We start from the raw sequence: 288358 nt of genomic DNA on the forward strand, positions 1-288358 counted from the left end.
ATAAATACCTTCTAAAGCTGTGAGCCAGCTCCTCAGCCAGGTTAAGTTGAAATGGTTTCCCTAAACCCCTGGAGGTATCAGGGTAGGTTCATATCATCTGAAGACCTGATCCATGTGCCTCTTGGGGGGAGTCTTCTGGAGTTCAGCCTTTGCAAAAATACCAAGTTTTGCATATTGGAGATGCTGTAAAGGCTGGAAGGAATGTGTAAATGTTACTTATTAATGGTCTCTATTATTAGAAGGAAAAAGGCTCGTGTTAAATTTTTCAAATTGGCAGTGCATTTAAAGCTGAAGCAAATTTGATTCTGCTGGCTGCACAGTGAAGTGAAATAGGTCACCATCACTACTATGGTGGGCTTTTTTCCTTCTTTGCTTTGACAACACATTACAAAGCTTGAGGAGAAAAATTATACACAGATGTAGTATACTTACTTTAATTAAAGAAAAATCTATGTCTGTATAATCTAAGGGAAGGAAATAATAAAACTGAGGAAACACAAAAATATCTGCAGGCTACTTGGCTTTGGTAAAATGACTTTGTATTGAAAATATATACTGTACTTGCCCAATAGAATGTAAAATATTATTTATTTACTCTGTGATGAGGGCTGACCCTCTTATTTCTGTCCCATATTAAACGGTGAGGGGCATGAACACTATCTCCAGGTTAATATTTCACTGTTCTCCAAGTCTTTTTGTCCTTGTCAAATATTCCACAGCTTCTGTGTATGGCTGAGCTTTTCTTGCTAGATGTGGTTAGGAGAGAAAATTAGTTTTGGTCCATGCCATGTAGACCTCCAAAAGAAAAGGCCTGAGGGGGAGATTTTATTTAGTAACCCTTTACACCTCTGCACAGCAATCAAGTGCCTCAGCAGAGCCCCAGATGCCTTTGTGCAGCTGTGGAAGGCACTGGCTGGTGTGCAGAGGGCAGCTCAGCTCCACGGTGCCCACAGCAGCACATCCCTCTAGCCCTGGGCTGGCAGCACTTCTGTGTGGGGTTTGTCAGGGGCCCCAGGACCAGGTGGGAGGTGAGAATCTGACTCCCAAGTTCTCAGGAGGTTGATTTATTATTTTATGGTATGATGTTATCTTAAACAATGCTATACTAAAACTATACTACAGAAAGAGAAAGGATACATCCAAAGGCTTAGCAAGAATGATAATGAAAGCTCATGACTGACTCCTCAGAGTCCAACACAGCTGATGGTGATTGGTCATTAATTAAAAACAATTCACATGGAACCAATCAAACATTCACCTGTTGGTGAACAATGTCCAAGCCACATTCCATAGCAGCAATCAGATAATTCTTGTTTTCATTCCTCTCTGAGGCTTCTCAGCTTCCCAGGAGAAAATCCTGGGCAAAGAGGATTTTTCAGAAAGTATCATGGTGCCACTTCTGCTCTGGGGTTGTGCTCCAATCACACCCTGCAGTGTCTGCACGGCCCTCTGGGCTTTGGGTGTCACACACGTACCCAGCTCAGGGTAACCAGCTGCTGGTTTATAGCCCATAAAGAAATGGATGGGGGTGGAGTATGGATGCCAAGCAGCAGAGCACTCCATGTCCAGCTCCAAGCTCTGTATCTGCACAAAATATTTGTCTTCTACTACCTAGGCTACTTACATCCTCTGCTAATTCTTTATATGGTGTGAGTCCATTTCTTTTCAGTCCCTGTGACCAGCAAAGGGTGTCTGGGTGACAGAGTAGTGGAGTTCAGTTGTTTCACAGAAATGTGTTGCCTCTTACCAGCACAGGCTCCTGATGCTGTGAACATCAGGGTGTTAAGGGTGAATAATAAAAGAGGATGGATGCACTCTATTTTCATGCAGACTGGTAGGTGGGCAGTCCTTAGCTTTAGGACATCAGTGTTGGGATACACACAGGAAGATGTGGTTCCCAGACATCTTGTCTCTAGGCAGATATCCACATTAAATAAGGAAAGACCAGGAGGGAGAATAAGCTGGGAACTGCAAGTCTATGCCAGGCAATAAAAGCATGTAAACTATGCTATTTGATACTTGGAGAGAATCCAATTTGGTTTTCCCCCCTTGTACTGAAGGTGGTGAGAAGTGGTGAGCCTGCTTCTGTTCCCTCACTGCAAAGGTTAAGCTAAATATCTCCACACAGCTTCACTCCAGGGGCAGGTTTTCTGTCCCTACTTTGTTCTCTATGTTTAGGCTATTTACAACTCTCTGACATTTTGCTAGAGCTTCTGTGGCTTTTCTCTCATCAGTATATATTTTTAAATTACAGTGTTCTCCTTCTCCTCTTCTACATCCACCAGAGACACAAGCATTTGTGTTTTGCTAGACCTTTTGCTGTGTGTTGGTTCCCTTCTGTCACAGGAGAATGTTGGGTGAAAAGAATACTACTACTTTGTCCCTGTGCTTTCTCCTGTGTTGTGTCATTTTGTTCTGCTAGACAAACTATCTTTGATTTACTGGGGTTGTAGTATGAGTGCATAATAGATTATCTGTCACTGGACCAAATCCATCATGGTTAACAGTGTATTGACAGGGCATATAGCAACTATCCTTGACCTGAGGTTTTAAAGTACCTGTTGTCAACATCATGAGGTTCTTGCTCCTGCTTGGCATGAACTTTGATGCAGAATATTTTTTATCAGCTCTTTTATTAAAATATATGTACCGGTTTTGTCTCTGACCTTTTTTTTTCTTTTTAACTAACACAGGCCTCCCTTTTCATTTGTATAGCAGAGAAGAACCCGGCCAGACTGCGCTTAGAGTTTTAAAAATAAAGAGAGAAAACCTCTTTTGATTTAAATAGAAGCCAGCCTTTGAACACTGAGATAAATCTGAGATGTTCATTGTAGTTTGGCTGCCATTTAATTGCCGAGGCCAGGATGTTTTACATATTTATTTGTGGTACCTGTTTTTGGAGGGAAAGTATGGAATTATTTCCATCCATTATGGCAGTTCCTTTGCTCCTTTACTCACTTTAGGCATTTATGCTTCAGCATTTCTTTCCCACGGCCCTATGCACTTGTAACAGCATCACTGAATTTTATAGCTAAATGTTCCTGCTGTTTGCTGTGCAGCAGCAGAGCTGCAGTAGTTTCTGTGGGAGAAGGAGTCCTTTTCCTCCCCAGGGAGGGTGTTTTGGTGTTTGCTCCTGGTGACGGGGCCTGACAGAATCGCTCCTCTGGGCTGTGATGGACAGGTGAGGTAGTGCTCTTGTTCCCAGTGCTAATGGTGCTTGTCTGAATTCAGAGATCCCAAGGCTCATTTGAGCATGTGAACATCCCTGCTGGACTTACTGGTACTTAAGTTCAGTATGTGCTTAAGTGCTGTGCTGAAGTAGGAGCTTATTTTGGGTCTCCATGCATCTTTACAAAGATGAAATAGTGATGTGGAGTAAGTAAAGTAATTACTGCCAAGTGAAAAGTAAAAGACTAGGAGGAATATTATTGATGTACTTTCAGGAGAAATGTATTTGGTCAGCTTCCAGGCAAGCAGTGTCTTTGCTGTAGTTTGGCTTGTGGTTTATGGACAAATGAAAATAAATTTTGCCTACAAACAGTGGTACTAAACCTTCATCTTACTTATTGGAACATCCATATATTCACACAAGAATGACCCAACTTCTACCAGAATGGATTTTTCCTCATTGTTCCTTATTTTATGGAAATGGGGGGTGTTTAGCCTGGAGAAAAGGAGGCTGAGAGGAGACCTTATCATTCTCTACACCTGCCTGAAAGGAGGTTGTCAGGATGTGGGTGTTGGTCTCTTGTCACAAGTAACAAGTGATATGATGAGAGGAGATGGCCTCAAGTTGTACCTGGGGAGGTTTAGATTGGGTGTAGGAAAAATTTCTTCACAGAAAGGGATGTAGAATATTGGAGTAGACTTCCCAGGGAAGTGAAGGAGTCACTATCATTGGAGTGTTAAAAATCCTGTAGATATGTCACCTGAGGGCATGGTTTAATCGTGAACAGGGTGGTGGTACTGGGTTGATGGTTTCTCTTGATGATCTTAAAGGTCTTTTCCAACATGAGGGATTCTACGATTCTATCCAAATGCTTTCTTGCATTGTCTCCTAATCCAGACACCTAAATGCCTTCTTGTTTGCATAATTAATGATATGTTAATATCTTTTCTGCTCCTTATCTCCCAAGCAGGAGGTTTTTCGAAGAGGAAGGAGAAACGTTTTCATCTGTGGACCAGCCTGTAAATACATGCTGTTGGCAAGGACGAGGTGGCAGTTTGCTTCCTGTTTGGGTCAGAACTGAGGAGCTTTATGGTGAATCTTACCTCCCTCTCTTCTGTATTTGTTCCTTTGTCCTGTTGGGTCCATGTAAGAAGCTCAAAGTGGGATCATGGTGCTCACTGCAAGCTGCCTGTGAGAAAATAAAATTGTGATCCCAAAGTGGCTAATCAGTTTAATCCTTACAGCAGAGGCACTGGAGGGTTGATCTGCACCATTTCTGCTGCTCTATTCCCTGGCAGAAGGTGACACTGTGCCACTGGGCCCTGGGGGACACTGACCTGGGAATGGGGGAGTGCCTGGCTGCTGAGTGACGACATCATGGTGTGCATCTGGAACCCCACAGGATGTTTCAGATGGCCAGGGCCCAGCCTCCTACTGCTGTGAAAACAGGTGGAAACTCTGAGCTTTTCTCACAGCTTGAAAACATGGAGATGTGAAATACATTTTGTACCCACAGGTATTGCTGATTTACTGGTTTTTGTGGGAATTCTTGCAGGCGTGCAAAAGGGTAATTATGTGAGTCATATTCCTAGAAAAGCTTCTGACATAATTCTTAGGGGAAACAATATCAGGCACTATCAGTTGATTTGTATGTAGACATCTAAACAATAGATCATGCTTTAAGAGGATCATGTATTGCAAAACTGCAGGGTTCCAGCAGATTTATTTCTTGGGACAAAGCTGTGGAATTAAGTAATTCTGTGTCCTCCTGTGTTTTTCATTATATAAGTGCTTAGCTTCTGCAGACAAAACTTTAAGGAACTTTGAGCATCATCATACAAAGACTTCAGACTATCCTTCTGCCAAAAACTCCTAGTGAATGAACAAATTCAAAAGAAAATATCATTCATCATGATAACCTGGAGTCAAGCACAGAGGAGTTGAACTGAAAACACAGGCAGACAAACTGCATCTTACACACTTTATTTTCTTCTCATGGTGAGAATTTGAAGATACCCATCTGTTTGATCCTTTTTTTCCCTTATCTAGATTGTGAGATCCATATATTCCTCATGTCTAGTCCAGCAGAACTGAAATATAGACCTGGCTCTGTGTGAGAGCTGTGATGGATTTTATAACTGTGTTCCAAAGTTTCACATTTCTGTGTGCCAGACCGGGGAACTGCATCTCCATTTCAGAAAAAAATGAGCTCACAGTGTGCCTGCTGTGTGATTTGTGTGCCAGTCACACCTCTCGTCACCGTGTTCAGCACACAGGCAATGCACTCCTGTGGTTTGCTTGGCTCAAGTCTGTGGAAAGCCAGGTTACAGGAAAGTGTTTAAAGTTTTCATTAATGCATTTATTGTGGTGCAGCGTTGGATTGTCACCTGCAGGAGCCCAAATGCGAAAACAGTTTTGTGACATCCATGTAGTACAGCAACAACATAGGGATGGAGCTGATGAGGAGATCCTTGTTTATAGCAAATATGAAACAAATAAACAGCTATTGGAGGACAAACAGGTGATATTGTCAGAAATGGTACTGACCTTTGTTTTGTTTTGGACAAAATAATGAACTTCTTATTTTCTCACATCCTTATAAAACAAAGACAGAATAGATATAAAATACACAGCTCTGACCTCACTACTTCTTTACAGTGACATAACCTGGTACTTTTTATCCTCTATTCCTTTAGCTAAGGTGGTTATGGTATTGATACAAATAAACTACTGTAAAAACAGAGACTGATGCAGATGAAAACCTGTTTTAAATGATTCCTCTTCTGTGTCCAAAGAACTGTTCACAATAATCATTATTCCTCTTTGCATGATACCCAACTGTGCAAGGCATTACTGTTGTTAGATGTTTATTACTGTTTATTGTTGTTTATTAATAATATTATTAGATGTTTCTCTATTATTAGACATTTACTGGTAGATATTTACTGTTATCAGACATTTATCCAGTATTAGATGTTGATTTACTATTAGATAGTTATCTGTTATTAGATGTTTATTATTAGATGCTTATATTGGTAGTTGTTTACTATTGTTAGATACTAATCTGTTATTAAATACCTAATATTAGTAAATATCTAGAAGGTAAAGGCCTTGTCGAGCCTCTAAAGGGAGGAAATGACGCCTCAGGTTCAGCTTTTCTATTTTTCCCATTCTGTGCTGCTTTAGTGGGTGGGTCTGAGCTTCACATGAGGGGATGGTGAGCTCTGTGCACAGAGCAGGGAGACAAAACAATTCCTGCTCCAGCTGGGCACCAAGGACAAATGATCCCAATCTCAGCCCAAGAGCACAAACCCCGTGGGCTGGAGAGAGAAAAACAAGCAGGGTGGGACTGCAGGGGCTAAAGCTGGAATGGGACAATGAACTGCAAGATGCAAATGGAGCAGAACTGATCCAAGGCAGAGAGCCCGGGAGCGCTGGTGCATTTTGGGGCCATTTTGGTTCATCTTGGGTGCAGGCCTGGCTGGGCTCTGGTGCTGCCCAAGGTGGATCCATGGAGGAGATGCTTTGAATCAATCCCTGCTTGATTCTTTAGCTGTGTCTAATATCTGTTCTAGGTCAGCCTTCAAAAGGCATCAAGGTAGATGCAGGTTGTTTTAAATTTTCATAGAAAATGTTTTTAATGTTACTTTTTAATGTAACAATCAAACAGCAGCTTCTTCTCATTGCTATGAAAGTGAGAGCCTGGTGGAGGTTTCAGGAGAGAGAAAGAAGTGGATGCTTTGTATAAGTAATGCCATTGGCCGGGGTGAGGACAGAGGTGGTGGAAGTGCACACAGAGAGAGTTACAGAAGGCCATGAGCAAAAGACAAAAAGCAAGTGTTTCCAGAAATCATAATTTTTTGTTATGGGATTTTTTTAGATGCTGTCAGAAGTTTTGGCACCAGTTGCTGTTGCAAAGAGGGTGGTGTGTTAGGTCTCAGATTTAACCCAGAATTCATCTCTTTCTTTTAATACTGGAGATATACAAGAACTGAACTTTAGGCTGTTTTTAAAATTTATTTGCATTTCAGCATTTCTTTGTCATGTGTCACTGGTGACCTGTTCTACTGTTGGTTCCCTTGTTGTCCATTCACTAATAATCTCACAAGACAGCTCAACCTCATTTTCTAAGTGAATTCCTTGATTGCTGAACTTCATCTATGAATGAAATACTAATGTATCTCCTTCCCTTCACTCCTTGGACATCTACTTGTTCTTTCAATGACATTCATTGTCACACCGCCTCTTCCAGCCACCAGCACAAGAATTCAGAGCACTCTCAGCAGCTCCTGTCTCAGGACTTGGGTGTGACCATGTGCTCCTTTCCCAAGAGCTTCCCTGCAGGCTTGTGTTTCCATACAGTCCCTTTTGGTCATTCCAGATCTTTGAGAATGGTATCATCGCTGAAATAAAACATTCAGCAGCTTCAAAGTTAGTTAAACTTTGCTCAGTTGAAATGCTTGTTGAGCACAAAAGAAGTGAGATTGCCAAAGACGTGAACAAATGCTGATCCTTCTCAGACTTAGGGAACTACTGAAATGCTGCTCCTTTATCATCCTTGGGGTTTGGGGGGAGAGGTTTGGATTGTTGGGGGATTTGGGGTTTGGGGATATTATTGTATTTGCAGGGTGCCCTGTGGCAGGAAGGAATGATGAATGTGACTCCATGTTCTCAGAAGGCTAATTTATTATTTTGTGATACTATATCATATTAAAGAATACTAAACTGAAGAGTATGCATAAGAAGAATACTATACTACTGAAGAATACTACTAAAGAATACAGGAAGGATACATACAGAAGGCTAAAAAGATAATAATGAAAACTCGTGAATCATTCCAGAGCCCCGACACAGCTTGGCACTGATTGGTCAAAGAGTCAGAACAATTCACATGATACCAATGAAACAATCACCTGTTGGTAAACAATCTCCAAACACATTCCAAAGCAGCAAAACACAGGAGAAGCAAATCAGATAATTATTGTTTTCTTTTTTCTCTGAGGCTTCTCAGCTTCCCAGGAGAAAAATCCTGGGCAAAGGGATTTTTCAGAGAATATGAGTGTGACAGGGGCATGGTGATACTCTGCTAGTCCTGAAAGAGCAGCCCGCTGATGTTCCCACGTTTTCTTTCTGGTTTCCTACCCAGAAAGGCAGCTCCTTTATTGAGCAGATGTGCATGGGACAGGGAGAACTGCAATAAACGTGATGAGCAGAAGGAACTGAAGCACTGTAAGAGAAGAGTCAGAGGAGCTGATCTGGGAGGACCTTGCTGTACACCTGTGAGTGCATGGCCTCACTGCCTGCTAAGGCACTGCCTCGGAGGCCAGGGAAGCTCGTGGGAGACCCTCAGTTTCCCATAACTTTCAAGGACCTGTGCTGGGCTTGGGGGTTTTAGTTTGTGTTACTCAATGCTGCTGTTCATTGTGATTAATGTTCTTTGTGATTAACACCTGCTCAAGTTTTCCGAGCGTGGTGGTCTTCCAAGCTGATTACATAGAAGCAATCTGGGCTTCTGCACTTCCTGGCATAAGGTCTACTAGTGGAGAGATGTGAGAAGATGAGAAAAGGCTTTGGGGTCTTTCCTTTTCCTGTGGTGGTTAAATGCCAAGGCTTTCAATAACTTCAGTTCCAGCTGGGTCGTTGGGATTCTGAACTATGTACTTCAGCATAGTTTATGGATTTTAAACCTGTCACATTGTACTTTTATTATAGATACGGTCTTGCACTTGCAAGCTGTTTTCTTGATCTTTTGCCAGCAAGGCTTTTGTAGCAGTCCTTGGAAGATGCACCGTAGCAGTTCCCTTTTATAATATCTATCATTAACACCTCTTTGGCATCTCGAAGCATTTCTTCTTTGCTGGAGATTGGAGCAGTTGATTAAGCAGCCTTTTGCTGTCCTGAGGCAATTTCTCAGTTTTCCACCTTGTTTCAAATCTACTTTTCTAGCAAAGGTCCTGAAAAAAGGTTGTGGCAGGGCAACTGCAGCCCTTACCTTCATGGTAATAATAAACTGTTTGAAAAATTTCAATCAGGCCAAAGCAGAGAGACAGCTTTAATGAGGATTTGTAGTGACCTTCTGTTTCATAGTAGGTGGATTCTGGCACATTGTCAATTTTAATTCTTACTGATCTTCCTGTGGCTTTTGATAGCAGAGATCATAAGTTTCTCTTAAAATACCTGTAGAAGCTCCTGAGCCCTGTGGGCTCTGTTCTGACATTGCTTCATTAGTATTTGCCTCAGTGGTGCCAGTTTGTCACTGTAAATATCTCATCTTCTGATATTGCCCCTGTGAACTGCCAGGTTCCCCAGGGCTATGAATTGGGCGGGTCCCTGGGATTCCTCTATGTATATGTGAACTACAGCTTGCATTCTCAAAACTTGTACACATGATAATGACCTGCAGAGAGGGCTTGGACATGTTTATTTCTTACAACTATTTCTGTGTGTATGACAACAGAACTGAACTGCCAAAGTGCAGACTGTAAAATGTTGCAAAAGTAAAGGCAAACAAAAATGAGCTTCTGGTTGTCTGTTATTTCATTTTGATTGAATCACATTGTTTTGGTTTTGATTGGTTTTCTAAAATTACAGAAGTAGTCTAGGTATGGGAGTGAGTTTCTGGTTAGTCATGTAGTGCTGGGGAGGTGATTCTGGGTGCCAATAGGCAGCAGGGGTTGGCTGCTGTTACTGGTTTGGGTAATAATAAGACTTAATGATGGAAAATCAGCAACTGACTACTAAATTACCAGTTTTTCTTGTCTAGCAGAACCTTACTTAAGGACCAGGTGTTAGAGGTGTCTGCCCTCCTAATTTTTCTAATCCTTTAGAAAAATTAAAAATTGAAGATGTGACATCTTGATTTCATGTAGAGAGGGAGCACTTTTTATAGCTAATCTGACATTCTTGTTCTTTTTTTTTGTTTGACTCCTAGTTATTTTTCTAGTGACATGAGGTAATCTCATATTGAATGTATCTCTAGATAAACAGCTACCACTAGGCTAGATATCATGACTGGAGTTATATCAGTGGAGAGACAGAATATACCTGTGACATGATTAATTTTACCCTAAGAAGGCTTCTACAGATTTAACTATAGTTTGGAGGGTGCTAGTCCACACAAGGTTATGGTCTAAAGAGACACAGGCTTGGGAAGGAAAAGCACAAAACAGCAAAATGTCAAGGAAGGCACAGCCTGTGTGGGCAATGCTTGGTGTCACAGACCTTTGAGCAGCACTACTGCTGATCATCTTGCGCACCCAGAGAGTGTGGGCATAGAGTTTGTGGTGACTGGGAGTGGGGTTGGGGCCCAGCCTCATCCCAGATTGGCTGCAGCTGTGAACAGCAGGTGAATGCTGTTGAAGGTGAGGAGCCATGGGGTGCTGAGCAATCACACAGGGGGCAGAGGGCTCACAGGTGCAGGGCATCAACAGGAGGGCATAAAAGGCTGGGCTGAGGGACACGAGGAGTAGCTCACAGCCTTTTGATGGGATGTGTTGGTTTTCTGTCTGGGCAGGTGCCTGAAGCCTTCTGATGAGGTAAGGTGTTGCTGTGTTTGGTGAATGTTTAAAGGTTTCTGAAATTGAGTGGTGACACTCTGTGTATCTTGTGTTGTGGCCATCTTGGCTGCCATGTGTGCTGTGACAGATGCTGCAACAAGAGAGTGCAGCACATCTGTGAGAGGCTCCTTTTGAGGTCTGGGTTGATGAAGTGGTTGGACTCACTTCCTTTGGGGTGATACTTTTGAGGCTGAGGGAAGAGATATGGGGGAATTGATTCCCTGAAGGGCTGCACTGTTGCTCTGCAGAGTATCCAGAATGTGAGAGGAGCTCTGCAGTGATTTCTTTTTGCCTTGTTCCTCATGGGCAGTGCTTTCATAGCAGGGTGTGTCTGAGCTCCTGCTTCATGGTATCCATTCAACTAAAGCAGCTCTTTCAGGAGCAGAGCTTGTTAGTAATTTACCTTCTGACTCAGCGTCTATATCCTCAAACTGTACTCCCCGGTTTGGATCATATCTCACTTTGAAATGATTTCTAAGTTCTTTTATACACAACCACTGTGGATTTAGCTGTGGGAGCTAAATCTGACAGGAATTATGAATTGGAGTCCACCACCACCACAGTTCACAGTCCAGGGTGTTAAAATGACCTGAAATCAATAGTGGTTTACATTATAATGTGCCTGCCTCTGAACTGGAAACTGAAGAATGGACACATCACCTGGATGTGTCCCTGCAGCTTTCAGCAGAGGGTGAGATGGCAAAAAACACAAAAGTTGAGCTTTGCTTAATAGGATTTGGAACATCTCACAGGGAAATGCTCTTTTTTGAGAGCTTGCATGATTGTTTTCTGTTCTATGTGCTTTGATTCATATTTGATGCACATTGTTTGCTTGTATTTCTAATTTACGTAGTTTCTTCAAATTTTGTAATTTTGTGTGGTTTTGCCACTTATGTCAAATTGCTATCAGCTGTAATCATCAGACTGTTTTCCTAAGTACAAATGAAAATGCAAGCTAAAACCAGGACAACAACCCTGCTATTCCACATGAGACAATTTCTGTGTTTAATACCCTGCTTCTAGTCAGTTATTATACAGCTCTTATCTGTGTAATTCACTGTTCTGTCTCCACCAGTGGTCAAAAAGGACAAGGCAGCAGCTTACTTAAATACACATCTAGAAATTGTTTAAAGGTTTCAAATTACTTTGACTGTTCCTAGTTTTATCTAACTGGCTGTGAATTCCTTATTGCCTAATTAAACCCAAAGAAATGGTAGTAGTATCTGATGCTTTTGTTAAAAAAGTTATATTTGCTAGTAGAACATTATCAGAGTTAAAGAATGGATTAGTAATTTCATTAGAATTGGAATAGACTCTGTAAACCAGTGCTGCCTCTTCTGAGTTCTTTTAAAGGGTGAATGCTGTAAATGTTGTTCATAACATAAATTATTAGAAATGTACCAGTGTTTCTACTTCTGCCAAACAACGCTGTGCATGTTTGGTTTGGTGGGGTTTTTTTTGTTTTTTTTTTAGTTTCTCAGCCTCCCCCAGCTGGCTGAGTTTCCAAAACCCCTGTGAGTGCTGTGACGGGCGGCAGGGAATTCCCTCTCAGCCCTGCGGTGTGGCTGCCTGAACCAACAGGTCTGCTTTGTTTTCAAGGGCTGCCTTGCTGTTCCTTTCTGTCGTTGTTTGTGATGAATCTGAGGTGACCATCAGATAGCATTGTTGAGCTTGTACTGTTCAGGTCCTGTTTGTTTCCACGAAGCAGAAAGACAGCATCAAACCTTATCACCTAACTTAACATATTCCCAGCACAGCTCCCCTCCCCCAGGGGCTGCGCTGCCTTTGTGTTAAATAGCATATTGATTACAAGATTACAGCATTTTGTACCTAGAAAGTGAGCGGTCATGGGCTTTTACATTTCAATTGCCAGTTTATCTCTGTGGAAAATTGTACACGTTCACAGAGGAGCTGCTTGGGGTGGTTCAGCACGGCGTGGGGGGAATGACAGGGACAAAGAAGCAGAGCTGTGCTCTTTGGGATCCTTGTCCCTCCGTGTATGACCCTCAGTGGCTGCCGAAAAGGTGTCAGGGCTATGCCTGTGTTGTCACCCTTGCGAATCTTATTTCATATTTAACTCTTAGTTAACCCAGCGAGATCTGATATTTATTTTGGTGGTTTAAATGCCCATCTTACGCATTTCAAACACGGGGGGTGAGATTTGTAACGATACCTTAATTATTTGGTGTTCTTTTAATCAAATACACTGTTTTGTGGCATTGTACAGCATTTTATTCTCCTTTTTAACTGCTGGGCTTTTTTTGCCATCTGATCATATTGTTTTAGACTTACTCTGAATATACACCCAAGCAGTGCACAGCACTGTTGGATCTGTTCTGGTCTCCTGATTCTGGATTTGTTTTGTTTTTTTGGTTTTTTTTTCTGATTCTGGATTTGGTTTTTTCTCCTCCTTTGATGTGGAAACCACGAAGGGTTTCTCAGTTCAGGATGCAGTATGTTCAGTTGTGAAGCATTGCTGCTGTCCTGTGCAGGGCAAGTGGCACTATGTCTCCGGGGGTTGCTGACATTTCCTAGGAGGAAAAACCATGCCAGGGGTTCAGGTCAGCTTTAGCACAGCATGTTTTATCATGAACTGCATGGAGGTATTTCCCACAGGCTGATTGTCAGGGGGATCGCTCACTCCCTGGGTGTGTGGTGGGTGTGTCAGCTCAGGATCACTGCAGAGCCCTTTGGAGTACCGCTCCAAACTGCAGTATCAAAATAGCAAAGGGAAATTACTGCCCAGACGGTATCCACTGCGTTAGTGACTTCAAATGAAATTTAGGAGTCCAACTGTTTGTGTAATTAGTCTGCAGAATTGATTTCTAAGATTTGATATCCTGGTATCAACACCAGGGGTTGTTAAAAAACAATTGCTGGTCTTTGATGCAGCTCTGGAGTTTTATTTGCATTATAGCAGCAGTACCTCTCTAGAGAAAGGCAGAAAAGTCACTGGCTATTGACATACTAGAAAGAAAAGCTTCATTAAGGTATTTTGTGAGTGAGAGAAATTCAAAGAACGTCCCACTATCATTCAGCCCCATTACTGCTTTGCCACAGCTAGAAGTCTGGAGAATGTAGAATTAATTGAGTCTGAGCTAGGACTTTGGGCAAAGTCAAAAAGAGAATTGGGCACATTAAAATCCTGATGCTGACCTTACTTAGGAACTCAACCTGCTCAGTCCACACTGCCTCGGCATTGAAAAGCTGAGCTTCTTCATTATGCAAAATTTCTTTTAATTCTCCTCGAATTTTACATACACCGTGATTACATAAAACAAAACAATAAGTGCATCTCTGAGATAATGTTCCAAAAAAAAGCATCTATTTGTAATGTTTTGAAACATCTGAATTCATAACAATGCATCTCTCCAGACATCATCTGCTGATTTACAGAGCAATATTAGTAACAGAATATTTTTGAATATCTCAGATTACCAGTTCAAGTCAGACCAAATGTGAAGCAGGTACTTGACAATATTATATCGAGATTCAGCTGGGAAGTTAGCAAAGAAAGGGAATTTGAATTTCCTTGGCAGATGCTGTACTAAAATCTTGATTGGTTTTCATGCATATAATGCCAAAAAAAAAAAATCCCACAACAGGCTGATTATAAAACAAAATAGCTGAAAGTTATACCATTATTGTGGTTTTACATGCATAATCCATGTCATTGGCTAACTTGTGCAAAAATCAAGGCAGAGGCAAAGGAAGTTTTACAGAATCATTAAAGCAAAGAGCTGTGTTCTGATTGCACTGAATTACCTGGATGGCAGCGTGTAAAGATTTGGGGTGTTTTTAAATACAGTATGTTAAGCCAAATGCAATCCTTTTCCTGCTGCAAGGTGGATAAGGGTATTTTATTTTGGAAGGACTCCACAGGGTAATTATTATCCAGTTCTGTAACTGTTCTAGAATGTAGGAAACTCAGAGAAAATAATAATTAAAATTTTAAATGTGTGGATTTTGGGAGGGTTATTTTTCTTCCCTCTGAGAGAATGCAGTGGTTCAAATGCCTGTTAATTAGACTAGGGAGGTTCTATATTAGATTACCTTCTCCCCCTTTCTGATGTATTTGGAGAGTATGTTTCAAATTATTTACAGTCTTGAATTGGTGAGATATTCCCAAATGTTTCTCTGACTTTTTTTTTCCTGCTGTTGCTTCAGATTTAATATAATTAGTTCTCTCATTTTCATTAGGTCACTCAGGCTGATGTATATACCCTGAATGAAATCTTATTTTATATTTAACTATTAGTTAACCCAGCAAGATCTGGTATTTATTTTGGTGTTTTAAATCCCCGTCTTGTGCATTTCAAACATGTGGGGTTAGATTTGTAATGATACCTTAATTGTTTGGTGTTCTGTTTATCAAATATATTGTTTAGTAGCATTGTACAGCATTTTGTTCTACTTTTTAGCTGTTGTTGGGCTTTTTTTGCCATCTGATCATATTGTTTTAGACTTATTCTGAATATACACAGCAGTGCACAGCACTGTTGAATCTGTTCTGTTCTCCTGATTCTGGATTTGTGGTTTGTTGTTTTTTTTTTTCCAGAGGATTCCCTCTTCTTCTCTGTCCTTTGTCAGTCTGGTTCCTCTCACACCTTATGGGGAGTAGGAAATAATCCTACCATTAAGATGAGGATATACAATCTATTATTTTTCCTCCCATGATCACAGCAGTCTCCCTTAGTAACTAAATGTTTTGTCCTGTCAAGTCTTTTGCAGATCAGGTTATTAAGGAGTAGAATATTGATTATTTAGGATGAGATTTTTAAAGCTTGCCTAGAGGGTTGCGGTGTCCAATTAGAAATTAATGACTTAGAGGCAGCTTTGAAAATCCCACCTGTAGAGTTGAAGCTTTCAGATGAGTCTGAAGTTAAGGGCCATAATGAGTGCACAAATGGTGTGATATTTTCTGTGACTGGAAGAAGTGTTAAATAGCAGCTCTCTATCTTCGTGTCAAACAATTAAGGAAGTTAACAGAAGTAGACTTCTGAGGAGTCAACTGCTCCTGTTTTCCTTGGAGCAGGCTAACAGGCTGTTATTTAAAAATACTAAGGCACAGTGCAGCCCTGGTAATGACAAGTTTTGTCCAGAAAGTCACGTTATATTTGTTTGCTGAAATTGTTAATCACAAACTTTGACATAAGCCTAGGGCAAGAATAAAAGCAGGGAACTTAAATGTAGATGGAGAAAGTGAAAAAATAATTTAAAGTTATTTTTAGGATGTACAAGTAATAGTACATCAGCCATAAGAATAAAACTAAAGTACGGGTCTGTGTGCCAAAGTCTTTTTTTTTTCATTTTTTAATGATTCCAAGGGTATGGCAGGTGAATCCATTTAGCAGGTCTAATGACTGGAAAGTGGAATGTTTTTCAAATAGCATGGATGAAACGATCTGTAGCCCATCAGCCTACAGCTGGAATGATGTCATACACGGTTATGCTTTAATTCTTCCTGCATTGCTAAAGGGGGAATGGGGTCTGTAATATCCCCTGACTGCCTTGGTGAATGCAAATCCTTGAGCTGGAAGTGGAGAGTGTTCTCTTTCTCCACATGACTAATGTTAATTTCTTTAGCAGAAAAAAATTTAATAAGTCTCTCTAATGGTAAATTACCATTTATTGTAAATGTGCCACATAAAGGAAGTAATAAGTCATTATTATTGACCTATTACTGGTCTTTCTGTTTTACCTCTAATTAAATAAAAATGTGCACTTTGAGTTAATATGCTTTTTGTTTGAATATCCTTTTTTCAGTCCAGAACTGGTAATGATACTCCAACACACTGTAGTAATCACAACTTCTTCTTAGATTTTGCTTAAGCTGGGGGTGAAGTTTTCTCTTTAGCTGCTCTTTAATTGGATCCCCCTCCACCACATTTCTCTCTTTTGGAGACTTCTACTTCCAATATTTTATTGGACTCTTCTAATCACTTGGTTGCCCCTCAAGCACAAATGTGGGAGCTCTTCCTGTGGGGAGATGATGCCCTACTGAGATTCCAGCTTCAAACTGATAGCTTCAACTGTGTTGGTGCTGGAAAGAATGGGTTAGAATATAGCAAACTGAGAGGAGTTCTGAAGGAAAGCCAGAAATGTGCAGGGTGTGAGTGGATGTTCTGGTGTGACTGGTGGAACAGCTGAATGATTGAGGTGGGGGAGCCGTGTGTGTCATGCAGTGTGAGAAAGGAACCTCAGTTCTCTGGGTTTGGCACACCTGTGCATGTACAGAGAACTGCCAGGAGGGTAGGAGCTATCCCAGAATAGGCTCAGGGGCTGACATCAACATCTGGGAACCCAGAGGCAAAGTATTCCCAAGAAGTCATTAAAACCAGCTATGATTCTTTCTTGTGTTTGGGTTGGTTTGGCTTTTTTCCCCTCTGAGGTCAGAATTTCTTTCTGCATGTCGGGACAGGGCTAGCAGGAAGAATCACAGGAAGTGCTGTGTCATTTGATACACAGCCTGGGGGAAAGGAGCTGGAAAAACCGGGCTTGAGCCTTGTTAGGCGAGGATAGCATTGACCGTGACCTCGTACACCCTCAGCAAAGGTGTGAGAGCTGTGGTTGAAGGTGAGCAGTGTAATCACCCCATCAGTCATGTTTAGCAAGCCCAGTGTCAGACCACATCAGCCTGCCTGAGGAAGGAGGTGCCCAGCTCTGTGTGCCAGAACTTGTCTGCAAATGTTTTCAGTCCGGCATTTTAGGTGCTCTCTCTGTGTGCTCAGGTTTTTCTCTGAGCTTCAAGCGCATTACTTGTTTTGAATCCCACTGTGAACTGTTGAGCTCCTCCATGCATTGCAGGCACCAGCAATCTGAATTCCTTCCTTGGGATCAGAAGCCTAGGAGTTAAATGTCATTGCCTGTCCTTTGTAGAGCCCTGTGTCTTTCGTTGGCCATCCCTAATCCCAAGGGAGTAGTCAGAGTGCAAAGGCAATGTGTTGCTCGTGTCTCCTCAGTGATCCTGGTGCAGTAATTGTCACTGGGGATACTCCAGGGTCCCCCTTGTTCAACCAAACAACACTGTCATGGAAGTGGGGGCAAATCTTTGCTTTGTACCTCTGCTAACTCCAATTTCAATATGCTGGTGTGAAATAACTGCACCAAATTTATTCTAATATGATGGAAATGTACTCACTGAAAATTGATATTCAGCTAATTATAATTAATATATTAATAGATGTTGATGCTTTTTAAGTAAAAATGTAAAAGCAAGGCCAGTCTTTGTTCTTCAATGGACATGACTAACTCCACTAAACTTGACTCAGTAGTAGCTCTCTAGTTCATTGGGCTTTTTCTAAGAATAGATATTAAGTTGAGGAAGTCAAAAAACACTGCTGTTCTTGAAAGAGCATTGCTAAAGGGTGTTGCTGCCCGAGACCTGAAAATCCTCCCAGGCTGTTGTGATGCAGGCAGGGGACGTTGCTGAAGGAGTAACCAAACCTGTTGAACCACCTGTCATTAGGGATTTCTCCTGGCATGTAGGTATTCTTCTGAGCTAAGAAGTGTCATGAAGTGCAGAACTCGTTTAAATTTTGTTTCCAAACACCTCTGACCTTGACCTCCCTTCCCAGAGTTCAGCCTCTCCCTTCCACCAGTCCACTGGTACCCTTTATTCTGTGCTGCTGTTCTTAGCTCCTTTCACCCTACCTGGGCTTCATGTGAGGAACACAGCTAGCTGAGGCCAGATGGTCATGGGATAATGCAATTTACCTAATTGCCTCTGTCCAAGGCAAAAAAAAACCCAAAAACCTTATCCATTCTGGTAGGAGTGGCATTGCCCCACAGCAGGAATTCTTAGAAGATAAGGAAAATTTCCTAGAATTCCTAAATGGCTGATCTATTTAGCTCAAACTTTTAAATCCCTGGTGACTCTATTGCTAGTCTTCAACAATGGTCCTTAATAAGGTGGAGAAAAAATAGGAAGTCTAATTTCTTTTTTAATGCTCTTTGTAGAAGAGTTCTGATGTAGAAAATCAATACTTCTATTCAAAGGAAAGCTATTGAAACAAATAATATTACTGGTTGGCAGGCTCAGCAGGCTTTTTGCTTTGATTATGTTCTTGCTGACAGTACTGCACTGGTGTTTAGAAAATCCAAAAAAAAAACCCAACTTTTAAGTGCTTTTGCTATGGAACAATTTAAGCAGTTTAGTGTTTGAGATATAATTGAAATAAACTTCAAGAGCAAAGGAAAATATGTTCTTATTTGTGCTAAAAAATATTTGTATTAATGAGCAAATAGATTCTCAAGGACAGCTGCAGTCCCACATTTTGGGACCCCTTGTTTTGGTTGTTCATGTTTGGAATTTTTTTGAAGTTTGTACTTCACTGAATTCTTGAGATAAAAATATAATACTTGGAATTTTTTTAAAGTTACCTTTTAGCCCATACTTAATCAGAGGCACTTTCCTTGTTATATCTGGAACACGGATTACTCAACAGTCTTTCTTTGTCTGTGCCAGCTCATATAATTCACATTTTTATTACCCTGATCAATTGAAACATTTTATTAAAGGTCAAAAGAAAAGAAAAATTGTAAAATTAGATATGGAAATGGATTTGATTAATGATTGAAAGGAAATATGGGAGCAAATGATCCAATTTATTACCTTTTTCTATTTGATAAGCATCTTTGATTCTAGCTCTGTGTTTTACTCCAGCTGCTTTAACTATACAACTATCTGTTCCTTTTTTCCCCAGCCATGTACAAACATGGGAGGAACTCAAGCTGTGAGTGGGTAAAATGAGTGGTAACAGGGGTATATGTCACAGTATTAAACTTGGGCAACTAAACTCTGCCTGCAGGAGGTTTTTCCCCAAGACACTGATTAAGGCCAGGAATTGGCCTTGATGATCCTGATGGGTCCCTTGTAACTGAGCATATCCTGTGAGTATAGGAAAATATAGATATATATTCTCTCCTATGAGAATATCCTATTATCTGAGGGCAAAAAAGTTATTCAGGTGATTTTTAGCTGAGGAGGTTGTGCACCTTCTAGATCAGCTTACCTACCAACATGTGCTTCATGTGGTGTCCTCCTGGTCCCTTACAAACAAAATGTTGGGTTTTTTTCCCCAGCAGCCAGAGTGGGTGTTCCTTTAGTTGCAGCTCATTTCCCACCCCACAAAGCACTCCACCACATACAGTGAATGTGTGAGCCTAGAGACTTGTTTGTCACCATTATATTTTCTGAAAAATCCTCTTTGTCCAGGACTTCTCTCCTGGGAAGCTGAGAAGCTTCAGAGAAAAAGGAAAACAATAATTATCTGATTTGCTTCTCCTGTGTTTTGCTGCTTTGGAATATGGTTGGATAATGTTTATCCAACATGTGAATTGTTTTTAATTAATGACCAATCAATGCCAAGCTGTGTCAGACTCTGAGGAGAGAGTCACAGGTTTTTAATTACTATCTTGTTAAGCCTTCTGTAAGCATCCTTTCAGTATTCTTTAGTATAGTATTCTTTAATATAATACCATAAAATAATAAATTAGCCTTCTAAGAACATGGAGTCAGATTCATCATTTCCTTCCTGCCACAGGAGACCCCAAAAATACCACACTCGTTAAAACATCACTGCAGTCTGTTTTGTACATGTTGCATCGTTCCATGTGAGGGAGTGAATGGAATTGCATGGTCAGCCCTGGTTTGAGAAATCTCAGGTTTGGAATTCTGGGTTTTTACTAGCTCCATTGTAACAGATTGGAACACAAGGAGGGGGTTTTTTGTGTGCAATTATACAATACTCCAAATATGTTAACGTGCAGTGCTTGAAAAGATGGATAGATTCTAAATATATCAGCAGGGAATTATTGAGGGTGTCTCAAGGGGTTATTTTAGAGACAAACAAGACAGCTATTTTGAGCAACAGTCATATAACTCCTTTACATGGACAACTCTTCAAGACATGTCTGATTCACTGATAATTGAAATTATAAATGAGTCTTGTTTGGCCTGAGTGATTAAGTTCATGCTCCAATGACCATGGCCTCTAAGTACTAAGGCATATAATTAGACCCTTCTTTGACCTTTCAGTATCATGTTGACCATATCAAGGCTCTAACAGATCCACAGCCCAGAGAGTTGTTCAGGGCCAGATGGTGTTTTCATGCAAAATTAGTGCAGGAGTTTGCTTCCAAGCTCCTTGCTCCATGCCCAGCAGAAGAATAGATGATTGAGGCAGGGGCTCTGGTGGGATATGATAAACTGTGACTGAGCTTCCTGAGGGTGGGCTCCTCATGTGCATCATCCTCCTCCCTGCCCAGCATGCTCCATGCCATTCTAGGTGCTTTCACTTGGAATTTCTGTAGCATTTTCCTCTCAGTTCAGCAGCAAGATGAAGGTTTTAATCTGACTGTAGGAATAATGAATGTATTTTACCAGTAGCAAACTTTAATGTATTTAGCTAAGTAAGACAACTCTGCTTATGAGAATTTGCATGAAGTATCTATGTACTTCATACACAGAAAGCATTACCTTCCCAGACAGCAAGAAGGACAGAAGTTTTTCATTCACATGCAATTGTATAGTGTGGGACACTTTCCTATATAAAATCCAATTAGTAATTCCTTTTCCTGAATTTTTAGTTTGGCTGATCCCACTTTAAGTGTTTTAAATGTTGATGATTTTTGTAGTATAAAGGGTCACACTAAGGGAGATGACAAAAGACAGATGACAAGAAGTCTGTCAGAAACTGATGAGCATTTCACCAAGGTTGAAGAAGTCAGTCAAGATAAACATTCCCTTGAAATATCCTGATGAGCCTGAACTTTCTGAAAGTCGTAAATGTTCAGTGTATGAGCACAGCATTTCTTTCAGGTGCCCATGAATACAAATACTCATTATGTGAATTATAATAATTATGTAAATTATATAATCATTATGGAAATAAAATGAATAAATAGAATCTAGGGAAAAGTTCCTCTCAGCTCCACATTTTGACTGCAGCTGTTACTTAACCTTGCCTACTTAGTAATTCATCAAGAAATAATTAAAGAATCTCTAATATTCCATGCAGTATTTAAATCTGTGCATAGGAGGGGATGAGACACAAAAGTTCATTGATTCCATGCCAGCAAGTTGACAAGAAACTGGACCAAACTGTACCCTAGTGTACCTTTAGTACTGCTTTACAGAGAATTGCTATTGCCTGGGGTTTTTTCCCAAAGTCAGCCGTGAGGGTTTCTCTGCATTTTCCCTTTAATGCACTCAGGCAGACTTTGGGAATGAAGTCCAGCAGTAACATTTTCTGGCAGTGCCTCCATTTTCCACAGGTTCATTTAAATGATTTACATCATCTTCTGCCCTGAGCCCAGACAAGGTCTGCATTCTGTACCTACTGCTGCAGGTAACAGGCCCAAGAAGTATTTGGAAGCCCAGAGGAGGAATTATTGAATTTACATTCTTCGTGCATGTGGAATGCAAAAGTCATATAAAATAATTAACTGATGTCAACAATATGAAAGAGTATAATACTTTCCTGTTATTGATTTTAGACTAGTCTTTTGGTAAACATGTTTCCTTCTGAAGTTCCTGACTTTTAACTGTGAAAGAAATTGATGTGGATTTTAGTTTGGTTTTTTTGTCTTTCTAGTTGGTTTAAATTGGGCTGCTGCATATGATGTTACACAGTGGCAAATAAAAGGTTTTCTCTGTCCTTTTTTGTTGGCTTTACATATAAGTGGGAGAAAGCCACCAACTTAATAGATTTGTAATAGCTTTGTGTGGTTATAAAACAGATGAAGATTTGTGCTCTGTGTTAAGTGTCATTCAGTTTTGTGGGGTGTAATTACATAAATACTTATTATGAGGTCTGACTTGCTCAGAATGATGTGCCTGCTCAAGGCATGGAATTGTTTCATCAGTCCTGTACCTCCTGTGCTGTGATGATTGCTCTGCCAGAAAAGCACTTGTAGGCTAAGGAGGTGCTAAAAAGGGCTAAATATACTGTAAATCCTCATTTCTGGGGCTTCAGGTTCTGGAAACTAGGATCTGATTTAGAATCCTATTTTAATTTCTAAGAAAGATTGCTCCCTGTTTTTGTTCATGACACCTTTCATTCCAGGCCAATGACAGGTTGTGTCACCCACTGCTGAAATGAATTTAATGCTTGTGTTTAAACTGTGTTAGCAGCAAGAAAAGGAAGTTGGTAGGAGAGTGTTAAGTTCTTTATTGACCCAGAGATGGGGGAACTGAGAGGTGTTTTAAAAACTTTTATGCTGTTTTTAGTCTCATGTGAAAGGTGAGACAATACAGATGTTACAATTCACACCATCACAATCAGAAGCCAACTATTTCCTAATTACAATACACTATAAGTGTTTCTTGGCCTATCAGCTTTAGCCACACTGTGCTGTAAATGCCTTATAGCCAATTATCTAAAACTACCCCTCATGGGTCCCACTACAATGCATCTTTCATAGCTCTATTTCTCCAAAATATCCAGTCTTACTTGTAATGCCATCTTTCAAGACTTGTTTGTGTTTCCATTTCTCTCTCAGCAATGCCTGTCCTACTCCATGGCATTTCTAAATCACCATCTCTTATCTCAAAGTTTACATACAGATGCACACGGTGTGGACTTTCTGTCAAGCTTTGAGATTTCTCTACAAATGCATTTCCCACAGGAGAGCAGCAGAGAGTTGACCCTTTATGTACCTGGATCTTCTTCTTTTGGGGGTCAGCCTTGCTAGGAAAGATGTGATGGGCAAAGGATGGATGGAGTTTCAAAAACAAGTGTGTTCCTGAGGAGCTGGGACATTCTGGGGAGCTTCTGGAGCTGCAGGTGCAGGGAGCAGAGTGTTAAAGACATTTGGGCTGGAGTGGCTCAGTGAACACCTGGGGAGTTGTTCAGGGCTTGGGGTCTGACCCCATTCCTAAAGGATGGGTTTAATCCTTGTGTGTTTCTGGTTCCCTTTCTGTCTCCTCTCACGACTCCAGTCAGCTTGCCTGGCTTTCACTTTGGAAGGGACAATTCCCATTTATTCTGCTGTTGCTCAGGGAGGAGATGTGGCTCAACATGGTAGCCAGGAAATGATCAAGCCACTCTGAGAAACAGAAGATCCAGTACAGGTTTCCTGTAAGAAATCTGAGGAGGACAACTTCAAATATCTTGTTCTCAGATTATATATTTTTTAACCAATGAAGAATCTGCTTTAATTACCATGTAGTTTCTGTTATACTATTTCATCCAGTTGTACTGTCATTCAGTTTTTCCAAGTATGACTCTTCCCTTTCTGTTGCAAAAAGAGGATTATAAGAAGATACTGCACAAGTAGAGAGTGCACACTTGCTGTGTTAAGTCCTTGCTGTCTTTGTGGTTACTTGGGAGAAACAACCCGTCTTCCAAGGCAAGCATATCATGAGCATCTCCTTTCAATTGGTTGTATTTTAACTATTAACTATGAAATCATGATTTAAATATGAATAGGTTTTTTTTTTTTGCTGAAGTTAATTTTTCTATTTGATTTTTCTATTTTCTATTTGGTCTTTGCTTATGTATTCTCATTTTCTAAGGCAGCTGCTTAGACTTATGCAATACCAGCTAATGCTGACTGAATCTCCCATGTTTGTTTGCATTATGCTTTTGTTTCACTCTGCAGCTCCAAACCATAGGTTGCAGTAAGTGTTCAGTTTCCTGATGAGGCTTAAAACAACTTTGGCTCTCCAATGCCTCAGCACACGACTCCTGTTTTACCATGATAAGAAAGTATTTGCCTTTAGGGAAAAGGAAAATGATTGAATGCATGTGTTTTACATTACTTGAACCATGATCATTTTACTGAAACAGGCCAAGACATTAACAAGGGTTTGGCCACGAGGGAATTAAGAGTCAGTCGTGTATCTTACATCCTAGTCAGATGCACTTTATTTTAGCAAAATGAATTCAGAGAAGAAAATACCACTTTAGCATTTATATTGTGGTCAGAAGTAATAAAGAATGAGATGCAGTCATACCAAATTCAGTGCTATTATTCATACAGATTTGAGTTTAAATCAAGGGCGTGTAAAATGTATATGTGAAACTCTGTTCTTTGTCATGTATTTATTGTGTTATAATTCCTGGGTGATTATTTTAGCCTCCATTTAGATTTGAGATTTTTCAGACCTTAGATCACACCTCTTCACTAGTTGTCAAAATTCTCAAATTTTGGGTTTTATCTCTGAGGTGTGCCTTGGGCTGTGTCTGTTGCTTATCAGTCTTTGAGAACCCATGTGTCACTCTGCTCCCTGAAAGGTTGGGAAGCCACTTGCTTGGCAGTTCAGGTGTTAACCTTGATATTGCAGCATGGTCCTCTATGCTGGATCGGATGGTCATCCATCCACTTCCCTTCAAACAGCAGCTGAAATGATGCCCTCTCTTACAGCATGATGCCAGGGGCAGGTTCTGCACCCTTTGCTGATATTTTGTGGAAGGATGAGAATTGTTTGCAGCACTACTTCATAACCAAGCTGCTTCCATAGGCTAAACCATGCCCGTGGAAACTTCTGAAGTCCTCCTACTGAAAAAAGAGAATGGCACAATTCACAGTTGCCTTATTGTTTAAAACAATACAAAATAAAAATGAAATGATAAATGATAAAAATGAATCTTTAGGAGATGCGATTCAGTCTTTCTCCTGAAGCTGGTAGGGCACTAGTGGTTAATCACAGAATCATTTGGGTTGAAAAAGACCCTTAAGATGGAGTCCAACGTTTAAGCCAGCACTGCCAAGTCTGCTGTTAATTGGAAATTGTTGCCTCATTGTTTAGAGAATGGGGTCTTCAGCTGGTCAGAGTTGACCCTGAGATGTGTTAGAAAGTCTCTTTTCCCAGCCCAGTGCTCGAAGAAGGAGTCAGAACTCTTCAGTTCTTGGTCTCAAGGTTGTTTATTATCTATAAAATTCTTTCTCCTGGCCTGATGAGGTTCATTCAGCAGGACAGACAGAGGCACTCTGCCCGTCCTTGGAGGCAGTGTTATCTTTTTATACTAAAAACTATGTGTACAATATTTACAGTTACTTTCCAATACCTATTACCTGTGTTAGACAGTCTGTCTCTACTCTAAACCAATCTAAAAGTGCCAACATCCCAGCAGAAGATGGAGGCCAAGAAGAAGGAGAAAGGCTGGACACATCCAGATCCCTCCATTTTGCCCCCTGAACCCCCATTCTAAAAACCCCCCAAAATCTATTTGTCACCCTGTGATAAATTCACTCTCATTCTACTTAAACTTTCGTGGCTTGTAATTCTTCGTCTAAAGGTTGCTAATTGTTTTTTCCAAAGGCTAAATCAAAGGCACAGGGGTCTGGGGCTCTGTGCCAGGGTCTCTGAGCCCCCTGGGCAGGGGCTGGAGCCCTCCAGGGCAGCCAGAGGAATTTCCTGGGTTCTGACAGTCCTGCAGCCTCTTGGAGGCTGCCCTGGGAGTCTCCATGCAGAGTCCTGTGTTCCTGGACATCTCTTGGCTTAAGCCCTGGGCCAAGCCCTATTTCAGCATGGATGCTGCTGAGACACAGGGAGAAAATGGTTTTTAGGAGCTGAAACACTTGCAGTCTGTGTGTTTGCATTCATTACCTGTATGGAGCAGAGCCTTTGGCTGTTCACATCAGTCTGTGCTGATCTTGCATCTCTGATGGGTCTGTTGGAGGCTTTCCTGTTCATTTTGGGTGAAAGTTTTGTCTCTCTAATGAGAGACCCTATGGGACCACAGCTCTTGGGATGTTCCCTCTTAAGTGCCCACAGTTCCACACGTACCTAAAAGAGAAACTGTTTAAAACTCCAGCCGGGCTTTCTGGTGGTGGATTTTGGAAATTTCCAAGGCCTGTCATTTTCCCTGTGGTGTCAGGGTTTCCTGGCAGGGACACAGGAACTTTGGGCCTCACAGAACATGCAGCATTAACCTGTGAAATTGAGATTTTCACTGCAACATAAGCTGTCACCCAGGAAAACAGTGTACAATGCATTTGTGAAATGTATGAAAAGAAGTTCAGGAATTCAGTTAATTAACCACATCAGTTTCTTAACGTGATCAATTTTAATTAAACTGAATTTTAATAGAGATCTGTGTAGTCTGTAGAGAGCAATTGCTAATTCTACAAAGCATGTGCTGCTTTTCACTTCAGATTTGCTCCCATCTAATTAATATGGATAGGGCATTAAGCCTTTTTGGACTCTGGTGGTTTTCATTTCATGACTATTAATGATTTTAATGAACTAGACTAATTCAGTAGTTTTCATCCTAGTGTTTCAGAGCTTTGTTCATCACAAATTTCAGGTTTATAATTGGTTTCCAGGTCTTAACAGTGGTCATTGATCAGCTTCAGCAGTTTCTTTTACAACCCTCTAGGAACATAAGAAAAGGTTTTAACCCTTTGCTAGCACAAGGGCACGTCAAGACTGCCTCACTATCAGAGAAAGAAGATGGGATCTGGGAGTTCACTGAACATTTTGTGTCTGAGTGCCAGTTGTGCAGAAATGTTGCCATTTGAGGTGTGAAATGAATCTGAACACATCATTATGTCACACAGTTTACAAGCTAGAGGACCTGATTCTGGCCTTGTGGCAGACATTGTACCAATACAGAACCATCTCAGGGCACATCTGTTCTAACCCGTGTGAAATATGTGCGGCTGGGAAAAGTGTGGAGACTGCCTGTTCATTCAAAACTTCACCAAAGGACCTTTTTAACTTGTTAGGTACCTTGTTTGTGCAGCTCAGAAACCCGTCAGAGGTTCACCTCTCTGACTGGCCCAAAGTGTCCTGCTCTCAGTGAATGCCTTTGGTGTGCTGTGTGTTATTGCTAATAACAAACCCTTCTTTCTGTAGGATTTAACTCTGCTGTTGACAGAAATAAAAATGCACATAGGTTGTTTCTGCCTTGCAAAATAAAATTTTCAGTAGGGTTTGAGCAAAATACCTTCTACTTGTCAAACAGGTTTTATTGATTCCTGCACAAAGCGTTTCTGCTGGCAGTTCTCATTCAACAAGTAAAGCCCCTGTTTTTATTCATTCTTTTGGCTACCTGCACTGCCTTTGTGGCCCCTGGGAACCTTAGGACAACCAGTTCTGAGGAAGCAAATGATATCAGGGCTCAGTTTTGAGGCAGCTGGTTGTCTTAGACTTGGGAAAGTGTTTTTGTTTTGTTTTTTTTTTTAAACTGCAGTTTTGTTTTAGATGAAACACTTTACCAGCTGCACAGAATGCTTTGCTCCTGCTGCAGACACTGTGCTGAGCCATGGAAATAAGCAGCAGCCACAGTGTGCTGGTGTCATGGTGATGGTATTGATGTTTTGTGTTTTTGAACATGCTGGTCACTGCCCAAGACTGAGTGTAGAAGGCAGGAGAATGCGGTGAGGCTGCTGCAGAGTGTGCTCAGCCATCCCCCGGCCATGTGGGTGGACTTTGCCTCAAATGAGCCAGGCAGAAATTGTGCTCTGTGAGTCTCTTGTGCATTTGCATGGCAGCAGTTTAATTTCTCTTTCTCATGGGCCATGCACATTTGGAGTCAGTGAAGATGAAGCGTTTGACACCAGCAGTTTCCTAAGGTTTATATACAATTCTAGTCTTCAGTGATGTGATTTCTAAGTGTTAATGACAGCCTGGAATAACTGGCAGTGATAAATACTGGCAATGTGAAGAAAAAAAGAAGGTGTACATCCTTTCTAGAGGTAGATCAGGCACCCCACACATGAATCTGCAGTAAAGCCTCCACCCAGCAGGCTGTGAATTAAGGCTGATAAATAAAGTGTGCTGAGTTTTTTTGCATCCTCATTTGAATTCACCAGAAGCAATAATAGCAATGTTGATGTAATACTAGAGATATGTTTTGTGTGCTTAGTGCAGAATGGAGCTGGATTTGTGCTGCTTCATCACTCTGGGGTGGTACCATTTGCCCATCATGTAGCACTGCACACTGGATAATTGTGTTCGAGTTCTGAATGGATAAGAGCAAGTTACAGGAGAGAGAGGCTTATTATATTCAGAAGATTAAACAATGATCATAACTATTCCTACTGGCCCTATAATCTCTGCAGGCATTAGCATAGGGTTCCCATCCCTTCAGAAAGTCACTTTGCTCTCTGGCAGAAGGATCTCCTTCCTGTTGCTGCCAGCTGTAATCTCTGTGCTTGTAGCTCAGATGAGAAGATTCTTATCCAACTGCACAGTGGTGTGGAAATGTCTGTTCCAGCACTGATGTGTGAGACTCTATCAGCTGCACTAAAGATCAATGGTGCTCTCCAGCTGCTAACCCTGCTCCAGTCTTTGGCAGCATTTGGTTCTTAGCTGCCCTCAGACTGTGGCACTTTTTAAAAATATGACAAGAATATAATGTATGGATGTATAAGACCAAATTGTCGGATTGTTAAGCAATAATGGTGAAAAAAATGCTAATGACTTCCATTATTCTCTGAAACAATGCTCTTTTTTACTTGTTTTATTCATTCACCCAGCACTTTTAGCATTTTTAACATGTCTAAAACAGTGCTGTCACAATTAGAGCCAAGAAACTTGCAAGTACCAAGCTCTAGTGAGTAAGGTAGTGCAAGATGGTGAATGGCATTTGACATTTAATAGCTCAGTATTTTCACTGAGAAGTGAACAGAAACTCTCATTTTATTTACTTGCTCTTGGTGAGGTTTGAGCTTATCTGTAGCCCAGCAATCTTCTGTTTCAAAATACTCAGATGATTCCTTGAAGGTGAGGGCGAGTTTTGCCCACAGGCTGATGAAATTTCAAGGAAGTGGAGTTATCCTTGGGCTTCCACTGAATAGATTTGCAGACCACTGTAAAAATGCATAAGAAAATCCTTGTGGACTGAATTAACCAAGCAGAATGCTTCCAGCTCTTGGTGCCTTTGCCTGTTTCTCTCTGTCTGTCTGTCTGTCTGTCCTCCAGATGGGCTCCTGGGAGGTGAGGAGCATTCTGACTTTGTGGTGACCTGCAGCAAGGTTTGCATAACACTATCTCCGTGTGTGTGTGTGCCTCAGGCAGGATTTATTCATTCCATGTGCTGCAGTGCTTCTGTAAAGTCAGGAATCCTTCTAAACTGGGAGGATTAACAGCTGGAAGAAATACAGACATGTAACCATGGTTTATAATCTATTTATAATTCCCTTTCAGTGATGAGTGTAAATGTTAATGTGCTGGCATAAAACACATGGACACCGAGGCACCACTAAAGAGATATATATATATAGGATATATATATATATATAGGTTATATATATATATAATAAAATATATATATTATAATATAGGTAAATTTTCAATCCTATGGTGTGCTCCACAAGAATTGACAGAAAGGTGAAAAGAGAGTGTAAATAAGGATATGAAATATTTTTATTAGAAAGAGTTTTCACCATTATAATTGGCTGGCTGTTGCCAAGTCAGTAGACCAAAATTATGTTAAAAAGCCAGATTGCAATTTCTTTCAATTAAGTCAAAAGTGCCTCTTTCAGCTTGCAGACTCTCCCTTTGATATAATGGGAATGCTGCTGAACACAGTAGAACAAAAGGGACAGCATGATGGGGACAGATAGAAAATATTTTATAGTATATTATAATGGTTTATATTATTTTATTATTTTTATCCTTTTTTTTTAATTCAACAAACTGCAGTCTGCTATATTTAAGAACTTGGCACTGGGATCAGAGGGGAGGGAAAATGTTAAAAATTGTACCAGAAATGGACAGAACTATGTTATATATAGATATAAAATATATAGTAAAATATTTATATATATTTATAGTACTATAAAATATGTAGTAATATAGCTTTGTGTGTATAATACATATTAGCTATATATATGTATAGCTAATACAGTTCTGAACACAGTGCTGCTGCAACAGAAAAAGCAGCTGTGATTTAGAAAATGGTCACGTTTGAAATGTCTAGATCCCAGTTTTCATTTTTCTTTTATCATTGCAGTCAGCATAGTCACAAAAAATAGCTCTTATGATGTCATAAACTTTACTGAAGAAAGCAGTGTCTTTCTTGAATTATTTATTTTACATAAAACATTTATAAAGTGCTACTAGACAACATGGAAGAGCAGTATAGTAAAATCAATAAGCATTAAAATCAGAATTAATTTGGGCACCTCATACATTCTGTGGGATTATTCTTCAACTGTGCCTTATATGTGATTACAAAACACCTTTGTTGCAACCCTTGATCCCGTGGCCACTCTGGGGAGGCTCCCAGCACCTAAGCAATGCTGCTGGGCTGTCCTCAGCCATTGCCCAGGGGCTGGTTCCCACCTGGGAGCTGCATGCTGTGGTTTGTGCTGCCTTTGCTGTGCTCCCCTCTGGCCTCTGCCGTGCTGCTGAGCACTGGGATTCTTGCAGAAGCTGGGAGTGTGGCACAGGGTGGGCTGGCACTGTCCCCATGGCTGGGCATCCCCCAGCTGCTGCTGTAGCAGAGCTTTAGGTCCCTAAACTCCCTTGGAGCAGCAGAGGAAGGATCCAGGACATGACCCATTGCAATGAGCAGTGGTTGCTGATGTCAGGTTCGGAAAGAGGATAAAATTCTCAGGGTAAGAAATAGACAGCAGCGAAGGAGTTGAAATAATGTGGAAACGAGGTTATGTAGTTTTTGTTCTTACAGGGTAAATCAAATTCCTCTGCAGTTATCTGAAGTAATGGCATCACCCAAACATGGGATTTCTATCAAATAACAAGTGCTCACAGATGACATCACTGTTGAAAAGCTGAGGATCTGTGTGTACAGGACAGAGGCACTGGATGTGAAATGCACAGTTTGGCAATTGAAATGAGAGAGTGTGTTACACACACAAAAACTCTGCAGTGTCCACTCTGGTGTCACTGATGCCTTGGGAATTCTGCCCTAGAGCAGGGGCTGGGCAGAGCTAAAGAATCAAGCAGGGATTGATTCAAAGCATCTCCTCCATGGATCCACCTTGGGCAGCACCAGAGCCCAGCCAGGCCTGCACCCAAGATGAACCAAAATGGCCCCAAAATGCCCCAGCGCTCCCGGGCTCTCTGCCTTGGATCAGTTCTGCTCCATTTGCATCTTGCAGTTCATTGTCCCATTCCAGCTTTAGCCCCTGCAGTCCCACCCTGCTTGTTTTTCTCTCTCCAGCCCACGGGGTTTGTGCTCCTGGGCTGAGATTGGGATCATTTGTCCTTGGTGCCCAGCTGGAGCAGGAATTGTTTTGTCTCCCTGCTCTGTGCACAGAGCTCACCATCCCCTCATGTGAAGCCCAGACCCACACACTAAAGCAGCACAGAATGTGAAAAATAGAAAAGCTGAAACCTGAGGCATCATCTCCCCCCCTAAGGCATCATCACAGTTCTGTCATTTTTTAAATTGCTGAGTGGTTGTTTTGCTACGAGATGCTGCCAAATTCCTCTTGGAGAGTGCTCCTTGTCCCTTCACAGGTCTCAGGTGCTTCTCTTCACTTCCTCTGTGCTGAGCTGTGTGCCCTGGTGATGTTTTTGTGCCCTCAGCTCTTGCTGTGTGCTGCATTCCTCCTCTGCTCTGCTCTGCTTTGGTTCAGGCTGATGTCCCTGGGGTTCCTCACTCAGCCCAGTTCCCCAGAGGCACCATTGGGAGTGCTCTCAATAGCTTCCCAATCATCACCTGGCCCAAATCCTCACCTTGCCCAGTAATTCCCTGACAGATGGGATGTTCTCTGGTGGCATCTCTTGGCATGGGATTTGTTGGTGGGGTATAACTGTTCCCTCCCAGTGTCTCGACTATCAGCCAGCAGATGGAACTCATACCTCTTCTTCTTGGTAATCCTGTTGGCTCCAGATTGCAATCACAATTAAGCATCTGAAAATAACTTTTTTATTAGGCTCTTCAGGTCAGCTGCCAAGGGGAAAAAATGCTAGTAAAGAACTTATTTTCATTTGGAGCAAATCTTAACTATTTATTGTCTTGTCTCGTCTCAATGGAAAACAAAATTTGAACAAATCATAGGAGCACAAAAAGGGGACTGCTGCTTCACTACTTTTCCCATACAAATTTGAGCTTGGATCTCTGAGAAAATTGACTGTAAGACTAGGCAATAGACTCATTTTCATTCTGACTCTGGAGGTTTTATTTTGGTTTGGTTTTGTCTCACTAAATATTTCTATATTTTGTTCTAACCGAAGGAGCATCAACAGCAGAAACTGAGAGCACACAGGCAGAGGCTGGGTGTGAGTTTGGTTTGTGGGGTGAGAAATGAAGGTTCAGGTTTCCCTAAGGAGAGAAATGTCTTGAAATGTATTGGCCTTGCACTGCAGTTACTGGGAAATTCTGCTTGTAACTGACAAGTAAGAATTTTCACCTTCAAAAATGGTTTTTCCCTCTCTAAGACCATTTTGATGGATTTCTCACAAATTCCCTATTAGATTTGTCCATGAAGTTTTGGATGCCCCAGATTAAACCTCGTGGTATATTTGATAATTACTTCAATTTTGCATGTGTGTCCTTGCTTGGGCTTTGTTGGTATGTTTGTTTTCAAAGAGCATTCTCTGCAGGACAGTCCCTTCCAGCACCAGGCAAAAATGTGGAATTCAAGTGATGTTTTGCCGGATTTTGCAGTTTGTGAGTGTATTGAAGTCTCAACTGATAGAAATTTTTCATTGTGGAGGAGGTGTTTGCTTTTAGAATTGCAAGGGGTTTTCTCCCTTCTTGGAGAATCATGGGTATTACTGGTTTCTGTCAAGCATTCTGAGGACCCAAAACTGGTTTGGGAAGTTTGTGAAGAAAAAAAAAAAAAAAAAAGACAAAAAAGAAATCCAGCTCTCCAAAAACCAAACCAAAAAACCTAACCCAAACCCCAGATTTCATCATTTTTATAAAAATAACTCTTTTCTTTTAGAGTTTCTGTCTTGTGTTCTGATTGCTGTGATATTTCTGGACACATTAGCCTGTTGTGTGAGGGTGAAAAGTGGTATTAACTTGTAGAGCAAACTGAAGAGTTTGTTGTTATTTTAGAGTATTTGCTCTAAATAATGTCTTGCTATTTTTAGAATTTGTTCTTTCCCAGGTTCTCTGGTTTAGTTATAGCCTGCTGACTGGTTGCAAGGCAAATACTTGGAAATTTACTGAAATAACAACTAGAATAAGGAAACCAGGTTGTGGACTCTGCAGAGTTTATTGTCTGAGTTTGGTTTGAGTTTTGTTGATTTTTGTTATTTTTATTTTTAAACTAAGCATGTCTGTTCTCTGAAATGAATGCACAGTATAGGTTTATTATCCAATTAAAAGAATCATCTGGCTAAATGTTAAATATATATATAAGCAAATATATATATATATAAGCAAATATATATATATATATATATATATAAGCAAATATTTATATAAGATTTGCTTTGGGGAGCAGAATAAAGGTGATGCTTTGTGCCTGAAAATACACAGAAGCTGTGGATTCTGTCTTGGAAAGTGTTTTATGCTTATTCTCAAGGTGGCAAAATCTGTTTTTGCATGTGCTGTGTGGAGCCAACCACATGATGATAGTTTAGATTTAAATTTAGTGACTCAGGGGGAATGTGGAGGTGATAACTTGGAAAGAAGTGATCACAAGTGATTCAGTTTAAATTATGTGCAAGAAGGTGCCCGAACATCAAAGTGATGTCAGAAGGGAAAAATTCAGAAATGTATCAGTTAAGGGTGGATCAATGAAATGAACTGCTCTGAAGAGTTTAGGGAATTGAGCTCATGGAATTGAAAAGTGCTCTGGAGCTTCAGTTTAAGGATATTCCAATAAAATGTGCAATCGAGTACCCAGTCACAGAGCACTGGCCAGAGTTACAACAGAGGTCATTTAGGGCCAAAATTAAGGGATGCAACCCATAAACAATCATATTCACTGCCTACCCCAAAACAATAGTTAAGCTAATGGAGATCTGGTGGGACAAGAAATGGGCATAATTTTGCATTGAATAAATTCGGGTTGAAAGCTAGTTCTTGAGCATCTGGCACAGCTCTCAAGAAAAAGCACCAGGAGATGGAACTCTTGGGTGGAGCCCAAGGTTCTTTTCAAAACTCTTACCCGAAAAGAGGGTGCAAGCTGAGGGTGTACACCAGGTATGGACTGTATGCTGCCTCTGGTGTTTTTCTGCACAGTTCATGCAGTGTATCTAAAATATGAAACATGAAGGTGTGCTGGAGCTTTTCAAGGTGTGCCCTCAAAAAGCGTTTGCTTCAAACCTGCTGTGCATTTCCAATTGTCCACAGCCAGGCTTTGAATTCTGTCCCAAAGCAGCAAGTGGGGCTTATTTTGACCTCAGCTGAAGGTGTTCCTTATTTTCCATTTCTTGCATGGCAAAGCCTAAGAGGAAGCCAAGTCTGATTACCAATATTTTACAGGAAATAAAATAAATATTTTTACAAAAAATCTTTATTTCAGCTGAAGCTGGGAACACAATGTGAAAACCAGTACCAAACTGGACAGCTCAGCCCTAGCTGGGGCTGTGTGTGTAGGGGGGACAGGGAAAGGAATTTACATGAAGTGAATAATAATTTAAAAATGTGCCCCTTATGTTATGTGAAAATAAGCCAAGTCTAGAAGTGCCTAATCCTCTGTTGGGGTATTTTTATTTTAAAACCTGCTTCATCTTAAAAAAAAAAATCCATTACAATAAGCAGGAAGTCATTGATTTAAATTAAATAATTTGTTTAGTTGATGCATAGAAATGGCCAGTACCTAGAAAATCAACGTAATAGATCCAGCATGCCTTCATGTTTTATATTTGGGGAACCCAAGGGTTGTATATTTTTTAAAACATACTTGAAATCAATAGTAGCAAAGCTACTATAGAGCATATAATACATAAAAGAGAAAATATTGTCTACTGTAGTACCCAAAATATTTTAGCTAGGTATATGAGAACTTTGAAATTCGCTTTAAGGGCTGTGTGGTTAAACACTTTTTAAATGTGCTGCTTAATTTTTCCTCGCATTGTAATTCATTGTTGGCCTTTTCTGCAGTGGATTGTTGGGATTAACCAATAAATCAGCAGAAAAGACATGCCAATTTCCTCAACACTTGACAAATTACAGTATGGGCAAAGTACTGTATGTATTATTTATTTTTTAAAAATTTATTTCATGAGGAAGGCTAACATTCAGATGCCCCAAACCCATGCTTGTTTTATTTGTTAATATTGCATTTAGTTATGCTCCACTTTTTCTCAGGTAGCATTTGTAAATGTTTTGCTAATAGTAATTATCAATATTAAAGTAATACAAGACACAGCTAAATGCATATTTACTTAAAAATAGTATTATTGGGGAATAGAAGATTTGTAATTAAAAGATTTTTCTTCCTAGAACTTAATTTTAATACAAGACCCTTGAATTGGGTGTAATTTTTTGGAATAAAGCAAAATTTTCGATGTGAATACCGTAGTTCTGAATTATTTAAATACTTGCATTCTGGTTTCCACACATTTATTATTTCCTAGTGCTCTGGGATTGTAGCCCTGCAGTCAAACTAAGCAGGGTATCTGCTGTGCACAAATCCTGTATCTGTATTTACAAATAGGTATTTAGCAAGCCATTCGTAAGTAGCACTTGATATGTGTGAGAAATAGTGACAAATAATCATGTAAGTTAGCCCCTTAATTGTGCATTACCTTGGATTTCTCCATTCTTAACTCTCATTGCCTGCAAAGGTTAAAACAATAAACACAATCCCTCAGGATTGTGGGCTCTTTGGTCTTTATCATAACAAACCTATTGTTTAAGGCAAGCTTTTGTGAAGTGCTCAGAAAGTGTGAGTGCAGGGGAAATGTCCCTGACCTTGGCCATGTAGTACAGCTCCTGGAATTGTGTTAACTTTTATAGTGCATGATGTATGAGCAGCCTTCCGAGGAGGCTGCAGGCTGAAAAATTCCTGCCACCCCTTCCGTGGCTGAGCTCAGGTGATGCCTTGGGAATTCTGCCCTAGAGCAGAGGCTGGGCAGAGCTAAAGAATCAAGCAGGGATGGATTCAAAGCATCTCCTCCATGGATCCACCTTGGGCAGCACCAGAGCCCAGCCAGGCCTGCACCCAAGATGAACCAAAATGGCCCCAAAATGCACCAGCGCTCCCGGGCTCTCTCCCTGGGATCAGTTCTGCTCCATTTGCATCTTGCAGTTCATTGTCCCATTCCAGCTTTAGCCCCTGCAGTCCCACCCTGCTTGTTCTTCTCTCTCCAGCCCACGGTGTTTGTGCTCTTGGGCTGAGATTGGGATCATTTGTCCTTGGTGCCCAGCTGGAGCAGGAATTGTTTTGTCTCCCTGCTCTGTGCACAGAGCTCAGCATCCCCTGATGTGAAGCTTAGACTCACACACTAAAGCAGCACAGAATGGGAAAAACAGAAAAGCTGAAACCTGAGGCATCCCAGGGAACTCCCAGAACTTTGGGTTTGTAAGCCAAAGCTTAGAATTGAACACAGGACTTGATCTGAGACCTTGGAAAAGGCTTCCAAACTCAGGTGCTAGGAGTGAGAATGTGAATTTATAGTTGAAAGCAGAAAATATAACTCTGAAAACATAAAAGCTGAAACCTGAGGCATCATAGAGAATGAAGGTGGCAATGCTGGAGCCTATTGCTACATTTGGGGACTTCTCACAGCTCCAAAGCTGCAGGCTCTGCCTTGGGAGCTCCTCTGGGGCCAGGGAAGTTCTTGCACAGCAGCTGCCTTGTAGGTGCTGTTATAGTTTCATATTAGAATATTGACTTTCTGCAAATATTTAAGTGGATGCTGTATGTACAATCTTAAAGTAACTTTGCTGTAGCTTTTTGCTGGATTAAGCCCTTTTCTGAGCCAGAGATAGGGTAACTGAGAGGTGTTTTAAAAACTTTTATTCCATTTTCAGTCTCCCAATACAGATGTTGCAATTCACACCATCACAACCAGAAGCCAACTATTTCTTTATTACAATACACTATAAGTGTTTCTTGGCCTATCAGCTTTAGCCACACCGTGCTGTAAAGCCTTAAAGTTAATTATCTAAAACTACCCCTCCTGGGTCCTACTACATCTTTCATAGTTCTATTTCTCCAGAGTCTAGTCTGATTTGCTGAACCATCCTTGGAAACTTGTTTGTATTTCCATTTCTCTCTCAGCAGTGTCTTTTCTATTCCATGGCATTTCTGAATCCCCATTTCTTATCTCCAAGTTTGCATACTGATGCACCCTATGGGAGCTTTCTGTCAGGCTTTGAGCATTCTCTACAGATGCATTTCCCACATTTCCCCCTCTCTCTTGAACAGAAAAAACTTTTTTGATGGTTTTGTTTATTGTTTGTGGTGCACGGTAAAGTACACAAGGCATAATTACTAACATTGTTACCATAACAATAAATGCATATAAACTTATTTTGTCAAGTTTATTCTGCCAACTCAACTTAGACATAGTAGTGAAATTGCGTTAAACTCCCTGCTTGGTTGGGATAACAATCAATGAACACAGGATGAGGTCCCTGATATTGATGTGCCAGTTATCAGCACTCACTCTTGGTAGAAATTATGGACCAAAGCCCAAAAACTGGAGGTGATGAGAATGGACTAAAACCACAGTCAAGAAATAGGGCATGCTCTAAAAAGGTGGAATGGAGGAGGAGCCATGCTGAACAGTTCTTGGAACATGCCAACTAGTCTGGGGGAAAAGTTTAAAAATGCATCATTGTTTATGAATATGCAACAGGCTGATGCCATAGAAATGATATCTCAAGGAAATTATATTTCCAAAAGGGAAATATTGGAAATGATATTTCCAAAATAGCAGGTGTGCTCTTGGTGGAAGGCCAAGAAGCCCCCTGGCTGTGAATCTTTATTGTCCTTGTCTCCTGTTGTCCTTTAGCAAACTTTTACATTTTCCCAGGAGAGTGAACCTTGTTTTTCACAGTGCCATGGACGTTGTCCTTCCCTGAGCAGTGGGAGGGGGCTCATGTGAGCTGAGGTCTGTAGGAATGAGGGCAAGCAGAGAAAATGCCCCAGAACCACAGGCCTGACCCCCTGGGCACTGGTGCCACCCTGCCATCAGGGCAGCCCCATGTCCCCATCACCCCTCACTGCCTGAGCTCATCTGGGGAGGGATGGGGCTCTGGGAACACTGTCCCCCCCTTTTGATGCTTCTTGCTAGAAATTATTTGAACTTCAAGTTTGATTTCAGTCCAAAATACCCTAATTTCTCTGTGGTGGTGTGTTAAAGCCTTAGCTTTGTTCTGGACAGGGAAAGCTCTGGGAAGGGCAGAGGCCCTGTGGGAGCCAAAATGGAGATGGAGCCATGGGGAAGTACTTAGAACAGCCAAAAACATTTTTCCCCCCTCTTTTTCTCTTTACTTATTTAAAGTCCTTTAGAGAATGTGGTTAGGTAGGTATTACTTTGAAACTCTGTGTTTATTTAGCTGTGACAGATATGCTCTGGGTTTAAAACCAAACTGCACTTCCTCCTACAGAGAGGGGTATTTTTACTTGGTGCCTAAAAAAGCTGGCTCCAAGTAAAAATACCCCCCCTAGGTGGGAGGAAGAGGAGCTAATGAAAGCTTTGTTGGCTGTGGGAAGGTGGCTGGTGTGCTTCTGAAGCTGCAAGATCTTTGTGGGCACACTCATGTGGACAGCAAACAAACCCTTGGGGGATGAATTCATCTGCCATGCAGGCATTAATTATAGCTGTGGGTAGGACAGTGTGAATTAACAGCCCTTGGGCTTTACATCCCAACTGCAAGTGATCAGCTCAGCTCTGCTCTGAGGAGCTGGAGCTGCACTTCTGTGTCAACATCAGGGTTTTGGCAACTTGGCTGGATGTGTCTGTGACACCTTTTAAAAGCTGGCCTGCACACATAGTCTGAGAAGCAGGGTAGCACCAGTCAAACTTTACATTATACCCTCTGCAATCTGTAAGGCTTTAGTTCCTCTGCCACTCCTGCCCTGACTCGTGTGTTTGCCATTGAATTAAATTTATAAAAATTTAAATATTCAATCATTTAAAAACTTATATATCCAATTATTTTAAAATTTAGATTTTCCATTATTTTAAAATTTAGATTTTCCATTATTTTAAAATTTAGGTACTCAATTATTTGAAAATTTAGATTTTCGATTATTTGAAAATTTAGATTTTCCATTATTTTAAAATTTAGATTTTCCATTATTTTAAAATTTAGGTACTCAATTATTTGAAAATTTAGATTTTCGATTATTTGAAAATTTAGATTTTCCATTATTTTAAAATTTAGATTTTCGATTATTTGAAAATTTAGATTTTCGATTATTTGAAAATTTAGATTTTCGATTATTTGAAAATTTAGATTTTCGATTATTTGAAAATTTAGATTTTCGATTATTTGAAAATTTAGGTACTCAATTTATAAAACCATTTTCTTTGTTTAATACGACAGTATTTCAGCTAACAGTTCCTGTTTGGTTTTCCCCAAAGTTTCAAAATCAAGCTTCAGAAAACTATTAGGGAAAAGGAAGTTTGCTTTCTCTGTGTCTGTTTCTGTAGGCACTCTACTTTCTCCATAACAGAAGTATTATTTACCTGTCTTAAGGAGATTTTTAGTGAGAGCCTGAGAAATTAGTATTTAAATATATATTGCAAAAATAAAAAAGCTTCTTTAACTTTAGTTTTGGTGGCAATTTACAGAAATTGCCAATATTCAAATATTTCTGAATACAGAAATTGTATACAATTACAAATATTGTATACAATTACAAATACAAATATACAATAAAAATATTTTTGAAATCACTCTTTTTGGCAACACTTTTTTCTTCTGTAAACAAAAAAAAAAAGGCATCACCCCAAGAAAATATAGGAATATGCAATAGATATTTTCTCTTTTGCACCACTAGTAATACATGATGAGGAATGCAGTTTGTATAAACAGTCACAGATGGAGCTTCAGTCTTGCTATTAGGATCTCTCATAAAGCACTAATTACTTGGCTTAAAGGAAAGCACAAGGGGAAAAAAAATGGGCTTTGTCTATCAGAAAGCTGGAATCTGATTTGAAGTTTCTGTTTCATAATTACCTGCACCTTTATTTTGCTTTGGGTCATGCCATGACCCAAAAGCCTCTGAAAATAAAAGGTTCCATTTCCAGACTTCAAAAGCTGTATCTGACTTTATCTGACTTTATCTAAACTTACAGGAGGCACTAATTTAAATAACCTGCCAATTTCAAGGCAGCATTTGAAGGTTTTTCTTACTGTGACTATTACTGTCAGAAAAGAGATGATTTTTCTTGCCCCTTGTTTCCCAACAGGCACATGTCAGAAAGGACCTCCTGACCAAAATAAAACAGAGGGCTGTCTCCCCAAAAGTGTGCATGTTAGGACAGGACCCAGGTTTGTGCTCATGCTGGGTGAACTCAAAGATGCAGCTGCATTTATTGTGCTTTTGGAAGTCAACAGCCTTTTAAGAATTTAGAAGTAAGGTGATAAAACGTTAGTCTCCAATTGTGCAAGTTTTGTTTCTCTAATGAATTTCTCCACTGATGGTACCAGCAGTCTTTTCCGTGTCTGAAAAAGGACACACAAAGCCTGCAAGTCATTGCTGTGATGAAATCATCTTACAGAGTGGGTCACCCTAAAACACCTCAAGCATTTTGCATTTCAGTTTTCAAGCTGGGCATGCTTAGTTGCAGGTGGCAGGAGCAAGCTTCAGATGTATTTCAAGGCTCAGCTGTGTTTTCTCTGCCTGCTGAAGTTTAGATACCAAGCCTTAGAGTTCCAAAAATTCAACCTGCTTCTGGGATTTGTCCTTTTGTGCTTTCGATTCCCAATTGCATGACTCCCTCCATTAGAATGATTTCATATGTGTGTCTGCTCATCATTTATTATTAGGGATTAATAATTGCTATGGAGGTTCATCTAGGAATAATGATGATTGGAAAAACATTAATTAAAGTCAGGTCGAGAGCACTGGCTTAGCAGCATTAGATTTCCAGGCCTTTGATTTCATGTGCTTTGTTTCTATGGGTCTACATTTTTCTGCATCTGTCTCTAATCAGATTTTCCCTAATTTTTAACCCTCTGGTTTTAAAATTCCATGGTCTTGTTCAGTGTATTAAATAAAGGTTGCTTTCCATTTACAAATGGATACTGAAGAAAATTTAATAGAGTGCTTAGAATTAAGTGAATGTTGCAATTTTAGGGTATTAAATTAATACTAGAGCACTTGAAACAATATTCTGAATTGAATGGGGTTTGCTGATGAGTTAGTTTATTTTTTTATTTTACCCTTCTTCTCCTAAGGGGAAAAAAGCTTTTTGTTCCTAGACCAACATTTATCTGAAGAATAAGAGTAATGAGCCTCTGAGAGTAGAATGTGGGTGAAATAATGTGACATACCAATGACATTTTCATTTAAAAATATTTTAATGAGAACAGGAAACAAAAGAGGGAGGAAAAAGCCTGTGGGCTCGGATGCATTGTTCGTTACCAGAAAGTACAAATATTTACTTTGGATTGTGGCTCTATCTAGCTAATCTATTTAATATATCTATCTACCTAATATATCTATCTACCTTTCTATCTGTTTTCCCAACACAATCTTTAAAGAGGTAATTTTTAATTTTTAATAATTTTTAATTTTTTTTAAATTTTTTTTAATGGGATATAACAGCACAGAACCTAAAGTGAGCCTTTGGCTTAAGTGAGGTGATCTGCTCCTATTCTTTGTTCTGCTGGAGACTCAATAGTAGCAGTTTTTAGCCATTTTGACAGTTTGTTGAAATACTGTGCCATTGAAAGACGCTGGGAAATGTCATGTGCAAATGCACATTTCAATATGCATTTGTATCACCTTTTTGTTTACAGCAGCAGAAGCTGTGTCATTAGAATGAAAATAAAAAGACAAAAAATAAGTCAGAAAGGAGCAGGCATTGGTTGATCTATACTGTTGGCTGGATTTTCTGCACTCTGCATTTTGGTTTGGCATCAGTCAAAATGTTCTGTAAGCTTCTGCAAAGTCATCTTAGCTAACAAGAGCCTGGGAGGGTCATTCAAACCAGGGAATATTTGTTGTACATCTCAGAGCACTTACACAATTAATCATTCCCTGAAAAATGTTTTGAATTTCTGCCAGTGCTTATTTTGGTGCAGAGCCAGTGTAGAAATAATCTAAGGGTCCTGATGTGTAAAAATTGGAGTGTGTAATAGTATTTGGGAATCAAGGAAAGGTCTGGGTTTACATTCAAGTGATATCATCCCAGAGCCAGATAAGAGGGGGGGGGGCAGGCTGGAAACAATCTCTCCTCCTTCTTTCTCTTTGCAGCTGTCACCACGAAGGCCCAAAGCCTTCTCTTCCTTCACACTGGAACTGAAATCTGAAACCATTCATGTTCCTGTCTGTAAATGCAGCCAGGAATGAGATGTGCAAGTGCCTTGTGTGGGGCTGTGTTTAAATTGAAATAGCACTTGATCTTTGGCTTGCACTCTGGCTGTCCAGGTGGGTAAGGACACCTTCCTTCACTGATATCCTTCCCACTCGCAGTGCAGGGGTCCTGAGGTTCTAGCAAATATCAAAAACCCCACTGGAGTCTGTCCCTGACAGTAACAAACAATTGAAAATAAGCAAGACCTTCAGAAATCACTTGAAGCAGCACCCACAGAGGCAACTTTCAGACACCTCTCTGTGTGCTGCCTCAGCTTCCTCTGCCAGCTCAGTGTCTTGGTGCCTTCCTGACTTGTGCTGTAGAGTCCCCTCAAATGGAGCCAACAGCATCACACCCAAGTGTGTTGGGGAAAAAAAAAATAGGGCATGGAGAATTTCAGCCCAGAATAATTTTGATTTCTGGCTTTGGGTGATTATATAAGAATAAAATTATTTTAGGAGAATTACAGAAGAATGCACAGAGTTATTACAGAAGAATAACCTCATAAAATCCTGTCTGAGCAATATATTGCTTGCTCATTTTGAAAGAAAGCCCAAATGTCATTTTATCTACAGAGAGAGACAGAAGGGAATAGAAAGATGTGCCTGGGTTTTAATATCCTTAGTCCAGAATTTAGAGTTCTGTTGGTTTTTAATATTTTTTAACTCAGAAGTATATTTAAATGAAAATCTATTAGCTAGACCAATTTTTCTAACATAAATAATGACATGTTTTCTTCTGTGGCTGACCACACAAGTTGTGCCACAGGGAGAATTTACCTTTCTAAATCAACCAAGTATTTCTGTGCAGTGAACTAGCTGCGAAGGGCTGAAGTTCATAAAACATAATTGTTGTGGAAGAGTTAAAGGCAATTTATTTTATCTTCTTGGCAAGTAAACACCAGACTTTATTAAACATACGTGGTGCAGGGACAATGCTCCACATAGGGAGGAAATGACATTTATTCTGCAGATGCAGAAGATGCGTCCTGCACCCTCCTCAAGCGCTGAAGTTCACTGCTTAGCAATCAAAACTGTAAAACCAGAAACTGTAGGACAAGATGTCATGGCATTAGTCAAAAGAGAGGGGAAAAGAGAAAAAAGAGTAAAAATAGAAGAGTTACTCTCTGTGTGTAGAGGGTAAGAGGAAAAAAAAACACCAAAAGCAAACTAAATTTACTCTATAGGGGTTTATATATTATGTGGTGTTAGGGAAAGGTTCACAGTACTAAAGAATTGGAATTTCTTGATCCTTAAGTCTTGAACATGTCAGGACAATCACTTTGTTCCCACCTTGACATTTAGGTTAGCTGAAATCTTCAGAATGAAACTTCAGGCTTGTGCTGTTCCAGTTCAAAGCAGCAACATGTGGTTGAGTTTGGGGTGCGTTTCTGTTTTGTGGTTGAGTTTGGGGTGAATTTCTGTTTTGTGGTTGAGTTTGGGGTGAGTTTCTGTTTTGTGGTTGAGCTTGGAGTGAATTTCTGCTTTGCTGTTGCTTCTTTTGCATGGAGTCAATATTTTCTCCAGAGGTCATTCCAAAAAGTTCTTACAGTGGAGGGAGGGGAGCTTTGCTAGTTTGTTGCGGTTGAAAGCAGTTTCTGCATAATGGCTGATTAAATTAGGGCATTTTAGAACTTATTCTTCTAGAATCAGAATATTTTACTGACATTTCCCGGTTACACATGTCAGTTGAGTTCTGGTTTGCAATATAGATTTGATATTGCAGTATTGATGGTGCTCCAGTGATGATCTTCTAGCAGACAAGGAAATCAAATAACCTTGGAGCTTGCAGGCCTGAGCACCAAAAGTGTCCCTGGGCTGTCCAGGAGATGAGATTGCAGCTATGCCAGGCAGCTGATGCTTTCCAGCAGAAGGCTGTAATGGTTTTATCCAAGGCTTCAAAGGGGAAAGATGAAAAAAATGAGGAGATGGAAAAAAAAAAAGCTTTGGTGCTGCAGTCTTGCTGTCATGTGGGAACTGCAGCAGTGTGCTGCTCTGGATTGAGATCAGAGAGTGACTGGAGACTGTCTGATTACAGCCTGGACACCTGGTTTAACTGCATGGGTCTAGAAACCCATTCAGATCTGTAAACCACATCAGGCTAAATTGATTGAAGTTTCTCTTAAACTGATTTAAGATAGACTGCACCATGGACTGGCACAGATTTAACTAAATCTGTTTCTAAACCACTTGAGTTAACTCAGTGCTCAGACTGATATAAATCAGCCTTTGAATGCAAAAGTTACAAGGTCCATATTTTATGGTTGTTCACTTGGTTCATTTGACTCATCTAGGTACAAATGTCCACTGTACACAACTATTTCATTAACAGTGAGCAGAATGGAACAGGAATCATCATTCTCTCTTCTTTAAATTGAATTAATATTTGAAAAAGGAGATCTTGGAGATGCATATGGCAGTGCTTTCTGCTGAAAGCCTGAGAAGGCAGAAAAGACACTGGATGATAATGAAATTGTATTTGGAGCTTTTTTCCATAAAATGAAGTAGTCATTCTAGTGTGCGAAGTGCTATAATTATAAAGCAATTTGCCACCCTTAATGGGAGGACTTTTATTTCATAAAATATTAACAAAATATAATATCAGTGCAATAGGTTAGGAACAGTCTTATTTTCCTCCATAAAAAGTCAATTTGTAACCACTGCAGACTGTCTTTCTCTGAATGACTATATTAGGGTAGCTGATCCTTTTATAGAAGTATTGAAAGATAAGCATTAAAATAATCACAACAGCTATCTCATTTACCTTTCTACTTGGTAATCAAATCTTTTTCACTGTCTGCCTCCCTAATTTAGAGGCTGCTGTTGTTTCTGCAGATGATCAGCCAAGGGAAGCAGCATTTAAACAGTGCCCAAGAAAGGTAAAAACATTTGAGGCAAAACTACATTTTAGGAAGGGTTCTCAGCCAGACAACGTGGCCCCATTTCCTGGCTTGCTTAAAAAAGCATTTGTATTCAGCAATCAAGTAAGGAAAAATTAACCTTCCTTCTCCACAGTAAAGGGAGAGGGAAGAAAGTCAGGGAGCTTCTGTAATTATGGAATAATCAGGATTTCAGCTCTGATCTAGGCAGCTGCAAAGCATATCCATCATGTGAAGAAGAAAGGACTGGAGATGGCAGAATTAACCAAGCCTGAATGGATTCACTTTCGTTTCCTCTCTTTGTTACTATTTTTAATTAAGCAGAAGATTTAATTTTTTTTTCTTTTTTTCTTTTTTATTTTTTCCTTTGCTGCTGTTACTTGCACCATTCCAGTGTCTACTCAAGCAGCACATGATCAACTCCTAGGGAAGTTGTTAATTGTGTTAATTTTGACGGTGCTTCAAGAAATGGAACTCTCTAAATAGTTGAGTCAAATCTCACTTGAGGAGGAAATTACTTGAGCTGAATAAGCAACAAAATTTTCTCCCAAAATAAAAGTCACTTTAATGTGTTTTAATGTGTTAGGTAGGGAAATGTCCCAGGAGAAACAGAACGGGTTGGCCAAGGAGGGTCAGAAATTAAATGTGAGCCACCTCTGCAGTATTTTATTCTGGAAATAATGACTATAAATTAGTTGTTCTCTAAAGTCAATGCCTATATATTAATAGTTTCCCTCTGTATTTAACAACCAGTCAGAAAAAAACATAGGCTATCATTGGTAGGAGCTGTAGAGTTGTGTCTATGAGAGAACATTCACCCAATTATGTTTTCAAAGTGCAGCCCCAAATCTGTTTGACAAAACCTATCTGTAAACTTTACTAAGTGGAGTGCATCTCTGTTTTAGTGATGATTGTTGTGTGTGTGTGTTTGCATTTTAAAACTAAAGCCAAAACAAAAATAGGGACAGCATCACAACAACCAGTACAAGTATTTTCTTTCTAACTGAATTTGGAGAGTTTGTTTTCTAAATAGCACGAAAACACCTTAAGGAAATTGCACTTTTCTGATTGAGGATCCAATAGAGATAAATAAAATACTGAAACACCAATAAAGATAACTGGTATTTCAGTCATGCCAAGGCTGCCAGGTCCTGTTTCAGTGTCCCTTATGCAGCAGAGCTTCCACTGATGTCACATGGGCTCACTTGGGACATCAGCTGGGGTTCAAACCAGAGGGTGGGATCCCAGCAGGGCACTTAGCAAACGCGTTTGGCCCCTCAGAATTCAGTGTGCAGTGCGATTGTTCACTAAAATCACTGTGAGCTGGGTGTTGAGTCAGTCTGACAGAGCTGCTGGTTAGGAAATCTGCCTCCAGAGAAGCTGCTCGCACTGGAAACGCGCGGTGCATCTGTTGTGGGCAGGAAGGGCGGAAGCAATCTTGCAGTGGATGTTCACAGCTGGGTGTTCTGGCAGCCAGGGGTGGTGCAAACACAGAAGAAGCATTGCCTAAACTAGTTGCTTGTGGGTTGCAAATGCGGGGTGTTGCTATTTATCCCTGTCAACAGCAGGCCCTATTAACTATTTTTAATGAATCACCACTGCTTTTACTTTTGCCATCAGCCATGACCTTCACCATTTAGAAACACATGGTCTCTCATAAATGATAGTCCGTGGCATATAAACTTGAGAAGGATTCTATCAGGGCTCAAACTACAATATCTATCATTAAAACAAACTGCTCATTCCAGCTGAAGAGACACTCATATATATCATGGAACCAGTGTTCCATATTTTGAAATTTACTGCCCTGCATTGGTGTTTCTTTTTCTTGGCTTTTTTTTTTTTCTCCCTCTCTCTTTTTTTTTTTTTTTTTAAAGGAGGCCATGCAACCTTGCTCACTTAATACTTTTGATAAACTTCTGCTGACAAGGAACTTGATTAATGATGGTTAAAGGAATTGAATCAAGAGTAGGAAAGACAGGGCCAAAAAAGCAGACTGCTGGCCTGATGGAAAGGAACGTCTCTACAGAAATATATGATGGACCCTCCTTTTTGCCATGCCAAGTAATTACTTGCACAGGCCTGTTGTAATAATTCCTATTACAGCCAAAACGGAAAAGTCAGTAACTCACAGCCCTGGGACAAGGTGAAGGCAAGGCCAGAGTAGTGTGGATCAATATTTCATTTACTCACTTAGGTTAGCTTCTATCCCTGTATCAAATTCTTTTACAGAAAGCCATGAAAGAAATGAGGTTTGCTGAAAAACACCAACACGGGGCCCTCATTTCCTTGGGGGTGCTCGTAGAGAACACGGAGCAACAAAACCTCTCAGCAAAACAATATGCACTCAAGGTCACTCATTACTTGCTACTGTTGGAAAATAAAGTGCCATTAGCCTGATATGAGTAATGTACATCAATCAACTGCAGACCAGCAAAAGTATGTTTTCAGCATGGTATTGCAGAAAATGAATGAACCGTGTTAACACTTTCCGAGCACTTGACAACAGTGAAGAATTTTTCCTTTGGCATTATCATTTATTTCAGAGTTTCACCGCAGCTCATCCTCGTGAAATCCAACCACAGCACCTCAGTTATTTGCTGCACTTTACAATGATTGAATTAATTCTCAGGAAGTAAACATCCCAGTTTTGAGGGGGGGGGAACAGTTGGATGCTGTCCAAAAAGGATCTGTGGGTGCCTGACAGGACCCTCAGCCTAAGAGTGGAAACCCAGATGTAACAAGAAATAATCTGTTGGGTTAGTAAAATGATGTAAATAATACTTGTGAGCCACCTCTGCAATATTTGATTCTGGAAGTAATGACTATAAATGAGTTGTTCGCTAAAGTCAATGACTATATATTACTAGTTTCCCCCTGTATTTAACAACCAGTCAGAAAAAAACATAGGCTATCATTGGTAGGAGCTGTGGAGTTGGGTCCATGAGTTATTTGCTGCACTTTACAACAATTGAATTAATTCTCAAGAAGCAAACATCCCAGTTTTGAGGGGGGAACAGTTGGATGCTGTCCAAAAAGGTCCTGTGAGTGCCTGACAAGGACCCTCAGCCTAAGGGTGGAAACCCAGATATAACAAGAAATCATCTGTTGGGTTAGTAAAATGATTTAAACACTTGCTTAGAATAACAAGATGACATCAAAGCACACATACTTGTACTTGGCTGCATCCCCAATGTTTTCCTTCCATACAGAAGTTTTGAGGAAAGGTTTTGAGGAATGGTTCATTCACGGCTTGCACAGTGCTGATCTGAAGGGCAAATGTAGTATGTGCTTCTGCAATGGCTGATGGACACTGTGGTGTATTTTTCTTTGTTTCCTCTCACAGGGTTCTGGAAAAGCAGTGTTTGGTGGGTTGTTTGTGAATGCTCATATAGTTGATGAAGTTTTAGATCTTTCCAAAGCTTCTTGATTGCCACCTTGGCGGAAAGTTATGTTTTCTGCTAGCAGAATTCAGAATTCTCTGATCTTGCCTGCACCATTGGAATATTTATATAATGGTCATGAAGCAGTACCTTGCCAAAAACTTCCATGTTATCCTATTCAAAAATAAAAACATTCTGTAGGCATAAAATAAACTGTCACAGAGTAGGGAGAACTACTGTGGGAAAAGCACAGTTCTTTTTCCTACCAGAAAGAAAATTTTCTCTGCCTCTTTTTTCTTTAGCAGTATTCTCTTTGTTTTTCCTGAGCATTTTGAAATCACTTACTAAATAATAATGTTAAGTCTTTGTTCCAGAATAATACCCTGAAGACTGACTGAGGCATGCAAAAATAGTTGAAGTGTTGAGGATTGTTCACCCTTTCTGTGTTTGGTAGCGGTGAAAGTGAGTTATTTTCTCTTCTAGCCCCATCTCCTGATATCAGGCTTCCAACCATTGTGAGTGTTGAGATCCTTGTAGCACTGAGCTCATTTAACCAATATTACTTCCATGCAACTGTAAAGTGTAAGTAAACACAGCCCAGAAATTCTGGGCCGGGAGGAAAATGACAGATGAAAGGGCACGTGCTAAGTCAGACATGACTGTGGCCTCTCATGTTCCACGCTTTGAAAATTCATGTTAAATTTGCTGCTGTTCAGTAAAGGCTGGGGACATGGACTGAATTAATTTCACATCGTTAACAACCTGGATAATGCTTTTCAGTTTTCTGTATCTGTGATATTTTTTATTTTCATTTACAAATCTCAAGTATTGGCAAGTGAGCAGCTCTGGTTTTAATTCCATGCAGGCCATGCTGGTTCCTGTCAAGAAAATCAGCTGAAACTCTGATAAATAGGAGCTTGATTCTATTTTGGAGTGTTTGAGTTGATTTTTTTCCTTCGGATTTCCTTATTTCAAGCTGAATTTTATAGTAACTATAGGGGGGAATGAATGCACAATACTGCACAATACTTGCTGTTGCTCTTCCTGTGTGCTGTTGCTTTCTAATGATTTAATGGAAAATGATGTCCAGAGCATGAGTCCTGAGAGTGCTGCTTCCCTCATGTCTGCAAGCAGGGAAGAGGGATGAGCATTTCGAGCTGCCCATGCCACTAAACAGATCAGTTTGAGGAGAGTCTGTCTTGCTGGTCACGTAGAGAGGCTCTCCTGGATTAAAAGGGTCCACTCCATTTGATTTGTTCTGTGCTTTAGCTGTGCAGTCAACTTTGTAAAGAGAGTGCAGTTCAGTCATATAGAGTCTAATAATTCCTTAAAGAGATTCTTTGAAAGGCACAGAGCAGAATTAGAGAACCTGTCTCCTCTATTCCTTAGAATCACAATTTCCTTTTTTTTTTTTTTTTTAATTCCCAAATCCTTGTTCTTGTGATTAAATTACTTTTCAAAATCTCATTCACTGCAGGTAGTCAGGCTGCTCCATGCCTGTGGTTGAAGACTGAGCCCCAAGTCCTAAGAATTGTTTAGGTGACCATGTATAATTTGAAGTGACTCAGTGATGTTAGCAGTTTATTCTCATTAACCATCTTTGAAGCAGGGAGGTTGTATTACCATCATGTACTGGGAGGAAGAGGGGTGGTAAGGCAGAAATCAGTGTCAAGGCATTTTGGCCTAGTTAAACCAGCAGAAAGTGAGCACCTAAATACCTGTGGGAGGTCTAGGTGTCACTGACTGCAGGGAGAACCAGCACACAGGTATTACAAACCTCTGAAGGTTCCCTGTGCTTCTGGTTGCAATGAAAACATCTTTCAAGAGTGTCTCCGCCAGGGCAGGAGGGTCTTGGGATGGTGAACAGCTCTGTCTCTTATAAGAGAAGATGAAATCACTCCTTTGCCCTTACTTTTCTCTGGTATAAAGGAATCAAAGGTTATTTTTTTTTTTCTGTTTGCAACTCTGACTTTTGGGTTTGCCTTTTTTTTTCCTATTTTGCATGAAAATACCCTGGTGGTTCTCGGTATCTCTGAGAACTTGGAGTCATTACCTTGAGTGTGGGTGATTGTTCTGGTGTAGCTTTCATCCCAAAGAAAGCTGCATGCAGCAGGAGTACTCTTTGAACCAGAGTGTTAACTGGGAGATTTGGGTCACATCCCTCACCCAAACGAGAGGCAGTCTGCTTGCACTTAGAATCAAGAACAAATGTTTGGTCTGGAGGTCAGGATTTTTGGATTCATGGTGCACTTAGTTGGATCAAGGTCTCATCTGGGGTTAAAATCAATATTGCAAATTGCAGCTTAAATGGCAAAGAATATGTTTCCATCCATGTAATATTTTAGGTACAGTAGTCTTAATGTAGAACTAGGTCAGCTCCATTAAGATGTAATTTCATTAAGGGACCATAACTGCAACTGGAATTTGGCCACTAGATGATTTTTTATTTTTTTTTTTTTGTCTAATACAACTGTTGAGACATGCATCACTCCAGGATGCTGCTCACTTGGGTAGTTCTGCTTTAGCACAACAGCCCAGCGATCTGGCAGTGCACTCTGCCAGCAGGTTTGAAGGAAATCAGGAAAAAATATTTGTCTGCAGGGAATGCTTCTGGTTTTCAGCTGTCACAAGAATGAGCACCTGTCAAAGCAGTGCAGCAAAGCACTTGAACATTTAACTTGGAGACCTTCAGTTTAATGCACTTGTACAGGTACATATGCAAGTGGCATGTTCAGCAGCAGAGCCTTCAGGCTCTCTTTCAAATAGGATATGAGACAAAGCATCTGACTTTGAGGAGCTTTGCTTCACTTGAAACGTGGCAAATCTAAGCAAAGTTGGCCATAAAAGACTTTTAAAAACTCTTGGAATAAGGAGATGAAAGCATTGTTCAGAAGAAGGCACTTTTTCTGCATTCCTGCTGCCTAAGGAACACGTCTGTCCCCAAGCATGTGCACATAGGAGCGGCAGGCGAGGGGGGAAGGGAAAGCAATCTCAAAATCTTGAAAAAGGAGGAAGACTGTGGGATGGCTTTTATGTAATCCTCTGTGAGGATTAATTTCTTGTGCACAACAGCCAGACTGAGCTCTGTAGCTGAGCGTGGTGCTGCTCACACAGTGGGTCTGTGTCTGCTGCTGCCTGCGCTGTGCCTTCAGTCCCGTGCCTCTCCTCACTGCTGAGCTACAAGGGGCTGTGCACAAACTGGAGAGTTTATTTTGTCTCTCATCCCCGAGGGCATCACCCAGCACTGCCATGCTGCACAGAGCACAATCTGCTGCTCTGCACTCGCAGCACAGAGCTGGGGAGGACAAACAGCCAGAGCTGGAGGCAGGCAAAGAGCTCCAGCCCTCTCCTGGCTCTGGGGGCCTCAAAAAGCCCCAGCTGGCCAACAAGGATCTGCTCTATGTTTGTGGAGGAAGTCTGGGGAGAGAAAGGGGATCATAACTGGGCAGCAGCTGCTGTGGATGACTTGCTTCCCTGGAAACCTGGCAGCTCTCCAAGTGCAAATGTGAATAGGAGTTAAACTGCTGGGAGCATTCATTCCCCTTGCAGCCACCAGCCTGCTCCCAGCACAAGTGAGGGATCCTCTGGCCAGGCAGCTCTGGAGGGTTCCTGCTGCTGGCCAGGGGTCTGTGTACAAATCACAAACAGGACAGGACTGCTGGGAACGTGCCTTGAGCTGTTTGTTTTCCAGCATCATTCTCATTACATGGTTATGACAATGGGAAGATGCCAGCAGCTCACATCCCAGGCAGCAGACCAAGAACTTAATGCTACAACTCACTTTATAAGTTTTTTGACCAATCACACAAAGCAAAAGCACATTGACAGTAGTTCCATCCAACCACTATAAGCATGTGTACCTTTGGTTAAAGTAATGCTTATTTCAAACACAATACCTGCTTGTAAGCCTTAAAACAGATATTGTGTTTGACTTGTACTTGACTATTTACAATGCACAGAGCTCCATTATTAAGCTTAGAACTTTCTAATATCTCACTAGATATACTGTTCTGCAGCTTAGGGATTAATTCTAGACCAGTGTTAATACACAGACCATTGTTTTAGTTGTTCTTACTTTCTACATCTTACATAATTTTTCTGCTGACCAATCTCATGGCTGCTGCTCAGCTCTTTTCCCAGTTCTGCTGTCTCTGAGGCCTGCCCTTTGCAGCTTTCCCAAAACCCTTGGATTTTAAGGATTCCCACACAGGTTCCTGCTGGCAGCAGAGGCAGGGCTCTGACACACCCAGCATCGTGGGCTTTGTCCCCAGGACCTGCTGCTGGTGGCAGCAAACAGGGACCAGGGTGCTGGGAACAGCTCTCCCATCTCCTGTGTGCCCTGGCACTGCACACAGCCTGACCCAGGCAGGAGTTGAGCACTGCTTTTAGAGCTTTTTTTGGTGGCTGTATTGATATTTGGGGATTCCTGTTTACATGGAAGGCTTTCCTGTGAATTTCCAGCCATGTGCAAGCATCCTAGGCCAGCCTTCTGCTGCCTCTGGGTGGCTTGGATATCCTCCCCTCCCTCTGCCCCTGGTTTTCCACATGAGCACAATTTTCTTGGCAGCTTTTCAGGACTCCCCAGGTCATTACTGGGTCTTCTTGAAGACCCAGTCTTCATAAAATCAGTTTTATGTCCTTTGAATATTTATACACAGAATGTTTTAAATCTTCCTGTTTTAAACACGATTTAATCTGGGAATTTTTTTAAGTCCTTTTTTAAATTGTCCTGTTTACTTCTTGCTGCTTTTTGTAACATTTTTGTTTTCACTTAATGTAAAACGTGACTCATATATTCCAAAATACTGCAAAGAGGAAAAAATAAAATTTCTACCTGTTGGCAAGTGAGGAGTGTTAACCTGGATATGCATCAATACCTGCTGAAGAGATGCTGGTGTTTATTTTGTCAAGATGCATAAAAAAGCAGTCTAAAAATGAAACCAGAGTGAGTCACACAGCTGCTCTGTGCTTACAAATTTTCTGCCTATGGAGGCAGCCACAACAGCAGCCCAGACAGGTTTTTGAGGGTTTTCCTGCTCTTCTGTGCCCTCTCTCTATTTTTGATTATCTACCAAAGCTTGTGAAGAGTGCCAAATCAAACAGTGCAGCATCTCCATAAGTCTGCTCTTGGAAGCCAAGGAATTCAGCAGTGCAATGCCAGATATGAAAGAAGCAATTATAGTGGGCTTCCAGGAGTTTGGGTTTCATAACTTTAATATTTGTGTAATGTATATTTTGAGGCTTCTTTCAGAACTGTGCTTCTGCTTTATGTATGCCTGGTCCACAAAATTTTAATCTATATGATCTTGCAAAAAACATGGGGTTTTTACTCGTTCTCTCCCTTTTTTATTGCTTTTCTTTTTGTTTTTGTTTGTTTGTTTTGGGCTTGTATGTTTGCTTTTAGTGTATTTCTTTTTGGTTGGTTGGTTGGTTTGGGGTTTTTTGTATTTTTTTGTGGTTCTCAAGTGCCAGCACAGTTGGAATCCTATTTCTGTGCACACAGGCTCTGGTAACTGAAGCTCAGTGCTGGGTGGTGCGGGGGGAACCTCTGCAGAAGGAACCACAGGGGTGATTTTGAGTACAGAACACCAACTTTGCAAATATTTCTCATCCTTCTTAAGCATGTCCTTCTTAGTCAGGAACAACTAAGGAAACATCTGATGTGAAGCCCTACAGGTTTTCATGCTTTAGACAATGAAATAAATGGATGGGGTAATGGCATTGTTTAGGATGACAGTAAGAAAGCTTGAATTTCTCTCATTAATTGCACAATTGTGGGCACAATGTGAAGTAAAATTCATCTCACAGTGATCAGCCATGGAGAATCTGCTCTCCATCTAATGTTCAGGGGCACAAAAAGGAGCTTTGCCCAAAATGAAGCTATTTTTAGACACACATTAGTGAACACCACGCTCCCTTGGGGTCTAGAAAGCCAGAGTCCATTTGTAGTGATTTAACATCTGCCTGCTTAAATTCCAGGTGAGGGGGGCAGGGAAAATCTAACTTGAAACTCAATTACAGCATGACAAGATTAGGGAAATAAATGAGCAAAATTGATTTTGCATTTACTGATCTTCCTTGTAAAGTTTGCCCTTTTAACTTTTCTAATTTTCTTATCATTCTTAATTTTATTGTTTATTCATTACTTCATTATTTCTTTTTATTGCTATTTCTTTTTTATTTACCGTTTCTTTATTTCTTTTTTATTTGTATTTATTGACTATTTATTTTTTATTTATTCTTTTTTATTTACTATTGCTTTTTATTGCTATTTATTTTTATTTACAGTTTATTTACTATTTATTATTTTTATTTACTATTTGTTTTTTATTTAGTTTTATTTTTTATTTACTATTTATTTTTGATTTAGTTTTCTTTTTCATTTACTATTGCTTTTTATTACTATTTATTTTTTATTTGCTTTTTTCTATTTACTATTTATTTTTATTTACTATTTATTTTTTATTTATTATTTTTAATTTACTATTGCTTTTTATTACTATTTATTTTTATTTACAGTTTTTATTTACTATTTACGATTTATTTTTATTTACTATTTATTTTTATTTACTTTTTATTTACTATTTATTTTTATTTACTATTTATTTTTGATTTAGTTTTTTTTCATTTACTATTGCTTTTTATTACTATTTCTTTCTATTACTATTTATTTTTTATTTTATTCTTATTCTCAATTTTTCTTATTATTTTTAATTTTTTTAATTCTAATTTTATTTTTTAAAAATTCTAATTATTTTTTAACATTCTCTTATTTCTTATTATTTATTCTTGCTAAGGAAGCTCTGATTTATTGATGACCATGTGAGGTAGACCTTCCTCACTGTGCCTGTTTGTTACATTCACACCACTGCATGCAGGAGGGGAAATCTTTTCTTTGAGTAGCTTTAATAAGACAAAACTTCTGTCAGTTGTCTGTGTTGCTTCTTGTAAAGAAACAACATTTTGTACCTTGTGCCTTGGAGTTTTGAACATTTGTACCTCGCAATACTTGACTATCATGATAAATGCAAAAATGGTTGAAGGTTTCCACTTTTATGTGAAATTTGCTGAAGTAGCTTTTGATGGCAGCGAGCTGCAAGAACCACTAATTCAAACAAAAAAAAATCCTTTTTTTAAATGGCACAGGGATTTTTCCCCCTTGTTATTTCCCTGTGTAGGCTCAAGTCTTCCCTAGAGCAGATCAATAAAGAACTTGTTTGCATTAACAGGGCTAACATCACATTTGATGTAGGTGCCTGCCTGTATACAGAGGTCACTTGCACTGGAAATTTGTGAAAGAAATCAAATATTTCACTGGCTTTGGTTGAATCTAAGGCCAGCTTCCATATGTAAAAAATTCCTCCTTTTCCCTCCAGGGACTTAGTTCTTAATTGTAGCTATAGCTCCTGTGAGATTTGTAGGAGGAATAATAATAGTAATAATAAATAATAAAATAATAATTATTTTAAAATCCTATATTTCATTTTATTTTTAGGCTTACTGCAGAAAGTCAGTCTATTTGTCTTGGAAGTTTTCCTTCACATCAGGACAGTCAAATTCATTTCCCAGTTGTTCATTCAGAAGCGTAGGAGAGGAGGGGAAGGAACTGTTTAGCTCCTGAGGTGCTGTCAGAGGAAAGCTCAAGAGCACAGGTCATATTTGGGATGCAGCTGCTGGATTTAGGGTAGAATGCATTTTTAACATTTCATTTTGCAATGAATTTTTAACATTTCATTTTGCAAGGCTCACTTGAACATGTAAAAAATAGCATTCTGAGGAATCTTTCTAGTTCTGTGGAAACCCAGTGTATTTTTTACTCAAGTGCTTCTAACAGGTGGGAGAGGTTTTTTTTCATTTAATAGATTTATGTTTTAGCTTGGAGTTTTGCTAAAAAATAAAATCTACCCGCATGCACACATGGGCTGTGAACCAGGTGATATTTTCTAGCCTTTTCCAGACATTTTCTCTCTGTCCTGGAGAACTAGGATATACTGAAAAGAGAAGTAGAAGTAAAATAATTCTACTTTGCTTTGGAAAGCAACCTTTTGTAATGTGTAATCCTATGTTACCACTTCCTTGGGAAAAAAAAAAAAAAAAGCTTTCTTTTACCTAAAATAAACTTTCTGAAATAGCTCTCACCATTTGGGAAGCTTTCAACACATTGTGGGACAGAGTTTTTCTTTTTCTCTTCCAATAATGCTTTGCACCACGCTGTGACTTGAACTTTATTTTCACATGTTGTGGGAGCATCTGAAACCCCTTGCCAATCCACCTTTCTCTCCAAATCCTTGGAACAAAATTGGCAGAAAAGCAGGATATCCATAAAAGTGTCTGTCCTGGTGTCCAGCTGGGCTTAGACCCATGGCAGTGGGTTAAAATACATTTATACAGTAATTTTGTATTTATACAATCGTTTTATACTTATACAATAATTTTATATTCATTTAAAATACATTTGTACAGTAATTAGGGTACAACAATGGTAGATAGCAAGAGAATATGGGCTGCAAATGCGGTTTTTTGATATCATTTCCATGACAGAAATGCCTATTTTATGTCAGCTTTACAAGAAACTGGTGAAAGTTCTGGTGGTGAAGGGACAGATCGATTGTATTTTATGGTCTAAAATATATTTTGGGTTTTTTTGATTGCAAACTGGATAGGAATTAATGGGCTTAAACCCATGGGAGTGTGTTAAAATACATTTATACATTGATTAGGGTATAACAGTGGTAGGTGACAAGAGAGGACAGGCTGCAAATGGAGCTTTTTGATATCATTTCCATGACAGAAATGCTGAATTTTTACATCAGGTTTACAAGAAGCTGGTGAAAGCTCTGGTGGTGGAGGGACAGATCAATTACATTTTATGGTATAAAATATTTTGTTGGGTTTGGGTTTTTTTGAGTGCAAACTGGGTAGTAACTCATGGGCTTAGACCCATGGCAGTGTGTTAAAATACATTTATACAGTAATTAGGGTACAACAATGGTAGATAGCAAGAGAATATGGGCTGCAAATGCAGTTTTTTGATATCATTTCCATGACAGAAATGCTGATTTTTTTACATCAGGTTTACAAGAAACTGGTGAAAGTTGCAGTGGTGAAGGGACAGATCAATTGTATTTTATGGTCTAAAATATATTTTTTTGATTGCAAGCTGGGTAGGAACTCATGGGCTTAGACCCATGGGAGTGTGTTAAAATACATTTATACAGTAATTAGGGTAACAAAACCAATGGTAGATAGCAAGATAAGTTGGGCTGCAAATGGAGCTTTTTGATATCATTTCCATGACAGAAATTCTGATTTTTTTTTTTTTACATCAGGTTTACAAGAAACTTGTGCAAGTTCTGGTAGTGAAGGGACAGATCAATTATTTTTTATGTTGTAAAAAATATTTTGGGTTTTTTTGATTGCAAACTGGGTAGGAACTCATGGGCTTAGACCCATGGGAGTGTGTTAAAATATATTTATACAGTGATTAGGGTATAACAGTGGTAGGTGACAAGAGAGGACAGGCTGCAAATGGAGTTTCTTGATATCATTTCTGTGACAGAAATGCTGAATTTTTACATCAAATTTACACGAAGCTGGTGAAAGTTCTTTTGGTGAAAGCACAGATCAATTACATTTATGCTATAAAATATTTTGTTGGTTTTGGGGTTTTTAATTGCAAACTGGGCAGGAACTGATCTAGGGGGAAATGCTTAGGAATGGAAGGAGAATGCAGAATCCAGGCATAACTCTAAGCTGTGTGTGGTGAGGATGTTTGATCCACAGTCTATGTGTGGAAAAAATCTGTTGGGTTTAATCTGATTTGTGATAAATGCTAATGGTTTCTCCACATTGTGCAGTTGTTTTGGCTGAAGCAGTTGAGGTCTAAATACGCAAAATCCTTAGCCCAGTGTTTGTGAATTTAGCAGTTCACGTGAGCAATCCAAAATAAGCTTCCTCAATGGAGATGTTATGGATTTTTTTTTGTCCTGAAATTTGAGTTCATATTTACCCTCATTATGTTCAAAGAGGGGAAAAAAAAAATAAAAATAAAAGCCTGATCCTACAGCTCCAATTTCTTTGGATCAAGAACTTCATGGTTTGGTCTTGATAGAGCAACAGTTAATGTTATAGGTTCTTGCATTCACCTTGAGCAATTATATGGTTTAATGTTTATGCAGCAAATTATTAGGTTTGGCAGTGACTCAGTCGTCAAGATTAGCTTTACACCAAATTGCTTGCAGATACCAAATGACAGGTTTTGTAATGAAAGGTTGCAATTATTTCTAATTTCCTCAATAGTAGTCACAAATCACTGATGCTGATTCTGCTGTTTGTACGTGGCTTTCTAGAATAAGCTCCTGGTGTGTCTGCCTTACCAGTCTTCTGTTCTCTTTCCAAAATTGAATAAATCAGGTGGAGTTACGAGTGTGCAGGAGAAAATTTCAGGTAAATTATTACTGCATGATCAGGGTGGGTGTTTTGGGGTTGGCTCTTTGCAGCTTATTTAGAGCTTATTATCTATTTTCCCTTGCTTGTTGATGATGTTGGTTATTCCACATGCACCCCCTGTGCTGAATGTTTGGAGTGAGCTGCAGAAATGAGTAGTTAGCCATGGGACAGGGTTGCCCTGGTGTGAGCTTTCTGCCCCTGGTTCTGCAGGTAGCTGGCTCATGGCTCTGTGCATTCTGTGCTGCTCAGTGCAGCAAAAGCCCTTCCAAGTCTTCCCAAGCTGCTGAAATTATTCAATCCACAGAGACTTATCACTTTGCCAAGCTCAAATAATCTCCTTATCGCAGTCAGTCTCACACAAGTAACACCATGACTTATCCTTATGCTGTCCTGGCCAATATTAATGCATTCTTTCCAAAGAAAACAGCTTCTAATTGCCTAAGCTGTGTGTGAGCTATTGAGCACTAGGTACCACTGCTATTGCAAGTATTTAATGCCTTTCTAATACCATGAGTATGGAAAAAGAAAAAAAAAAAGCCACAGAAAAACTCCTTTGGTTTATTTTGGGTTTGAACAATTTGCAGCAGCAGCATTACCTGCAGCAGTGATAACTGGGATTGTAATGCAACTTTCTGATCATTGCTTTTGTTTATGGTGCATGTCCAACTGCGTTTTGCCAGGGACACAACTGCTGCCAGAGAAAGCACCTAAAATCACACAATCTGCTCTTTTCATTCAATACTTGTTTGACCTTATCTAAAGGTTCTGGTCAAAGCTGTGTTAGCTGCTTACACCTGTGTGGGTGGATGGTGAGGCTCTTCTGGATCGTATGAACTTGTGACAAATCTTCAGTGTGATCTGCCCAGAGCAGGGCACAAAGGTGCTGGGAGGGCTGGAGCACCTCCAGAATTGGGGTTGTTCAGCCTGGAGAGGAGAAGGCTCTGGGAGGAACCTTCCAGCAGCTTTCCAGTTCCTAAAGGGGTTACAGGAGAGCTGGAGAGGGACTTGGGCAAGGGCATGGAGTGACAGGACAAGGGGGAGCGGCTGCACACTGACAGAGGGCAGGGTTAGGTTAGATTTTAGGAAGAAATTCTTCCCTGTGAGGGTGGGGATGCCCTGGCATGGGCTGCCCAGAGAAGCTGTGGCTGCCCCTGGATCCTTGGAAGTTTTCCAGGCCAGGCTGGATGGGGCTCTGAGGAACTTGCTGCAAGGTGACCCTGGCCACGGCAGGGGAGTTGGAACTGGAGGATCTTTAGGGTCCTTTCTGGGGCTGATCCTCTTTCCCCAGCAGAGCAGGGAGTCAGGGGATGGGGGCCATGGTCAGCTCATCACACATTGTTCCTCCCTCTGCTCAGAAGAGGTTCCTTCCCTGGCTGCAGCCTGGGGTCCCTCCCATGGCAGAGAGCTCTCCACAAACTTCTGCAGTGTGAGTCCATTCTGTGGGTCCTGCAGAAATTGCTGCAGTGTGGGTCACTCTCCCATGGGCTGCATCCCTTCAGGAACAGCCCACAGAAGTCCCCCAAGAGGTCACAAATCCTGCCAGGAAATCTGCTCCAGCATGGCCAACCCAAAACACTCTGTGGTTTATCTCAAGTTCTTTCCTATTTTGGTTCCTTGCAGGGAGTAGTGATGGTGTTCACAGGGGTCTCAGGTTGAGGGAAGAGACGAGGATCTGACTCCATGTTTCAGAAGGCTTGATTTATTATTTTATGATATATATTACATTAAAACTATGCTAAAAGAATAGAAGAAAAGATTTCTTCAGAAGGCTGGCTAAGAATAGAATAGAATAAGAAGGAATGATAACAAAGGCAGCTGTCTCAGACTCTGTCAGAGCCAGCTGGGCTGTGATTGGCCATTAATTAGAAACATCCAACATGGACCAATCACAGATGCACCTGTTGCATTCCACAGCAGCAGATAACCATTGTTTGCATTTTGTTCCTGAGGCTCCTCAGGAGGAAAAATCTTAAGGAAAGGATTTTTCATAAAAGATGTCTGCAACAGGGAGTAGCATAACTAATGACACTTGGTACAATATTGTAGAGTTGAAGCAAAATCTCATGTGGAAAGCACACTCAGGGAGCCTCCATGAACCTTTTGAATGGAATTTCCTCTTTTCTCACCTGAGAATTTTGTGATGCTTCTCCCACTGCCCCCAGAGAGGGAATGTTTGCACTGCATTTGTCTGCCCAGTACAGGTATTCTTCCAAATGAAAAGCAGAAATTAAGACTGCTGCAAGTCTTCCAAGTCTTGTTCTATGATTCTTGCAATATGTATCAATATATTAAAAAATTTCTATTTTCCTCAAAAATTTGTCGGTGAAAAATGACACCAGTGTTATCCTTGTATAAATCATAGTAACTCTCTTGGGGTCAAGCATCTTTAACTTTCAAACAATTCTCAGATGAAGAATAATAGAAAACAAGGTGACAACAGTGAATGTTCAATAAAAAATCTGACTGTCCTCACTCAGTTTGGGTTTCTTTGTGCTCAGCTTTTATATTTGCGAATATGGCCGATGTTAATATCATTTGGTTGAAATAATTTGAAAAGGCTTTGATTTTAAGCAGTGCTTTTTAGTTTATTTTTACATGTGCACTGAGTATTTTCTCAAAAATTCACAGTTTTTCTGTTGAGAGGGAAATTGTTTGTATCCTTAAGTAAAGGGGTGGTAGAGTAGAGAAGCTGAAGATAGGTGTGACCTTTCTCTGTGATGCAGTTTTTCTCTCAGATTTGGGATTCTCAGAGGGGAAGGTGAGACAGCCAATTCCTTCCCATCTGTGACCATCACTTAGAAGCAAATATAAACTTTTATCAACTTTGGTGTCTGCAGTGCAATGCTGCTAGACTGGAGTAGCATGGTCAGAAAAATCTGTCAGTACCCTGGAATTGACAGTGGTAGGCACTGATGACCAGACTACAGCAATTAGTAATTATCCATTATCTATTGTTATTTATTATTATTATTATTATTATTATTATTATTATTATTATTATTATTATTATTATTATTATTATTATTATTATTATTATTATTATTATCATTATTATTATTAACAACTATTATAATAATAATGATCTCTTCTGAGATATAACAAAGCCAGCAGTATGTGCTAAACATGGTAGTGTAAGCAATCTGGCTCTTTAGCACCACAGGATGAATTTTAGGAATGCATTACAGAACCTGCCTCTTCCTGATGGAAAAATAATCCCTTATTTCTCCCTGGGAAGGGAGAAAACAGCAAAGCATTTAAGAGAATATTTTGGGGAAGCAGCAACTTTATTTCTTCAGCATATCTTATTTGCCCCAGGCTTGCAGTGGCAGTTTCACTCCAAGGCACCTTGGTACTGTGCAGCTGATGTGAGACAAGACATTAAACATGAATAGGTATAAATATATATATAAAATAAATATAAAACAGGCAGGAAGGCTTGCAGCTGCTTGCAGGTGGGCTACATCTCCATGTAGGACCACACTGAGTCAGTATTAGCAGGCTTTTACAAGCATTTCAGACCCTTTGGTGTTTTCATTTTTCTTTTTTTCCACTGTTGCCAGCTGGTTTCTGCTCCTACCTGCATTTCCATGTACAGTGCTCTAGCAGACAGCCTCTGCTGAGGGTCAGGATTGAGTGTATTTATCATTGCACTGCAATGGGGGCAGTTTTACTCTCAGGTTTTAGCAATGTGGATAAGGTATAAAGCTGTCCAGTGCTATATTCTTTCTGTATTACTGTAATTTCATTTTTGGGCAAGTACTTTCCCACTTCTCTCTGCAGTTTCAGTCAGTTGTTTATAAAACAATTTCACTTCTAAGTAAATATCACCAGTGGGTGAGATGACATCTGTATGATTTTGAAAGTGTATACAGTAATCAACAGATATTTAATTACCCTGAATTTAATTCTCATTTTAATTACTTCTCAAATGCTATCTTAATTGTTGCCAGCTTCTTTTTGATATCTGCTTGGGTCAGGCAGAAATAGAGAGGTATCAGAAGGGAACAAAGCAGGATGCTGACTTTGTCCTTCCCATCACTTTGCTGTGTGCAGGTTTTGTTGCTGAGGATGAACACCTGTCACACAGCAGAGCTGTAAATACTGCAGAATTTTCTCTCTTAAAGCTGCATGGTTTCAATTATATTATTTTGTTTGAGATGTTCAGTGGCAAGAGGACTGTGTCCTCCTAATGAGACTTCCTTTTAACAATTTTGCTCGTCTCCAGAAACACTAATCCCAAAGACTTGTCTTAATCCAGAGATAAAACAGCTTTCTGAAAGGCAACCTGCAATTAACTTTTTTCTTTACTTTTATATTTTTGTAGAAGAATCAAACTTTCTAACATACTCTTGACAGCCTGAGTCATTTGATGGGGTCCTTCAAGGTAAAAGGGTCATGAAACATCACAGAGAAAGACTTCTTCAAAAACCCTAAACCTTAACCTTAGCTAGAACTATACTTCTTTTACTTCCCAAGAAGAAACACGTGCTTCAGAATGAAATATTTCTATCATGTTGTTATAAACTGCTGTCAAATAGGGAACAGGTGTAAATTGCTCAACAATTCTGTTCTTTTTTAAAGTCTGCACTGGGGAAGGTCCATTACAAAAATGTTGTTTGGTTGTTTCCTTTTTTTCTGTATTCTATTCTTTGATCCACTTTGTTCCCAAATCTCTCCTGTATAAGAAATACTACTCAGGGCTTTTAAGTAGTAGCCATAATATCAAGAGGATTTGTAAAGGTGGCCTTAATTATGCAATTATCAGGGTCCACTAGCTGACAATTAAACACACACTAATGTGTTTGATTTCAAACACCAAACCTGGCAGCAGATCCCAATGCTTCACTGCAGCTCTGGCAGGAATTAAATCTTGATCCCATTGCTGTGAGTGGGGATTGGCTGCATTGATGTCACTGCTCAGACTCTGAGCTAATCATTATCAGCCATAGCATCTGCTGCCTTTTCAAGCAGAAGAAGAGTGACAATTACAGAAGTTCTTTTAATAAAAGGGAAATTATGTGAAGAAAATCTCTATGACAACTGTGGCAACTCACCTGAGTGTGCTAATATACATATCAAGAACTATTGATGACTGTGTGAAATAATATTGCCCTTAAATGGAAACTAAGGAGATGAGAAGTGTACTAATCTATCATTAAAGGCAAATGAAACTTCAGAAGAATTTATGACAGCTCCCCTAGCTTAGTGTAGCCTTGTGGCACCTGTTAGGAGCATTAATCAGGAGAGGCATAGGGCAGGTGGCAACAATGATCAGGTGTGGGGCAAGGTCAATGAGAAAAAAATGTCTAATTCAATTAGAGAGCTGGCAGGTGACCTGAGGAACCTGAGAAGGGTTTATGGGCACAGCTGGCATGGACTGGGCACCAGGCAAAGTGGGCAGGCAGCAGTGGGCTCTGGAACCCTCTAGAAGGGTGTGAGCTGTAGGAAATGTTGAAAATAAGGTGAGAGGGGAGACTCTGTGCTCATCAGCCTGTGAAGTGACACAAAATGGCAGAGTGGCTAAAACAAGGGGTTTGGGACTAAAATGGCTCACTGTTAGCTCAAGAATGATGGAGGAGTGTGTTGGGAGGGTTTTTGAGCAGGATGGGACTGCTGGGGTACAATCCTTGACCTTCATTGCTGCATCAGCCTCATCACAAGGCTGAGACAACAGAAAGATGGCAAAGCTCACATACAACCAGCAGCAGCCAAAGATTTCTCTGTTACAGAGCATTTTGGAAACTTTCTATCCAGTGGCACATTGCTAAAGCTTACAGACAGTTGTTCTAGCCAGTCACCAAAAGCACAGGTACACCTGCTGCACACAGTGCTGGCTTGTCTGCCTTCTAGTAACAATACAATAACCATAATTATTACCATTACCATTATTCTATTATTATTACTCTTACCATTATTCTATTATTATTACCATTACCATTACTCTATTACTCTTACCATTATTCTATTATTATTACCATTACCATTACTCTATTACTCTTACCATTACCATTATTCTATTATTATTACCATTACCATTATTCTATTACTCTTACCATTATTCTATTATTCTTACCATTACCATTATTCTACTATTATTACCATTATTCTATTATTCTTACCATTACCATTATTCTACTATTATTACCATTACCATTATTCTATTATTATTACCATTACCATTATTCTATTACTCTTACCATTATTCTATTATTATTGCCATTACCATTATTCTATTATTCTTACCATTATTCTATTATTCTTACCATTATTCTATTATTACCATTACCATCATTCTATTACCATTACCATTATTCTATTATTATTACTATTACCATTGTTATATTATTATTACCATTGTTATATTATTATTATACACAATATTCCATTATTAAGCTTATAACCTTCTACTATCTTGCTAAGCACATTTTCCTGCAGTCTTAAGGTCTGTCTAAGCCAAGCCTAAAACTCAAGCTGTTGTTTCATGTCCTTGCTTGCTGTGCCATTGTAACTTTTTCTGCTTTCAGACTTTGCAGCTTGCTCTCTGCTCTTTCTGTCTCTAAGGCCTGCTTTCCCAGCTTTCTAAAAATCTTCTTATTTTCACTGTTTCCCCCAGAAAAGTATCAGCAGTGAGCTGTGTGCCACCAAGCTGAGAGCTGGTTGGCAGGAAATAAACCTGTTACATGGTCTGACAGTGCACTGTGAGAATTGGTTGGTGGTGCAGAGATTTCATGTTCCACAAAAAAATGGGTGAAAAATGGAGAAATTGGTGGTAGGGCCCAATTTTAATTCAGTGTGAGAGTGCTGGTTTTCTTTAGCAAGTTGCTACAGAAGGAATAAAAGGCAATCCTCTGCTCTGGTGAGCTGTGAGTACATAATAAGGAGCTGCTCACAGAGGAAACTTTTCCTTGCTTCATCCTTTGATTAATTTCAAATTAAAGAGAAATATATCTCAGACTGGTTTTGAAGAAATGATTTAAAGACATCAAAGTAAAGAGTTATTCATTGGAGTCACTTGGACTGTAAAACTCAGAAACCTCTCTACTTTTGGTCTAAAAAATGTTTGAAATTTGCATCTTGAGCCAGAGGGTATAAACTTGTAAGGGTGGTTTTGAGGCCCAGTTTTGTGGTGTTAATCTGGGTAATGGCCTGAAGGATTATGAAAAATAAAAAGCCACTAGAATTTAGGAAAGAAGCCAGTGAACAGAGGAAGAGGTCTGGTGTGGGTAGGAAAATTGTCTGGTAAGTGTGATGTGACAAGTGCCAAACCAAGACGTCTTAGACTTGAGGGAAAAAAAAAATCAGTGTCAATCAACGGTAAATAGTTCCTTTTCTTGTATTTTTAAAGAAAAGGAGTTGCTTGAAAGAAATGGGACTTGTGTTTAGTTTAAGTGAGATAGAGATCAAGGGTAGTCTAGTTTTGGCCAAACCAGCTGGAGTTGGGTGATTGGTGGTGGGGGTGTCAAGGAAGCCACACATTTCTTAATGAGAATAGAAAGTATGAAAATATGATCTGAGTAAAGCCAAAATGAAATGAAAACTTGGAAAGTATGATATGAAAAGTTGGCAGGGAGAAAGAAGGGAAAAGAAAAACCTGAAGGAGTCTTTAAAAAGGGGGCATGTGAAACTGTGGTTCTTGTAGTTCCCTTTTATTTTTACAGACCAGTAAAATTGCATATGGTGCCAAAAGCCAAAACCTTGAAGTTTTGTGTAATAAGTGCAATGCATTGAGGTGAGGATTTGCCTAGGGAACTGTTTCTTTTTCAAGATTTAGTAATCAGGATGTAAGGAAGATATTTAGAATAAACAAAAACTTCTGGAGATTGATTTAAAATTGGATAGCACACACTGAATTTACCAAAAATAAATGATGCCACATCTCTGTGATTAATTACATTATTCTTGTGCATTATTATTATTTATATCTAGCTTCAATAAAGGAAGGAATAGAGGCAAGTAAGAGAAATCATGTAAAGTAGCTGAAGAATTCTGTAATGTCCTAAAAGTAGAAACTTTGATTGGAAATTTCTTTAAAGGCCACCCATGAATCACTGTTAGAATAACACTGGAGGAAAAAACAGCAGGTACAGCACAATTAAATTATTATGTCATTGTTATTAAGAGATTGACTTCATAAAGAACAAACTTGATTGAGGATAATGGAAATGGGAAGTCATTTAATGCCACAAAGCATGATGCCATGCTTTTAAAACTAGACATAAGGATTTCTTTGGCAAGATCTGGGCTGGTCAGTTGAACAAAACAAAAAGAAGGATCCCAGGACAAGGGGGGGCTCCCACTGTGATGCAGCTGCTGGAGGAAAGCAGGAGTTGGGTGCAGCTGCAGAATTATTTCCAAAAGAAGCTCTAGGAGAGCAGGTGAGCTCTTTGCCAGTTAAAGAAGTGAACACCAGGCAAAACAAAACCCCTTTCCTGCATTAGAGAAGGGGAAATAGTGGCACAAGGGCAAGTTGTGTATCACCTGGTCTTAGATGCAGATATCTGGGCTGGAAATCTCTGAGGAGATCTCTATCCTTGGAGGAGGGAGATGCCAGAAATGCTGTTTGATGATAGAAAAGGGAGAAAGATGCCAAGGTGCTATTAAAATGAAATATGATTAATTTATAAGCCAGATTGGATGATGATGTGGCTTGTGATAGCAGGCAATTAATTTTGATTTAGGAGGTTCCTTCCTGCCCTGTGCTTGGGATTCATTAGATGGGCTCTCCACCTGTCTCAGGCTGCATTTTGAGCACGATGGCATGGCACTGAGGGAACAACAACAATGGCACTTTCTACTGTGCCACAAAGCCAGGGGACACAGCAGCTGAGATTTTTAAAGATCCTATGACTGTTTTCCTGAGCTCTTCCTTACCTGGTTATGACTTTTCTGGTCTGTTGCTTCTACCTCTGCCCCCTGGCCCTTGCAGTTTTGCTGGTGTGGGTCAGAGTGTGTGACCAGCTCCAGCCTTCCTCAGAGCCTTGAGGAGCAGGTCTGGATTCCCTCATCCTCCTCAGGGTGGATGGGCTGGCAGCCTGCAAACCTCCTGACACCTCTGGCACTGCAGGAGAGGGTGTGTGGGATGTGCAGGGCAAGGAATGAAGGGCTCTTGAACTTCAGCATCCCTTTGGGGAGCACAGCTAGGCAGATGTGGCTCCTCCTGAGCCAGGCTGAGACACAAGCCTGGCATCAAACTGGTCTCAGGATGTGTTCCTGATTCATTTCTGCAGCTTTCTGCTGGGAAGCCTTCAGTTTTCCTGCAGTCACTGGGCAAACATCAATTCGCCCTGCTGCTGTGCATTAGCAAGTAGTGGCTGCATCCCTGTGCTGAAATATGTTCCAGTGCTTTTATATGGTTATGAATGAGGGTACATTTATACAAAAACTGAAAAAAAAAAGTAGAAGTGAATATGTATTACAAAACTGACAACTAATATTTTTTACTGCATTTAGTAAATTAAAAGTGTGTATGCTGGTGGTAGGGGAATTAACACACATGCTTCAGCCTCAGGGGGGAAAAAAGACAAACCAAAAAAACCAAGCAGAAATGAGGTATGAGGAATAACCTGGGGTGTTTTGGGGTGATGTTTTAGGAGGCTGAATATTTATCATGAGAATTGGATCTCCAGTGGGATTTGTGAGTGGGGTAAGAGTTAGGAATTGCCTGTGAAGCCCCATGCAGCTGGATTGTTTGTCAGTGTACCTTTGTAAGAAATCTTTAAAACAAGGAACCCATCTACCAGAAAGTCTTTTCATGTTTCTTTGCATGGAATTGTCACGAAGCTTTGACTCTAGATAAGGGAATTATAATGAAATAAAGGAAACTTTGTTTAGATGTCAAAACGGATTTGAAGTGTGACACGTGTGGGAAGAAAGAAACCACAGAAAATTGGATATTGGCTCCTTGAAATTTACCTATGTAATGTGATGACTGTGGATTGTCTAAGAGAATCTATCCCTTTATGGCTGCTGCAATCAACTGTTTTATTGACCTTTCTGGTTTTCTGCTTTAAAGAGTATTAATATTAATGGCACATAAACAAATACTGCAAAAAGAAAAAGAAAAAGCTTAGGAGGTATTTCTTTGTAATTAAGTTGATATTCACTCTTTCTGCTTTTTATTATCATTCTTGCTCAAATTTCCTATTAAGTGTAAGAGTAGATATGGAGATATTTCAAAGCACCCCTGAAATAAAACACTTTTAACATTATTAACAAAATATCTAGTTTACTTAGATGATTAGGATTTGCTTTTATACAAATAAGAACTTGTCCCATACTGTGTCTGTGAATCAATAATGAAATATTTTGGTGTGACAACATTTAATGATATTTCTCCTAATTGCTGGCCCATAAACAGAAATATATCCTCTGTCTCTTACACACAGATTTATGTATGAAAAGGGTTAAATATGAATGAGCATGTTTTAAAATACAGGTAGAAATTGAAGGCATTGTGCTTATCTTCTAATATAGCCAAGCATTTGCATAATCAGGATCATATCAGCTTCACAAGCAATTAATCAGAATGGTATCAACTTCAGAGGGAATGTATGGAATCCTGATGTCAGTTTTGACAGCTGCAGAACTGGCTCAATCTTTTGGGTTTGATGTGCCTTTGTGGAGAATTCCAGAGTGTGATAATGACAGTGAAAATCAGCTCCTGTAACTCCACTTGTTCTCTCAGTTATCTTGTTCAGTTCTGCATAAGCTATCAGTAATTTTTTAAGTTTTTTCTAACTCTCCAAAGCCTTTATAAAATGGTTTAGGAGTATGCAGATGTATAAAGTGGTTTAGGAGTGTGCACACATGTTTGTGCTGACAAGGCTGAGGACCTGAAGCAGGGCAGATGAGGGTCTGGGTTACCACAGCCATGGCACTGCAAAGCCAAACCTTTATTTGGTCCTTTTTTTTTTTTTTTTACCATTTTATGCTCAAAAATTATTTCTCAAAATCAGGATCAGCATTATCTTCCTTCACAGAGATTAGCCAGAAGCAAAATGTTCCTTTTCCCAGAGGGTTCACAGGGACGATGTGCCAATACTGAGCGATCACAGCGTGGGCATGGCCTGCCTGGCTGGTGACAGGCAATGTGTCACCACTTAGAGCCTGCTGCAGGCTGGCAGTGACTGAGGGAGTCATTCTCTGGCAGCTGACAGTTGTGTAAACCCAAGTTCATGCTTTGCTCAGCCCTCGACAAGAGCCTGGAATTCCAGAAGCCACTGTGGTGGTTATCAGCAACTGAAATGCTGCTGTGGGTAACCTTGCACTGAAACTCAAGAATGAGTGAGCCATAAGGGCTTAGATGCTCCTTTGCTGCTACAGCTGTAATTGCCCTCCTCTCTGCAGCTGAAGGCACCCCAAATGGATTGATAAAGACTCATGGAATTCCAGCTTTAGCTCTGTTAGACTCATGGGAGCGTCTCTCCCTTTATGATTCTTTTTCTTGAGTTTTTTTAACGTGAGCTCGCTGGCCAAAGGGAGACCCTCATGAGGCTCCATGGTGATGCAGGAGCAGACCTGAGTGAGCTGTGGGTCAGGATAGAAGGATCTGCCTCCAGGCCTGGTCTGAGGGAGAAAAATCTTTCCCTCTGCTGTGCTTGCTTGTGAGAGGAAATAATCCTCCTTAGCAGAGGACCCACCATTATAGGACTCACCACACACACACACACTCTTCCTACACTATGAGGCGACTGAAATGCTAAAGAAAAGCTTGAATTCATTTCTTTCACTCAGCCCTGGGCCTTATCTGCGTGAGGAAATGTGAAAGGGCAGCTCTAATCCCCTCTCTCCAGGTGTGCATTGCCATGGAATGAAATGATGCCATGCAAGAGCATGGCCTCTGCAGGGGCACCCAGAGACCCCCACCCCACCAAAACCCCAGGGCCCTTGCAGGAATGGCTCACACCAGCAGTGTGGGAAACGTTCCAGCAGCAGCAATATTTGTGCTTAAACAGCAATATTTGTTTTTAAACAGCAATATTTGTATTTAAACAGCAGTTTACCAAGTCAGCTCTGCAAGTGAAAACTCAGAAAGGAAGAACTCAGAAAGGAAGGGCTCAGTAAAGACGTGGTTTTTGATCAAATGAATAATAATTTGAGATGGTTGTAAAAAATTTGGAGCAGAATGTGCTGCCAGTGAGTGAAGCCTGCTCAGGAAGAGCTATGGTTGCACTTCGAGGGTGATTCCCCACAAGCCCTGTGTCCTGGTTTAGGGCAAATTTGGGAGAAATCCTGTCACCCCCAGGACCCCCTGTCACACAGCCCAGCTCTTTTTGCCTTCCCTGTGCCTGGCTGTGGCAGGGATTCAGCCCAGGCTGTGGGGCCCTGCCTCTGCCCTCCCTAAGAGCTAAAGTAGCTCCGTGTGCTTTAATGGTGTCAATCCTGATTTACTGTGTCACAGCTGAGCTTGTAATCTGCCTCTGAAATAATAACTTGATGCAGACTTGAGTGAAAAAAAGGTCTTGTGTAAAATCAGGGACATGCTTTTGGTAAAGAAGAACTGTGAGAATTTTTTTTGTTTAGTTTTTCTTTTGATTTTTTTTTTTTAATTTCTGGTTAAAAAAAATGGGGGTTTCATTTGTAAGGCGGGTTTGTGACATCAGAGTAAAGTGAAAAGAAAAACCAGCACATAATACTTTGGGCATTGTGGAGCTAAATGTAAACAGTGTATTGTTTGTACCAGTGAAATGCGTGTCTTTTTCAGCATCAGGCCACTTCTGATACACTTGTGTTGGCATCATTATCCTGGGCTAGGAAGTAGTCATTTATTTATTCCCTTTTGGCATCCATGGGATTTAGAGATGAGCTATTGCCCTTCTGGATACCTAATCCAATTCTGCAGCTTTTGGTTTTTCCAGTAAAACATCAATAATTTTATATGCTTCTATTGTCTGAGGCGGTTTTGTCTTGATGAAAGACATTTTAAGTGGGCAGTGTTTCAGAACGAGACCTCTCTTATGTAGCTTGTCATTACGTGTACAATACGTAAGTAAATCTTATCTATTAAATTAATGAGAATGTGGGGAGAAGGAAATATTTTTGATCAGTGGTAACCAAACTCTGAGAACGGGGAGGAAAAAAAAGATGTGCAAAGAGCTTCAAAATACAGCACGGCATTGTTTGCAAAAAGCCTGCTGTTTCCTTTATGTCTGACTGATCCGTGCCAGAAGCCCTCTTGAATTTCTACAAGAATAGAGCTTCAGATCATCTGCATTCAGTGCCAGAGTCATGGCCCTGGAACCGATAATTGCCTCTGACAGGATTTAATTACCTTCTGCAGGACCTTTTCTCTGTTTGATTGGAGACCACCCCCCGCTCCGATCAAACCAGACAGTAATAACACGCCGTGGCGCCGGAGCCAACCCCGCCAGCGGCCGCCGCCGTGACCTTGGCGAGCCCGCGGCGAGGGGCGGCCACCGGGGCCACCGGAACGGGGCTGGGGCTGTCCCCGAAACGGGGCTGCCGCCACCGGAACGGGGATGGGGATGTCCCCGAAACGGGGCTGCCACCACCGGAACGGGGATGGGGATGTCACCGGAACGGGGCTGGGGCTGCCACCACCGGAACGGGGCTGGGGCTGTCCCCGAAACGGGGCTGCCGCCACCGGAACGGGGATGGGGATGTCCCCGAAACGGGGCTGGGGATGTCACCACCGGAACGGGGCTGGGGATGTCACCACCGGAACGGGGCTGGGGCTGCCACCACCGGAACGGGGCTGGGGCTGCCACCACCGGAACGGGGCTGGGGATGTCACCACCGGAACGGGGCTGGGGATGTCACCACCGGAACGGGGATGGGGATGTCACCACCGGAACGGGGATGGGGATGTCCCCGAAACGGGGCTGCCGTCACCGGAACGGGGCTGGGGATGTCACCACCGGAACGGGGCTGGGGCTGCCACCACCGGAACGGGGCTGGGGATGTCACCATCGAAACGGGGCTGTCACTGGAATGGGGCTGGGGCTGCCACCACGGCCGGCGGGACTGGAGCTGTCGCCGAAACGGGGATGGGGCTGCCACCGGAGCGTTGCTGTCACTGTCACCAAAACGGGGCTGCCACCACCGAAACGGGGATGGGGATGTCACCGAAACGGGGATGGGGATGTCACCGAAACGGGGCTGCCACCACCGGAACGGGGCTGGGGCTGCCACCACCGGAACGGGGATGGGGATGTCCCCGGAACGGGGCTGGGGCTGCCATCACAGGAACGGGGATGGGGATGTCCCCGGAACGGGGCTGGGGCTGCCACCACCGGAACGGGGCTGGGGATGTCCCCGGAACGGGGCTGCCACCAGCGGAACGGGGGCTGGGGGATGTCACTGGAACGGGGCTGGGGCTGCCACCACCGGAACGGGGCTGCCATCACCGAAACGGGGCTGGGGATGCCACCACCGGAACGCGGCTGCCACCACCGGAACGGGGCTGGGGCTGTCACCGAAACGGGGCTGCCACCGGAACGGGGCTGGGGCTGTCACCGAAACGGTGCTGCCACCACCGGAACGGGGCTGCCACCACCTAAACGGGGCTGTCACCGAAACGGGGCTGCCACTGGAATGGGGCTGGGGCTGCCACCACGGCCGGCGGGACTGGAGCTGTCGCCGAAACGGGGATGGGGCTGCCACCGGAGCGTTGCTGTCACCGTCACCAAAACGGGGCTGCCACCGCCGAAACGGGGCTGTCGCCGAACGCCCCTGGGTCTGCCACCACCGAAACGGGGCTGCAACCAGCAAAACGGGGATGTCGCCGCCACCGGAACGGGTCTGCGGCTGCCACCGCGGCCAGCGGGATTGTCACCGAAATGGGGCTGCTACAGCCCAGCTGGGGTTGTCCCCGCGGAGTCGGGGTTGTCACCGCTCCAGGGCTGCCACCGCAGATCAGGATTGTCATCGAGCCGGGGCTGTCCCCAGGAAGCCAGGGCTGTCAGCACCGAGCCCAGGGCAGCCATCCCCGTGTCCCCTGGTGTCCCTCGGGTGGCACGGCAGGCTCAGGGGGCCCTCCCGGGCTGCCCCTCTGTGTTTGCCGGGCTGGAACCCACCCGGGTTGTGTGAAGCTTGGGGACAGCCTGGTTGTTTGCTGTGCATCGAGCTGGCCCTGTTTGGAATATTAACTTAATGCCTGCAGTCCCTATATTGTTTAGATTTAATATAGAGCCTAAATGTCCGCTTCCATATTAGTTAGATTTAATATAGAGCCTAAAAAGTGTACTGTATTCTTCAGGAAAGAAAATCTAGCAGTGGGCTCTTGGAGACCTTTGGAGTTGAAATAGCTGCAGGACTTAAAAGAGTGTGGTAGTTTTTAGTAAGTGTTTTCTCCTTCTCAGAAATTAAGCACTTTTGCCTGTCTCTCATTCAGCAGCTGAATGTCTTGAGAGCTTTGAGAGTTGAAGCTGGCCCAGCAGGTGTGCAGAGCACAGTCCTTGGCCTTGGTGCAGGCAAAGGCTGGGCCCTGCTCCGGGGATAGGTCCGGCCTAACTTAGCGCTGTGTCTGCTGCTTTCTCCGTCTTCAACCCGTAAATGGCAGGCGGTGGGATGGAAGGCAGGGGTGGTTCGGTGTCATGGTAACTTGCCCGGCTCTGGCCGGGCTGTGCATGAAAGGCAGGGCCGGAGGAGCTGCGTCCCTCACACATCATCACCTCCGGCAGCAGCGGGGCGGCTGCTGCGGGGCCGCTCCTCGAGGATGCGCTGGGAGGAGCAGCATCCACCGCTCTGCCCTGCATCACAGCGTTGCCCCTCGCAGTCTGGAAAGGAAAAACAGGCAAAGGGATGGCCGACAGAGCTGCAGGAGCGGTGTTAGTTGAGGAAACAAAAGCGCAGAGGTGAGGGGGAGCTCGTACAGTTCTTGTACGGTTCTGCACCCCTTTGTGCAAATGCCTTGTCTTCATTTTGCTGCTTACCCTGTTTTACCCTTTTCCTAAGTTTGCATATAGCTGATGTTCCTAGATGTTTCCATATGCTCTCAACAGGAATTGCGATGATGTGAGGCTTTCCTTATCTCTAGGCTAATAAGCTTCCATAGGAAGGCACTGTTTGGTGAAAATAAGTAAATAAGTGTTTTTACAAGGCAGCACGTGTGTGGGACTGGTCTAACCAAAGGCCAGTTTAACTGAGAGTGGTTTCAGCTTTCTGTGGATGGTCTGGCAACAGAGCAGCCTCTGAGGTGAAGAGACATTAGAAAGAGAAATGTGAATGTGTGATTTTTTAAAATTTTCTTCCAAACCCCTGCTAGCATCTAGCAAAGCGTGCAGGCTGCTTGCATAGCCTGAGATGGCAGAAATGCTCCCAGCTGCAGTGCCAAAGCTCTTCCCTGTTCCCAAAGCAAAGCTCTGAGAGGATCAAACAGACAATGATCTCAGCACAGGTCCCCACAGAAACGTCCACTAACCCCAACTCTGGGAAATTTTCAATTTCCAGAATGGGCAAAAATAGTAAGAGAATAAACCAGAGAGAGAGTGTGTGTGGGTGTTGGAGGAGGGTGGATGGAATCTGAGGCAAGTTGCATTTTATTTTTTTTTTTTCATTTGCCCAGACAGATTCCACTGTGAACATGTAATGGTTTTCACTGAGGCACTGTGTTATTTTAAGGTAAATCTGCTGACTTCAGAATGCATAATCAGTTTCACGATCGTAATAAATTATATCACAGTCATCTCTGGTGGGAAAATGGAAGGAAACACACAAAGCAAGGGTGCCAGGACAGCTTGCTGGTTAGGATGCTAGCTTGGAAACCATGTCTTTCTGGCTTTTTAAGGAAATAATTTCAAAAGCATCTACGTCAATTAAAAGCTCATTCTGAAAGCTTCGTAGGCACTCACAATTTAAATCTGTCTGAAAGATACTTTTGAAATCATTGCAGTTCAGATCTACAGCTGTAAAATTGGCAATTGCAGTACTTCTTGCAAAGGTGATGTGTGAATACAATATATTTGAAAGCAGCTGAAGCCAAATAGAAGCTCTCTGAGGAACTGGGGTAGACAGCCAGCCAGCCAGCCTGCACAGGCTGTGGCACTGGGAACGCTGATTCACCAGCAGCCACAGCTTAGGCAGTTCAGGCATCTCCCCCCTCCTGGCAGGTTGAACCCAGCTCTTGCATGTGCTGCCACAACTGTTTGCACAGCAGTACAGAGAGCTTGATCAAGGAACAGATCCAGCTGGTAAAAGATAAAATACACGCTGAGTGCATGGCAACACAAACGACTGCGCCAGCCAAAACACTGCTTGGCACGTGGAGCCCAAGGAGGGAGGATGGGAGCTGCTTCAGCAACCTGCTGCCAAATGCAAAATCTCAGTCCCTTCTTATTTTTTTCAGGCACCTTAAATGTTAATCTAGAAAGGTAAAAGTGATGTTCTAATGTGCAAAAAGACCATGGTCTGATGAGACAACTGCAAGATTTTTGTTAGTGATTTCTATATGAGGAAAGCTGGCTCTGTGATTTATGTATTAAAAAAACAGAGGTAAAATGAAACTGAAGTTTTTTTTAACAAGGGAATTAGCTCATAAAAAAATATTACTTAGAAGTCATGCTGTTATATTTTGATTTTTCTAAGTAATATAATAGAAAAGTTAAAAATGGACCACTGCCTGTAAAAAAAGGCAGCTATAATTTTTTATAACTTTCCTTAGAAACTTGTGTTATGTATCTTTTCCAGTATTACTTTTTAATTACCACTGCCCAATTGTGAGATAAATCATTGCTGCATTGCCCTTTTCTATTTGAGATAAAGATCCTCATACTGTAGGTTTGTCTTTCCAGGCTTCAGTGGCGGTACACTAAAAATGAATTTCATCTATTCCATGTGACACAGGTTGTTTAACAGGAAAATGTTTTTATTAGAAGAACTGGGTTAAGGGTCCATCTGGAACCAATTGAATCCTCTAATGGCCTAACCCTCTATTTCTAGAGGGAGAGAGGAGAAAAAGCAGAGAGCAAATCCAGGCTAACAGTGTAGTTGTGCAGTGTGAATTTAAGAACTTTCCCCTTTGCTCCCCCCCAGCCTCTCATTCCTGCTCTCTAGCTGTAATTTGCCACGTCTTCAGCTTTGTGCATACAGCTATTTCCGTGACTTGCTGTAAATTACACTCTTCAAATCACGGCTGTTAAAAGTCATCATGAAAAAAGGACGAGGGGGGCACTTAAATGGGGCAAGTGAGGGAAGAGTGAATTGTGCTGGGAGAAAGGAAATGGGTCTGAGGGAAGCCCAGGGCTTCCTCAAGCCCCTGTCACTTGAGGCAGGCAGCCCATGTGCCATTTAATTACAGGCTCAGCCATGGGCTTGGGTGCTCAGCAGCCCTCTTCAGATAATCCAAGTAGCCCTGCACCTCCCAGGCCAGCATGCTTTGGATATATAGGGATATATCCATCCATATAGGAAGCACTGGAAAAATGGAAGGCCTCTTAATGAAGCTGGGTTCAATGTCCAGTGAGGATCCCAGATGTATTTCTGTTATTCCAAGTGGCTTTGGCTCAGATAAAAAAGAAAAATAACAACCCAAAGGGAAAACATTTGCAATAACATTGCTTTAGAAAGGAGTTCATATCAAAAAGGCATTGAGGCAGCAATTGTCCTGATGTTACATTGTTTATAAACCCAGAATTTAGCCTTATTTATTTTCATCTTCTGGCACAATGTTAAGCAATTTCTTTCTCAAGTGCAGAATGGCCTTTTAGACATCAAATGCCTGCTACTTGTCCAGGACAAAAAGGGCTGCAGCACATATATTAATGTATGTCCTGGGATTCTCCATGCTTCTGATTATATTACTTCTTGAGTTTCCTAGCAGAAAGTTAGGGTCATTCTGGATGTATATTACTGTACTTGTCTTGGCCAAAAACCACCTTAAATGTTTGTTAGTGATAGAGGAAAAAGTGAAATAGAAAAAAAAATTCTCCCAAAGGAAAATAATTTTCCTTTCTGAAGCTGGCCATTGAAAACATTTTATCTCCAAGTCAGGTTGCATTATTAACTTGTATCAGTTTGGACTGATAGCAAAATGTGGAAAAATAATATTATGTTTCTAATAGAAAAAAAAAAAAAACAGCTAGGAAGTCTGAAGCTGTCTGAATTTTATGTAGCTCGTGTTCCTTAGCACACATCTCTGGCAGAAACAATATAGGGTAGAGCACAGTGAGAGGAAATGAACATAAAAAGTGTTAATTGTGTTAATATTAGTGGATGTATTCATGTGTGTGTTTGGGGAGGAGATAACTGTGCAGTTCACTGCTAACCTCCTCTGCCTAAATGCACTGTGCAGTTATTTGAAATAGCTTGTGAAAAAGATAAAATCCTAAGTGCAAAGAACCTAAAAAGGCATCCACATTGAGAAACTGTACCCAGTTGATTATTCAGCTGGCAAAATGGGAATTTCAAGTTGCATAGACAGCTAATTGTGGCCTGCCTGTGGAATGACAGGTCTATAATTTTTAGTTTTGTGCACATTCAAAGCCAGTCACCTTGACACTTAACAGTCCATTATCTGCTGGCCACCGACCATATGATGATATTCAAAGAGTGACAGGTCTTTTCCATTACAGAATGATAAAATGCACTTTGCTTTATTTGGATAAAGCTGTCTTCAGAGACAGCACAAACCAAGTGCTTATCTGATCCTTGCATGCAACAATAACACTGAGACACCTTTTACTCCACAGGGCTAACCTGGTTTTTGTTGGATTTATTTTGTTGTTGTTGTTGTTGTTCTTTTGGGATAAAGATGAGTGAAATTGCTATTCCCAGCATTGTTTTGTAGGAGAACAGACAAGCTGGCATTCATATCTATGATTTCTTTCAGTATTAAATAAGACAGATTGCAGGAAGCATTGGGACACAGGTCATGCAACTACATGATTCATAATCTAAGGAGAAATGTTTGGGGTTTTATAAAGAAACTGTTTTCAGCATGAATACAGAGAGAGGTCAAAAAAACACGTCCCAGGATACTTTGCTATCAAATAACAAAAAACCCCAACAAATCAGGCCTTTGATTGCAGCTCAGCCAAGGGGCTGGATCCCATAGCCAGGGGCTCTGGGTGAGGTGAAGGTGTCTGTGCCTCTGTCCCTTGAGGCTGGGGGCTGTAAGAAAAGCACAGCTGGGAGGGAAGGCAGGGTTTGGAGGATGTTCCTCAGCTGAGGAGTGATGCAGGGAGGGTAGGGAAGTGTCAGAATGCAGGACATCCCTCTGGCTGTCCTAGATTGCCAGGACCCCTGCCAGGGGGCTCAGAGACCCTGGCACAGAGCCCAAGATGCCCCTGTGGTTTTGATTATGACCCATGGAGGCAAGTTACCAACCTTATATGAAGATCTGCAAGCCACGAAAGTTTAAGTAGAATAATAATCAGTTTGTCACGGGGTGCGAAATAGATTTTTTGGGGGTTTTTAGAATGGGGGTTCAGGGGGCAAGATGGAGGGATCTGGGTGTGTCCAGCCCTTTCTCCTTCTTCTTCTTGGCCTCCTGCTGGGATGTTGGCACTTTCATATTGGTTGAAGGTAGAAGCTCACTGTCTAACATAGGTGGTAGGTATTGGGAAGTTATGGTAAATAATGTACACATAGTTTTTAATATAAAAATATAACATCACCCCAAGGACAGGCAGGGTGCCTCTGTCTGACCTGCTGAATGGATCTCAGCAGGCAGAGAAATAATTTTATAGATAAGGAACAATAAACAACCTTGAGACCAAGAAATGAAGAGTTCTGACTCCTCCTTTGACTGCCAGGCTGGGAAAAGAGACTTTCTAACACGTCTCAGAGTCGCTGTGAGCAGCTCAAGCCCCAAGAGGGAAGCTGTGCAGAAGCCAGTGGGCAGGGGGAGCCTCTTCCTGCTGTCCCTCTGGGCAGGGCAAGCCGTTCCTTCAATTGGAGCATATATATTGACAATTTGAGCATATTTATGTGAGTATATCACAGACAATGGGAGCACAGGAGCTTGCAGTTCTCCAGAACCTCACGGGAGATGGGCCCACAGCAGCCATGAGCTTTGTTTTGGCCTCAGCACTGGTTTCTGTGCCAAACCCTTCTCCCTGAATTTTGTTTATTTATTGCTGAATGTCGGTTCTTAGCTGTGAATTCCGAATGTGCCTTTTGAATAGCTGCTCTTCAAGTGTTCTTGGACTTTGAGCAGAGAGTCAGGATTGTTTTTCTTAGCCAGCAGGGCCTGCTCCAGCTCCCAGGGACATGAGTGGGGAGATGCTGACTGATTCATGATGTGCTGGAGCAGGGTCTATAGGAGTAACCCTGCAGAGATGGGCTTTTCCAAGACATAACTTTTATCAGCACTTCATTTTGTAGTGATCTCTAAAATGATAAAGATCCTGCGAATTACGAATTCACAGAGCACTTTTCTTGAGCTTTTGGAGTGAGCAACGGTGACTTTTGCCACTGGAAAAAATGATTTGGGGGTTTCCCAGATGATACACAACTGTCAGTTCAATGTTAAATACTATATACATATATATATACACGTACATATATACATATACATACTTACAAATATTATATGTAGTAAATATATTTCAATATACTATAGTATATATAATAAATAATAAATAAAAATAATACATAAAATATATAATGATACAAAATATTTATATATACCATAATATATCATATTTAGTATATTAAATATATTTTATATCATGTGTATTATAATATATAAAATATTATGTATATAGTATTATATATGCTATATTATAATATGATATATAAAATACATATATTATGTATTTATATATACTATATAAATACTATATACCATATATAAATACTTAAATTGTTATAAATACTTTATATATAAGTATATAAATACTATATATATCTATATATACTGTATACTTGTATTTATATATAGTATATTATAAATATAGAATGTATTTATTTATACTATACTATAATGTAAATATATACTATATATTTAACATATATGTTATCTTATAGATATAAAATATCTATAATATATACTATAATATATATTATATTTATAATTTAATATCTAGAATAAATATATTTATAAATACTGCTTTTTTAGGTCCTTGCTTTCTCAAAACTACAATATTTTTATGATTTTTTTCCCCACAAAAATATACTTTGCATGCAAACTTTGAGTCTCCTGTGTTCTCAAGTATACATAAGATATACTATAATATATATTACATTTATAGTATAATATCTATAATAAATATATTTACTATATAAAGTAGTATAATTATATTTAGTAGTATAATTATATTTATTATATAAAGTAATATTTATATAGAATTCTATATTCTATATAAATACTACTTTTTTATGTCCTTGCTTTCTCAGAAGTGAGTGATGATAAAACTACAATATGTTTACGATTTTTTTCCCCACAAAAATATCCTTTGCATACAAACTTTGAGTCTCCTGTGTTCTCAAAGGTACAGAAGATATGCTCTAATAGATATTATATTTACAATATAATATCTATAATAAATATATTTTTATATATTACTTTTTTAGGTCCTTGCTTTCTCAGAAGTGAGTGATGATAAAACTACAATATGTTTACGATTTTTTTCCCCACAAAAATATCCTTTGCATGCAAACTTTGAGTCTCCTGTGTTCTCCCATGTGCAGTGCACTGCAAATATTTCTGCACAGCTGTGGAGGAAAGGCTGATGAGCAGAGCACAGTCTGAGAGAGCAGTCAGGAGCCTTCATTTGTTCCCTACATGCTGCAATAATACTAATACACCTTTTACTCTGTAGAATGGCTTCTACTTGGGGAACTGTGCTTTCATCCAATTTTCTTGCAAATAATGAACATGTTCCTCCAGGTTTATTGGCGCTACCCTGTGCACGCTTTTTTTTTTTTTTTTTTTTTTTTTGGTGTAAATTATTTATTCTGCTAATTTAACAGCAAACAGTCCTGGCTAGTGAGCTTAGTGAGGCAATTTCATATGTATTGGTTGTAGGTTAATTATTTAGGGATTGAGCTATCTCTGATAATGCCAAATAAGTACAGACTTCATCAGAGAAAGCAATTGAATGTGTCCAGCTTTTCCAAATCTGAGATCATGCAACCATCGTTTGATGGTCAGTAAGTTTGGTGTTTTATTGCAAATAACACGAATGTGTTTGTTTGAGGTTGCCCACAAGTTAAGCCTTGTAGCTCCTTTCCCAGGAGGTTTTTTGTTTTCCCCCAGAAGCTCCCAATCAACTTTTTGATCCCTTTGAGCTGACCAGAATGTTCCAATCCACACATTCTGTTCTTGTGGAAATGGAGACTGTTAAGGATGTTTTTGGATATGTGTCTTGTGGGATACCTTAGTGGTTTGGAGGCTTTAGACACATGAATGCTGAGGAGGCCACAGATAAATCACGTTTAGGACCACAATAAACACCCTCTGCTGATTTTTCTCTAAGGTGGTGTGCAGGCACACAGTGCACCTGGCCTCACTGCTGTAATTGTCACTGTTTTTAGGGAGAGATTTGGATGCCAATCATTTGTAAGAAACATGAAATATCTCATGTCCTGTAGCATCACTCTCCAGTTTAATGGGTGTTTTGTAATTTCTTTAATTCAGCGAGGAAAGCATTATTCTCATGAGGACTTTTCAGCTGACATGCCATAACTGGGTGATTCATTTGAGGGAGCAGAGCCTGGCAAGACCATGTCAGAAAAGCAGGGTGAGGAGAAGGCTGTGAGCAGGGCTTGGTGTGGATAACATGTTGAGGCATGGTTGTTTCTATTCTGCCATCTCTATTTCTGCAGCAAAGTTACTGCTCTGTGCTGTGCTTGGCTCCTTAAAAAGCACTCAAGAAAGCCCTGCAGAAGGGCAAGAAACTCTCATGTTCAGGTTCTGACACCTCTTCAGTAGCAGCTGGAGGGGTTTTATTTTTTAAAATGGGGTAACCTGCTCTGTAGGCTGGTTTCTGGGGGGCAGTGGGTGTTTGGGCTTTGTTTTTCCTTCTCTTAATGCTTGATTTGGGGTGTTGTGGTTTTGTTTGTGTTTAATACACGTGTGGATTCGTTTTTCATGTGAAATTTAAAACAAGTTGCAGGTGGTGGGGAAGATTTGAGATGCTCCTTTCCTCTTCCTAAGGCAGTTCCTCCTGCAGCTGTAGGTCAGCCTCCACAGAAGTGCTTGCTCCCTTGGAGATGAGCTGAGAAGATGCCCTCAAGGATGGGTTTGTTGAGGTCTGTCCAGGGTTCCAGGTGGCTGTGGGGTGGAATAAAGAGGTGCTTTGTGCAGGAACTGCTGTTGTGTTTGGGATGCAGAGCAGGTGGTGCACAATTCCCAAGCTGCATTACCAACTCCCAGTTTACTCCCTGTTGTACCTGGTGGCATGGGGGCAAAGCTCACAGCCCATCTGCCTGGAAAGGAGGGCACAGGGCTGGTTTGGATGTGCTCAAACTGATCAGGGAAACCTGAAATGAGGACACCTGACAGATTCAGGGGTTTCTGGGTGGAATGTAACCTTTAAAAGGCCCAAGAGAATAGCACATGGTCTTTCAATGAGTTCCCTCACTTTCACATTGTTCTTTGGTATGAAATGTTTGACAGAGATTCCACCTGCCTGTTCCACAAGTAGGTCAGCATTTGATAACTGCATTAAAATTGTAGTTTCCTAAATCCTCTCTCTCACTATAATCCTGCCTGTCCCTCTCAATTTTCCTATGTTCTAACGCGCCGTAATGGAGAAAATGTGGAGCCTTTTTTTGAATTATTTCCGAGTTGTCACCCACAATGAAGCTGTTTTGTTTTAGGTTTGGGTCACATCTCTTCCCCAAAAGCCTCTGAAGACAGACATCACAGCTATGATGCCACAGAGGAAAGGTTTTGTCATGTAGAAGGCCATGTCTTTTTGTATTGTTCTGGAAAAAACCCACCAAGTGTTTGGGCCTGTGAAAGGGACATAAAGTATATATTTGGAATATTTAAATATATTTGGTAATTTAACTCTTCAGCCTGACACTCAGCTCATTTTCAATGTAGCCCGTCACTTCTGGTGTGACATTACTGCAAACCTCCTGATTAAAGCCAGCTCTCTTATGCATACTTTACCTCTGTGACCTATGAGTAGCTTGAAACCATTTGAACTCTGTCTAAATTGGATCCCCCTGGTTGTAAGTGTTACTGCATGTCAGTTCTGTGTCAGTTGGATGGAAATCTTGCTGCAGAGGATGAAAGTTCACAGCTCAGTATTAATCTACTGGGCAAGCTACATCTAATGCCTTCAGTTTTCTTGAAATATAGCTCCCAATGACCTCTGACAGGTAAAATACAATGCAGGATTTTCTAATATTCATTTTCAGTGTAGCTATTTAAAATAAGGCATGGATCATCCTTCTGTACCAAATAAATGCTGTGAGAGACAAAATTAAGAATAGTGACAAGTGGATTATTGGATGTGGAGACTTTGGTTAATAAAATATGTCTAGGTCCATTACTCCACAATTGTCTTGGAATAGGAAATGCAAATCCTGGCTGTGCTAGAGGAGGGTGTGTAGGGATGAGCTGCTGGCTGGGATTCCCTTGGTATCTCTTGGATGAGACTTTCAAACTGCTGTGTGAGCTTGGAAAAGAAAAATAAATAAATTCCTGAAGCTGCATGGTTTCTGGAGCAGGCAGCATCAATCACTGAGTGGAGCCTGTCTCCAGCTCACAACCAGGAACTTTGGATTTAGCACCAGCTACTGTTTTAGAAGAGAATCTGTGCAGATTTGTGCAGCTTGGATGACACCATTATCAACATCCTGTGCTGATACACAGTGACAACTGTGACACCTCTGCTCTTGTCGTTGGTAGGGAGAATTCCAAGTACATTACATTTGGATTTGCTTTTGAAGGGGCCTCTTTTGGGCTCAAAATCCAAGCCTAAAAAAGGGAAAATGCACTGATAGGTGCAGGTTTGTAAGTCTGCAACTTCCTCTCGCTTCTGTTTAAACTAACAGCAAAACTCATACCTCTTTCATGGCAGCAAGCTTGACTTCTAAATATTTATTTAGAGTCTGAAAGGAAATTCTGCATTCATTGCAAATCCCAAACTGTCTCTAAAAAGAGTGGGATTTGGTGGGAAGGAGGAAATCCAACCCTGAGCTCTGCTTTGCAGGGGGATGCTGCTGGTGCTGGGAGGGAGGGATGCTCCTCAGGCACTAGACAGGAATCAAATCAATATTTCTCAAAGCCCTGCTGCAGCCCCACTGAGAACTGACCAAGTGTGCTGTGCTGGGCCTGGAAGGAGCCTGGGGCTCTGCAAGGAGCCTGGGCTTCAGCCCTGTGTTTAAAGAGAAATTTCAGTCTAGTGAGAGGGTACCTACTCAACAGCATCTTTGGAGCCCTTCCAGCTCCTCTGGTTCTGGAGCTACAGTTTGTCTTTACAAACAGAGAAGTCAGATAAAATATCCCATCTGATGACTCTCATCCTGTCACTCCTCTCAGGGAAGCACAAAACAATGGTAATAAATCAGTACTGCTATGGCCAGAGGTATTTTAAGACAGTGACAGTCAGATCAGTTCTTGGACAGTTCAGGAGCATATTTTCCTCTTGCTTCTATTTTTAAACTCAGGCTTCTAAAATCCTGACAGCCTGGCTCTTTTTCCTGTGACTCACACAAAGAAATAAATTTTTGATTACAACATGTGCAAGGGCCCAGAGCCCAAAACTTTCAAGTTAGCTTCTGTCAGGGGCTCTGAGGCCTGGAATTGAAGGATAGGTATCAGATGTTGGAGGAGCTCCCTGTGGGTGCAGAGCTGGGGTCACACTCATCTCTGGGAGACCAGAGCTCACCCAGAGGCAATGCCACAGGACTTCTCTCTGAGTTCCTGCACACTTTCTGACATAAATATAGAATTACAGCACAGGGACTCTTGCAACAATGTAACCAGAGCAAAGTATTTGAAGAAATGGAAATTAAGCGGCATCTTGCAGACTATGGCAATCTGGTGGCTGGTGGGCTTTAATCATTGATTTTTTGCTGTGTTAATTTGGCAGTATTGAACGTTCAGACCCGACAAATAGGTGGAAAAGAGCACTCTAATGAAAATCCATCAGAAAATAAGGGAATGCTTCAAAGTACCAGGAGAGTGTGCAGCTGGATTCTGGGCTGGAGGAATCAAAGCAGGGACTGACAGCAGTGAGCTCTTCCCTTGCTGTTCATTGGCTCACACTCTTCATTTTGATAGAGACCCCCAGATATGGAGGAGTAATTTGCCCTTTGTAGAACTCCCATATGTGGGAAATTTTCTTCTTAAGCTTGCACAGAGGGCTTTATGACAGGCCAAACTTGAAAGAGTAGAAGGAAGCCAAGAACAGTGAATAAAATACTATGGTTTCATGGTTTTTGCATATGAAACAGCTGGCTGGAAAATCATGTATACTTAAATTTTTTTACATCCACAGCTAATGTCTAATCTCAAAAATAGGAGCTTGATCTCAAGGCAGGGCAGCATGTGTGCTCTTTTCAATTTTATCAATTTAACTGGAAGTGAAGCCAAGGATTTCAGTGGCATGAATGTGATCCTGTATTGTCTGCTCAACATCAAGTACAGCCTCAGCCTGAAGCTTGGACAGAAGCTTAAGTATACATTTTATTCTAGATTTGCCCTCCTTAAGGCTAGCAGGTTGTTCTAAATGGGAAAAAAATCACTGTCAGATGATTAGTTTGTCTTGCTGGTGGGTAGAGCCACAAGCTGATCTGGAGAAGTTTTGTGTCTGGATTTGTTTTAAAAGCTGGAGCGTTTTGTATGCTTGGCCCCCTATACTGGATATGGGCTTGTGGAAAGCTGGAACTGAACCCCTACTTTTTCCTTTGTCTTCTGCATCGCCATATTTGTGTTTTTAGTGTTTTCCTTTTGCCTTCTCCCTCCCCGAGGTGGGACATCTAGTTCTGTAGACACAGTTTGTCTTTACAAACAGATAAATCAGATAAAAGGTCCCATTTTGGGACATCCCAGTGGGCGGGTCACTGTGGCAAGGAGGGTGGTACAAACAGAGCCCCTGCCCAAGGCTGTGCAGGTTTGAATGCACAGCTGGAATCCACTGAAGCCCTCCCTGGGGGCACACCAGGTTTAACCACACACCTGGTTAAATTCTAACTGAGGCTTAGAGCTGATTTCATGAACTGGTTTTCTCTGAGAAAGCAATTTTCTGAGCGTGGTCCCAGTTTGGGATGGATCACAGAAGTCACAAAAGATGGAATTGTGATCAGTGGGTCTGAGGGGGCAAAGGAACACTGAAAAACTCCTCACCTGCATGGTCTGGGTTAGCTGGCAGGGAAAATGACTTTTTAACACGAAGGTTTTGAGGTCACCTCATGGGAAAAGAGATCAGAACCCACACCTAGATTAGTTTAAAAACCTGAATGTATTTCCAGCAAGTCCTCTCAGGATTCCACTTGGCATTTTTCTACTAAGCTCCTATCTGTATATTCCCTAGTAGAAAGGAATCTTCAAGATAATATCTTCTAGATATTAGACATTATGAGATATCAGCTTTCTAATTAGGCTTATTGGTAATTAATCTGCATAAATCCATATGCAGAAACGTCTCATTACAATTCTTTGAAAACATGATACAGGACATGCAAGAGATGTTTGTGTCTGCTCATTTTCCATTTCATGGTTTCTGCCATCCCTGTGTCATGGTGAGGTTGAAGCTACAGTTTAGTTAAATTTTCAAATTTTAGAAGCTCCTGCTTGGTATCCGCTGCTCAATCTTGATATTGTCTTTTGTACATGAAAATGTTGATGACTGTACTGAGGGATACATATTTGAATTAAATAATAACACTGTTTCTATAATTTCTGTGTGTTTTGTTGTTTAGTTGTGTGGGTTTTTGGAGATTTTTGTGTTTGGTTATTGGGGTTTTTTTTGTTACTTTGCAGTCTTTTCTCAGCTCTGCAAGCACACTGAGATGTGTCAGGAGGAATAACATATAGCTGCAGTCCATCATCTGCATTCCCTTTGCATTAGGTGTAACACTGGCATGAAAATCAGAGCCCCTGCTCCAATTTTTCCAGCTGTCTCTGTCTCCCTGTGATCTTTTTGTACAAATTTTCTGGCAAGTCTACGAATGTGCACGCTTATATCCCTTTCTTGGGCATGCATACACTTTTTTCTATCTCAAAACATGGGTAGAACTAAATAGAATAATTCATTTTTTTCCCCCAGTAATATGAGTGTGTGTTTACTGATGTAGGTAAACATCAGTAAACAAAACATACATCTAATATACAAAAATTACAATATCTTCTTTCTTTGTCCTCTTGCTCTCAGATCTCTATGTAAGTTTGGTTTGTTTTCATTCAAAATGTATGAATAAAGAAATATCAGGATATTTTCACTGCCATCATCAGGCCTTATTTATACTTTTACAGCTTCAGGAATTGTTAACTTTTAGGCAATAAATGTCATCTTACTTCTGAGGTCATAGTTATTTTATTCCCCTCAGTAATATTATTGCTTTGAAACTGTAATATGTTTTCTATTTTGGTGTTTTCCTGTTGCCCCCAGGGACCTGAGCTCTAACTAGGATTGGCCACGGTGCTGTTCTTATTCTGCACATGGTTCTGGGTAGGCAGGAGAGAGTGCCAGGGCTGAACATGATATTCCATTGGAGCAGCTCCTGCCAAGCTTTTGGGCTTGAACAGTTTGGAGGAGACGTGATGTCACTGTCTCCATCAAAGTTGTACTGTATGTTTGTTTCAAAAATAACAATTAACTTAATTTCTTGTGGGTTTCCCTAATTTTTTGTATGTGCTCTCTGGTTTCACAGCCTTTGCACTGCGTTGCTTGTGTCCCGGTGGTGTTTCTGTTTCATTATTTTTCAAGCCGAGTTTGATGACACTGATTTAGCAGTTTCTCACAGTTCACTGCTCCAGTTTCCATCAAATTATACTTGTAGTTATACTAGACACTTTCATCATCAATTTCCATATGCCTCAAAGACATGCAGGGCCTGGTTTGCCAACACTGAACTCAGATTCCAGACAATAACTGGAATACAGGATTTCTGTTCCGAGGGTGCCTGAAACAAAGAGTGTAACATCCCTCAGTTCTTAGCAAGTGTTTTCAGCCTGGATGCATTCAAAATCCACACAATAACTGGTAAGGAATATTGATTGTTTTTAAAATGCCAAATCGAGGGATAAAAATGAGCATTGACCAGTACTGATACTGTAGGACCTTCACCATTCCTTCCCAAAAAGCTGGCTTACATTAGAGCATTGCCTGTGCATTTCAGGTTTGCTCTTTCCCCACAGAATGGGAGGATTCCTAAGCAACATGAGCTGTGTTTTCTGTACAGCAGAGTCTGATAATGATGATAATTAGCACATAGTAAAGATTTTGGCTTCAGGCTCTTAGGTTTAAGTGTTACCTTCGGATCAGCAGTGTTACCAGGACATTTCAAGTGACAAGGCTCCTGAGAAAGTCTTTTCCTTCATTTAGAGAGCTCAGATTGGAAAATATGTCCATATAGGAACACCTGAAACCTTTAAAGGCTTTCTGTTATGGTTATCCTGCAGTTTTTTGTCAGGACACCACAGTTCTGACCCAGAGGGAATCTGGATGAACCAGAACTAGCTGCAGATTTCCTGGAGAGCACAGTTCTTCGTGTCTGTCAAAAGCATGAAGTTAATTATGCAAGGCATGAAGCTCTATTTGTTTAGATGTAAAGAGGTTAACTCTGAGTAGCTGTTGACAATGGTCATCATCATCATCAGATTAATTTGCCAGTAAATCTGTAGCCTTCAAAAAAAAATATGTATAGAAGATAGCACAGGAGTAATACTCTCTCTTCTTTAATACCATGTAAAATGCTTTTCTTGCACGGAGAAATAAGATCAATTTCAGGTTTTCCATTTGCTTTCCGTGTGGAATTTTGACTGATTTGGAGAATTTCATACATAACTTTCCATGCAATAGGAGAGAATAGCAATATTCTCTCAGGAGTAGTGAGAAGAATTTTTCTCTGTCTGCAGGAATTTTGGTTTGTGGAGCCTGACATTTGAAAAATGCAAAGGAAAACCACTTGACAGAATCTTCTGTCTGAAGTCAGAGGGACAGGGGTAGAGTTAGAGTGTAGACAGGAGGGCATCTGCTATCAGTGTGACTCCTCAGACCCATGGGGACACAGTTTGTGTTACACCAGGAGCAGAAGCAGTGTGTGACCAGGGTCTGCCACAGGAGAGAGAATCTCTGTGATGAACAGGCCAGGGAGTTGAATAAGTTAAAGGTCAAGGAGAGGAGAGGTTTGTGAGACACTCTTCTGTACTAGCAATGCCTGTTTTCTCACACATCATCAGATTTTGGTACAAAATTGTTTGGTACAAAATGGGCTTTGAGTGCCTGAGCTGCAGGTGAATTAAACTGAAGGTTTTCCCATGCCCTGGCTTAGACTCAATGAATAATTGAGTCAAATAATAAACTAATGAAATGATAAAGCAATCACTTGGGGATAAAAGGCATCCACCTTCTAAACAGGCAAATTGCAATGCAATGAATAGGATGTTAAAGCACCCACAGGTGTGTATTCCCTGCCACAGCTCACTGACCAGAGTGTGAGCCCCAAAACCTTTCCTTGAAATATGCCCTGAGCCTCCAGCACCTGGGAGTTCCTGCAGTGATGCCTGTGCAGGAGCTGCTCTCCATCAAACAACACTTGCATCATAATGTACATACAAAACTGCCTTCTCTGTTGTGAAGAAATAAATCACCCATGGATCCTTCTTAATTCTGAAAAACAAAATGTTCAGGGAAAATTATGAATATTTATAACATATACTATTATTATATGTACTAAATATAAATATATATATAATATATATAATTTAATATATAATATAATATATATATTTTATATATAAAAATATATATAATATATTTTATATATGATAAATATATAATATAGAAAATATATAATACGTAATATTATTAATATTATATGATATATAATATTAAAAATATTAATGTTATTATTTCTTTTCCAGGTACCATGACTATCAGTTACACTGGGAGTTCTTAGAAGGACAGAAACTTCTCCTCCAGCTGGGTGTTATTTTTGCATCACTTTATTTTTACAGAGGGTAAGTAGGAAAATTCCAAACAAATATTGAATTTTATTTAACTTAAAGGGGCGAAGCAGCAGACAAGCATTATCCTGTGACAAAGTTCTGGCCCATCAAATGTAAAAAGACTGCCCAGAGGGCAGCTGGTGATATTTCCTTCAGTAATCTTACCTGATGCTCTATCGGCAGAATAATGACCTGCTCTTCTGTATCTCCAGGTTCTGACAGAAGGCTCCAATTTCAGTTCCTTTTGGCAATTGTCATTTTTCTCCTCCTTCCTTTTCTATGGAAAGGCTGGGGGTTCTTCCTGAAGTGTTTGCTGGAGTACTGAACAGTTTATAGGCCTGTTTGTGAGGGGAAAAAGTCAGCTAGAAATTCATGATGGGACAGGTTATGAAAGTCCAAAGCCATGAGGTTTGGGGGGTTTTTCAGCTTTTGGGTTTCAATTAGCTGCCAGTTCCAGCCTGCAATTTTGTTAAGAAGCCCTAAGAGCTAAAAAACCCAACTTGCAAAATTGGAATCCTGTTGCTCTCGAGTTTTTTTTTTCCCTGTTTGTTTGTTGTTTGTAAGTAATGCTCTGTTTTCCTGTTGTTTTCATGTTGTTGGCCAGCATGCACACCAAGTGCCCTGTGACTTATGGCCTGCACGTGAAAGAACAGAGCAAGGGAGAATCTATCCAAACATATTCAGCAAATTTGGAACCTCGTGGGGCTCAGTGGGGCATGAAGCCCAAACTAATGCAGTTTTCTTCTGTTCCACAGTTAGGGAAGAATTTCTGCTTTAATGGGGGGAACGAGCCTGTTAAGATGCAGTTTTTGGTGGAATTGCACTGGTCTCTGCTGACATGTGCTAAATCCAGTGACTTTTGGTGAAGATTGCTACCAGTGGCCATCCACTGGACCAAAATCCACTTTGTTAAAATGTCAGGAAAATGAAAAAAATGTTAGGAAATTAAAAGATGCATTGTCTAGTACTGCACCAGCGTGTCCCAGTCTTTGCAGGCTGAAACTGAATTGTCTGCAGTGCAAATGAGAACCCTTGGTGCTCTGGTCTTAAAATGGCTAAAAAAAAATCCAGGAAATTGAAACAAACAACTCAAACTCCTCTGGTACTGTGTCCAAAGGAAAAATAGTGTGAAACCCTGGCCTGGCTCTTTCAGGAGGTGCAGCACATGCTGTGCCAGCCTTGGTCCTGCACTGCTTTGTGCCAGCACAAGGATTCATGACACTGCTGTGGGTCTGCCTCAAAACCCCTTCTGCCCTTTTGGAAGGAGCCTTTTTAAAATCTGATTTTTTTTCTTCATTTTTTTGTGTAGTTTGCCTGTGTTTGAAAGGTTTTTTTGTTTTTTTTTTGGTTTGGTTTGGTTTGAATTCTTCTCTGTGCAAAAGATCTCTGAAAAAATCTGATTATTTAAGGAACGACTGCTCAGAGGTGGGCTTGAAGTTATTCATATATATATGAAGTTTCTTGTAATGCTTTACAGATAATTGGGAATTTTTTTTCCTGAAGTAAAGAGCAAAAATAGGTAGGTGTCTGTTGTTGAGGGTGTCTGAAGTACCCTGTGTGTGTCTCATAAGCTGTTAGCTCTGTCCTGTGCTTGGCAGAAACTGGAGGCAGTGATACCTATGAAATGTATTAAAGATGACATAATAGATTGTGAAGAATGGGTGTGCTTTTCTGGATTCTATAGTGTTTTATAATTTTGAACGTGCATCTCCTCAATCTGTGCATTTGATGATAATCACTTTGGATTCATACACGTGTAAAAAAAAACCAAAATCCAGTGCCAACTCTGAACAGAACTAAAGTTTCATGTATAACATGTCTTTCATTATCATCAATAGGCAGTATTAAGGTAAAGAAAAGCTGTTTGTTCACTGTTTTGAATTTCACCCAGCTAGAAAAATCACTCCTGTGACACTCAAACTCTGCATTTACTTTTTGGGTTTCTGAATTTATCTCTGAAATCCTTTTGTCATGTGTTTGTTAACAAATGCATGTTCCAGCCACAATATAGATATTTTATTTTTGTGTGCTTGCATTTTGATGCTGCTCTTGTGAATTAGTGAAGAAAGGCAGCAGGATTCTACTCCTTCCCTCAGAAAAACTCTACTCCTTCCCTTTACTTAGTAAAATATTTTTTTCCTTCCTGTAGCAACTCTGGGGCCAGCAGGTTTCTAAGGTGAGTACCTCTTTGGAAAGCATACTGAAAACAAGCAGTTTGTAAAAGGGAAAAGTTCTGCTGGGTGCCCTTAGCAGAAAATGTTCCAGAGTTTGTTAAGTCATGTATGAACAGAAATGCTCCTGATGACTGTGTTACAGCTTGCTGCTGTTGGTGAGCAGGTGTTACTGTGAAAAAGCTGCGAGCTTAGAAGCAGGTCCCAGTCTGGGTTCATACAAGCAAAACCCAAACACCAGGAGCTTGCTGTGAGTAAGGACTAGTGAGGCAGGGAAGTGCCAGGGAAATGGCTGATCTCCTTCTCTACCACAGACAAGGTCTGCGAGCTTCCGAATTCCAGTCCCCTACCCTGTTCTTCCCTGTTCCTCTGTGCTAGGAGCTCCTTTTGTAGTGCCAGGGGCTCCAGATGTGTAAAGACAAAACAGGACAAGTCCCGGTGCTGTGAGTGTGGAGGAGGGATGCAGCAGGTTCAGGGTCAAACCTGCTCCCTGTCACCCCCCCTTGGTGTTCCTGGGACCAGGGGAGCTCTCCTGTTCTCTTTTGCCCCTCAGCTGCTCATCTCTCTCCCTGGATAGTCCCAGCAGGAGCATTTGTGAAGCGGACTGGGTGAGGAGGCTGACCCACACCAGAGCAGAAGGTTTTTCCTGGTGCTGAGTGGATCAGTTTCCCTGGTGGGTTCCCTGTTCCCACCAGAGAGCAGGGATATGGGTAGGATGCTGGATTGCTGGTTTTCCAGCTGGGTCACAGGAAGCCAGCTAAAAATACTCGTGCAGACTCCATCCCAGGAGAAGTTTCCCTGGAAGTGTTGCTCTGATTTGGTCAGGAGGACAACTCATCTCTGGGCCTTGTTGTCTGAAGGAGGAGTTTTCCTGTGGTGGTTCGCAGAGCTCACTTCTTTCAAAAGTTATAATGACAACTGTAAAAAAAAAATCACAGTGAAAGGGAAAATTTGGGGAAAAAAGTCTTATGCCATTTAGTGTTTTTCAGGTTGATTTTTTTTTTTACTTTGCCATGTTTCTAAACAGGACACTCCATCGCAGTGGATTTCTGCCTGGCAATACAGGAGACCCTTCTCATGGCTTTCAGCAACAAAGGAAAACCTGCCTGCTTGCCATGCATATCTGAAGGATGGCTAGAGTCAAAATTACTTATTTAAAATATATGTCACTTATACTCACTAGTAGAGGCCTGCTATTTATTTTCTGTCTGCTCAACTATTCAAAAATATTTGGGCTTGCTCCTTCTGTCTTTCTTTCCTTCTGTCTTTCTTTCCTTCTGTCTTTCTTTCCTTCTGTCTTTCTTTCCTTCTGTCTTTCCCCTCATTGTCATATATTTTTGGAAGTCTCCCCTTTCCATTTGCTGTCTTGAAGGTAAAAGAACAAACACGTCAAATCTTTGTTACTGTTGTGGCTGTTGACACAATTGCTGTGATCTTGGCGGGGGTGGGAGGGGGAAGAAAAAAGTGGGGGAAAAAAAAAAAGACAACAGCCACATCCCTGATTTTATTTTCCCATAGGAAAGCCCCAGTTACCCTAAGACAATGCTCGGCCTGAAAGGCGAACCCTGGTGTTTCTGGTCGCTGAGGTGAGCTTACCTACAAAGGAGAAGGGCACCGCATCAACACCCGCTGACGAAAGGTGCGGCGGAAGATGCGAAAACCCGTTCTGAGGATTTGGGGGTTTTTAATTGTTATTACTTATTTATTTTGTCATCTCGGTGGGCAGCGGACGAGCCGCTCGGCGATGCGGGATGCGGGGCGGGTCGGGGGTCCCGGGGGGCTCCGGCTCTGTGACCCCGGCAGGGAGAGCGCAGCTCGGGGAGCCTTGTGCGCCACTTGGGAAATGCAGCAGCGCTCGCTCGCTCTCTCTCCCTCCCTGCCCGGGGGGGCGAAGTGCGAGGCAGCGGGAGGAGCCGTGCGTGTCTCTGTGTGTGTCTGTGTGTGTGTGTGTGAGCGAGCAGCGCCGTGGCCGCCGTGTTTCCTGGTGCCTGCTCCCTGACCCCAGTGGCAGCCCCGCTCACTGCACCGCGCCCGCCCTCGCCGCCGCCCCGCCGCCGCTCCCGCAGCCGGACCCGGACCCGGAGCCGAGCCAGGGCCGCCGCCGCCGCCGGGCGCCGCCGCGGGGTCGGGCGCAGGCTCTGCCCCGGCCGCGCCCCCGCAGCCCCATGGAGCGGCCCCGCTGCCCGCGCTGAAGGCGTCCCCGACCCGCCCGCAGCGGCAGCCGGCGGAGGGAAGGAAGGTGAGCGGCCCCGGGCCGGTGTCGGGCGCAGCGGGGCACGGCGGGGGCAGCGGCGCACAAAGCGGCGGGTTAGAGGTGCCGTGTCATGGGCGGCAGCGCGGGGGGGCCGGGCGGCAGCTCCGGCGGCGGCGCCGGTCCAGCCTCCCGCGAACAATGCTGGGGATGAGCGCGGCCGCCCGCGCCCCCGCCGTGACCGCCCGAGCCCGCCGGGTCGGGTCGGGTCGGGTCGGTGCGGCGGCAGCGGCGCTTCCCCGCAGCCCGGGCGGCGATGTCGGCGGCGCTGAGCGAGGCTGCCCTGCCCTGCTCCGCTGCCCAGGCCGTGCCCCCGCTGCCCTTCGCCGCTGCCCGGCCGGGCGCGGGGGCGGCGGCGCGGGGGCGGCCCGGGGGCGGAGGCGGCGTGCGGGGCCGGCGTGCGGGGTCGGGGTGGGGGTTGCGGCGGCGGGGCCGGGAGGGTAGGCCGGGGAGCTTTGTGCTGGCTGGGGCCAGCGGGCGGGCGCGGGGACGGGGCTGCGGGCGCGGAGGGAGCCGGGCATGGGGGCGAGGGAGAGCGGGGGGGGACACGCCGCAAAAGTAAGGAGGGAAAGGCGGGTCGGCTCGGCGTTCCCCGCCAGAGTTGCCCCTCGCCCTTTCGCCGGCAGAGAAACCGCTCTGAAACCCTGATCCCGGAGGCCTCAGACACTTGGAGCCTTCGGAGGGGTTGGGGCCGCGGCGCGGGGCTCGGCGGGGCCGCAATAAAAAGCGGCGGGCATCACCCCCCGCTCGCCCGCGGCTGCTGAGGAGTTCATGGCATCCCTCCCCCGAGCCGAGCATCCTCCCCCCGCAGCCCTTGGGGTGCGTGGCACCGCGGGGACGGGGGCCAGGCGAACTTTGTGCGGCGCGGCACGTAGGGCGCAGACGGGGCAGCGATGCCCCCCGGTGCCGCGGGGCGGGGGCAGGGGGCGCGGGGCGGGGGCTGCGGCGGCACACGCCGGGACGGGGCCGCGCCGGAGCCATTGGCCACCCGGAGCCATCAATCACCGGGGGGCGAGCCCGGCGCCCCGCGGGGCCGCGGCCGGGGCGGCCCGGGAGCCGGAGGTGGGGAGCGGCCGGGGGCCCAGGTACCGGGGGGAACGGGGCGGGGGAGAGCCGGGGTGCGGAGCCTCCGCCGGGCCCGGGGGGGAGTGGGAGCGCGGAGTTGTGGGCAAACTGCAGCGCAGCATCTCGGGGAGCCGGGAGCGCTCCGGGAGCGCCGGGGGCTCCGGGGGCCGAGGCGCGGCCCCGGTGGGTGCAGCGTGCCGTGTCGGTGGAACAGCGCCGGGATAGCGCACGGAGCACCAGAAGGTGTTGACACGGGGTTAACCCTTCCCGGCTCCTGCCTTTCAGCGTTTTGTGCCACAGCCCGAGCCCAGCTAGAGGCGAATTTTTGAAATTCAGATGAGGAAGGCGTAAATATTTTATTTGGGGAAATGGTTTTTTCGCGTGCCTTGGTGTGCACAGGCAGGGCTCGTGTGAGTGGCTCTCTGGGCGATGTAAGGCTGCATTGAAATGGATTGAGCTGGGCAGATTTCGTGGCAGTTTTTTGACAGGGTTTACAATTAGCTGAGCTCGCCTTTGGGCCAGCCCCGTTCCGAAAAAGCGCCGGTTTATACCTGTAAGGCTGGGCAGAGCGTACAATGGCACATCTCCTGTCTTGCTACAGATACACGCTGCGAAAGGATAACAGCCTGTAGCTGGGAAAAGGCAACGTGCTGAAAAAGCATCATTTGGGGTTTTAATATTGGCGTTCTTACTTAAAACTGCCTCGAAAGGCGCAGAAGATATTACACGTTGTTTTTTCCTTGATAGATGAGAAGATAATCCAACTTTTATTTTTTTTCGTACTCATCTCCCGTGTGTAACCTTCAAGTAGTGCTCATAGTTGGAGAAAGAAAAATGGTAGCGATTCGAAGAAGTCTCTTTTAATTTCTTTTTTTTTAATTTTGGGCCTAAGATATGTTCGTTTTAAAGTTTTGAAGTGTTCAGCTTCTTTCTTCTCTTTTCTTCAGAGACGTTCACAGTAAAGAAGGTAATACTTAGATACTTCTGATAGTTGAGCTGTAGTACTCTATGGAGTAGAAAATGGAAATTAAGAGAATTGATACAGAAGCCAGCTTCAAATTATATATATATATTTTTTTTTTTTTACCCCCAATCTGGCATTTGTTGTTGAATTTCATTTTAAAAGGATGCTTTGTTCAGCTTTGTCTCAATTTAAGTACAGATTTATTTTTAAGATTAAAGATTAGAACAATGGGAAGCAATTGCGGCTTATACACTTATAATCTGAGAGTCAACTTGAAAGTATTTAATGCAGCTTTTTAAGTGTCCTCTTGTCATTTGTTTTATGCCAGTTAGTTGTAATTTCTTTCTGTAACATGGACTGTTACAAACATTGTAAAAAACGCCTATTATCTTTATGTATAATTCATTCTTATGAACAAATTAGATTTTTCTTCCATGAGTGAACTATAATATGAAATTTAATGTTCTGACCTTTCTTATGCTGGGTTGTTGAAAGCAGTGTCATTTAGCTTTTTTGAAAGCCCAAGCATGTTTTTGTTGTTGGTTTAATGCATTGTTTCATATTGTTGCTTTTAATTGCGGAAAAAAATAACATTATGTATGTAATTTTCACACTACTTCTTAACATATGAAGGCTCTAAAGTTCTTGCAGTGTAAAAGAAAAACTCTGTATTTTTTTTTTCTGGGCGCTCTGATGGCCTGTCTTGTTAATGACAGTCATTTCTGTGGCAGGAAGATGTTTTCATTTGTATTTACTTCTCAGTGCAGGGCAATTATGCTGCTCTGCTGTTGCTCACTCTTCCTAGTTTCTATCTCAAAAGAACTGCAGCGCTTGGAATGGGACCGCAGTTTGAAGCAGGTGTTGTGTTTTACTGTTATGCAAAACAACACTGAAATATAATTGTAAAGGAAATTCAGGAAACAGCTGCAAACTTGGCGTGGTAACCACTACGTTGTGTGAGCAGTTCTTGCAGCATCTTCCACCGCATCTAGCAGGGCAAAGATGTGTTCCAGCAAAGCTCACCCTTGCTGGTTTTGGCTGCTGAAACCTTGCTCTCATGAGAGAGGTCCACCAGGTCTCACAGGGGAGGACCAGGCTGTGACCACAGTTACAGTGCTCTACCATCTCTAGTGACAGTTTTGAAATTGCTGCTTTTCCTTTTCTTTTCATCTTCATCATATTTTTTTTCCCTTTTCATTTTTTCCTTTTGCTTTTTTTTTCCTTCCAATGCTAAGGAAGATGAAGGTTAGAATCCAGTTACTAGAATGAAGGCTGCAGAATGTCTCAACCCAACCAACATATGGAAGCCTACATAGGCCTGAGGTGGTAAAATAGTAAAATAAATGGCCTATAGCAGGCCATCTGCTATTTGCAGAGCTTTTTCATCATGCCTCTTGCCAAACTGGAAATTAGTCTTTGTATTAAAAATATATTTTGAATACAAATCAAAGATTTCAAATGCTCAGCGTTACACATGGCAAGCACATTTCTATGTGGGAGCTAGAGAAGCCCAGGGAAATTGCACTGGAAAAATTGCTTGGTTGGATGCTCAGGGCTCTTCTCTTTCCCATCTCTTTGTCTTCCCAGTAAGCAAGGATTTACTTCTGCGAAATGCTCTCCAGATAGGGGAAGTCCACTCTTGCAGGTGGCAGCTGAAGGGAGGAATTTCAGAGAGTGGTGATTTCACCCAAGTCCTTGCAGCTGGCACAGCGTGTCCCAGCTGAGGACCTGCCTCTAAACGGGGCTTTTACAGAGCTGCTCATCTTGGAAGTACCCTTCGACCATGGGCTGATCCATTTCCACAGATGGCCCTCAGAAAGGAGGGCAGCTTTTTTATGTAATAACCTGAGGTGTCCTCAGTTACCGACCGCAGAAATCCAAGCTCAGATTTTGCGCGGGAAGCTCAGCGGGGCGCGTTTGGGAGGTTCTGGCTGTTGGGTTGTGCTGATAGCACAGTACACATCCAGCTCTAGCTCAAAGTATGTGTAAGAACTCTGAAGAAGCCAAAGCCAGGGATGCAGAGAGAGGGAAGAGCCTGCTTCTTTCATTTTAGGCAGAAATGTTTATGCGTGAAATCACGCTAAAGTCAGATAAATCATTGCTGTCTGCTAACAGTGAGTCCAAACCAGTTTCAATGCTATAATACGGATATTTTGTTAACGTTGCCTCGATACTCGCCTTTCTCTGGGCACTCGGACACCTCGATTCAAAGGTATTTGGGTGTGCCTTTGGCTGTGCAATTGTAACGTGTTCTTTACATCAGTTTCTTGTAAGTTTCTCAGCTGTTCGTGTACCAAAGCCACAGCAGCGGCTGGAAAACAAGTGTGCATATTTGTGGAAAGTCTTTTGTCCTTCAGGAAGCTGGGTCCGCTTGCGAGTTTTTCGTGGTTGCCATTAACAGGAGATGTAATTTAAAATCAAGGATACAAAATGGGGAGTATTTAACTGGAGCTTTCAACGCAGATACTTTATTCCCCCTTCCCCCACCCCCTGAAGATAAACCCTTACTTTAAGCATTCATCCTTTGGATGTGTCTAATGATGATGGAGTTGGATGATGAGGTAATTAAAAAAAGCCAACAAAACAAAGTGAATAGTAATGCGTGGAGAGGGGTGATGGGTACATCAGGAATATAGAAAAAGATCTCAAATCTGAATGGAACTCGGGAGAGCTTGGGAGCAGTAGGTCAGTGTGTGTTTACATCTCGTGGCTCACGGCAGCGTGCGCTGTCTGTCTCTCCTGGCAGAGGTCACGGAGTTGATGCGGAGCTGCTGGGAGTCGGGATCTGCCCGGAGCACCATGCCCTGCCCTGCCCCTGGCCTTGGGAAGCTGTGAGCTGCTCATGTCCATAAGGAGGAAGGATGGCTCATGGAATTCCTTCACAAGGCAAAGTTACCATAACGGTGGATGAGTACAGCTCCAACCCAACGCAGGCGTTCACGCACTACAACATCAACCAGAGCCGCTTCCAGCCTCCCCACGTGCACATGTGAGTATCCCTGACACCGGCACCGCTGCTCCACGAGGGGCTGGAGAACTGGGAAATGGCCTTGGGAGCTGAGAGGCAGAATGGTTAGCGGGTTTTTGACCCGCTGTGTGCCAGCTGCGCTCCATCCTCTCCTGGATGGAGGTGCCACCACCTCGGGGTGACTCAAGCTTGTCACCTCACTGATGTCGCTTTCACTCGCCTGAGGGACCCGTTGCTGTAAGATTTAAGCTCCCTTCCCCCAGCGCTTACACTCAGCTGCGAAATAGGCCTAATTGGGACTAATTGTCCCCCCCGATCAGTGAATCCTTTGTCCTGGCGGTTGCGAGCGGAACGTGTGCCGCATTCCACATTCCACCCGCAACCTGCCGCACAAAGGAGCCGGGGCTGCCCCGCGGCTCCTCCGGGGAGCTGCGAACCCTTCCAGCACCTCCCTGCAAAGTCCAGCCCTGGCCCGAGCTCAGGGAACACCGTGGAGAGAGGGGAGATGGAGGTTCCTCCTTCCCTCACCTCCTTCTTGCTGGCTGCTGTGGCACCCAGGGTCGGCACCTAGGCACAAAGGGCTGCTCGCTCAGCAAAGCACCGGTTCCAACTCTGAATTTCCTTCCCATTGTTCAGTGGGGTTTTGATCTTTATCGGTTATTTATGCGAAGGTTCTTTTTTTTTTTTCCCTTAGCATTAATAGACTGAAAAGCACGTGAAACTAAAACAAAGCCGACATCCCTGGACATCCTGCGAGCCATTGTCAGGCAGGATTTTGAACCATGTCACAGTATTGAATTTGATAAGGATTTTGCATAATAAGGGGGGAAAGTTGTATGGTACTTCATTGCATTTTTGTTATGTAGAAGCCTGCCGGAAGAGTGACAATGTAGGAGTTCAGCACCTTCTAATAGGATTTCGTGTGGTTACAATGTTCCTAAAGGCAACTTTAGGAAGGATGCTGACGAGTGTCTGTGGTAATTCGCTTTTCAAGGTGGAAAACTTCCCATTAACTACATTTGATTTGTTACTACCACGATGATGATGTAACTTTGATTTTTAGAAACATTTCCGCGTCTCGATTCACTTTTCAGACCTTTTGCCAGCAAATTTCTGTTGCGTGTTTTGCACTTCAGGCTGGGCTTCTGACTGGCGTTAAGTACAAATCTTGTTTAGAGAAGGAATTCAAAGCAAACAAAAGAAAATCAGAAAGCAGTTTTAAAGAACCCCTTCCTATGGCTATTGATTTCAGCGGGAGCTGAATTTAGGACTAAGTGTGGTGTTCAACACTGTAAAAATTGCTCATGCTTTGTTTAAAAACCTCACAAACATCCAGGCACTCCTCTAAGGGATAGTGTAAAATGATATTAACTTGATGGATGTCGTGAAAGATACTTGTTTGGAAAAACCCTGTGGTTGAAATAAACACTGAAACTTCAAAGTACCGACAGAATTTTAAATATTTTTAAACTTAAATATTACAACTTTCTTAAAATCAGAAATTCTGGTTCAGCGGAGGGTGTGGCACATGAAAGGGAGATGAAAATTTGAAAAACTGGCAATGAGTCAGTCTCAGATTGCCAGAGGAGGCAGAGACAGAAATGTTCCAGTGCAGGAGCTGAGTTCAGGTGCAGGCCTGGATAGCAAATGACAGATTTTAGACAACTTGTTGAGAAAGGACAGAGGGGATCCTTCACCAGGTGGGCAGAGGCCAAGGAAGGGAAGATCTGGGTGTGCTGAGGGTTTGTGTGATGTGAGAAACAGAATTATTACTGGGAGGGGAGACTGGATTATGTGGTAGCCTCAGATGGAGCCTTTATTTGGCTTCTTAATGTATTGTAATGGAAGTTTTGTGTGTTCATCTGAAAGAGGTTGTCATCAAGTGAGAAATCTTAACAGAAAATTGGTAAAAGCAGTATTAACAAAGAAACCATCATCTTTTTACCCTGTTCTGGCTCTGTTAGTGCTACATTGCCGCAGCTGCCAGGATTGATTTGATTTGGTTTTACAGTCTGCTTTTCTTTGTTGCTGTCTTTTAAAGTAATGCATCTGTGTGGTTTGTTGGTTTCTTTTTCTTCTTGGTTTGTTTTTTTTTTGTTTTTTTTTTTTTTTTTCCTAAGAGGGAGTTTGAAGAGGCTTTATTCTCTAGCGAAAAATTTATTTTAAAAATCATGGGATGAAGAGAAATGAGTGGAGCACCGTGGGGGCTGAGTTTTGTGCCATGTATGTGAACAGCAGGGCAATCTGCTGCTGCAGGACATCAATCAGGAGCTGGGTGCAGCTTGAAGGCAGCGTTCTTTGCTAAAGGAAATAGTGGTTTTTTAGAAGTAATTTCTGCATGGATATGCGGTGCAAAGGTGAGAACTGGTTTCTTGGCCTACACTGAGCCATTTGCAAGGTCCTGTAACCTCTGGGCCTAACTCTGATTTTACAGAGTAGAGGAGAACCCATGGAATATCACCAGCATCAATCTGGTGAGTAAGGCACAACTTTGCCACTTCACATGTCCTGGGCTCCTTCTCCCACTTCTGTTTTGTGCCTTCCATGTAGTTCAGGCAGCTGGGATAGAGTTCTCTTATCTTTACATGTATTTTTTATACTCCTTAGTCAATTTGTTTAAGGATAGTGTCAGTTAAAAACAGAGAATTTATTACAGCTCCCTTTGCTTGGGCCAGCAAGGTTTGTCTGTGTAACTTTTGAATCAGTTTGTCCAACCATTTAATTTCATTTAATTTCTTTAAATTTCATTTCATTTCTCTACTAATAAATGTTTGAACAGGTATTCTAAAGGCAATTTTTGCTGCACAATTGTTTTGCATAAAGGGATGTAATCTTAAATATTATTTTGTCGTCCTGAAGCCATGCTCCCACCCACAGGTTTCAGTTACTTAGTTACAGTCAGATTGTGACTTACATTTGGACTGTAACTTTTAGTTACTTAGACTGTTACAAAGTGCTTGTATTTGATTGCTTTGTCCAGTTAGTGTTTACTTTCTGTTAGTTTTAATTTACAGCATCACTTCAGTTCCCTGCTTTCAAGGGCAGCTGTAAAATAATAAAAAAAAGCTAAAAATATAGCTATAAATAGCTATAATATAGTGATTAATATTATAACACCTGTAATATGCTTCTCTGTGCTTCTGTGTTGATTATTATTATTATTTTGAAAGTTTTCATACTTTCAAATTTTTTGGCAAGCATTGTGATTTAAAGAGGGAAGTGCTTCTTGCTCCTTAGGTGTATAAGAGTATGTTTGAGGGGGTTTTTGGGTGTTTGTTTGTTTATTTTTTAAACTAAACCAGCTTTTAAGCACATTGAGACTTTTAAATATTCTGTATGAGGCTGCTAGCAGTGGTACCAACAGTACCAGGATGCAGCCTGAGGACAAATCCAAGTGAAAAACTCCTTCCTTAATTTTTAACCAGACAGAAAAATCTTCCTGTTTAGGTACAACACCCCATTTAATTGCAAGGGGGGAAAAAAAAGTCAAGAGTGAAATAAACCTGGTGTTTCTATTATGGAAAATACACCTTTGGACAGCCTGTCTGCTGAGGATGAGGGAGATTTGTGAAGATGAAATAATAAAATAGCTGTAGGCTGAGCCTTTTGGAGTAGTGGTGGCTTCTTTTTTTTTTAGGATACTTTGACTGCATGTTCACACTTTGTTAGGGTTTAAATTCAATAATAGGGGAGTGAGAAAAATAGGGGTTTCTGTGCCAGAGCAGAAGTCCTCTAAATAAGTTTATTCATACCTGGAGATACATTTTTCAATCTGTAACTATATAATTTTACTGCCTTTTCTGCACTACAGCAATCCCCCATGTGAATATTCTTATTTTAAAGAGTATAAGCATAGTTTTATATTGGCAGAAATATATGGCTGGTTGAATAAAGTACAGAAATGTCTGTGTGTAAATATATATATATAGAGAGAGAGAGAGAGATAAATGTATATATAGATATATATATATCTATACATATATACGTATATATATTTATACTTACATATTTATATATATAAAAAACAGAAACTTCAATGTAAGGTACAGTGACAGAATTTTAAATAATTTTAAACTTTAACACTACAACTTCCTTAAAATCAGAAATTAGGTTAAAATTTTGCTTTAAAATCAGAATATAATAATAAAAAAATAAAACCACTGTTTGATCCTAGAAGGAAAAACTTTCAGCTGTGATGAAACCTTACATTGTTAGAATCTTTTTAGACTACTGACCTTGACAAGAGAGGATCTTGGTTTGTTGTTTTTTTATTTTCCTTTTCTTTTCTTGGGGAAACCATCCTGCATTTAAAGGGCTTTATAAACTCCCCCTGAGATTAGTGGGAAATCATGGACTTGATTTGCAGCAGCCTGGATTTTTGTTCCTTGTAAGGTGTGTGATATTTGGCATTAGCAAAATATGAACTCATTTGACATTTACAGAAAAGTGGAGCTGGTACTTGTAATGTTTTTGGTTGAGAGAAAAAGAGATTCAGTCTGACAGCAGTCAGCTGTACCTGTGTGACTGACTGGGCAGGGCTGTTTCAGCTGCTACTGATGTGATAGGATTGGTGTGGTTTTGCTGGAAATTGTTGGTCTGGCCATTAATAACACTATATATATTTTTATATATATTTTATATATAGAAGATATATCTTCTATATATAAAATATATATTTTATATATAGAAGATATATATATTATATATATAAAATATATATTTTATATATAGAAGATATATATATAATATATCTTAAATATGTGTATTTTATATATAGAAGATATATATATCTTAAATATGTGTATTTTATATATGTATGATATATATATATTTTATATATATATATATTATGTGTATATATATATATATATTTACAAAAACATACACAGCTTATAACCATTCAGGTTTCTTTTCACTACTGATTTTTCCAAATAAATAAATATTTATTTATTATTAAGTAAATAAATATAGAATTACATATTTATTATAAATATATCTTGTATAAAATGTATTTCTTGTAAAATTTATTATTTAATATTATTTATTATAAATACATATATATTTATATTATTATATATGTATATAATATATATTATAATAAGTGCATATTTATTATAAATACATTAAAAATAGTCTCTGAAACAATCAAGTGACATTTAAGTTGTGGGAAGAGGAGTGCTTTGAATGAGTGCACTTAAGCCAGGGATTTTTTCCTGGGGTCCTGGCTCATGCTCAGCTCACCTTGGTGCAGGTTTAGTCACTAAGAAAACTCTTACTGGTGCCTGTGGAGGTCTGTGTGAGTGAAGATCTCTGCCATCTCACTGATTTTTACACTGTTCAAAGTTACTTGTGCAAAAATCTAAGCAGCACCTAAGTTCTAAACTTAAATTTTAGGTTTAAAATGAAAACAACTTTTTAAAGAAGCTGCACTTATTTGGGATGCTGGAGTGTGGAGCGTACTTGGAGTGTTCATACAGTGGTGGTGTAAGGCTCAGTTTTGTAATTAAAATTCAAATTTAGGCCCCTTGTATTGAGTTTATACAGTGCAGTCATCATGTGCTAAGCACTCTTGAAAATTTGATTAAATTTCTGACCTTTCTTTTTGTCATTGTAAAAAGGAGTAATACCAACCTACCTTTTAAAAAAATGGCCTGACATCCCTGGAAGGCTAATGCTGTAAAAGTGCCAATATTATTATTATTATTATAATAAATGTAGGACCGGTTTAAAATAATTTATTTTTGTCACCATTGCCCTGTTATTACTGTCTTGGCACATCACCCTGCCCTGAGACAGAAGCCAGGTGTGGTTTCAGGTCAGGATTAACCCCTCCTGTGCTGGGGGACCAGGCTGCCAGAGCGGTTTGTGCCCATCCAAACCAATCCATCAGTCCCTGCAGTTACTCAGGGGGGACATCCCTGCTACAAGGAGAGGCTTCAGGGCTGCACCTGCTGCTCCTGCCTGCCCCTGCAGAGCTGGCAGAGCCTTTGGGGGCTGCTGGATGGACACTGAGACAGTGTGTCAGAACCCAGGACATCCCTCTGCCTGTCCTGGATGGCTCCAGCCCCTGCCAGGGGGCTCAGAGTCCTTGGCACAGAGCCCAAGACCCCCCTGTGCCTTTGATTTTGCCCCATGGAAAAAATTACCAACCTTATATGAGGATTTACAAGCCATGAAAGTTGAAGGAGAATGATAGTTAGTTTGTCACAGAGTGAAAAGTGGAATTTTGGGGTTTTTAGAATGGGGGCTTGTAGTCCCAAGATGGAAGAATTTGGGTGTGCCTTGTCCTTCTTTCTCCTTCTTCCTAGCCTCCATCTTCTGAGGGATGGTGGCACTTTTAGATTGGTTTAAAGTAGAGACAGACTGTCTAACATAAGTGATAAGTATTAGAAAATAATTGTAAATAAAGTACTGGGAGTTTTTAGTATAAAAAGACAACTCTGCCCTGAAGGCAGTCAGAGTGCCACTGGCTGACCTGCTGGACAGACCTCAGCAGTCAGGGAAAGAATGTTATAGATAACAGCAAATAAACAACCTTGAGAACCAGAACAGAAGAATCCTGACTCCTCCTGCAGTAGCAGAGCTGAAAAAAGAGACTCTGACACATCTTGGGGTCAGCCAGGACCACAGAGACCCCTGAGAACAGTCCAGGGTACGAATGTCCTTCTAGTGGGGTGGGGTTTTTGTTCAGTGGGATTTTTGTTTTGTTTTGGTTTTGTTTTTCAGTGAGCTGCTTCCAGTGATCTCTCTCCTGGTGTAGCCTCACCAGTGGAGGGTCACAGGGGCAGCCAGGACAGGGAGCTGGCTTAGTGTCATCTTAACTTGCTGCATTTTTTTTTTTTTTTAATATCTTAAGCATTTAACATACTGGTTTATATTGTGGTGAGCCTGGCAGTGCTAGATGAATGGCTGGAGTTGATAATCCAGCCTCAACAAATCCATAATTCAGTCACAGCTTCTTCCTAATTAAGAACAACCACACAAAACTTAAGCTACAGCACACCACCTAAAAACTGCAACCTTCATGGCCCACACCAAAACTGAGAATAAATGGGGAAGGCTTGGATTTCCAAACCCCAGCAAGCAAGCTGTTTGTATCTGCTGAAATACCTGCCATGAGTTATGTGCTTATGGATCCACCAGTGGGCAGGCAGAGGAGGAAGGGGGTATTTGTTCACCTTTGGTGCAGAAATAAGACTGAGGAAGATTTTCATTGATGAAAATGTGCTGTTTAAACACCTTGTGGAGTCAGCCTGGCTGCTGTTGCCAAACCCTGAGAGGGAGGCAAGAGAAGTTTTTTGGTGTTCCTGTGTGTTGGTGTCCTTTTGTGCTGCAGAGGAGCCTTCAGGTCACAAACACTTTATCTGTAAGGCCCCACTCAGTAGCTGAGCACTAAAAAAGGAAATTTTCATTGCATGATCTGACTCTATGGTGTTGGCTGTAGGGTTCATTTTGTGGTCAGTCACACTGAGACATGGCTGAGTTGCACTTCCAAGTTTATGTACAGCACACAAAAGTGTGTGTGTGTGTGTGTGTGTGTGTGTGTGTGTGTGTGTGTGTGTCCCAAAAACCTTTTGGGAGAAGTGTGATGGGATGTGGCCAGGAATGCTGTGTGCAGCAAGGGCTCCTGCCACAGTACCTTGTGCTCACCCAGGAAAATCTGCTGTGAAGCAGTTTGACAAAAGAGATGGAAATACATTGCAATCAGGATGTTGTGCTGTCTCTGGAAACTTGTGAATTTCTGCTTTTTGAAATACCAGGGCAGTAGGGATATTGTTGTGGAGTGATTCTTGCAGAACTGGAGCAGATTCTTGCTTTTATTTAGTGCTTGAAGGGTGAGGCACAATCTGTCCTGTGAAACAACTTCTAGAGGGTGGATTTCCAAACAGAGAGTTAACAACTGAGTCTGCAGGCCCCACACTGCAAATCCCACTGGAGAAATTTTGGCTCCTGGTTTTCTCCCAGTGGCAGGATGAGGCTGCTCTTCCTGGCAGCAGTGATGAGGGAGCCTGCACCTATCACACATCTGACTTTTCTTTTGCAAACCCTTGCTGGATTTTTTTTTTTTTTTTTTGGAAATAAGCAGAAGGAAAGCCCTGTAAACAATGTGAATGTAGATGTCTGTGTTATATGTTAAATTTTTATATGCAGCTTGCTTATGCTTGATGCAAGAAGTTTAGTGGTGCAAGAAGTTTATTTCAGAAGTGAGCAAGTGCTGGTTGTGGATGTTAATTTTTTTTTGCACTCAGTGTTGGTATGGTCATTTTAAGTTTACATTTCTGATCTTGAGCTCCTAGAGGTGGCTTAATTTTGGAGTCAGTTACCTAACATGGAAAAATTCGGAAATGGAGGGCTGGCGTGTCTCCCTGTCAAAGGAACACTTGAACAGCTTGCTTTTGAATTCTGTGACATGCCACGATGCAGCTTGAGAAAATAAATGCTTTTAGGCCCAGCAGAAGTACAGTGAGGCAGGGACATGCCTTTAAAAGATCTCAGAATGAATTCAGAGCATCTCTGGGGGCAGGGAGCTTGGGAAGCTGCTGCTGGGAAGGCAGAGCCCAGCCTGGTGCTGGGTGGGCAGTCCCCCCTGTCCTGCATGGGGAAATCATTCCCTGCATAATTCACAATTTCCTGAGTCCCTAGGAGTGGATTTTCCAGCAAGCTGTGAGTTTTGGTCCTTGGAGCAATGACTTCTTGTTTCCAGTGGTTTGACTCATACTTGGCATGTGCAGCTGCAGTTTTATGGCATTGAGGAGGTTGTTCCTGCTTGCAGAGGGCCTGAGAGTGGCTCTGAGCTCTTCCCTGTGCTGTGAGCAAGCATCAGAGCAGTGCAGAAGAGGCTGCATGCATGCACACCTCATGGCAGCTCCTTCAGAAGGCACAACTTGGTTGCTGGGGTTTGGAAATTCAAGCCTTACCCATTTCCTTTCAGTTTTGGTGTGGGCCAGGAAGGTTGCAGTTTTTTAGGTGGTGTGCCGTAGCTGAAGTTTTGGTTTTGTTCTGTTTTTTTCCAATGAGCTACTTCCAGTGATCTCTCTCCTGGTGTAGCCTCACCAGTGGTGGGTCTGTATACCTGTATATCTGTGTGTTTGTTTTTAATTAGGAGGAAGCTGTGACTGAATTATGGATTTGTTTAGGCTGGATTATCAACTTCAGCCATTAATCCAGCACTGCCAGGCCCACCACAATATAAACCAATATGTTAACTAAAAAAAAAAAAAAAAAAGTTAAAAAATTAAATTTAAATGTTAAAATTTTTTTAACCAATATGTTAAAAAAATCCAGCAAGTTAAGATGACATAAAATAAAACAGGGAACATGTGTGCATTTAAAATACTGAAGTCAAACCAATTCTGTCCTGTGGTAAATGAGACTAGACCCCATTTAATGGTTTTTATTTTGCTGCCTTTTTCAGACAAAAAGTTAGGATAGGATAATCTTGCACCCAGTAATGTTCCTGGAACAGTACCAAGTGGTTGGAGCAGAAAACAGCAAGTTTGAGTTCCAAACAATAAAGTTTAGGTACCTGGCATTGCAGTCATTTTATTTATCTCCTGAAGAGTTGGCCATAAAGCCTGGTCAGAACCTCGATAAAGCTGGAGGTTCCCCCAGCCCTGGGAGCTTGTGTGGATCTATTGGAAGGAAGGAAAGCTCTGCAGAGAGACTTAGATCTGTTGGATGGATGGGCAGAGTCCAAGATCATGAAGTTGAATGAGTCCAAGTGCCCAGTTCTACATTTGGCACAACAATCCCCTACAACGTCCCAGGCTGGGGACAGAGTGGCTGGACAGTGCCCAGGCAGAAAGGGACCTGGGGGTGCTGCTCCACAGCCGGCTGGACAGGAGCCAGCAGAGTGCCCAGGTGGCCAAGAAGGCCAATGGCTCCTGGCCTGGGTCAGGAATGGTGTGGCCAGCAGGAGCAGGGAGGTCACTCTGCCCCTGTACTGGCACTGGTGAGGCTGTACCTCGAGTGCTGTGTCCAGCTCTGGCCCCTCAGGCTGGGAAGGACATTGAGATGCTGGAGCACATCCAGAGGAGGCAACGAGGCTGGAGAGGGGCTGGGAACACAAACCCTGTGAGGAGCCACTGAGGGAGCTGGGGGGTGCTCAGCCTGGAGAAGAGGAGGCTCAGAGGTGACCTCATTGCTCTCTACACCTTCCTGAAGGGAGGCTGCAGACAGGTGGGGTTGGTCTCTGACAGAACCAGAGGGCACAGGCTCCAGCTACATCAGGGAAGGTATAGGTTGGATATTAGGAAAAAATTCTTCACTAAAAGAATAATAAAGTACTGGAATGCTCTTCCCAGGGAGGTGGTAGAATCACCATCTCTGGATGTGTTTAATAAAAGACTGGCCATGGCACTTGGTGCTATAGTCCAGGTGAGGTGTTAGAGCATAGGTTGGACTCCATGATCTCAGAGGTCTCTTCCAACCTCATCATTCTGTGATTCTGTGTTTGCTGCAGGATCTGCTGCTGCTGCTGGCACCCAGGGCTGGCCATGAGCATGCTGGATCTTTCAGAGTGGGGCAGAGCATGGCTGCAGAGCAGCTCATCATCCAGAATCCACCATCCCCAAATAGTTGTCCTCTTCATAGCTGATAGATCAGGCCCTTTTTATTTCTGCTGCAAGTTCACCTGTGTTCTCCACTGACAGAGAAATGCTTGCCCTTATTTTTCTATGCCCTATTTTATAGTGGGCTTATTTTCTAAATTTAAATCATTATGTGGAGGGGAGTGACAAATAAAATCCCAACTGTCTCCTGTTTTCCCTAAAAGATTATTTAAATTACTGTGCAGTGTAGTATCTTTCAAGGCTTGCTTTTGTCGCAGGTTGTGAATTTCATATTCCCAGACCCTCTCTTCCTTGCACCCTGGCTGACATTAGGGCTACAGAGGATTCTGCTGGATGTTGACAGGGAAAAAGCCAGCACCAGAGGCTTCCTTGCAGCAGAGTCTCCACTTGGAGCAGCGGGCATTAACTTATATCCAGCACATTAGACTTGAAAGCACACAGCCATTAAGGGGAGCTCTCCCTTCCCAGGGGGGCAGCAGATGGAGGGAGGCTGGGGGAGGGCAGGAGGAAGGAAGGAGGGTGTGAGATGGAGGGGCTGGCTCTGATGGAGCTGTGAGCCAGCAAACTTGCTGTTTGCCACGTTTCCCATTTCCCTGGGATAAGGGATTGAGTGTAGTGGCTGTGAGCAGGAAGGTCAGCACATTACTCCTCAATGTTTGGCTATTCCATCACTTGATGGGAAGGAAAAGGTGCCAGTCCAGTCCATCTTCCCTCCTGCTCCTCTCATACAGGGAGCACAAAGGAGAAAAAGTCATTATTTTTTAATTATTCCAGGCTTCCTCCTTTCTTCAAGCCACTTTTGGCCAGCAGTGAGCATTAGCAATGGGTTATTTGCTTTCCTGTGAATGGTGAGGTAGTAGTTTTGGGGAAAATAACGTTCAGAATTAAAATTTCATGTCAGCCAGCATATTTAATCAATAGGAGCCTTGTCCTATACTTGTGAAATGCAATGATTAGTGACATCATTATTGCTTCCAGTGGGACAGGACCTGCCACTTAAAAATACCAGATTAAGCAGCTCCCTCACTTTTAAGCAATGATTCTTTCAAGGGCTTATTTTCTCTGGCTGTTAGCAGTGTGCATATAAGATTATGGTAATTGACAGATATTAAGGAAGAGGGAAATTTCGTCTTTGTGGTGTGTTTATTTTGTAAATTTAAAGTCATCCAGGCATTCACTTTTCCTCTTGGTGCAAAGCAAGTGAATAAATTCAAACTAAATAAATTCACAATCATATATATATATATGTGTGTGTGTATCTATCTATCTATCTATCTATCTATCTATCTATCTATCTATCTATCTATCTAAATAACCCAGGTGTAATCTTTTAATTACTTGAAAATTTATTTATATAATTGTTTCATTTTGATAACGTCTCTCTTGACATTAGTTTGATTTTTTTTATCACTTTGTTTGTTAAACAGGGATGTTTACAAGAATTAATGTTGTTCTGCTCTCGCTGCTATTCTATACCTTGAAAGTTTCCAGTTATGGGAACTCTTTGGGTTTTTGAGAGAGAGTTATGATTCATATTGTGACTTGTTAGGTGTTTTGGAGGTTAATTTAATTGTTTGTATCAAGTTCTCAGGAGCGTTTTTCTCCTACAAATGCCTCATGAGACTGCACAGATCAAATGCTGTAGCAGGAATTTCAGACACCCTCAGAGAATTAAAATGCTGATGGTAATGCCAGGGGTGGGATGTGGTTTTTTCCCCCCTTTTATCATCTCCACTGTGACCTTTGGTGGTGTTCTGCTCAGCTGCTGTGCATGGCTGCTGCCTGGCTGGCAGGATCAGACACACACTGCTCCTCTCAGGACCTGGCACATCAATGGCACAAAACACAGGCTTTTAATGCATGGACTTGTCATTTCTTTCTGGTAATCTGTCACCACCACTTGTGTGCCTTGGTTGGTTTAAAAATGGGTGCATGTAGAATGAAGGCTTCATTTTGGAGTGAGGACAGGAAGGAAATCCCTGGTCTCAAGGAGTTAGAGTGGTCTGAATTTGGAGGGGATTTTGTTTTGCCTTCTGGCTCATTCATTTCCCATATCATTATTACAGAGCTTATTTTCCTGAAAAGAATCCTTGCATCCGGTCTAGATTGTCAAGAGAAAAATATTAATTGAGGTTGAAAATGAGTTTTGGATCACCTGGCTTCCTTGAGAGTCTGTTCATACCATCACTTCATGCTGTCACTGCTTTCTGTGGGTGCTCCTCTCAGCAGCTTTTACAGATGTCATTCCAGGGCATGAGGAAACCTCTTGTGAATCATTCATTCAGTGGAGAGTTAAGAGGTATGAACTGAAACTCCTGGAGCCAGGAAGTTGGTAGAGGGTTTTTTTTTTATTAATTAGTTCAAATTAAATTATTAGTTCTATTAATTAGTTCAGATTAAATGGGGTCCTGTAGAAGATTTGGAATAGATATGGCAATTTTCTGTATATCTGTCTATAAAGAGACAGTGCCATTTCTTTGGGTCCAGACAATTGCAAAATAAATTACAGGAGGAATGTACTGGAGATGACCAATAAATGGAAGTAGAGAAATGTATAAATGGTCTCAAATACCCAGAAATAACCTGAGATAAGCTGTTGGCCTGAGGTGAAACTCTTATCACACCTTGGACATATAGCCATATTTATTTATTACAATTTTACTGTCTGCATATGAATTTAAAGACTTTGCTGCCCTAGCATGAAGTGCAGCAGTGTGAGATATATTTATATATATATGCTATATATTGCTGTCTTGGAATCTGTCTTTTGTGTCTTTGAATGTGTTTCATTATTTTCCTAACAAAAAGGCTTTTTAGATTTTGAACTTCCAGACTTATGCCTTGTAGTTGTTTGCACGGAAGCACAGTCATGCTGAGCAAGAGGGTGTTTATAGGAATTAAAGAAGAATATTTTCTTGTGTTGTCTTGGTTTTTGTGGGGTTGTTTTTGGCTTTTTTAAGGCACAAATGGCTGTCAGTGGGGTAGAATTTCTGTTTGTTTAGTGTGTTATTAGATAATGAGCTCTAAATGAAAAATCAAGCATCCTGCTAACTGTCCTCTGAGTCATCTAATCCTAAACAGCGTGCTCTGCTTCCATACAGCACAGACACTGCTGACAGGTGTGCTCCAAGAATTTAGGGATCTTTTTTTTTTTTTCCCCTATTTTCCAAGCAGAAAAAGGCAGAAATTTAAGAATTTAAATGTCGATTCTCTGCTGGTATAACCAAAGTAAAATATAACATATAACATAAGAACATATAAGATATAACATAAGATATAAGATATAACATAAGATATAACACAACATATATAACACCTATAATATATAAAAAAAATAATATATAATATATATAATTATACATATTTTATAATTATATATATAATTATATATAATATATATAATATATATAATAAATATAAAATATAATATAGTATAGAAATACATAATAATACTTTTATAATATAACATATATAATATCTAATATAATGGATGGCTCTGCTTGGGAGAACTATGGAAGAGAGGGTAAAATTTAGGCTGTCACAGGTGGGTGGAGCAGTGACCACACAGGGCACAGCAAAAACCTTTTCCTATTTGCCTTGCTGCAGTGGTTTTTGGTTTGTTAATTCAAGATTTCTTTAATTTTGAGATTTTTTTAACTAATGTGTTGATGAGTGTGGTGGGTTTTAGTGTTGGTTAATTACTTAGGTACTTATTTTTATTGGGAGGTAGGATGACAGGATTAGGAGAAAGGTAAAGTAGGCTTAAAATTTTAAAAGAGGATAAAGAAAATTTTATTAGATGATCAGTAAATGGAAGTAGAGAAATGTATAAATGATCTCAAATACCCAGAAATAACCTGAGATAAGCTGTTGATAAATAAAAGAAGAAAAAGTAGTAAGAATTAAAACAAATTTTTAGAATCCTTTTCTTCTCTTTGCAGCTTTTTTTTTAACTGATAATGTAAAAAGAATTTATTGTTAGTTTACTGCATTTAAAATAGTCTTTTTTTTTTTTAGTTTACTTAGGGAGAGAAGTCTCTCATGTAAATGTTATGGAGATTTCTCTCCAAGATGAAAAAAATAGGTTTTGTGGGGTTCTTTTAGGAAAACTGTAGCCGCTGGGGGAAATTGGTTATTGTGAAGTTTTTCACAGTGTGCTGCTGCCTGTGTTTTTGAGATCCAGTGCAGGGCTGCGCTTGTGTTTTCTCAGGGGAGCCTTGTGCCTGTGGTTTGGGTGTGCCCTCTGCCACGTGTGATCCAGCTGCCAATTGACCTGGCAGCTCCACCAGCTCGGGAGGGCAGCAGTACAGGGGGGATAAAACCACCTTCATTAACCCTGAGCATCTCCTGGTCCTTGGCAGAGGTGGGCTGGTAATTACAGCAAAGGCTTGAAGCTGAGTGGAGACATTTTAGGAGGTATTGCCCCCACTGTGAGATGGCACAGGGAGGGGACAGCAGTGCACGTGTGCCATTTCAATAACTCTGGATTCTGCATCATAAATATGCACCGGATGCAGGGGAGGGATGGAAAAAAAAAACCCAGCACGTTCTCTCAGGATGCTGTTAGGGCCAAGCAGCATCTCATTAGGGACAGCTTCAAAGATCAGTTCCTCATGTCCATGAAAACAAGTGTAAATTATCTTCTGTGAGCCTGCTGTTAGCAGTTGCACTGTTACATTATGCATGTAGCCTAGACTGCACGTGGTATCAACAAACTGCACTGGGTTTCATTAGGGTTTCATTTTTATGCGAGGCTGTTTATTAACTTTGCTGTTTATTTGTTGCACTTTTGGCTAATCCAGTATTTGACTTAAAATTTAGCTGTTAGTGGTGACAGAGTGCCTGGAAAGGTCTCTGAGGGTTCCACAGTGCCTGTGTTTTCAGAGAGGAATGGCATACAGGCAATTATTCCCTCTATTGACAGCTCTCTGGTTCTTCTGCTTCCTGCACTCAGTGAGAGGGTGGCTGATCCTGACCCCTCTTGGAATGAAACTTGAGGGAGCTTTCAGTGATGAAATTCTTGGAATTTCATTCTTGGAAGGAGCTTTGAGTGATGCTGCCTATGCAGCACCTGACTAAAATGTTTATAGAAATGGTAAAGAGGGTAGAACTTCAATGCTGTGTGCTTTCACTGCCCCATCACACACATTTGAAAGGCCAGCTGGGGAAATGTTTTCAAGTGGTGAAATGCAGCTTCTGTGCATGGAAGTTTTGTGGCAATTTCCTGTGGGATCAAGATTTTTGAGATTGTGTTCACTGTCCTTGCAGAAACAGCAAGATGCCATGGAATATTCTCCTAAACTAGTGCTAAAAAAAGGAAAAAATAATATTTTTGTATTTTTCTTTTCCTGTGGTACTTTTGCCTTTTTTGTAAGGCTTAATCACTGATGAAAGGAAGCATTCACTCGCACACCTAGTCAAGGCCTGGGTGTGATGCTGAACTCTGGGCCAGCAATCTGATCTGCTCAGTGATTCCTCAAAGACCTGCACCTTGGGGCTTGCCTTTGAGTTCTCTTGTAACATCCAGCATGGCTTGAGCGCTTCCAGCCACTGTTGTTGCACTCACAATGCCAAGAGGTGTGTGAGGAGAGGTTTTAGGAGATCCCTTTTGCCCTGCTTGCTTGGTGGTGCTGCTGCTAGCTGGAGCAGCCCACGTGCCTGTACTGCACAGCAAAGTTGGGAATTCAGAGAAAGCCCTGGAGTCTGGTGCCCAGTTCAGCTCTCCAGCCCTAGTCACCATCTGTGCCTGTGCTGGCACAGCAGCCTGGAGGAGGAGCTGGGCACAGCAAAAAGGGGCCTGGGAGCTGCAGGGGTTGGCCCTGTTGGTGGAAGGTGAGGTTATTGATCTGTATCCCTGCACAGATGAGGGATTCCCTGTGTTTAATGCGTGCCTGAGGGTTTGCAAAGGTGCTTCCTTCAGGAGACACAGCTGTGAAATGGCTGGGTTGGGCTGTCCTGTGGTTGTGGTGCTTCCTTCAGGAGACACAGCTGTGAAATGGCTGGGTTGGGCTGTCCTGTGGTTGTGGTGTTTCAGAGGTGCTTCCTTCATCAGACACAGCTATGAAATGGCTGGGTTGTGTTGTCCTGTGGTTGTGGTGCTTCCTTCAGGAGACACAGCTGTGAAATGGCTGGGTTGGGCTGTCCTGTGGTTGTGGTGCTTCAGAGGTGCTTCCTTCATGAGACACAGCTGTGAAATGGCTGGGTTGGGCTGTCCTGTGGTTCTGGTGCTTCCAAGGTGCTCCAAAAGGTGCTCCCTTCAGGAGACACAGCTATGAAGTTGCTGTTTTGTGCTCTCCTGTGGTGTCAGCTGGTTTAGAGTTCACCCACACAGTGAAGTCCAAGGGTGGAATGAACCCACACGAGACCTCTGTTTGATTTCCCAGCAGCACATGAAGAATTTCCCAACTTTGCTCAAGGTTATCTCCTTTAATATGAGCTAATTTCTACGTCCTGAAGGGCCTGAGAGCACCTGTGGGGGGATCAGTGAGAGTCTGAGTTTCTGCAGCACTTTTGGAGCGTGCAGAGCGCTGAGCTGTGTTGCCACAGTGGTGATGGTTGGTGCAGGAGTAGCAGAGCATTTTGCACGGTGGGACAGTGTCTGCAGAGCCCAGGAGGGCTCTGTGCTTGTCTCAAACACCCATGGTCAGGTGGCTGTGGAGCCAACCGAGGGTTGTTGGTAATATACTGTGAGAAGGGACAGGATGTGGCTGCAGACAGGGGCCATGTGGAGGTGGGCAGCACTTTACTGGGACAAATAGCCTCGTCCTAGTGCCTGGAGATAGCACAACACAAATGCACAAATGAGATTCAGAATGGGCATGGGCTGTAGGGGGGGAACAGGACCACCAGACACCCCCAAAATCCTGCAGCCCATTGCCAGAAAGGTCTGGAAGAGCAGACTGTGCATGATTTACTAAATTGCATATAAAGTGAAAGACTTGTCTCCAGGATGAAAAAAAAAATCCTACAGAAATCTATAATCCAAATAAATCTCTAATTTATATAATCTATAAGATTAAACCCCCCACAAAGCCCCACAGGGGCTCTGGAGCTGGGCTGAGGCCTTGGTGGAGCTGTGGCCATAGTTGTGGGATCATCTCTGCAGGAAAATGGGCATGTCCTGAATGAACCAGCCTGACCCTCTGGAACTAAAGAACCAGGTCATTTTCATGGATAAAATAGCTGATGCTGTGAGAAGAGAGAAGCAGCAGGAAAGCTGCTAATAGACAAAAGGGTGTCAACCCCAGTGAAATGACACAGCATCTATCAGTTAGATTAATAAAAATATGCCTGCCTTCCTCATGGACAAAGCAGAGCTACCAATCAAACAATGCATGACAAGGTAAGAAGTAAATATAAACAAGGTTTAGAAGCACAATAAACAGCTTTGGCTCGATTGACATTGAATCTGCAGAGTCCTTTGTCTCCTCTCCTCACATGGTCCCACTGCAGGTGGAATGAATGGGGCCTTGGGCAGGATGGGATGTCTTCCACCCTTGGAAACCCTAAATCTCCATTGAGAACTTCTACCAGGGCAGTTAATCTGAGCAGAGGCCAGATGTGCACTTGGGTGCAGCTGGTGTACTTCTGATGTTAATCATGTCAACAGATCTGCCCAGGAATGGCACAGAATGTGGTGCTAAAGCTTATGGTCTTGGTGGGCAGTAGCCTGATGGAGGCAAAAGTCTTGCTGCTTCCTAGGTTTAGGGGTTTGTTTTGTTTTGTGTTTATTGGGGTTTTTTTTTACTCTTATAAAAGCTTTGAAAAACTTATTTTCTCTAACAAGCATCAAATTCTAGTGCGGAGTTGTTTGAATTTTAACAGAATTAAAAAATACCAGCTCCTTCCCTTTGGAAAAGTTGCTGCTGCTTCAGCTGTGTTTTCAAGTCTAAGGAGCTTAAAATGCCTACTTTAATTTTTTTTTCTTTTAGCAGAGGAGAATTTGACTGAGGAATCCAAACATCCCCATGCTGTATATTTATTTATTTCCACATGTGTCTGTGTGTGTTTGTGTACATATAACTGGTACCAGAGAGAATGTTTGCATGCACTGAGAGCTTTGCTGGGTTTTTTTTGGAAGCCTGCTTCCTATTTGCATCCTCTTGAGCTGGATTTTAAAGCCCTTAAACCCCCAGCAGGGCTTGTTATCTTGCTGAGGAGTGATCAGTTTGATCAGAAGTTCAAGACTGTGTCGGGAGGAAGCCTTCACTTAACATCATTGTTTAGGTCTGGCTCCCTGTCTGCCCCTGGCAGACAATGTTGGAGCAGATAAGATAAGAAGTGGCAGTGATAGCCATGCTGCAGGGTTACTGGAAGGGCACAAAACAGCCTGGCCAGGGGGCTTGAGAGGTCTGATCCTTGGTTATAGTGGGTGATTGAGATGTTCTTCTCATGGGGCTGGCAGTGAATGTGGCATTCGTGTCGCGTGTCCCTCAGGAAAAATGAGATGGTGGTTGCAGGAAAGCAAAGAAAAAGCAGAGCCTGTGAAACTGGGCAGAGCATCATTTGGTTTTTTTGTGTATAGCATGGTCACTTGGTGCTGTTACTGCTTCAGGGGCTACATGAGACTGTGAGGATACAGTTTTGGCCAAGGAAGATATAAAAAGAGTGGAGTGACAGAAAAGCCTGGATGGTCAGGGCTGAGATGGTGTGTCACGGTGGTCACAGGGGTTTTTGGATTGGGGAAGAGATGAGGATCTGACTCCATGTTTCAGAAGGCTTGATTGATTATTTTATGATATATATTACATTAAAACTATACTAAAAGAATAGAAGAAAGGATTTCATCAGAAAGCTAGCTAAGAATAAAATAAGAAAGAAGAATAACAAAAGTTTGTGCCTCAGGCTCTCTGTCTGAGCCAGCTGGGCTGTGATTGGCCATTAATTAGAAACATCTAAAATGGGCCAATCACAGACCCACCTGTTGCATTCCACAGCAGCAGATAATCAATGTTTACATTTTGTTCCTGAGGCCTCTCAGCTTCTCAGGAGGAAAAATCCTAAAGAAAGGATTTTCCATAAAAGATGTCTGCGACAATGGTGTGACCGGAAGGTTTGAAGAAGGTTGTGAAATACAGCCCCTTAGAACAATTAGGAAACTGCAGCCAGGACTCTTATTATCTCTAATATATTAAAAATATATGCTTTACTTTTTTTTTTCTTCCTTCATTTGTTTTGTTTGCTTTTAACTTGCCTGCTCAGGAGGCTGTTTGCCACCCAAGCCTAACACCATCTCTAACAGGAGTCACCTGCAAGTTGAACATGCAGAGCCAAGACCAAACTGTGTCTGCAGATGGAGAAAACTCTCTTTAGACCAAGGAGCTCCTCATTTTTGCCTTAAGAGGAAAAAACCACCACCCCACTCAACACTTGGGAGAATGAATGGCTGTGCTGATGCAGTGTGCAGCAGAAAGGAGGCAGCTGTGCCCTGCTCCTCCTTTGCTTCACTTGTGCTCAGACCCAGCTGACTCTGATGAGCTGGATCCAGTCCTGGAGGGGCCAGGCAGCTTCCAGGACCACTCCAAGTGAGCAGCCACCCCATGGGAAGGGGCAGGAGGAGCACAGGAGAGCAGGTCTGCACGGCTGTTGTGGGAATCCTCCTCTCTGGTGATGTGCAAGTCCCCACTCTCAGTCAGTGGAGCAGCTGCTCTGTGAGTGTGTGGGGCTGGGAGGAGGTTTGACTGACCACATGCCTGCTCCTGGGAGGATGTGAGCTCTGAGTGTAGGTTCTGGCTTAGGGGGAGAAGAAGAAGAAGGAAAAGTAGCCTTGACCTGTGAATGGAATGGGTGTTAAAGGTATTTAACCCTTGATAGGCTTCCTAATGTATTATCTCCCCTGAGTGAGAGCTTGCTCAGACACTCATAAAACAGAGAATCACACTCTAAGAATGATCAGGGAAAATCCAGGGCACAACAGGTCCTCAAAGTGGTTAACACTTGGGTCTGTTTTGCTTAGCAGTGTGAAAAATGACGGCAGGGTTTGAGTTCAGCAGCACTTCCCGTGCTTGCTCCTGGCTGTGCAAGTGGCTGTGCATTGTCAGAGTGCAGCTCTGACACCTGGCACACTGCTGGCAGGCCACCAGTAAAGTCCCAGGGCTGAACTCCCTTTGTCCCACACTCCCTCCACACGTTCCCATCGGGCTGGGACTGGAATTCCATTTTTGCTTGGACTGGAATTCCATTTTTGCTCGGACTGGAATTCCATTTTTGCTTGGACCGGAATCCCATTTTTGCCAGGCCGGGAACTGAAAAAGCGAGTGGCACATGGCACCTTGTTGGATTCCTGTGAGGTTAGGTTCCCTTCAGACAGCTGCTTGCCTGAGCTGAGCCCAGCAAAGCCCTGCTCCCTGAGGATGGCTTGGTGCACACCTGGCAGGTTGCCTCAAGCTGTGGTTCAAAGGCAAGTCTGTAATTCAGGCTGTTCTCTTTTGCTTAGCAAAGGTCAAGGGCAGAGCCATTGACTGGCTCATGTTTGCTGGGGTGGGGTGCACAGCCTGGCTTGTAAGGACAGGTATGGTGACAAAGTGATCTAAGTAAAGTGATTTTGCTGTTTTTGCAGAAAATAAGCACCTGTGCTTGTTAAAATGACTTGTATTTGCTGCTCTCTGTAAAGGGTAGGCAGCTCTCAAGCCACAGGAACAGCAAAGTGTTGCTTTGGTGAGGAAGGGTCTTTGGGAAGATTGGTGATGTTTCAGACAGGAAAATGTCATTTGTGTGGGCGAGATGAGCACAGCTCTTTGGAGCTGCATGGGATTCTCTTCATCACTTGGAGGTGATTGTTATTGTAAAAAATCTGTCATGTTGTTTGACAAGGAGAGGAAGAGATGTGGTTCTTGTTGCTGTAGGTAACAACAGTGGGGAAAAGCAAGTGCTAGAGATGGGTTCTGAGGCAAGAGGAGTCACTAGTGGAAAGCCTCTGAGCATGTCACCTTTGATTTTCTACAGCAACATGCAGGCAAAGCCCTTCTTGAGGAAAGATTTAGAGCTGAGTTGATTTTCCAGGAGGTGGGGAGAGCAGAGCATTTCAGTTCTAGAAAGACATGGTTTTGGCCTTTAGGAGTATAGTTACTCTCAAGTCTTCACAATCTGCAGAAGATGAAGGATCTCAGGATTTTATAGGCTGGAGTAAACCAGCAGAGTAGAACTAGATGGAATAATGAAATGCAGAAGGGATTTCTGGAACAGACTGGAGTATCTTGCCAGTTTTACCCTTAAGGGCTGTATTCATTATGAAACAGTCCCTAAGCCTGCTCTTGATTGCCAAAACGTTTGGAGGGAGGAAGGAGGAGAAAGGTTGCAGGAAATTACTCATTTCAGTCACAGAACTGAGACTCTTAACTGCTAATTTTGTGTAATGTAGGTGACTGTAAGAGTATTGATGTGAACAGAGTGGTTTCACCCAGCTCACATTCCTGTCCTATTATGGTCACTGTGAACTTTGACTTTATTGACTGCAGCAAGCACCAGCACAGGCAGCCCTGGTGCTGGGCATCCGGGGATTTCACTGGCACTGCCAGAGCGCAGAAATGTACAGAAAAATTACAGCCCAGTGCATCCAGATGTAAAGGAAGAAATGGTTAAGACAGCTGTTCCCAGGCTTTAAGTCCCATGCTTTTTCAAGTGGTTTTTTGTCTCTTTTTGTTTCCTTAAGCAACTTAGCGAATTAGCTTGTTTCCCTAAAAACTACCCTAATAGTCTTTTCCTTAAAAACTACCCTAATTTCCTTAAAAGCTACCCTGTATCTTTTACAGAATGTTCAGTAATGATTTTTTTGCTGCAAGCTCATGGAAACATTATTTTTCTTTTTTTTCCTTTGCACTTCCCCATAGCCTTGCAGAGCTGTGGAATTCTGTTGTAGTCTGTCTCTGGAAGGCACCTTTTCCTGCTCCTTAATGGATAAAATCAAAAGAACTAGGATTTCCTTCACATTTACTGAGAAATATGACTGTGGATGGGTAGGTGGGTGCAATTTTACACGTATTCTTAGTCAAAGCAAAAGTGGTTTTGATTGTTAAACAGAAAGCAACACACCCAAATTAGTATAGCTGAGTGCCCTGCTATTCCATCTATTTGTGTGTTTTGGTTTTGTCAGTGTCAGTTTCATTGCTAATTTTCAAGAAGCTGAAGCTTTTCTGCAGTTTCTATTATTGGACTACCTATTAAAAACATATAATTTTCTTCTCCTTTTAAGTACTAAGAGGAGTATGAGGCTGGAAATCAATGCTGTGTATCCATATAGGGGAACTGATTCAAGACAGTTCCTACAGAAAAAGGCTGTTCTGCAGCTGTTACTTGAAAATTCCTCTTGCTGTGGACAGTGATATTCTCTAGGAAAAGTGCTTCAGCTAAATCAGAAAACAGGCCTGTGCCTAATAAATGGATTCCCTGGGGAGCCATATAGGGAAAGCAATGGTACTCTTAATTCACACAGCTTGCCTGACTTCAGAGTAACTGCCTGTTTTCAAGCTTTGGGAAAGCAGAAGATAAATAAAAACTGCAAAAGACGCTTGTATAAAAAATAGGTCTGCAGTTTTGGGGTGGTTTTTTTTTAGTGGTGTTTTGTTTTGTTGGGGAAGACACTGGTTTGGGGGTCTTTTTGTTAGTTTTGTTGTTGTTTGTGGTTTTTTTACCTCATGTTATGTGGGTTCTGGGCTATCTTTAGCTCATTTATGACAAATGTGGTGGAATTAATCTCTGTGAGTGTCTGTAGCACAGACTGTGTGAGCTTAAAGGCTGCACAATTCAGTTTATGCCTCCTCAGCACCCACCACCACAGAATGCACTTCACCCACCTTGGTTATACCCATCTAAGTGGGAAATGCTGGTTTCCATTTGTTCTGCTGCAGATAGGATGTTTTGTGATTCCTGCATGTCTAATTGCACTGGCTGAAGTAATGAAATTCCCTCTTTTGTTTTGGAGCATAATCAGTGAGATTGCATTTGCATTGCTTATAAAATGAATCACGTAAGTGAAATTGCATTGCCCACATCTCATTTTGTATCGTAAAACCTTATGTGCTGCAGCTTGTTTTCCTCCTTCCCAGGGCTTCTCCTTGTGATGTTCCCTCTCTAAATCTCAAACTGCAACTATTTGCCTTTTGTACTTGACACAGGAATTACTTTCTGCAGTGTGCTCCTACATCTGTCATGCCAGCTAAAATCCTGGTAGGGCTCAGCAAAAGAATTGGGAAGCAGCGAGTTTTCAAAGATTTCAAGGGCAACATTGAAAGCAATATTCTGTTGCATATTCAGCATTATTCATTTGGTCTGTACAATTAGCAGCAACCTCTGAGTCATAGGTGGCAATGCCTTCCTACCCTTCACAGATGGAAGCTGGATATTGAGGTTGCAGCTCGTTTGGCTTTGGAATTTTCTTGTAGGAAACACTGAAATCAAAATTATTCTGTTGTTCTTCCCCCTTTTCTCCTGCCTTTGTTGCTGGCACAGAGGCAAAAGTAAATGTGTTTTTAAATTGAGTTTTCTAAAAGTATCCCTGAGGTAAATTTCTATCTTGACTATAATTCATTCTTGGATTTATTTGATTTTTGGGGATACATCTTTGGAAATGAACGGTTTAATGCAATAAGAATAATTGCTTGCTGCAGAAGCCAGTAACAGTTCTGATAAATATGAATGTCCTAGATACTCCCACTGAGGACTTTGAAGTCATTAATTTTTATTATAGAAGTATAAGCAAAACACAAATGTTCTGAGGTAACCTGTGGCACTGTGGTTGCCCACAAACACTCTGCCTATTAACTACATTATTGATAAAACCTCCTGATCCTGTATGCAGCACTGCTTCTCATAATATTGTATAAATGTGATGTGTGTCAAATAAATGCCACAGTCAAGTTAAAGTGATGGCACAACTGAAACAGTCAGTGCTGGTTTTTATCCATGGGATATTTTGTATTTTCTGTGAGAAGATGGTGGTCTGGATTTCAGCAGCCTCTGTCATGGAAAATGAATGAGAACACCAAATAATAAGAGAGATTTGAAAAAAAAATTAAAAAGGGGGAGAAAGCAAATCAGAATGAATTGTGCATTTCCAAGGAGGATCTCCAGCTGGAGTTGCCTTTGTGCAGCTTTATGCTAGTGAAAACATGAGATTTTTTTTCCTGTCCCACAGCTTTATCCACCAAGCTTTTTCTCACTTGAGCTAATGTTTACATCTTGAATTATTGTGGAATGTGTAGTGTTTGACCTGAGGTTTCCTGGTCATAAGTTATTTAATACTGGAGAGAGAGAAAAGGTGGGGAAAGCTATCAGGTAGAATCTTTTTAGCTGGGGATGTATTTGGCCCAGAGTTGTACAAATAAAAGAACCTGCTTTCAGTGCTTGTGGTCCAGCCCAATGCAGCCCCTCCAATCCAGCCAGCAAGGAATTGCAGTTTTGTGATTGAATCCAGTTTTGCCTGGGACTGGATTTCATGTTAGCTGTAATGAAGACAATTGCACTGGAAACATAAAGGATAGAAAGATTCAAGTGCTAAATTCTCTCCAGCGGAATTTTAAACCCAAAGTTGTCTCTTACCTTTCTGTGTCTCCAGCAAAGTTCCTGTGAAAGGTTAAGAGCATATCTTAAGAGCACAAATTGTTTTTTGACAGTTAGGTGGGTTTTTTTTTTCTGTTTTTGTTTTGTTTCTTTTTTTCTTTGTTTCCTCCTCTGCAACAAAGAAAATTTTATAAGGATATATTTTTCTATACATCCTGGAACTGCTTCAGATCTCTCACTAGTCTAGATCTAGAGTTCAAGTTGAGCTTAAGACAACCGGTGTCAAAATTTTTTTGCAATGGAATTTCTAGGAGTACACAAATATTAGGCCAGCTGTGTGACTCCTAGGGCATGAAAGCTTACCTAATTCCAGCTTTTAATGTGGTACTGAGCTTTTTGTTACCCTGGATGCTGGGCAGAGACCTGTGTTTTGGTGCTGGTAGAAGGCAGTCCATAATCTCCTCTCTATTCCTGTTAGACACAAGGGCTTAGCTTTGCAGGGAGAGCTAAATGGTGTCTGAATATTATCATCTTCCCTGTGGCAAGCTCCTTAAACCTTAGGAGGTAGACAAATGAAAAGAAACCTTTGGCAAAGGCTGAAATGGCTCATATAGATGAGACTGAGTGCCTTTTAGGACAGCAGGGCTGTTCTGCAGGGTTTTATTTAGTAGGAACAGTGTTAAATGCTTGTGGTTTGATGAGAAGCATTTTATGGCTAGCACCTTGGAGAGGCTTGTTAAAACTCAGGTGCATCCTGACAGAGACAGGTTTTGGTACTGGTTTGTGTATGCTGGGAACTAGTCAGAGAAAAATGTCAGATAAACTTTCTCCAAACTTCCCAGAGGAATGTCTGGTAAAGCTCAGAGAAGGAATTAAAGCAGTCCTACACCTTGTGTTTTGAACTTCTTGTTAATTGTAAAGCGTTGACAAAAAGAGTGTTATTCCTAATTACCCAACAGTGTAAAGAGTATTAATTAGAATTAAAACAGTCATACACCTAGTGTTTTGAACTCATTGTTAATTGTAAAGTGTTTACAAAAAGAATGTTATTCCTAATTAACCAACAGTGTAAAGAGTACTAATTAATCACCAATCAAGTCCACTTTTTATCATAACTGCCTATAAAAAAATGTGCAGTTTCTAATAAGCTCAACATTTTACCTTCTAAAACCTTAGAGTCTAAATGTCACTGTATTCACCCATCCTCAGTACAACAGCCACGCTGGTTCACATGCACAAATTCATGTTGCAGGTAACACATGATGTCTGCTAGTTTACTTGACAGCAGTATGCCATGTTTCAAATAGTATGTCATGCTGCACATGAGGTCTGTGGTGTTCCAGTCTGTTTGTTCCTCCTAACATCAGTGAGAGTGCCACAGGCATGCTGGTGTCATTCTGTGCCTTTAGTGACTCACAAGTGGTGTTAGGTGGCATTCTGTGGCTTCAGTAACTCCAAAGTGGTGTTTGGTGGCATTCTGTGCACTCTGTGTCTTCAGCAACTCACAAGTGGTGTTTGGTGGCATTCTGTGCCTTTAGCAACTCACAAGTGGTGTTTGGTGGCATTCTGTGCCTTTAGTGACTCACAAGTGGTGTTTGATGGCATTCTGTGCCTTTAGCAACTCACAAGTGGTTTTTGGTGGCATTCTGTGCCTTTAGTGACTCACAAGTGGTGCTTGGTGGCATTCTGTGCCTTTAGCAACTCACAAGAGTTTTTTGGTGGCATTCTGTGCCTTCAGTAACTCAGAAGTGCTATTTGGTGGCATTCTGTGCCTTAAGGAACTCACAAGTGGTGTTTGGTGGCATTCTCTGCCTTTAGCAAATCAGAAGTGGTGTTTGGTGGCATTCTGTGCCTTTAGTGATTCAGAAGTGGTGTTTGGTGGCATTCTGTGCCTTCAGTAGCTCACAAGTGGTGTTTGGTGGCATTCTGTGCCTTCAGTAGCTCACAAGTAATGTTTGGTGATATTCTGTGCCTTCGGCAAATCAGAAATGGTGTTTCGTGGCATTCTGTGCCTTCAGTAACTCAGAAGTGCTATTTGGTGGCATTCTGTACCTTCAGTAACTCACAAGTGGTTTTTGGTGGCATTCTGTGCCTTTAGTGACTCACAAGTGGTTTTTTAGTGGCATTCTGTGCCTTTAGCGACTCACAAGTGGTGTTTGGTGGCATTCTGTGCCTTTAGCGACTCACAAGTGGTGTTTGGTGGCATTCTGTGCCTTTAGGGACTCACAAGTGGTGTTTGGTGGCATTCTGTGCCTTTAGCGACTCACAAGTGGTTTTTGGTGGCATTCTGTGCCTTTAGTGACTCACAAGTGGTGTTTGATGGCATTCTGTGCCTTCAGTGACTCACAAGTGGTTTTTGGTGGCATTCTGTGCCTTTAGCAACTCACAAGTGGTGTTTGGTGGCATTCTGTGCCTTTAGGAACTCACAAGTGGTGTTTGGTGGCATTCTGTGCCTTTAGGGACTCACATGTGGTGTTTGGTGGCATTCTGTGCCTTTAGCAAATCAGAAGTGGTGTTTGGTGGCATTCTGTGCCTTTAGGGACTCACATGTGGTGTTTGGTGGCATTCTGTGCCTTTAGCGACTCACAAGTGGTTTTTGGTGGCATTCTGTGCCTTTAGCAAATCAGAAGTGGTGTTTGGTGGCATTCTGTGCCTTTAGTGATTCAGAAATGGTGTTTGGTGGCATTCTGTGCCTTCAGTAACTCAGAAGTGCTATTTGGTGGCATTCTGTGCCTTTGGTGACTCACAAGTGGTTTTTGGTGGCATTCTGTGCCTTTAGTGACTCACAAGTGGTGTTTGGTGGCATTCTGTGCCTTTAGCGACTCACAAGTGGTGTTTGATGGCATTCTGTGCCTTTAGCGACTCACAAGTGGTTTTTTGGTGGCATTCTGTGCCTTTAGCGACTCACAAGTGGTGTTTGATGGCATTCTGTGCCTTCAGTAACTCAGAAGTGCTATTTGGTGGCATTCTGTGCCTTTAGCAACTCACAAGTGGTGTTTGGTGGCATTCTGTGCCTTTAGCGACTCACAAGTGGTTTTTGGTGGCATTCTGTGCCTTCAGTGACTCACAAGTGGTTTTTGGTGGCATTCTGTGCCTTTAGGGACTCACAAGTGGTGTTTGGTGGCATTCTGTGCCTTTAGCGACTCACAAGTGGTGTTTGGTGGCATTCTGTGCCTTTAGCAACTCACAAGTGGTGTTTGGTGGCATTCTGTGCCTTTAGTGACTCACAAGTGGTGTTTGGTGGCATTCTGTGCCTTTAGCAACTCACAAGTGGTGTTTGGTGGCATTCTGTGCCTTTAGTGACTCACAAGTGGTGTTTGGTGGCATTCTGTGCCTTTAGCAACTCACAAGTGGTGTTTGGTGGCATTCTGTGCCTTTAGCGACTCACAAGTGGTTTTTGGTGGCATTCTGTGCCTTTAGCGACTCACAAGAGTTTTTTGGTGACATTCTGTGCCTTTAGTGACTCACAAGAGTTTTTTGGTGGCATTCTGTGCCTTCAGTAACTCCAAAGCGGAGTTTGCCCAGTGGAGTCTGAGCTCCTTTTGTGACTCAGCTCCATGAGCCCTGTGGAAGCCGAGCCAGGAGGGAGAGCAGCAGAGAGGCCCGTGGGTAGCAGTGTGTGATGGAATTGCATCCCATCCCTTGGAGAGGGTGTTACCTGCAGGTCAGGGAGCAAAATGACTGAGCAGGCTGAGCAGAGAGGTTCTGCCTTGCACTGTGTCCTTAATTGTGCCTTAAAGAGGAACACTTGTGTTTCTGGAGCTGGAATTTCAAGTAGCCCCTATGCCTTAGACCAGATATGTGCTGGGGGGAAAAGAATCAGAACCAGCCTCCAGTGGTTCTTTGCAAACACTCTGGGATTAATCCTGTGGGTATCTAAACAATGAGTACTTGTTTCTGAAACATGAAGAAAGGTTTTAGATTTAATAGCAAATTCCAAAGAGAATGAGTTCTCAAAATTTGATGCACCTTCAGGTCCACTTGCCCTGTTTCCTTCTCGCATAAGAGTTGTTGTCTATTTGCAGAATTTATCATCTCCAAGGAAATATAATGAATTATGCAGATGAATTTTGTACATTTTATGACATTCCAGATATGATTCTTAATATAAATGGCGTCAGCAATGGAATACCTGCTGCAGTACATGCTTGTGCAGTTCTGTTTTGGCAGAACCTTGTGTCCTTGGTGCCTCTGATCAGAATTGCCCTAATTTCTGAGGAGGATAGCATGTCAAATTAGAACAATGTAATCTGTCCTGGAGATCTGGCCCTGCTTCTTTTGGGGTGCCTTTTTTTCCATTGCATTTTGGAAAAACTGTTTTACTGTTGAAAGAAGGGCTCTGTGGTTTCCATCCTAGAAGTAAATCCAGCACATTTTATGATTGCTGCAGTTGAAATGAAATGATTGGAGGGATACCACACATTAATTTAGCCTTGCTAAATAAATCAAAATGAGCAGTTTTCAAACCTCATTGTCCTTAAATTAAAATTGGATCTAAACTTGGAGCGCCAGGTTGTACTTTCTGAGTGTATTTCATGAGTTGGTGTTTGGAGAGCTTATAGTAAGGAAATAATAAAAAATCTTTCAGTGTAGAGAGCTTATTGACTTAGTCTCCTAGTAGGTGCAGTTTTGCCAGCAAATGACTTCTGTCAGGGTGGGACATAGTTTATAGCAGTCCCCCAACAACAGGAGCAAAAGAATAGGGGAAAAGTGTTTCTTAATAAATTTGAATTGAAACCATACCAGCATAAGAATGGTTAACTATTTTATTTAAAGGAGACTTCTGTCTGGGCCTTGGAGTGATGCTGACACTGGTATTGAAACTCTTTTTTTCAGTTCTGTTTTACTTCTCTAACCTTTGGAAAGCCACTGATAGCTAAATTTTAGAATTTGTTGACTTATAAGAAATTTTTTTCTGCAAAGGGATGATTAGTAGGATTTTCAAAAATGCTCAAGCAATTCTGTTTCTGAATTCCCATTAGTATCAAAGGCAGAGGTCAGGTACTTCAGAAAAGGCCAGCTCTCTGTTTGCCCCTCAAAGAACACCATGGCAAATCTGGATTTTAGCTCTTTCTGCTCTTATTACTGACCACAATCTGGGTTTAGCAGAGTTTGGAGTCTAATTAGTTAAGGTTTAAATCGGGCTGAGAAGATGTATTATTATAAATTCCTTATAAAGAAGAGTTTTCTTAAATTTGCCCAGATGATGACAGTGGGTAATATAGGTCTTTTCTGTTTAATCTCATAAATCTCACTGGAAGTAAAACAGCTCCAGAACCTGTAATAAAAAGATCCATCATTTCCCTGCAGCTATAATTGTTGGAAGCGTTGGCAGTAAGCTGCTGAGCTCTGCTTTGAATCCTCCTGTGGCTTTGGAAATGTAATTTATTTTTCCCCCCCCCACATTGCACCAAGACACAGTTAATGCCATTTCTGTAATAAATATCAGACCTCTGTTTTACAGCTCTCCAGACCCCTCTGAGGCGCTGGTGGGTGACACATGCACATGGGGGTTTCCAGAAGAGGTGGGGCTTTCCAGCAGGTTTGGGGGAGTCTGTTCTTAGAGATGTGTGTGTGTGCTTGCACAAATCAAATCTGCCAGGGAGGGTGTGGAAAGGTATTTGCATCCCTTTGTTTTCAGTCAGACAAGAAACCAGATGTTGGCTTGGTGTTTGAGCACACTGGAAGACAGAATCAAGTTAACAAAAGCATTAATATGTATGATTTAAACAATTAATGGCTGACAGTGGCCAACTAAAGCAATGCTATATTTGGGCATTAATTTTGTGTATTGAGAGGAAATTAGTGTTTGGCTTTGTGTCTTCAGCATGTGTTGTATCACAGAATCAGCTATGGGCATGTCAATGTTTTCTGACGGGAGAACTTAAATGACATTTGTGTTCATGTTTTGAAGGTTTGGAAATTAAGATAATACATTTTTGTTTCAAAATGTAGACGCATTTACAGTTTGGTATAGTCTTTCTAGTCTGTGGCCTTAAAAACTCAGTGGAGAATTGTGAAGTTGGCCTAATAGTGTTGAGGTTTGGTTGGTTTGTTTGTTTTAAATAAGAACAATTACACATCTGGTGCATTCATTCCATTTCTTGGATGCTGCCGGGCATGCAGGTGCATTTCATGCTTTTTTCCTTCAGCTGAGAGACTTTCTGATAAATTTTAACAGAAATTAATTAAGCCACAAGTTTCACGTGATTGCCCTATTCCAGGACTCGGGACTGGCTCTAAGAGCAGGAACAAATATCACAACATAACAAAGCTGTGAGGTTTGCATTCAGAAACTAATACATTTGCACAGCAGTTTTCACAGAAAAACCCATTCTTTTCTCCTGAATTTTCCATGCCAGAGGGAGCATGTGTAGAGACAGAGGTATGAATTCAGAGAAACAAAAACCTGAAGATGTAGAAAATATATTGCTTTTGTTTTCCCATTTCAAAAAAATTACTTCCATTGACTTAGCTGAGGAGGGGGAACTAACAGCAATAAGAAACAAGCTTTTAAAAGTGGGTTTTTTTCAGAAAATATTTGTATTTTAATCCTAAAACAAACACACCAAGCTAATTGGCTCTTTGAAGAAGTATTTTGTTTGCAAATTTTGAAAATAGGAGTAGCAAGAAAAGTATGAAATGATATGAGAGGAAGCTAAACTGTAAACAAACACAGTGATGACTATTCACAGGAAGCATGGGTGGGATGCTTTTTAAAAGCTAGTTACATAGATGTGTTTTAAATACCTAGTTACTAGAGAGGATGTCTCCAAGTGACTCCCAGAACAGAGTAAGTGCAACAACACACGTGGGTTTGATGTGGCACACAGAGGTGAAGCCTTGCTTAAATGGATGCATAATGAATACTTCTTTAGATGTCATAAAGAATAAAGCCACAAATGCAGTCACAGATATACCCAGTGGAGTAATTAGTGAGATGAGAAGGCAGCATGTGATGCGGCACAGCCTGGGAAGGACGTGGGCCCGTGTGTCCTGGCACTGGAGATCCTGGGGACAGGAAGATTGCCTGCCTTGCTGTTCACCTGTAGCAGAGGCAGCTTGCAGAGGGCTGGGCTGTGAGCAGCAATGATGCTGGTTTGGGTTGTGGGGCTGCAGGAGGGGTTTGCAGCATCCGGTCGTGTCTTGTCCATCGTGGGTGCTGCGTGAGTGATTTGCTCCAAGGCAGGAACTGGAAACGTTCCTGGCTCAATGGTTAAGGTTTTTATTCCGTCTTCAAGGATGGATTGGTTTCTTGGGAATCCCTCTGTGAGAGGGGATTTGGAGTCTGCATATCTCAACAAGCTGTGAGAGCAGGGCAGTGAACAGTCTGTGGGGTTGGGCTCTCTAGCCACAGGCATTCCAGGCTAACCCACCCTTGTTAGATTAAATTTTTTCTAACTCAGAAATAAAATAACTAAAAAACATTTTAAAAAATTTTGTTCTATTTTCAATCTCATGTAAAAAAGTACAAATCTTATAATTTATACTATTACAATCAAAAACTATTTCTTAATTACAATGCATTGTGTTTCTTAACTTATTGATTTTAATCACACTATGCTATAAATATTCTAATCTAAAAACTAATCATCTAAAATCACCCCTCATAAGTCTTATTACAATGCATCTTTCATAGTTCTATTTCTCTAAAATACCTAGTTTTATTTACTAAACCAACCTTTAAAATTTATTTCTAGTTCTATTTCTCTCTCAATAGTATCTATCTTATTCCACATTATTTCTAAATCAACATTTCTTATCTCAAAGTTTGTACACAAAAACACGCTGCACAAACTTTCTACTAAACTTTAAAAATTCTCTGCAAATTCATTTCCCACACACCCCAAGAGCCTTATTTTCAGCATTTGAACTCACCCATGCAGAATTATCCTTTATCATCAAAACTGACTCCTTTCAGGAAGGTGGTGCTTGTGTGTTTGCTGAGGTTTTTTTTGCAGCAGGGTCCCAGTGTGGCTGCAGCTGTGTCTGTAGGAGGGCTGCACTGCCCTGCCTGTCTCAGAGGAGCTTTCCAGCCCTGCTGATTTATAAGACATCCTTATGAGTAACTGGGGTAGGCTTGGGCTGAAATGCACAGTTAACATGTCTCCTCTGTGGCAAGACATCCTAAATCAAGTCCTTTGCCCCTGTGTTGCTGTTGCATTAGGGATGGCTGAATAAAGTGATGCAGATTTCTATGTTGTTAAAAGGTAAATGTGAAGTTTATTATACATCACATTCTTTTTATAGACAGCTCTGAGAAGGTCAGACCTGATTGGTCCTCAATTAACACTCCTCACATTATTGGCTAATTAGGAGCAGCACTCTTCTTGTACACATCTCAGAAGCAAAGAAGTGCAACAACACACGTGGATTTGATGTGGCACACAGATTTGAAGCCTGTGCTTCAATGGATGCATAATTAATACTTATTTAGATGTCATAAAAAATTAACCCACAAATTGAGTCACAGATGTACCCAGTAAGTACAGGAGTACAGGAAGTATACAGGAACAACACATTATTATTATCCTGAGCACAGGATAATAGGAACAACACCCTTCTTGTACACATAGCGTGTACTTAGAGTGGCTAATAAGAAAAACACTCTCCTTGTGCACATCTTGCAAGTAAACAGGTTTAAAACACCAGATGCAAAGATTAAGGATTCTTTTAATTCTTTCTCTGAGCTTTCTCAGAACTCCCCAGAACAATTCTTGGGGAATTTTATCTGACTTTTTCTCTGACCAGGCTGTCATCATCCACACCCCTGTGCATGTGCAAGGCCCAAGGTGCTCCTCTTCTGTGAGTTCCTGAATTCAGCCCCCGCTGCCTTGCTGGTCAGACCCTCCTGGTATGGTGTGTGTTGCTCATTGTTGCTTGTTTCATCTCTCACTTTGAAAGCCAGGCTGGGGGTTTGCTGTCTGATGGGGGAGGACAGAGTGCAGCCCCAGCATGGAGCAGTGCCTGGGCCTGCTGTGTGCACAGCTGGCAGGGCAAGGGGCAGCACGCAGCCCCTGACCTGACCTGACCCACCTTGGAGAGGTGCTGTGGGTCTGGGGAAGGGACTAAGGGACTACATTTTATATATATATATATATATATCTATATATATATAATATATAATATATAATATATAATATATAATATATATATATATGTATAATAATGTAATATAATATATATAATATCTAAAATTTCAGACCCTTGCTGAGTGCCACCTGAGCAAGCCAAATCAGAGCCTGCATAATGCTGTCCTTTCAGGCAGGGTGGGAGGAAATGCATATTTTGCAGGAGCCCCCATATTTTGCGAATCTGAGGGGCTCTTAGACTCTAAGTGAGAACCACTGGTGGTAAGGGCAGTTTAATAAAGTATTTATCTGATAAGCAAGGTTCTTGTAGAAGTGTATGAAGGTTACATTGTCCCTTCTGATTGCTGGACCCTTGTCATAAATGCATTAAATGTGACAGATCTTACATTACTGTCATGATCTCACACAGCAGCCATTGCTCAGCTGCCTTATGGGATTTTGCTCTGGGTCTTACATAAAAAACCAGCCAAGTGCCTGATTTTCTAAGGTGCAACATAACTTATGTTGTTTCCTCTATGCTGATTTCTGTATTCATCGTAATATATGAACATTTACATTATTCTGAAATATCTCTTACTGCATCTTTCCATGAGCATGCTGCTCCAAGTGGAGTAATCAAATAATCTGTGAAGTGTTTCAGTCTGCCATGTCAAAAAGACTGAAAAAACCCAAATTGTTGGTGGTGATGGAGAGTGTCAGAGTTAGCTGAAGGCATTGTGTGTTCAGCAAAGGTAAAGAACAGGTTGAATTAGGTACGTGCTCTGATTCAGCAGAATGGTGGTGGACATAAATAATTTGGATTAATTAGAATTATTAGGGCCAAAAGAACGATTTTATTTTATTATTTATGATTTTATCTGCAGGAAGGCTCAGATGCAGAACTGTCCCAGAGATTTCAGCAATGCCAGTGTGCAGGCCCCAGCTGCTGGGTTGTGAGTAGATGAGAAAGAAGGGTGAAAGCAGAAAAGGAAGAAGGTAGATCAGGAGAAGTGGGTGTCACCAGAGCTGTGACAGGGCAGTGCCTTGCCTTCAGAGCCCAATCCTTTGGAATGCAGTGGGAAAGGAGGCTCTCATATTGCTGTTTGCCATGCTGCAGCTGTGGGTGAAAAGAAAGCTTGAGCCCTTAGGACTGGCAATAACACCACTTTTATTAGGTTTCTATTGAAGGACTGTTCTGAGTATGATAAATGGATGGACTGAACACAATCACCTGCAGAATCTCACTTGGAAATACTTAGTAGAGAAATACTGAATGAGAGAAAGAAGGTAAGATGTGGAAAAAAGGTTACTTGGCAACATCAAAGTGTTTGTAAAGGAGAGAAAGAAGGGTCAGGGACTTAATGAATTTTGGTGATAGACTTTTCTGTAAGTCATGGCACGAATGGAAAAATCCTAAAGCAGGTTTCAGTGCCATACCCTAATGCAGAGCAGGGTTTGTTTGGAAGCTGCAGAGAAGAGCAAAGCCTGGCTGCTGTGTACAAACCAAATTGGGCTCCCCAGGGCAGGCAGTGCTGGTTTAGCTCCAGCAGAGATGTTCTGAGCAAGTTCTGTGCTGATGATGAAAGCTGGTGTTCGTTTTTTGTGCTGTCTGGACTAAACTTGCTGGGAAGTAGGGAAATGTTGATTTGGGGATCCCCTTATTTTGGAAGGAAAACACCATGTAGGAAAGCACTATGATTGCAGTTCTGCCCAGCTTGCCAGTGCAATTTCAATGGGTCAATTCATTTTTCTCTGGAATAATAACTGTGTTAATTTCAGACCCTTGCTGAGAAAAAAAATAATCCATTGATGGTTGGATTTGTCTCCCGGGTTTCTGCAGTGGTAACAGTTTCATGGCTCAGGTAATTGTACCTGCTGCTTTGGGTGGAACAGGAGGTACAATACCAAACCCCAGGAAGAGTCATCCACCAGATTCTCTGCTCTCCAGCCCAGCTGGCAGTAGAATCTGATTTAAAGTAAGCATCATCTTGGAGAGCCTGAATTTTGCAAATTAATTCAGTGGCCCATGTCAACAAGGTATTGTACTTTGCTGGTAAATACAGTTTGATTGGAAAGACCTAATTATGGTACCTAGGAAAAATCAATCTAACAAATATCTCCTCCCTACTGCTTCCCTCACTAATATTTTTGCTGTGAATAGTCCAACAAATAGAATAAATAATTAATATATTATATATATATAATATATATTTTATATATATAGTATATATTAATGTAATATAATATATTTAATATCTAACAAACAATTAATATAATTTAAAAATTCTAACAAAATTGAACTCTAACTCAGTAAGATCTTGTTAGTAAGTGCATTTCCAGGGCCAGTTTTCCACTGGAGACCAGGGCATATCCATATGGAGTCTGATTTCTGGAGCCACTCTAAAACTCCTCAGGGCAGGAAACTGATTTACACCCTGAAGATGCTTCTGGCCTTTTTCACCTGTGCAGGGAGCTGAAATTCAAGGCACTGGTAGAAGTTTTCACACAGTTCAGTGTACAGTACAAACTAAATGTTAATTTAGTTCACAGTTCAGGAAACAGATGCAATACTTCAAAAGTCAGTATTTTCTTAAGGTTTGTGCTTTATTTTCTGTTACTGACCATACATCTCATCATAACCGTGGGGATTTAGGACAAACAAATTCACAGTGATGTCTACTGGGGTTTGTTTTCAGTGTGGAGAGCACAACTAACAAAACCTGTTTAAAGGTTTTATTATTAGTTAGTTAGTTTTATTATTACTGTTTAATTTTATTTTTACTTTCAGGCACCAATTTTTGAATGCCTCTTGTGCCAGTTTGTCCAGATAAGTCTTAGAACAGCATTATTTTGGGATGCTTTAAAGTAGCTGGAGCTTGGTTTCACTAGCCTGATAATTTGAGATGTAAGTGGACTATTATTCTGACATAACTCCTAAATACCTCAACATTTCTAGCTGAAGCTAAGCTCTAACCATGATCAAAGTGGCACATCAATGGAATGAGCTGAAGTTTTGTGGAATTGGGATGGGATTTTCTGTGGCACTAATCCAGATGCTGTACTGTTCAAGTGTTGAGCAAATCAAATTATGGCAACTCTGCAGAGAAATAATTGCTATTCCAAAGTAGGCAATGGATTGCCTTTTGTATTTAAGTTTTTCTGTTACAAATTAGAGCTTCTAACCACTAAGTATGCAGAAAGCATTTAGATTACCTATTCTTTTCCTCTATTGTGCTCAAAAAAAAAAAAAAAAAAAGTTGCCAAAAACCGAATGACCAGACTTCCATGATGGGTCACATGTAGTTGATAAGATCAAATTACCAAATACAGCTTGCAAATAACCAATTGAACTAAATTTCTAGCATTGTTTGCTATAGGAAAAAAAAAAAAAAAGTTTTATATGTGTGATAGCGCATCAGCCCTGACTTTATAGATTCTGGGATGATGAGCTCAGGATTTTGTTTGAGTTTAGGAAGCTGCCACTAGACTTGGTTCTGCAGTTTCCAACCTCCATCAAAGCACTCCTGGATGTACCTTATTGTGTGTAAACAAATGCTCTGTGCTGGGATCTGTAGGAGAACCTGTGCCCTTGAACAAAATCAGCTGCTGAGTGTTGTATTTGCAGGGTATCCAATGGCAGGAAGGAATGATGAATGTGACTCCATGTTCTCAGAAGGCTAATTTATTATTTTATGATACTGTATTATATTAAAGAATGCTATACTAAACTATACTAAAGAAAAAAGAAAGGATACAGACAGAATGCTAAAGAGATAATAATGAAAACTTGTGACTCTCTCCAGAGCCCTGACACAGCTTGGCACTGATTGGCCAAAGAGTCAAAACAATTCACATGAGACCAGTGAAACAATCACCTGTGGGTGAGCAATCTCCAGCCACATTCCAAAGCAGCAAAACAGAGGAGAAGCAATCAGATAATTATTGTTTCCCTTTTTCTCTGAGGCTTCTCAGCTTCCCAGGAGAAAAATCCTGGGTGAAGGGATTTTTCAGAAAATGTGAATGTGACAGCTGAGCTCAGGTGAGAGCCTGTTCCTGGCCCACCTGGGATACTTTTATCTCCCTGTACCTGTCCATGTCTAAGGCACAGGATGTACAACATCCCAATTCAAAGCTTCCTAAATCCATTTTCCCCTGTGTTTAAACACACTTTAGTACCCCAGAGTGGCCATATTTGTGTCTATTTGATCTTCCTCTCCTCACCAGGTAAGTCTTTAGCAGCACTGGCTTGTTGGCAGCGCACGGCGTGTGTCGGTGGACGCGCGGCAGTTGTCCTGGAGGGAGCAGCGTGCTGCTATCTGCAATAATGGATGTGAGGCTTTGAACCTTGTGACTGTTGTGGGATCTTTGTGTCTGCTCTAGGGTCGACCCCATCCCATATGACACTCCAAAGCCAGCGGGCCACACGCGCTTTGTCTGCGTCTCAGACACGCACTCCAGAACAGATGGCATCCAGATGCCCTACGGGGACATCCTGCTCCACACGGGCGACTTCACCGAGCTGGGACTGCCCTCCGAGGTTAAGAAGTTTAATGACTGGTTAGGTAAGGAATTACTGCCTTTTGGTGACCCCAATTAACCCCTCCTGTCCCAGTGTCACTCACTGCCTGCTAATTGAATTAGGGCGCTCGAGAATCTCCCCCCGCGCTCGCTCCGCTTGTCCTTGTGCCATGTGCTGCTTCTAGCCTCACTTATTATTGAATATTAAGCGGCGACACACTGCAACAACTTATTAATGATTAAAAAAAAAATAATAATATACTGTTAATTAAGACAAATTCAGAGACTTTGCTGCATTTCTGCATTACTTCAGGGAAAGGATTCATTGCAGCCCCCTGGGAGTGCTGAGGAGGTGGTGGCACCTCGTGCAAAGGATGCAGTTTGTCCCCTTAGTTGGTGCTGGGGGGGGGGTTGTGTCCACTCCAAAACCTGCTGCTCACTGTGTTTTGGGTTTGCTGTAGCTTACAGCAGAGCTGGAAGTTGCAATGTATTGGAAATGATCAAAGTCCTTTTTCCCATGTGGCAGAAACAATAATACTGTTTGGAAGAGTATTATTATAAATATATAGTAATAGTAACAACAATATTTATATATATATATATATATAGTCTATATTTATAATATTAGAGATATATATATATAATGTCTATATTTATAATATTAGAGATATATAATAATACTCTATCTATAATGTTAATGTATAATAATATCTATGCATTATATATTATATATAATTATTATATAATATTATATAAATTATAATGCATAATATATATAATAGATAAAGTGTATAAAGTATATACAGTATCTATAATACATATATAGTATTTTATATATATAGATAAATATATATCTTATCTATTTTTATATAGTTATATAAAAATTATATATAATATATATATATAAATATATAAAGAATATATATATCTATATATTGATATAGATATATAGATATATATATTTGGAGAATTTTTTAGGGGGAGGTTGATATTCACATGCTTGCCCCTTTGATTTGGAGTACAGGCATTTTATCTTTGATCATGGGCTGTCAGCATCTCTATGGTAGAATACTGTTTTTGGGGAGAGGAAAAAAAATAGTCTATTCCCAGAGATAAAGATAATTTTAAAGATAGATAATGAAAACCTTTACCTTTAAACAACTCATCTTTTAAAAAGTACCCCTATAAGTTAACATAGCCCATAAAGACAACTGTAAAAAAAGCTTATAAAAAATAGAAGAAATTTCATGATGACAAATTTCCCCAAGCAGCTACTATTCATAAAAAGAAACACAAAAAACTATTTTCTTACAGAGAAGTCTCCATAACATTTACAAAAAAGGCTTGTCTCTCTAAGTAAACCAAAGAAAGATTATTCTAAAAGTAATAAACTAACTAAAATTTTAGGATTTGTTTCTTTACATTGTCAGTGAGAACGAAAAGGTTATAGAAAGGTGAGAAGTTTCCTAAAAGTTTTTTTCCAATTTTTATTACTTTTTCTTTTAGTTACTATTAAGAAATTTCTCTTTATACCCTTTGAAAGTTTTAAGCTTTACCTTTCCCCATGTCCTACCTCACAACAAGAAATAAGAGAGTACATCCTAGTGAATGCACTGGTGATTAGCCAGCACTAAACTCACCACACTCATTTGTACATTAACCCAAAAAACCTCAAATTAACAAACCAAACCCACTACAAACACCTTGAATATTCTGCTGCATTTGACAGCATGTTGCTGGAACTGAGGGCAATTCAAGAGCAAGAGCAGAGAAGCAAAAGGAAGGAGGCAACTTGTGTGGGAACAACTTTGCTGTTGTTGGCAATGCCACTGGCAGGCTGGCTGTGCACTGCCAGCTCACCCCTTGCTCTAGAAATACCCAGGGCTGAGGGTGGCTTGAGCAGCTGATTTTCAAAAAACATCAGAATGGATTTTAAAATGTATTTTTAATATATAAAAGATATTTTGAAGCAAAGCTCTGTCATCAGGTTTTAGTGCACTCTCCCTTGCCTGCTGTGTGGTTGCAGCATTTCTGCATATTTTATCTTATGTGTATCTTACCTATTTTATCATATGTAGCATCTTTACATAATTTTATTGCTTTAGCTGACCCTTCAAGAGATATGTAAGGGACATTTGGTTTTACAAAAGGAATTTTTAAATAGAAGGACTCCTACACTATCTGTCTTGTCATCCTTCTTTGCATTTTCTTCATACTCTTTTTACCTGACCTCCTCTGATTTCCAAAACCCTATTTGAATTTTTTTATTGCTGTGCATGTGGGAGTGGGGCTCTCTAGCCATACCACTGTGACTTAGCTGCATTGTTCTTATTTCTAGAGAGAAATAGAAATTTCTAGAAGGTGATACTAGATTTGATAGGCTCAAAGCTGTCCTTTTTCTGTGTGTAATTGCAGCTCCAGAGGAGGAATTTCCTCTTGGAGAGCACAGATCTCCCTGAGTGCATTGCTGAGAGCAGTGTCTGGCCACCTGAGTTCCTCTTTGGCCCCTGAGTAATGTCACAAATTTCACAAATGCTCTTTAGGTAGAGCCAGAGCCTGTGGCCGGTGCTTGGCATTTGAAAACACTCAGGGCTGCAGAAAGCCAGCCCAAATATTCTGCCAGGGCGCTTTCACCCTTCCCTGGGCACTCCTGCAGTGCTGGCATCCTCTTGGCATTGCTTGCATCTCACAGGGGGTTCATGAGGATATCCTCATAATATCATGAGGATATTATTTTAGTGAATAGGTCCCAACAGAAGAATTCTAACCCTTTGGATAGGTTGTGTTCCAGCCTCAATAATTTACCAGGGGGCTTTCTTAGCATAGTTTCTTGTAGAAGACAGTGTAGTGTTTATCTGAAAAAGCAGATTTTGCAGGCAGTTTCACTGAAACTGAAAGCTCTGGCTGTTGGAGGGCTTGCTGGCTTTGGCCTCAGGCTTTCATAGTTCAGGTACAAAGAAAATCTTTTTTTACATGCTGAGAGTCCACTTACATTTTCTCATATCTATACATACACATGCACATATATATATATATATATATATGTATCTACACATATATAAGTATATATGTATGTGTGTGTATGTACATATATAATATATTATATGTAATATATTATATATAATATTTATATATAATATATTTATATATAATATATTATATAATAATATATAATAGAATAGAATATAAAAATACATACTATAACTATATTATGTAATATATACACTATAATATACTATAATGTACTATATATTATATACTATAATGTACTATATATTATATATTATAATATACTATATTATATAGTAGATGTATCAGTAGTATATTATGGTATATATTATATACTATAATATACTACTGATAATATAATATAATATAATATAATATAATATAATATAATATATATTGTCATATATATATGTATATGACAATACCAGTTATTAGGTTCCTGGCACAGGGCAAGCCCAGCAAATTGCTTCACCTCTGGGAATGTTGATGAATACTTGCTTCAGTGCAAATATTCCTCACCAGGAGTCAAAAACACCAAATCCAGCTGTGTCCTTTTGCCTCTCGTTTCAGCTCCTGTCTCCAAAATGTGTTAGCTGTGTTTTACCATTTATTATGCTCTTATTTACTGTGTGTGTTGTGAAGATTTAATGACTTCAAGGATGTGAGGTGATGATGTGCTGTAGTTAAAAAATGCATACCAGGAGCAAGCAGGATTCCTTTTGCTTCCTCAGTAGGATCTTTTTTCACCTGAGTTGGTAGGAAGCTTGTTCCAGAGCTACACACTGAGAATCAAATGCATCAAATACAAGGTGGTCCTTGCAGAAAAATGTTTCTCTGTCTTTCCTGGCTCTGGTTTTCTCCCCTGGCAGTTGTGTTGTGGAGCTGCAATGAAGACAAGGCATCTTTGTCATTTATGTCATGAGGCAGAGAAGCCAGATCAAAGCTGGCTTTCATTCTGTAGCTCATCTTACCCACTCTGTGGTAAAACCCAGGTCTTGCCTCCATTAGGATTATATCATGGCATAACTAAAACACAATGACTGTCCGCTGGTTTTGCTGGCAGTAAAGCCAAGGGGAAAGTTGAGAGATGATTATTCTGAGCTCCTGCCTTACTTGTCCTTCTCTGGGCCTTACATATCCCACTTTTACAGGGCTGAGAGCACTGCTTAAAGCCCTGCTGGTTTATATCTTTGGAGTCTTGCATCCTTTTGCCACAGTTTGGGTCTTTCACCTGGGGAAAATGTTCAGCATTTTGCCTGTCCATTTCACCCACACTCACCCTTCCTCCTTGCCTCCACAGCCCAGCCATGGAGCTTGCTTTCCACCCTTCCTTTCCCATTCTCCCCAGTTCTCAGCCCTTCCAGCAACTTTTGCTAGTTAAATGCTTTTTCCCTTTGGCTGTTACATTTTCATTATTGGTTTTGCGTGGAAGTCAGCTGGGCTTATACATTGAATAACCTCTGTGGTCACTTAGTGATTGCAGACACTGGCTGAGGTAATTTATTCACTTTGTTTTGGTGTGAACATGTCCCTCGGGTCTTGTAACTGCTGTAATCACTTGACCTTAGGGACTGTTAAATGCTTTAAACACAGTTATTTTAAATTTATAATTGTTTTCATTAAAAATCTCTTCTGCTAACTTAACTAATTTTGTAGTAAACACAGCATTACTGTGCTGAGGAAGAATTGAGGTGTTATTCTGTGCCAAATGTATTTTTTACTGAATGTTTCAACTTGCCATTATTATCTCTGTTCATATTTTTCCCATCCATTCTCATTCAGTCATATATGTGAAATGAAATAGAGGAATATCTAATTATAGCTCTGTCTTCATAGTGCAATGTTTCCTTTTCTGGGTGATGGGAAGTGATTGAATAACCCATGAGAAGTGAAGAGAAAGCAAAGATAAATTCAGGCAGATAGATCTTTAATGAATTGATGTGTTTATTTTGCTGGGTTACTGTGGGCCTGATTGCGCATATGTGTGAATAATTTGAATTCAGTTCAGAATTTTTTCTCGACTAGCCCATTTTGTACTTTTTTCTTTAGTGTTTACATCAAACTGTGTTCATTTTTTGGTTCTGGTTTGTTTGGTTTTCCCCCCTGCAAGGTTTCTGTTATAAAGAATAATACTGCATGAGCTTCCAAAATCTTGCAGTGGTAGACTTGGCTAAATTCAGTAGGTGATCTTACTCCTGGTTATTGTCTGTGGGGCTGAAAGTTGAATTTAGCTAGCTTTTTCCTGAGTTGTTCTAGGATTTAGCAACTTGGCTCTTTCATGTTAATTTGAAGTCTTGCTTTTGTTCTGAATGTTTATTTCTTTAAATTTCTTTGGGATGATGAATGTAAAAACTTTGTAGATGGTTTAGTGGCCAAATACATATGGGTTTGTACTGGAGCAAATATTTCTTTACCTGTAATATGTGCTTGCCTCTAGTTTGTTGCTAGAGCTAAAAAAAAAAAAAAAAAAATCAACTTTATTTTTCTGTGCTGTAGTTCCTTGATCATGTTACTTGAAGTGAGAAGAATAGAATGATTATATAATTTTAATTTAGAATTTTTCTTGTTACCTCTGCGTAATGTGGATGTGGTCCTCAGCAAAGTATTGCCAATTATTTTAAAGTTCATTTTTGTGTGACTGTTAGTAATTGAAAATAGCAGCATCACCTTGGAATTGCTGGTTGTTAGGTGGAATAAATGACAAAATGTAAATGTGGTGTTGCTCTCAGAACTGTGGACAGACACTTGGTTCCAGTCCACAGTTAAATTTATGCATTAGTGCTGTGGAAATTTGAAATTATATTCAAAACTGTTGAGCCAGACACCTGCCAGAATGTGTTTGATATTGAAGATAGCATAATTCAGTTTGAAAAAAAAATAAAAATGAACTGTTCCAGAATAATATAATTGTAAGATCAAACTCTTTTCTTATCACTGTTTAAAAATGCAGGGTCACATTCCACTTTTATCCTTTCTCAATCTCTCTGGTCTGGCTTAGTTATCTGGCTTCATCTCCTCTCCAGGCATGGCTCATTCAGGGTTTAGAGTGAGTGTGTTCCTTTTACTAATGTACACTGAGGACAGCTCCAGTGTGATCAAGTGTTTGTTCCTGAGGGCTTTTTGCTTCCTGAAAGTACATTTCTGATTATTTTGGCATCTGACATCACACTATTTCATATAAAAAAACACCAACCAGTAAGTTCTAAATTTCTCCAGATTCAGAGGGGTATTAGCTTAAAGTATTCCAGGGTAATTTAGAAGCAGAAGGAAGCCTGTGAATATTTTAAAGTTAAATTATGGCAATAAAAACAAATCCCTTCCTTTTTTATAAATTGATTTATTTCTGATTTGTGTTTTTTACCATCTGGAGCATATTTTGAACTCTATATTGCTCTGCTTGTTTGAGCTAGAATGAATAATTGACTAAACATAAAATACCATTTTGATGAACAAAACTTGGGGCACTTGAAAAAAGAAATTGCATTCATTGCAAGTGAAAGAAAATGCTGAGGTGGCTTTAATCCTGTAAGTATGTGTGAGTTTGGCACAGCTGTTCTGGGAGAGAGGGAAGCAGCTCCCTGGAAAATCTGTAAATCCAATTTTGGAAACAACTCTGTCTTCCATGATGGCCCTGGTGAGAAGGTTCAGACACTGGGGTGGGATGGAGATATTTTATTTACAGGTTGAGCTGCTGCTGAGCACTTGTGGGTTTTTTAGTGATTTAGTAGTTCTATGGGTTATGTATCTCACTCTGCCTTCAGCATAAAGTTTTAGAAACTTCTTCCTAGTTTATTTAGGGTTTATCGCTATATTAATACTTAAGAATATTTCCTTTGCTTTTGCTCTACCTCAGACTGTGTTTAGTGTCATGTTTAAATTCCCATTTGTACTTAGTTTTCAATTCCCGTATGGCTTGCCTGAATTAATAATCTGCTCAGCTTTTATTGGCATATACCTTTTTATGATCTATTATTACTAATTTTTATCTTTGTTCTTTTGTCTCAAAATAACACAAAAAATACAAATGGAAAAATAGTTTGAATGTTTCATTTTATTATATTTATAAAGTAGTGGGAAAACACAACCATATTGATTTTTGTTAGTAGGCTGAATAATTTTTCTTGATGTAGCAAGGTGTAGTGCAGTGTGAAAACAAAGGTAGGAGGAAAGTGCAAAATTCTCCTTTTGTGCCAGGGTTATAGCTGCTTCTTCATATTTATCCTCTGCTCTGGGTCAGATGTGAGATGCTTTGTGGCAAACAGAACCCCAGAAGTGCAGCTTAGAAGGTAAAATAGAAGCCATTGGATCAAATGAATGTTGAGGTAGTAAAATTTCCACTGACTGAAATGGAATTTATGCCTGAGAAGCAGTGTAAGATCATTCATATCTGATCAGTTCTTTCTTGTTCTGCTCTTGTTATTCCTGGCAATTCTTCATGAAGAGATTGCACAAAAAATCCATTTTTGCTATCTCCTAATGGTCTCTAGAGAAACGGAGGGTTTTAGACTGTGTTTGCTGCTAAAGTGTAAAATCCTCTTTACGAATTGCCATGGTCAGTCAAAGCAAACATAAAGGTGTTATTTGACAGCCATTAGAAAACTTGGCTCAGGTAAAAGGTGCTTTCAAAGAGAATAATGTTCTGCAGTGAGTGGCTCTTTATAAGTTTAATATATTCATTTGGTAATTTTCAATGAAAGGAAGGAGCCAGTGAGCACTGCAAAGTACTGCACAATTCCTGAATGGATTTTCAATCACAATAATTGCTCGGTCATTTCTTGGATCTGCTTCCCACTGGGCTGCTAATGTTGTCTTAGAAGGGGGGAGGGGATGATCAGGTTTCCTATAACAAACTATAACCAAAACAAATGTATAAAAAAAACCCCAAATAATTCTTCCTTTCCATTCCCCCTTTCCTACAAATCCACTTTGAAACAGAAAAGAGATTTATGCCTGTTGTATTGAGCAGGCATGGGACAACCAGTGCCCCTCAAATAGAAACTTTTTCATCAGATTCTTCCTCCAGCGCTGCTTCCACAGCCCCATATTGAAATGAGAATGATTTCAGTGGAGAACAGTCGAGGGATTGATTCTTTGTACACCATCAGTTAATTCCTTCACTTGCAAATTTAATGTTGCATCAAAAATACAAAGTGCAAAAGTACTTCTCCCCTACGTTTTCACCCTGTGCACGCCATATTAACAATAGCTAATTAAAATGAGCCCTTCTGTTAGCAGAGCATCACGTTGCAGGCTGGGAAGAACAATGGTTTAGGGGTGGAGGAGTTGCTTTGAGCAGAGAGGGGTTGGGGCTGGGGAGAAAGCACTGCGGATTTTAGTATAATGTGAAGTGTTCAAAGAAATTTTATTTCATCATAAAGATTAGCAGGCTGTGTAATTCAATTTAAAGCTGGTTGGCGGTGTTCTGTCTATTACAAAGCCTTTTTCTTTCTTTTTTTTTTTTTTTATTGCCACTATTTTTTTATGTTGTATGTGACTACAAAACCTCGTAGATGGCAGGAATGATCTTAGGGGTTTTGTACTTCCCACCTGCCTTCCTCTATTCCGTTCTGCGTGTTAGGAAATATGTGAGATTACCTTAAACTGAGCTACAAAACAGTCTATCAGTGAAACACCATCCTGGCTTTTTTGGGCTTGTATAAAATAATTATTTTTGTGGCCCAACAGCCACTGAAAGTGAAGACCTGTTAAAAATGTTCGATCGAGAGGATTGAATTGAGCTTAAAACTCAAATGTTAGCATTTATTCACACTGGTTGTGGGCATTTCTGTGCTGTAGAAAAGCAACATGCAGCAATTTATGGTAATGCAAGACTGGCAGACCTTTCTCTTACAGTAATTGCCTGTACTAGGGGGTTAATAAATGTTCCAAGAATTACTGACTTCTTTTTTTTTTTTCTTGAAGAAAAACAGAGAGCTGCTTATTGCTGGCTATAACCAGCCTGCGTGGCTTGTTCATTAACCCTCTTGTTGCAGGGGGCTGAGTGTTTGAGCTTGGGCAATTCCTGCATGGGAAGGATGTGTCTTGGCACACAGAGGCTGTGTGAAACAGAGTCCTGTGTCCCATCCACACCTGTCAGGTCTGCTAGGAGACTTTCAAACCTTCATTGCCTGTATTTAGGGAGTAGGTTGGTTTTGGAGAGTGGGTGTTATGTTTGTGGGCACCAACCACCGGTAAGGAGAAAAAGGAGAACCACTTTTCCCAGAGCTAAAGGAAATTTTCTATTCCTTGTCCTGCTCTGTGCTGGACATGGCAGGGAATGATGGCACCTGCTCTGTAGGGTGGCTCCAACACCCACAGGAGCCACCTTCAGCCCTGGGAGGGATGCCTTGGAAGGCTGCCCTGGAGCAGAGGCTGGACAGAGCTAAAGAATAAAGCAGGGATTTATTAATAGGCCTTCAAGGGATGCAGCTTGGGCAGTACAAGAGCCTGGCCAGGGCTGCACCCTAAATGGACTCCAAGTCATATGCTTTTACACCTTTTATAAGTTTTTGGTCCATTTACATATTGGGGTTAAATGTCCAATTACAGCTTCAGGTTATGAAGTCCCATCCTCCCAGTTTCCTCTCCTCAATTCATGGCTGTTTTACACTTTTTGGGCCTGAAGCTGCAATGGTGTCCTTGGGCTGGAAAAGGATTGTTTTTCTAACTAGACTGTGAAGAGAACTTGCTAACACTTTATATGAAGTTCAGAGTTGCATACTAAAGCACTAGAAAATCTGGAAAATATGAAATCTAAACCTGAAGGCATCAGTGCTAATGATGCCTTGTGCAGGCTGCCCTAGAGCAGGGGCTGGGCAGAGCTAAAGAATCAAGCAGGGATTGATTCAAAGCATCTCCTCCATGGATCCACCTTGGGCAGCACCAGAGCCCAGCCAGGCCTGCACCCAAGATGAACCAAAATGGCCCCAAAATGCCCCAGCGCTCCCGGGCTCTCTCCCTTGGATCAGTTCTGCTCCATTTGCATCTTGCAGTTCATTGTCCCATTCCAGCTTTAGCCCCTGCAGTCCCACCCTGCTTGTTTTTCTCTCTCCAGCCCACGGGGTTTGTGCTCTTGGGCTGAGATTGGGATCATTTGTCCTTGGTGCCCAGCTGGAGCAGGAATTGTTTTGTCTCCCTGCTCTGTGCACAGAGCTCACCATCCCCTCATGTGAAGCTCAGACCCACCCACTAAAGCAGCACAGAATGGGAAAAATAGAAAAGCTGAACCTGAGGCATCAGGAGGACTCTCAGTGCTCCTCAGCCTGTGACACCACAGGAGGGCTGGGTTGTGGTGGCCCTGCCAGAGCTTTGGGAATGTTTGGGATGTTTCTCGGGACTTGTGGTGGCTCTGAGGCTCAGGTCACGTCAGTGCCTCACTTCACTGAGCTGTTCTGGTCTCTTTGCTCGTCCTGCACCCCAGCTGAGAGGTGACAGTCACCAAACCCTCTCTGGTCACTGATGGTGCCTTTGGTGGAGAAGGAGCAAAGCAGCACACCAGGGAACAGCAGTGTAAGGAGAGAGGCTGTGGAAAGCCAGCATGGGGAGAACAAAATAACATCAAACTGGGGGCGGGGTGGACACTACAAAGAAGAGGGAGACAAATGAGAGCACAGGGACATAAAGTACTGGGCCTGCTCTTTTTCACTTGCTTTTTCCAGAGCTTCATCTCTTCTCGAGTTAATAAAATTAGGATATGAGAGTTCAGGAACACTGTACTTTGAATTTCCTGTAATTTTTGGTAAGTGAACCATGAAGACCTCAGAATTATGTGCATCTTTTCTGATGAACCAGAAGCTTTCACATCACGGGGCAGGCTGGGTATCAGAGTGCAGGAGCTCCTTCTCTCTTGAATGTTGCCATTACATTTTTTTTTTGCTGTAACCAGCTGACACAAAGGGTTCTAAGTTTAAAACAGAGCTGCAAATGATAAAGAATTACCCACATGTCCTTACTTTTCCCTGAGCTGCTCTCCCCCATATGTTGCTCTGAAGGCTCCCTGCTCCCTCAGCAGCACTTGGCATTTGCCTTCACTCCTGAGAGATGAGCAGAGAGGCTGCAGGGCAGGCACAGATTTGCTGCAGCTTTGTGCAGGAGATGTCTCCTGAGCATGGCAGGGAAGGAATTTGCTCCTTCTCCTCTCCTCTGTCCCACGTTTCAGTGGTTGCTGGGAATAGAATGATGCTGAGAGTAAAGGTCCTGGACTGCTGTCCCCTCTAAAACACCATGAGGCTGCTGAGGGGCTTGGAACACAAGCCCTGTGAGGGAGCTGGGGGAGAAAAGGAGACTCAGGGGTGACCTTATCACTCTCTACAGCTCCCTGAAAGGTGGCTGTGCTCAGGTGGGGTTGGGCTCTTTCTCCAGGAACCGACAGAACCAGAGGACACAGCCTTAAGCTGTGCCAAGGAGAATTTAGGTTGGATATTAGGAAGAAGTTTTTCACAGAAAGGTGATAAAGTTCTGGAATGGCTGCCTGGGGAGGTGGTGGAGTCTCTATCCCTGGGTGTGTTTAACAAAGTCTGGATGTGCCACTGGGTGCCAGGGCTTGGTTGAGGTGTTGGGGATGGGTTGGACTCCATGATCTTGAAGGTCTCTTCCAACCTGGTCATTCTGAGAATTTTGGGAATTCCCAAGGAGGTGGTGGAGTCTCCATCCCTGGGTGTGTTTAACAAAGCCTGGATGTGCCACTGGGTGCCAGGGCTTGGTTGAGGTGTTGGGGATGGGCTGGGCTCCATGATCTTGAAGGTCTCTTCCAAGCCTGTGATTCTGTGCATTCTGTAAGCCCCACTGCACAGAAATCCACTCCCCATGTGATGTAAATGACAATCCCGTGCCGTTAGCTGGAGCGGGAAGGGCAGGAGGGGATGCCCTGCTGTGGTGGGCACCCAGGCTGCACAGGGACAGGAGGAGGAAGCAGCCACCTCTGTTCTGGGCCTGGAAGGGCTCTGGCATTGCAGTGAGGTGCCAGAGTGTGTGCAGCTAGAGGGAAGCAATACAGCTATTCATAAACAGCTGCTTCCCTGAGACCAGCTGTGAAAACAATGATGCCTGCCTGCGAGGTGAGAGGGCAAAACCTGGGCAGAAAGGAGAATAAATAAGGAATAAATTGTTACCTTTGCCTTAAGAGACTGAAGTAGCTGCTCTCTGAATGCTCTGTGCTAATGACCAGCTCTGATTACCTGTAGTTGTCGTGTTATTCAGCAGAACTTTGCCTGCATATCACGGCTTAGCTTTTTACAGCAGGTTTCTCACCCCATTTTTTGGTTTTAAAGGCTAGGAAAGATGGCTAAAATGGGTAAGTCAGGAGAGATCCTACTCTGCAGAAAGCACACTAGGTGAAAAATTGCATGCTCCACCAATTAACATTTAATTACAGAGAAATATTTATTGGTGGACTAGAATTGCCAGTGTCCTTCTCTGCACTAGGGTACAGATGCTGCATCATGCAGATTTTCAAGCACCTTGTGAAAATGTGGCTTGAACATTTTCAAATTCACAACAATAAGTGCCATAAATCCCACACATTCATTTTAAAGCATTTCACTGCTAGGTTAGAGGCTTACAATTATCCTTATTGAGGAGCAGAGGTGGCAGCAGCAGATCTTTCCTTTTCCTATAACAGGGGCAGGAAAGATCAAGAGTTTCACCTGAATTCTGTCACAAATAAAAGCATGCAAACTCTCTGTTGCAGAATGGGATTTACATTGCATGCACTGTTTTTCATATTTTTCTGTTTTGTCCTGCCTTTGGAAGGAGAATTAGGAGGTATTTCACTTTTCTGCAATGAAATTCAAAGATCTGGATTCTTAAAAAATACTTCAGTGTGAATTCGACCGGTCTGCTGTGAGATCCTGGGATGCTGCAGCACAAATTACAGCCCATAAACTGAAATTGAAATTCTGCAGAGCCAGTAGAAAAGAGGAGGTGGCAAGAAACAGTAGCCAGGGGTGAGACAGAACTGAGAAATCACTGGTGCCAATGTCCATAGTTACCACTCCAAACCTTTATCAGCCTTCAAGCTTCCTTCTCACTCTCTTTTTAGTGTTTAGTGTTTGTGCTTACACTCACAAGGAAGGAATCTGTGCCCTCCTGCTCAGGGAATTCTGGATGGCCAGGAAGAAAACCTGCACAAGGGGAGTTCAGCTCCTTGCAGGAACATGATGCAGCTGTGGAGTGATTTGGTTGTCTCTCTCAGTAGCTGAGGAACCTCTCTGTGAGCTGGATTCCTCAAAAGGAATTTCCCTAGGGGGCTCAGGAGATTGCTGGCATCCAAGTTCCTCTTGGAAGACTGCAATGGAATGTTTAGCTTTGTTTGGAATAATAAATTTAAACAGAGGGTTCAGCAGATAGCGCTGTAGGTTCCTGAAGACCTGCCTGGACATCTGAGCTGGCTGCAATTTCTGTTTGCCTTCTCTGTGCACCTTCTCTTTGTGTTCTGTCCTCCACAGACAGCTCAGAAAGGGCCCTTGGAGGTGGTTCTGGAGCACACATATCCCTGCTGGATATTGCACTCTACAAGTGGAGTTTAGGCTCAAGCTTTTGATTTCTGCCCTTCCAAGTTAAAAAAATGAAGCAATTAGAAAATGAAGGAAGAGCAGGAAGGAAGGAAGGAACAGCTCCAAACAAGCATCAGTCTTGCCGTGTGAAAATATGTTTAAAACTGCCTTGGAATATCAAACTTGCTTCTTATACTTCAGTGTTTACAAATAAAAGCACAAGCCTTGGTCACAGGGTAAAATCTCAAGAGCAGCTGATTGCTTTAGCACACTGGAGAATGTTACATTCTTAGAATTATTAAAAAGCATGTAGTTCATGCTTTTAAAGCCTCTGGGATATTTAAAAAAAATATCTTATTGCTTCTCTGTAAGTTTATTTTTCTTGTCATTATTCTTGTGTGGTGGTTTGACAGGAAATGTGTTTTTTAGGATGCTGTGTTTTTGGCCAATAGATATTCAGACTTTAATATTGGCATTTAACTTGGCCATTGAGACATGGACACGCCTCTGAGAACACGGGGTTAAAAGCAGAGCTCTCTGTTGAGAGGGTTCTCTTGAGTTTCTGGCGGGAAAGAGTTCGAGTCTCTCCCCCGGCCCAGCTGCTGGCTGGGCAGGGGGAGGGGAAAGCCATGTGGCCGAGAGAGGTAGGCCTGAGCCTGGGGGTGGAAGGGTGGAAGAGAGAGAGAGAGAGAGACACCGGGAGCCATCGGGCAGCCCCCCCTGAGAGACACAGAGACACAGAGAGAGAGAGAGAGAGAGCCACTGCCTGGGACTGTAACCTTGAGACTGGATAAACATGGGCCTGTGCCGGCAGCACGGCTGGGACGGAGGAGAAGGGGGGGGGTTCAGCCGGCCGCTTGTAGGAGCTTTTAACCCCTTTTTGGAGAATGAGAACTTTACAGATCATTGACTTCTCTTAGAAGATAGAGTGGAAGATGAAGAAAGAAATGAGCTAGTGTGAGAGAGGTCTGGGCGAGTGAGAGATAGTAGAAGAATAGAGAAGAATCTTAGTGGGAAGAGATGATGGAGTAGCTTTTGTTGGACTCTTTTTGTATAGCCATAGACAGACCCATGTTCTTTGTCACACAGAGACTGCATTCTAAGGGGAGGCAATGGCCTCAGAACCAAGAGGGTTCAGTGTTGATGCCCCTCGGCCCCAGGGGGTGAAAAAATATGGAGGGGACAGGTGTCCCAAAGGAGAGATTGTGGGGACAGGTGTCCCAAAGGAGAGACTGTGCCTTTTTTGGATCGGGACAAGGCATCCTTAAAAGACAACCCTAGAAGCAGTTCTGGTCCATGTTCAGTGGTGAGAGCACTGGACATGAAAGGAAGAGGTCACGACGGCAGATGTACTCCGGGCGGTGCCACGAGTGACACGGAAACACACGAGGCTTCAGCTGTGTTTCCAGAGGAAGCCCATGGCACAAGAAAGACTCCTCTCCTCTTGATGAACTGAGGATTGATTGTCTAAAAGGTAGTGCTGGACCGAAAGTTAGTGATTTGAAGAACCAAATGTATTGTGTTAGAAATTTGGTGGGGGGAGGAGGAAATGCACTTGTGAAGTTTTCATTTTCCCTGTGTGTGTGTGTGTTCCTTTTTATCTGTAGTTGTAGAGTAGTTAATAAAGTTCTGGTTCTTTTTCCCTAAGTAAGAGCCTGCTTTGCTTATTCCTGGTCACATCTCACAGCAGAAACCAGAGAGAAAGTATCTTCATGGAGGCACTGGCATTGTGCCAGTGTCAAACCATGACATCTTGCTATCCCTGCTTTTATCTTTCCTCTTATCATTATGGATATTTATCCACATAACACTGGTACTGATAGGTGGATAATTGTGAACCCCAGTATGTTTTGTAGTTTCCCAACAATATGCTCAAAAATAATAATTTTCAAGGAAGGATTTCAGTTCCAGGTATAAAATCAGAAGTTATGTAGGATATAATGTATCATAATAAGAAAACAGTTTTTAGGAGCTTCTTGTTTGTGTATTTTGCAATTTTTCTCTTTGCAAGAAATGCTCTGGATACCTTCCTGGGATACAGGAAAAAGGAGATATTTGAAGGGATTTTTTTTCAGAAATACTGACTGGGCTCTGCCAGGCCAGAAGACAGAGGAAGGTGATTTCCTCCTGCTTTGTGGTGCATTTGTAAGTCTCAGAGATTTTCTTCTAAAAATGAGAAAGCAAATGATGGGAAGTAGCTCAAAGACTTGGGAAACAGGAAAATGTTTTGGAGATCATGTGTTTCCCTGCATTTATTTGTTCATATTCAGGTGGGTGGGCAGGTACTGGGAGGATCCTGATGGAGGGGGGGCGTTGGTCAGTCCTGTGGGCAGAGAGGGAAGTTCTGCTGCTTGTTTCAAGGTCTCTGTCAGTAAGATAGAAGAACTTGGGGCAGAATCTAGATCTGGCTCCTGTGCTCATAATTCTCATTTCCTTCACTAAGTAGTGAAGAAATGATAGCAAACCTTGTTTCTCTTTTTAAATAAACTTTTTCTGGAAAATTTCGTCCTTTTAGCTTTCCCTGGCCTTTTGCAGTGTGAAAATCCATGTACATTAAAATACCAAGACATTGTCTGTGATAATTATGATTAGCTTAATTACTTTCTGTATAATTGTTTCTCAAGATGACCTCCTTTTTGGTGGCTTTGTTCATTTATTTTAGGGGGGGAAAAAAAGACTTAATTGGAATTGTAGATGACAGAGATAAAGGGTATGTTCTGGGAAATTGGTCCAGATCTGTTTGTGTCAGGCAGTGGAAGTTGGTTCTTTATATTCTTAAAATTCGTGAAGAAAAATAATTTAAATTGATACAGTAACGTGTGTGCACAAGGTAATATCAACAACCAATATATTATTTCAAAATCTGGTGAATTTCTTCATGGAGGATTAGGTTATATAGTGTGGTGGGCTCTGAAAAGAAAATAGAATTGTGTATTGATGCCTTTAGAAATATTATTTGAGGGCAATAAAATGTTCTCTGGAATTCCCTCCTGAGTGGAGAAAATGGAGTTTGTTTGCAGTAATTGCATTTTCTAGCATTCGCTTTCGTGCTTTCCAATATGAGTTAAGCCAATTGGAACCTGTGATTTTGTTTTGCTTATTGGCAAAAGCACCATGTAAATTGATCCGTGATGCATTTATAGAGAATGCTTTGAAAGTTTTGAGAGAGAGATGCTTTTCTCTTATTGGATTTAGATAGTATTAGGGTTCATTTTTACGTTTTAGCCTAATGCAATAGTAACCAAAAATGTTTCTTTTCAATTAAGTCTAAATTAAGTCCAAGAAGGATATTTCTACTTAGCCCTACTGGCACTGTGAAGCCAGAGCTTAAGTTCCAGCCTTAGTATTTGGAGTTCAAGGTCAGAGGCATTTGAAGCCACACAAGGTGCTGAAATTGGCCTAAAATTGGTCAGCCCTGGTACATTAAGATCTCGATTGCAGGAGAAAATCAAAAGTTCTGTTGGACAAAATGGGATTTATTTCTCTGTATGCACAGTGCACACACAGACCCTGAACTGCAGGGGCTTGATGCAGGTGGCTCTGTCACTGTAAATACAGGGAAATTCTGTTTAGGGGAGCACCCTTCAGCTCTGCCAGACAAAAGGTGTTCTGGCCTGAAAATCTCTGATGGTTTTCAAGGTGAGCACCATTTCCCTTAAAGGATCCCTTGGAAGGGCCAGGTAGGGTGGTGTCTCAGAATTGGCCAAATTTAAAGAGAAATTTCACAGCTGCCAGCTCCTTTGATTTTAAGTTGTGTGATTTTTATTTTTTTTCCCCTCTTGAAAGCTCTGTCTTTTAGGTTGCATAATTAAAAGCCTGAAAAGAGAGCCTTTCCAGGGACTAGCAAGCAATCTGTGCTGCTTTCGTTTCAGATTTCATAATTTTAAAGTCAATTTGGGGGGACTTTTTACACCTAAAGTTGGCAGTGCTGTGAGCTGCAAAATCTGGAGGCTTTTTTTTTTTTTTTTTCTTTTTCCCTTTTGCGGTTAGGCTGAAGAAAAACTTCAGGTTCTGTTTCAAAACAAAGCAATGTCACATATTAGTTGTTAAAGTTTTAGTGAAGATTTCCATGTTTCAATAACAGCAGCCCAGTGAAGTTCAAAAGAAGCTTGGAGATCAAATAACAGGACAAGTTATGTCAGAATAACGCAAAGGAAGCCGCGGAACGCTGAAGGGAAACAAAAGCTTGTCACTTAGCTAGTGCTGCATTTCTCCTTTCAGCAGACAGGAGGGAGATATTAATCACAAACAGTTACATTAGAATAATGTTATGGTTGAGACATAAAAACATCAAAGCAAGGAATGGTGACCAAGTGCCAGAGCGCGGTTAGACCAGACCTGCGGCCCAGCAGGTTCTGCAGCGCACGTGGGGATGTTTTGGCCTTGTGTCGTGCAAAATTCACTAGGTTTTCTTGTGGAGGAGAGAGAAGGAGTGGAAACTTGGTGTTAGGCACCAGTGATGGTGCACATCAGAGTTGTGTGCAGTGCCTGCACGGGTGGAGCAGCACCCGTGCTCCCTGGGCACCGCTCGGCCGAGCTCCACATCCACCCAGTGCTTCCTTGCTTTCATGGGTTTATGGCTCAACCCCGGCATTATTGTAACGTAGTTTTTTGTGTTTAATGTTCCTTAGACTTGGTTTTCCATTGCCAGCATGGAGGAAATCCTAATGCATGAGTTTGAGAGGAGAAGGCAGCAGACTCTGAACCTGCTGTGTGGCTCGATCCGCAAGCGTGAGTATTAACGCTGGAGCTGTCAGGCCTTGTGGAAATTAATGAAGCCTGACGGCTACAGAGGGAAAGGTCACAGGCAGAGCTTGCACTCACCTAACATTTCTGTTTTGTTGTGTCTAACAGTGCTCTCAACAAAGGGGAGCTTTAATGTACAAGCGTTGGATTTATCGCAGGGATTCCAGGGTCTCAGCCTTTGCTCCTCCCTGTGCTGCCATGCGATGTTTTCTTTGCATAAAGGCAAAACACTTACATGTTCATTCATCCTCTCTTCTTGCTCTATTGCCCATGTGTGTTTTGCCTTTACTTTTTTCTTCTCCAAAACTGGAGGGGAAAAAAAAAAAAGAAAAAAGTGGCATCAGAACTGATGGCGGAATATTTTTCACTGGGAAGACTTTGAGAGAGCTTGTGCTTCAGTTCTTTGTACTGTTTTAGAAGCATGCTCTGGTTTTGTGCATGTTCTGTTTCTTATTTGATTTTTTTTTTTTTGCTTTTAATTGTTTCATTGTGTAGGTTTCTACAGACACAGGGAGCCAAGCCTCATAGAAATTCATGGGCTATGTTTTCAGCCAGTGTGTTGGTTGATACCAGTTTGAGCTGTTCTGTTGAGGACTTTTCGTGAAGGCTGACTTGTTTAAAACAGCCAAAATATTTTCATAGTCAGTTGGTCAGTCTCATCTTAGAAAAGGTGTTTTTCTTGCCCAGTTTTGGATCTCAGTACCTGAAGTGGGTTGTTGGTGGGATAGGCCCAGCTTATCCTGTGGAAGCTCAAGTCTGTATAATTGTACTTAATGCAGTCTAACTCACTTACTGCTGCTGAAGGAGAAATAGCAGCCTTTGAGAAATTCTGCCTTTGTTTTTAAAAGCTGAAAGGAGCTTCTGTGTGTTGGGACTGTGCTGTAAATGCTGGGAAGAGAGAGTGCCCATGGCCCTGTGATGCCAAGGGCTTTCCATGAGAAACCTCTCAGGAAGAAGTTGCAGAGCTGCTCACCAGAGCTGGGCTCTGCTGGCTGCCCTCAGCAGCTGTGGGGACTGAAGTCTGCAGGAGCAACACAAAATCTGCTCCTTCTGTGTTTACCCCTGGATGTATATGGGGCTGGTTGTAGGGGAAATGCTCCATGACCAGTTTTGCACTTTTGGGGCATGCACAAAATACCAGAATTTGAAGTCATTCACTTGCACGCACATCTCTTTCTTGTGCAGTTTTCCCTCTTTTTAAGATTTATACTTCAAGGCTTCTCAGGCTGTTTCTCAGCATATGGCCAAAGGGTTTATGAGGCTATGAAACAGGCATGAAAAAAGCTCCATGTTTCATGGAAGTGCTGTGTGGTTTGAATAGTTAATGCATGCGTATGCATATTCAGAGCTTTGCATCAAAACCACTTGCATATCATTTTTGTGTAAATACAGGTTCCCACCACTACACAGACAGCTAGTATCACATTATTTCTCATTCCCCTACTTCCCTGTGGGGTTTGCAGGTAACAGTAGTAGAAAAATAATGTGATTTTCTATTTTTATAGGGGCTCAGCAGTTAACGTTCACTGCCAGGCACACTTCTTTTCATGTCTGGCAGCTCTGCAGAACTTGGGTTGTGTGACTAAACTGTACTCATATGAAGCATGCTATTAAAAGGGGAATGGCTGTTCAACAGATTAAAGCTTCCTAGGCTCCAAGTGCTTAAGGTGAATTTAAAGAAAGCCACTGAAACAACTCCTTAGGTAGGTTAAAAAAACCCCACAGCCCTCTGGCCCCCAAGCTTGCCCCCTTGTCCCATGTAATATAGGTATTTAAAGTCAGTCTGTTGTTCAGCTGACACTTGCAGTGATGTGAGTGGCTGCAGCCAGCAATAGAATAGAAGTTCTGCATTAGCAGCATTCAGACCCCCACTCCTTTTTTGCCACATCATTTTTCATCTTTTCCTCATTTTTCATTTTCATCTGATGCGCTCTGCTCTGTGCCCACCAAATCCTTGTGTTGGCAGGAAGGTGTCATGGTACAGGAGTAAAGATGAACCTCTGGGGGACAAAGGTACCTGGGATTATAGCTTGAGGGTTGACTTGTTAGATCAGTCACAGAAGTTTTCTGAGACTCCCAGATTAATGCATTTACTGTAAACAATTCAATTTTCCCAAGGCATTCAGAGATAACCATTGTTGCCTTTGTTTGAGCAAGAGCAGTATTGACCTTTTGGCTTCCAGAAGAGAACAACTTGTTTAATTGCAGTATTTTCTTGATCAATGATTACATTGTGCCCTTGCTTGAACTGTTGAGGGTTGTTGAAAAACATCTGAACCAAAATAATAGATATATTTTGAAGATACACATGTACACCCTGTGTGTGTGGACATACACATAGATATGAGTTTCAAATACTCCAGTATAAGTGACTCTGCTTCACAGACATAGTGCCCTGGTTGTTTTTTGGTAGCTGTAATTTTAGCCTTTTGATCTCACCTGTTAAGCATTTCAGTATTTTAAATTACTCAGTTATTATACTGGGAGTTAATAATGGGGGTTTCTGAAGTGCTCAGCTCAGCAAACAGATCCCACTTTTTCTAGTTTGGAAAAGGATTTTTCTAATTGTTTTCCAGAGTCACAGTATAAATTTAGAATGGATGATGTTGCTGGTGCATAAGGGAAGATTTGATAGTTAGGAAATCAGACTAATAAAGACCAAATGTGTCTAACAAAGATTTAGTGAAGGAAAATGAGGAAAAGCCTTCCAACCTCTGTGTTGTGCTGTACAGGCAGCGCTGATACAGAGACACAGAGATTAATCTGGTCAAGATAAAACTAAATTACCATGGAGTAGGAGATTTTTGAAGATGACTGTTTCTATTTCCATATTAAACACAAGGTCAACAGATTATAGACAAAGGGCAGGTCTGCCAAAAGAAAACAAAATATTTCACAAATTATATCACAGAGAGTGGATGTCGTGCAATGCCATGGGGCCTTTCAAAAAGGAAAAACCAGAATGTGATGAATAAATAGCTGATCTGACTGCAGGTAATTTATTACTGTGATTAGTGCTATATAGTCCTTTTCCTCAAGGAAGGCAGAAGAATTGAATGAGACTTTCCCTTGGCTGGCTTTTGATGTGTCTTATTCCTAAAAAATACCAACAACTGTCTTCACACACCAATTGCAAGAAACACTGTCTGGGTTCCCCCTACAGATCTCAGGTGCTTATATGACATGTATAATGCTACATTTATGTGTTTTAATAATTACTGATGTCACCATTACTTTGCCTTTGCATGTCCTGTGTGCCTCCAAAGTAAGCCCTTATTTTTAAAATGTCAAGATTAAAAAAAAAAAATACTGGGCAAAAATGCTCCAGGCTTAATTGGTCATAATATCAGCAAAACGTGCTGGTTTTCAAGTCTATCAAAATGATTGGAGGTGTAAAGCTTGGACATGTATCAGGTAAGATGAAGGTTTTTCTGTGTTAAAACAGGCAAATGTTGATAACTTAGCTGAAACCTGAATTTAACTCCTCCATCCCACTTCTCTGAGAATATTATCACACCTAGCTTGTTTTGGGGGATTGATGGTTGTGACAAGTGTATCAAATTTCATGCTGGTGATATCTTTTATGTTTCCTGGGAGAAGAGAAAATAGCAGTTTTATCTTGTGCCCAGGAGTCACAGAGAGCAGGAATTGTAGGTCCATGCCACACAGAGTTTTTAAATAAAAATGCATTGCAGAGCAGCACGTAGTAGAGATGAGCAAGGGGAGGAAAGTGAGAAAGGAGTGAGTCAAAAACTGTAGAGGAGCATTTACTGCATCTCCCCAGCTTTTATTCTAATGCAGCACCACCACAGAGAGCCATGAATATGTATTTTGTTCAGACCTGAGGTGTGTATGAAAAACATAGTCTGCTTGGTTTTTTCAAGGGATTTGTATCATTTTGGTTTTCCATCCAGAATTCACTAATTTTGCAGAGATGATGGCTCATGTAATTCCTGTTTCTGTGCTGTAAATGCTGAAAAAGCAGAGGGTTCTGACTGGTTCCCCTGTAAGTCCTATTTAGGGGAAAAGTTAATCTTGTTGTACATACTTAGAGCTTTACTCTGAAGCTCACTTTTAAAAAGAACCCAAACCAAACAGTTTCAAAAGCTGAAAGACAAGTTTTAAACTAGCAAAGCCACTTCTGTTTAGGAGCGCTGTACTCACAAGAAATGTGTAGCACCTGATTCTCTCTTCCCTGGGACAGATATTGTGAGTTCCAGACCTGGAAGACAAACCCAAAGATTTCTATTTCATTTTGCCGCCTTTATGAAAAAAAAACAAAACAAACCAAAACCAAAGACAAACTGCACAGAAATCCCCATAACAAACCCAACCATTTCTAAATGATTCTTAGTAATAAACACCAAAATGAAGGATAAGGTATGAGGCTAAGAAATCAGGGAAGGCAGGAGCAGTTAGCTTTGATGCAATCCTACGTGGGATTTTTGGCAAGTCACAGTGGGACAGATTTTGTAAGAGAGCCTAACTTCTGTGAAGACACCACAGTATGGGACTGCATTTTTAAGGGAGCTCAGCACCCAGTATGTTTATTTGGAAGATCTGGCACTGATTGCTGGTACCAAGTGCTTGAAAATCTGTTCTGAGCTCCAAAAATCTGGCTCTGTGAGCATGATCCATGCCTCCTTCCAAACAATGGTATTAGTTCCCCTGAATTGAGGGGAGCAAACATGTGATTCTTTACTTCTGACTCTGATGGCAAATGAATTAATCAGATTTCCTTTTTCCTAGTTTGTCTTATGTGGCTGAGTTTCATGGTTGCTTCTACTTGTGTGCTTTTTACAACAAATGAGATACTGCCATAAACATAATAACAATAATAATATAAAAATATGTTGCAAATGAATTGAAGCTTTGAGGGATAGGCTAGGTCTTGAATAAATGTGGATTCTTTGCTTCTTTTTTGCCAAGGTCAGGATTAAATGTGTGAAAAGGTATTTTTGTTCAGACTCAGATGTTTATTAGATCTTATCTGTGTTACAGTCTCACAAACCCTGAGTTCTGCAGCACTTCACTCTAACAAACTGAAAATGGAGCTGTATCTCCCTCTCTACAAGGCCTTTGAAGGATAAACTGTCCAATTAAGAAATGATACCTAAATTACTTTTACTTTTAACCCAATAACCAATCACACAATGTGGCCTTTTTTATCCAATTACACAAAACCACCCAAACCCATGGAGAAGAAGGTGAAGAAGAAGGAGCAGCCTCCACCCTAAAACCTCCATCTTGCTTTATATTATATATATATTACTATATTCTATGTTTCCCCCCCCCCCCCCCCCCCCCCGTGATATCACACACTTCTATTCAAACTCCACACCCACAATCCCAGTTCTGTCATTCCATTTTGGAAGCCTTCTCCACAGCCTCAGGTGAAATGCAATGTTCTCTTGGGGGTCAGTGCCTGTCAGCACAGAAAGTCTGAAATTCTCAGCACCCAGGGTTCCAGCAAATAAATGTCACTGGAATGCAGATGAATCCAAATAAAGCCATAATTTAAAAACCACCATCCCCAGCAGTCTGGTGCTCTCAGGCCATGGCTGGCATCCTGCACTCCCTGCTCACCTGCCAGGCTCCTCACTGCAGGTCCCTGCTGGGGACTGACCTGCGTTAAAGCCCAGTGGGCACATTCGGGTGAATAACCCAGCAGGGCTGGTTCATGCCCCCTTTGGAGGGGTTTGACTGCCAGCAGCTGTGTTGCTGAGCCCTGCAGCAGGGGCTCTGTGCTGTGCCATGGCTTTGTGTGCCATTCTGTGCATTTTGTTCCACTGGGTGCAGGAGGAGCAGCATCCATCCGTGTGCTGTGCCCAGCACGGAGATGCTCCCAGGCCTCGGGTGTTCCACTCTGTCACTGCTGGCTGGCTGCTTGTTGTGGGAGGAGGAAATGTGCTAATGAAGTCCTCTTTTTTGTTATTTCAGGAAACCTACCATATGAATATAAAATAGTGATTGCTGGGAATCATGAACTGACATTTGATAAGGAATTCATGGCAGACCTTGTTAAACAAGATTACTACCGCTTTCCCTCTGTGTCCAAATTGAAACCAGAGGACTTTGACAATGTTCAGTCACTCCTGACAAATAGTATTTACTTACAAGATTCAGAGGTAACAGTTAAAGGATTCCGAATATATGGTGCCCCGTGGTAAGTCTCAATTTCAACTTTCTTTGCTGTTTATTGCTTGAACCCCAGCAGGAATCATTCCTGCTGAACCTGCATGAAGCTGCTTTGTTGCATTGCCCTGCAGAACAGAATCAGACCTAGCTGTAACCATTCTGACACAGTTGCTTTTATTTTTTTTTAATTTTTTTTTTCCTTTTCATTTTTGGGTAGATAATCTCTGTTTAGCCATGTGTGTGAAATAAGACAAAAGGAACTTGTAACTGTTTCTGTTCTGCCTGTTGAATGCACCTAAACCGTGGAGTCAATACTGACTCTGTGCTTGTGGATGAACTGTGGTGGCATTTTGGGATGCATTAGGGAAACTCCATTACATTCTATACTGCTGAGCTATTTATATCTGCTGTGCTAATAGATTGGTGTGGTGGCATTTAACACCCACACAGCACAAGGGCACAAGGCAGCAGGTGCTTTAAGCCTTATTTTTGAGCAGTTCTGGGCATTGTTTTCTTTTTGCTTGTAAAGCTGTGATAACAGAATTTCAAAGCACTTTTGGTCTCATTCCACCCATGTGTCAAGCATGTCATGCAGGAAAGATTGCTGCCCAGTTTTGTGCTAAGGAGATCCTGCCTTGTTTTTTCTACATGTCATTTAATTGTGATGCCTGACATCTTTCTCTGGAGCCTTGGGTAGCACTTGTTCTAAATTCTCATGCTGAGAACAGCCACAGTCCTCTCAGGCTTTACCAGAGACCTGAACTTGAGTGATGGTGATAATCACTCTGTTGCTTGGAATTCTCAATTGTCAGCAGAAGCACTGAGATGCTAATTTATGCACACCTATAGGAAGGGCTTGTTATGAGCCTATAACTTATTTTTGATGTCAGGCTTGCTTTAAAGGTGAAAGCAGGAGAGGGGTTGAACCAGGAAATGGGACAAACCTATAAATGCATTAGAAATTTTCCCCTTCAGCTGATCTTTGTTGCTTTGGCCTGCATTCCTTGGTGGCTGGTGTGGCACCACACATGTTGATGCTTCTGATGAGGCTTTCTCCTGGTCCTGTTGTATGCATCAGTGCTGGCTGGAAAGCTGTGATCTAGCTCTGTATCTCACATTCCTGACTTGAGCTGATAATCTTTTAATTTAAGTCATAGCCTTTAGCTACTAGTTTAAATCAGCCTGACATTGCTTGGCTAAAAAAAGAGTAATGCTCTAAATCCTTGCAATATCAGCAAATTGGGAAAGATGATCTTAATTCAGGTTAGGAATCATCTCCTGGAGTCATTTCAAAGCAATTTTTTTGTAATAGCAGCACAGAAGGCCTTGGGTAGTGAGGTGGGTTTGAGGTTTGCTGCAGGGTGAGGAGCTGAGGAAGATGTTCTGCTGAGGTTGGGGTTGTGTTCAGCTGCTTTTGTGTGTGTGCAGCAGACTTGGAGGGCCTCTCCAGTGATTAGGGAGTGCAGGCATATTTCCAAATTTATTTGGATCAGATTTAATGAACTCAGCTTCCTACAGCACTGCTGGAGTGACCTGGAGAACACAGGAGAGAACTGTGTGATGCACCTTAAATTTATACATACCGGCAACTCATCATGTTCCTTTTTCTTCTCTTTTCCTTTCTAAATCTGTAATGGAAATCTGTCATCCTTTTGTCCCCAGCTTCATTTAGAAGTTCTTTCAATTTGCAGGTGTGCACATGGATTTAGAATGTTTGCTCTGGAATATTAAGGGGCATCACATCAAGGCCCTGAGTTGTCTTAGCTGTAAAAAATGAATGGCATGTGTCTCCTGACCTAGCCATGGAAGACAAACCTGAATTAATCTTTCCTAGAATCCATTGATAGCTGGATTTTTCCCATTAGTGATGCCTGATAAATGAAGCTAGATTATTAGAAATGGACACTGAGCCCTAACCAAGTGAGGATTTCTCTCTCTTGATCTTCATTTGTGTTTAGCTGCCAAAAATTGTTGTTAAATCATGTCTTCAGCAGCTGTTGGTGTGGAGTTGAGGTTACCATTTTCAATTCAGCTTTTTAGATCAATCAGCCAGTCTGTGTTGAGAGCAGAAATGTGGTATTGTCCATGCATTTTCTCTCTCTCTCTCTTTTTTTTTATTTATTTTAATAATGACAGTTTTTAGAACATGTAAAAATTTACTAGGTTTTTTTTTTGTGTTTTAGCCAGTCTTTCAGAGGAAGGAAGAGTCCCATCAGATATTAGTAAAATCTGCTCTAATTTTGTTCTGTGCCTGGAAACTGAGACAGAATGATCAGACAAGCATTTTACCACTTCTTAAATTTTTATACCCTCTCCCCTCCAATCACGTCTTGCTCTATTCCTATAAATCTTCAGATTACCCCAAAGGAGGTGAATTTGTGGGATTTTTTGTGTATTTACAGCCTCCTCACCCCAATTAATTCTGTCACAGTAATGGGGCACTGGTCATTAACCCAGAAGATGAGCCAACCCTAACAAGAGATAAGTTGGCATGTTCAATTTGTGTGCAGTTTTGTAAGTATTTCCAGAGGGGGAAAAAAGTTCTCATTTGCTGATAAAGCTACTGATTTTAATTTAAAAAAGAGGGATCAAACCAAGAATAACAGATGTGATCCTGGAGGTTTGAGCCTGTCAGGGGTTTCTAAGAAGTAATTGCCAGAGTACTGGGAAGGCTGGCTATAATTCATCTATCTAGAAAATGTAAATTGCCATCTCAGTGTAAATACAGAGAGGAAATATCAGTTCATATTCATTACATGCTATTACTCAGGGTACATCTAAAAGCTTTCTAAAGACCTAAGAGAATTCAAGTAGTGCCTCCTAACTTACAATTTAGCAGGATTTGTGAGTAAAAAAAATAACTTACAATACATGGGAGCATTGGTGTGTGTTTGCAATTGGAATGTGCCGTGGTGCATAACAACAGCCTCTGAGGAGCAGAAAATTTGAATTTAGCCTGATAGTTCTGAGCGCATTAAATGGCATTAGCTGGAGGGAAGTTGAAAAGAAGAGTCTCAGCTCCTAAAAGAGAAAAGTGCAGGGGTGGGACATAAATCACATTCAGAGCTCTGCTCATTTTCTGAGGTGAAGAATGTAAGTGACATTTTCACACCTTAAATAGGAGATTCTTTGATGTACCTTGAAGGAACAAAATGGCTGAAGATTTTCCATTTGGTCTATAGATAACAATCCACAAAAACATTCCCCTCCTTTCTCTTCCTTCTGACTTTGCCCTATGAACCTGGCTTGTTTGCTGGGAAAATAATTGATAGTTTATGCAGTAAAAAATTCTGTGAGATTCCAGTGAAAACGTTTCCTCCTCGGGAAATTCGAGATTGAGGTTTGCTATTAAACAGGATGGAAAATAAAACCAGTGATGGATTTATGAATTTTTAAATTTTCAGACTCCCTCTGTGAAGTAAACATGAGCATAACTCATGCTGATGTATCTGTGAAAGGGTAAGGAGACACAGTCTGTTTTTACTGCAGCTTTGGGTGCTGAATATGCATAAGTGAATTAGTCTAAGTTTTACTTATATTCAAATGTTATTTTAAAATATGTGATGTTTTTTTAAAATTATATTTGAAATGGTTCATCCATGCTGAGGGCTGAATTTACCACAGTGTGCTGTAGACATTTGGGTACAAATCTTCTCACAGTGTGTGTTTTCTAATGAAGCTTTAAAAGCACTCAAACCACCAGAGGACTGCAGTTAACTGGAGACAGAATTTGTTTAAACCACATTTTGACAGAAACAATTGTTCAGGGAGAATATTTTTTGCTGTTCTATTTCATTCTGCTGACTTTTGTAGGTTTTTGCCTATTTGAAAGAGAAAAGTAGTTGAAAAGAAAAAAAATGTTCTGATGTGCTTTACTTTGTGTGCATTGAAATTTGTGATTCTTACCTTTTATGAAGAAGGAGGCAATAGGCTTATTTATGGATTTTAAATTCTGTTCTGCATAAGAATTTCACAGAAAATGCCAAAAGCTCTAAGTGTAAACTAATCTAACAAAACCATCCTTTACATCATTTTTAGCTATGAAAGTGTGTGAGCAAATTCCACTCACAGAATGAGAAGTAAAGCCGGAGGTCTGGAACTTTCAGCCTATATATTTGTTTAGATAACTACAGATAGATGTATCTTTTTGAAGGAAGAAATGTGTAGAGTAAATATATAAATATATATAAAATATATACCATATTATATATATATATAACATATATTTATATGTGTATAATATTTATATATATTTATATATATTAAAAATATATATATATATAAATTTATAGACTTTCAGCCAAGATATTTGTTTAGATAACTGGAGATACAGGTATGTTTTTGAAGGAAGAAATCTGTAGTGTAAATATATATAAATGTAAATATATAAATAAATATTTACAATATACTATATATTTTATATATACATATAAATTTATAAAAATATATATTATATATATACACGTTTAAATATATATAAATAATACATATATAAACTTTCAACCTATATATTTGTTTCGATAACTGTATATATATATCTTTTTGAAGGAAGAAAGGTGTACTGTAAATATATAAATATATGTAAAATATATACCATATTATATATATAGCATATATTTATATGTGTATATATAAAATATGTAAATATATAAAATTTATAGACTTTCAGTCTATATATTTGTTTCGATAACTGGTAAGAGATGTATCTTTTTGAAGGAAGAAAGGTGTAGTGTAAATATATAAACATATATACAATATACACCATATTATATATATATATAACATATATTTATATGAGTATATACAAAAATATATAAATATATAAAATTTATAGACTTTCAGTCTATATATTTGTTTAGGTAACTGGTAAGAGATGTATCTTTTTGAAGGAAGAAAGGTGTAGTGTAAATATATATGAATATATAATATATATTATATAAAAGTACATATAAAATATATATAAACAATAATTACATAGAGACTTTCAGCCTATATGTTTGTTTAGATAACTGGAGATGGATGTATCTTTTTGAAGGAAGAAATGTGTAGTGTAAAAGCCAATCCTGTACAAATCAATGGATGTCAATGGTTAACAGAGTCAGCTTGTTGTGGATAACTGAAAAGCAGCACCAACATAAAAGATGGCAATCAATTATTTAAATAATGCCTGCAATCAGTGCTTTGCATCCCTGTGATGAACACGAGTTCCCCCTGAGCGCGGGTGGGAGTGCAGCAGCATTGTTCAGCAATATCCTGCACCTTTGTCAGGCTGCAGCTTGTTCAGGTCTCGGGAACAGAAGCACAAAGCTGGCCTCCCAGTTGCTTTTAATGAATCCTAGTGGGTTTTTCCTATGTCCAAGAATCTGATCTGGAGGGTGATCCAGAGGTCAGGAACAAACAGCTCACTATCACTCACGTCTGCACAGCCAAGGCTTTCATTTGCTTTTTTTAGTAACTCCAGAGGAAGTGCCTTAACTCTTTTTTCAGAAGCAAAGTTTTAATTGGCATAGATAATGCAACTTGAAGAAAGCAGAGGCAGGTTCAGCCATCTCCTTCAAAAGTAATGTTTTGTGCAGTCTTTTCTTTTCAGCCCAGTGTAAAATCTGGGGTTTCATCAAATGATTTTACATCAGTTAAAAATGATTTCTCTGACTCGGTTTCTTTCTCTGCTTCATTTGCAATGATATTTTAGTACAAGCAGCTCCAAGTTAGTACTTCTGCCTTGTTCTGATCAGTGTTTTCAGACTCTCTGTTTATCCTGTCAGAGAGGTGTCAGAGGGTTTTTTTTTTCCTTTCCAATTATAAGTTTTGTAATGCATCATGGGTTTTGCTGACAGTCTTCAAGTTCTTGAAATAGCAAGCAAATTAACAGCAGATATTGAGCGTGAGGACTGGAAAACCAATTGGCAACTCACATGATGGGATTCAGATACACTGATGGGTTGGAATGGATCTCATTTCTTTTATTTTCATGGTCTTAGCTGGCAATTAGCTCCTGTCTAAAAAAAAAGGAGGGATAGAAATTGGGCTATTCAGAAATAAAGTTCTTCTTTGCTGTTTAATGGTGAGGAAACCAGGGGAGACTGGACAAGGCTGTGTGTGTGTGTTGCACCAGTTTTTCAGGAATTCTTGTGTTTATGCAGTAGAAGTCAGCAACTGAGAGAATTATTGGCAAAGACTGAAGTCTCCTGTCTGTATGTTAAACAAACACAGCACCACTGCAGCATGGCTATGTTTAAAGGTGCAGGCTTCTGTTTCGTTTTTCTTGGCATTTCTCCTCCAGGTCTCTGAGTTTAGAATGGAAGAATGAATTCCCCCTGGTCTAGAATTGCAGAGGTTTGTTTACATTTCTTGCCTTGTCGGGAATGTGGCTGATTTTTCTTTGGTCTCCTTGATATCAGATTGACTTCCAAGTAAAAAATTGTCCTGATTACTTTTAAAAGCTTTCTTTCTTTTTTCTTCCTTTTTTTTTTTTTTTTTTTAAATAAAGAGTCGGATGTTTGGCATTTTAAATACACTCGCTCATAAGTAATTTTTAATCCTGTGGCACAAGCCCTGCCCTATTTTATTTAATTCTTTGGACAGCTCTGCATCCTGGTACTGGGGCAGATCATGGAGTCTTGATCTTTTCTTCAGGCTTGACTTCAGCAGGAATAAGAACTTTAGATATTCTTTACTAATGTTAACAAATAAACTGTGCCTGTTTGTGAATGGAATTCTAGCCAGTTAAGCCAGACATAAAATAATAGCTCTCCTAAATCTTTCCTGGTGTGGAAACAGGGATTTGAATTCTTCCACAGCAGTACAGACAAATGATTGTGGAAATCTGCTCTGAGTCTCTAATTCTTGCTCCATTTTCCTTGAGTTCAGGAAAAAAGCAGAGGCAGAAGGAGCCAGAATGAGCTGTGGTGTTGGGGTGCTCATCATTCATGGTGCCCTCCTCATTTGTAGGTTGAAGTATGGTTTGCTCAACAAGAAGGACATTTTGATAGACAAGCTGTGCTTAAACTTGTAGTTTTGCTTTGGTTGGTGTGTTTTTAATTGCCAGAATCAAGCAGTTTGCTTTCCTTTAGCTGAGCCCTGGAATAACACAGTGGTCACTGTGCAAGAAGCAGGCTGAAAGTATTCACAGCCAGCAAGGAGTTACCAAGAGAAGGAAACAGAATACTGCAAAACTCCCGGCATTTTTAACTCTGGAGCATCAGGCTTTGTCTTGGAAAGGGGTTTGAAACCCCTGAAAGAGTGGGAGCTGGGAAAGAGGAGTTGTTAAGGCAAATCTGGAGATGGGCTGTTCTGTACAGGGCAGGACTCCTTGCAGTGTGTTGATGCTTGTTGAATAAATTCTCCTGCACTTCAGGGCTCCTGCTTTTCCATTTCCTTTCACCTGCACGTGCCCCACACCTCTTTGTGGTGGTCTGGTACAGAAGGGAAGGCAGACAAAGCTGAGAACACCATGCTGTTCAGGTTAACTGGAAAATTCCCTCTCTCTAGGACAGCCACCTTCCCAGCAGCAGAGTGGAGAAGTAAGAGAGGGGCTGCAGCTCTGACAAGCTGACACCAGGATGGATTTTGCATTGCGTGCTGCTCTTCAAGCCTCATTACTCTCATTGCTTCATTTCCCCTATGGCCTGAGCAAGAAGGATTAGGGAGCAGGTGGATGCTCTGAGTGACAGGCAGAGGAGCCTGTTGGAGGATGTGTTGGGTCTGGCTGAGCTGGAGTTTGTTCCTCACAGCACCATCCCAGAGCTGTGCTCTGCCTTGGGGGCTGCAAGGGTGCTAATAACACGCCTGTGTCTGGCTACAGCATCAGCACTGCTTTCGCCAACACCCCTCCCCTCCATCAGGAGGCTGGGCAAGGTTTTGGAAGTGCTCACAGCTGGGACACTGACCACAGGAATATTCCATACCACGTGATGTCAGCTCAGATGGAAAAGCTAAGGAAAGCTAAGGGGGATGGTGTTTGGTATTTGCAGTGTTTGCCTTCTGGAGCAAGCACTCCATGTGATGGAGCCTGGCTTCCTGGGGAGTGAAATGAGTGAAATTAGGATGGAGGAGGTGACAGGGAGGAAGGTGCTTGGGTATGGGAAACAGATGCAATCTTCAAGTGGTTTGTTTCACAGTTCATCTATTCAGGACAAACAGGAAAAACGTGGGAGAAATTTACATTGCAGGTAGAGTTGACAATAAAGCTCACGTGATGTGATGGGGATAAAATGCAATAGAAATGGAGAAGCAATTATTTTTTATTTTTTTTAAATCCATAAGCAAGTGATTAGATTTTGCAAGGGTAAGATCTCTCATGATTGTCTTTCAGAAGATTTGGGTCATATTTATCTAATACTTATTAATCACAATGCTAACTTTACCCTGACATGTGTATAAAATGCTTAAAGTAATTCTCAGAAGCTATGAAATAAAGCAAAAATTGCACATGCACTTTAAATAAGAGACCACTGATTGTGAATCTGAGCATAGACATAAAGGTCAAGAGTGACAACTGCATTCATCAGATTTTCATGAGAATCTGTTCAGTAGAATAGATCTGGCACCTCATTTCAGAAGTGGTCAACACTCATGGATTCAGTAGAAAATCAATGAGACCCGTGGGTATTTATAAACCACCCCTACGAGGTTTAGGTGCTGGTCTGGATTATGGATTGTGTGCCGGTAAAATGTGAGCATTGCTGACATCTCTAACACACAAAGGGAATAATGCTTCCCAGGAAGTAATCTCATGATGATTTGAAATCATCTGACACTTCTGCCATTGTGTTTATTTTGCAAGCAGTGCAAGCACTTGAGTTTTGTACCTGCAGATGTGCCAGCCTGCCTGTCCTGTGCTTCTGGAGAACTCTCACCTCCAGGATTGCTCCTTCAGCAGCATTTGTAGGATGGGTAGAGCTTGCAGGAAGGCTCTGGTCCTTGAGAAAGCCAGTTGATTTTTGTGCACATGTGAATCAGTGTGTCTCACTGACAAAAGCTGAATATTTGCAGCTGCTAACTGTATTAATCTCTTGAGTCAGGTTTGTTGTTATTTATAGTTGTGTTTCGCCTCCAATTTTACATAAAGTGAGCTTTATGTAAGAGGGAAGGCTGTCTTTCAGTCTCCTTTTCCTGGCACAGATTTTAATGCATCTTGTTTTCAAAACTGGGAATGTAATAAATTTCAAGAAAGGTGTTCTCTTTAACACTTCCCTTGGTGCTCCATCTGGGCTGCTTGGGACACTTCCATGGCCTGCACTTCAAGAAAAAGGAGAAAGGCAACCTGAGTTGCTAGTCTGAAAGCTCTAAGCGTTCCCATTTTTAATATGGGATGCCCTAAAACACTGTAATCTCAAGTTATGGCTCCCTGAATTTGGTTTTTCAGTTTTTAGCAAGCTTGGCTCCTTCTTCTGTTGATGAATATAACATAAGTTTCATGTTTCTTGAGAAACCTGCAAAATGCCATTTTAGGGAGTATTGTCTTCCACTGCCTAACCTGCAGATCTTTTTTTATAAACTCCTGGGTTTCTAGGGTTCAAGAGCTGACATTGCTGCATGTATAGAGGTGGAACATTTGGGACAGCTCAGAAAATGAGAGTAAACCAAGTATGGATCACTCTGCACAGCTCTTGCAGGGCCAGATGGGGTATGGGGCATCTCTGCTGGGCTGCAGCATCTGCTCCCATATTGCAGGGCTTGTGTAACAGTTCCTCACATGCCAGGATTGGTTTTCTGACCCACAGATGCACAGCTGAAAAGTGTAGCTGCTACCAGCTTTAATCACCTAATATCAGCCTAGAAATCCAAGTGACCTGAAAGAGTGAGATGAAGGTGTGATTTGTTTCAGAGGAGCAAACAGAACAAACACCTATTTTGTCATTGTTTTGTGGATTTTGGGGAGAGGATGAAAATAAATAAATTTATTTATTTATTTATTTATTTATTTATTTATTTATTTATGTACACACACACACACACACACATATATATATGTGGACATATTACAATTTTATATATACAAAAATTAAATTTTTATATATATATTTAATTATTTATTTGTATTTTATTTATTAATCTATTTATAGATAAATATCTATCTATATAGATAAATATATATTTAATTAATGATATATAGAATATATAGTTATTCTATATAAATTATTAATTATATATTTAATATATATTAATTATATATTGTGCATGTTATCTATCATATTATATGTAATATATATTTATATATTTATTATATATTTAATAATTACACATCTATTACATACAATGATATATAATTATTAATATATATTATATACATATATACATATATACATATAGGTATATAGATATATATAAATATATTTTATATATATGAATTAAATATATATTTATTATATATATTTAATAGTTATATATGTTATATGTGATTATATATTATTGTTACCATTATATATTATATACATAGGTATAGATGATAGATATAGATATAGATAGATATATTTGGGAGCATACACAGCCTGATGGTTCATCTGGAAATGAGCTGTTGTAGCACACAGCAGCAAGACCTTGCTGTAAGGATGTGCTGATAATTACTAGCAGTCAATCTGCCTAGAATGTACACCTTCTCTTATTTATATTCCAGTCCTGTAACCTTCCCTATTCTCTTGTGCTTTTGTCCTATTAATCTACAAAACAGGGCTTGACTTGTGATTAGTCCTCAGAGGTTGTTTCTATTAATCAGGCTGCAAAACAAGTCTGCTTGGATGTTCTGTTGCAAGTGCTTAATGTGCTTTCCTCATCAGCCCAGAGCACAGAGCTGCTGGGCCTGTCTCAAATGGCACTGAAATCAGGGAGGTGTCTGCTGCACTTTCTTTGTGTTTACATCTTGATTGTGTGGCTGCAGGAGGGGGGAAATAGAGGGAAATAATTGCAGTCCCACAGAAAATGGCATAAATAAGTGACGTTTGTGGCTACGTGGTGCAGGACAGGTCCTGTCACAGCAGAGCCACTGCTTTGCCTGTGTTTTGGATGTGAGTTATAAGTGTGAGGATTAAAATTCAAACTTTGCTCACAGGTGGGATTAAGTTTTAAACTCTTGGTAGAATTTGAGGGACAAGTCTCTATCCCCATAAAATTCAGTGGGTCATTTAAGAGAATGTGTATTTGTCTGCAAGAGGTTGAAAGCCAGAGAGATTTTTTGTGAAAGAGACATATATTTTTTCAATATATTTGTTTATACATATATAAATATATATATATTATATATATTTATATATATTTATATATATTATATATATATTTTTATATATTATATATAAATATATATAAATATATTAATATATATAATATATAACAAGTTTTGTTATATATATTTATATAGATATGTTTATATGTGTATATAATATATATAACAAGTTTTGTTATATATATTTATATAGATATGTATATATATGTATGTGTGTATATATATGTGACAAAAGAGTAGTCTAAGAGCTGGTTTAATAGAAAAAAAAAACCCAAAAAACAACCTCAAACTGAACTGTTTGTAACACTTGAATTATTAGAACTTACCATAAAACTTGAACAATAAACAGCATGTGTAGTGAGAAACTAATCTAGTTTCATTGTAGAAGAAATTGCTAACTATAAAAATGTAATGATTTATTCTTCTAATTAAATGCAGTGTTTCTTGCCTTTAGGAGGAAAGCACATATTTTAAAATGTTCCAAAAGAAACAAACCAGATCGCTAGTTCTTTTTTTTTTTCTATTTTGTTCTTTTGGCTTTATTAATTTTTTTTTTTTTTAAGTTTTTGTGATGTTGATGATGTTCCCCTTAGCGAGGTCAATAAAGTTCCCAGAGGAGATTGTCATAGCAGGGCAGGAGAAAGGGTTCCCAAAGGAATTTTTTCACAGCAGGGCAGGAGAAAGGGTTCCTAAACCAGATTTTCACAGCAGGGCAAGAGAAGGGGCTCCTAAACCAGTTTGTAACAGCAAGGCAGGAGAAGGGGCTCCCAAACCACTTTTTTTTCACAGCAGGGCAGGAGAAGGGGTTCCTAAGTCAGGTTTTTCCACAGCAGGGCAGGAGAAGGGGTTCCCAAAGGAATTTTCTCACAGCAGGCAGGAAAAGAGTTCCCAAAGGAGATTTTCCACACCAGGTCAGGAGAAGGGGCTCCCAACCCACTTTTTGTCACAGCAGGGCAAGAGAAGGGGCTCCTAAACCAGTTTGTAACAGCAAGGCAGGAGAAGGGGCTCCCAAACCACTTTTTGTCACAGCAGGGCAGGAGAAGGGTGCCCAAAGGAATTTTTCCACAGCAGGGCAGGAGAAGGGGTTCCTAAACCAGATTTGTCACAGCAGGGCAGGGAAAGAGTTCCCAAAGGAGATTTTCCACAGCAGGGCAGGGAAAGAGTTCCCAAAGGACAGCAGGGCAGGAGAAAGGGTTCCTAAACCAGTTTGTCACAGCAGGGCAGGAGAAGGGACACCCAAATGAGCTGTGCCTTGTAAACTCCTCCTGGCCAGTCCTGGCTGGGGGTGGAGCTGGCATTTTGGTGTGCCACCCCCTTCTCCCTCCCTGTGGCAAGCCCCAGGTGCTGCAGAGGGCTGCCCTCCCAAGGGGGACACAGGGCAAAGCCATTTTTCAGAGGTTTTAGTCACCTAAAGCAGTAAATTGGAGAGTTTGTACTGCCCAAGGTGACTCATCCCAATTCTAGCCATGGTTAAGTAAGGCTTTTTCAAAGCCACCACTGTGAAATTTTACATATACTGTTCTTATTAGGAATAAGGTGCTCTAACATGGTTTTCTGTAGTCAAATTCCTTTTGGTAATTTCATTTTCACCAGCTATTTCTACCTTCCCCCCCCCCCCGCCCTTACTTCTTTTTTTCCTCCCTCCTTATCATTTCCCCAGTTATCAGAGAAATCAGTCTTCCTGCATTGATTCATTTCGACCAGAGTCTGGAAGGCACAAGGAATCAAATTAACTAATATTTTACTTTTGCATGTGATTAATGCTAATGCTTACAGAGAAGAAAATACTTTGCTGTGATTTAATTTTCATTCTCCAGTTGAATCCCAGAGATTTAATTTTGCAGAGGGTTGTCTCTCTGCTTATTGTCTCTTAAGGAATCATGGAAGTTCAAGATGGAGAAGACCTATTAAATCATCCTGCTTTTGCAGGATTGTCTCCAACCCTGTATTTTTGAATATTATGCCCAGTTTTAATGAATGAAGAAAAGCAGTTTCAGTTAATTCTTTTTGAGGTTACCTCAGTGCAGTGAAGATGTTACTAATGGGAGCTAATATTTTGCTTATATGTTTCCTAGGTTTATTTTATTTTTAAAAATAAAATTTTGCCATGTTTGATGAGGAGCCTAAAGGTTTCTTGTACCCTACATGATGTTACTTTTCTAGCCTTGTGTCATTTATTTTATATTCTCAGCCTTCATAATCCTTTCAGATTTTTCTCTTTTCCTCTTTGTTATTTCTGGTAAGGTGCCTGATATTCCAAGGTATTTGGTTTATTGCTTGTCTGGGCTGTTATTTTTTTTTTCCCCAAATTTTCACAAGGCTTAGACCCAAGCTGCAGAATTGTGTCACTGCTGTATGATGAGGGGATCCTTGGATGCTTGGAACCCTGCTGAAGGGTGGTGACTGTGTTTTCTCTCTGCTTCTGCAGGAGGTCCAGCCTTGCATCAGGCTCTGATGTGGTGGTACAGCCACGTGTGTAGCCCAGATCATTTTATTCTTTTCCCCATTCATGTTGCAAGCCCATGCATAATTTGCTGTCAGCTGCTGCCCCTGGGCCTTTTATTTTAGTTTAACAGGTTTGGGTTCCTTCCTCTCACCAATTCTTTGTGCTTTTCAATTCTCTTCAGATGGATTAGCCTGCATTTTTTTTCACAAGGAATCCCCTTTTCTTACTTATCTCAGTGTTTCTAACCTCCTTTGGCATCATTGCTTCCCCCACTGTCATGTTTATAACACTTCTCACTAGATTGAAATCTGTGAATTTAATTAATGCACTGTTTACCCCTTCTTCCAGATCATTAATAAAGATGTTAAATAAAACTGATCCTAATACCAGTCCCTGTGGCAATGTGCTAGCACCTCCCTTGTGCTGCTGCAATCTACTTATTTATAGCCCTTTAGCCACTATTCAGCCATGTGATAGTCCTCACAAGCAAGCCAATTTTAGGGCTTTTTGAAAAGGGATTGTGTCACATTTTTGCCAAAGTCTGGGTTGATACAATCTGCTCTATTATTTTAATCTACTGACTTGGCTGAATTTAATATATGTACAAAAATTAAATGTGATGAAATAGAGCTGTGGTTTTGGAGTGTTTTGAGATATTGGCAGCTGAGTAGCTATAATTCTGCTTTCTTAGAGCAATTACTCCTCCTCCACCCCCACCCACCCCAGTTACACCAGCGTTTTATTCTGGGCTCGATTTAGATTTACTAGGAGAGGATTCTCAGCATGGCTCTGTAATTCAGAGTGTGCTGAGCAGTGCCATGCTCCTCACTGCTTCTCCAGGGCTGGATTTTAAATACCAAACTACTATGGATGGAATGGTTCTGTTGATATTTCAATAGTCTAGTGGCAATTTGAATTGTCTACTGCTTGGTTGGCTGCAGCAATCATTTTGTGGTTTTTATATACTTTATAATTATATATATATATATATATATATAAAAATTATAAAGTATATAATTATATATACTTTATAATTATATATTATATATATATAGTATATATTATATATTTGAATTGTCTACTGCTTGGTTGGCTGCAGTAATAATTTTGTGGTTTTTATATACTTTATATATATATAATTATATGTACTTTATAATTATATAATATATATTATATATCATATATAGATAGACATATAGATATATATTTTATATGTATATTTTATATACATATAAAAATATATATCTATATGTCTATCTATATCTAATATATAATATAAATTCAAAATTATATAAAATTATAAATATAATTGACTAAATAGAATATAATTAAATTAATTCTAAATTAAATCATTAATTAAATATAAATATAGTTAATTGCATATAAGTATACACCTGTCTATTTGAAATTTTATTTTTATGTGTTTGCAAAAGCAATAGTAAACTCTTGTCTTAATTTTAAGTGCACACTTTCACCCTTGTGAAATTTTTGAGATTTATCTGTTTGCTTAAGTTCAATGTTGGTTTGAGTGCATTCTTGCTGTGCAACTTGGGGGTCTGTAGAATTTGTTTGATAGCACACTGAATTTGTATTTCCTTTAAATTCAAAGGTATTTAAATTGGAATAGGAAAAATTTCCTTTAAATTCAAAGGTACTTAAACTGGAATAGGAAAAATTTTGTGCTTCACAACTTCATTGTGTGCATCAATACAAACTTGAATAATGAGTTATGTCATGCAGCAGTTGAATGCAACCAATCTTGTGAGATTTCACTTTCTCTTACTGTGTTTGGCTGGATTTTACAAGCTCTGTGCAAAACCCCCATTTTTACTCTATAAATTGTAGCAAGGAAATTTTTACTCTATAAATTGTAGCATGGAAAATTTGTTTATCCCCCCTTGGTTGGAATGGCACGCCCTGCAAAGCACCACTGACTCATCCTTGTGAAATTTTCTGGATTTATCCGTTTGTTTAAGTTCAATGTTGGTTTGAGTGCATTCTTGCTGTGCAGCTTGGGGGTCTGTAGAATTTGTTTGATAGCACAATGAATTTGTATTTCCTTTAAATTCAAAGGTATTTAAACTGGAATAGGAAAAATTTTGTGCTTCACAACTTCATTGTGTTCATCAGTACAAACTGGAATAATGAGTTGTGCCATTGAATGAAACCAATCTTGTGAGATTTCACTTTCTCTCACTGTGTTTGGCTGGATTTTACAAGCTCTGTGCAACCCCCCATTTTTACTCTGTAAATTGTAGCCTGGAAAAGTCATTTATCCCACCTTGGTTGGAATGGCATGCCCTGCCAACCACCACTGAATCACCAAATCTGGGCTAAGAGGTGTTAAAATCTGGCTGATTTAGGTCTGTGCTGATGCAGAGCTCTACAGGAGCACAAAAGCAGAGCAACCTGTTATAAAATAAATGACATAGGGCCAGAAAAGTAACATCATGTAGGGTACAAGAAACCTTTAGGCTCCTCATCAAATATGGCACAGTTTGGATGTTTTTTTTTTTGTTTTTTTTTTTTTTTTTAATGAAATAAACCTGGGAAACATTTAAGCAGAATATTAGTTCCCATTAGTAACATCTTCAGTGCACTGAGGTACAACCTCAAAAAGAATTAACTGAAACTGAAACTTAAACTTCAGTTTAATTAACTTAATTAAAACTGGGCATGATATTCAACCCTGCTGGCTGGGGCTGGGCAGCTCTGCAGCCTGAGCTAGGTCCTGTGCTCAGGAGCACTTGGAGCCAGGATTTCTCCCTTTTCCCCCAGCACTGAGATGCTGATTTCAGTGGCTTTCAACACAGTGAATTCAAAGCATTTAAACACCACTGGAAGCATTTAAACCCCACTGGAACTGGAGAGAGGAGGGTAGGTTGGAACAGGGCTTAGTCTCAGTTCCACTGTCTTAGTCTGAGCTCTGCCATATTAACCCTTAACAGTTTCCTCCAAGTCAGTCTGGGGGGAAACTCTGTTTTCTTCTCCAGAGTACACTCAGGAAGTGTGTGCTCCAAATTTTGGACTGGCCAGGTTTATACTGGGTCAATACTTTGCTGCAGTGCCTTGGTTTGGGCTTGACAGAGCTCTAGTGTCAGGTACACCAAATGGGATTTACTGTCTTGTTGGATGATGGCTTCACAGCAGAATTAGTACTTCAGTCAGGCCTGCATTAGCAGGGATTGGTATTAGGATCAGTTTTATTTAACATCTTTATTAATGATCTGGAAGAAGGGGTAAACAGTGCATTAATTAAATTCACAGATTTCAATCTAGCAAGAAGTGTTATAAACATGACAGTGGGGGAAGCAATGATGCCAAAGGAGGTTAGAAACACTGAGATAAGTAAGAAAAGGGGATTCCTTGTGAAAAAAAATGCAGGCTAATCCATCTGAAGAGAATTGAAAAGCACAAAGAATGAGTGAGAGGAAGGAACCCAAACCTGTTAAGCTAAAATAAAAGGCCCAGGGGCAGCAGCTGACAGCAAATGATGAAATCAATAGCAAGTGATGGCCCTGGGAGTGCAGTAAACATTGGCACAGGCTGCCCAGACATGGGGCACATGCCCCATCTCTGGAAATACTCAAAGCCAGCCTGAATGGGGCCCTGGGCAATCTGGTGAAGGTGTCCCTGCTCATGGCAGGGGGATTGGGCTGATTTTAGTGTGTTAAGCACTAAAATCTAATCTAACTGTTAAGCATTAGCATGTGCATTAATGTGGCAAGGGGTGGCTGAACTGAGTTTTTAAATTTGTTTGCAGACTGCTGTGAGTGTGACTCCAGTGAGGAGAAACATCATGTGGGTGCCACAAGAGTGGAGAATGTGGATGAGGGAGCAGGGAAGGGGAGTCCCAACTTTTTGTTTAATTTCTCTATTTTGTTTAATTTCTCTATTGACTGCCTTTTCAACAGGAATTTCAGCACACAAAAACACCTGGAAAGTGCCAAGTATTGCTGGTAACTTTTTTTTAGCCAGGTGATCCAGCAAGGTCCTGAGCAAATTCAAGCCTTTCCTCATTGGTTTCAGAGGTGATCCAGCAAGGAATCTCCTCTGAAATTCAATCTCCTTGGTTTCAGAGATAATCCAGCAGGGAATCACGTCTGAAATTCAACCTCCTTGGTTTCAGAGGTAATCCAGCAAGGAATCACCTCTGAAATTCAACATCCTTGGTTTCAGAGATGATCCAGCAGGGAATCTCCTCTAAAATTCACTGGAATTTCAAGCACATGAAAACACTTGGCAAGTGCCAAGTATTGTTAACTTATTTTTAGCCAGGTGCACCAGCAAGGTCCTGAGCAAATTCAAGCCTTTCCTCCTTGGTTTCAGAGGTGATCCAGCAAAGAATCACTTCTGAAATTCAAACTCATTGGTTTCAGAGGTGATCCAGCAAGGAATCTCCTCTAAAATTCAACGTCCTCGTTGGTTTCAGAGGTGATCCAGCAAGGAAACACCTCTGAAATTCAACCTCCTCGGTTTTAGAGGTGATCCAGCAGGGAATAAACTTGGAAATTCAACCTCCTTGGTTTCAGAGGTGATCCAGCAGGGAATCACCTCGGAAATTCACAGGAATTTCAAGCACATGAAAACACTTGGAAAGGGCCAAGTATTGTTGTTAACTTATTTTTAGCCAGATGGTCCAGCAAGGTCCTGAGCAAATTCAAGCCTTTCCTCCTTGAATGGTTTCAGAGGAGCCAGAGGGAGGTTTTTTTTGCCCCTGGAAGTCTCTGTGCTTGCAGGGGCTCTTGGCTGGACCATTGCACTGCAGAGCTAAGGAGGTGTCTGGTTTTTGCAGGATAAGAAGGGGCGTTCTTGAGATCCTGTTGAAGTGGAATAGATAGCTGTGTTACTTGAAGTGGGAGCTGATAACGTGTGATTTCAGGACACTTGAAGCCCTCTTCTCCAAAAGAGGAAGATTAATAAATAAAAACTGCACGGCTCTGACTTTACTTCCTGAAATTTCTGCTTTGGGTGGTAAACACATTGCTCATTAAGAATTGGGTTATTAGGAAGGATTGGAAGAATGCAGAGAGGCTGCAGAGGGGATGGGGTCAGGGAGAGCCATCTGGCACACAAATCTGCTCTCTCCTGTGCTGTCCAGCCCAGCAAAGCTGGGCTCCTGCAGAAACTCTTGCCTGGGCTAAGCCTGTGTTTGGCTCACTGCTGGAAACTTCTCCCCCCAATGCACAGATGAGTTGGACAATCCCAGCCTTCCCAAACCCCAATTCCAGCCCATTTTTTTTCCTCCACACTGCTGTTATGGTGCTGTGTATTTTTAAAATACACCCACCTTAGCACTGATTATCTGTGGGGAAGATATTGAGACTTCAAAGGAATGTAGGGTGGGCCACACGTGAGCACCTGTGGGAAGAAATGCACCTTTGTGCCTCACGAAATGATACAAATATTAATTCCCACCTCCTAATAACCACCTCCTGCTCTTTATTTCAAGGCAGACTAAAGGTAGAAGATTCCATCTCCAAGGAAAGGCACTTAGCAGCTATTTGAGCAAAGAGTCCTGCAGCCCAGGCAGTGAAAACTGACACTGCTTCTTACCTTCCATCAAAAGCCCTGTTGAAATGTAGGGCCTGTTATTGTATATTTATTCAGGCATCAATCACAATCAAGCCTCCTGCTAGTTCATCTGTAAGGGCATTGTAATCCTATTTTTATCAGTTCCTTCCTGTACAACAGACAGTTAAAATAGCACGAGTAGGGCTCACAAATATCTTAATGGCTTCGGTTCCCAGAGCTATCAGTGACCAGAGGAAGAGTTTTGCCCAAATTTCTTCCTGAGCTGATAAGGGGGATAAACAGGGCTGAGGTGCAGGGCGAGGGCAGTGGGAAGTGCAGCCTGGGATGGAGCTGCTCAAAGAGCAGGCAGCTCTGCTTAGGGAAAAACCTCGGGGGCAGATGGAAGCAAGGGCTCCTGTGTGGGGAAGGGCTCTTTCTTTTCTGCAAGGTGGGCTGGGTCAAGTGATTTTTGTCATTTTTTTTTTATTAATTCATAATTTTATTTATTTATGTTGGAATTTAGTGCATTCTTAAAATTCTCATTTATTTTATTTTATTTATTATTAAATGTCAACCAAAATAATTAAAATTTAATTTATTAAACAGATCATTATATACTTAATTTATTTAATTATTTATTTTAATTTTTATTAATTTATTAATTTTATTTATTCATTATTTAATTTATTTAATCTCACATAATTCCACTCAATTATTTATTTAATCTATTCACTCGATTATTATATATTTAATTCATTATTTAATTCATCTTTATTTTGCTTAACCCATTTATTTTATTTAATTTATTATTTAATCTCACTTGACTTTATTTAATTTATTAAACCGATTATTATTTATGCACTTCATTATTTTATTTATTTATTTTTATTTCCATTAATGAATTTTTTTATTTATTTTGTAATGTATTGTAATTTTTTTCATTTTTTTGTAACTCCCCCCCCCCCTTTTGCTATTTTACTCCTTAAAAATCTGCAAGGGATTATTTAGGTGGAGGAAATTGAGTGTCAATAATTGGCAGCATGTCATTTTTTTAAAATTGGGGACAGTATGCTGCTGACTCTTTAAGCAGCAGTATAAAAATGTAATACATTAATATTTTTGCTCTTCTTTTTATACATATCCTTAAATATTTGCTTATTATAAAGTGATGAATTATGCTTTTTAATATCTTTTTTTCATGAATTCCAGCTGTCTTTTGATGCAAATTATTAGAAATAATGCATAAATTAACACAGAGAATGTTTTAAAATGCATTATCTTACCAGAATGAAACTAGCTTAGGACTATGAATGCATAAGGAAAAAGTTCATTACAGCAAATTTTATCTTATAAGACAAAATATTGCCTTTGTCTCAGCTTTTTCAACTAATCTATTGTTCCTGGTCAAGCCAGTCTTTCAAGATTTCAGAGATAAGGGACATAGTGTTTTAGACTTAGTTTTTATTCATAAATCGTAGGTGGTACTTTTCCTGTTTGGATTCCCAGGTTTTTGGGGATTTTTCCTTTTCATTTTAATCAAGCATAAGTATGTACTACTTATATGAACTAAAACAAAAAAATTCTTATTTTCTAGGAAAGCAGAAATGAATCCTGTAACAATTTTTCCAGCCAACTGTAATTCTAAGAGTTTATTCAGAGACTTCTTTCACTTAAATGGTTGACCTTTAATTTTAGGAACAAGTAAATATTGCTTATTTTTTGGGGTATTAATGATTTCATGATATTATTCTAAGTGTAGACTTTGTGCAGGTGGTTACATCTTTAGGGTAAATGTTAAAAACAATCAGCTGTCCAAACCAGTAATAATGTACTTTATACAAACCAGAATTTGCTATGTGAAAAAATCCACGTGAATTAAATCAGAAATATGAATTTGTCTGGCTACCACCCTTTGTTTTTTGAATCTTAATTTCTGCTGCAAGAGAAGCCACATGCCAGGCTACTCTTCTCCTTCCTGTAGGATCTTTTGTCCCCCTTTTGTTCCAGGGGTGGCAGCTGCTTGTGACACTTGGGTTGATGTTTAGCTACACAATGTGAGGAGGTTGCACCAAAAATGTGCTGAAGATTACAAATGTGGCCTTGCCTTACATATTTTTTTTAATTTTAGCTGTTAATCATTCCAATTGTACATTTAAAATAATTTGTGCAAGAAAGCAACCAGTCAGTAGAGTCTGAAAAATTTTTGGAGACCTTTTGCTAGAGGTAAAAGAGGACTCAGTGTTCTTCCGCCATGCAAACAGGCAACAAATAATAACGAGGCATCCCACTCCCTGCAAACAGAAATTCAGCACACACAGCAAGCTGAAATTCAGTGTTGCTCTGCCCCTGGAGCTCTGTTTTGGCTAAAACCAGCAGAGATTGACACCAGGGGCAGCTTCTGGGAAGCTCCAGTGCTCCTGGTGGTGCTGGAGCTGATGGATTCTGTCCATGGGGGCAGGCACTGCAGGTCAGTCTTCCTTCCCCAGGGATTGATTTCCCACAGATTTCCTCCTTTGCCTCTTTTGTTTCTGTCATGGAAGGTGCCTGTGTTTTTCAGCCCAACTCAAGCTCCCCCAGGGGAAGGTTAGGCTGGGTATTAGGGAGAAATTCTTGACAGTGCCGTGGTCTGGTTGACAAGGTGGTGTTAGGTCAGAGCTTGGACTCAATGAACTCAAAGGTCTCTTCCAATCTAGTTAATTCTGTGATTCTGTCACAGAAGCATCATGCTGAATTGTGCACTGAAAACCTTAGATAATCAGAATTTTGTAGCAGCTGACCTTACAACATGGTCAATTAAATCTTTCTCTCTGAGGTTAGGTCAAGAAGAAATTGTGTCCATTTACAGTAATCTAGGTTTTTCTTTTGTCGCTATTCTTAACTCTCCTTTCAAGAAGAATTAATCACTTCTGGAGGTGTGGTATGTAAGTTAATTTAAAAGTTGGTCTGACTTTTCTTTCTCTTCAAGTGACAAGAAGGTGAATATCGGCGTGAGCAAAGCTGTTATTCTAGTTGGAATAAATAGTGGGGGTGGAGGGGGTTGTGACTTTCACATCACAGCTTTCACTTTGGTCCTAATAATATTGCACTTTCTTCTCACCTCACTCTGGTGGTTATATTTCAGGTGAAGTCATTTTTACTTCAGCAGAAGCTGACAAGAAAGGGCAAACTTTGCCAGGGAGCAGGAACTGCTCATTTTGCTATTCTGTCCCAGCAGCTGGGTTTTTTTTTCCATCAGGGTGGTGATTCCTCCAAGGCACAGGGCCCTGAGCACAGATCCTGTTGTGCTGCTGCTGCTGCTCCTGGCCAGACCCACTGAGCTTGGGGAGCTGTGCAGGGGGGAAAGGCTGCTGGTAAAACTCAAGGTCAAGTCTGCACACTGTGGTTTCTGTGCTTGATTTTTAAAATATGGGATGGGGCGGCTGAAGGTAGGGGGATGAGTCAGTCCTGCAATTGTGGTGTGAAAAATGTCACTTGTTAAAGCAGCTCCCCTGAACGAGTGTCAGTAATTGTGTGTTAGGGTCTCCTTCCTCTCCCTTGCTGTGTTTTCACTATTCATATCTACTATCTTACATTTTTAATGAGGATTTTGTGTAAATAATAGGTAGCATGCCACTAATCCTTTGTGTAAAATTTTACTAACTGTAAAGAAGGTGTTGCTATGTAAGCAAAAGTGGGGTCCTGAGCTTATTTCCATTGACTCCCATGAGCGTTTTGTCTTTCTGATTCTGCCTTTATGGATTTCCAATGCTTTAGTATCATTGTCATTAATGAAATGTGTTTTGCAATAACTCTGCAGTAAATGCCTTGCCAATACTCACCTCAATTAAATCTTGATCCACTTCAAATCCTCGGGCAGAGCTCTCATTGCTCATTTCAGTGGGAGGTGAAGTCTCAGTGTGTGTCAGGGACTGTCAGACCTGGGATGAGAAGACAGAGGAACGTTGTTCCCCCGCTCCATCCCAAGACAAACAGGGAGACTGTTTTGATAGATCTTGCAGTCAAGCAGAAGTTAAAACCTTGCACAAACCTTGCCTTGTGTGCCTGGAGCTCTCCAGCTGAAGAAAGCCATTGTGCCTGTAGAGCTTTTGGTGAACATGTGCTTCAAGGTTAAAGGGGGGATTATAAACCAACGGGGAATGGCATAGTTTTTTTAAGGATAAATTTGTTTAATTAAGAAATGGCACCTAAATAATTTTTACTTTTAACTTAATAATTAACCACTTGTGGCCCACAATGCAGAATTTTTTTTATCTAATTACACAAAACCACCCAAACCCACGAAGCAGAAAGTGAAGAAGGACCAGCCTCTACTCTAAAACCTCTGTCTTGCTTTATAAATATTACTGTAGTCTAAAACCTTAAACTCTTAAGTTTTTTACTATGTGATATTACACACTTTTATTTAAACTACACACCCATAATCCCAGTTTTATAATTCAATTTTAGAAACCTTTCCTACAGCCTCAAGTCAAATGTAATATTCTCTTAGGAGTCAGTGCCTATCAGCACAAAAAGTCAAAAATTCTCAATAACCAGAGTTCTAACGGCTATGAAGTAATATCTGATTTTGGTATCATGCTATAAAACATGACACTTATTATAAATAAATGTACATTCATCATAATGAACTATCAAATAATTACACTGTGTGAACTGCTTTTCATAATTTAGTTTCTTTAAATATGCTAGGAAGTATATCTGCTCCCATGAATACTGTGAGCAGAAGCCCCTGATAATTAAGTCATTTTCTTTTTGGGAAGAATAGAATTACCATCTAAAATATTTATAGGAAATATTTCAGTGACTGTACCAAGTTCACTTTGAAATCACCATTTCCTATAGCTTGAGTTCAACAGCAGTTAAAATATCTTTGTGTAACACTAGAAGAAGTTAAAAGTGTTATTGGTCTCTATTTTATCATGAGTTCTATTGTCAGTGATAAAATTCCCAAATGTACCAAATAGACAAGAGAAGCAGAGGAGAAAAGGCACATTTGATTATTGATTATTGAATATTGGATTTTTGAATAAAGAAAATGTCTGATTAGTAAAGTTTGGGATTGAAAATTGAGATAAAAAACGAAGTTGACCAGAAATTTTGGTGCTGAGCTACAAAATTGGCCTAGAACTCGCTAGATGCAATTTCCAGCCCTGGAAAACTTTCTGACTCAGGTCCTCTGAGTCTCATCCGAAGCTCCTTGAAGCCAATAGGATTTTCCCCCTGATCTCAGTAGGCTTTAAATCATGTGTTTGATCCTGGGGCTCTCAGACAACAGATGAGAAAAAAATGAAAATTGGGTACTTGGAATTGTGGCCGACTCAGGACTGCACTGTGAAATACAGCATGCAGGCATCTTGGTGCCAGCTTGGGCATCTAAACAGCTCAGAAAAAACATATTGGAGTCTCCAGGCCTGTAAGGATTTGAAAAAGGCTTTTTCTTTTATGCCTTCATTGCAGCTATAGTTTGAAAAGTCGTGTGACTGCTGTGTTTTCTGTGGTTTTTCAGTACTTCAGTGTATTATTTAAAGAACTTTCTTCCATTGAGCAGGTTATCAGTTCATTATGCAGATGAAAAAATAAAAGATTAGGGATGAAAGTCAGCTCTCTCCGAAATCAGTAGCATTTGCTCCTCAGTTCTGTAAAGAAAGGATGGAATTTCAAAGGTTAGTTTGGAAGACAAATTCTTTCCAATAAAGTAATAAAGTTTCATACTGGAGGGCTAAATTTAATAGAATACCCTTCTAATTCTGACTGCTTTTCAGCCCTACAGTTACTTGTTGGAGATGTAAACACAACTATTTGAAACAGTAGGTGAAATGCCTCTGAGTTTCTTAAAACTATCAAAACATTCAAGAAATAATTTTAATTCAAAACGAAATTGTTTTTCAGTTTCTGCTTGTGCTTGTGCTGCAGCCCAGTACAATCATGCTTTGGGAAGGATAAGGGAAACATCTAATCCACACACCACCTTCAGAATAAACATATTTGTAATGTGGGTTGGAGAAGAGAGCTTTTTAAGTTAAATTGTGTGGACTTGAAAGCATCAATGCTGAATATTTTATGTGAAGCTTGTCAAGGGCCCTTACTAAAATAGCTTAAAAGCAGTATCACAGTTGCCTTCTTAGAAGCATTGCACACAAGAGGCATGTTGAAGGCTTTTCAATATTGCCAGAAGTTGATATATATATTTTTTTAGGTGTCAGATTTTATGTGCTGTATATATACGTGCATGCTCGTGTGAACAAACACCTATCTCACCACATTTCTGCAGGAGCTTTATTTTATATAATGCATCATGTCCCTTAAGGTACAGTAAATCTGGGGTTGGAGCCTTGATTTTTTTTTTTTTTTTTAATTTAAAAGTTGCAGTGTGAAACTATAAGCAAGAGTTCCTCATCTCCCTGTTTTCATGGAAGGAGGCTGAAAGCTGCACTTGCAATCCATCCCAGCTGCTTTACACATTGCACCCTTTGCAAAAAGGGCTTTTCTCTCTCTGCTGCCCATAAGGGAGCCAAGGAAACTGCCTTGCACCAAATATTTGACTTCTGAACAGCTGAATTTAGCTGCAGTGTTAATAGGCTTGCATGCACTGTAGCTAATGAAAACAGGTCATGTTTGGTCCTGATGCCTTGTAAGGGATAAAGTTACCTCTGTAAGGGTGTCATGGAAGTCATTGAAGCACTGCAAAACGTTAAATGCAGTGGAAAAAATGACTGAGAGCCATTGCTTGTGTTTCAAACACTTGGCTAATTCATCTGGCCAAATGCACCTTGCAATGAAGGTGGCAACTAGGCAGAGGCACAACAGTGAGCACTGTTCTCCCCCTTATAAATTCTATAAATTTAAAAAATAATTTATTATTTATTATATTCCATTTATTATATTTATTTTTATTATAATTTATTATATTTAATTTAATTTGTAAATGAATTTATAATTTAGAAATAAATGTATAAATTCAATTCAATTCAATTATATAAATTAAATTTACTCTATAAAGTAATTTATAAATTACAATGTATAATCGACATTTCTAAAATTATAGAGAAATATTTATATTATTTATAAATATAAATATTTATTACATTTATATACAATGACATAATATATGATATATATCATAATATATTATATATTTTATAATATATAATATAATAATATAATATTTAAATATTATGAATAAATATTATAAATAAATATTATAATTTAAACAAGATAATATTATATTATTTATTAATATTATTCATTATTTATAATTTATTAATATTATTCATTATTAATATTTATATCTATATTATTTCTAAATATAGAACAAAATGTTTGAGTTATAATAGAAATTTTTATAACAGAATTTAAATAGAATTATAAATTTATCATTCATAATAGAAATTTCAGGCAGAAATCGATCTGCTCTCACAATTTGGTGAACAAAGTTTAGTAAGGCCTGTAGGTTTTGATGTGCAAAGTGTGTCAAACTCCTTCAACATGCCAAATCCTCGTGCTGATTTGATTGCTTGATTGCAGCCTCTTGCCTATTTATGTGTAGATATGAGAAAAGAGATGGAGTGTGCTGCATATAAGGATAATAATGTTGCATGTAAGTGTAATAGAGGCACTGTGTTTCTGCATGCATGCACAGGGGTACTGGCCTTGTGTGTAGGACATGTTGAGGCTGTTTCTCTAGTTTTCTGTTTGGTTTTTAAGCAGTTTTTTGTTCATACCTCCTGAACTGAGCTTTCTGAGCAAAGTTTTTTTTCACCACTTGTATTGGTTCAAATAGAAGTTGGAATAAAATATAATATACACCTTAAATATACAGGTTAAAATATTACTGGAGTATTGTATGGACTGAATTCACCATCCCATCTGTCTTCCCTTTCCCTTTTGCTCTCAGGTGTGGCAAGGGAAGCTAAGCTAAGGAGAAATCCAAGCTTACATTGCTGTAAGGAAATGGCTGTGGGAGTGAGGGGGGCAGGTGTGATCTCCTGCATCCCTGGCAGAGGAAGGTTTCAGGGGGATCCCACTGTGCTCTGAAAACACACCCCCAAAATATGGTGTGCCTCATTTGTGTCATCTCAGCCCTGGGGAATTCTGGCCACATGGGGCCTCAGTTTTGTACTTTTAAAGAAAAGAGTCGTGCAGATGAACTTCTGCAGGGGAATGTAGCCAAAATACGGTGCAGGGCTTGATTTTTAGCCTACCTTCCACTAAAAAGTTTGTTTCCTAATGCTCATAAAAGACACCATGGTGACCTCTGGGCTTTATTGTGCCAAAAAATGATTTCTTGTGATGATAAAGGCAGGGGAAGGCTGAGCAGCAGCTTGTCTTGGGGAATGGAAGGCAGCAGGGCCTTCTAGGGAGGGTAGGATGCAAATTTTTAAAGGAGATGCTGCTAACAGAAATGCACCTTCTCGTGTCTTCTGTGCTCTCTGAAGCAAAGCAACACCAAAGAGCAGGACAGCAAGAGATGAACTTATTGAAAAATAAATCATGGGTGAAATTTCCAACCCTGGCTTGGCTGAGAGCAGCATTTCACACACTGGTGTGGGGGTTGCTGCATCCCATCCCAATGCTCCCTGCTCCTTTCAGCACCACACAGGAGGAGGCACTGCAGGATTTAGCAAAGAGAAAAGCCCAGTTCACAGTTTGAAGTTGCCCACTGTATTTGGTAGGAATTTGTAAGTTATGGCAGTAAGAAATTTTCCTGTGCTCTCCCCCCTGCTGCCACTGAAGGGATGCCTGTAGGTTCTGAAATCACTGGGAGCAAGAGGCATCATCTCCTACAAAAATGTTTTCTGAAGGGTTTTCTAGTTTTTTACCACTATCATCTAGGTCTCAGTCTATTAATCCACATAAAATATGTATTATGGACACGTGACTTAATCTCCTGTATCCCAGGGTGTTTGTTGCTGTCAGGATCTGATAACCTGTGCTAAGAAAGCAAAAAAATATTTGCAAGATTTGACCCTTGGTGGTGTTTTTAAAAAGGTATTTATATGAGTATTTAAATGAGTATTTATATACATAGGTACAAATATTTGCAAGATTTGACCCTTAGTGGTGTTTTTCAATAAGGTTTTATATGAGTATTTATATACATGCATACAAATATTTGCAAGATTTGACCCTCAGTGGTGTTTTGCAATAAGTATTTAAATGAGTATTTATATACATACATACATACAAAGTTTTCTTTACTCATGCTCTGTATTTCAACCTGTGTGAAGTCACATTATTGAGCTGTTACCATCAATACCTGGGAGTGGGCCAGGAGCCAGGGGCAAAAGTGAATTTTCACATTTGCCAGGCATGGTTCATTGGAGAAAGCAGCTCTGTTGTTTTCTTGTGCCTTTGCTCATCTGTCATTGTGGCAATGCATAGTGACATTTCAAGCTGCTAGCATGGAAATAAGATAAAAAGTGTTTGGGACAACTGGGAAATTTCATTTGGACAGAATGTCAGACCCTGGTCTCCAGCGAAAATACTGTAGGTTTACCATGTCCAGCTTGGAGATATCATTTGATGTGAAATTAAATCAGAGGCCAGCTAGGAACAGGAAAGCATTTGAGCCTGCTCACTTTTGGTTTGTTGTACACTTCTGGTGCTCCTGATGCCTTGCAGGAGTAAGTTACAGTGGAGGACCATTTATAGAGGTGTTTTGAAAGCATGATTCCCACAAAAATGCATTTTAATTCCTTGCCTGCAAGTTTGAAAAGTTTGTTAAATCTCCAGAGTGCTTCTTGTGGCCCTCATGGCTGCTGTGGATGGAGCTGGTGCTGGCTCACAGTGCCGTGAGTAACCTGACACTGAGATTTCAGGACAAACAGGCACCAGCGTGGCTCCTCAATGGGTGCCTTACACGTATTCATAAGCTGTGCCATTCATTTCTCTGACATGGAAAAAAGGGTAGGGCTGCTTTCATCCTCCTGCCAGCCCTTTTATCTCCAAAGAATCAAATTTCAGGAAACCTTTCTGCCTAGGTCACCATTTCAAAGGGGCCTGTGGTATTTTTCAAAGTTTAACATCTTAATTCTCCGTCATTTGAATTTCTTTTCCCGCAGAGAAGGGAAAACAAAGAAGCCCCCCCAAAACAAAAGAGAAACCAATGAAAAAACCTAAAGCAAAACACAGGTTTGGAGACGTGGGGCTTAGTAAAAATGTCTTTAGTGGTACTTCACTTCCTACTATTGAGGAGAGCACATTGTTAGAGCTGGTGCAGTGTTTATACACTTTGTGGTTATGGCTGTAGTCAGGGCTATTGTTGAAGGATGTTATACAGACATTTATCATGGTATGTCAGCAAACCCATTGTAAAAATGTCCTGGTAGTTAAATGAGGCTTAGATTTAATGAGGCTGTAAGAAAGGGCCATTTTTTAATCATACTGTAAATAAGGTTCCTGTAGCAATGTCATTGGGATTAACGTGCAGGTTTTCTCTTGTTTCAAAATAAGAGCAATACCTCCAGGAGGTTGGGCAGGCATTTTAGGAATACACTCTTGCAAAGCTTTTGGAGCAGATTTGTGCTCATAGTTTGACTACACAATGTTTCTAGATGAAGGTGTGACATTACCAAAAAATTCAGACCTCCCTTCCTGTAAGTTTTCTAAGTTTATAATATTATTATAAGTTTATATACTATTATTATTATTATAAGTTTATAATACTGTTATGAGTAAGTATTATGAGTTTATATACTATACTTATAATACCTTTTAATAATACTCTTTATAAGTTTATTTAGTTTATAAGTACTATTTATATAGTTTATGATGCTATTTATAAGTTAATAGTACAGTATAGGTAATTGTACTTACACTAACAGAATACTGTGGTCATGGCTAATTAATGCACTGTCAATGACAGAAAACCCTCTTCAGTACTTTTCTAAAAGATGCTCAGCATAGTTCCAAATTTCTGTACTGCTCCATTTGCTCACAGTGAACTGACTTTAATGTTTTTAACACCACTGTCGCTGAGAAATATAAACATGCAGCTCATAACCATTAAGATTTTACACATCAACATTTATATTTCTTGTAGCTGTGAAAACAGCCATCTAAAGGTTTCAAAGATAGTTATTTTAACTACCTTTTAGCTTCCTGCATTTCTTTTCAATCTAATGTATTTTCTGTGCAGTACAGGTGCTGTGCCTTATGTTTAAATTAAAAAGTACGAAAGTGTAAGGGAAAATATAATTTTTACCATTCAAAAGGGCATTGTCAACAGAAGATTAGGACAGGAGGAGTGTCCTCGTTGTTCTTCATCTATTTCTTTTGCAGCAGGAGTGCATTGTTCTATTCAAAGCTGTAGTTTGGTGCTAAGGCTGTGAGTTTTGCTGTCAGGGAAGCAGCCCCTGCCCTGAACAGCCAGTCCTGAGCCCAGTGCTCTCATTCTCCGGTCCCACATTTGGGCTGGTTGAAGTTCTGAACCCTGTAAAAGCAAACAACCAAAAAGTTCTTCCCATTTTTGTTGACAAGGGTGCTGTCAGTGGCCTCACCTCGGGCTCATCAGGAAAAGAGAGCAGTGCCTGTGGCAGGGGGAGGCTCAGCAGAGGAGCAGGATGTTTTGTTAACAGAGAAAAACACCTTTCTGCAGCCTCAGGAGGTGGAATTGTGCCTGTCCACTGGCAGGGGGCAATTATTGATGTCTTAATGAAGGGATGGGACTGGTTTTGGGCTAAAAACCATTTATTGCTCAGATAAACATCAGCCTCAGAGGCTGTGAGGTTTTAGAGGAGCAAGAACTCAGCCATAGCTCAGAGCAGTCACAAGTTTTTTCATTACAAGGCAATACAGAACTTTCTAACCCAATGGAAAGCTGCCACCAAGTTTGTTTTGTTTTTCTAACCTGTCACCTTTACTTCATTCTGCTGCCCTGTGGATACTTTTATCCCATGGGCTGCTATCACATGTACACACACATGTGCTCCTATGATAACACCTGAACTCTTACACAATTACATTACTGCACTAAAAGCCTTTCACAACCTTGCCCAGTGCAGTTTCTCACTTACTTAAGGCATATTCTTACTTACAACTCTAGAAACATGAGTTTATGATTTTTCTGCTTTATGTCTGTGTACTTTTATTTTTACATCAACCCAAGCTTCTTCCAAGGCTGCACATCAAACCCTCCAGTGTCTGTGGAAGTTTCTGTATTTCCATTTCCTCCAGGGGCAGCTGTTCCCAGAGGGAAGGCAGGGCCACCCCAGGCTCCTGAATCACCCCAGTCAGGGAGAACTTGGTTCTGAATCACCTCATTCCAGCTCTGGTACTGCTGCCTTCAAGAGGAAGACCCAGACAATGGAGAAAAGGAAAAGATAATTCAGGATGAGGATATTTTGAGCAGCCAAAACCACAGTAGCTTTCCTTTTCCACCAAGAAAAAAATTGACTCAGCTGGGGACTTGCATGCCCTGTTAGTGCCCAAGGTTTCCCTTTGACAACATATTTCCTTTCAGCTGCTTAAACCTTTTTGGGGCATTGCTGGGGTAGTGATTGCAAGTGCTTCATCCTACCAGAGCAGATTGCTGCAGCTCTCTATTTAGAAGGCTATTTAATGTTAGCTCTCTATTCATTTGGAAATAATGGTGATGGGGGGTGGGGGGAAATAATTAAAATGGCTTCAAAAAGTAGTTAATTATAAAGCCTACCATGGCCTGCAGTATAAAATACATTGCACTCTGAGAAATCATGTAGGGGAGCATTACTAAAATAATTAATTTAAAATTTTACATCCATCACCCACACAGCAAATGACTTGGCTGCTGCTAAAATGAGTCCAGTGCCCTTCAAAAACTGAGCATCTCTTATATCTCCCACTCCTTCCCTTTCAGATATCCTGGTTTGCTTCTTTACTCTTGGGGTGGCAATTTGTGTTAAGAACATCAATTTTGGAGAGAGGCTTTGGGCAAGAAATGAAGTGCTCTGTGTGTTGATTTTAGCATTATTTTAGCACTGTGTTTTTGGGGCCAGGGCTGAACCCTTTGGGTGCCTGATCTGGCAGAGACCTGACTGCTCCTGCCTGGCTCTGGCTTAGCTAAGCCCAGCTCTGGGGCTGGCCTGGGAGCATTTCCAGTCCTGGCAGCTCTCAGAGGGCATCAGAGCTGTGCTGGCCTCCCATCAAGGCAATCCTGGAAGCTCAGCACTCCTGCACCAAATTTAGGGCTTTTTCTGAGCCACTGTGTTTGCCTAGCAGGGGAGCCAGGCAGGCACTGAATATAGCAAAGGTTCACCTACCTCTAAGTGCAGGAAAAGAGCTGCTGCATTTTGGTATTTTAGGGGTGAGGGGTGGCTTTTTTGGTTTTATTTTTGTTTGTTTGGCATTTTTTTTTGTTTGGTTTTTTGTTGTTGTTGTTGTTGTTTTGCTTTTTTGTTTGGTTTTTTTTGGGGGGGTCGGGTTTTTTTGTTGGTTTTTGGGTGTTTTTTTGTTTTTTGGGGTTTTTATATTGGGGTTTTGGGTTTTTTTTTTCTTTGTTTTTGGGGTTTTTTTTATTGTTCTTATTGCTTTTTTGTTTGTTTTTGTTGGTTTTTTGTTTGTTTGGGGATTTTTTGTTTTGTTGTTTATTTGGTTTTTGAGACTTTTTTGGTTTTCGGGAGTTTTTTGTTGATTTTTCCTTTTTTTGTTGTTTGGTTGGTTGATTTTGGTTTTTTGAGGTTTTTTTGTTTGGTTTTTTCTTTTTCTCTTTTTTGTTTTTGGGAATTTTTGGAGTTCTTTTTTAGCTTTTTGTTTGGGGTTTTTTTGTTGTCGTTTTGGTTTTTTTGGGGGTGGATTTTTTTGGTTTTTTTTTTTGGTTGGTTTTTGGGTATTGTTTTTTGGTTTTCTGTTGGGTTTTTGTTGCGTTTTGGTTTTTTTTTTTTCTTTTTTGATTGGTTTTTTTGTTGTTGGTTTTTTGTTGGTTTTTTTTTTGTTTTTGCTGGGTTTTTTTGATTTTTTTTGTTGGTTTTCTGTTGGGTTTTTTTGGGGGGGGTTGGGTTTTTTTTGTCTTTTTTTTTTGTTTTTATTGGTTTCTTTCTTTGTTTCTCTCCATTTTTTGTTGGTTTTGTTTATTCTTAGCGTACTTTTGAAGACCCCAGCGTGTGTCCCGTGCAGGCTCAGGCTCTGTGCTCACACCCAGCCCCTCGTGTGCCTGATTTGTGCCTGCTGCAGGCTCTGACACCCCGTGCTTTATCAAACACCGCCTCCTTGGCACCTATTAGGACTGATCTCAGCATTGCTAATAAACAGCAACATCAAGGCCATATTTTCTGGTTGCTGTCAGAGCCCTGCTTTCCTGGGTGAAATAAAAGTCCCATTAACATGCTCCTCCTCATGGGCTCTGACAGTTTGATGAATTGGCCCCCTCTTTAGATGACCCCTGCACTGACACGACAAGGAGGTGAATAGAAAATGAATCGTTTGCCCACATAATGGCCTGCTGCAACTTTCAGATTTTTATCAGATCAGCCTCAAGTCCAGGGCCTGTGCTAAAACCCCCAGTGTACAGCAATATATGGCTGTGGGTTATGAACTGCAGGCTTTACAGCATGCTTAAGGAATTAAAACCAAACCAATCCTAGCCATGCTGATATATTGACTTCTTCTCTAAGAATTAATCTTTCCTTTACTCTCTCGGCCGTACAATACAGATCTAATTCATTTACATTATCAAATAAAATGACCTTTTGTTTTCAAAGGGTTTTTTATTGCCAGAAAATACAGTATGTTAACTCTGTGGTTATTCGGCCTCCCATAAAATACTAATGTAAAGCCATTATTCTAGTGCCACTCTATTTAAATGTCAGTCTGCCTTTCTGTTATAAACCACCAGTTCATAGGCTGGTAACTCATCAGTAAAAAATTTACTTCAGCTGGGAACTCGTAATATGAGCTCACAACTTTTCTTTGAATGCAGCTTTTAAAAAAAATTATGAGTATATAATATCCCAAGGGGTGAATATGTAATTGTGCCACTACAGCTTGGCTGGAGCACCTCTCCTGCAGAGATAGGCTGAGAGAGTTGGGCTTGTTCAGCCTGGAGACAAGAGAGGGCTCCAGGGTGATCTTCCAGCAGCTTTCCAGTGCCTGGAGGGGTTACAGGAGAGCTGGAGAGGGACTGGGACCAGGGCACGGAGGGACAGGACAAGGGGGAGTGGCTCCAAAAATTAAATGTTGTGTAAACGACCCAACTGTCATCAGAGTTCCTTGTTTAATCTTGAAGGCAACAAAAAGGAGTGACCCACTGCTTAAACAGATCCTTTTCAATTAAAATAATTCTCTGTTTGCCTCTGTGACGCTGAATGCTCTCTCCAGTCTTTTCAGCTGCCTTTTTTTTAATGATCCTTATGTTTTTCCCCTCTTTCATATCTCCTCTTTCACATCTCTCCCTTTGTGTTCATCTGTTGATCAAGTAGCTGCATTACCTTAATTGATTTGCTGAGTTGGCTCATACATGAGACAGCTCCTCCAGGTAACAACCTGGAAATGTTTGCTCATGCTTGAGGGCTGCAGCACTTGGAGCTCTCGTTGGTTTGGGAGTGCACTGAGCCATTTCTGGAAGCTGTATTTCAGCTCTCCTGATACAAGCCGAGCAGCAGGGAATGAATGTTTATTTATATTATACATATATATAAATATATCCACGCCCAAGTGCACGTGTTGTATGCACCAGGTGTACATCAGGTGTGGGATTTTCTGTTTGTGTGGACTTTGCTTGCAGCTGAGTCTCCTGAGGGTTCCTGAGCTGAGAGGGAGGTGTGATGTGCATTTTGAGACCCATGATCATCCCTTTCCCCAGATGGCTTTGCAGAGGACGTTTGTTGGGAGGCAGAATTTGGCAGATGAGGTAGCAGTGGTTTTTGATGAAGACTGGACAGGAGCTTTAACTTTCCCTTCCTGCAGGCTCCAAGGCTGGATCACGTTTTTCAGCAAAGGTGGAATTTTGAGTATGCCAGGTGTTGAATTTCTGCATGAAGCAAGGTCTGTAATAAATGAAGACAATGAACCATCCTGCATAGCTTTCACATGAGTCACACTACCTAGAACTTCCAATTAAACAGAAAACCAGTAAAGGACGGCTTAAGACCAAGCCATGGTATTTTGTACCCTACCTAAATGCCAGCTAAGCATGTATTGTGACACTGGGAACTCAGTTTTCATCTGGTTAGTGAGGATAAGAGACTTTACATCAAGAATAAGCTGGAACGGAAGGGAGCACAGACCTCAGACAAACAAGAAATGCTGGGAGTATCCTGTGACCTAATTATAACCAAGTGTTTCCATTCTTTCCTGTAAATATTTAGAAGATTACGTTACAAGTTCCTACAATTAAATATTGTGGGCTGTGCGTGTTTGGAGGATTTCATGCATGTGAGCCTTGTTTGGTTTTCCTAGCAGGCATTCTGGAAAGTTTCAGTTTCTTATTGAGGAATGCTGGCCAGCATTTTGAGCAAAACATACATGAAAATAGTGGTGGTATTTCTAGATAAACAGCACCATCTGGCAATAAGCAATCTCAGTGTCTTATTTTAGGTCATTGGAATAGCTAAGAATAATTAAATTATTGGTAAAGACTAATGGTGAAAGCCATGGAGGGCAGGATTCTGTGTCTGCTGTCTGATTGACTTGATGCAAGCTTCTTAGGCATGTATTCTGGCAAATTTATTTTTGGGTTAGCCAGCCTAGTTCTGCACCTCTGTAAACAGTGCTCTGACCAGACTGTTCTGAGCCTGAATTATTGACTGCTTGTGAAGCACCCGAAAGAGTTTTTGAAAGCCTTCAAGTTCCTGTGACTGTGATGAGAGGTTTGTGCTTCTGGTGTTCCTTTGGGTTGGTTTTGGTTCATGTATTTTTTCAGGAACAGCAAAGTGGTTTGATAACTCTGGGAATTAGAATGGGAAAAGCACAGGCAGCTAAGACATCCAGACCCAAGCCTTTTTCTTTGTGATGTTATGTGCTAGGGCTCCTCAGTACAAAAAAGACCTTTCCTGTAGGTGTCATTAAGTGTTGTGTACATTAGGAGCAGCACAGGCTGCAGATATAAACATACAAAAAGGTGCTGAAACACTGCATAAAAATCTGTGTCTGGAATTTGTCTGGTCTGTGGCATTAATTAATGAACAAGCTATCACATCTGCTGACCCTCAGAGCCTTTTGGAGGAACTACAGAGACTTTATCAATGCTAAAGAATTCTGCTTTAAGGAGCATTCCAAATAATTAAATATCCAGAGGTTGTTTCTTAGGAGCAAGAACCAATTTCACTAACAGGGCAGGTTGACATAACTACTTTGGAGTGGTTTATTTGTTACACTAACTTACACCTGGGAACATTTCTTTCATAATTCACTGAAATGCAGCTTATTTGTTTTAAAGTCTGACCTGTTTCTGTTAATATTTTCCAAGTGCTGCTTTTACAAGTATATAAAATATTCAACTACTGTACTGGATGTAATTAGACCAGTATTTCAGATTTTGTTCAGAAAATCTGTTCAGATGTTTCTGTTTTACATGTCAAGCACACAGACTACCCCCATGGGTTGAAGATCTGCACTATTAAGTGTGTGTTGGGGGACAGCTCTTTACTTTTCTTTTTCTTTTTTTTTTTTTTTCTTTTTTTTGCTCTACTTTAATGTGTGTTGTCATCACAGAAGCAGGACTGCTAGTAAAAGCCTCTCCCAGACTGACCTGGGGTGGAAGTTTTGTCAATTTACATTTCCTGCACAGAATGAGAGGAATGTAGGAAATTAATTTAAGATGTGGTACAATAGCATGTTATAATCGCACTTACTCTGAGAAATCAAGCATCCAAGCATCATTCTCAAACATGCACAGTTGTTGAGCAAAATGGAATCAAAATTTTAGACAGCTGGTTTGTTCTTTTTTTCTTTTGTTTCCTCTTTCCCTTGGCATGTCCCTGGGAGCAGATTTGATTCATGTTGTGGTGAGCTTCAGGACCAGAGAGCTCCTTCCTCTAGACAGATATTTGAAGGTTCTGTGTGTTTTTACAAAGACCACACAATTTTGCCGTAAGAACTTGAGTCATTTCAGTTCTTTTCCGTGCTGCAGCATCCTTCGATGATTCGAGGGCACGTGTGCCCTGCGCTGGGATGCAGTGTGGGATTGAAGGACTACAAGGGCTCACTCCACAATGAGAAGGAGTTCTGCAAGTCAGTCCAGAGTGTACTCTGTGGCTCTGAGCTGCTGCCACAGTGCAGCACCACTGTGCTTCATGTCTGGATCCATTTGAGTCTGGTCCTAACTTAAGCCAGGTCTATCCTTCCAGCCAGCCCCAGCTCTACAGAGCAGATGTGTAAAGTCTGCTACTTGATTCTGTTCATAGGCCTTTGTAATTCTGTGCTTTTTAAAAGTAGAATGAAATTAGCCCTTGAGTCAAGTTTGAATTATTTTCAATTTTTTGGAGGATATTAAAATATCTCCCAGATCTCATTAGGTAAAGCCCTAAATAAAATAATTGCAATGCAGTTAGGGATTGGGAAGCCCCAGAAGGTTTGGAGGAAATTTCCTTTGATGAGCAATTTGGGTACTTAAACAAAGGTTGCCTGGATCATAAACTTGAGAAATTCACCTACTCCCTTCCTCTCCTTTCCAGTGGTGGTGTCCACTGCTCTGCCTCATTGTGTTCTTCACTGCTGTGTCCTGCTGTCCTCAGTGTCTCTGTGACATTACTGGGCTTCCCACCTCCTGCTCCTTTGCTCTCAAGTCTCTTAAACCCTGGTGTATTTTTATTTATTTCTTAACTCAATTCTTTTTTTTTTCTTTTTACTAAAACACATCTTCCCCACAGATGAGTTTTCATAAAAACTGTGATGTTCTGGTATTGTTAACATGAATGGACAATCCTTGGCAAAAAGGGTCGCTAACTATTGCAGGCATAGGGTGGGAGATGTCAGTGGCTGGTGTGGACCATCAGAGAGGAGAAATAAGTGAAAGGTACCCACAGAGGTGGTAGATTTGGCTGTAGATTTGGGGACCAGAGCTCAGTTACCTGTCAATAACAGCTGGAGCAGCCTGGAGGCAGAGATGTGCAGACACTGAGAGAGGGGAGATGCAGGAGGGAATTCTTTCCATGTTCCATTTTGCAGCTGTATGGATGGCTAAAGCTGCACTTGCTGCTGTCCTGTCACTGTTTGATGTGATGATCTGGTCCAGATCAGCACATCCATGGAACAGGATGTATGGCAACAGTAAAGGTCCTGGATTTTTCACAGCTCTCACAGATCCAGGCCTGAATCTGTGTCTGACAGGAGTTTAAACTCAGACCTGCACTGGCCAGTCAGAAATTGAGAATTGCCTGGTGCAAGGAGGATGCCAGGTCATGCTGGCTGCTGAGGGGATCCTGCAGCTTCTCATTCCCTGCTCCCCAGGGAAAAGGCACTGCAGGGCTCCTTCCCTCCAAACTCAGTGCAGGATGGGGGTCCTGCACCTCAAATGCTTTGTCATTTAGATAACCAGGGAGGTTAGAGGTTAGAGACTGTGAGTTAGAAAGAGAAAACCTGCAAAGCACAACCAATCAAAACAACCAGCAGGTTGTTGAGGTTTCAGGTTTTTCTGACCTTGTGAAAATAGCTGAACTATGTTTTAGAGACTTCCTGAGTGAAGTGCAGGCTGGTAATAAGAAGGTACATGGCTAACATAATTGCAGCACCGATGATTCACTTCTGTGAGAGCTTCAGCTGTTTCAAGATGCAGGGTAAGCAAACTCCCAAGGAACCAGTGCTCCTTTCTGTTCTGTGTTATTATTCTCCCTTTCTAAATGGGACACTGAGGCACAGCAGGTGAGTGCTGGTGGGAATGGCATCCAGCTGGAGCCCCCAGGCTGTGCCTCTCACCCATGTCACAGCACTGCACATAATGAGCACATTTAGGAAACAATTTAGCCTTTACCATTTCCTGCTGGTTGTTACATTATGAAAAAGCATTTGAATCTTCACTATAAAAAGGAGCTTCACCCAAAAAAGCACTTTAGTGGCACCAAAGGCAGGTTTCAGTGGCTTTACAGAAGCTGCTGTAAAATGTGCTTCCTCAATGTGATGCCTTGTGCAGGCTGCCCTAGAGCAGGGGCTGGGCAGAGCTAAAGAATCAAGCAGGGATTGATTCAAAGCATCTCCTCCATGGATCCACCTTGGGCAGCACCAGAGCCCAGCCAGGCCTGCACCCAAGATGAACCAAAATGGCCCCAAAATGCCCCAGCGCTCCCGGGCTCTCTGCCTTGGATCAGTTCTGCTCCATTTGCATCTTGCAGTTCATTGTCCCATTCCAGCTTTAGCCCCTGCAGTCCCACCCTGCTTGTTTTTCTCTCTCCAGCCCACGGGGTTTGTGCTCTTGGGCTGAGATTGGGATCATTTGTCCTTGGTGCCCAGCTGGAGCAGGAATTGTTTTGTCTCCCTGCTCTGTGCACAGAGCTCACCATCCCCTCATGTGAAGCTCAGACCCACACACTAAAGCAGCACAGAATGGGAAAAACAGAAAAGCTGAAACCTGAGGTTCAAATGCATTGTGCACTTGCCCTGCTCAGTGTTTTGTCTGGATGATGCCCCAGGCTCTCCCCTCCTGCCCTTGTCCCTGTCCCTGTGTGTGCATTCCCGTGGGACAGTGTGTGCTGCTGGTCCTGGAAACCCTGTGAGTGTGCCCTTGGGGACAGGGGGCACTGGAACCTCCTTCTCCTTCTTCTCCTCCTTCTCCTTCTTCTCCTCCTTCTCCTCCTTCTCCTCCTTCTCCTCCTTCTCCTCCTTCTCCTCCTTCTCCTCCTTCTCCTCCTTCTCCTCCTTCTCCTCCTTCTCCTCCTTCTCCTCCTTCTCCTCCTTCTCCTCCTTCTCCTCCTTCTCCTCCTTCTCCTCCTTCTCCTCCTTCTCCTCCTTCTCCTCCTTCTCCTCCTTCTCCTCCTTCTCCTCCTTCTCCTCCTTCTCCTCCTTCTCCTCCTTCTCCTCCTTCTCCTCCTTCTCCTCCTTCTCCTCCTTCTCCTCCTTCTCCCTGCACAAAAGTCACTGTTGGTGGCTGTTCTGTCACTTTGTTTCTGTGGTTGAAATGGCTCCCAAGGTGTTAGAAATTCTTTTTTGCCCAGCCCCATGACTGAACAAGAACTTGAGATTGCTCAGCTCTGCTTTTCAGGGTTGTTTATTTTCTCTTACCTGTTACTTTCTTTCTCTGACCATCCTTGGGATGGTGTTAACTAAGAACTAGGTGTACTTTATTTACAATAATTTTCCAATACCCATCACCTCTGTTAGACAGTCTGTCTCTACTCTAAACCAATCCAGAAGTGCCACCATCACAGCAGAAGATGGAGGACAAGAAGGGCAGGACACACCCAGATTCCTCCATCTTGCCTCTTGAATCCCCATTCTAAAAACCCCAAAATTCTACTTTTTCACCTTGTGACAAATTCACTATCATTCTACTCAAACTTGTGTGGCTTGTATCTCCTCACACAAGGTTGGGAATTGTTTCCATGGGCTAAAATCAAAGGCACAGGTGTTTGTGACTCCGTGCCAAGGTCCCTGAGCCCCTGCCAGGGTCTGGAGTCACCCAGGGCAGCCAGAGCAATGTCCTGGGCCCGGACAACTTTGCTGCCCTGCAGCCTTGGCCCAGGAGTGCAGTGGGTGCTTTGGGGATGTGTCTGTAGGGTGCTCCCATGGTTCCAGGGCTGCACATCCCTGTCCTGTCCCCCCAGTTCTGTTCTGCTGCTGGAGCTGCCTCCCTCCCTCCTGAGCCAGGGCTGTGTGCTCCCTTTGAATGCTGATAACAATAGAGAGCATCTTGTTGTTGTTATTGGTGGTGTGGAAGTGCTTCCCACTGGGATGCCTTTTAGATGCTCCCTCAGCTGTTATCCTGTGCAAGGAGACTGAATGAGATTTTTGCCTCCTGTGCACTTTACTCATTGGATTGAAGATAAAATTGAAGCTTTCCTAAAAGACTGTGTATCCTTAAAAATGAATGAATAGCTGGGATTAAAGATCTATGAGATAATTCATTTTTCTAATCCTGTTTGGAAGTAACTATTGAAATAAATGGATTTGCTGGTGGAGTTCAGAGGAAAATGTGAATCTAGAAGGTCTCACTGTACATTTACCTTTGGAGTTGTTGAGCTCTGAGGATCAGGTAATTAAAGGCATGAGCCAGAGAAGGGATGAAAGTAGGTTGTAGGAGTTGCCACCCTTCAAAAGCTTTAAAGCTGCAGAAGGAGTTGACATTTCTGTGCTACCTGGGTGAACTTTGGGGACTTTGTGTCCCCTTTCCTCATGTGGGAGTGTTGGTCCTGAGGTGAATGCACCAAGGAGCAGTTGTGACCTTTTGTGCCATGAAATCATGCTCCATGGCTGTGCTTTTGTTGCAGGCTTGTTTGGGGTGTTTTTTAATGTATTAGTAAAATAATAAAGCTGTACAGTGCTTACCTGGGAGAAGGGAGACCTGGTCACCTGCTGAAGCTGCTGGAAGCAGATGGATTTGTCCAGGGATTCTCCCAGAGCACCTGGAAAAAAAAATCTTAATTTGTTAAGAAACAAATTAAAAATTGAAGGGAGGATGAGCCTTATTGGGGAGTTTAGCATTCCCTCCCTCCTGCCGCGATGTCCAGCAGTGTCTGCACCTCTTGCAGCACGAGGTGTGAAGATAATTTGCAGCCTCCTCCTCTGAACTGCAGAAAAGGTGGCTTCCAAAAGGCCAGGTGGAGGGGGATCTGTGGGGATTCCTGCAGGAATTGGGAGCTGAGGAGAGCAGGGATGGGCCAGGTGTCTGCCCCTCACGAGGGTATCCCCTGAGCTGCCAGGTGAGCTCTTGGGGAGCAGGGATGCCCGTGGGGGTTTGCTGGCACGTGGGGAAAGCTGTGAGCTGTGGTTCTGAGTAGCAGAGCCTCAGTTAGGTTCCTCTGCACATGGGCTGTGTTCTGCTCCATCAAACCTAAAATGACAAAATCATTTGTAATCTCTCATCACCAGTCCCTGGGTTTGCCATCCACGCCTCCCTTGTGGCATTATTCAGCATCATATTATCCCTAAAAAAAAAACCTTGAATTTTTTTATTAAATTCAATAACTTGCTGCTGTTGCCAGCTATACTTGAAAAATCAAGTTTTAGGAATTAGCTGAAATATTCGGCTCAGAGATCCATAGGAAAAAAGAATTAGGTCAGATCTGAAATATTGCTGCTAATGACTAAGTAGCCTTTATTACTTACTTGTGCTTGATTGCCACAAGTGGGTATGTGTGCTTTTACCCCTCTGATTCTCTCTCCCACCCCATGGGAGGTAAGGAAAAGGGCTGTGGGGTTAAACCATGACAGTGCAGCCAAAATTCATCATCTACATTTCTTCCTAGACAGGAAGTGCTTTCTCACAGTAAGTAACCAGCTTGAAAATACATTGCAGAAGGCACCTAACTCTGTGCACAATTCCTTTCTTCTAAGTTACTTAGACTTGAGAGTGACTCTGTTTGACTCTTGGGTATGCAAAAAAAGGCACTAGCAGCAGTAAAATCTCCCTCTCTGATCCACAGAGCAGGCTTTGTGTTTCCTGCAGGAATTTGGAGTTTGCTGGGGTGACCAGCCCCTCCCAGGGCTCACAGCACACCGACCCCATCCTGTGCTCACAGCCAACATCAGCTCACCTTCCCTGTGCTCCCTGAGCCTGGGCCATGCAGCTCCTTGGCTTCTTGGTGCTGTTCTGAGCACATCCTTGGCTTTCTGGCAAAGCCTGAGCCCCCTCCAAAACAGGGACCCTCCGTTTGCCTGGCCAGCCTGCAGTGCTGTCAGGAATTATGCACTGTTCCATGTTCTAAATGCCTGAAGCCTAAATCTGTAATCCAGGTGTTCTTCAGTCGTGCCTGCTCTTCTCTTTGATTTGCCCCTTTTGTATAAAAATCTTTAGTATATTAAATAAGTACTTGACCATCTTTTTTTGTGCATAATGAGGAAGGTTTCTCGAAAGTTTTCTTCCCATGTGGCGCCTGTTAGTCACAGCTAATTACAGAGGTTGGTGAATGAGGAATATATCTGAGCTCAGGTTCCCCTCCTCCTCTTTCCACAGTGCTTCAGAAGAAAATAAAATAAAAATCCTGCAGACAAATCCAGGTTGTTTTTTTTTTTTTCCTGTGGTCGTGGTCTCCAAAGAGCTGCAGAGAAATCACAGATGTGGTTTCACATTTCAGCTTTAACTGTGTTGTAATAACTACAGTCTTATCTGCAGGAGAAATGCAAGTGGGGAAAGAATCATTAATTGACAGTGAAAAGTTTGACCCCAGCTCTGTGTGTTTGTTTGTTTTAAGCAGCTGAATGTTTAGCCAAACCATATTTTAACTTCTGATATTTTAATCTCCATAGGTTAAAATCTAGGAATGTTAGAGGAAGGGATATTTTAACTTCTGCCTGCAGCCCTGAAGGTTACAATAATCTCCATGGGTTAAAACCCAGGAATGTTATAGGAAGGGGAACTTAAGATAGGTGTTTCAGGAAAGCAGAAATTCTTGTGGTTTAAAGCCAAGACCCAGCCTTCATTTTTAATGCAGCTGCACACAAACCTTGGTGGTACCTTGCTTTAAACACAGGAGGGTTTTGGGGTGTTTTGGTGGGTGCAGAGCAAGGCAGCTGTGAGAGGTGAAGCCTCTCCTGTGGCTGAGCACACGAGGAGCCCACGGCTCACATGAAATGTTTGGCCAACATCTCATTTTCCTATCTTTTGTCAGTGTTCATTGAGGAAGTCTGCTGGCCTGAATGAGTTGCTGTGTGTGTGTGTGTAGTATGAGCATTATGCAGCAGGACTACATGGGCTATGTCTATTATTTGTCACAAAGGCACCAGTGACCTTCCTGCCCCTATATTAGCAGTGCCTGCTGCTTTTCCATCCTGCCAGTTGTCAGGAATGCAGATCATCCACAGAGCTGGGTGCAGTCCTCATTGGTCCAATTGGTGTCTCAGCAAAACAAAATGCTTCCGTTAGAAGAAAAAATAAAAATTAGGGATGTCTTCTCAGCAGGACATTCCCACTCAAATACATATTTGAGGCTGGAAAAATGAATAATTTAGAGGGTAGAGGAGGCAGATTACATAATGAAATTACACAGGACTCGAATGATCTCTGTTTTAACAGGTATGGGTATTTTCAGGGTTGGTTTGTGGTTGTTCTTTGCCCCCAGTTTTTGTTTTCTGTTTTCAGAACTGCAGCACACAGAAGACTTCAGGAGTAGCCTGAACTTTCAGAAATATGGGCTAGGACAGGAGAATCCTACCTAGAACTTTCAGAAATATGACCAGGGCTAGGACAGGAGAATCTTACCTAGAAATCAAAGTCCGAAACTGTTGCCTGAGCTCTAGGAAGCACACACACAGATGGAAACTCTTAAAATTAGTACAATACTGAGAAAGGTTATTGGTAGCAAATCTAAATATTCCTGTATTTCATCAGAGCAACTGTGTGCTTGTTTGATAGGGAAAGGCTTAATTATGATAGACCTGTATCAAAATTAGGTGTTGCAAAAGTTCTATGATAAAAAACCATGTTAAAAAACTACTAGAAAATGTGCTTTTCATTGCTGCATGCTTGGATTGGTGGATAAAATGTCTCACAACGACTCTGTGCTCAGCTGGAGAACACTGAGGGTGTCAATTTTCCTTCAGAAATACTAAATGGATTTTAAATTATAAGATGCCTTTGAAAAGCCACTGTAAGTCTACACATTGTGTGAATGTTTATTTCTTTTATTATTTTTATTATGTTTTTCCTGTATCTGTGGGAGGCTCAGGGGTTCAAACCCCAGTTTTGTGACAGTGCTCTGGTAATAAAAGTGCTGAAAGGAGCAAGGTTGAGTTTAGTGAGATGCCACAGTGGCACAGATGGTGCTGCCCCGTTGAGCCTCTTGTTGAACTGCTACTGCTGCCCTGTGCTGCCAGAAACTGATTTTTGCCTCCAAAAAAATGTTTGGGTTGTTTTGGTAGTTAGCATAGGGAAGGAGTTCTTGTGTTTGAACATTTCCCAAACTTTGATAAAAAGCTTGAGATTTAGACTCTGTTATTTTAGTGTTTTTCCCTTTCACTCTAGTGAGTAAATGCCCCCAGGGCTGAATGCACTCAAGGTACAAAAACAACATCAGACATTAATCTAAATTCAAATGTACATTTTATCATATGCATGTATTTAAATCAGTGTGTGTTAGAGGCATCCCCTTCAAAAAAGGCTGTCTGAAGCACAGAAATTGTTTTAATTCATAAAAATAATAGGAGAAGGGAAGAGATGTTTTTATTTTACACTGATGCAGTTTGTCTTATTTTCCCCAAAGGACACCATGGTTTAATGGATGGGGCTTTAATCTACCCAGAGGTCAGTCTTTGCTGGACAAGTGGAACCTTATTCCTGAGGGAATTGATATACTAATGACACATGGACCTCCCCTTGGTAAGTGAAACAAAAGTTCTCTGTGGTTTTTTTTTTGTTGTTTTTTTTTTTTTTTTTTTTTTTTTTTGCATGAGAATTTTACTTTCGAAGTGAGCAAAGTTGATAGTGCTGGAAGATATATTGTAATTGCACCCAGAGTAAAAACTGTGCATTGAAAAACTTTCTGAAAGAAGTGGAAAATTATTATTAGGCTTAGCTGATCTGTTGAGTTTCCATAAAAAAAAAAACCACAAAAAACCCCTTGAATTTTTTTATTAAATTCAAGCTAGGGAAGATCAAATATCTGACACCATAACCATTATAGTATGACATTTTATTTAAGAGTACTATTCATCTGACAACCAGTTTTCAATCCCTTATGACTTTTTAGAGATTGACTAAAACTTTTGAAACCTTTTCTCACTACAGTGTCGTGTCATTTTAAGGTTTGAGAGCAGCAGTCAAGAGTTTGGAACTTTGCAGTCACATCTTCTCCTTGATAATGTCCTTGTAAACTTAGAATATGTAAGAATAGTTTTAAAGGTATTAATTGGCTCATAAAAAAAATTTGTGAAGGAATAAAATTATGTTCTTAGATAATTGTTCCTAACTTGATCTAATGACAGGTGAGCACCAGCCTCTGAATGCATAATTTGTTTCTTCATTAGGCAGCTAAAGTTTCTCATTTAGTTGAGTTTTGCTTGTCTTGTCAGTGTGAATCATTGGCTGAGCTCAGTTTTTAATTTAAACGAAGCCCTGCTAGTCCCAGAAGGACCCCAGGACACTCACCCAGCAGAGAGGGAGCAGGGCTCAGCTTTGGCATATCCGAAATCCTTGGAGCCCTCACTGAACCCTTTTGGGAAGCCCCACTCTCCTGTCTCCCCTCCACTAGGCAGAATAATGAATTTTTGGCTGCCTTTGCTCCAGACACATGTGGCAGGCAGCCTGGGACTGTGGCTTCACTGTCTCAGCTGGGTTCACAGCACCTGAGACTCTCACAAATGTCACTTATCAGATCACCATGAGGAAGTGTGGCAGTGGCTTCGTTCCCCTTACTGGGAGAAGAGTGATTTTTGTCAGGGTTTTAGGGTTTTTGTCAGGGTTTTAGGGTTTTTGTCAGGGTTTTAGGAAGTTCTTGCAACCCAAGGGGGTCACACAGTCACAGGAAGTGGCCAAATCACAGTCACTTACTACATTTGTGGTAGTGAATATGTAAAATCTTCTCAGAATTGCATTTTAATCAAATAAACCAGCATTTTAAGTGTTTCCAGGCTGGCTCAGTGTTCTTTTAGAGCTTCTTGGTGACTGTGGAGTCAGGAATTAATGCATGTTTAAAAACCACTCAGTTGTGTTTTTTTTACCACAATTAAGTTAAGAGTCAGCAATCCAAGCTAAGGGAAAAGAAGAAAACTCCAGAACAAGTTTTTGACCAATGTACTCACTGCTCTTTTATGTTCTGGTTAATTTTTTAATGCTGCTTAGAGAATGTTGTAAGAAGATCAGCAAATTCCCTTTAACCTTGCTGGAGCTGCCAGTGTACTGCAAACCAGGGCCTTGAACAGCACTCTCTCAATCACTTCATTTTCCCAAAGAAGCAAAGAAAAACCAACCCAAGTGTGTTTATAATGTTTCATGGGCGCTGTTTTCCATGGGTTGCTCATCCACCACTGGCTTCATACAGAAATACTGTGATGCTGCAGACACTAATGAGTGCTGTCAGTGAATAATTTTGTGTTTGAAGGAGATAATGAAGCTCAGTTTCAAAAGGTTGCTTCAGACACAGATTAGGTGTCAGTACTGTCCCTAAAATGAGGGGCTCTAGGTCTCAGCCTGCATGACAACATTGATGAAATACTGGTTTTTAAACGAGTGTTTACTTATTAATGTTAAGTGAATATTAAGGGAAGTAGAGCTGTAACTGGACTCTTTGGTCACTCTAAAATTTAGCCAAGCTCATTTTAAAGTCAGTAGAATGGTGCTACACTGGACGTGGCTCCTCATTTCCCTTTCATTTCTCCCCATTCCCTTGTCCTGCTGATGCTTTCCATGCCAGTCCAGCCAGCAGGCTCCTGCAGGGACTCATGTCAGCTTTTTACATTTTTCTGTACTGTCCAGAACACCAAGTGGCAGCGTGGTCAATTAGCACTGGCTTGTTGGGAGTTGCTTTGCAATTTTTGCACAGTGACGAAGGCTCAGAAGTGACCTGATGCCTGCAGACCACATCCTCCAGAAGCTGTGCTAGTCTGTACTTGAAATCTTTGGGGCTGTGTATTTTAAATGTTTGGGATTGAGAGGTGGCTCAGCTCATCTCCCTGAGCTGTTTCGTTTCTGGAGTAACCACGGAGCTGACTGCTGTAAGAGCCAGGGGAAAGGGAAGAAAAATCTGCAAAATCTGCAGCAGTGCCAGGAAAATTCTGCAGCAGTGCCTGGGGTTTCAAGGTGGAAGAAACCTATAGTTCAAAAAAACAAATCACATCCAGGGAAAATATTAATGCAGATGGAGGGAGGAAGTCTTAAGGAAGACAAAGTGACAGTGAAAAACATTTCTTAAAAGCTATTGTGCGCTTTAATGGAGAGGTTACGACTGGAGATAATGGAATAAGCCCTGTGTGAATGATGACTTCCTGAAAGAATAGGTGAAACCTCACCTGAATAGGGGAAATTTAATGCTCTGACTGCTTTTTGCCTCCAGGTTTTCGAGACTGGGTTCCCAAGGAGCTGCAGAGAGTGGGCTGTGTGGAGCTGCTGAACACAGTGCAGAGGAGGGTCAGGCCCAAGCTGCATGTCTTTGGTGGGATTCATGAAGGTAAGCAGCAGAGCTGTTCCCTGCTTCATCTCACATTTCCAGAGGCACATTTGGATGGTGTATTGCAGTGGGTAATGGCACATTGCATTAAAGTAAGGGAGGGAGTTCAGGGAAGTGATTGCCTGCGTGGCACTTTGTAAATTTATTCCAGAATTAAAGCAGACTCTTTCAGGAATGTGTGCTACATTTAGCCACCTACATCTTTCACTGTGCTGCAAAGGTTGTTCCATGCAGGTTATTTGAAAGCAATTCAAGTTTTGACAAACTCTGTTAGAGAAACAGATGAGATTTCCCACACTTGCGAGCCAAAATGAAAATTATCCCCATTACTCCGAGCACAGGAGCTAAGAAAGATGCTGGAGGAGAAAAAGGAAATGTGCAGACAACTTGCTGCCTCTGCTCACCTCCCTCAGGGTATGAAGGGGAAGCAGAAAGGAGGGCATGTGGAGTCAGGCATCAGTCTCATGCTTTAGGGGAGGTATTCCCCCTCTGTGATTGCCAGCACAGGCAGCGTGAGCGTCGTGTCAGCTTCAGAAACAACCAGCTCAGTCTGTGGCACTGAGAGATTAAATACATTCTGGAGATACTTCAATATTTAATACCATTTTGTGGCTTTCATGTGGCTGAGAGACAAACACTAGGAGTTCTGCCTGAGAGAGAGTGGAAGACTTCATGACCCCAGAACTCAAAATTACACATTAAATGTTTTATATTCTCCCCTTGGAGGTTTCTCCATTGTCTCTGACTAGGTTCTCCATAGGCCTAAAGATTTCAGGACTTCATAAAAGCAAAATAAAAAGAGGACAGCTCTCTCTGCCAGTGGTGTTGGTTTTTCTGAAGCCCTTGTGACTTCATACAATGATTTCCATGCCTGGAATCTGTAAATAAAGAGTTTGTACTGGGAATACTGACATGACCCTCTGCACAGAGGCATCAATAACAGTCCTTTAATGCACCCATTAAAAAGATTGGGTACTTTGTACAAATATTAGTCCTCACATATTAAAAATAAATGAACATGGCAAGACTCCCAGCTGAAATGTGTAAATTGTAAATTTGGGTGGTGAAATTTGTGGTTGTAATTGTGCTAAGGGTGTGAAAGGAGGGTGTCTGAATGTACAGAACCAAAGCACTGCATTTAAATCTCCTGGGAAAGGTGGCAGGACAGATTAAAAGTGAGCATTCAAATAAATTCTTGTAAAAACACCAGAAAAAAATTAAAATAATTTCTAGTACTTGCACAAAAGACATAAGAATGGCTTGATTCAGTACAGGAAGAAATTGCAAAATGTTAAGAGCATTGTCTCAGGGTGCAATTAACTTTTATCCAGCCTCAGCTGAGATGAATATGCTTCACATTCCCTTGAACCAACAGAGGCCATATACACATTTTGGTGATGCAGGTTTTCTCCCCTGCTTGATAAGCAAAACAACCACAAACAAGGTTTTTCCCACCATGAGATGATCTAAATCAAAATTGCCAGTCTAAATAAATAAAGTGATACGGGTGGACAGGGAAGCAATTCTGAAGTGATTATTCTTTCTGATAGGCACTGTGGGTAGCTGCATTTATCTGAGCTTTCAGACAGCAGTGATCTGTACTCTATCATAATGGTTTAAAAGAAAAAACCTTTTTCCTCTGTGGGTTTGCAATGGGAAACTTTCTTCCTCCATGATACTCTGGGGGTTTTTTTCAATTATTTTTTTTTTAAGTGCATTTGGGCCAAATAGATCCTGGATGTTTTCAAGCTTCTTGGTTAGCTTTTTGTGGATGTTAGCTGAAAACACACACACTTTTATAAAATTCTTTTGAAATACATATAGAAATTAAATAATGGAGCCATAGAATGGTTTGGATTGGAGAGGACTTTAAGGATCTTCTCATTCCAAGCCCTTTGCCATGTACAGGGATGCTTGCCGCTATCCCAGGTTGTCTGAGCCCTGTCCAGCCTGGCTTTGAGCACTTTGGGGTTGGGGCAGACACAGCTTCTCTGGGCAGCCTGAGGGTGTGAATGTGTGTGTTTTTAACCTGCTGAGGAGCTCCTGAGGTCTCAGAAGCTGATGCCTCAGGTTTCAGCTTTTCTATATTTCCCATTCTGTGCTGCTTTAGTGTGTGGGTCTGGGCTTCACAGGAGGGGATGGTGAGCTCTGTGCACAGAGCAGGGAGACAAAACAATTCCTGCTCCAGCTGGGCACCAAGGACAAATGATCCCAATCTCAGCCCAAGAGCACAAACCCCGTGGGCTGGAGAGAGAAAAACAAGCAGGGTGGGACTGCAGGGGCTAAAGCTGGAATGGGACAATGAACTGCAAGATGCAAATGGAGCAGAACTGATCCAAGGGAGAGAGCCCGGGAGCGCTGGGGCATTTTGGGGCCATTTTGGTTCATCTTGGGTGCAGGCCTGGCTGGGCTCTGGTGCTGCCCAAGGTGGATCCATGGAGGAGATGCTTTGAATAAATCAGTGTGAGCAGCAGCTGGGCAGTGCTGGGATGAGGAGCAGGGTGATAAGGGCCAGCACAGGGGAGGTGACGGAGTTCAGGGCATTTGTTGGAGAGCAGGTGTTGAGGTTAAACCAAAGTTACTTCAAAATCTTTTGCTTCTGAATGGTCTTTTTCTTCTGACAGGCATGCCAGCTATAACTCACTAATTAAGTAATTAGAAAAAGAACATGTGTGGTTTGTGTTTCTGCCACACCCAGTTGCAATAGATGATTTCCCAGGGGTGAATAAAGGTTTCTACATAAACCAAAAGAGCCTGTTCTTATCTCAAACACAGCCCACTGGGTTTTTTACAGTTGAGCCTTTGTGGCAGAGGTACCAGCAGGGGCGGGTGTAATTTTGAAGGAGTCAGTTTGGTTTTATTGCACAGCAGGGATGCCCCAGCAGCCTTGGGGTGCTCCATGTGTCCCTGGCAGTGATGCCTTTGTGAGGTTGCCCTAGAGCAGAGGCTGGACAGAGCTAAAGAATCAAGCAGGGATTGATTCAAAGCATCTCCTCCATGGATCCACCTTGGGCAGCACCAGAGCCCAGCCAGGCCTGCACCCAAGATGAACCAAAATGGCCCCAAAATGCCCCAGCGCTCCCGGGCTCTCTCCCTTGGATCAGTTCTGCTCCATTTGCACCTTGCAGTTCATTGTCCCATTCCAGCTTTAGCCCCTGCAGTCCCACCCTGCTTGTTTTTCTCTCTCCAGCCCACGGGGTTTGTGCTCTTGGGCTGAGATTGGGATCATTTGTCCTTGGTGCCCAGCTGGAGCAGGAATTGTTTTGTCTCCCTGCTCTGTGCACAGAGCTCACCATCCCCTCATGTGAAGCTCAGACCCACACACTAAAGCAGCACAGAATGGGAAAAATATAAAAGCGGAACCCTGAGGCATCCCAGTGAGTGTGTCCCTTGTCCCCACAGGTTATGGGATCATGACAGATGGCTACACCACCTACATCAACGCCTCCACGTGCACAGTCAGCTTCCAGCCCACCAACCCTCCCATCATCTTTGACCTTCCCACCCCTCAAGGATCCTGAAGCACTACTGGGGAAGGTCTATAAACTGCCATTTTCTAATTAAAAACTTACATTCATGTTTATTTCAAAATAGGGGCTGGGGGGGATTTTGGGGGAGCCGTGGGGGGTTTTTGTTTTGGGTTGGGTTTTGGGGTTTTGTTTTTTGGTTGTTTTTTTTTTTTTTTTTTTAATTTGTAAATTGCTGGTGCAAAGAAACAAGAAGAGAAGTTAGAGGTTGTGCTTTTTGGAAATGCAGCGTTCATTTTAAATTGATAAAGCATTGTGAATTTGTACAATGAATTTTGGTTTTCAATAAATTTGCCATTGTAAATTGTTATAGTGTTCTCAAAAGGACAGCCAAGCTTTCTTTTAATAAGTGAGAAACCTTATTTTAATATTATATTATAAGCTAAAAAATAGGCAGCATTTAAATACACCCAAATTTGCACAACTTTTGTTATTGTCGGGGTTTTTTTAAGTGTCTTCTTTTTCCCTAGGTTTAAATGTTAGCTTTTTATCTCAATCTATATCAATTTTTTTAGTAGCACAAACAGTGTTTTGGGGTCCATTTGCCTCTTGACATGTGTGCATGTACTTTAACTTGTTTCTATTCATGGTAGAATGCAGCAAGGGGAGAATAGACTTCTCAGTTGTTTGTCTCTACCTGCTTTATAAAGACTGATCTTGATAGCCACAGCCTGTATGTGATATCTACCTTCTGTTGTTTATTTTTTTAAATTATTTTAGCTTTAAAAGACTGGGGGTGAAAGCTGCAAAGAGCAGGTATTTCATGCAGTAAAAAAAAAAAGAAAAAAATTGTAAATGCGGACTCCTTTTAAATATGAATTTATATATATATGTATTTTTTGTGCATTATAACTAAGCTAGGATTTAATATTGCCAGTATAGCATCTGCAAAATTATGCTGTACAGCACATCTAAATTATGAAGGATGTGACATGTTTTTCCAAGTGCTCAAGGCCTTCGAGAGCCCGAGTTAAATCTTTGTTGTAGTTCAGGCATGTATAGAGTCAAATGGATACAATCAAGCCTAAATAAAATAAGGCTTAGTTGTCCTTTATATTTAAATATTCTTCTTGTCTTTTTTATTTCCTTTTTCTTATTTTGCACTGTGTGTAAATGCAATCTCACTAGCACAAAATATTGTTGCAGATAGTTATTTCTGTTCCACCACTGTAAATGCTATTGAGCTTCGTTCTGTTTTATGTTACCTTGTTAATGGAATTTAGAAAAGCAGTTGTTTCTTTAAATTTATTGTGATATTATATCTAGCGGCCTTTATATGCAAATAAAATTGCAAGATTTTTAAAATACGTGGTTCAGGGGAATTCTGTGGTTTTTTTTGTGGCATGAACAATTTTGGGGAGTGATGATAAAGGTAAGTAAGAAGTTTTCTATTTCTCAACACATTTATATTGCAGCCCATTCATCAGATGCCAGCTGGGTCAGTGGAGCACTCAGAGTTTCCCTTCTGTTTCTGTGCCATCCATCTCTCATTCCTTTTGAGATTTGCAGTTGTTTCTTTAAATTTATTGTGATATTATATCTAGCGGCCTTTACATGCAAATAAAATTGCAAGATTTTTAAATACGTGGTTCAGGGGATTTCTGTGTTTTTTTTGTGGCATGAACAATTTTGGGGAGTGATGATAAAGGTAAGAAGTTTTCTATTTCTCAACACATTTCTATTGAATATGTTTATATTTAAATTCATCAGATGCCAGCTGGGTCAGTGGAGCACTCAGAGTTTCCCTTCTGTTTCTGTGCCATCCATCTCTCATTCCTTTCAGGCAGAAGGGATTTTGTCTTTAGGTGTTGTGTGACCAAGTTTAAGCCTTGTGGGACCCTCCTCCAGGTGACAGCAGGAAGAATTGATCAGGCAATAACTTTTTTGCTGCCTCACTTGGTCATTGGCACTGAGCTGCAGGTGTCTCATGCTCACCCGCTCTGGGTTAAAAATTTAATAGTCAGTAGATGAAATACATCAGTTTTTCTGTGGATCTCCTGTCAGTTTTGTGGCTGCAGCAGGATCCAGCAGTGGCAGGGCAGGGGGGTTCTGTGCATGCCAGGGGGATGACAAACACTGCAGGAGCTGCTGGTGATGCTGCATCCAGGTGTATAGATAATAACAGAGTCTTCTTCCAAACCAGGAGCTATGGCTGCAAAGATCTGCTTTTAGACATGAGAAAATAACTTACAGTTTGCATGAATCTGCATCCTCAGGCACAGCAACACCTGGAGAGAGACAGAGCATCTCCATTTATCTTAACAGGTTGGTAACTTTGGACATTATTGTGATACAAAGATTAGAAAAATTGGACAAACAAAATTGACAAACAAGTCCAAGGCTCTTACAGCAGAGTACAACTTAGAGGGCCACTGTCTGTATTTTGATGCAACATGCATGTCACAGATCTTGGCCAAAATCTTCAGATTTATAAGGCTGCTATACCAAAGTCTTTTTTGGGGAAGAAGCTGCTGTATCTCTTAAATCTACTTCTTGTTCTGTATGTGGAATTCCTTGTCAGGTTTCCTTAGGAGATAGACAGGTACCTTCACTCCTTAATGATACCTGCCTCACTTTGCTTGCAGTGCTGCTTATTTTATCAACTGAGCCAAAGGAAGAAAGGTCACCAAATATTAGTCCTTACTTTTGGGTCTAGATGCAGGGTCTGGGCTTTTTTTTTTCATCTAGCAGTGAGAATACAAGGAAATTGGTTTTGACAACCACAGCTGTCTGCTGGCAAAGAGCTTTTGAGATGGCTGTCCTTGGAAGAAAAGCAATTCTTGGAGCACATAGAAATCATGTGTGTAGCACACCTTGGATTATTCTGCGTCACTGATCTCCTGCTTGTCCTCACTGCATAAGGAGGAAGTCCCACAGCCTCAGGTGCTCTGCAGTGCCATGAATTTTCAGGTGAGCAGACAATAACCACTTTTGCTCTCCAGCCTTCTGGAGAGCCTGGCCCCTCTTCATTAGCTACAGCAGGAGGCCCATAGCACCAGGCTGCCATGGCTCTGCCTCTTCACAGACACTGGGTTATTGCAAAAGCAAAAATCCCAAGCCAACAGCTTTGTTCCAGGACTTCTGGCAGCAAAAGGAGTGGAAGCTCATCCAGGAGTGTGCCTTGGCTAAGGCTGGTGGTGAGGACAGACCAGAAGCAGTGCTGTGAGGGAGCAGATCTTGAGCAGCCTCTGGGATAACCTCCAAGCTGGTACCTGTAGCCATGGGTGTCCTAAAGGTGTGAGTCTTGGTTTCAGCTCTTTGCCACGTGGGTTTTTGGCTGTGTGGTGCAGCAGGTGTGTTACTAAGGGGTTCTGCACTGGGATACAAGGGCCTGGATTTGTCCCAGCAGGCTAAGGCTTCCTCCTGCCATTTAGACTCATCAAGGACAGTCACTGCTGTGACATCAGTTGGTGCTGGTGCTAAATGCAGCTGTTCATGTACAGAGGTAAGTCCTCAGGGGTACTTCCTAACCCTCTGGTTTCTCCTGGTATTTTTTTCTCTCAGGCTCTGTCAGCTTCACCTTGCTGGTGGTTCAGCACTGAGCTCCTTCTCCTCCATGCCAGGGTATTTTAAGTTTTACTCCCTCCATTTTCTTTTGTCCTTTCAGGAACTGATCTAGTTTTCCTCTTCTGAGGAAGCTCTCATTTTGGCTAGCACCAATTACAAAAAAGGCCAGGAAAATATTACCACTTTGGCTTTTTTTTATCTTCTTGTGCTCCTTGGAGATTTTGAAATGTCTCTAGGTGTCTGTGTGTGCTGTCACAGGTAGGTAATGCTCCTTTGCTGGATGTCAGCCATTTCTGACAATCAGGGTGACTGGGACACAGCCTGGCTTGTAGAAGTTTGATTTCACAGGGTGGCAAAATTGTGTGATCAATCTGCTTCTTTTCAAGGATCTTTCACTGCTGAAAGTAGCTTGATGCATGCATGCAGAACAAACCTTGGGTAATAAGTCTTTCTTTGGGGTCTGGTCCAAGCCCAGTGAACTCACCAGGAGCCTTTCTATTGACTTCAGCTGGCTCTGGATCAGACACCTGCCATCCCTCTGGACTCTGCTCCTGCCTATTACTCATCCTTCCAGCTGGAGGAGATGGTGCTTGGTTAAGATGCAGGAATCTCTTGGTGGGAGGAGAGCCCTACCTATTGTAATTGCTGAACCCTCCCAGGTGATTGATTAAAGCAGTGCAGTCGATTAACCTTTCTTCCTGGGAGAGCAGCTCCCATCTCCTCATCTCCACGAGGCTGAGAGCAGTCAAGGCCTTCAGCAGGGGAGGGCTGAGGAGCAGGATGTTCCCCAGAGGTGACTGCTTCCCAATTCTCCCTGCATAGTGGATTTAGTGAATTCAGCAGACCTTGGGGTCAAGCATTTATTAGGCTAAGAGACTGTCAAATCAATCTGCTCTACTCCAGGCAAGTTCTACCAGGAGGATGGGTTTTGCCAAGACTCTGTCTCAGCAATAGATTGATGACTGGCTCCTAGTTGAGGCTGCCTTTCTCTTTTCCATTTTCTGTGGATCAGAGTTTTTCCCCTCACTGACACCGATATTTTCTCCTTAGACAAATTTCATTAAGGAAACTCTTGGAAACTATCTGGAATTTAGGTCACAGGGAGTGACTTAAAGTGCAAACTCTGTAGTCCTTCCATTCTGTTACATTGACCCCAGGGCCTTTCTTGAGAGCTTGCTTTTTGACTACAGGTGTTTGAATTACGTTTCTGGAATTTTCTTTTCACCCCTTCTCTCCCTTGCCCTCCCCATGTCTTTTTTTTCAACTTAATATTCTCTAGCAGTTAGAGGCAGGGAGGGATTCTGATTTTTCTCTGCCTAACATCACAGCTTCTTAATGGAAAGAGAAATGCATTGTAAAAGCAGCTGTATTTCCTTTCCTTCATACCAATCCTAACTTCCTTGCAGGTTCCTCATTTGCTGTGACCAGGCTGTTGAGCACTATCACCTAATTTACTCAGCTAATTTACCTGAGCTACCCAAATGAAATTGTGTTGTGATCAGGCTTGGCCAGGGCTGTCAGCTGCCAGAGGACACCCCTGGGGGCAGGTTCCAGCTGCCAGAGCTCTGCAGAAATGCAGGAAAAGGGAATCCAGCACAGGAGTGCAGCATGGAAGGCTAAAGTCAGGTTTGAACATTTTCACCCCCACTTCCTGCCAGCCTCATCAAGGGAAAATGCAAGAGAAGTCTGAGTGAGCTCAGTGCTCTAAATAGGTTTGCAGTGATCCATATTGATTTGTTTCTTCCCCATGCAGTTATCCCTTTCCTGCCTGCACCTCTGCAGGAGCCAGCAGTGCTGCAGTGATTCCATTAGGATGTGGCTATGTGGATACATCTCATTTTGTTTTCCCTCTTGTTTTCCTCAGGCTCAATTTGCTTTCTTGATTGATTATAGAACAGAATCAGAGGAGCCCTTCATTTCCTCTGGGCAGCATTTCCCTGTAATTCTTACCACACAGCTCAGTCACTTATTTTGTGAAGGTTTACATTCACAAAAGGGGGTGTGACAAAACCCTGAGTTTAGGATGACTGAGTGAACAGCCCACCTTCATCTCTTCCCCAAACAGTGGGTACTGCTTCTTGAGGGAGGTGGCAGTGGTACAATAGGACTCAGGAGCTGAGACTGCACAAAGTCCAAGGAGTTCAGAGAAATGGCAACATATTCAAAAAATTGGGCTAGAAAGCATAGACTTAAAAGTATAAAATAAAAGGAATTGCATTAAGATGTATTTTTTTATTCCCATTACTGTTGAAGTGGCTCAGAAGTGTCAGTCTGTTGGGCCCTCAGTTACTAAAGGAACAGCACCACAAATATGAGGGCTTTTGCATGCTGTGCTCAAGCATTTTCAACATTCACTCTTGTGCAAGGACCACAGCAAAATATTTTCTTTTCTGGTGACTTACTGCAATTGCAGGAAGAATGGGAACTTTTTTTATGAGCACTACCATAGATTCTTTGAGAGGGCTGAAGCAGGTAGAAAATCTGCATTATTGTGAGGTACAAACTGCAGCTCTGTCTGTAACACCATCCTGTTATTGGATTTGTGTTAGGAGGTATCTGGAGAATTTTGAAGGCTCTGTTTGAGCATCATATTGACACCACAAGGCTGAAGCCCAGCTCTGGCTGGGAGAGGGGCAGTTCCTAAGAGGAGCTAAATTGTATTGATTAAGGTCTCCTAATCAACAGAACGACTTCTTGCACAAAGTGCTATTGAATTTTCTGCAGACTTGAAACTCCAAAATACATAGACTTATTCATAATCAACTGCATTCAGTACAGAACTTTGAAACCCAAGAGCTGTATCAGTTTAAAATGAAATTCAGGTGGTTTGTTGTTATTAGTGATTTGCATTTCTGTTACCAAATTGAGGCCAGATTTTCAGACATGTTTACATTGCCAGTAACATGTTACTCTTGAATTCCCCATCACATGTTGTATCTGGAAATCTGTTTAAAAAAATCCTGGTTTTTTTGGCATGTCTTATAGAAAAATTCTTACCTGTTGTTCTAAGATTTTTCTGGAGGTGCTGTAGGTACCAGTCAGACTTGAGCACTGTGGATAGTCAGATAATAAAATTTACTTTCCTTAGTATAATGCCCTGCAGCAAACTGTCAGCTGTGTGAATAAATGCTGGAGCTCTCAGCTGCACTCCAGGAGCACAAAGACTTCCCTGACTTGGTGTTCCTTGTCAAACATGGTCAGAGGGTCCCTTCACTGTGAAGCCTGAGTCAAACAAGAATCAGAGAAAAGCAAAAAGCCAATAACTGTGATATTTTTACTGTTAGAGCAGCTGTGGGAGGAAAATCAAGTTGATTAGCCACAGTTGCACCATTGGCCTGTAGCCAAACTGAGGATGGAATCCTTATTTTCTGATTTTTGCTGCTGTTTAGTTCCTCACAACTTTTTATTTAGAAAGATCACACAATGAGAATGAATCAGCTTTCTCATCCTCATTTGGAGAAACAAAATAATTTGAAAGCCCACAAAAGATTTCACATTAAACCTATCATTTGAGCCAAAGATAACCAATAGGTAACAGAAAGGGCATTTGAGAGACAAACTGGATTTCCAGGCTACAATACACAGGTTGTAGTTTTGGCAAATGTTGGACAAACAGTTCTTTATGGCTTGTTTACTGGAATCTTCCTCCTTTAGGGGCTGTGTGTGCCAAAATGCCAGGGCAGGAACAAATCCAGGACCAACCCACCCCAGATTTTTGTTTTGTTTGGAGAGGGGAGTTTTGGAGTTTTTGTGTGTGTGTGTGTGTGCGTGGAGTAGTTCCCAAGGCGCTATTCCTTAGTAGGAAGTGCTCTTTGTTGAAATCTTAATCCCAGTTTACTTTTGTTCAGACCAGCCAGTTGCACTTGTACGTGTCACACAGTGCATTTTTTTCCCCCTGAAGCTGCATTTTGATAGATTTTGTTCCCAGCTTAAAGCCAAGGCTGAACAATGGGGGCAGGTACACGGCGTGGCTGCGCTGATGATTTAGAGTTTGCTGGCTTTTATTTGGAACAAGAGGAGAGCTGCTCTGGTGTCAGCAGTCATTACCTTCTGCCTGTGATGTGCTTTATCCCACACTGTGGCACATGAGAGGCTGCTTTGTGAAAACAGGCTTTTCCAAGGAACAAATTATCCAGCCCCAGTGCAGTAACCATATGCAGACAGCCCCAGCTGTAGCTCTGGCTTCCACCAGTATCATTTACAGACCTGGGTATTTGTAGAAATGCCACTTAAGCTGTGGTAGCACTACTTGTCACAGAAAGCTTGGCCTTATAATAAAAATACCTCAGTTTCTGTTGCCAGACAATTTGAAGAGAGCTTCTGCTGCAGTAAATCAGATGCTCATTATCTGATATAATTATATATAGTATATAAAAATATAATATATGTTATATATACTATATATATCTGTTTTCATATATAATATATATTATATATGTGTTTATATATAATATATTACATATAATATATACTATAGATATTATGTATTATTATATATTAATTTATATTCTATATTATAATTTTATATAATTATACATTATGCATTTTATGTATTATATATAATGTATAAGTTTTATATAGAATATAGAATATATCATTGCACATTATATATTTAATGATATAATTTTATGTATTATGATATATATTCTATTTTCTGTTATTATTATATGTTATATATTAATATATTTTAATATTACACATTATATATAATATATTTTAATAATAGTAATAATAGTAACAATAGCAATAGCAATAATAGCAATAATAGCAATAATAATAATAATAATAATAATAATAATAATAATAATAATAATAATAATAATAATAATAATAGTCTCTGCATGGTTGCAGTATGGTAGGGTGGAGTTTCAGCATTTCTGAGGATCTCATTTGGTGAAGTTGGTGCTGCTGCTTGTGTGTATCAAGGGTGCAGGGCTGGGTGCTGTGAAACCACACACAAAGCAGTGAGACCTGGCAGGTTGTGGGAAGATATAAAAGTTGTTGGAAGAAGTTGTTGTAGGAAGATAATAAAGTTGTTGTCCACTTCTGTTGGACAGAGCAGTCCTCAAGCCCAAGAATAGGGCAATGGGAGAAATCCTGGAAGGGTGTCTAATAGATATTTTGGCAGCTGGGAAAAAATGACAGATTTCAAGGGGTTTCCACAAGGTTTACTCCCTCCTCCAAGCATATTTCAAACAGGAGCATCTTGCCTGAGGTGTGACCCTCAGCAACCGCAGCACTGATTTTAGCAATGACGGTGAAGCACAGTGCATGTGCCTATGAACCATCTGCATCATCCTGCACGTTGACTCGTGTGTCTAGTCACTGAAATAGCTGTGTGCACTTGCCTGGCCTCTAAAAAGCAGTTTGTGTGTGTTCTGTGGCTGTTTGTCACTCCCCACGTGGGCTGGCAGGGTGCTGGGACAGAGTGCCTGACCTGCCATCCAGCTCAGCTGCTGCTTTTCCCTTTGAGAAAAGGCAGAAGCTCCTCAGGGCAAATGAAGCCCCTCTGATCTTCAACCCTGTCCATGTGCATGTGAGTAAATAGGTTAAACTGTTCACAAAATGAGAACCATTTCAGGAGTGACACAAAGTGGCAGTAGCAAAACTGAAAAGCAGCCCATTGTGCTTTGCTCTGGGCTGTACCTGCCAGTGTACTGAGCACTGAGCACAGTTTTTGATTGCAATCAAGTTAATGAGCACAGGGAAATATGGCTGTTCAGAGAAGTTTGCTCTCTTTCTTCCTCCCAGGGGCACAAGTGCTCTCAGGATGGCCCTGCTGAGCTCAGTGCAGCCACTCTCTGCTTTCCTGCCCCAGTGACAATGGCCAAAGGAGCTGAAATGTGCCCCACACACCAGAACTCTCTCTGCATACGAGGGCAGAGAGTTTCATGACATTAATTTTCATTTTCCTGCCTTCTGCTTGGTGCTCTGGCTAGCCCAGCATCCTTCCTATCACCCAGCACCTTTCCTCCTCTGGGGAACTGCACAGGTTCCCCCTGCTAGCACCCAGAACCTCACTGGATTTCCCTCCCTGAGACAGGCAGGAAAGAGAACAGTATGAAAAGAAAGAGTGCAAACAGCAGCAATATGTTCTATATTGTGCTTGCATGCACAGCTTTCCTCCAGGACACAAGCAAACGTGGAAGAAAATCAGAATTACAGCAATGATCACCTCAGCTAGGCAGTTTCCCAAGTCCTTCCTCACCCCTCACCCTCTGGAAAGTTGCTGTGATCCTGCAGTGATCAGTGGGTGTTATTTTCTCACAGTTTGTCCAATACAATTCAGCCCTGGTGGACTTGCAGCTCATCCCTGCTGTAATAGGTCACCATATGCTTCACATCTGGCCCCACAAAAGGAGCCATATTACACACATGATGACAATGGTTTAGGGCACAGTCTCCAGAGACTGATAACTGTGGCCAGCAGTCCTGACAATTTAGCAGTTTCATTAATCAGCATTAAAATCTCATTTTACTATTACAGGCATAATGACTACAAATCTAAATGCTGACTAAAAGAAGTAATTCCATGAGTTGTGTTATTTAGCAAGCTGATATAGAGAATTTTTTTTCTAAAATGCAGGCATTTAATAAAAAGCCACAGGAAGTTCACTGCAGTGTCTCATCAAAAATTGTTGGACCAAACTGACCTGAGCAGTGATGATAGAGCAGAAGTGTATTTAATCAGAAAACAGGCAAAGGTTGTAGACTATATACATGTTTTTCAGAATTCAGACTTTTCATTTGTCACAGGAGAAAGTTCTGCTTTAAAATGGCCTGCAATATCTGAATATTTGCTGTCAGGTGAGTATTTCAGTTTACATTTGGGATCTGACTCTGGCTTTTATTGGTGAGGGGGAGGGAAAAGAAAAAGAAACCAGTTTCCAGACAGCTATATACAGGGAAGTTATGTCTCCACTTGCCTCACACAACACATCCTGGAACCCACAGGTATTTAAAGTTTGGAACACTTATTTTCTATATGTTTGCTATAGGGGATTGAAACTTGATGTGAATTCTTTTTTTGAAATACTTGAAGTCTTCCTAAGAGGATAAAACACAGGAGCCTGGGTTATTTTCCAGATTAAGCTTTAAGAATTTTCTACAAATTCATTTCTGTGTACAATTCCATGTTTGGGGTTCATCTCCAATGTCCTGAAAACCTTTTCCTAATGTCCCATCCTCCAAAACATGAACCAGGGGAGGCTGTGCCATGTGGGCAGGCACTTTCTAACTTTCACTAGTTCATACTATGAGACAGCTGCCTGCAGAAAGTCAGCCTGGAAAACTGAGGAAAATGTCTTTAAAAAAGAGCCAGGGGGGAAAAAATGACTTCTCTTCTTCATTACTCATCAAAATCCATCCTGTGTGTGTGCCACTGCTGTGTGGGTTGGAAAATGGGAACTGCATTCTCTCCAAGTCAAACACTTTCTTCTTGAAAATGGAAGGGTTACTTTCTATTGAATGTACTGAAAATTTACACCCCAGATTCATTGTAGCAGCAAGGTACATCCACCTCTTTAAGCTTCTTTCTGCAGGACCAGGGCTAATTTGCCATGATGGTTACTTTGCAAGTGGTTTGTTAAAACAGGAAATGCTCCAGAAGTGCTCTGGAACTGCAGACCTGCCTTGCTTTGTGTGTGTCCTGTGGGCACCTCTTCCAGAACACACAATTCCTGCAGCTGGAATTTTCCCTTGCCCTGCAGAGGGGCAGGGAATTGTTTCATTCTCCCAAGGACTAAATGCATTTTTGATGAACAGCTTGTAGGTCCTATTTATTGCCAGGTGTGATGAACCCATTTGAAATTCATTTTGTTACAGCTACAAAGCAAGGAAAGGCATTTATCCCAGGCACTGCAATGAAATTGGGTTTTCTCTAAATCCCACCTTTCAGTGAGGTAAGTGAGCAGGGATGCTGGCCTGGAGCTGTCCCATGAGGTTCCCTTCAAGGCCACCTCCTGTCTTTTCTGGCTGACTTCCCTGCCAGGTTAGGCACTGGAAATCCCTTGAAAACTCTCATTTTTACCAGCTGCCAAGAACTGTGGTGCTCTTCAAGGAAAATACAGGTGATGTACTGGATTCCTCACACAAGCAGCTCTCCAGAGCTGGAATTTATTTTAAGCTTTGCTTATTTTTAGGGCAGTTGTTGCTGTTGTTGTCAGGCCCATGCTAAAGCAATTACTGTGTGTGAGGGTCACCTGGAGTTCAGTGTCACTGAGAAGCTTGGAGCAGGGCAGGGAATGGCAGGAACTGCTCAGCAGAGGGGCTGACACAGACTCCCTCCCTTAAAGAAACAGAGCAGCTCCCTCCCTGCCTCCCTGCCTCCCTGCTTTATTATTTTTTTTCCAAATGAGAAGCGAGCTGAAGCCCTTTTCTTTCATGGCATCAAGCCATGCTGCCAAAAAAACCCTCCCCTGCTCCAAGCAGCCAAGTGTCCCCCAAAAGGCAAACCCTGGCATGTCCTGGGGGCAGCTCCAGCCCCTCTTGTGCCTGGCCCCTCAAGGGGATGGAAGCAGCCAAGGCATCCCTGGGTGTCAGAGCAATCCAGCCAGACAAGATGTGCTTTGACACACAGTCCAAAAGGGATGGGCAGGGATGTGACAAAGAGCAAATGAGAGCCAAAGCAGGGAATAAACATGGCCATCCATCCCAGGGAACTCCTCCAATGTGCTTTCCTCCCCTCCTGGATCAGCTGCTCCTTCCCTGTCACTGCTGCAGGAGAGTGAGAGGAATAGCAGATTTGTCTTTACAAACAAGCTGTGGGTTTGCTGGTAGATAAAACCAGCACTGGGGGATAAAAGAAACAATGGGAAGGATTCTACTGATTAATGAATGGAAAAAGGTATTTGCTTTTACAAATAAACTTTAGGTTTTGCTGATAAATGAAATTAGACATTGAGAGATGAAAGAAACAATGGGGAAGAAAAACCCCTAAATTCTATAAGAATTAAAAATTAAAAGGGAGGTTTATATATTAGAAGGAAATTTTTGGTAGCAGGTGTATCAGGAAGTTTGTATCTTTCAAGTACCTCAGCTAATGGGGAAAGAGAGAAGGGAAATGTGGCCAGGAAGTTGGGATAAAAAGGGAGGCTGTGTCAGAGCCCTGTCCACGTCCTCTCCACCCCAGGAGGGCTGCTTCTGGGGGCTTGGGCTGCTCACAGTGACCCTGAGATGTGCTCAAGTCTCTTTTCCTGGCCCAGCAGTCAAAGAAGGAGTCAGAGCTCTTCTATTCTCATTCTCAAGGTTGTTTATTGTTTCTTATCTATAGAATTCTTTCTCCTGTCCAGCCGAGGTTCATTCAGCAGGACAGACAGAGGCATTGCCCTTCCTTGGGGTGGTGTTACATTTTTATACTAAAAACTACGTGTACATTATTTACCATAACTTCCCAATACCCATCACCTATGTTAGACAGTGAGCTTCTACTCTAAACCAATCTAAAAGTGCCAACATCCCAGCAGAAGATGGAGGCCAAGAAGAAGAAGGAGAAAGGGCTGGACATGCCCAGATCCCTCCATCTTGCCCCCTGAACCCCCACTCTAGAAACTCAAAAAAATCTATTTTTTTTACCCTGTGATAAATTTACTATCATTCTACTTAAACTTTCGTGGCTTGTAATTCTTCATCTAAACGTTGGTAATTGTTTTTTCCAAAGGCTAAATCAAATGCACAGGGGTCTTGGGCTCTGTGCCAGGGTCTCTGAGCCCCCTGGGCAGGGGCTGGAGCCCTCCAGGGCAGCCAGAGGAATTTCCTGGGTTCCAACAGCTGCCCAGCCCAGGTGAGTGCTACATTCCTGCTGGGAAAGCCACAGGCATTGCTTTTCTCCCTGCCACAGAAAAGCAGCACTTGTGTGGGTCTGTCCCAAAATGTGTTCTATTTTAACAGCTCTGAGGATGGATGTAGCTGTTGTTTGGTTGGGGGCGGGGGGGGGGAGTTAAAGGAAAACAAAACTAATCAGAAAATCAGAAAATTGCCTTCTCTTTTTTTGCCTTTTCACTTTTTGGTGGGCTGAGGAGTTGCACTGTTCCATTTATAGTGGAGGGCTCCTTTACACCTGTGTATTTCTATATGTGGGTATAAATGCACCACATCTTGTTTTCACTTTTTCACTTTTGTGTGTGTGTGTGTGCACAGCACAAATGCAAACCTGCTGGTGCTGTGTGCATTGACAGACATCCTCAGGTTCTGTGGGATGCCCACACACACACAGCCACGTTTTGAGGATGGTTTCACTGTACCCACGAGGGTTTTTAATGACAGAACTCGAGAAGTTACAAGAGATTTATTTTTCAGCCTCTCTGTCACTCATGAAAACACTTGCTCACAGATAAATCTGTTTATTAACTCACAGTGGTGATTACAGGCAGACCTCTTAGACATGACAAAAATGCTGCACTTTTCATCACAAATGGATTTAATAAGTCCTGTGCAAGTGCAAATGAGCAGGGAGAGCCCTGATCCTCCACCCAGAAGAGCTAAAGGTTCTGCTGTTAACCTCCAAACTGCAGGTGTGGTGCTACTGCTACTGGGTTTTATTTGGTAAGTGAGAACAGAACCAAAACAAGAGTTTTGATACCACTTTTGGTGGAAATAGAATACATTTTGTTCTTTGATTGTTATCATATTTAATAATGAGAAGTAAGTATACTTAATAATTAATATATTTAGTAATATATATAGTAAATATATTAAATAATGAGAAGTGTATCAGGTAAGCACAGCAGGATTAAAATAATTCCCTGATGGAGAGAGGCCTTCAGGAAAGGGCCAGGCTTTATTGTCTGTGAGGGTGCTGTCAGCATAAAAAATTATCATGAACTTCAACTTCAAGCAATCAAACTTCATCATATTGAAGGAGCCCCATTAAATGCTCAGATTGCTCTTCATTTGATCAATTTCTGAGGGAAGGAGAGGCTGCAGAAATCAATAGGGCACGACTGAGGAAGCCAGGGTGTCTTGGTGGTGACTGCCAGAGGGAGTGGAGCCACCTAAGGAGGGAGCTTGTGTCACCCTGCTGGGACACCAAATGCCCAGGAGCCCTGGGAGGGCTTGGAGCAGACAAGGAGTTCCAAAGACAGCTGGGCTGGGGGAAATCAGGCTCAAAACTCTTTCTTCTAGATCTGCTGTTCAGCTCCTGCCTTGGCTTTCACTGCTCCCCAGCCAGGCTGAGGGTGGCATCTGCTGTGCTGTGGGGATGCTGGTGCAGCACATCCCTCACTCAGGGCAGCTGGGCTGCTCACTGCTGCCCCAACTCTGCCTTCAGAGACAGCCAGAGAGTGACCCAGCCTCCAGAGCACCTTCTGTTCCCTCTCTGTTTGTAGTTTCTCCAGTCAAAATACGCTGCTGGGTTCAGTTTGCTGCGTTTTGTGTCTCCACTCACATTTTCTTCAGAGGAGAGAAATGCAATGTTGGGCGTTCAAGGGGAAAGATCCTGGATTTGTGTGCAAAGGTAAGAACAGAAATTTAACCCTCTAGATTGATCTTTAATATTCATAACATTTAGACTTGGGTAACTCTACTGCCTGGACCTGTCCTGTCGTGGTTTAACTCCAGCCAGCAGCTGAGCCCAGCAGCTGCTGTGTCCTGGGGTGACTTTTTAGTGCTGGTGAATGCTTTGCCTGTTAAATAAACAGGTTTTTCCCCCCCTTTTCTCCAAGGAAATCTTTGCTTTCTAGAGCAAATTCTAAACCCCTTTAGATGTTTTCTCCCAAATTTGCCCTGAACCAGGACACAAACACTCCCTCCCTCCAGATGGGAATGGGGGAGAGAATGGGAAGGGTGGAGCTGAGAAAATCCTGGACAGGGAAAGCAAAAGCCATAGGTGCAAGCAAAGCAAAGCAAAGCAAGGGCTTCATTCCCCACTGCCAGGGCAGGCAGGTGCTCAGCATCCCCAGGAGAGCAGAGCTCCATCACAGGGAGGGTTACCTGGGAAGGAAAACACCATCACCCCCTTCCCTCTTTCTTCCCCGAGCTCTCCATGGGAGCATGATGGTCTGGAACATCCCTGGGGTCAGCTGTCCTGTCTGTGTCCCCTCCCAACTCCCCAAAAAGGGCCTTGGCACTCTGCTGAGCAGCAAGGAAAGCATCCCTGTATGACCAACTTTGTTTCCAAAACACAATCCCATCCCTGCTCCCGTGGAGGAAATTAACTCTATCCCAAATACCATCCCATCCCTAAATCAGCCCCTTTCACCCTGAGCTTCTGTTCCACTTCTGTGGAACAACAGAGAGCCCAGCAAAGTTAAAACAATTGGCACAAATTTTTGTCAGAACTGCTTTCATGTCTCATGATTTAAAAAACACCCTGTCATTTTGCAGTTATTCTGTTAATCAATGTGCTCACACTGAAATATTTCTAAATGAAAAAAAAAAGTTTGTGGTGAGCAGATTATTTTTTTTTCCCCTCACATTTTGATCACAGAACCGTGGGAAAAAACTTAACTTGAAAAACACCCTGAAAAATAAATAAGGACAAGGCCATTTACAAAGTAAAATGCCTTTTCTTTTGAAATCTCTCTGTTCCTCCCCATTTACAAGGATGAGCCTTGCACTGAGCTTTGTGGATCCAATTGTTTCACCAAAAGGAGAATATGAGATGATTCTTCTGAGTTCTGCCTCAGAGAACTGAATGTGTTTTAGGTCAGAAATGCTGCAGAGGACACAGATAAAGGCTTTACAAACAGATTTCATGAGTTTTCCCTTTCTGATTGCTGGTTGAATATTGGGAAACTCAACTTGATCCGGAGTGGGGATAACACACCCTACTCTTTTCAAGTGGCCTTCAGGGCACAAAGAAGCCTTGCTCCAGTCCTTGGAGGTAAAGAAAGCAGGCTTTCAGATCCTGTTAGCCTTTCCCCCCCAGCAGGTTCAGAGTGCAGCCTTAAACCTGCAGGGAGAGAGGGTGCCCAGCTTCCCCATGCCTTTTCAAAACAAACCAGCACAGCTTCCAGCTTGCTGCTCCCACCTTTTGGTGGTGGCTTGTGACAATCCTGCATGCCTACTGGTTGTGGGCACCCCCCAAGCCTATTATCCAGGGCAATAACCCTGGAGATGAGGGGATTCTGCAGATGAGGGGGTTCTGCACGTTTCACAAAGCTGATCTCCCAGCAGGGCACCCTTCCCATTGTGTGGGGAAGCCACAGGCACCACTGGCTTGGATTGAGCTTTGATATCCTCTGGTGGTGTCCATGCCCAGGGGGTGTGAGTGTGCAGCTGAAACCACCACCACCACCATCTCCTGCTCCTCCTCCTCCTCCTGGTCTCTGCCACTGGCCCCTTTGTGCTGGGGTTAACTCTCCCTCTGCCTCATGCCTGCTGCTCTCGGGTTTTGTGTTGCTGAAATGGCTCCTGAGGTGTTAGAAATTCTTTTTTTTTCCAGCCCTGTGACCAAAGAAGAAGTTGAGATTCTTCAGTTCTGCTTTTCAAGGTTGTTTATTTTCTCTTATCTGTTCCATTCTTTCTCTGACCTGCTGAGGTCTGTCCAGCAGGTTGGTTTGTGGCACAGTGACTGCCCTTGGGGTGGTGTTAACTTTTTATTCTAAGACATGTACATTATTTATAATAATTTTCCAATACCTATCACCTATGTTAGACAGTCTGTCTCTACTCTAAACCAATCCAAAAGTGCCACCACCACAGCAGGTGAGGACACGAAGGAGAAAGACAGGACATGCCCAGATTCCTCCATCTTGCCTCCTGAACCCATTCTAAACCCCCAAAATTCTACTTTTCCACCCTGGGACAAATTCACTATCATTCTACTCAAACCCTTGTGGCTTGTAACTCCTCACACAAGGTTGGTAATTGTTTCCATGGGCTAAAATCAAAGGCACAGGTGTTTGTGACTCCGTGCCAAGGTCTCTGAGCCCCTGCCAGGGTCTGGAGTCCTCCAGGGCAGCCAGAGCAATGTCCTGGGTCCTGACAGGCTGCTTAGGAAGTGGTGTCAATAACACAGAAAAGTTTAAAAAATAGTTTACGAAAGCTTAGCTAATAATAGAGAAAAGCTGAACTGGTGCTGGGCTGGGCTCCCATGGAACCAAGGCCTCTGCTCCTCTCGGCCCAGCCAGGGCCCTGGGGGACACAAGGGGCAGGGAGGGGACAGAGCCAGGCCAGCTGAGCCCAGCTCACCCAGGGGACATCCCAGGCCACATGGCCTCGTGCTCAGCACGTAAAGCTGGGCAAGAAGGAGCAGAGGACACATTCAGTGCCAGCATTTGTCTCCCCAAGGTGCCATTATGGGAGCTGGGCCCTGGGGATGGCTGAGCTCCTGCCTGCCCAGGGGAACTGGGCAGAGAATTCCTTGCTTTGCTTTGCTTTTCTTGCACATGTGGCTTTTGCTTTCTCTATTAAACTGTCTTTACCTCTGTCTTTACCTGCAAAATCCTTTACCAGGGTTCTCCTCACTTCCACCCTTGCCATTCTCTCCCCCATCCCTCCAGAGGACAATAAGTGAGGGGCTGTGTGGGGCTTAGCTGCCAGCTGGGGTTAAACCTTGACACCTTGGGGAAAATGTTAAATATCTGTGGCAGGAAGTACTCAAATGAAGCTGCCAGCCATTCATCACAGAGGATTTATGGATGTCTCCCCCTTCACATCTTAAACCTTGCATTCACTGAAGGCCACAAGATTCAGATATTATTGCCATGTATCTTACACAAACAGGGACTCAGCTAACCTGGGGTCAGGGAGGGGGGGAGCATGGAGAAGCTGCCACTGTGCTCTCTTTCCATTTTTTTTTCCTCTGGAAGTATCCTAGATGCATTTTAATAAGTAGGAGCTGTCAGTATAACACCTTGCCTTCCTCACATCCCGTGTGAGAACATGAAAATAACATAAATAACAAGTTATAATTGATTATATATTATTATAAATAATTATTAATATAATTAATTCTATTATTAGCTAGTTAATATTTATATTTAATATTATATCATTGCACTTATTATAATTAATTAGTGATTAAGTAATAATTAGAATAACATTACAATAAGCATTTCATTTTTGATCCAAAGATCTTGGAGTGTTTTTTTGAGGGACTGGAGGAGCAGGACAAAGACAAGTCCTGCACTGTGGAGGAGCTTATCAGACCCCTGTCCTCAGCATTTGTCAGGCTACATCAAAACTGATATTGTGAGATCTGGGCTCCCTCATGTCAGGGAGGAGAAGAAACTCTGCAGAAACTATTTTATCTCTTTTATCACCATCCAGTTCTGCCACAGGAGAATTGTACAGAATTCTGTCCCCCCTGCAATGGGAGCGGTACAATAATAGCATGTCAGCCCCAAAATCCCTGTCCTGCATTCAAGGCCCTTGGGATCAGACCTTGCCACATTTTATAGCTTCAAAATCAAGACTGGAGCTGGCAGTTTTCATCTTTGGGGTTGTCATTGCCTTCAATTAGCAGATAACTCTTACCCCTAACTGAGAAACTGAGGAGTCTTTGTGACTCACGTAGCAAAGGCGGAATAAACTGTCCTAAGGTTTGAGAGCAGCTTCAAATATCACTTCTTTCCATCCCAATTTGTCTTCAAATTGGCTCCAGAAAGGCAGCACATCAAAGATCAATAGACTTCAGGGAAAGTGTGGGAGGCAGGGAAGAAGAGTGATGGTGAGATGATTCCCATGTTACTTGGAGGCACATTAATATTTCTTTGGCCACAAAGCACAGATCACAGGTGAGCTGAGCTCCAAAACAAGGCAGGTTTTGCTGCAAGGTGCATAACACTTGTATGAGCTGGGAGCCCTGCAGGTGTCTTTAATGGGTACCAAACATTTAGTGAGAAAACAGGAAGAAAAAGTGGTAATTTAGGACCAAAGCAGTTGGCAGAGGCTCAGTATATAACACAGCAATGCACTGTGACAAATGTAGGCAATAATGTCACTCTGCAGAGTCAGAGCCAGAGACTGTAAAGACCAGGTAAGAACTAACCAAATACCAGCAAAAAAATCCCCCCAAATCCCCCCAAAAAACAACAACAACAACAACAAACCAAACAAAAATCAAAACCAAAGAGGATATTGTCCTCCAGTAACTCATTTTGTTGGGAAGGGACTGGCTGTTGTGCTCAGAGCTTGAGACCAGGGCACAGTCTGGTGGCAGCGCCTCAGTTCACACTTCTGTAAGAGGCTTTATCATCAGGCAACAGCACTTAATTTTGCTCTTAATAAAAAATGTCAGGAGATTAAGACCAAGCTGAAGATTCCTACTGCCATCCTGGGATTTAGAGGTTATGCTGAAATCATTAATACAACCACTATTTGAACTCTTTTGATCACCAAGTATTAAATTCATCCCTAAGTACATAAATCCTAGGAAGCAGGAAAGCAGAGCTACCAGCATTGCTGGTTCTTTTTCATCTGCTTTTCTCATCATTGCCAGTGCTTGTAATGTCCCTCAATCACCTCCTGAACTGCATAAAGAACCCACAGTCCCTCCCCATAAAAAGCTGTCCTAAATTATCCTAGAAGATCTTTTTTTTTTTTTTAATTTCAGACTCTCAGAGCATCCATGAAAATCCCAGGTGGGTTTTGTTCCCTTCCTGGGGCTCCTGCTGGTGATTTGTGCTAGCCCAGAGAAGCAGGCTTGCCCTGGCCCTGCTCCTTCCAGCAAGCAGGTATTTCTCAAAGCCAAGAGCCTTTGGGGGGTTTGCATTTGCAGCACCCCCAGCTGTGACAGCCCAGCACAGGGTGAGACACTTTTCATTCTTTTTTATGCTATTATTATTATTTTCTGCTCGGCCTTATCCCTGTGCTGTGGTGATAAAAAAGAAAATTGTTTTGTTTTGATTTTGGTTTTTATTTTCCTTTGGGTAAAATGAGTGCCTAATATAAAAGCTGTCCTCTAAAGCCAGAAGATCTCAAGCCTTTATTTATTAAACTAAAATCTCCATTGCAAGTAGATGAGCCAGCACAGTAGTCAGTGAACCCCAACAGCAATTCTTGTTGTTGTTTTGTAAATTCTTAACAAATATTTCTGAGTCAGACAAAGGATTATGCTAATGAGCCTGCTGAGCTGACACTGCCTTTCCACAACTTTTTAAGACAATGGCCACATTTTCTTCTAAAAGCAACTCTCTCATTAACACAGGAAGGCTCCAGAACACATTCTGCTTCTCACAGAGAAATAATTCCTCTAATTGCATTTTCTATTTGACTTCAAGCAGCATTTGAACAAAACTGTCACTCCAAAATATGATGGCATTGTTCCACAGCCTTTCTTTTCACATCCTTTTCCACCCTTAAAATGAAGATTCGCATGGAACCTCTCTACCTGCTCTTGCAGCAAGCTGTTGTTCTGTGTGTTGGGTGTCTTTAAGTGCCCCTCAGCACAGCTCAGGTGAGATTGCAGGATCTCTTAGGAGCTGGAATGGGCTTAGCAAGGCTTTAGGCTTTCATTACTCAGCCAGAATGGGGAGTCCATCAATCCCCCCTGCATTGACACGCTGCTGAATTCATTGGCATGTTTGACAAGGACAGCCATTACCCCGTGTTCTCCTGACAGCTGGGTTGAGATCAGGAATTTATCATTTTCCCTTCAGATCAGCTGCTGCAGGAACAGTTGAATAGATCAGGTGAGGACATTGCAAGATTTCTCCCCATCCCCCAATACAATCTCAACATCTGGTGATAACCTGAACCGTAAGTAAAATTATGGACTTCTTGCCATCAATAAGCAAGCAGCAACGCCAGAGCTGTGCTGTAAACCATCTCCTGACTGGGCTGACAAAGCCTTCAAGGAGTCAGAAAACGAATTCATTATCAGGAAAGTTAGCACCTTTCAGTAGTGACTTTCTATGTCTCCTTCAAGTGATGCTTATTGGGGAGGAGTATTTCAGGTTTGTCTGAGTCTGGGGACTGCTGTTTACACAAGTGTTGATCACTCAGACTTCACCTCTCTTAAGATCAGGACCCAGCTTGAGTTACAGTTGGATGTGAATAGTTCAGGGCCTGGAACACTGTGCTGGGAGCCTGTGCTGCTCCCTGGCCACCACTATCCCTTTTTAAGACAGCTCCTAGAGCCTTGTTCTTCATTTCCCATGGCTGCTCTCAAGAGCTTTTTCTGGCCTTTTAGGACCAGATTAGAAAGTGATGTGGTCTTTTATAGAAAACAGCATGCAGGCATGCTCCTGCCCAGAGCTGGCAGAGGTGCACTGGCCTGACAGTCCTATAGGTTCCTTCCTCCACATTCTGTGCTGCTTTAGTGTGTGGGTCTGAGCTTCACATGAGGGGATGGTGAGCTCTGAGCACAGAGCAGGGAGACAAAACAATTCCTGCTCCAGCTGGGCACCAAGGACAAATGATCCCAATCTCAGCCCAAGAGCACAAACCCCGTGGGCTGGAGAGAGAAAAACAAGCAGGGTGGGACTGCAGGGGCTAAAGCTGGAATGGGACAATGAACTGCAAGATGCAAATGGAGCAGAACTGATCCCAGGGAGAGAGCCCGGGAGCGCTGGTGCATTTTGGGGCCATTTTGGTTCATCTTGGGTGCAGGCCTGGCTGGGCTCTGGTGCTGCCCAAGGTGGATCCATGGAGGAGATGCTTTGAATCAATCCCTGCTTTATTCTTTAGCTCTGCCCAGCCTCTGCTCTAGCTCCAAGGCCTCACAAGGCATTACAAGAGGGAGATAGCTGAGCCAGTCCCCAGCTTAGTGAGAGATCTTCCTTTTGTCCCTGAAGAGCAAAATCAAAGCTGTGCCTCTGCCCCCTCTGCTCCTCTTGATGCCTTAGGATTTTAGCTTTATAGTTTTGAAATCCTCTACTGCATTAGTGCCTAACTCCAAACTCCATACAGAGTGTGGTTAACTCTCTTCACACTTTGGTCAAACAGAACAATCCCTCTCAGCCTGTGATCCAAAGAAACCCTACAGTCTCAGGCTCTGAGAAGTATAAACAAAAGTGATTTGGGGGGTGGGGGGAACTGGGGAAATATGACTTCATTACCTGAATGTTTGATTGGAGGATTAACCCCTGATATGTTATTGGAGCAGACTTATAATTGTCTGAAAACCTTGTGACCATTATCCATCTTGGGTGCAGCTTCAGAGGCTTTTGACTATGCTGTTTGAAAGCCTTTAATAAATACCCACTTTCTTCTCTTAATCTTGTCTAGCCTCTCTTCTAGGCAGCCACTCCAAGGCATCACTCTCTGCTGGGCACAGAGAGGGAGAAATGCCCTTGCCAGGAGATCTCCCCCAAGCCTGACAGGACGGCAGTGGAAATAGACTCATCCTCACAGCATAAAGTGCTCAGAAGCAAATCCTGAGACACAAAACTTCGTTAGGTCTAGAACTTAGCACCAGTCAGGCTTAAAAGTTAGTTTGTAAACAATTAGGATATGCCAGAGCTGTTAGAAAGTAGAGGCTTACCACAATTCTGTAAAAAGGAAAAAAGGAAGACATGCCAAACTTCCAAATTCCCTAGCTCAGCAAACAGGTACCAGCTACTTGGCTTTCCCAAGACCATGAGGTAATTAGGGAGATAAGCCTTGGGGCAGCCCTTTGGCCACAAAGCAAGTCTCTTTTTCCTTTAAATAAAATGACATTAATTTTTAAATCTGGAGGGCTGGCTATCAGCATCCCATGGACATGGACAGACCACCAGGTGTGTCATTGTCATATTCTCTGAAAAATCCCTTTGCCAGGATTTCTTCTCCTGGGAAGCTGAGAAGCCTCAGAGAAAATTGAAAACAATAATTATCTGATTTGCTTCTCCTGTGTTTTGCTGCTTTGGAATGTGGTTGGAGATGGTTTATCCAACAGGTGAATGTTTGATTAGTTTTATGAGAATAGTTTTTACTTAATGACCAATCAATGCCAAGCTGTGTTGGGACTCTGAGGAGTCAGACACGAGTTTTTAATTAGTATCTTGTTAAGCCTTCTGTAAGTATCCTTTCTCTATTCTCTAGTATACTTTTAGTATAGCATTCTTTTCCATAATATAATATAATATAATATAATATAATATAATATAATATAATATAATATAATATAATATAATATAATATAATATAATATAATATAATATAATATAATATAATATAATATAATATAATATAATATAATATAATATAATATAATATAATATAAATTAGCCTTCTAAGAACATAGAGTCAGATTCTCAAATCCTCCTTCATCCTGGGGAAAATACCCCACAGGTGGGCTCTGAAAGGGACTGGATGCACAGGAGATGGGGCTGGCTGGCTGGTGGCTGTGTCAAGGCAGAGTCCAAGCCTGACCTCTGGCTCCTCTGGGCAAGCAAAGCGTGGCTCTCCATGCAGGTGATCACCATAAACTTTTCATCCTACAGCTGTGCTTCCATTCCCTGAGAAAACACAGCCAAGAGGAGCTGCTGCCCTTCACCCATCAGCCCTGGGTTAACTGTGGGCCCTGAGACCATGCTAGAATAACTTCTGGAGATGACTGCTCTTTTAAAGACAATGATGCAGCCAGGTTTTCATTTGCATCTTACTGGTTTTGCTGGGAAGTGGTGCACAGCACAGATTCCATCACCCAAGGCTTGCTGAAAAGGCACAGAAGAAACACAATTATGCTGCTTATGACTCTTGAAGGAAAATAGCTGGGACCAGCTCATTTATTTCCTTTGACCAGTTCATTTGCCTGTGGTCAGCAAAACCATTTTATTCAGCCATTGGATACATGGTTACCACCAAACTCCTTTAGCAGGTAGTCCAAGAAAAAGTAAAGTTAAAAAGGTTTTACAACACAAAAAAAGGCAGCAGAAAGCAATCTGGTAAGCTCAGTCCCACGGATCCTTTTGCCCTTTGGTAATCAGCTGTTCTACTTTCACAGCCAAGGGCTGCTCACCTGGACAAGGTGATGCCTGCCTGCCCTGGCTCAGACCACAAAAAATGGATCCCTGGACTCTTGTTCTGCCTTTCATCCCAAATAAAATTCCCTAAGCTGGGGGAAGGACGCAAGGGGAGCAGCTCTTTTATTGCTGCTACGTCTGGCTGCAAAGCTGATAAGTGATAAACTACAAAAAACTGGAAATGTGCAATGGACAGAATGTACCCCAGTTTTTGCAGATATCACCTCCAATTTAAAGGGATATTTTTAACAGATGATTCAATCAGCAAGCAGAGAAAGTTGCAAAAATTAAGTGCAGTTTAATGGTGAAGCATTTCCATTTCTGAGGCACTACCTTGAATTATGCAGCAGTGCATCACACTAACTTTCAAGTCAAAGTGACCTTTGGTCAAAGTATATTGAAATAATCTTACTTTATAAAATATGGGTTAGGGGAAAAGCCCCCAGCACCTGGCACACATAGATTTTGCCATTTCAGAAACTTGTCTGGCCAAATGAAAAAATACAGCCTTGTAGGTGTTCATTAGCAGCAGAAGTAGCATGGGGATCCATACTTACAGTTAGTGGGATCAAAATGAAATGTTAAATTACCTAAGCAAGGACTGCCCTGGTAGATTTCTCTTAGGAAAAAAAATAAAAAAAGGATGGTGAAGTAGGCATAGGCAGTAAAATTACCTTTAAAATGTTTTAATGTAGACTTAAAATAGCTTCTCAGCTTTGTTAAAAAAAAAAAAAAATTGAAAAAATAAAGGAGAGAGAAGGGGAGGGGGGAAAGAGAGAGAACATAATTTCCAAACCCTTAGCTTATTTTTAATTTATAGTCCTTGGAAAAAAAATAAGTGGATAGCCCAATCATTTATGTGCCTGGGCAAAAGCAATACATCTATATAAAAGTGCAGTGATATATTTCTGTTGCTGGTTTAATGTGCTGCTCTGTGCCCTGTGTGTTCTGATTCATTGGAGAGCAGCAATCATGTCGACAGGAGCTGTTCTTCAGCTCCCATCAGCGACAACTAAAGGCCAATTCAAGGTTGTGGTGGGGTCATGAATCTAACACACTCACTGATGGAACAATTTTCCTCCTGCATGACACTGTTGGTGGGACACGGAGGGAATGCACAGCAGGTTTGTCTTGTTTCCTCATCCTTCCTCCCCATCCTTTGTTTTTGTTTTGGTTTTTAATTTTTGGCGGTGATGCGTGCTGTTAACAAGCAGCCTCTGGGGAACACGGAGTCAGCAGCATGGGAAGTAAGAGGAGAGGAGATTTCTAAGCCTTTAGGAAGCCAGCATTCTCCTGGCCTCTGTGCAGGGCAGCTCAGCTGGCTGTGAAAGCTGGGTCCACCCCCAGACAGCACGGGCTGAAGACATGAATAAAGGAGAGAGGTGCTGGGCCAAACTCCACAGTGTCTTCACCTCTGCTCCACCACCCTTTGAGTCAAATAAAGAGGCATTTTTATCCAGAATGAATAATAAAAACCTGTAACTGCACCTGAGCCGCTGTCCTCCTGTGGTATGGAAATCACAGCTGAATTTTGCCTGGCAATATTATTTTCACACATTGGAGCTCGTAGGTGTGAACTTCCACTGAACTTGGCACAAGGTTTGCCCAAGCTGAAAACAAAAAAAAAAAACAACTCCCATTATTATTTCTTCTGTGTGTGTTGCTGAGAGAGCTGATCTTGGAGGTGGTGAGGGTTATTTCATTCTTGTGCCATTACCTGTCACCACAGGGCTGCTCTGGTCTAAAACAACCCTCCAGGCCAAGGTGAATGCTTATACTCAATGCTCTCTGTTTCCCCTGCCTGTAAAGCCAAAATCCCAGCTGAGAGCTGCAGTGGATGGGGACAGCTCCAAGCTTTTCTGTCCATCACATTGCCTCCCCTGTGTGTGACGCTCGTGGGGACCTGGGGCCAGGCCAGGAGTGCACCAGGAGCTGCTCAGGTGTGAGCTGGAGCTCAGTGGGGCTAAACAAGCCCAGATGGAAGAGGGATGGCCTCTCCTGACCCCAGGGATTGTGGTCACCAATTGTTGTGGTGTTGTGAGGGTCCCCAGGACAAGGTAAGAGATGAGAATAGACTCCAAGTTCTCAGAAGGCTGATATTATATTTATTATATCATATCATATATCATATCATATTATATATTATAGAAAATTACATACTAAAATTACAATAAAGAAAGAGAAAGGACACATCAGAAGGCTGGACAAGAATGAATAATAAAAACCTGTCACTGACCAGAGTCTGACACAGCTGGACTGGGATTGGTCATTAATTAAAAACAATTCACATGGAACCAATCCAGGATGCACCTTTGGTAAGCAGCCTCCAAACCACATTCCAAGCACTCAGATAATCATTATTTACATTTAATTTCTGAAGCTTCTCAGGAGAAAAATCCTGGCAAAGGGATTTTCCATAAAATATCACAGTGACAAGGGATGCTCCACAGGGCGTGGTGGCAGGGCCTGCTCACCAGTGCTCCCTTCCTGGGGCAAACACGGTGGGCACCACGAGCAGGGAAGGGAGAGCAGATGTCAGGACCCAGGACATTGCTCTGGCTGCCCTGGAGGACTCCAGACCCTGGCAGGGGCTCAGAGACCTTGGCACGGAGTCACAAACACCTGTGCCTTTGATTTTAGCCCATGGAAACAATTCCCAACCTTGTGTGAGGAGTTACAAGCCACACGAGTTTGAGTAGAATGATAGTGAATTTGTCCCAGGGTGGAAAAGTAGAATTTTGGGGGTTTAGAATGGGGGTTCAAGAGGCAAGAGGGAAGAATCTGGATGTGGCCTGTCCTTCTTCTCCTTCTTGTTCTTGTCCTCCACCTTCTGCTGTGGTGGTGGCACTTCTGGATTGGTTTAGAGTAGAGACAGACTGTCTAACAGAGGTGATGGGTATTGGAAAATTATTGTAAATAAAGTGCATGTAGTTCTTAGTATAAAAAGCCAACACCACCCCAAGGGCAGTCACTGTGCCACAAACCAACCTGCTGGACAGACCCCAGCAGGTCAGAGAAAGAATGGAACAGATAAGAGAAAATAAACAACCTTGAAAAGCAGAACTGAGGAACCTGAACTTCTTCAGTTGTGGGGCTGAGAAAAAGGACTCTTTAATACCTCAAAAGCCATTTCAGCAACACAAAACCCAAGAAGGAGCTGCAGCCCTGCAAGCATCCTGAGAGCAGATCTGCTCTCTTGAGGGATCTCCCCAGCTTTCTACAGGATTTCCTTCACAAATCAAGGAGTTTCCCTCCTTCTTTTGAGCAGCTTCAAAGCCATGTGAGACTCAGTCTGCCACTTCCCTTTGGTGCCCAAGAAGAATTCCATGGTAATTGACTGTTCCCATTTACAGGAGGAGGGGATCTGAGTGCTCCTGTGCTGCTGTGGCCTTGCAGACTCACCAGAGCATTGGGCAGGCTTCCCCAAGAGCATCAGCTCTCACTCACTGGCTCTCAGGCCCTGCAGCTGGACACAGCTGTGTCCAAGTATCTGATTTTTAATTTTTTTTCCTTATGGTGCTGTAGTTGCTCCTGATCAAGCTGGCTGCAGACAAGAGCCCAGCATGTGCTGAACTCAGGAGCAGAAGCTGGTGCCACCATCCTCTTCCATGTGTGCATGTGTCTGTCCCCCCACAGGTGGAGAAAATGAAGAGTATAAACCCTCCCAAACCCCAGCCTTTAGCTCCTCTTTGGGCAGAATGTTTGACCATATTGATTTCATTTGCATTAAAAATGCTTCTCTGGAAATGAAAGACTTGCATCTGTCTCATTATTTCAGATCTGAGCTGGCAAGTGAGTTAATATTAAAATGACACATGCACACAAATCACATTTCCTATGTTATAAATAACAGGAACAAAGCGAATATACCAACATTAATAATTTACCTTTTGAGCTTAGCCCTTCTTTATTTTTCTGAAACCTCTACAAGCAGATTGCCATTTGCTCCAAGTTATTCATTATTCAAATTCAGCCAACAGTTTAAAAGAACATGTTTACCTAACAGATAGCTAGCATTTTGCTCCCATTTTCACTGCTTAGTATTTGTAACAAAGTGTGAGTCACAATCATGTAATTAAATCACATAATACAATTCCTTTTCCTCAGCTAAATCAAAATGTAATACTTCTGGGGAAAAAGTACTGCCAAAGTGTCTATAAAAACCAAATTCCAACAAATAGCTTTGTCTATGCCTGAATTTCATCTACATTCATTCTGACTAACAACTCAGCTGCTCGGATGTTTAGCAAATAATCATTAAAACAGGCAGAGCAGCTTTATTTCCTTGCTTCTCATAAAGAATGAAGGAAAAATCCATTTGCTTTCCTTGAGCCCTCTTTAGCTCCTTCTGCCACCCAGCCACTGCTTTCCCCCTGGTCCTGCAGGTGACATTAACAGCAACAAAAAAGGCCACTGACAGCAGCTGCCTTTCAGCTGCCTTTTATTCCCTTTTGAGCAGCAGCCTTTGGGGTTTTGCAGCTCCATAGGGAAAGTGAAAGCCCAGAGTAAACTAAAGAAACATCAGGAGAAGAACAATAAATCTTTCACACCTCCTCTCAATTCTCCTTTAGCTTTCATTTTTCTCACCCAAAAGAAAAACAAGGCTTTTTCCCCCTCCGGTTTTAGTTAATTTTTGTTAATTTCAAATAAGATTCCTCATTTATTTCAGGGCTAACCAGACATGAAGGCTGCATATATAGAAGCTTAAAAACACACCTAGCAGCCCTTTTGCAGATCTGATTTTTAGCCCAGCTCCTGGCACTCAGAAGTCTCTGCTGCCATGGTAGGATGCAATGAATCCCTTTCCATGAGCACTGGAAAGGCAGCATCCCACCACAGCCTGGACTTGGACATCTCCAGGGGTGGGACAGCCACGAGTTCTCTGTGCCAGGGCCTCAGCACCCTCACAGAAAAAGAAATCATACTAGTTATATTTGATTCAAACATGTGAGACTCTCTAATTTCTCTCATTTTCTCCGATTTCTGAGATGCTGCTGAATGAATGTAAAATTTAACACCAGATTGCACGTGTACAGCTCTTGGAAAAAAAGCAAAGCTTTAAATAAAAAAAAAAAGAGTTGCAGGGGATCTCTTCTTATAAATCCATTCTGACTCCAAACAGCAGCACTCTCTGCATTTTTGGAGGAGACAGAATAGATTTAGAAAGTGGCTGCCTATCGATTTATTGTCTTTATGCTGGACATAGGTTTTTATTAAAGAAAGCAGATGCTCAATAATGTTAACTAGTAATGGGAATTGACTTTTCACTAATTGCACAGAACCTGGCATTAATACACTTTAATAGAAAATAGGCTTGTGCACTCCAGATCAATCCAAAAGTTTTTCCTGAGTACGCTGCAGACAAAGGGCTCCAACAACAGCACAGCTAAATAAGACATTGTATTTATTCACTTATTATTCCTCCAGTCATTGAGACAGGGAAATACCTCCAGGGAATGAGGGAAATGCTTGACCTCAGCTGCTTTTCCACTCCCTGTTTGCTCCATAGGGCTCAGTATTTCCTGGTCTGCTGTTCTGCCCCATTTACCCAGTTTGTAAACAGAGGAGCAATTTTGTCTGCCTCAGGTACTGTGGGATGTAGGCAAAATAAATGTTTTGGATGTATGACATGAGAAATAAAATAATTTATCACTTAACAGAAATATGTTATCATTACTATAATTATTGTCATCATCATCACTATTATCATTCATATTGTTATTAATACTATTATATTTGTTTAAAATGTAAATGTTATAAACCAAATTCTCTGTATGTTTATTTTCACCATCTGGCTTCTCACTAGGGGATCACAAGGGGATTAACAGCACCGGGGCCTGAACCCTTCTGTGTTATCTGGGGTGTGTATCTCAGTGGGGCTCAGCTGCCTCCCAGGACAACCTCATGAAACCCTTTTTGTGGGGCCTGGCAGGGCAAAGCCAGTGGGCACAGCCAAAACCAGTGCATTTTCACCCAAGGGGTTGGGAACATTTACTGAAGTGAGGCTTGTTCCCATGGTGCAGTTAACAGGTACTTTGCAATGCCTGCCAGGCACCTCCAGGAAAAAGATGAAGACAAATGAAGCAGGATCAAGCCTCAGTCCCTGTCCCTCTGAAAGCCTTGCAGGAAATGAGGCCACGTGCTCTCAAAGCAAACAGTGGTTCCAAGAGGAGCAAATTGGAGTCCCAACCCTTTTTAGGCACTATTACCAGTCCAATAAAGCAGCTAATAATAAAGGATTGCTGCTTTATTTCCTGCATTTAAATAAAAGAGATTGGCAAAACCTTGCTAATCATTTCTGACGCTGAAGCACTACAGCAGCAGACAGACTGCTGGAGAAAGGCAGGAACTGCCAGCAGGTTTGGATTTCTGAAGGGTGGGAGTCCATGACTTCATCTGAATGAAGTTTGAAGCACCCTGACCTCTATAACCACAGCTCCCATAGCTCTCAGCTATTTTAGATCCTCTTTAGCCTTCTCTGAGGCAGCTGAAGGAAAAAGCCCCATTGCCCAGGGTGCTGGCAGTGAGAGAGGGGGTGACAATACTTTGTGCTTGTTATAAAAATGTGGTGTGCCACAGGAAAGTCATTTTTTGTTCTGTGCTGTGTGTGGGTGGCGCAGCTGGCACAGCTGGCACAGCGGGACTGCGGCCATGGCTGATTCCCAATAGATGAGCTGGGGGACAGCACGGCTGTGCTGCTCCCCAGGAAGGGGAATCAGCTCTGGAAGAGGAACTTCTCACTTCTGAGATCTTCTGGCTCACCTCAACACTCCTGTCAGGAGGCAGCCAAAGCCTCTCAGAGGGAGAGCCCCTCCATGGGAGAGGGGATCCCCCAGTTCCCCCTTGGGCTGTCCCCATGGCTCCATCGCTGCCATGGGGGTGATGCCTTGGAGCTAGAGCAGAGGCTGGACAGAGCTAAAGAATCAAGCAGGGATTGATTCAAAGCATCTCCTCCATGGATCCACCTTGGGCAGCACCAGAGCCCAGCCAGGCCTGCACCCAAGATGAACCAAAATGGCCCCAAAATGCACCAGCGCTCCCGGGCTCTCTCCCTTGGATCAGTTCTGCTCCATTTGCATCTTGCAGTTCATTGTCCCATTCCAGCTTTAGCCCCTGCAGTCCCACCCTGCTTGTTTTTCTCTCTCCAGCCCACGGGGTTTGTGCTCTGGGGCTGAGATTGGGATCATTTGTCCTTGGTGCCCAGCTGGAGCAGGAATTGTTTTGTCTCCCTGCTCTGTGCACAGAGCTCAGCATCCCCTCATGTGAAGCCCAGACCCACACACTAAAGCAGCACAGAATGTGAAAAACAGAAAAGCTGAACCAGTTGGGTATAGGCGGATGCAGGAAGGAGGGAGGTCCCTCTGGCAGTGTTTCAGGCTGAGGTCCTTTGCCATTTGGAAGGACAGGGAATGTGTTCCTGCAGGCAGCTGAAGGGCCCTCAGGGTGCAGCACACGTGTGTTGGTTTGGCTCAGTTTTGGTCTGGGGACCAAAACAGGGATGAACAGCCAGAGCCACATCACCAGTGCCAATTTGTTTGGGCCCCTGGACCTGCCTGTGGCAACAGGAGGGCACCACAGCTGCTGTGGGCTGAGGGTTTTGCTCTGCAGCTCCTCCACCCTATCTGATCTCCCCCCCTGGGGAACAGCAGCCCCTGAATTCCAGCAGTTCTGAACTGCTCAGAACACTGGAATTACCTTTTTGCTTCTTTATCTTGCTGCTTGTTGTTTATCAAAGCAATGGCAGCTCAAACTAAGCTCACTGCTGAGGGAGTATGACTAGGTTGCCATCGTTACTATTTAAAAGGCGTTAAGATTCTGCTTATTCAAAACTACTAATGTATAATTAATTAATATCCTGTCCTGAAGTGAACTTGCACAACTATCAATCAGTGATAAAGCCTCTTATCTTTGTCCTCTTTCCTAAAGTGGTGGTTTATACTGGAAGAGCCCCTCTGCTTGTAGTGCCAGACACGTTGCTTGTGGATACCTGCAGAAATGCAGGGTCACTTGCCCCACAGGAATGTTTTATTTAGTCAGACAGCCCTTTGAAGTGAAAGGGTAACCATTTCTGAGCATAACCTTGGCCTTGCACTTCTAGTAATTATTCTTTAATTTCATTACCCTATTTGGAATAGATTTGTAACTGGAAAAAAAAAATTGATGTTCCCTCATGCATACTCTGACATGCATTATTTGCTTTTTTTCGTCAAATGTAAATGTTGTCTGCAATTCCATCAAAGAAAAGAGAAAAATTAAAAAAAAAAAAAGTTGAAATATCTGTAGCCATTTTGGACATGTGAGAAGCACCAGCCACCAGCGCTGGGTGGGAAAAATATTATGAAAATATAATAATAATAATAATAATAATAATAATAATAATAATAATAATTGGTGTCAGTGGAAAGAAGAGATGTGGAAGGGGAAAGGGCTCCAGCTCTGCTCCTCCAGAAGCTCTGTTGCACATGGTGGTGTCTGACTACTGAATAATTACTAAGGTCAATACAATGGAGTGCAGGTGCCCTTTCCTCATAGCCTGTGGGACAGAACACACACTCAGGCAGAAAAGTGGTTTTGCTTCTTCCTTCTTGGGCAGATTCAAACTAATCCAGATCAGTGGCAACTTAGAGCCATGCCACTTGTACCTGGTATTTCTGAGAGAGGAAATGCACCCAGTTTGGCTGGGTTAACTGCACATTCCAGCCCTACAAGCACACATGTGTGCACACAGACACATCACTGAGATCTGGCTCAGCCCTGCACCATTTGGAGCACTGTGCAGACAGAAATTAAATAAGTTACAGGTACAATGTTGGTGAGGTGGGTTCTGCCACTCTGCAGCAGAAATAGAACTTCTAGAAAAATCGAATAGCCAAGGAGGCAGGATGTGCTCAGAGGGTGGACAAGGAGAGCCATGGCTGGGCCAGAGGAGCCTGCTGGGATGGAGTGTGCACACAGAGCTGGGTGCTGCAGCCCCTCCCAGCACAGAAGGAATTGCAGACGTGTTCTGCAGCAGCTCCTGTGACAGATGTCCCCTCACAGCAGCCCTGCATCCTCATCTGCTCCAAAGCACAGCCAGCCCAATCTGTACTTCAAGAAGTCAGCAGCTCTCAGACAAAAAATTAACCCAGGGGAGTCATAAAACAGAGAGGCTAGGCTGGATAAATTTGGCCTTTCTGGGGTTTTTTGATAAAAGCAAAACCCAACCTTCAAACCCAATAGGAAGAAATAAAATCTTCTCTTGTGAAAAATCAAATTCTGGTTTTGTCTGGAGATATAACCAACTTTCATGAGTACAGTTTGTTTATACTGACCACATCCAACAGAAAGCAGAAGCAAAGTCATCTCTTCTGCTTGTGCCTGTCTGGCTGCCCTGTCCCCATCTCCAAGCCTCATCCTGGGGGAAACATAAGTACTGAAGTTCAGATCCAGGCATTTGGCACTTCAGGCTTCTGTGTGTCTTTAGGGAACAATCCTGCAAAGGTTACCCAGCATTTTATTTTGGGAATCCCACAACAGAAGGCGATTTTATTTTAGGTGTACACTCTGTAGCTGCTTTTTTTCCATGGTGGCTCCTTAGGATCACAAGATCTTGGGCACAATCTCTCCTCCTGTTTCACACAAAACCAGTGAGGGTGAGAGGTGACTTTGTCCAAACAGCTCTGTCAGTCCCAGCATTTCATGCTGACATGTTTCACCTGGGCAGAACACACCTCTTTGCTTGGCTTCCTTCACTGCTCTAAGCAATTCCACTCCAAGCCCCAGGACTGTTATTTGGAGCTCACTGGTGAGACATGGAACAGGGCAGCTGAGGTTTGGGGCTCCCTCAGTGCTAACAATTTAAGGAGCCTGCTGGAGGTTTGACATCCTGCACCACAGGTGTATTTAACAGAGAACTAGCTCTGATTCCTTTCTCTTTTTTTAGAGATTGAACTGAAATTCCCAGGAAGCAGCACAAAGAAAACAAATGAAAACTAAGCCAAAAGATAATCACTCTAATTACAATGACTGCTAAAAAGAGATGGTTAAGAGAGAAGTTGCAGGAGCATTGAAGCCAGCTGTCAAGATCCAGCCCATCTGATTGAAAACTGACAAGCAAGACAGCTGAGAGTGCACTGCCATGTTATAAAACAGAAGGAGAGGAGCAGCTTGGAGGCTTGAGGGTGGGGTTTGGGGTTGTTTGTAGGTGGTTTTTATTGTGTGCTTAAAAAACTTGCAACAGAAAATGGATGAAGTGAGAAGAAAACTCATTCTCACCTGGATTATAAGGTACTCTAATGCAGGATTAACTAGAAAAAGAAATGGTGAATTAAGAAAACTTATGTTACTGACATTTGCTAAAATCTTATTTTCTACCTTTAAGCCAAGTGGTTATGTTAAAAGGTTTCTCAGATGACTTGTGAGGCCTTAAAAGCTGTGAATGAAGTAGGATCTTTGCATTTCCAGTGATTTCTCTTTGAGAATTTAAGTTGTGATGGTGCTGGTAACCAGTTTGCCCAGGCTGCACAGCTGATGTATACATACATATACTTATATTCTTTTTAATATGTTCCTGTTTTCTACTTCATGGCTCTAATTCAGCAGCTACAACAATCAATTTAAAAGTAGGTAGAGCTATCAGTTAAAATGCAAGGAAAACTGAAAGAATAACAAGGAGAATAACAATTCAGAAGATGATAGAAGAGAATTGCTTTGACTTGAGGCTGCAGGCTGGAGCTCTGCAGGGAGCCTCTCTCAGGAGGTTGCAGTAGGTGATGCTGACATCTGTGGGTGAGATGGAGAGCTGAGCTTGGCACCAAAGTTGTTAATGCTGTCCTGACTGGAGCTCAGAAAGGCAAGTCACTCAGTGTGTGATCCAGGTTTCATCTGCTGCTGAGTACATGCACAGGGCTGCTGAAGGGAAGGAGAGAAGAATTAAAGCAATTTTCTCACCACTTGGTTATGGTGGGAGAACCAGGCCAAGTCCCTCTCCTGTCTTTTCCCTAACCCAACCTCAGGCTAGACTGCTTCTGGCTGCTGCTCTAGGAAAATGTTTTCCCTGCTTGTGTGGAAAGTTTTCCATTTTGTCAGGAGAGCAGGGCCCTGCTGTGAGTGCCTCCTTGGCTACCCAACACTGCATTTCTGAGGCCATGTTCAGGCAGGAGAGCTAAACCAAACTTTCATAGTGGAAAGTAAAATTCAAATGTATCTATTAAAATGTGCTGTTCTTCTCTGGAAGAACTAGCAATCACCGAGGTGTTTGGGGATTGGCTGCAAGGCTCTTAGCAAGCCCAAAAAGCAAATCAATTTATCTGAAGTGCAAATCCTGTGCCTGAGTCAGCTTTATTGCAGCCTCGTGGCTGTGGGTGACACTTTTCTCATCCTGTGCTCGATTTTTGAATGCTTGCATGAATTCCTCTCTGAGGAATCCCCCAGCTCTGGGGTCCCATCTCTTGCAGGTGCAGCACAGAACTCGTGGGCAGGTTTGCAGTAGGCTGATGCCCTCTGCTGGGTGTGAGAGACTAGAAACGTGGAAATTCCCTATTTCAGAGTGGGATAGTGGCACAAAACTCCTTCCAGCATTCAACTGGACAGTTTAATGGCAAGGGTTCACACCTCCCTACAATGTTTTTTTAATACATGTTGGAGGGCAGCTGGTGATTTGAGATCTAATTGGTGTCTATTTGATTTGAAATCTAATAACAGTGGTTCTGGTTATGGCTTCCACCTTGGTGAATATTAGATGCAACTTGTAATTAATGATCTTTGAATATATTAATTTCAATGAACTGCTCCTGTGCCATTAGCTGGCTTTAAGAGAATGTATAATTTAGAGAGAAGTGTCTGAAGGGGCCTTTATTTAAAGTTGCATTAGTGTGGTATTGGTTAGAAACCAGTATAAAGATGAACAAAGTTTTCAGAATGTTTGCTGAGGAGTTACTGGGGAAAAAAACCCGGATCATGAGGGACAAGCTACCATATGTCAGCACACCCTATATTCCACTGAGAGATCAGCTGAGAAATGCTGGAAGTGCATTTTTGAGACACAAATACGACAAAAGAAAATTGGGAATTTTAGGGGAAAACAAATTAAAGCTGGAAATGGTGTGTTTGTGTTTTGCCATGCGACTGAGGACTCTTAAGGCCTTGATGCTGACTGCTGTAGCTGTTTCTGTCACACACCAAGGGGTTTCAGTGAGAGTTGGTGCAGTTGTCCATTCTGGCTAGTATGAGTAATGCCTATGAGAAAAGGCTAAAGGGAATATGAAAACAGATCTCAAATAGGTATAAATTTGTCACCTTGACCTTCTCCTTTTCATTTAGAAGCTTTAATTCTGACTTCTGGATTTACAAACTTACAATTTTTGGGTAGGTCTGTCCACTTCCAGATCTTTCTGATGTATTGAATGGTAAGAGACTCAAAAGTCAGAAGTTGTCTTATGTTAGTTACTGAAGTAATGAATTTAACTGATTAAATAAACCAAAACCCAGATCCATGCTGTGTCTAAGGATAAGGCTATTACATCCTCCCAAAGATAAATGTCTTTTTGTAGCATAATGCTGAAAAAGTTAGTGTAAAGCTTCTCTGAGTTAATTACCTGACTGCACTATGCTGTTGAGTATTTAACACAAATAATCCCAAGGGATAGTTCATTGGTTTTAAATGTTCAGCTTCACAAAGGGGCACATCCTGTCTCTGGTCTGACCACAGGTTTGTGCAGCAATTCTCACAGGGTCATTTTCTAAACATGAAGTGAAGTTTGCTCTCTGTGAGAAAGTAGAGTGTTAAGGACTGGCTTGGTTTCTTACACAATTCTGAAGCTTCTGCTCAATAAACCCAAACTGATTCATGGGATACGCGTTCTTCATAAAGCAGAATCTTTTATTATCATTGATTTTTGTCCCTTTACTATGTAAACTTTGCCAAGACATAAATTTTTGCAATTAATAGCAAAAGGAAAGCTTTAATACAGCCATTGAGGTACACCTGGATTTTGGATTTTGTGGAAAGTAGTTGTTTTCTTTGGCTCTATTAAAATAATGTCATGTTTAACAGGCTTAATTGTGAGTAATTCTGGCAGATAGGGAAGGACATCTGCTTCCCCACACATGCCCTCACTTTAAAGGATGACAAAATAGTTTGTGTGGTCTTTATAAGAACAGCAAAAAGAGAAATTCATGCTGTAAGCAGGTTAAATCTAGCGAAGTTTGACTTGCAACAATGTCTTTTAAGAGGAAAATGGTTGTGAGGCATGTGGAACTGTATAAAAACATGCTAATGAACTTAAGGACACACTACAGCCTAGGCATGTTAGGAAATGCAGCTAAATGGAAATGTCATAAATATGTTAGGAGGACATGGCAACAGCCAACACCAAAATACCATTTTTTTTTACCAGAAAAAAGCCCAAACCCTAAGTGTCCTCAGGGACAGTAGTCATTATTTGCATTGTTAGGAAATGAGTGTTTTATTTGGGAAAGTAATCACCTGCTAGTGCAACTGTAAAATGAGAGGTTGAATGTACTAACTTTGCACAGACTTCATGGAGGTGCAGAAATGCAGTTCTAATCATGAGATGCTCTAGGCACCTTAAGTAGTTAATTAGTTAAGTAGTGAATCCAAAATCTGGCTGTGGACCTGAAGGGGTTACACTCATCACCCACGTGGAAGCCTGTTAAGTTTATTAACAGTGGGTACTGCCAACTCTGGTCTAATTAAAAAAAATAACAAAAGTATGTCAATGACACAACCCAACCACTTTTCCCCTCTCACTCTCCTGGAAGTTACCTGTTTATATTTTCACCTGACTGAAAAGATTGCTTAAGAGATGAAACAATGAGAGACATCCACTGCAACAGCTGCCAATGCTCTGACAAAAAAAAAAAAAAAGAGTCTGATTTATTTTTAGAACAGATTTAATAAAAATGTAGCATCTCAGTGCTTATACTCCAGCAGGACCAGCATCTGTCAGCATAACTCAAAGCATAACTTTGGATTTTGGCAAGGCAACATTCAGGACGCTTACCAGAACAGAAAAAGAACTGCTGAGCACATTGCGAGGTTTTACAACTTTACCAAGTAAGTCTGCAAGAACTTAACAGTATTATTGAAAAAATGCAACCCAGCAAACCAAATCACCAAAGGATAGGAAATTTATACAAAACACAACAAAAATACAAAGAATAAAAATGTTACTAAGACTTAATTTACAAAATCTTTTCAATAAACCTTCTTATAGTGTAAAAGTTTAATATTACGAGGACAGATAATGTATCAACTGAAGATCCTTTCCATTCATCTGGGTTCTTTTGGTAACAGTCTAGATAATCTTGGTTTAGAAAGAGACACTCAAATTCATTTCAACTGCCTATAAACTTTAAAAATCAGTAAAAAGACAGAAAAACAGGGAGAGGGCTGTTGAAGTACTGGTTCAGTCCAATTACAGACTGGTAACAGAGCAAAATTGTTTTAATTTTGTTCTACAGAAATCAACAAAGTAAGAAGTAATACTTTAATACAGTGCCTTGACAGGTTAATTTCAATATTTTAATATGAATTCATATCCTTATGAATTCATAAGGATAACTTGACCTCAAATCCCAGTAACTGGGATGAGACCTGAACACCTAAATGCTTTTGACTCCTTTTTAAGTGAACAGGATTGGATTTACCAGATGTAGCTTCAATACTCTATAGAAAATACAGTATTCACTATTAATACTAGAAAGAGAGCTCTATTAATACTGCATGTAAATTCATTGAGAATTTTCACATAAAACAGATTAAAACCCACGAGATCCTGAATCTGAGAAGGAGAAATGAGGGATACACAGAAGATGGTACATTCTACAGAGCAATGTATGAAAGAATAGCGAGTGGCTCAGGACAGATCACATTAGAATTCAGCACCTTGTAGTTGAATACAGCTGTTCAGTGAGATCCTACCTGCATGAGTAAGGAGCCTGACTGCAGTGCAAACACAGCAGTATGGTTATGTCCATAACCACACTGAAAACGACTGTGAAACTGGGCGCATTCATCCCGTGGGTCCTGACCAGTCCCAACAGATGACAGTCAACCAAACCCTGCATGTGCTGTGTTTACCCAGAGCATGGCCCATCCCCTCAGGATGGAGCAATGGCCAGGATGGCCCCTAGCCCACGTGCTTGTTCCTGATGATCTCCCCTCCCTCGATCTCGATCTGCTCGTAGAGCCACTTGCGGTCGCAGCGGCACTCGGTGCCGCACTTGTTGGAGCCGCACTTGGGGCAGGCGTAGAAGCAGCCCAGGCAATCCTCGTCCAGGCAGTCACACAGGTCCATCCCGCTGTACAGCAGCAGCCCCTGGCTGTCATACACCTTGCTCTTGGCTGGAATCACTTGCCTGTGCAATCAAAAACAAACAGGTATTTTTTCCGTGTTAAAATCCCCTTATTGTTTTGATGCTAAGTTGCAGAGATTTTTTTAGGCCGGAAGGAAAAAAGGAACTTCCCGGAAAGAAGTTTTTCTTTTGTCTTTTGCATGTGTTTTTTCACAGAGGTGTGTACAGCCTTCTAGTGGCTAAAAGCTTTGCATCACTTCTGTGAATGCTTCCCATGCAAAACCAGGACAGGAGGGGAGTTTGCTTTCTTCAGGTGCTCACTTTAACACTGTCAATCTCAAAGATACCTTACTGTGTTTGGTAATGTTTGTCAGCCCTAATTGCATCTCCAAAAAATTGTATCTCCATTCTGTGCCCAAAATAAGCAGGAGAAACAGAGGGAGAGGGAAGGATGTGTAGTTGGTGAGCAGCACATTTAGTGTCTGTTTCTGTCTGGTACATTTACACTTAATGTGATACAACACACTAATGTGATTATTTCTTGTATATTTTGACAAATGGAATTTTTTTTTCTATTTTTCGATTTTTTTTTAATCAGTCACATTAGAAGGTTGTAACTTGTTATCCAGTATTATCCAATTTGGATATTAACTTTGTTTTTCAAAAGGAAGGTAAGGTCCTAACTTGCATGCTTTTGTTTACCCAGTGTAACTACTGAGTTTACAGAAAGATGATGACCAATATTTTAAGTGTAGCCTACTTGATCTTACTGTATTCAAATTTATCTTATTATCAGAATTTTAGTTTATGTATGTATTAATAGCTACATCTGTGGTCTGTGTAGTATTGTGCTTCACAAACACCTTTTTGTGTTTGCCTGAAATATGAACTGTAAGCTAACGTTTTATCTTCTCTTTTATTTCTCTCAGGAATGAGAGGGATCTTGAACATCCCTAAAACCAAGAACCCAATCCATACACACACACAAGCATGTAACAGGCTGACCACCGAGGCTATTTTATTTTCAAATGAAAGTTCATGTAAACAGAGCTAACAAATTACCTGTCTGAATTAAACACTGAGATTTTTGTTTGCCTTCTTTTTTCCCTTTTACTGGTCTCTGGAGTGAATTCAGTCTGTCGTCCTGGGTTAGCAAACTGGAGAGACTTTAAAGCCTTAGCTGTACGCCCCTAAAGGAAGAGAAAATGTCACTTCATTAGAAATACAAAGCTTAAGAAAATATCTAGTCAAGGATATTGTAATAACTTAGATGAATTCTTGACCTATGATTCTATGATTTCCCAGGAGGAACAACTTAAAATCTTTATGCTGGAGAACTATACCTGTCTCTGACCCCAGCAACACAAGCTTTGTAGTGGCAGTTTTAATCAACGCTTTCAAATCATCCTCCTCATCGCCCTGACACATAATTGAAAAATACAGCAGGGGAAGGAACAGCTCCTAGGGTGCAACTCCTCTTTGCTCAGGGTGCAGATTCCCTGTGCACAGCCTGAACACTGCAGCCAGCAAGGCACCAGCCACATTCCCAGCTCAGCACCCGTTCATCAGTGTCCCTGACCAAATGCCACGGCCTTCACAGCCCAGACACCACAACAGCAGTACACTTAATGCACCTCGATGCAGGCTCATTTCATAACGAGCTGCAGCAGAAAATGCCTTCTTTTCCTTTTTAACTGAAGAGACACCTTTAGAAGCACCTTTTGCAGTGCTCAGTTTCAAGCACGGGAGTTTGTTGTTTGCAAGGCTTGAATAACAGCTTAAAATATCAGCAGCAGTCTGGCATTCACATGAATTTATAAGTAGACAAAATTTTTCAAAACTTAGAGGCTGTATTATTTAATTAGAGAAGAAGATTTTAAGGTTCTCCAAACAAAGGTTTAAATACAGTAAACCCCTGTGCATCTAAAAGACTACATCCTTTCTTATTTCTAGGTGAGAAAAATTCAGTTTATGTGGTAGTTCTATGAAGTGTAATAGCTTGCAGAGCTCAGAGGGGATGGGAAAACTGATCCATATACATACATCTGGATCCAGCCTTCTCCTCTGTCGCTCCTCAGGTTCCACATCCACCCTTCCATTGATGATCTGCATACACTTGGGACAAAGCTTCCAACCAGGAACAAACTGCCTTCCAAACTTGGCGCTCAGGAAAGCTGCGTCGTCCAAGTCAATCGCTCGCAAGTTTTTCTTTGACAGTTTCCTGTGGATGTTAAAGGGATCACAGCAGGATTTTTGCAAGTCTTCAAACCTCTCAATGTAAATTTTGGCGTGGTGGAAGCAGATTGTGTTGTTGTCTGACAGGGTTATCCCAGTCCTCAGCTGCAGCAGCAGGAGGTCAGATGAAGAGATATCTTGTTTGGTTTTCAAGCCAGTGTGACGGGTGTAATAGATCTTGTGGCACTCACTGGTAGCCTGGAGCTGAACTCCAACTGAACAAGGATCCATCTTGCTTTATCAGAACAACTCATTTATTTTGCCCAAAATAAATCTTTGAAGCCTTTAGGTTTCTGTGAAGATCACCCTAGAGAAAGCATTAAAATCAATCAGATTTGCAGTGCAAACTTTTCTCCACAAGCCTGACATACTGGATTTAAGTAATTTTAAAAACATGTAAAGAAAATATAGCCTTCCAGTCCAGATAAAACTAAAATTTATTCTGGAACTAAACCATGCATTTTATATTCCTTTCAGAGGCTTTTTTTTTTTGGCTAAAGTAAGTACCTATTCAAAATGTTTAGTGGCATGACTGTCTCAAAAGCAATCTGGGAGCAATGTGGATGAATTGTTCACACAGATCTGGTCATTGGTTTTCCTGGGGACCCCCACTCTTGGGACAATCCCTGCTAGCCAAGACGCAGCTGCCCCCAGAAAGGGACTGCTGATGGCTACACAATTCATCTAAGCAGTTTTCAAGGGGTGAAAAAAGCTGCAGAAGGTGGGCTGGCTGGTGTCAGTCAGCAATTCCCATCCAGCAGCACTTTGCTGTATGTTCTTCCCACGTGCATCAGGTGCAGGTAAACACCCTGGATCAATCTGAGCCTTTCCAAGAGCCAGGCTGGGCTATGCACCGAGACTGGCAGTTCCAGATGTGTGCATTTCTGGGTCACGTGGCTTTTGTGTGCAGCCCTCTGTTGAGCAGTTATTTCACAGTTAGACACTAACACCAAATTAAATTACCAAATGCCAAGTGAGCCACTACAGACTGATGTTGGAACCCTGGTTGCTGAGAATTTCAGACTTTCTGTGCTGGCAGACACTGACCCCCAAGAGAACCTGAGGCTGTGGAGAAGGCTTCCAAAATGGAATGACAGAACTGGGATTGTGGGTGTGGAGTTTGAATAGAAGTGTGTAATATCACAGGGTTGAAAATGTAGAGTTTAAGGTTTCAGAATATAGTAATATAAATAAAGCAAGATGGAGGTTTTAGGGTGGAGGCTGGTCCTTCTCCTTCACCTTCTTTTCCATGGGTTTGGGTGGTTTTGTGTAATTGGATAAAAAAGTCCACACTGTGGGCACGGGTGATTGGTTATTGGGTTAAAAGTAACAATAATTTAGGTCTCACACCCTGCTTGTTGCTAGCCCGGTGCTGGCCCTAACACACCAGAGCCTGAGCCCATCTTGCACTATTTTCCACCACAATGTAAAACCCAAACTTCTACCAAAAGAAAGGAATCACTTGCTCTCAAATCCTCCAAGAACCTTAATTACAATGGGTGTAGTTTAATTGGGATGCTTATGTTCACCTACACCCTGTTCTGCAAAGGCAAAACCCAGAAAATTGGAAAAGCAGTGTACTGGTTGTGTCTGGGAGAGAGTCAAATTTTTCACAGCAGCTGGTGTGTGAATGATTTTTTAATCTTTTTTTTAAAAGACCACCTATCAAACTTCACCATCTTAGTGAACCAGCTCTAATGACAATCTTTAATTATCAGCTGCACAAAGTTTGTGTTTCAAGCCAAGGTAACTGGAGCTGTTAATGACCAGAGTTCACTGCAGCCGAGTTAACATTTGAAGAGCAATTCAGGCAATACCAAGTAACTTTACTCAAAGAAGTTTGTTACATCCAGCCTGCTTCAAGTGCTAATGTGCATTTTAGACTGATTCCTGCTGTGGAAGATGGGGTTCGTGTGTGTGTGACTGAAACACACCATGCCAATATACAAGTGATAGTCTGAATTTTCAACGTGGATTTTAAGTCAGGACTCTTGGAAGATGTTCTTATTGAGAAACTCAATTTGTCTTCTAAGGAAAAAAACCCGAAACCAAATAATTATTACAATGTGTGGTATCTGTACTATGCTATGTGATATTCGCTATGTGATATTAAACTGCACAAAAGCACAACAAGTCTGTCACCTCGCTTTGTTCAAAGGACAGCACTGCTGATGGACCACGGGGAACTCACCCATTAATCCACAGCAATTCCTGGTGGAAGCTGCAGCGTTCCTCCTCCGCCTGGGAGGAGCACACGGCTGCTTTTGCTGTGAGTTCTCCTTGGCGAAAGAGGAAAGCGCTGGAAACCCCAACCCCCGGGGTTTGTGTGTGCGATGTAACCCAGCGCTCCCCGCACACCCGAGCTCCCTGAGGGGCGGCAGGCGAAGGACGAGGCCGCCCCACGCCGGCCTGGCAACGTCCGGGGAAAGGAAGGGCCGGCCCTTCTGCTCTCTCCGGGCCGCCCCGCTCCCTGCCCGCCGTGCCGGTACCTGCCCGCTGTGTGTCCCGCCGTGTGGGCCCTGTCCCGCTCCGGCCGTTGGCTCCGTCCCTCCGCGCTGCCCGGCGGGTGGCGGCCATCAACGGCGCCTCGCCACAGAGCCCGGGGCGGCCGGAGCGGCGCTTCCGGCGGGCGGGCGGCCACAGCGACACCTGGCGGCGCGGAGGGGCGGCCCCGGCCTGAGGGGCCCCGTGATTCCCGGTGTTTATTTCCCGGTGTTTATTTCCCGGTGTTTCCCGGGGCCGGTGCTGAGCGAACGCCCCCGGCACGGCCGGTGAGCGGAGGGCCGCGGCCCGCTGCAGGCTCCGCCGGGCTGCAGAGCGGCGGCGGCGGCGGGGCTGAGGGAGACCGGCACTGAGCGGGGCCGGGGCCGTGCCGGGGCTCGGGAGTTGCCTGTGCTGTCCCGGGAATGCCCCGTGCTGTCCCGGGTGTCACCTGTGCTATCCCGGGGTTCTCTATGCTATCCTGGGAATGCCCCGTGCTATCCCGGGAGTGCCCTGTGTTATCTCGGGAACGCCCCGTGCTATCCCGGGAGTGCCCTGTGCTATCCAGGAGTGCCCTCTGCTGTCCCGGCAATGCTCTCTGCTGTCCCGGGAGTGCCTTCTGCTGTCTTGGCAATGCCCTGTGCTATTCCAGGATACCCCGTGCTATCCCGGCAATGCCCTCTGTTGTCCTGGGAATGCTCTGTGCTATCCCGGGAATGCCCTGTGCTATCCCGGCAATGCCCTCTGCTGTCCTGGGAATGCTCTGTGCCCTCCTGGAATGCACTGTGCTATCCAGGAGTGCCCTCTGCTGTCCTGGGAATGCCCTCTGCTGTCCCGGGATACCCTCTGCTGTCCCAGGTGTCACCTGTGCTATCCCGGGATGCCCTGTGCCCTCCTGGGAATGCCCTGTGCTATCCAGGAGTGCCCTCTGCTGTCCTGGGAATGCCCTCTGCTGTCCCGGGATATCCTCTGCTGTCCCAGGTGTCACCTGTGCTATCCCGGGATACCCTGTGCTTCCCCCAGGTCCCTCAGCCTCTCTTTCTCATGTCACCCCAACCCCAAAATCGGTTCTTACCAAAGCTGTTCTTTGTTCTAAATAAATAAATAAATAAATAAATAAATAAATAAAACCAAACCCCCTCAAATCTGTCTCTTCATTCAGGGGAAAAGATCCAACACGCGGTTTGGGTCACCAGAACATCTCTCAAAAGTCTGTCACTCTTTTTTGGTCACCAGAACGTCCCTCAAAATTCTGTCAGTCTTTTTTTTTTTTTGCTCACCAGATTGTCCTTCAAAAGTCTGGCACTCTTTTTTGGTCATCAGAACATCCCTCAAAACTCTGTCACTCCTTTTTGGTCACCAGAATGTCCCTCAAAACTCTGTCACTGTTTTTTGGTCACCAGAACGTCCCTCAAAAGTCTGTCATGCTTTTTTGGTCACCAGAACGTCCCTCAAAAGTTACTCTTTTTGGTTGGTTGGGTTTGGGTTTTTTGGTTGGTTGGCTTTTTAAAATAAATTCTGCTGTGTGTTCAAGAGGTGCCTCGGTGGTGTGGTGATCCTGAAGGTCTCTTCCATCCTTCAGGACAATAATGGATTTATCAGGGAGGAGATAGGAAAATTTGACCTGCCTTCATTTGGTCCACGTCTAAATAGTGACAGCACAGCCTGATTATTATTGGAGTTTTTAGTTTTTAGAACAAAGTTAGTTCTAGATTTCAAAGAAAAACAAGAACACAGTTGCCCTGGTAAGTGGCTTAAATTTAAAATGTTTCAAATTATGATGGTACTAGTGATATCTAAAATAAAGCCTCATATTACCTCTTAATGCCCATCCAAAGGTTTTGTTGGTTTAACTAAATAATTGCTTTCCAACAGATCTCCAGTGGGTGTTAATGGTGAGGAACCCGATTCTTAGGGCAAATACAGAAAGGCATGGCAAGAACCTAAAAAAAAGAATTTTAGTGAGCCATAGGAACTGGTGTAAGCACCAGAACAGTGAATTCCATGGGGTTTCACAGCTGTGCTGACACTTAGTTCTAAAGAAATCATTTGGGACTGAGATGAGGCAGCAGTTTGAGTAATAGAAGCTCAGCTTTATTTACCCATAAATATTTGGGTGTAGTGCTAGGTGCTCTCTTGAGACCTAGCAGTAGGTTTTTATCACTTTGGTATATTTTTGCTATGTTTTTATGTATTAGGAAATTAATTACTGAAGCCAGCTGGGCACATGGAGTAGAAACATCACAAAAGACCCAAAGCAGCAAAGTGGTTTTTGTTTGTTTTTTTTCTTTTTTAAAGTCTATTATTTACAGTAGCCTTTGCCAGTACTAGGGAAGAGATTAGGGAGAGGGTATTTTCATCTAGAAATATGACACTGAAATTGCCTTTAGAATGCAAGACTCTAAATCAGGATACCTTTTTACCTAACCTTTTGAACAGTGTTGAAGAATTGGTAGGATTGTGGTCTGAAATAATTAAAAACCTGTGGAGAAATTATTTTATCCCTGCTTCAAGAGATACCCAGGGTTCTAAAGCATGGGAATGTGAAGCTTTAATATGTGAGAAAAACATCATGTAGGTTGTACCATTTGCTGTTTCTCCATCTGACCACTAAAGAAAACCGTTGTAAATTCCATATATTAAATCATGCAGTGAGTCAGCAGTGACAGAGAGACTGTGAAGTGCTATCATTCAAGAAAGCCTCAGTGAGGCTGCTTCTGCTGACTTGTGTGGCTTGGGATGAAATATGTGGAGTTAATGGAGGGGAATAATTCATGAGGGGAGATGTTTGAGCTACAGGTTGTGACATCAATTTGTGTTACATAAATATAGGAAGGGCAGTGAGGTGTGTTCACTTTTTCACTGTTAGTGTCAATATGTGAGGCTGACTGCGTGGGGCTGCTTCCAGGTTATTTGGGAATTAACAAATCTGCCAGCCATGCTAGACTGGTGTTGGTTGATCACATTAGCTGTCCTCTGTGTAAATGGAATGGTGCTTTAATGAGGCAGAGCTTTGGGATTTAAAGGATTCTCAATAAGGATGAAGGGGAACTGGAACTGGGTGTGGTAGAAATATTCTCATATTCTGGTGATACTGGCACACAGTTTGCGGTGATTGGGAGTGGGGCTGCAGCTGAGCCTGATCCCTAATTGGCTCCACCTGTGAAAAGCAGGTGAGTAATATTAAAGGTGAGGAGCCAGGGAGCGCCCAGGGTGCTGAGCAATCACACAGGTGCAGGGCATGAGGGGTATAAAAGGCTGAAGAACAAGAAGAGCAGGTATTTGTAGCCTTCTGAGGTGGTGTGGTGCTGTTCTGCAGGGGCTGAAACTCTCTGCACATGGCTGGTGGAGCTCTGTGGGTCGTGGCTGTCTCAGCTGTGGCAGGTGGGAATTTAAATTTGTTTCTCTGCCAGTGCAGGTTGGCTCCATTTGCCATTTTCACTCATAAGGGTATCTGAAAAGTGTCAAAGCTCATGCTGCAAAGGGATGTGTATTGCAAGGTAAATTTTGATGGATTTTTGGTTGAGCAGTAGCACAAGTCCTGCTCTCTCCAGTTTGTGTCTGCTCACTAAGTCAGTGATTTGTGTGTCCCTCTATTCCCTCATGTGTAAAAACTGCATAAAGCAGTATTGACATGCATCATCACTTAAAAATTGCTGGTTTTCCATTGCCTTGATTTCCAGAGCTTAAAGCAGTGACAGATTTGTTGCTGTCTGCCAAAAGCTTTGTGGTAGACTCAGAAGAAAGCCATGAGTAACTGTATTCAATATAGTATGAACTCCAGGTAGTTCACTTCAAATTTCAAAGGTTATCAAGCAAAAAATTTTTCATATCTGTCTGTCATTTGACCATTATTCAGCATTATTTTAAGATCTTACACTTGATTTAAAAACCTCCCAGAGATTCTGTTCACCTCTATGATATGCAGTTAGTCTGGTCTAGAAATCAGCAGAATAGTGGAAAGTGTCAGATTTAATTTCTTTGTCAGTCTAAGCAAGTTGGAGGATGCTGTTAAATTGGTTTTTCATTAAAATGAAACAGGCTAAGATATTCCACTAGTATAGGATCATGTCTCCTCAAGTGGATTTTTTTTTAAGCTTTAGTGTCAAATGGAAATAAAATGTCAATTTTATTTTATTTGGCATATTTGGGAAAAAACAACCTGAATGTAATTGTGGTTATATATTTTTGCGAACAGCAGGGATCCTCTTACTGTTCTTCAAGGCAAACATCTCTGTCTAGCTCGTACAAAATGTGCTGGAACACCAAGCAGGCATAGATGTTGGCTGCTTTGAGTTTCTCTATGATTTTCTTATAAAGTATTGTCATCTACTCTTTCAGAAACATGAAGTCAGAGATACAGAGAGCAATTGCTGCAGGGAAAAAGGCAGAAAAAAGATGATAGTTTGGTAGGGACCATTCAGACATAAATGGAAAAAGGGAAATGAAATAGCCTATGTGAGTTTTCCTTGTAGATAAAGTGGATGCCAGGTGCTGTATTTTATCTAAAAGTTACCAAGTAATGTCACAAACAGAGCTGTTTATTTCACACCAAATCTTTAAGTCATGGAAAACCTGGGTAACACCATAAAACTCATTTTAAAAGATCTTAAGAATTACCTTGGTGTATTTTGTAGCATGCTAATAAGTTTTATTTTGTTAGCTATGGGTAAAATAGCATGCATGTAGTGTCTTAAATTGCTCTCTGGCCTAGTTGTTCTGTTTTATGTTTTTAAATTTTCATTTGGAAATTTAATAAAGACTTCTGATTATTTAATTTCACATTTACATTTTGGCACACAACTGTTGAATATGTTTCATATTATGTGGAGTTTTTGGGGTATCTCAAAATAATAGAAATTCTGTCAGGCTGAAAAAACCTAAAATCCCCCTCAACACTTGGAGTGTTGCTGTCTCATGAAGAGAATCCTCTGCTTTCCTGGCATTGACCTTGGGATGCCTCTTTGGGAATCTTCTGCCCTTTCCAGGCTGATTTCATGATGGTCCCTATAAATTTATAGCCTGGAACATTCTCTGCTCGGTGAGATCTTTGTGTTGAGGAGAATTTTGGCTGCTGCTTCCAGCCTGCTCCTCTTGTCTGAGCAGCATCACCCTGCTGCTATTCTGTGTTCCCTGCTTTGGGGCTGGAGGGAATGTGCTCAGAAACTTGGATTTGGTGCAGCCACCCTGTGCCAGTTTGGGACACAAACCCAATGTTTGGGGGTTTCTTTTACCCATCTCCAAAGGTATTCAGTTTATTTCTGATTAAAAAAGCAGGGACATTACTGAAAGCAATCTCATTCAGCCTCCTTCTAGTCACTTCCAGAGCATCCAATCCTTGCACAGCTCTCAGACGGTCAATGGTTACTCACTGGTAACAGGTTAGGGTGCTTGAGGAATTTAGGGTTTGTCCTTTCCTAAGAAAAGTGTCCTCTCCATGCTTGGCTTGATGGCAAATGAAGGTTGTTAATCTGACAGCTGGTGAAGAATTGAGGAATCGAAAAGGGCAACCTACTTTTTATTTTTTTTTCTTGACTTGGTGCATGCTGAATCATTTGTCTGGGTGTTACTTCTCCCCAGTGCACCCTGATGTCCCAGGGAGCCAAGAGATCATGAATAAATGATCTGTGAGTGGGCTTTATGTCAGTGTGAGTGTGGGTTTCTGGATCACACAGCACTCCGGGAAGCCTTCCACGGCTTTTTCCTGTTAAATAGTAGGGCTTGATACATGGTTACTCAGCATTTCTTTGATGCTGTTGGCTTTCAATTAAGGCTGCCTTGATGGAGCACCAAAGCTGAGGAGAAGAAAGGAACAGATCAGCATTTAGGTCAAGAATTGTCAGTTCTGTGGCTGCCAGCAGCCAGTGCAAAGCACTCTAGTTAAGCCCTAATTTTGGGAAACCCATCCAGCAAAATAACTATTTAATAATAATAGTGGAAAACGAAAGGAATCTAAAACTAGCAGTGATTGATTATTAGCCATTTTTTGGAAACTCTTGTGTATGATGTTGTCTGTAGAGGGAGAAATTTTCCTGTGATATTTTTATTCAAGGCAAACATTTACTCTGTTGACATGGCTGTACTGGCATAGCACTGCTACTATGGGTAGCTGATGCATACCATATTAAAAAAAGGATATTTTCCAGGGCAAATCACGTCTATCTTAACAATCACCAGTTGGTTATCTCATTGAGAAGGTCCTCAGCAATATTACTTAGAGAAGTTGAATGTCTTGCTGAAATCCTGGAGCAGGCCAGTAGCAAAGTAACAGCACCTCACAAGCCTCAGTGTGGACTTGTGATCTCCTGTGCAATGTTTTGTTGCTGCACAATTCACATGGGACACATGTTTTAGGATGTTTTACTGCAAGAGGATGTTGGCTTGCCACGTTTTCTATTCCTGACTCATGGGTTCTACCACGTTTCCCCAGTTCCACTCATGGAGCAGCAAGTCCTGAGATGTTTGAGGCAGGGAATGTCAGAAACTGCCTCTGACATTTGACTATGAAGTGAGTTGCACATATTCTTGTCTTGATATTAAAATGGTCACCGCAGCTGGGTGTATGCACAAACCAAACAAGAAATGTTTCTGTGAGCTTGGCTTTTTTTTTCAGTCCTCTTCTGCTGCAAGGGTTGGGCTCTGCAAGAAATTCTGTGACTGTTCTGCAGTGCTCTGCTCCGTGACTCACTGTACATCAAAATTTTCTGTCAGCTGTAGCTATGGGAATTACCATGGTTCCTTGAAATCCTTTTAGAAATAAGACAGTTATCCTGTGAAACCTTTACTGAAATAAAGTTTATTTATATCTTTTCTGGTTTTACTTTTGAGAGTGATTTTTTTTTTCTCAAGGCATGGGAGGCAGTTACGTTGTCCATCAGTTTTATGGCCTTCTGACAAATCACTGACCTAAAACCACACTGTTTGCCCCCTGATTTCATGCCTCATTAGGTATTTGGAGAGAAAATGCTCCATTTCTCTGCAATTGATAGGCCTGTTAGCAGCTTCCAGCAGCTACTGTGAATAGTCCCGGTCTAATCCTAGCAGTTTTTGACTTGCAGAAATGAATGTAAACCCATTACATACTGCATTAGGCTGTGCTTTTTAAAAGTGTTCAGAAAATGAGATTTGGGTTGCTTTATCCTCTGTCATTGTTTTGAAAGTTAAACAGGGAAAGACTGGCAAATGATGGAAGGAAAATCAAGTGTTTATCACTCCCTGGGAAAACCCCAGTAAAACCTGTTTGGCCTGACCCACTTTGTGGGTGTACTTTGGGTACTAAAGCCAAACCAAGGCTAGTGCTTATTATGCTTGAACCAAGCAATATATGAGTCAGGCTACAATTTATCTAGTGTTGGACAGTGTATTAGGAGTTACAGCAAGTTTTCTTGATAGATTTTATTGAATCCAAGTATCATAGGAGGACTCCTCAGCTTCCAGAGGAAATGAATGTAAGTTAATATCAGCAGGTGTGCAGACAAAAGAAAGTGTAACTAATGCTAAAGAGGATCTAGAAAAAGTTTTAGTTTTGACAGTAATTGTAAGCTTCGGTTTTTCAAATTAAGAATTTTCATCTTCTGCCTTTATTGAAAGCTGAGATGCAGGAAAGGTGATACCGTGCAACACACAATCAACATTTCTTTGTGGAGGCAGTGACATTGAGACTTGTTGTTTCTCTGGGTTTTAATGCCAGTCCAATGCCAGCATGGTGGCTGATGTCCTGTCTGTCCTCTGAGTGTGTCCCCAAAGTGTTGAGGGGAGGCTCCATGTGTTTGTCCAGTGCCAGGAGCAGCTGGAGCCTGCTCCAGGCTCAGCAGTGAGCTGCTTTGAGAGCCCAGGGTGCTTTTTATTCTATGTCTGAGCACCCTCTAGAATTTCTTCAAACAGCTTCTTGAGGCAGCTCATTCTATCAGCTGGCTTTACTCCTTCATGTCATAATGTTCTTCCCTTTCCAGCCAGCCTCAAATGTTCTTTTTTAAGTTTTTCCCTGGCTAAGTTGAGTACCAGCTTCACCTTAATGACATGCTCTCATTTTATCTGTAATGGTTTTCCTATGTCTGTCTCTGAGGCAGTCACAGCTTAGTAGTCTGCTGGTTTGATTCAGACATAATTCCACATTTCCCCAGTAATATTTCTGATATAAGCATTCCTTGTCCTCTAAGAAGTCTTTGTTGTATGATATGTCAAAGGTTTTGTTTCTTGTGTTAGTAATGTGAATTTGCTATGATCTAGAACCACTCTTACAGTGGAAAAATAAATTATTTGTTGTTTAAATAAATTTTTGTTTGGGAAGCCCATAGATTTCCTGAGCTTTATAGTTAGCAAATTGTTGGGAGTTTTTGCTTCTCTTTCTTGCTTTGGAGCAGCTCAGTGTAATTCTCAGATAATTAAATTGCTTTTTCAGTACCAAATTTTCATTTTCAGGGCACTGTGTTGATTCTCCGTTCATGCAGGACAATCAGTGTTGCTGTGTGACTGAGAATAGGATATACTTTTATTTCTTTTAGTCAGTAGCAAGATATTTGATCTTTTTTTTTTTTCTTGTGGTTGAGACTTTTTAAAAATTGCTAGAGATGTTTTTGTAGTTGCTGAGCCATCCAGCCTCCTCCAAATCTGCTCCTGTTAGGAGGCCTCACAGGCTTTTGCACAGCTGATAAAATGTGCTCAGTGGTGACGGAAATCCCAGAGAAATCATTGTTTCACCATGTGGGGTTAATTTTGGTTCTGAGATTTTCTTCAAGCGATTCCCAAGTGCCAAGAACAGTTCTGTTATTGGGGGTGGTACCGTTTTATCCAGATGCTCGTTCCTTGGCAGGAACAAAAAGATTCCCATTATCTGCTTATCCAGCTGGTGTCTAGACATGGGGACATGATTTCAGGTTTCCAGTTGTAAGACAATTGCTAACTGTTTGAACATACCTCCTTGTACTTTTTCAGTGTTTATTTTCAAAGGAGAAACTGCCTTTTTTTTTCTTACATTTTTAGTATTTTAATTGTAGTTTTAAAGTATTCAAAACTGTGTAGTGACACATCTTTCAGATATTTGAAATTCAGATAATCCTTTCAGAACGTGTTTTGTTTTTATGGTTTTTATGTTTTGTTTTGTATTTATGGTTTTGTTGACCTCCAGATATAGGAGACAAACATTTGGGCCATTTTTTATGCTGAATTCATGTTATTTTAAAAACATAAACATAACACTGCAACAAGTTGGTTAATTATTCACTTTAATAGACTGTGACCAAAATGTTGTTTTTCTTTTGTGTAATTTCCTTTTCTTTTATGTAATCTCAGTGTTTATGGTGGCTTTTATTGCATTTTTCCCCTTTATTTTGAAGCCTATGCATATTGCTTTCATCCAGCCTCTGCAGTATGATGCTACAATGAGTGGAAGAATTCTAAGATTTTAGAGTCTCCGTGATTCTTACTATTGATGATAAACATTCATTCACTAACTGTCTATGGATTTTGGAATATTAGGAAGTCCTTAGAGTTCTTACTGTCTAGAAATTCATTACCTTTGTGTAAGTGTCTGATTGTCCTGTTTTGACAGCCAGGAGCCACAGTTCTGGTCTGCAAATTGCATGTGTCAAGTGTTGCATAAAAAAATGTTACAGCAAACCAAAAAATTGAATTCTTCTATTAAGACATCTGTCAACAAAACAGTTCAGCAAATTAATTCTGAGGGTGTAGGCTGAGAAAACTTCTCCCCCAAAGGGCTACTTCGTACTGTTAATGTTTTATAGCCTCTTAGAAATTCTCAGCTGGAATCATTACAGTTTTGTAATGTATTGACCTGGCTGGAGAGATGTCTTAAATCTGGATTTTTACCTGGGTCTTCTCACAATACAGACACCTGAAAGGTCCTGATGTGCAGGCTCATCCTAAGATGCTTTTCAATTGAGGGGCACACCAGAGAACTTTCAGAACTTTCAGTCTCAGGAGAAATGCTCTCATAAATTGGTGTTTTGTGTATCTATCAGGTTTCTCAGATTGTAAATGCTTTTTCTTTCGCTCTCTGGAGTGGCACAGCACAGTGAAGTGCACAGAAGCATCTGCTTTGTTCTGGGCTTGTTCCCATGAGCAAACTTGTACTCTGCACAGTGGAACATTCTTCTGCTGCAGGAGGGGAGAGCTCATTCTGTGCAGTGAAATATGGTCCCTGTGCGCTGTGCTCGGATCAGGGGCAGTGCTCTGGAGTCAGGTCACACTTGGATTCAATGGGCTGTGCACTGGTAGCTTTGTATTTGTTTGTCTGCTTGCTTTGTAACGATGGAGAGCGTCGGAAAATAACGGCCAAGATGTGAAAAAGCAGAATAAAGATTTTGTGCTGGGGAATGGATAATTTATGGCACCAAGCAGGATGGGTATGAATTGTTTTGACTTGTCTTTACTCTCCAGATAGTACCATGACTAACAGAAAAGAGGCAATGTGCTCTGTTACAGTCATTTGCATGGAAAAACTGTACAACCATCCAATCCTTTTCAGATCCTTGTCTCCCCAAGCACCAAGTGATGTCTGAATTATCATTTTTCAAGCAGGTTGATGCCTGTACAGTGCAACCCTGTGGGACAAGTTCTCTAGCTTTGCAAAATGTTTAGCTCTGAGAAGCCAAAGCAGATGTTAGTGCAGAAAGAATTTGTGCCAGAACTTAGTAGGATGAACAGAAGGGGAAAAGGTACCAGAGGAAAACAAAATGAGAGACTAGGGGACTGGGAATAGAATAAATGGAAGACCATAGAGGACTGACTGAGAACCTAACTTAGAGATGAGCTGGGAATGCAAGTTAGCAAGAATCAAGGACTGGGAAAGGAAGGATTGAAGGAGAAAGATTAAAAGAAGCAAAATAAATGGGAGTAATGGAGGAGTCCAAAGCTCTGAAGTTACTGCAATTTTCCCCCCTCCAGTTAATTTCACTTGATAAAATTATAATGTATGAGAAATCTGGCTTTGATCCTTCTGGCAGTCTAGGTACGCTTGTTTCTCAAAATAGGAAAAATAGCTAGCCAGATAAGTTGTTTAATTGCACAGAGAGACTGAGTCTCCTTTTTGGTCTTATGCTAATTTTCACTGTATTTAGATGACACCCTTTTTGGGCCAGTCAGCTTGGGTGGAAAGCATTTCTTCAGCTAGAGAATTGTATTTGATAGGAATCGAATAAGCAGCAGTGGCCAGGGTGTAATTGAATTAATTCTGCAGTGACAGTGAGCCTAGAGCTTGGAGTATCCTATTCCTTCTCACCTGAAGTTTGTTTCTCTGTAAAGTATCACCTCTGAAGTGAGTACTGTGGTGGTGTTTGCAGGGGTCCCAGGATGAGGGAAGAGATGAGAATATTGACTCCATGTTTCAGAAGGTTGATTTATTATTTTATGATATATGTTATATTAAAAGAAAATTATATATTAAAACTACACTAAAGAATAAAATAAAGGATTTCATCAGAAGCCTTGCAAGGAAAGGAAAGGAATGATAATAAAATCTTGTGACTGACCAGAGTCTGAGACAGCTGGGCTGTAATTGGCCATTAATTAAAAACAACCACATGAGACCAATCCCAGATGCACCTGTTGCATTCCACAGCAGCAGATAACCATTGTTTACATTTCCTTTCTGAGGCCTCTCAGCTTCTCAGGAGAAAAATTTCTAATGAAAGGGTTTTTCATAAAACATGTCTGTGACAGAGTACCCTGTATTTTCTGAAAGGAAAAATTGTAGTTTTTAATGTATTTTTATTGCCCATGTATGTTTTCTCATGTTGCTTCCAAGAACAGCAATAAGGATGTCAGTTTTCTGGATAAGTTTTTTCAGTGCTGTTAGCAGAGGGCTGCACCTTCCCAGACCAAAGCAGGCAGGACAGGGAGTGTGCCAGAATTCCTCACCTGGGAATGCCATGTGTAATGCCATCTTGTGGAGCTGGGTTACACTCACCCAGAGGAAAATGAGTAAGTTCTGTGGGTTTGCTGAGTGCTTTTCTTTTACCTCAGAGGGAGACCTGCATATTTATCAATAATAAACCACAGAGCTCTAGGGCTTTATCAAGAAGAGTAAGTAATTGATGGCTTCAGAATAACACAAAGGTACTTACACATAAGTTGTGAGAGAGACAATTTAATATTCTTGATCACACATGTTATCTCTTTTCACACAGCACAAGGTTTTTCTTATTGACATCATAAGAAAGGAGAATTTTATGCAAGATATGAAAGAGAACCAGAAATTGCTTTTCTGGATGTGTCAGCTTTTGACTTGACAGAAAGTATAGAGGTGCCTGTCTAAAAGATGAACACAAAGATGATGGGAGCTGTCACTACAGCTTGATTGGAGGCCTCTGAATACTTGATGAGAGGTGATGGCTGGGAAGGATCAGTCATAATGAGCTTGAAATGTGATGGCAAATACCTTATGGTTCATGCTATGGAGAAGGGCTGGTCACCAGAAGGTAGCACAGATAGATTTGGACGGGCAAGCAAGGCTGATGGTTTGTGCAGCAGCATTCTAAACCTATCATCTACAAAAAGTGCAAAAGATTTTTACTTTTCTGTGGTTTTTACTATTTGATGTTAACATAATCTCTGACAAAGAAGTGTTCTTTATCTTCGGTTTTTCCTTCTGTCAAGGGTGTCACTGGAGCACAGCATCACGTGGGGCATGGCATGTTCGTCAGTTTGCAGCAAAATTAGGGAGACACTCGTATGACACAGAGGCTTGAAGTACTGTTAGCTGTAGCATGTCTGAAACAGCAATGCTGAATTGTTCATTGGCTTTTTGCTGCTTTCCTGCCAAGCCACATCTGCATCACTCACTTGAGTGAAAGCAGAGCAACCCACATTGTTTCTGTGGGTCTGAAATGCCCTCTTAGCAGAGGTGGGGTGGGTGCCTGTGGTATTTGTGAGCTCCCCAGGATGAAGGAGGAATTGAGAATCGGACTCCATGTTCTCAGAAGGCTGATTTATTATTTTATGGTATTATATTAAGGAATGCTATATTAAAACTACACGAAAAATAGAGAAAGGATACATCAGAAGGCTTAACAAGAATGATAATGAAAACTTGTGACTGACTCCTCAGAGTCCAACACAACTGATGGGGATTGGTCATTAAGTAAAAACAATTCACATGGAACCAGTCAAACAATGACCAGTTGGATAAAGAATCTTCAGACCACATTCCAAAGCAGCAAAACACAGGAGAAGTGAATCAGATAATTATTATTTACATTTTTCTCTGAGGCTTCTTAGCCTCTCAGGAGAAGAAATCCTGGTGAAGGACTTTTCAGAAAATATGACAGTGAGAGGTGCCTGGCATGTGTTTGTCAGTGCATTGCTATTTGGCCATTATTTGATGCTTGCAAACTAGGAGAATCAACTTCCCTGTGTATATTTGATTTGATTTTTTTTAGTTGTTTTTTGGGTTTTTCCCCCCCCACACTTCATGTGCTGCAGCTATGCTCTGCTGGTTTTAGCATCTTTTTTAAAATACCTTTGAGGAATTATTATTGCCAATTGTTCAAGGAGGCTGACTTTCAGGTTTACATGTGGGGATTATCATACCTATACCCATGCTTGGTGGTATGCCAAGGAGTCTTTGTAAGAGTTGACATTCTTCAGCTGAAAAAGGATGATGCTGCTTGGTTTGTGTGACTCACCATAACTGCTAAGACTGATAGGATTTCAAATATTGAGTTTTTACCACTTCCTTCGGAAATATTCTAAAGCAGTCTGGGGGTGAAATCACCAGATAAATCAGTTTCTAGAATTCTGTGAGCTGAGAAAGAGGTTATATTAATTTCTTAATATCCTAGGCATTTTTGTGCTGTTCCAAACACTACTCTAAGATTATTTTCTGAATGCCGTATCTGTAAGTATTCATCCAGAGACTAATAATGCTTCCAGATAAGGTCTATGGGAATTAAAAGGAAAACTCCCTCCACTCCAGAATCAGATGACATGCCAGTCTTTCTGTGTCTTTGACAGGGTAAAAAAGATCAGTGGTAGATTGCTAAGGTGAGATCCCTATCTCCTGAAATAAAAGGAAATGAACTCCTTACTGCCAGGGTACATTTTACAGTCAAAGGGAACATCTGCACCATATGAACGAGACTCTTGCCATCTCAAAGCGTAGCTGGCTCCATTTCATCTCTTCTCAGTTTCCTGGAAGGGGCATAGCCCAGAGATGCTCTTAAATTATTCTGGAGTTGAATACATACTTAAAAAGATGATGGGAAGGCACCCATAAATGAATTTTGAAATTTGGTGCAAATAAGTGGTGTAGGTCACTTGAAAGAATCACTCTCAAAAATGTTAGCAAAACCAGATTTAATATAAATATGCAGAAGCAACACGGTTAACAAAGTTCAGTGCAAGGCTCACTCCATTACTTACTAGAGAGGTGAGGCTCACAAAGGGAAATCTGCTTGGAATCAGTTTAGAATAATTTATTTCTAAAGGATTCAGCAGCACTTAATCATTGACTAATTTAATATTTGCAAAACAATCCAGTAGGATTTATATGAGCTCAAGAGTAACTTTAATGGTGGAGCTGAGAAGGCAACATTTACTCTACACTTCTGTACACACAGATGCAAAGGTGTTAAATTCCCCACTGAGGTATGTTGGTTGCTTTTGCCTCACAGGGTAAAGGGTTCAGCCTCCACAAGGTGATGTCTTGATTTTAGTTTGTGTATTTTTCCCATTCTGTGCTGCTTTAGTGTGTGGGTCTGGGCTTCATATTCAGGGATGGTGAGCTCTGAGCACAGAGCAGGGAGACAAAACAATTCCTGCTCCAGCTGGGCACCAAGGACAAATGATCCCAATCTCAGCCCAGGAGCACAAACCCCGTGGGCTGGAGAGAGAAAAACAAGCAGGGTGGGACTGCAGGGGCTAAAGCTGGAATGGGACAATGAACTGCAAGATGCAAATGGAGCAGAACTGATCCAAGGCAGAGAGCCCGGGAGCGCTGGTGCATTTTGGGGCCATTTTGGTTCATCTTGGGTGCAGGCCTGGCTGGGCTCTGGTGCTGCCCAAGGTGGATCCATGGAGGAGATGCTTTGAATCAATCCCTGCTTGATTCTTTAGCTCTGTCCAGCCTCTGCTCTAGGGCAGCCTGCACAAGGCATCAAAGGGGGGTATCAGCCCTGTTGTCTCCTTGTGTTGATGGTCCTCTGAGCGTCCCAAATTTGAGGGCTGGCAAATTTGAGGGCTGGCACAGCCCCCAGGAAAGCTCAGAGGGTGTCACAGGGCTGCTGCTCATGGTTTGCCACTCCTTTGGTTTCAGTCCCCTGCCAGTCCCTGTCCGGGCCACGTCTGAGGTGGCAATAATTGGGATTTTCCTCAGAAGTCCTGCTACATCAATATTGATTCACTCTGGCTGTGATTCTGGTAAATAATGTTTCAAGGCCTTGCTCTGTTAGACAACAGAAGTTCCTTGGGCTGTAGAACTTTCTGGGAACAGAAAGTTGATGAGCTCAAGGGAGATTAATTACCCAGAAACCATTAATCAAGGCTGAGGCCTAACAAGGATTCCTGAGAGTGTTGAGCAGCCTGAATAAAGGGGTAGGAGAGGGGATGCACCACCAAAAACCTAAATATAAAACCTCTGGTTTGCCTTAATTCCTTGCCACTCTTAATGCTCCATATGCAAATGACAATGGGTTCTTATGCTGAAAAGCCTGTTTGTGATTTAGAGTTTGTTTTATAGAAGAATTCTGCATTTAGGAAGTCTTACAAGTTAGATGGAATTTCAGAGCTGAATTCAGGCAACTCTTACTTGGACTGTGGCTTATTCTGCTACTGGGGACACATTTATGTCCTAAAGGCTAAATGAGATTTAGGAAACCTGACTTGTGGAGATTTTAATTTAGATAACTAAAGCTGAGTTCCTGCAAGTACTGCTCACAATGAAATACATGTAATTTGTTTTGGAAACTCAAGTTTCCAAAACAACAGGAAAATCTGTCTGGCCTTGGTTTCCCAATGAATTTTACCTAAGTGCAGTTACCACATAGAGAACATTCTCATTCAGGGGAAAAAAAAACCATTATTGGAAATCAAAACATTGAGCTCAATAAACACTTAAAGCTGACTGAGCTGAAGAGGTGAAAGGGGAAATAGTCTTTTGTTCTACATTGAAAGTAACCTTTATGAGTGCATTACTCACATGTTTAATTATGAGTTCACAATATCAATTTAATTCTATTTTTACATGATTTTTGATCAAACAATAGTAAAATAGACTCAGTTTTGTGCTCAGTTAAAGCAACATTTAAAAATACCAGTTGACAGCATTTTACAGACTTGACTGTACCTTTTTCTGAGTGGGAGGGACTTACTCCTATAATAGAGATTTTTCCAAAGAGAACCAGAGTTGTGGGTGGTTCAGAAGGTATTTCTGCCACCTTCTTCACTGCAGAATATGAGCATTTCATAATTATGTGGTGCAATTTTGTTGTATGTCCTTCAGCTTAGGGTTTCTGAAAAGGACACGTGCTGTTGTGCAATTAGGTGCAAGGTATTTTCAAAAACATCCACTCACCATCTTAAGCAGATGACTGATGATTGTTTCTGGTGCTGACTGTCACTGCCATTTATCAATTACTGGTAACTTGAATTTCCAGCTTATATGTGACATTATGAGCTCCTAAAAGTGAGACTGTGTCCCATTAATATTAGTGCAAAACTACTGGATGTATGCATATAGATAATTTTCACCTGCAGACTTGAGAAATGCCATGCATGCACTTGGGAAAAGCAGGCAGGATTTAGGTGCTTGCACTGTGAAAAGAATGAGAACAGAATTCAAAACTGACCAGATTGCTCTTCAGAAGGCTTCACGTGAAGCAGATGGGAGTTGTTAGCAATGCCATGGTCAAAAAGTGCAAGAATGCCTCTCTTTCTGCTGGTCAGGAGCCAGAAAATGTGAGAAGGAAAAGGAAAGCAGCTGGTTTATTAAAACTTAGAAATAGAAATTTAAAATAGCCCATTAAATTGTCTGCTTTGGGGGGGTTTTTTGTTGGTTTTGCTTTGGGGGGGGGGTTTGTTGGTTTTGCTTTGGGGGGGGGTTTTGTTGGTTTTACTTTGGGGGGATTTTTTGGTTTTGGGGTTTGTTTGTTTTTGTTTGGGGGTTGTGTTTGTTTTTTGTTTTTGTTTTTTTGGGGGGTTTGTTTTTGGGGGTCGTTTTTGAGGGTGTTTTTTTGGTCATTTTTGGGGGGGCTTTTTTGGTCATTTATGGGGGTTTATTGGTTGTTTTTATTTTTTTTGGGGGGGGCGGTTGTTTGTATTTTTGGGTTTCTGCTTTTGTTGTTGTTGATCAGAAGTCTTAAAGAGAGTTAGCCTGAAATCCTGAGCATGAGTGAAGGCAGTGAAAGGGCAGTGAGATTTGCCTGACTGATGTATTGCAGTAATATTACCAATTTAAAAGTGTGTTTTCATGTTGTTTTGCTGGAGTGAGAAGCTGGGAGGTCCTGAAATCTGTTATCCATGCCATATCCTTGGGCAGGCCACTTTTCCTGTTTGGAAGGCAATGGGTTGTAAGTCAAAAGCAGAGTTGCTTGTTTTGTTCATATGACATCCTGAGTTCTAAAGAGGAGAACTTTTTTTGTGCTATCAGTATTACCTAGTTAGAGATGGGGGAAATAACCTGAAATAAGATGGCAGAAATTAAGGTAAGGGTGACATTAAAGGGAAATTTTCTAATTTGAGCTCTGACACTATTCCAGTCTTCAAAGTGTTTGTGAATATTTAATGGCTCAGATATCTACTGGAAGGATGCAGACTGAATTATTTAAGGACATCACAAGCCCTTGAATATTTAGCCCCTGAAGCATTGGAATTCATACTTAGGGGTTACTAATTATGATATTATGTTCATTTCCAGAATTCCTCGTGTTCTATTTTTTAAATTAATTTTATTATTAAAGCAACACAGTGCAAGCAAAATTAAATGGCTATCCTAATCTTAAAATAAAGCCATGTTAAATAGATGAAAATAAATATTCTTGGAGTGCTTCTTATGAGTCTATAATACCATTAGAGACAAATATACCTTGCATTAATTACACTTCTCGTTTTTAGGGGTGATGTCTGGGGCTTGTGTGGGGCTGCACTGAATATTTGTAAAAGCACCACAGCTTCATTATCTCTATGAATTTATTAGCTGGATATTGGAATTTGACAAGGGGATTTCCACACTCTGCTTAGAGAAATGCTCAGTGAAATGGCAGCCCACGTGTTGTACTTGCTGGATAACAAATACTGACTAACCAGACAGTAATTTGGTTAAGCTTTTACATTGTCCCTGAACTAAGCATCACAGTGTGAACGGGTTTTGAGTTCCAGACATAATAATCCAAGTATGATACATCTAGGTACTTGTAGATCAGGATCTGCTTGTCTTAAGGCTAGATGGTGTAAACAAAGCCAGGGAGGTGAAGTTTGGTCTGTTCACACCCACGGTGCAGATCAGTCTCCCGTCTAAAGCAGTAGCTCACTTTAGAATTCTCATCAAGATCAAGGTATTTCTCCAAAAGGAGAAGTCATGTAGGAAAAAAAAATAATTTATTGGGTTAGGGCCATGCTGGGCAGGGCGGTCTAAGGTACTTTTTGGAGCTGGGATCAGGGTTAGTTTCAAGCTGGCTGTGTTATTTCTACATCACTGGGCTGGATGAGGAGCAGACCCCAATTTGTGTTAGCTAGCTGGTGGTGATTCCAAATTCCTGTTTGGGGCACAGACCTTATCCATAACCCATTGCCTCACTGTGACCTAAATTTTGAGAGTGTCTGATGGAAAAATCTTCTCTCTACCTCCTGAAGATTTTTCTTTGTGATCATGCTATTTTGACTGGGATTTTCCGCAGCATTCACAAAAGCATCGAGTCTTGCCAATATTGTGTAATGAAAGAAGGAGGTCATGACAGAGAGGATAATTTTTGAATGAAAATTTAAATGTAAACACATGAAGGAAAAGTGGATTGGTTAAGTTGTTCACAGGTTTGTCTGCAAGCCATTGGCTAATGCTAGATTAAGTTACATGTCTTGAATATTGTCATTTTAAGAAGGACATAATTTAGGGCTTGGGCTGAATAATACATCTGTCTCTAGCATTATTTAATGAATGCATCTGCAGCTGAATGCAATCCAAACATATTAGCCCCATAATTAGGTTTGCTTTTTCATACAGAACAATGTTTACATATAATGTGTGTTTCACACAGAATAACACAGTGCAAAAAAAGTACATCTGACCCACCTGCCGTATTTTTGCAGTGAATTCAGAGGTCTGGTGTTTAATGGCTGTGAAGCACAGAGGGTTAATTCTTTGCCTTCCCCACCTACACAGAATGCAGCGCTGACATTTGGTTTCTTGGGAGGGTGTCCTTTCTCCAGCCCTGCTGCTGTCGTCTGGTTTGCTCTATTTCCCAGACTGTAGCCTTGTGAGCTGCTGTAATGTCTATCAGCATAAGTCGTGCTGACAGACCAAGGCTCTGAGAGCCCATGTTAATAACACAAATTGAAGAGAAACATGAGAAACTCAGAAAAATGTCACAGATCCCATTGCCTGAGCGGAGGAGAGCCACTCATCTCAAGGCTGCCCTCTCCAAATGAATTTTTCAGATTAGCTGTTTAGCTGTTTTTTTCGAGTTGTTTTGGTAGTTTCAACTAAGATTCCAGTTGTACTTTTTAAATGAAAATAAATTATGTGGCTAAATATTGCTCACTGACAAAACTGCATATCCTTGCTGTGCTGGGAGGGTGGAAGAGGAGCATAGCATGGGAACACCGGGCTGAAGTGCATTTCCCCTTGCCATTTAAATAGTCCCAGTTAAGTGCAGCTCCAAGCCAAGAGTGCTGCTGCTTCTCCTTTTGACCAGACTTCTGGACAAAAACATTCCTGTTTTCTACCATTTATAATTACTTCTGGTCAAAAACATTGCCATTTCCCACCATTTGTAATTACCTCTGCTTCAGGCTGGATTTGTCTGAGGATTTGTGAGTGGCTGGCGAGTTCTTCTTCATCAGCTGGGTTTATACAGGGAGAGGACGTGTGTATTTCTTGCTCGTAGTAAAAAATGAAGTTTGAAATAAACAAAAAAAAAAAAGGGTAAAAATAAGCAAAAAATAGAACCCAGTTATCTGGGCTGTATTTATAAATATAGTATAAATTAGTATGTGTAGTTTGTAGTGTGTAGTTTATAGTGTAGTTTGTAGAAAATATAATATAATGTGTATATATATAATATATATTTAATATGCATCTTATATATAATATAAATTAAAAAGCAAGTGCAAGCCTGTTTGAAACTAGGAGGAATGACTTATTTAGGCTGGGAATAGCAGCTGAGCACTGACAAGAGTGTGGTTGGTGATGCTAATGCCATCGATGCTTTGTTAATGCCCTCAAGGTGAGCAGTGTGTGTTTCCTTGCCTGCCTGTAAAACCAGGCTGTGCTTTGCACGCCAAAAGGCACTGGGATTAACTGGTCATTTCCTTGGGAGGACTCTGGATGCTGCTGCACTCTGTGTTCCCACCCTGACATCTGGCACAGCCCCCCTAAGATCAAGGTCAGGCTGTGTGCATAAGGAATGACAGAGAACATGAATTTGCCCCCAGATGAACACTCTGCCTGCACTTTAACCACACATCTGGGCGTTCATTCATTGCAGCACAGGGAATCCTGCGTCGAGTGGCCCTCAGTCCAGCACTGTGCATTCCCTCTGTGCTGTTTGCCTTCACCAGGGGGGAAAAATTAGAGTTTTCCAGGTTTGCTTCTACCAGACGCATGCAAGAAAAGAGATAGTTTTGCTTAAATACAAGTAAAGCAGTCCATTTTAATTTTTACTGCTTCTAACATTAGATTTTGCAGGCTGGTGGCTGAAGTCTGGCACATTCCAAGGTCTTTTTGCAGGGCCTGACATTAAAAATGGAATTAATATGCAGTTGTGGAGAAGTTTGTTGTTGGCAGAATGGTTCTGTTCATGTTGGAAAATATTTTACCTATTGATTTCAATGAAAAGTGTTAGGCCCATGGTAGGAGTTCTTCAAAATCTACTTCTAACTCTATTAGAAACATTCCTAAAAGCTTATCCACCAATTTGTTTTTTCAAGTAGCATACTGAAACTTTCACCTTCTGACAGAGTTCCCATTTATTTATCTTGACAGACCTAGACAACAAGCACAAAAATGACCTCTTAAATGTTTTTCTTAAATAATAAAATCAGATTTGGATGTCATACTCTACTCATATTCATGGCTTTTGTGTGCCTTCACTGAAGCTTTGCAGAAACACTGATGTAAAAGTAAGTTTAATGAAATTATTGGGCATTCAATGGAAATTGAACTTTTTAAAAGGTAAAGTCTGTCTTACAAACTATCAAATGTAGACTAAGATATCTTCAAGTCTGACCAGCTTCTTTAAGAGGTTCTGGATAGTTTTGTTTGCAAAAGGAAAATGTGTGGTGTGTTTGTGTGATGGATGAAATGAGACCTGTAGGATTTTTGGTTTTGTATGCAGTCTAATTTGTGACAGATGTGGACACAGCTCTGGACAGGTTCTAATGTCTATAATCTAAATACAATATTAGTGATTATCATTATTCTTATCCACACTACTCTTATATTGCAACTATGTAATATTTCATGATCACATTATTGGATCAGGCTAAACTATTTGATGTGTCTTGTTTGTGATTTGGCCATATAATGCATACATGGCTTTGGTGGCTGTGCTGGTTACATGGGAAAAAATTATGAGAGGAAGAAAAAGCCATGCAATTTAAAGCACAACAAGGTTGGCAGGTGGACTCTTAAGTTTTAAAATTGGCTGATTAAGACCCATAACAGAAGTGGAATAAAATTATTTTTATTATTTGAAAATAGGCGAGGGACAATACAGTTCTATTTTGAGACAATACAGTTCTATTTTGAAAACATACTTTTTTACATAACTTTTTAGCATACTTTTCTACTAAAAGCTACTTTGTTTTGCAATTTTAATTCAAAATTCTCTCGTTTAGAATGGAATAATTGCTGATATTAATAATAGGCTTAGTTTTAACTGAAATTGACTCATGTTTGAAACTGAAATCAGTGAGACCCAATATGATTTATCCAGTACCTTGCCACTTTTAAAGCTTCACTAGACCGAAGAAAACATCCAAGCACGTAAATCTTCGAACCAAAATCACGAGAATGAATACCTTTTAGTAAAAAAACTAAATTAAAATAACTATTATCTATTACAAGACAGATTCAGAGTGACAGGCAAATCCTCCTTGAACAAACACAGCTGTAAGGGTCTCCAGAGCCAGGTAACTCCTCCTGCCCTGCCCTGCCCGGTGCTGAATGAGCTTTGCCTGGCGTTCCCGACAGGTTCCAGGTGTTCTGGAGCCCTGTGGTGCTCACTGACCCACAGACCCCACACCCTTCCTTCCTTCTCCCAGCTCATTGCTCTGGCTGGCTGTAGCTTTCAGGAGATTTGCTGGTGCCTGCTCTGAACCTTTCATCACTTGTTCTGCTCTCTTTGGGCACAGAGAGCTGACTGCTCTTCTCTGTCTGACAGCCTTCAAGGATGTGAAATGTTGTGCTGATGTTCCCCCTAAGTGTTCCCTCCCCTAAGCAAAACAACCACATTTATTTAAATAATCTTTTTCTCCTAAGATTTTTTTTTTTTTTTAGGCCTTTCTCCATTCTCATTCTCCTTGTGTGAGTTTTCTCTGGTTTTTCAGAGCTCTGAAGTTCTGTCAGAAAGAAGCACTCAGCCATGCCATGCAGAGCTGAGTGCTGGAGGTAGCTTGTGTCTTGTGGGCTCTGCTCCTTGCACCCCCACGTTCCTGCAGCTCTGGGGTGCTGCTGCATGCTGTTGGCACCACCAAGCCTGCAGTGCCAGGCTGCTCCAGAATCCACTGTTTCCATCCTGTGCCTGTGCAGGGGATTTTTCTGGTGAAGAATTCTCATTTTCCCCCTAGGATCTCATTCTGTAGGCTTCATATAACTTTCTTAGTAACATGAGGTAATTTCCCATGCTGGTTCAGTCAGTCCTCCAGCTCACTTCCAGACCCAACTTCATCCTGATATTTGCAGAGCTGGGTTGCTGCAGGGTTCTGTGAATTGCCATTCTCTGAAGGGACTCCTGTGCACAGCTCTCAAGGCACATGAGCACACCATGTTTGCACTGCTGGGGTCAGGTGCCTCTGGATCCATCCCTAAACAACTTTTGAGACTCCTGTGTTAAATAATGCTGAACATTGCTCTTTGTTGCATCCTGCACTCAGGTGAGAACAGAGAGCTGATGATTTCTTCAAGTTAGCCAGGTATGAAGCAGAGTTCATGTTCCTTGTGTTGCAGTGAGGCTGAGCTAACAAGCCTTACTGAGAAAGTACAAGAATTCAGGTGGCATTCAACACTTGAACATAGATTTTTGGCTCTTTAAATATGCATGCTGTTATTATTGGCAGAGCATGATGACTAAATGGAACACAAAGCAAAGAAAAATCAGTCAGAATCTCAGCTGAGGGAGGTTTACAGTCCAGCTAACACAACCAGCAGCAAGGCTTTGATAAATAAGTGTGCTCTTAGGAGAGATGAAAAGCAGGAGATTATAAAGACTCGAAACTTGGGAATTTTTGACAGCACAGAATATCATCGATTAATCTCTGTGAAGCAGGCAGTGGAAATACAGGAATATAAGGAGCAAAAATTGTGATAAAGACAGGGGGAAAGGCAGAAGAGATTGAAAGCAGCATTTTTCATAGACTTAGGAAAGTGATTTTAAGGCAAATGATAGGTTAAGTAAAGAAGGCATGAAGTTTAGTCAGTAGCTCTTGATTTAGGCCTTAAAAATCTTTGTTTCAGCCTTGGCAGTTGCTGAATACACCTAGCCTGTTACCTTCCAATGAAACCCGAACAGGACCTTCACCTAGCAGGGAACATTCCGAGCCAACCTGCTGTGCCCAGTGCCCCTCACTGGTTCCTTCCATTCTGGCTGAAGGAGCAGTAGGCTGGCCCCAGTCCCCTGACAGTGCAGTCAGTGGTGTCAGTGTCACAGCTGTCACAGTGGCATGCTGTAGCCACTGGGTAGGAGTAGAAAGCTTCGGGGTGGTCACCGCAGCCAGGGATCTTCACTGTTTCATACACAACCTCCTTGAAGGTGCAGGTCTGCTGAGCAGTTGATACTGGAGGATATTTATATACTGGATCCTGAAATTGGAAGGGAATAACAGTTTTAAAATCTGTTGTGGGCTGGGTTTCAGAGCTTTTATAAAATGGGAAAATCCCGCTGAGATCAAAAGCATTTGAATCTGACTCATCTAATTTCATTTAGATCTTTAAATTTCCCCTTTCAGGAGGACTGAAACAGCAAATTTGTGTCATCCCATCACCAGACAATCTTTCAGGTCAATTGCTTGAGTCTAAATTATTTGAAAGAGCAGAGGAATCTACGTAGGAATGGCTGCTTTATTGTATCTGCTTGCAACCACAAATGGAGCACAGAGCAGAGATCCAGATTGTCATTCTTCTAACTGTGGTCATACACTATGAGCATAATATATGCAGCCAGTTAATTAACTGAATTTTATGATGATTTATTTCACCCTTCTGTCTGTGCTGCTGTGTGTCTACTTTTGTGTTACTCAGCTATTCAGCCTGTTTTTCACAAGGCTCATCCTGTCTGTGTTTGCTACGGACTGCAGGAACAGGGTATCCACCCATCACTTGAAATATTCAACTCTGGTGCCTGAAATGAGGAGTCTCACCCTGGTGAAGCAGTATCCTGAGCACCACGTGGCATTGACTGTGATACAGAATTCACACTCTTCTCTTTCCACAGCAATGGTGATGTTGGTCAGCTGGCAGCTGTTGCAGCAAATGGCTTTCCAGCAAAGGAGCAGCACAAAGCAATTAAGTGTCTTCATCCTGTCTATAAAGCAAAAAGTAGAGCTCAGCTGGAGCAAAATGTATAGTTATTTCCAATAGTTAGAGAAGCAGGGAGAAATTGAGTCTCTGCTTTATCCCCAAGTGGCTCTGTAGCAGCAAGAGTTCAGAATCATCAGTGAGAACAGGGACATGAGATAAATCTTCCTTATATTTGTTGCTCAAGGAGTTTTGGTTTTCCTATGCAATGGAGATGGCATGGCAGCAATCTCTGCAGAATGGTAATAATAACAGAATACCATACTACATCCAATGAAATATTTTTAATCTAAGTTTCTGGAGAGAGAACGTGTCCTGTCTGTAAGGACAGACAAAGAAAGCAAGAGAGAGAAAGAGCAAAATATAATGTATTTTTCAGAAGCAATTAATTACTTTAAGAGTTTGCAATATGAAAAAAAAAAGATTTCTCCATCAGGATCTGATGAGAACTTACCTGTATTCTACTTGCCTTCCTAGAAGCACCGGCTGTAGTGAGAAGAAAACCCTTTGCTTTCCTTTTATACTGAATTGGGTGTAATTTATACCTTGAGGATTTGCAGTGTCTTAATGCAGCAAGCATTAGTTTGGGACTTGGTGAAAGAGGATTAATGTTCAGCCAGACAGGGAGATTAAGCCTTGCTGAGAGGAAAAAAGAAAAGCCAAACACACTCAGGAAGGGGTGGTGAAGGTTACTGTCACAGTGTCTCTCCCCACATGTCACTGGGTTTGATTCTGTGGCATTTAGAAATAGCTGAGCCATTTCACAGTCTGAAAGAAGGTTGAGAAGCCTATTTTTTGGAAATGGAATGTTCAGTCAGGTGTTTAAACTGCTCTGTCAGCCCCCAAAGTGATGGCTTGGGGTGCAAGCTGGTCCTCTGGCAGTGGAGGACTCCTAACAGTGGGGACACTGCTGTAGTGTTTCTTAGCTCATGATTATTTTCTTGGTTTTTTTTTTTTTCAGAGAAATTTTCAATTTTAATTGGTTTTCTCTGAGCTAGGTCTTACCCAGTGAGCTGCATATGTGTTTATTCATTGATGCAATAAAGCTAGGAATGTGAATTTTGTCAAACCACAAAGAACTCCTCTTTGCCATTCTTTTCTAGCCCAGTATATGCAGTCCTGGTTCCTGTCCTGATCACATTTTTAACTTATGTGAGGGATATTTGTGTTGTGGAAAGAAGCTGTTAGGATGTCAGAATGAGGCTCCAGAGTTGTGTTTTTATGTCTGTGATCTCAGATAAAATATTTTCATGTTCCAGGGAAAATTCAAATATTTTTAGCTGGCAACCATGCAAACCCAACTTGAATGCATTCCTTGATTTTCCATGGGAATAAAAGAGTCTGTGGGTAGTGTTTGGGTATTTCCTGCATTCACAAGTTAGGGATGTGTGCCTCTTGACCAGAATAAGGACAGAGAAAGGTCTCTGAGCTTCACACACCACTTTTGGGGAGGATGACTCACAGCAGCACTGTATTTACTATTACCTGCCCAGAACAGCCAGTCTTGCTTTGTTATGACTGTTCTATTATGGTCAGTCTGACTTTTACAGAAATCCATCCCTGAAGGAAAACTAGACAAGGACATAGAGTTTAAAAGCATTTTATCACGCAAATAAGTTCTCCCTGGCCTATTAGGTTCCTGCAATCAGGGTATTTTACAAATGAGCCCTTTAAGTGTGTCACACCTTGCTGGGGTCCTGCAGGCTGCCCATCTGTTCCACTTTCCCTGCAGTACCTGCATTTGGGAATGAATTTTACATCTCACCCAAGTTAGAAAGTGAGCTGAAAATTCTCCCTGGGTGTCTCCTGTAATAAAAACTTCGTTTGAATAAGGCAGTTCACTTAAATCTATAAAGAAGTAAAAAAAAAAAAAAATAGACATCTTTCTCTGAATGAATATAAACCCTGTGACTGTTTGATAATGGTCTTTTGTGGCATTTAGTGTCAGCACAGTCTGTCTTCTCAGAGGAGGTTCTCAGTTGCTGCAAATCTCTAATTCCAGAGAGGTCAGACAAAAGCTGATTACTTTTGTTAGATCCCTACTGAGGATCTGATCTTTTCTAAGTACTAATTTGTGCAAGTTAAGTAAGACAAAAGAAGTTTCATTTGCAGAGGGCAGTACAGAAAATATCTGTTCTGTTTCATGTTTTGAAGAAGTCATATACTTTGATTAAAGCATGGTTTGGCAAGCAGACAGAGCAAAGTTTAGCCCCTGCCATGTTGTATCTTCACTGCCCCAGCTGCCAGCCTCCTCACTTGTGGGAGCACAATTTAGGGAAATTGTCCTATTCAAAGGAAAAGCTGACTTTTACAGCACTGTTGGAAATCCATATTTGTCAGTGAGACCAAGAGGTGTGGCAGTGTAAGTGATGGGATTGATTGGAGAGTGTGAATGAGGGCTGGGATAAGCAGAAAGTCTTCTCCTGAGGAGTTAATGGAGTTCATGAACACAATGCAAACACTTTAATGGAAGGTTTGCCCTGATTTCAAGAGCCCTAAGGGAGCAGCTGATGGCCAAGACCTCTGCACTGTGCTGGAGGGAGTGCAGGAATCTGGGAAATGCTCTCAAGGGAGATGCTCAATGTGACCAGGGGGCTGGTTCATCAAACTCGGGGTCTGCTGGGGCAAAATACAAATACACCAGTGTCACCCTGATTTTTTAAGATTTTCTAAGCCTTCTGATGTTTACGTTCTTGTAGCAAACTTTCTCACACGCTTTCTGTAAATAACTTAGTGTTTAGCATTTTTTTATGGAGGAGGAGAAATTTGATGGACTGCTGGTTTGTCCAGTGTCATTGGAGAGGGAGCACTGTCACCCTCCAATCCCCTGTCACTTTTGGAAAACTGTAAACGTTGGAGTCAGAAAATAAACTTCCCTTTTCTTCACCTTGAGAGCAGTGGTGTGCACACTCGTGTTGTTTGGTGTCCTACAGTGACATCCCAGCTCCTGTGGCAGTCACAGAGGACAGCAGGTTCCCATGGCTGTGGAATGCCTTAGTG

General features: G+C 41.5%; 3 protein-coding genes across 8 annotated transcripts; 1 reads left to right on the top strand and 2 right to left on the bottom strand.

Moving 5' to 3' along the window:
• Nucleotides 1–95517: 95517 nt before the first annotated feature.
• Nucleotides 95518–216189, top strand: MPPED2 (metallophosphoesterase domain containing 2). 4 transcript variants are annotated; one of them, XM_066551720.1, is made up of 7 exons: nucleotides 95518–95535; nucleotides 100976–101218; nucleotides 139716–139897; nucleotides 164042–164267; nucleotides 209682–209797; nucleotides 212469–212582; nucleotides 215985–216189. In XM_066551720.1, exons 2-7 carry the CDS (start codon nucleotides 101091–101093, stop codon nucleotides 216101–216103), a joined length of 885 nt encoding a protein of 294 aa, XP_066407817.1. In that variant the 5' UTR covers nucleotides 95518–95535; nucleotides 100976–101090; the 3' UTR covers nucleotides 216104–216189. The 4 variants fall into 4 exon arrangements, with proteins under 4 accessions (XP_066407817.1, XP_066407813.1, XP_066407816.1 ...); XM_066551716.1 differs by lacking the exon at nucleotides 95518–95535 and adding an exon at nucleotides 96074–96188; XM_066551719.1 differs by lacking the exon at nucleotides 95518–95535 and adding an exon at nucleotides 97237–97285.
• Nucleotides 216190–254319: 38130 nt separating this feature from the next.
• ARL14EP (ADP ribosylation factor like GTPase 14 effector protein) lies at nucleotides 254320–260579 on the bottom strand. 3 transcript variants are annotated; one of them, XM_066551890.1, is made up of 4 exons: nucleotides 260466–260579; nucleotides 257785–258283; nucleotides 256804–256931; nucleotides 254320–255804 (listed from the first exon to the last, which is right to left on the bottom strand). In XM_066551890.1, the coding sequence occupies exons 2-4, from the start codon at nucleotides 258205–258207 to the stop codon at nucleotides 255576–255578; spliced, it is 780 nt and encodes a 259-aa protein (XP_066407987.1). In that variant the 5' UTR covers nucleotides 258208–258283; nucleotides 260466–260579; the 3' UTR covers nucleotides 254320–255575. The 3 variants fall into 3 exon arrangements, with proteins under 3 accessions (XP_066407987.1, XP_066407988.1, XP_066407989.1); XM_066551891.1 differs by lacking the exon at nucleotides 260466–260579 and adding an exon at nucleotides 260168–260443; XM_066551892.1 differs by lacking the exon at nucleotides 260466–260579 and adding an exon at nucleotides 260119–260139.
• A 23828-nt stretch (nucleotides 260580–284407) lies between these two features.
• Nucleotides 284408–285360, bottom strand: FSHB (follicle stimulating hormone subunit beta). Its single transcript, XM_066552510.1, has 2 exons — nucleotides 285202–285360; nucleotides 284408–284644 (listed from the first exon to the last, which is right to left on the bottom strand). Exons 1-2 carry the CDS (start codon nucleotides 285358–285360, stop codon nucleotides 284408–284410), a joined length of 396 nt encoding a protein of 131 aa, XP_066408607.1.
• Nucleotides 285361–288358: the final 2998 nt, after the last annotated feature.

Source organism: Molothrus aeneus, chromosome 6, assembly GCF_037042795.1.
Source record: "Molothrus aeneus isolate 106 chromosome 6, BPBGC_Maene_1.0, whole genome shotgun sequence".
In the NCBI taxonomy this organism is placed as follows: domain Eukaryota; kingdom Metazoa; phylum Chordata; class Aves; order Passeriformes; family Icteridae; genus Molothrus; species Molothrus aeneus.

Bases quoted from the DNA above. Each gene is read 5' to 3' on its own strand.
- MPPED2 (XM_066551720.1), top strand. From the start codon at position 101,091: ATGGCTCATGGAATTCCTTCACAAGGCAAAGTTACCATAACGGTGGAT. The intron at 101,219-139,715 runs GTGAGTATCCCT...TGTCTGCTCTAG, and splicing joins CAGCCTCCCCACGTGCACAT to GGTCGACCCCATCCCATATG. The intron at 212,583-215,984 runs GTAAGCAGCAGA...TTGTCCCCACAG, and splicing joins CTTTGGTGGGATTCATGAAG to GTTATGGGATCATGACAGAT.
- FSHB (XM_066552510.1), bottom strand. From the start codon at position 285,360: ATGAAGACACTTAATTGCTTTGTGCTGCTCCTTTGCTGGAAAGCCATT. The intron at 284,645-285,201 runs GTGAGACTCCTC...TTCCAATTTCAG, and splicing joins CAGGATACTGCTTCACCAGG to GATCCAGTATATAAATATCC.
- ARL14EP (XM_066551890.1), bottom strand. From the start codon at position 258,207: ATGGATCCTTGTTCAGTTGGAGTTCAGCTCCAGGCTACCAGTGAGTGC. The intron at 256,932-257,784 runs GTATGTATATGG...CTCTTCCTTTAG, and splicing joins GGAGAAGGCTGGATCCAGAT to GGGCGTACAGCTAAGGCTTT. The intron at 255,805-256,803 runs GTAATTTGTTAG...TTGATTGCACAG, and splicing joins TCAGTGTTTAATTCAGACAG to GCAAGTGATTCCAGCCAAGA.